The sequence below is a fragment of the Micrasema longulum genome, unplaced genomic scaffold (assembly GCF_059751315.1).
Source record: "Micrasema longulum isolate JH-2025_06_02 unplaced genomic scaffold, ASM5975131v1 h1tg002119l, whole genome shotgun sequence".
NCBI classification, from domain to species: Eukaryota; Metazoa; Arthropoda; class Insecta; order Trichoptera; family Brachycentridae; genus Micrasema; species Micrasema longulum.
This window is the reverse complement of record NW_028279284.1, coordinates 1-261,720: the sequence shown is the minus strand read 5'-3', so window position 1 is coordinate 261,720 and position 261,720 is coordinate 1. Positions and strand designations below refer to the sequence as shown.

Genomic DNA, 261,720 nt, shown 5'->3' with positions numbered 1-261,720 from the left:
TATTGGTGTTATTAAAGTATCTCGATATTAATTGATATTGTTATTAAGTTTATTTTCAATTTAAATTTATTTTTTACTTTAAATTACTACTTTCAGTGTTATTAGACTGCCGCCAAAAATTTCCAAAGCAGGTTGCCTATGGTGTTTAAAACTTTGGCCACCCACAATGTGTGGAAGGGTGTGTGTGTCGCTTTGATGTCCAGGCTTTCAAGCAAGATTTAAAACACAAATGATAGAAGAAATTAGAATATTTGTGTGATTATTAGTACTCAATGCCGCCCTGTCCCGAAGCACTCGACCCCAAGACTTCGTTTTCCGCCCGGAATTTTTTCTCATGCATGTAAAATTACCCACAGAATAATTCTCCGGTCCATTACTTCGGAGGATAACTCGATTTATCTCAACTCCAACTTGCACGGAAAATAAAAACGGATTCGGGTAATGGGTTCAATTTAATCCTTGTTCGTGGGAGTAACTCTACCTCAAAATAATTCATTATTTTTAATCTCATTTAACGGCGGGAAGTTATTATTAGCTAATATAATACAACATGAATTATATTCAGCGTAAGATTTATCAAAATTTATTGCAATAGATAAAGGAATATTTAAATTTAGGCATTTACAGGGCTTAAAATCAGTCATTGGCTAGTTAAAGTAGCCACTTTACGCGCTGTTAAACTAGTCGATAATTAAACGTAGTTATGCAGAAAGCAGCCAGCTATAGAAAAGTGAAACTGAGGTAATAGCATCTCTGTGAAAAAAGTGAATAATCAAATCAAGACAACAGTTGGAATGTTTTTGAGTTCAACAAATTATAAACAATGAAAACAAAAGTTTTTTTTGTATATTACAAACAAGAATCTTATTATATGTTTGACCAGTTTTAATAATTTTTATAGTAACGTTGGAATTTTCAAGATGGGTGTTTTTTGCAAATTGAGAAATGCCGTTTTTGTGATCGACACTATTTTCAGAATGTGATTATTACCGTTTTTTGCATGAAAGTGGCCTGGTTCTTGTTGCAATAAATGCATATTTACATAACGCCCTATGTAGTGATATCCAGCCTGTCTACAAGCATTTGGGCAGTCAAAACATTATTGAAAGATTTATCGATTTGCGTTTTTATAATCTAACCAGTGAAAATTATAATAATTATAAATTTTTTAATTATTTTTTAATTTCATCATCATTCCGCACCTAATGGTGCATAGGGCACTGAATTGATTCACCAAATGCAGCGTATCTTGATCATTTTTCTGTCACATGAAGGTACGATGATCAGTCTTTCGCTTCAGGTACTAGTAAAGGAACTACGAAATATTCCAGTGTGAAAACATCTTTTTAATCAAATATTTCAATTCAACCATGTCAGGAATCGAACCCAAGACCTCTTGCATCGTAGGTAAACGCGCTGACCGTGACACCGCGAGGCCGACAAAAAAATCATGTGTATTTAATTTGCTGTTTTATAACTTTAGAAAAGTGTTTTTTTCTTGTGTTGGGATATATAGTAGTATCTATGTATAATGTACAAAAGTTTTTTTCTTTTTGTAGCTTTTTATAACATTTATTATTATACCCAATAGTATTTCGTTTTTATTTGAAACTATTTTTATTGTTCTTTTCACGGATGTGTTAAAATCGATTTTTTTTATTGAGTAAATTCTAAATAAATATTTAGCTAAATGTGGCCGTGATCCCGTAGGTAGTATTGTTAACTACAAATAGGAGGTCTGAGGATCACTTCCTACTCTACCACAACTTGGTTCTTGTTTTTACGATGAACATTAATTCACTTGCGTTAAGGATTTAAATTATTCTACATATTAATTAAAGTTAATTACTACACTTTGTCACTCATCTGCAAGTTCCGACATTCGTCTTTAGTTGGGACACGAATACAAAATTAGTCTTGTATTTCTTGCAAGTAACCGTAATAAAATAAACGAACGTACAATATTAATAAAAACTGCATTAATATTAAAATTAATTTTAATTTGAATTTTATGTTCAATTACAATATTTCGGCACAGAAATTTATGGGAATTAAATTATTAACTTTATTTTGTAGTTTACGTTCAACCCGGATCTGAAAATTCCACCTCGTAAAAATGTCATACAATTTATACATTTCTCTTTGTTCTACTTAAGAATTTGTTCAAATCTTCATATTGCAGAACCTCGATAAATTCATTAATATTATCATAAGACGAGACAATACTGGTATTTTACGACGATTTTATGTTCCGTTCAAGAAATACGATAGGAAACTAAGCGCTATTACGAGCATCGTAAATAATATGTAGATATTGGAGACAGGACTCACTAAAACATCGTATAAAAGCGAATGATCCCTTAAGTTATCCCTTTAGACGAGCAATAACAGGGTGGAATGGATCCGCTTGCAAGTCTAGTAATATTGCCCCATCATTGCGAAGAACTTGTGCAGTCAGTACTCTGAAACTGTCGGTATTTTTCTTCTCAACAACAAGTTTGATTGGAAAACTTTGAGAAAACGACGCGCAGGTGAATCAATAATCGCCCCATACGAAGCTTGAAGCTGCCGAGAATCTGAAACTGAAAACATTATACGCCTGCCGTATTTAAATAATTCTATTAAAATTTCCAGACAGACGCGGGAATGCACAAAGCTATTAGGAATGTTCGCAACGTGACATTATCCTACCAACTCTGAGGCTGCTTTCAAATAAATATTGGCACCAAAATACAACACCTAGGAAACGGTAAAACAGAACTACTTTTTCATTACAAATCATTTTTGCTGTCAACAATCTTGTAAAACTTTCAAATTATTAAAAACGGAAACGTACACAATTTTAAAAAAATAAATCTTTTAATTGAGGTTTACGTAAAATAATTTTATTCATAATTAGGTTTGTGTATATTAACAAATTACAACAGGGATGGAGAATACCTTAAATAAGGGAATATGGAGGTCAAGGCATTTACAGGGCTTATGACCTGTCTTTGGCTGGTTTAAGTGGCCACTTTACACACCGTGTAACATTCACCATTTTGCCTATGTTTGAATATCCATATTTCTTCAATTCTTCCATTTGTTGATTTTAGTGAAGTCAAAGAGCTGAAACCTTTATTGTTGTGAAGAGATTCGTCTGACTGAATTATTTCACATACTAGGCAACGCCTAAAAACAATTTTTAAATTTTTAAACTTCTTCTTGGACTAGTTGGTTTCATTACAATATTTGAGTTTGTCCAAATGTTTGTAGACAAAAGACTGGATTTCACCCCCTCGGGGTATTCTCCAACCCTGTTGTAATTTGTTAATCTCAATGACCTCCCGAGGGGGTGAAATCCAGTCTTTTGTCTACGAACATTTGGACAAACTCAAATATTGTATTGTGTATATTAGTTGGAAAAACATATGAACGATTAAATAGGTGCGAAGGTTTTCACGGTCACTGTTATCAATATTATGTATCTTTTTTGGGTGATACCGTGTATGTTGGATTTGATCCGACGTTTCGGCTACCATTGCAGGAGCCATCTTCAGGGAAAACTGTGTTCACACAGATACAAAAAAGATACATAATATTCATATGAACGATGTTTGAAACTCGAATTAGATAATGTATTTGTATGTAACTATTTTTGCAGTACCTTTTTTTTTTTTGCTTGTCAGCAGGTGGGATAGAGGGGATATGAAAGGAGGTAATGAAAAATACACCGCAACACCCAGACCAATTCAGAAATAAAAATCTTTCTTGGATCTTTTTTCTTGCAACTAGCGGATATCGAACCCGCGACGCCAGTTTCACAGATAGTCGTCTAACCAACTGCGCCACGGCGCCTATCATTGTAAGTATTTTTGATAAATTCCTTATTGAAACATCAATCATGAATGTTATTTAGGTATATTATAATATATCCCATATTTGAATATCATATAAATGTTTAAGCCCTTTGGCCTGCGTTACATTTTCGATAATTACTATTTATTATATTTTAACAATATTGATCGAAATTTAATACTAAGATTTTTTTCATGGTTTAAACTATCCTTTTAAAACTATCATATTGTGGTGTACAATGCACCGAAATGTACCCTTCAATAGTAGTTATGTTGAATATTCATAACATCAATCTTATGGTTTAATAACGTAGGATTAAAAATAAAAAGAAAAATTACCACGATATAAATAATAAAGAAAACATTTGATGTCGAATCCAAATCTCTTTTATAAATAATCATTTATTTATTGTAAACTATTCTGCAGCTATATATTAGTTTAGATCATATTTAAAATCATTTACTTAAGAATAATAGTAGATTCTGAAATACTCTTCAGCTCTATTATTTGTAATTTTTGAAACGAGAGTAATAATATAATCCCTTAAAGACACACGAAAAGGGCAGAAACTAAAGCATTGCATTATTCGCTATTTCCTCAATTACTTTGATTCAAGAATGTTTTGGTTAAATAAAGGAACATTAAAAGAGGGTTCTTAAATCCACAGAGTAAATGAAATCCATCATTGTCACCAAGGATTACAAAAATTCGGATCGTCCCTGTATGCACGGCGCGTCGCGGGCGTCCGCAATCATCTCAAGGGGTATAGAAAATTTCGAATTTGTGAAGAATGTGGGTTCTGCATATCATTTATTATTTTTCTGATTTATTTACATTAATATCACTCCATTTCTTATAAAACGGAATTCATCTGTAACCTCGTGAAATTCATGTTTAAATTGAATCTTTTCCCGGTTTTTTTCGCATTCAGAAATGCAATATGACATCGTTTGTTAATCTTTTTAGAATGGTGTTCCCCTTCAAAACATCCTTGGTTCCCCTTATCTTTTCTGTGATTTTATATTTGTCGACATTTGACATCATGGTAAAGAATATGTTTATTCTTCCACGAATACCAACAAGAAAAAAAATCAAACCACAAGTATGCAACATCACTATCGCACCTCTTTCTTCATGCGATGATGCTTAGGGCATTACGCTTAAACACCAGATGCAGCGTATTCAAATAATTTGTTACATGAAGGAAACGTGATCACCAGTTCAGGAACAGGGAAATATTGCAGTGTTCAACCACCTTTAAAATAAATATTTCTCTTAAAACCTTGTAGGATGGCAGGCGAATATGCCAACCACTACACTACGAGCCCAATTTATCCCAACTCGATTTCCTTCTTCAGGACTTTTAGCTGAGAATAGCCATTAAGTCGACAACACTCATTCAGTGTTCTGTTTCTGGTTATATTTCACACACAAAATGTATTTTTTATCTGTCTTCACACAGACAAATTATTAACGTATTTAAAAATGTATTATTTGAGTACAACGTATTTGAGAATGTATAGTTTAAGCATGACTATGCGGATGTATGTTATCCAGATGCTAACTCTGAATTACTTGATAAGTTAGAACGATTGTAAAATGTACGCATACTATAATTCTTTGACCTTCGCAAATTCGACCACATAACCGAATACCGCACTGGCTCAGTATCAGGCATAGAAGATACATTCACATTCTATCACTTCTTCACAATATTTTTAATAATCTCACTTCGCCTGTTTATCTGAGAGAGCTTTTCCAACTTCTATCACAACACGGATTATCTCTTCGTTCTAGTGACGAGAGAACCCTTTTAATACCCGTGCATCGCTCTAATTTTCTTGCCTCCTCTTTCACAGTAGTAGCAGCTCGATTGTGGAATAATTTACTTACTCATGTAAGAGACGCTCCTTCGTTATTTACATTTATGTCAAGATTGAAATGTCACTATCTAAATATTTAGGTGGTTCCTTTATCCTTCTTTTTTCCTTCACATCCCCTCTTCTTCTTCTTTTTCTTCATAGTATAGTGATAATTTTTTCATGTATTTTTATTTTCTTAATCTTTGTTGTTTTTGTCTTAAATTGAAAGATTCAGTATGTCCATGTAATTTTCTCAAACTGAACGGTTTGGGTAGGTAAGAAGAAATCGCCTTAAGGCAATATGCCCGCCCTTTTATGTATATAAACTGCATATGTATATAAAGTGTTAAAATAAAATAATAAACGCTCAGTTGTTACTTTGTTTCTACCAGATTGTGGCATTTTATTAGTCAAGGTTTCAATTAGTTGATTGTTTGACTAAGCAAGTATTTTTTGGCAGCTGGAAAATTTTCATCAAACTGATTACGAACCAATATTTTCAAAAAATAAATTAAATTAAAAATCCCAGTGCCAAAAGTCTATAAAGTGGCCACTTAAACCAGCCAACGACAGGTTAAAAGCCCTGTGGATGCCTATACTTCTATATTCTGCATCTCTGTTGTATTGTGTTCATATGAGTGTAAGAAAAAAATCATCATTATTTGAACGAGAATGATAGAGGGAAGAGTGCTGTGCGTAGTTAGTGCTACAGACTAGCAGCTTTAAAAACCTTTAACAACGTAGTAGTAACGATAACTTAATTAAAGTTTCAAAGGTCCAATTTAATTTCATGTCCACACAATTTCTGAAATACCTGTGCAATAAAGGACACTACGTCCACGTTGAAAATAAACGACTCCACTAAAGTGAAGGTGGAAAATTGTCCGTCAAAATGGATTTCCTCTGACAGGCTTCGAACAACGGGTGAAGGGCGTGCTTCACCAAGCCTAGAATATAGAGGGACCGTATAATTGAGTCATTTTTTCCATAAGCAAAAGTCAAAGTGTACATCAAGCTAATGGTGGCAAACTAAGGTTAGGTTTTTGAATTGATTGTTGTTTTTCAACTGAAAAGTTAAAAAAGTGTATAAAACGATTTACATTTAATAATATATACTAAACGAATTAATTTGAAAAATTAAGTTTTTTTTATTTTATTTGTTTTCATATTAGTCTTTATTCAAAAAAATATACATTTACAGTTTATTTTTTAGTCCCGAAAAATACTTAAAAAGCAATTTGTCAACGGATGCGCGAAAATGAGATCAGTACTTTACTAAAAATATTTTTAAGTTAAGTTTTATGCTGTATGTAAAAGATTTTTTTTTTCTAAGATGCTAGGATTCCGTTTTTATACTTAAATAAAATCATCACATAAAATCTAACCACTTTAATGATCTTCGGTGAATCAAAATCAAATATCAAAGTTATTTCGACAATATTTTACAAACAATATTTTGAGTCTCTCCAAATTTTTATATTTAAGAACTGGATTTAACCCCGTTGGGAGCTATTAATCTCTCTTCAATCTGTGCCTCATATCTGAGGATGGTGATTACGCCTGACTCCGGGCATGGCTCGTCTGTAAACAGTCTCCCTCCATCTGGAACGGTCTTGTGCTCTTTTATAGGCATTCGTCAGTGATGATTCTGATAATTCAGTGACTGTGCCCCTCCATCTTGTCGGTTGACGTCCGCGCGAGTTTGTCCTTTCGACACTTCCCAGGAGAATAGTTTTCTCCAAAGTACTAGAGTTCTTCCTGGAAATATGCCCAAAGAACTGCTGGATTCTTTTCTCGCACATGGATGTTGGTCTCTCTCCTATGTTCAGTTCCTGGAGTATAGATGTATTCGTACGTCTGGCCGTCCATGGAATTCGCAGCATTTGCCACCAACACCACATTTCGAAAGCTTCGATTTTTTTCTTTTCAGATTTCCTCAGTGTCCAACACTCTACACCGTACATGAATACTGAGAAAACCAAGGCCTTCACCAGTCTCTTTTTGGTGTTAATGGTTATACTGCGATTCTTCCAAATCTTCACCAGCCGACTCACAGCACTTTTAGCAATACCTATACGTCGCCGTATTGCACCTTTACACCCACCAACATCGCTGATGAAAGTTACGCAGTAAGGATAATGGCGCTACTTTATTAGCTCGATCAATAACCATAAGCTTAGTTTTGCTCATAATCATTGAGAATCCCAGGTCTGAACTAGCAGCGTCTATTCGGTCAATTGGTTCTTTTATTTCAATCTCTGATGATGCAATAAGTGTGGTGTCATCGGCATATCTCAGATTTGATAACTTCCTTCCTCCAATTGTGAACTTACTTGTCCAGCCGTTAAGTGCCTTTCGAATGATATATTCACCATATTTATTAAACAAGACTGGAGACAAAATGCAACCCTGTCTAACGCCTTTTCGAACTGGGAAGTGAATATCTGATGGTTCATTGTTAAAATTTACAATTGCTGAGCTTTTACTGTAACCTAATTTTGGGAGCTATTAAAATTTATATTTTAAAACATTTAAGAACATTATCATTAAAACATGGGCAGAATGGTGAATGTTACGCAGTGTGTAAAGTGACCACTTAACCAGCCAATGACAGGCCTTAAGCTCTGTATTTGTATATTCCTCGTATAAAATGTTATTCATCTCTGTTGCAATATATTAATATTTTAAAGTTGGATTTCACCCCATAGGTAGTTATTAGAATCAACATAGAACAACAGAAATAGAGAACATTTAAGAGAAGGTGATGTGGAAGTATATGCATTTACAAGGCTTATGACCCGTCGTTGGCTGGTTTAAGTGGCCACTGTGTAACAGTCAGCATTTTGACTACGTTTCAACATCCATATTTCATTAATCCTTTAATCTGTTAACTTTTGTGAAACCAAAAAGATGAAACTTTTATTTATGTGGGTGAAATTCATCAGACTGAATTATTAACCTAATAAGCAACGCAAAGACTGAATTTTAAAAAAAATATATATTTTACAAGTATCAACCATATTTTCAGTTTGTCTAAATGTTTGTTGACAAAGACTGAATTTCATCACCTTAGAAATTTTTAAAATGTAAGTCCGCCTAGTGGTCTTATAGTCAAGGCGTTTTCTTACCATGCAAGAGGTCTAAGATTTGATTCACGTCACGGTTGACATGAAATATTTAATAAAATGTATTTTTACACCGAAATTTTTCAAAGTCTCAGGACTGGCTTCTAAAGCGTAAGACAGGTGATCTTACGTTTATGTTACAAAGAATATCAAAATACGCTGCGGTTGGTGTAACAATGCAGTGCCATATACACCATTGAGTGCTGAAAGGGAACGATAAAGATGATAATCAATTTTAATAATGTTAGTTTTGTATGTATGAATTTTCAATTTTTCAAAATTATTTAGAGTTACTCTTGTTATAAGTTTGCTTCAAATATTCCAGTTTTCACGAAACAAAAATACAAAACAAAATTAAGAAAAGCGAATTTACTCCCCGTTACTTTTTTTACAAGCAAAGTTTTTTTTTTATTATAACAAACAGAGCAAATTAACATTCAAAGAACGGCTAAAAAAAACTACAATGCGAATAATGTACACAGATGAATACAGAAAACAAGGAAGACCGAGAATGACATAAAAAAAATAATTGAAGGCAGCCATAGGGTAAAGAATAAAAAAAGGGCATTCTATCAAAGAGCATTGAAAATTATTCGAAATATGTTTCCAAATTAACAACACTGCAATTGTTTGCGGTTATCTATAGTCTTAACCATCAATCGGCATATCGTTCACATCAAATGTTGGGTTGCATTTTGTATAATTTAAAAAAAATGTTTTTTGGTAGTTTTGATCTAAAAATCGATAAAATCAAATAATATGACTACTATAACATGACTACTATATACGTAAGACTATTATAGCGAGTATTTATTTATGTTGTTTAATGATTATTTAACTTTTTAGGTGAATTTTTTTTAATCACTAGATGTCATTTTTATATATAATGAACCCGGCAATGCTAGATTTGAGTACATACTCGTATAAAGATTAAACGAATAGGTTATTGTATTTAGTCCAAATTAGATACGTACGTTCATGAATGTTTTTTTTGTGTTTCAGTTTGCATAAATTATGAGGACAGAAAATTTGATGAATAGGTATTCAAACATTGTTTTCATTGATTACTGTGCGAAAAAGACAATTGCATGTCAGACCTTTTGTTAGAATAGACAAAATCGACGTTTCGTTGACCCGTTTTCCGCACCTCAAACCTGAACCGATTTTTTTATTTTTTTTTTAGACAGAGTATGAAAATAATATTTTCTGTATCGAAACGTGTTGCGTTTTTCAACAATAGTTATATTTGTATACCGTGCCCTCGAAGATAGCGAATAAAACTGTGTTTTTCTACTGGTTTGGATGGTTCTAGTTCCCATAATAATCTATTTTTAAAAAACGAAAGAAAGGGGACACGCCAATGGTAAATGTCTAAAGTTTGTAAAAAAAAACACTGCTCTAGTGCCATAATCTAGAGATAAAGTACTAAAATACGTTTTTTGAAGAAATGTCGGCCCGCGTTTCCTCTTAAGATTAAACATTATTAAGTGTACATAAAAAACTTTATTAAAAAATCTTTAGTAAAAACCATTCAACGTAAAAAAGATGCCGCAATTTTTCATTGGTAAGTAGGTACTTGTTAATAATTGAATTCTAAAACCTCAAATAATTCGTTTTCAAATCTTCAATTTAAGTTGGTACCTAGGTACATGTTTACGGTTAAATTCCAAAACTGTAAATTATTCAATTTTAAATATATAATTCTTTTTGCAAATGTCAAACTCTGCTCTTTTTACCAACAGGGAAGCACTGTATTTAGGAATACGATTTTTAAAAAATTATCGACTGTTATTTGATATTATTTATCTGTCAAAATTAAATAAATGGGTCGAAATAAGAGGAAATAATCTGATTAGGATTCATAAAAAACGAATGAAGTTTGTAAACATTGAAAAAAATAAAATTTATACACTAAAAATCATCTTCCTATTTTTTTGTTATATGCATTCTCGTCAAATGTAACCCTGGTTATGGATGAAAAAATATTTTACGGTCCTTACTTTTTTTTCCTAAATAAATTTAAGGTTTATCACTCGTCTTTTATTTCTATATAAATTACAATGAACTTCCGCTAAGAATTTTCGGTGACAAATTTGAATGTTTCAGACTATTTATTTCCATGTGTCTAATAAACTATTGAACCCCACTTTAAGCATTCGCAATAGAAGCGGATATTAGGAAAAACCATCCCGGAAGCACAGCCATTTTATACCTAAGTTCACGGTCAATGGCCCCGAATGAAGTATTGTGAGAAAATTTATCGGAATAAAAAAAGTATATAAAAAATTAAATTAATTACATAATAAATGTTTTAAGATTTGACGTAAAAGTAAGTAAAAGTAAGTAATTTTATAATTTTTTTTACCCGCGTGTAATTTTCAGATATAATTTTCTTATTTTTTTATTTCAGATTTTATGTTTTTAAATGTACATATTTAAAAAGAGTGAAAGTAGTAAAAGATTATATTCATGATTCTTTTCTGTGTACATCTGATTGAAAACGCAATAAATATTTTTTTGTCATTTATATGTTACACTGAAAATATTCACAAATTAAAAATAAAATAAATACATAATTGTAAGACGTCACTCCCCATTGTGAACAAAGGGGTTGTTTTTTCTTCTATGTAATGGGAAACGTTAATGTATATACATGTATAAGTTTGTTTTTATTTGAAATATTATGTACTTTTTTTTTAAATAAAAAAATAATTCATTAATTAAACTGAATATTAAAATTAAAAGGGTAGTCGAATGAGAATTCGCGAAGACAAAAGAAGCCGTTTAAGACCCCTCACACGATGGTCGGGTGATATTAAGAAAATGAGGAAGTTCAGAGTTTTTTTTATTTATTTGTTAATAGACTATTAAACCAAGCCATTTTTTTCCTTTTTTATGTATCTTATTACGATCTTTTTCAAATTTAGAATTTCTAACATTACTCTACGAAGGAGGTCTCTGCGGGTCCGTTGAGTTACCATAAATGGCGGCCTCCGTGGTGTAGTGGTCAAGACGCTTGACTCACAGACGGAAGGTTCCGGGTTCGATTCCCGGTGAGAACACAAAAATTAAATGTGATTTTTCTCAAGCCTGGGTGTTCTGTGATGTAATTCACCGCTGTAATTGGGCCTCCGGCCTGTTGTGGTGCAAAAATAAAATATAAAAAAAAAAAATAAAAAAAAATAAACCGGAATTTTTTTACAACTCTATTATCATTAGTTGATGAAACCTACCACAACTACTAACATGCTTTTCGTTGCTAATAAGCTAAGCTAAGTGAGGTAATGGCTAAGACGCTTGTCTCACGCACGGTAGGTTCCGGGTTCGATCCCCGGGAGAACAAATTATTAAATGAGAGAAGCTTGGGTGTTATGAGCTGTAATTTACCCGTGTTTTTGGGCGTCTTGGCCCTAGCAAAAATAATAATAATTGCAGGTTAGTGTTAGCTATATTTTTTTTATTGCAATACTCAATTACAATTCACACTGAAAAAAAAATCAGCAGACAATGTAACGTTAAAATAAAATATAACATTAAACACTGCATGTTTATATCAAAACGTATTTGAAAATATATTTTATGTGGTTTACAAAATGTAAATTGTAATTTTACCTATACCAATTTTGGTTTGAGGGGAAGTTTTTACGGTAAAATTATTTCACTATAAATTTTAATTTTATATCCCTTGAAATAAAAGCACATACATGTTTTAATTGACATTTCATTACATTCAACATTTAAGGTGATGTTATTTTGAAGATAATTTTTTTTCCTGTATTTATCGTCTCGGACGGATGAAAAATCCAGTTCTGTGTGTGAAACAGAACCAAAATCCTGGACGACCGTTTATGACTCGATGGCTAATCTCAGGTAAAAATCCTATGGTTATGCCTGTTGGAAGGGCTTCCGCTATGTTGAACACATCGCTATAGATATTGATCTGATCCATGTATCCGAAACGGTTTTCCGGAGCAGGATTCTCCTACTACTTTGACATGAGTCGTTTTCATGTATTTTTTTCTTTTTTATAATATTTACGTATTGAATATATGTTTGTAATGTATATGTTATATAAAATAAACTAATTAAATTGAAATGAATTGAATCCCAAAAAAACTAAAGGAGAAAACTCCGCCTAGTGGGGTAGCAGTTGGCGTGTTCGCCTACCACGCTGAAGGTTCAGGGTACATTTCCTGGGAGGGTCAACATGAAATATTAGTTTAAAAGGTGGTTTTACACTGCAATATTTCACTGTCCCTGGATTGGCACCTGAAGCGTAAGACTGATCACCTTTCTTTCCTGTAACACATGATCGAGATACACTGCATGTAGTTTTCCAATATTTCCTATGCGCCTTCAGGTGCGGATTAAGGTTAGATGATGATGATAATTACAGTACTTATTGTTTACTAATTATTATTTTTTAGAATACAAAAATGATAGAACTATTCTTCTTTCAAGAATATATATTTTAAATAATATTAATACTAATTGTTGTTCTTTTTACTTTTAGTAATTTAGGTTTTTCTAGTGAAAAGGACTAATTAACTATTTTTTCGTAGAGTATAATATTTTATTTTTAAAAACTTTACAAACCTTTTGCATGTACTTTTGTGTGTCCAAATTATCCATCATTTACACAAACATAACCACTTTTGAAACTACACGTGCTTTTTTTTCCTCAACGGAATAATTGATAATGATTATTTAGAAATCCACATACGAGTATATACCAATAGAAGCAATAAACTTATTTTAATCACTTTTAAAACTTCCTTAATTCATACACTAGGAGTATTAACTAATTATAATGTTAACATCAGATTTGTCAATTAAAAAGAAAACAACACATTTATTTCAAGCACTAAATTAATCGAAAAGCGAACCGTAACTTTATTAATATTTTAATCAAATTTAAAACTAGTTTATTTATAATGATAACAAAAAAGTTAATTTACAGTTATTCGCGTAAGTTTGTAAACGCGTTTTATCACTGTGAAATTTTCGTAGCGCAGGAAAGTTTTAAGCTACGTCGTGATCCGAGTGGAGCTTAGAGCGGCCGTAGGGACGTTCAGCAGCGAAGGCGTCTCGACGCGCACTGCGAGACGGCTGGACGAAAAGGACGGGTAAGGATTACACCTATACTGTCTAGTATTACATAGCGCAGAATGCAGCTTGCAAGTTCACGGCTCCGGACTGCAGTTCCGCGATATGCATGGAATGGACGCGAATGGCCGGTAAACAATGCACCCGACCACGTGAACATTAGATATGAATATTTCTTGAAATATTTATGCATTTAAATTTCAATGTTTCATTTTCTTGTATAAGTTTAGCGATAGTGGGATTTTTAAACTATTTGATTTGCAAAATTTTAAAGACAAACATCGTACTAGAATTGTACATACTGATTCCACATACATCATATATTTTATTTTATTTATTATATACGCCCTAAGGGTTTTTACATGAGAGGTACAAAACTACGATTCAAGCGTTTAATTACAAAACTTAAAATGTAGGTCTAATTACAATGAAATCATCATTTCCTTTCCGCATCTAATGGTGCATAGGGCGCATCGTAATAATTTTTTGTTAGATGAAGAAAAGATGATCAGTCTTACGCTTCAGGTACCAGTCTAGGGACTATCAAATATTATATTGTGGAAACACCATTTAAAATAAATATTTCACATCAATAATATCGGAAATCGAACCCGAAACCTCTTGCGTGGTAGGCAAACGTGCTGACCATTACACCACGAGGCCAAATAAGTATGTTCATTTTTTTTTTAAGGTTCGAATTACATTATGCTATAATACAATATTACTATACCATATAGGCGGCCTCCGCGGTGTAGTGGTCAAGACGCTTGACTCACACATGGAAGGTTCCGGGCTCGATTCCCGGTGAGAACACAAAAATTCAATGTGATTTTCTCAAGCCTTGGTGTTATGTGATGTAATTCACCACTTTTATTGGGCCCCCTGGCCTGTTGTGGTGCAAAAGAATAAATGAATAAATAAATTTCATAAAAGTAGGAAGGTACATAATTAAATATTTAAAAAAATTATAATAGTTTTAGGCAAAAAAAATAAAAGTATCATCATCATTCCATGTCCGCTCCCTAGTTGAAGCATATGGTGTCCACAGAGAGCCTCCATGCTTCTCTATCGGCCGCCAGCTCCTGTGCGTCCTCTCAAGGCTGGTTCTCGTCCCGAAGCTCTGACATAAACTGCCGACGAACCGTCAGTAGTGGACGTCCAGGACGTCGAGAATTGATGCCTTGTAAAGTGGGCAAGCGTGGTTAATACCGGACAGGCGACAGTTGTCACTGGAGTTTGCTGCGTCTGTTCGCTTATTACTTCATTCCTCACAAAGTCAAACCACTGCAAACCGAGTTTTCACTGAGTAAATATCCAGACAGCCTTCATACTGTTGAATGTGGTGCCTGCTATTCCTAGCCGCACTCCCAGTTTAAATTAAGTAGCAATATGTATTATTTAAGTGCAGATAAGTAAAATACGAAAAGTCGATGATTTTTACAGCATTCGAATAATGTGAGTTTTTTTTATTTTATCGCCGTTAGAATTTTCAATCTAAAAACTGACAATAGAAAACGAAACTTACCACTTTTTCTATACGTTTCCGAGCCGGTGTAGTCTGACGATTAGAGAATTACCAAATTAATTTATGAGGGTTTGATTGATATAATGCAATAATAATAAAAATAATAATAATGTTTGGATAATTTATAAAGCGCCATTTTTGTGAAAATCACCTCAAAGACGCTGTACAATAAATAAATATTCTAACACGTCTTGCAGCTACAGAGCGCATGGACGGTTGGGATTCTAGTTCCTTGTCTCCAATTATGATATATTACAATTATGATATATATGAGCTAGATAACAGAGCTAGGGATTCGGACCGCGGACCTTTTATCCGTAAGTCCTTTATTAATATGTTTATATTTTTCTATTTTTTATTTCTAAAGGTAATGGGGAAATATCACATAAAATATAGAAATGTATGGAATGGATGATTGTATTTTCGAAACAAATATGGATATCGAAGAGAAATGTTTTCATACATAAATGTAAAAAAGAAATTTAATAAAAAACGCGACATGTTTGGCCTTAATAGTTATGACGTCAAGATTCGTGACTATGTTCTAAACAAATTTGAATGGTCAGGAACAAATAAACATGAAACGCGACGTATAAGGAACGTGGCCAATGGAATGACCGTTTTAGCGGGAATTCAAAATTACAAATTTAAACATATTTTTCATGCTACCAATAAATTTTTGACAGTATTCCATTGACCTTCATTATTTCAACAATGTAAAAAAAAAAAGATATTTCCCTATTGATTCCAATTATTTTTTACGGAGAAGGAATTGTGATTTGAGAGATATGTGAGAGTAATTCGAATTCCCGAGTATTTCGTGGAAGCGAATATGGGATGGTGGAATATATTGAGCCAGCGCCAGTGAATGTGTGTTCCAGCAGCGAGAGCCTCAGCCCAGTATGTCATGTAGCATGTACATGTACGAGAATCCTGTGACGGGCCATAGTAATGAATGGATCGCGTGATTAGTGTCCATTCATCAAGCATCGTCCAGAGAACTCCGTGTGTATTATTATACTTCTTACTTTTCATGAATTACTATTTTCATATATTTTCCATAAATTAAACCTCCCCGTAAATGTTTGAATTCCTTCTTAGAACATTTTATGTTTTGAATATAATGTTAGGAATGTATTTGTAAACCTTCTTTGATATTTTAAACCTACAAAATAGGGAAATATGTTGATTTTTTCTACACATTTAGGTAAGCATTTCCTATTTTGAGCCTAAACATTTAAAAATAAAATTTAAAACATGAGTGGATAATGATTATCGACCTCATGGTGTAATGGTCAGCGTATTTGCCTACCATGCAAGAGGTCTCGGGTTTGGCTCCCGACATGGTTGACACTAATTACTTATTTATTTTATTTATCTATTTTTTTTATTTATTTATTTTTTACATATTTATTACAGCAATTTACAAGTAATTATTTATACAACAAATTAATTAATTAGTAAAAGTAAACATATGTATTTTTTATTTTTGCTGTTGGTTCATCTAAACTGCTTAACTAGGGATAGCTTCCCCGTTCTAAGGCAGTAAATTATGTATGTTATAATAATATTAAAAAGTAATTACAGTTTTATCATAATGTGTGCTTTTTCAGTCTTAAAAGTAAATAATGAATATCCAGAGAAAACATAAACAATACCAAAATCTTTATATCCCAAGTCATTGCTAGTAAAACGAGAAACCAGCTTACCTCCTTCTACATCAGACAACAATTTCTCTGACACCCTCCGACCAATATGGATTAAAAATGCAGTCAACACCTTCCTCAGCCTGGCAATCCCACCACATTTCCACGAATCTGGGATAAGGTTATATACCCTCGGGCCTATATAATATTGCTGCCTTTGAGCCAAAAAAATATTAACTCTTCTCTGTAGAATCAGATCCTTATTGGAGTGTCTAGTATTATGAACATGATAAACCCTTGCGTATTTTTCCCTGTTGAGATGTGTGACCGCTACTGACCTCAATATATACTGTTGACGAATATCCAGCACTTGAAATTCTTTGAAGAGCGAATCACTCGGGTATCGGTAACTGTGTTTTTACACTAGGAAATTTCATAGTCCTTGGACTGGCGCCTGAAACGTAAGACTGATCATCTAACCTTCACGCAACAAAAACGATCAAACTACGCTGCGATTTGTATACCAGTGAAGTGGCATATCATCGTTATGTGCTGAAAGGGGATGATGATGTGGATATGGGTGTTATATGACAAAAAAAAAGCAGAAATATCTGGGGTTAAAGTTTTGAACATCAGTGCAATAAATTATTAATAATATAACACCTTTCGGTTTCCAAATTGGTTTCTGCTACTTTCTTATGGTGTAGTTAGTATTATATAAAAGGGATGTACGAAAAATCTTTATTTATGTGAAAAAAAGTACATTTTAGAAAAATTGCGACATAACACCTTCATCCTATCATGTTTCAAAAATTTCACACAAGCATCTTTAAAAAGATAAAATAAACATAATTATGCCATTACAAATAATGATACAAAATAATATTAATAGAAAAAACAACGTACAACTTTTAAAATTAAATGTCAGTCGTTTTGATGTCAAATAATGAAAGAAATTTATACAAATATTATAAATTACACGATTTATTCCGGTTAATATTATTTTATAGTAGTATCTAAAATGGGTTAGCGCGTTAACCTATTTTGCCTGGGGTCCAGGGTTCTAATTCCGACATTTATCATTGAATGTGTTTTCATTGAAAAGCGTGTTTTAACTTAGGCTCCAATATTTTATAGTCCTTGGACTGGCTTCTAAAGCCTAAGAATCATATTCTTACCTAAATGTAAATTGTTAACGCAAAGGTACCGTTAAAGGTGTTTCAACAGAGACACAGATGATAAAAAAAAACAACAACTGAAACCAACCAATGACAGGTCAAAAACCTTGTTGATTCCTTGACTTCAGTGATTACTTCTCTACGTCTGTTGGAATACATGTATTAAGTAAATTTAGGTTATCATTAAATATTCGATTAATCGTTGTAATACAATTTGGAAACACATTTATAATAAAAGTTTCTTACCTTATATAAAAATGATGAAACATACACGACATCACAAAACAAAACGTAATTAAGTATTTTAAAGAAAACGCAGTCACTTTCGGTGACAACTGTCATCAAACAGAGGCTATACTGATGGCTGAACCACATACTTCAAATGTCTCCCGAGAGCCTTAATCACGATTGCCTACTTTGCGAGACATTAGATTCCCGACGTCCTAAACGTCCACTGCTGCCTTGACTGTTCGTCAGTAGTTTATATCACAAATCACAACTACGGAACGCGGACCTGATTTTTGAGAACGCACAAGAGTAGGTAGCCAAGAGAGATTCATAGATCCGTTTGGAAACGCCATATTCTCCAACGAGGAAAGAGATACAATGATGATGAATCAATGATCAAGAGATCAGTATTACACTTTACAACGATTTAAATATGTTGTTAAGACGCTTATTTACTACTGGTTTCAAACCCAGGTATTGGTGTGCAACAAACACTCGTATCTCCTCCATTCATAACGTCTTTAAAAACTTTTTTCTACTGACCGGGTGATATATGGTTCATAATATATTTTTTTAAATTTTTCATCGAGGTACTGTACGCGGGATCGTCTTTTGTAGTGTGTAGCCTCTGCCGTTTCTTCCAAAATATTTTTGAGTAGTGTTGAACTGGAAACAAACAGCGAACAAAGATGCCTACAATAGTTTCAAAACTATTTGCAACTAAACAAATCACGTAACGATCTACTGTTGCAGGTATCCAGTATGTCACAATATTATTGTTACAAATTATGGAATTGAGTAGATGAATAGAAAAGGAATAGCCAATAATTCGTTTATAAGAAAAAAATCAAACTAATCTAGATCAAGTAAAAAAAACACAATACAAAGTATTAATAAAAAGGAAATTAAAATAATTGTTATTTTGATTCTTATTCTATTTTTTTATTTTGCTGAAAATTGAATAAGTTTTTGTGTTTTATAATATGGGTTTTTTTTTTTTTAATATTTAGGATGAAATTCTTGCATCTCGTTTTTTGTAAGTCCCGTGCCGAGGACACGTTTAAAATTACCAAATTGATTTATTGTTTTACGATTTAGATTGAATACATTTCAAATATGTCCAATCCATGTTTTATTTTTATTTTATCTTGATAGACAAATATCTCATCAGAAATTAAACAATTTTTAGAAAATTTTAAGGTATAAAGATTAACAGTTTTTTTATATCCCTTTAAACCGAGAACTTGTAAGAGATGCCATCTGTTACTAATACCTTAATCTTTATTATGATACTATATGTAACAAATTATGGGGAAAACTAATTTTACTATCGCCCGAAAAGTGTTAACTAATCGTGAAAATCATAATATCACTATTATCGCGATTTTGGAACAACCATAGATAAAAATCCACGGCTCGTTCAACCCATAGATTAATAGTACAAGTGTTCAACCTCAAGATTAAAATTATGTTTTTCTGCATAGGCTAAGCACCATAATATCAAAAAGGCGCGATATTTTGTAGCACGAAAATTTCCAGAGATATTTTTGCTGAAACACAGGACACGAATCGTAGAGGACGACCCAGCCGAGAGTACCTACCTTGATCAAATTAAAAGAAGATACGAACTACATCATAAATATATCCCGTGGAAAAGAGCAGCTGAGAATCATAATAAATGAGGGAAAAATGCGGTTGTTTGCTGCATACTTGTCTCGATATCAAATCAAAATTATGAGAAAGGAATTATTTTAATACGTTTTAGAGCGGCCAAAAGTTGTCCTCGACTATTCAAATATATCACAAAACGTGTTCGCTGCACATTTAAGATTATCAATCTCCGTTATCTATCTCTTAAATGAATATAAATCTTTTCCAACATCAACTTAAGCATTGATACAATTAACATAGGCGTTCGCACCCTGTTACATAGATACAATCAACTCGGATAAAACTTCCCTGGTGACAATTATTCCCAACTCGGAAATAATAAAACGCTATGTAAATAATCCAAATAGAAACGTTACCTTAACACGAGACGTGTAATTGCTACTAATGATGACTATTCTGGGTTCGAGGGACTGTTAGCGTGGTGTTATACTGGCACATTATAACCCTATTTTTCCGATTATCCGTGATGGATGATGAAACGCTTTTAACGGCTCTATAACCTTTTGAATCCAATCAATAACCTTTACATTAACATCAATTTTATCGTGGAATTTTATTAATTGATAGCTCACTTCTAGTGTCAGTTTACGTTATTCCCCATATCATAATTATTTTTGATTTAAAATCCGAACGCTTTCTACGTTTTGAATTTTATCAACATAATTATTTATTTCTGTTTGTCTAGCTATTATGTTTATTATAATTTGTAAATTCATGTAACTTGTTTTTAACGATTGTTATCATGTTTTGGTTGAAGAGCCCTAATAAAGGGAAAAAAAGTTGGCACCTACTAGGTACTAACAATCTTATATATTATTTTGTGTAACATAAAAAAACTAGACCGATATCTCAACAGAAACGAAGGAATTATCATTGACGCACATCTCAAACGAGTTCAAAGAATTTTTAGGGATGAATTTTCTGTAGAGAGGGAAAAACATTTTTGAGAAGGGTGTTAACGAAAAGGCGGACTGTAAATGAAAATCGAATTTCATTCAGTTTTGTGATTGGGAAATATTTGAGAAAGGAATAGGTACATGGAGTGGATACCTACCTTTAATATAATCTGAATGTTCTTCAATTTCTGGCACTGGATCACAAATGAACTTTAATATAACAATGTTTTCCTCGACGCGCGACGATTCCAACCACTTCTTTATCCGATTTTATGTGAAGTCAAAAATATTGTTTGGTTTTTGTTCTAAATCCGAATCTTCTAATTTTGAATATCTTATATCTTGAGGTTAGGTAGGTACCATAAGGATGGGTCAAAGGAAGGATAGGAACGAAAGGTAATCGGCCAGGAATAGTATCGATAAATGCTGTTATTTACTTATTTATTTAAGGGAATATAGTATTCTAGGCATTTACAGGGCTTACGGCCTGTTTGCCTGTGTTTAAACATCCACATTTCCTCTACTCTTCCACCTGTTGACTCTTGACATTGAAAGTTGTAAACGTAAATATTTGTTCGCGCTTTTCCTTGCTGAATTTGGTTAGTAGAGGATGAAATATAATCAATTCGTAATGAAAAAAAAATGCTTGCTTGTATGAGTGAATCCGAAGAAAGACATTTAGTCTTTAAAACGTATTCGGGTATGTGGTGGATGCTTTAAATGGTGACTTTTATAATGTTGAAGAGCTGAAACTCTTATCATGTGGGTGAGATTCATTCAGCTGAACCATTTCACCTACTAGGCAACGCCTAAAAACAATTAAATTTTAATTTTAATACTTCTTATACCAGTTAGGTTAATCAACAATGTTTTAAGTATGTCCAAATGTTTTTAGACAGGCTGGATTTCCTCCCTGGGGAGTTATTTAGACCTAAACACTGAATAAAAATATTTTTGTGAAGGGAATATGGAAGTCTAGGCATTTACAAGGCTTATGACCTTTCATTGACTGGTTTAAATGGCCACTTTACAGTGTGTAAAATTCACCATTTTGCCTATGTTTAAACATCTACATTTCCTTCTCAAAAATATTTTCTTTCTCAGTTGCAACAAATTTAGTTCAAATTACTCCCTAAGGAGAAAATCCACCCTGCCTACAAACCTTTGGGCATATTAAAAACATTGTCAATTTTTAGACATTTTAGAAGTCTGAGCATTTACATGGCTTATTTTTTATTATTTGGTAGTTTACAGGTCATAAGCTGTTTATGTGTCTAGTTTTCCCTATTACCTACTCAAAACTGTTTTCCATTTTTGCTGAAATATCTATCAATCACGATAAACTCTGTGATGGGTTAAATTAAGTTTTTGTCTACTCAAATGTTGTTAATAAATAATACTTACCCATAAATTTAACGTCGTTTTCAATGGCAAAGATTTCATAAAAAATTAACGACACCCAATAAGTCGTACCTATCTCGTCATATCTATCGGCTTTAAAATCTTACACAGAAATCATCTAATATTTCAACGTGGCAGTATTCCCATCACATAAAGCAAGCTTTGAAATTAAAATAAACGTTAATTCACTTTTATTCGGCTCAGTTAGCGCCATAGCAGGGAGTATCGGAAACCAAGTTTTCGCTTGTGGACCGGGGCTCGCGAGCGCTAACTACCCCTCGGCATGCCATAGGCAAATTAAGATACACCCCGCGATAGCCAGCGGTGCACGAACCCCCTCTTTACAGTCTAAGCGAAATATCTTAAGGCTACTAAACGCGGGACAAGATGTTGGGACGAGATGCAAAATAAACAAAAACAAACCATTACACAGTTACACGCAGATGTAGACTTGAAAGATAAAACACCACACCACTCTATCTTGACATAATAAATTAATTGATCTAAGAATTTATTTATTTATTTACATTATTTGAGACAAGTCCAAAAGTCCTGTATTGAGATGGGACTGTACGCTGTTTATAAATTGCTGGACTTAATGAGGAAATTCAGTGTTTTTTTTATATGTGTCTGACAGTCAAACTAAGTCAAAATTCAAAATTAAAATAACGTAAGTCGTTTTATCATCGCTATGATTTTTTTAAGTTATGTAATTTTAAAATTTTACCGCCCGTGACGTCACGAGTTCAAGTCGGTGAGTTTTCCAAAAATTTAAAAGCAGAACCCCGTACCTTTCAAAACACGCTAAACGTCGAAAAACATGGCCACCCGGAAAACGGAAATCTTTCACAACGCTATATTTGATCAGTTTTTGTAAACACGTAATCACCTGAACCTGTGACATTTCAAAGTAATTGATTTTTTTATTCAAATCATATATTTTTATTTTCAATCATTTTCGACAAAAAAAATTATGCACCTATCGTATTATCAGCGCTATGATTTTTTAAAGTTGTGTGATTATGAAATTACTCCGCCTGTGACGTCACAAGATCTCTTCGATGAGTTCTGCCGATTGGTGAATTGGCTTCCTATAAACCGTAAATCTATCACAACACTCTATCGTTATAGTTTTAGTAAAACATTTTTTATGTTCCCGGAAATGTACGAAAACATTAATAAAAATGAACTAATTTGAACGACGTCACTAGCTTTCCGAAATCAACCAATTACAGAGTGTTGTGATACGTTTCCGGTTCGGTAACCGGTGGAAGCCAACCCACTAATCAAGACAACTCACCGTAGAGAACTGGAGACGTCACACGCGGAATATTTTCAAAAAAAATCATAGCGCTGATAATACAATACATGAAAATACTTTTTTTTAATTCACTTAGTTTGAAAGTCTATCAATTAAAAATATAAATGTAAAACCACCGAAATTCCTTTTTTTTATAGTGTCACATTTTTTTCCTTTAACTTTGACATTTTAACATGCGTCAGATTTCCCCCTAAAAATGAATAAATTCAATCGTTTGATTTTTGTATATCCCAAAATTGCGGTAAAATTGTGTAAAAATTGTAGTATTTTTGTTTTTAATAATATTTAACCCACCGCCTTTCTGATGCACATTTGAACCTAAATGGAGCGTGCGGACATCACAAGACGCCTTCAGGATACCCACAGCCAGCCAGCACTCTGCCTCCTCCCACATCAATCCCGCGTCTCTATGTTCCACCGAATAAAACCGAAAGATCGTCATCGGTGACCATCCAGGACGGTGGAAGCCCGCAGGTGTGAAGAGGCAACTTAGGTAAAGCCTCTCTTGAGGCATCCGTAGCACGCGTCCAAGCCAGGTCCGCCACCTTGTTCAAGACACTGGTTTTAAGATGCTGCTGCGTCCGTTCTCGGACTTCAATATTGGTATAAACATTTTAAACAAATAAATTTATTAACATTATTCTTTATTAATATCGCAAAATCTCTAAAAATATTAACAAACAAAAAATTCAATAAATTAATAAATCAACATAATAAAGCACACGTTCTGAAAATAAAATATTAAAAGAATAAAAACATTTTCGTATATTAAATCTACATACATTTTTATATTGATATATAAACACTTGTGATGTTTTTCTAGGTTTTTGGGGTGTTTTCTTTTTCTTCGGACACCGTAAGGGCTTGACCATACTCGCGAAGGGTTTGCACTACATTCGTTTACCAAATGTTTGAGTTCACCGCGCCCGCGCCGCCCTGCAAATTCTACGCCACTATGACCAAGCACTAACGCTGTGCGAAACGTTTGCAAAAAGAATAATAAATGCACGGCACAACAACCCAGATAAACATCACAAGTATCTGAAAGGCCGTGAAAATTTACGAACAATAATTCAGATATAATCATTCATAGCTTTCTTTAATAAAGATCGAATAAAATAACTTTGATTCGGTAATTTTATTAATTGTATCAGCCTCACATATTTAGATATGTTAGTGTTCAACTTAAAATTATTAACACATTATTATTAATTACACATAATTATTATAACATTAGTGTTTAACTTAAAATATAATTATAGAAGAAAAGTAAACTCGGACAGGACTTGGGGCACTTTCTGATAGGGATGCAAACATTTCTATGGTCTCGCGCGTATCCTTTTTGGCAGTAGCATTTATTTACGCACTCAAGTGAGAACTTTTTACAAGGTTGTCCCAGAGTACTGCATTTGACGTCACACGGAGATCCGCAGTCAAAAACTTCGTGTTGTCCACCGCAAAAACCTGCAAATTTAAAAAAGTTTACTTCTTATAATGATTTACATCAGTAATATTACATTCATACATACATCATACTTTTTTTATGGATATGTAATTATACCCTACCAACTTATATACAGCCGATTCAAATTAAAATACAGCGTGGTACATATAGATTTCTTTTTTTTTACACACAATTTACATTTATTGAATTCAATATTTCTTTAAAATTATGCCACAATCCTTTTTATGGATGTTTTACCGAAAACTGTTTTTTTTGGTATTTATTCAACCTAGTCGGTCCCTCAAGACTGAAGATCGTGACCACCATGTCGTACTCTCGAGACTGCCGTCCTTCATTTGTTTCAGTACCCGGCATTTCTGAAAGCTACCACAAACAAGTGCCTGTTGCAGTTTTTATCTGGCCTGACCAGCGCATGGGAGACCTTCCTCGTCCTCTTCTTCACTCTACGCTGCCGACCACAACAAGCTTCTCCGGGCAATCTTCCTCTCTCCTTGCGAGGTAACCAAAATATCGAAGAACGATTTGGACAAGAGTCTTTCTATCAGCTTCAGAGTCTGAAGAATAGGGGTGTTGGTGCGTCTGGCTGTCCGGGGTATTCTAAGCGTACGTCTCCCGCACCACTTCTTAAAGGCATCTATCATCTTGCGTGTTTTTGGCTTTACTGTCCATGTTTCCGTCCCATATAAAATAATTTAAAAGATTAAAGTTCTGACTAATCTCATTTTGGTCGCTTTGATATACCTCTGTCCTTCCATATCTTATCCAAACTTGGTATCCGAGCTCTTTTTTGATTTCAGCCTCGAAAGGGCCATTGTCCATTATCCAAGAACTAAGGTAATTAAATTCATGGACAACCTTAATGTTTAAAAGTAAATGCAAAATTATTTTTTTTTCTAACACACATATTCTTTGAATTAAAACAATGTTAATTAAAAAGTTAGACACTCTTATGCAAATCGTCCTTTGTTGCCTGTATTTATTAGTCATAATAATTATTTGGGGTTTTGTTCAATATGTATCCGAGATATTAAACATATTATTTTACTACGATCATTCTTTAAATATATAGTACCTCCCTACATGCCTATGCCAACAACAGTAATATTGTAACTTCATTTGCTGGCATGCTATTTTTTTACATTTCTTTTTCATAAAAAATATTTCAAAATTCATTATTTCCTGCATACCAAACTAACTTTTATCTTACCTTCCAAACTATCAAGATTTTTGCAGTATTTTGGCATTATGCAAAGACCATTTTCGTCTCTTACTAGTCCCTCTTTACAAATGCATCCAGCTTTGCATTCTTGAGAACAATTCAACTCTGTGCCGAAATTTTGGCACGTGCTCTCACATGCTGCTCTGCAATAATGAAAATCTTCCAAAGAGGTTCCACATGGCAAAGGATCTAAAATCATTATCAATTTACACCATATTCATTGATTACATATGATTACATATTTGCACAATTCTCTCAATATTAGTCTCAATGCGAATTTGCCAATTCCGGATAGAATGTCGTTCAAACTTCATACAGATGTTTCTGATAATAATGCTCTACTCATTATCCAAGCGGATGCTGAACATCACGATGTTGCTTAAAATATCAGATAGAAATCTCAACGAGTCGCATTAGGACAACTTAAAAGAGGTCTATCATCATGTTAATAATTGTGGCAGAAAATGAAAATGAAGTTGTGGTAGAACACGGAATGAATTATCATATGACAAGAAAACATAATATATTATGTACATAAAATCTCAATTATACAGACAAATCAACGTAGACGGAGAAACTGATGCTTTCTTTATGGAACTCTAATACATTAAATCTGTAATTGACTGATTTATGTGATCATTTTACACTGTGTAACATTCACAATCCTGCTGTTGTTTGAACATCAAAAATCATTCCTGCGACATCTGTTAAACTAAAACCAATCACACATAAAATGTTTAAATGTTTACACTTCCATATTGCCTTCTCAAAGTGCTTCTCATTCTCCGTTGAGTTCTGTGTAGTACATCTCGATAGAATATCTCAAAAGATTAATTCAGTACTCGACAAAGATTCGGATATAATAAAACTATTGCTTTTCTTATAAATTTTGTTCTCACCAGCAAGATTCTTTTTACAAAACTGAGGCGGAATGCAATTTCCTTCTTCATTTCTTACTAGGCCATCTTGGCATATGCAGCCAGGTTGGCAAATATCGGAGCAATGAAAATTAGTTCCGTAATTAGCACAGGTATATTCACAATTCCCCAGGCATTCATTATAGACTTCTTTGGATGTTATACATGTATTTTGCACTAGAAACAATAAGTTTATTTATTAAAATATTTCCAATTTATAACAACATGTAAATTATATACTATATTATAATATATGGGTACATGAAAAAAAAAGCACATATGTGTAGGTACTTATTTAAGTTATGAAGGTGTGTTTTTCTTATGTGAACTTCCAAAATGAACTACTGCTACTACTACTACCATCACGCCATTTCTCCGTAGGGGTAGGCAGAGAAAATGGACCGCCACACACGTCTATCCTGGCATACAATCCTAGCCTCTTCCACATTCAATTAATGATGATAATTTTGGAACAATTGGTAAAAACATTGTTTATCAAAGAATTTTTGAACTAAAATATCATCATAAGGCAAAGAAGCGTGTATAGCTTTGAAACCGGTAGGTAGAAAATAAAAGTGGATAAAAACATAGTTGTTTTTATTTATTTTACCATTATGAATAACCACAAAGTTAGTTCTTCAAATATAAATTTTATAAAATATTATTAATAGGTACATCAGTTGATAAATAAACGATTGGATGAAATATTGTTCAATTAATTTGTTGATACAGTAATGTAATATATTTGTAAGTTATGAACTATGGTCGATTTGCTGATAAAGAATTAAACAGCGACCATCCTGGTTGTAATCATATTTAATCAACCTTCAAAATCCAAAATAATACAATGATTAATTTGATTATTAAAAATTGATGAATTTCATATGGTAATCATATTGTACAGTTTGGTTATTTTATTACAGCATCATTTTGGTTTTAAATAATTACTCACATATATTATCAAAGTGATGAAACCTTGTGAAATCACCACTAAAATAACTATGTATGTATGAACAATATAATTTGTAAATTCTAAATAACTATAAAATCCATCTAGTTATTGACTAAATTATTATATGAATCAATTTTTACATTCTGGGAAGCAGTCTTCGGGCAATACACAATCCCCATCATCATTTCTGTAGAATCCTTGCTTGCAAAAACAGCCTTTGACACAGACTTCTTCTTTGCGGCAAGCTGACTTTTCAATCAAATCATAACACGTAGGAGGACACGGTGGGCCACACACTCTATAGCGCTCATGTTTACCGAAGCATTTCTTTATCTGACTACCACCTTTAAAGCAACCTGAAAAATGAAAATCTATTTATTGGAATCTGAACAACACCACTCGAAGATTAGGTTAAGTAATTTTGAAATAAAACTTACACGCATTTTGAAAAACTACACTTAAAATTAATAACTTAAAAGCAAATGGCATGACTTTTACATCCATTTTATACCAGGTAAATATAACACTGAGAATATCTTACTCTTTCAAAATGTCACTTACCGCAATTCAACGGATAGATGTAGCAGCTGTGTCTACATTAAAATATGTGTTTTAATCATAGGTACAAAAAAACTTGTCCAAAGTAAAAATCAAAAATAAACGTCACGTTCATTTACCAATTACGCAAATATTTTTTTTTTTAATATTTGAAAACATGAACTGGTCGCTACTTGCTACATACTTATAGAATATTTTCTGCAAATATTGTACAAATATATATTTTTTAAATCACTTTCATTCATGGCTTATGTGAGTGAAGTTTTATGTTGAAAAATGTATTTTCAATATTTTAAAGCTAATCCTACAAAATTATGATGCTAAAAAAGAAAAAAAAATATGAGACCTTAGAGAGAATCTTGTAAAAATCTCTAACTGCAACATTTCAAAAATTGTTTGAAAAAAGTTTTTTACTTATGTCATTTTCACTATGAGTGAAGAGCGAGTGCCCAATAAGATACAAACTAATATGATACAAACTTCACACGGCGCCCCAAGGTAGATGTAGGGTCGGTAGACCCAAATTCCGATGGCTGGATGGAGTGCAGCGGGATGTGGATGCTAATGACATCGGGCATCGGGGACTGGAGAAGTACATGCCAGGTTAGAGGGAGATGGCGACAAATGTTGGAGGAGGCTAAGGCCCATAACTGGCTGTGGAGCCACGGATGATCATAAATACATCAACTGACTGTTGTTCTGATAACAGAACCAAAGGTTTTAATGGCTCTATTAATCATCCATTTATAGAAGGAACGAAATTATATATTTATATTGGTATGTACTTTCAGTACTTTACTGTTATTCATTGAATATACATTTTTAGTGTATCGATTTGGTATTAATTTTATTGAGTTAATATCACACATATCTAATGTAAAAAACCAGCTATTCATTCATTTGCTAGGAACTACAATATATAATGACATTATTACCTATTGAAGTTTGTTTTTGTATAATAGATATTTATTTTAGTTCCGTATATTATATGTAGGTTACTTGGGAGGATGAAGGATTTTTTTCAACTCTCACAATAGTTTTTAGATGATTTAAAAGAATCTTCTCAGATTCTCTAGTGGATAATTTAAAAAATATTTCAGTTTAGGCTTATATTTTGTTATATAAATATGATTTTTTTTTTAAATGACCCTGCACAAGAGTTCACCTGTGTCTATAATATTTTCATTTGGTAAATAAGTCAAATCATATGTTAAATTAATATTGGATTTATTTGTAAAATATGGTTTATATAGTTAATGGACTAGTTTTTTTAAATTTGTTTATTCAATCACTGAAAAAAATACATATCTAGAAAATAATATTTTATCCCCTTGTTGCACTGGGGGGAATTCATTCCTTTATAAAATTTATGATTCTGCGGTAGATGTTATATATTATGTCACCGTAACTTATAAAACTCGTAAGTCTACAAACGGACAAAAATTACATTTTGGCATTTTCTTAGGACTTCAAATAATCTATATGTATGTAAAACTTTTATATTTATACAGTATAACTTTTTTTTTAATAACGAAATAAATTCGCTAGTGAAGTAAAAACTGTTTTTACTCCCCTGAACAAAAATAAGTTTGGGACTTACAAGTTTTACAAGTTAGGCCGACGACATGCACAATATATATTTTGACTTGTATTTCTTAGAACTTCAAAAATTACAAAATGACAAATAGTTCAGTAATTTATTTAATACACCTAATTTTGAAAAAAAGTCTTTCAACATGTTTACTAAATAAGAAGAATGCTTCACAATCCGGCTCCGTTGTGTTGAAATATCTAAATAAATGTTTAGGTGAGGTGCGAAACCCACTCTTGCTCATATGTTTATTGTCAAACAATCGAGTCATAATTACAAAACCCGGTCTGGACAAACTTGAAATAAAAATATTTTTTGTGATTTTTTCAAAAGTTTGGAAAACTCTACTACTCATATTTTCCTTAAATTCATATGTACATTCCTTAAATTTGCTTTGAAACACAAAGGAAAAGTATGAAATCTAGAACTCAAGTAATTACACACTAAAAACCGACTAACAACAATATTAATAATAAATTTATATTTTTTATTGTAATTTATTAACAGTTACAAGAATGAACAGAGAAGAACTATAGAAAGGAATTGAATATAATCAGATCTTGACTCTCCAACATCATTTTTATTTCATAGAAAATTCTCATTTCAACACTAGCCTTGTTATCAGACTTCAGTTTTAATATTTATTTTTTGTACACTTATTGATGGAAACGCAGACACCTTTCTTATCTCTTGCATATCCTGTTTTACAATAGCAGCCTTCAACCGGAGCAGCTTTGGGAACATTTTTTTTATTGATAGAGGTGCATTTTAAGTCTTCCAATACTCTTGAATCATATATTTCATTTGCTCCACTACAACCGGCTGAAAATTCATTCAAAAATATTTTTATCATAGAAATAAAAGATATATGATACCTTAATCCACAAATTTGAAATAACCAGTGACCGGTTTCATCGATTACGCGACATCTTCAAGACTGATGTCTTTATTTTAAAATTCAATGTATTTATACAAAACAGTAAAGAATTATTATTTGGATCATTGATTTTTGTAAAACAAAATACATGTTTGCATTTTGATGATTTATCAAAAAATTCCATTTTGTGGCTATTTTAAATGTGACAGAAAACAGAAATCAAATGCGTAAACTCAGAGCTCTAATCCATAGTATCTGTTCTTACCACCTGCATTTAAAATGAATGTCCAAATTTTTATTTTTTTCAGTTTGTGATAATTTTCATACAAACATTATTAAAAAATAGTAAGTGTGGAGACAGATTATTTAAACATTTTTTTAGTAAATTATAGATAAATTTTAACATGTTTTTGACAAATTAATTGAATTCGAGGTAAACATTGTACTATTGGACTATTAGAAAGAGATGAAAAAAAATTTACTCACTATTTTTTTCAAATGCTTTTTACAAAAAATATGTATTTATGTTTGCGTTCTTACGATTTATGAAATATTTCAATTTTAAGATCATGAGTCCGAGGCACTAGCCACGGGACCACAACCCAGCTCTGTGTTACTGTATTATGTTATATTATTCGTATAAAGTAAGCAGATAGGATATTAAGTTTTTTAACGTGATCATATTTTGGAGCGGAGAGAGAAAAAATATAGCGGAATATATCTTTTTATAATTTATAAAATCCAACCATTACTGAAAGAACTGTAAATTGCAGTAATAATTGATTTTCAGAAGGAACTTTGTAGGAGAGGCTTGAATGGTAATAGCATAACTGTTACATATGTATATATGTTATTATTAACATAATAATAATAACATATGTACATTAAAAACAAAAATAAGTAGTTTAACGTGTCTCACCTGGACATTTGCTTAATGGAACACATTGACCTAATGAGTCGCGGAAGTTGCCGCTTGTACAGACACATTTCCCTTTTGGTGGTGCAGAACATTGAATTGGGCCATCACATTGTCTTTCACAAGCCACTCCAGGCTTTGGTTTTGTTTCAAAAAATGATGCCACTTTGCAATTACCATCTAAAAAAACAGACGTAAGTTGTATAAATAATAAATAAAATAGACATTGTACTAATAATCACTGTTAAATTTGTATTTTTATAATGACATTATATCATCTTTATCAATATTATCAGCGGTAGAACTGATGGCGATAATCAGCATCGTCACTAGAGACTGGCCATGTGGGCAGCTGCCAGGGGCGCAACCCTCATGGGAGTGCACTTTGTTGACCCACGGCCTTCTTTTTTTTCTTCCTCTTCTTAGAAAATAAGTCTTGGGAGGCGTAAAATTCTAATCTCGGGACGCCCATGACCATCGCTACAACTCTGGTGATAATAATATGTAACTTTAAAAAAAAAAACCTAAGCTCAGTGAGTGCTAGCATTCTCGCTTCATTTTGGTTTAATATTGTATAATGTACTTTTGTATAATGAAACAGTTTAATTTAAGATTATGAAAATTTACTTACATTTGGGACAATCTGCAACAAGAACACATCTATTATTGTCATCTCGTACATATCCTTCATCACAAAAACAACCTACTACACAGTTGAATGTGCAGATACCTGGTGAGTTATAATTTCTACATGTAGATGGACAAGCAGTTCCACAAGTTAAGTAAACTTCATTAGGATTTGAGCATTTTGGTGTTTCTGGTTCTAAAAAGCATTTTTGTGAATATAAAAACAAATCTCATTCATATTCACTATTCAAATTTAATCAAATAAATTTGAATAAAGTCAACATGAGGAATTTATATATTACAAAGTCATACAAAAAAGACAAATTCAAATACAAATGAGGAAGTTCATTGGTATTTCAGAAATATATATACATTTATTGACAATCAAACTAAGCCAAAAAAAAAAAATACAATTTTATGTATCGTATTCTCATCGTTATGATTTTTCGAAGTTTTGTAACTTTGTAATTACTCCATGACGTTTAAAAGTAGAACACCGTAGCTGTCAAAACATAATAAACAAAAAATATAAAAAAGCATAAAAAAGAAAAAAAATGGCTTTCCGAAAACTGGAAATCTATCACAACACATTTCAATACTGTAATTTATTGGTTGATTCACAAGAACTTGTGATGTTGTTCAATGAAGTTATTATTTTTTTTTAATGCATTTTTTAATGCTCTAATTTTTACATCATGTAAGAAAGCATTTTCTACATCCAATTTCCCATGGCACTGAATTTTCTTATTGTACCTACAATAAACAGACAATTAAAATAATCATCTTATTAAAATCGATCAGAAGAATACAAGCAAACGTGATTGATAACATTATGAACCCTACCTTTGGGAGGACATTCTTCAACAAGAATACAATCACCATTGGAATCTCTGACGTATCCAGTTTTACAAAAACATCCTATGACACACTGTCTTGTGCAAATACGAGGTTTCCCATAGTTTTCACATGTATCAGGACATGCAGTTCCACACAGGTTATATTCTTCATTTGGTTTTTCACATGTTGGTTGATCAGCTTGAAAAACAAAACAAATGCTGTAAAAAAAATATGCAACACATATCACCAAAAAGCCATAGTATTTAATTATAGCACGGAGAATCCAAGCTTGACAAAAACCTTCAATGAGAATAAACGTAACTATGAGGATTGCCTTTTATCAATAGTGTTCTTATTTTTTTTGTGACTAACGTTAGTCAAATTCCATTATTTAATCACTTAATGTACACTGCTTACATTTTGTCATGATCGTAGAACAATGAGGCATGTGATTTTCTTCAACTTCACTAGAGAGCAGTTCAATTTTTTTTTAACACTTTAAGGCATAACACGATAAAGACAAAAGTACATCCTTTGAGATTTGATTTAGTTATACATATTTTAATTTTTTTAACCTTTTCAAGATCAACTATTTTTTTTAAAACAACTTCACGTCCGTTGTTGTTCTACAATCGTGACGATTTGTCTGTTGGAAGTTTTCTAATTTCTAATATATATAAAAAACTTTTGCTTTAGTAGAATCTTATAGACAAATAGTCATAAACAACTACCCATACAGTTATATTACAATGTTATGGCAATTTAAAAAATTATGTTCAAGTTTATCAATCCATGTTTATTTATTTATAAATGCAAATAAATTGGCACACATATTTTCTTACTTGTAAGTACGGCGCTTATAGGAACAATTCCAACTTCTTGTGTTAAGGTATTATCTGAAAAAATATTGAAAAACACTATTAATAAGGCAAAAATAATTAATGTTTCATTTGTTTTAGCACCAAAAACGGCCAAGAGATACAATTACAGTTGTTAATTACAGCACAGAATACCCAGGCTTGAAAATAGTCATATTTCTTCTGGGTGATCTCACCAAGAATCGAACTTTGAACCCTCTGTGTGTGAGGCATGTATCTTAGCCATTAGCCATTATAATACAGGGGTCACCCATAAGATATAAGTATGCCCTAACTCAATTCAGGACCAAAGTTCCGTGAAATTAGAACATATAAGTTATGGGTGTTAGCATATAATTAAATGTATTTTCTGTGGTGTTATAAGCAGCAGTAATGTTTTTTGTGAAAATTACTTTATTTCAATATGTCAGAAAACAAATAGTTTGTTTTTTTGTAACATGATAAATCAAGTAATGATTATTCTTACCAAGATTAAATGATAGGATGAAAAGTAAGCAAAAGGTAGTATACAAAATAAACGCCATTTTAACAAAGGTATAACAACAGTAATGAGTAATTTTGTTTCTGATGCTTCGACTTATCATTTTCCAAGTTAAGTTGGTGTTTGCTTTAAGTACATTGACTATTACTTGAAATAAAATGGGACAAACATGACAAAAAAAAATAAGTAAGTTATGTATCAAACATTAATTTGGAATCTAAACCCAATAAATTGAAAAAACAATAGAAATAATAATACTTAAGTACTCACCTAGATATTTATTTTATATGTTTAGTGTTTACCATTTGTGTGGTGTTATTTTCATACAAGTTTTGGAAAGGGTTCATTACTTACTACATCCTAATAGACATTGTTTATGTAATAAATATTTATGTCGTGTCTGCATATTCTCAAAAATGGGCATATCATAGGTTCAGTTGCCACAAAAAACCAGACACTCACAAAGGAGGGGAGAATAATATGCTTATATTCATTTACAAACTGTATACTACACAATAAATTTAGATAAGTGCAAAACCACTTCTGGGGATAAGATTGACAAGATATGGGATGAATTTAGAGCAAGGGGAAGGTTTAGTCTCCAATACAAAGGATATGCATCCTGAATGTTATCCATACTTCACGGAATTAAATTTGTTGTTATTTCACTTCAGTTATCAGTATTCAGCAATTATCATGCATTTTGGACTCCATTTTTCAATTAAATATCTTACTGCATGAACACACTAGGTTATATCGAGAAATATTTTTGATTCATTGACTTAACACTATTTCTTATAAAACAGCTGTTCAAATGAATAATCAATAGATTTCCAAGTTGCTTCTTAGAATGATAATTTATGACATATGTTTTGCGAACAAATACATACTTACTACTTACATATTGCTAGCCTAACGCAACAGTGAATTAAACCCGAAACGTCCTCTCTTGAGATAAACATGCTGATATGTTTATAAAATAAATTCAATAATAGTTTCAAATAATACAATATTTAAGTTAGATAACCAATGTGAAAATATAATATTAATTCTTCTTCTTGATGTACTCGCCAAAGTGATTCCTGGGAAAATATGACCAAAGTGGTTTCACGTTGCCTTCTCTGGTGGATTTTTCTGTCAGGGTACCTTCCCTTAGCTGGTTCGTTCGGTTTTGGAGGCGCCAGAAATTTGCTTTTCATCCTCTCCATATGTGCTGTCATCATACCGTTATGAAAGTGATCCCATTGCCCAGGGTTCGCGACGTGAACATGAATGAGTTTGACTAGTCAGTAGTGTTGCCGGTGGAATGCAACTGGGCGTTCGCAGCATTTTATAGAATCACACCCATCAGCAAGATGTGACCCACTGCGACCCTACTGATAGTTCGAACCTTATATTCATATAATTCAGTTCAGTCAGATTCTTTGCAAACTTCAAAGTCCGATTACCTCAGAATATGTTCTTCAGAGATATCCCACTGTTGTTTTGGGCTAGCAATATATTCAAAATGCAAAGCCTACCATATACTTCAGAAGTTTATTTATCCTTTGAATAACTGTTTCTGAACTCAAATAGTCAATAAAAATACATCATTTTTCACTGACAGTAATTAAAAAAAAAATTATACATATTCATAGTGCAAAAACATTAATAAATATGAATATATTACAACAGATATGAAAAACATTTTATAAAAGGGCATATGGAAGACTAGGCATTTACAGGGCTTATGACCTATTATGGCTGGTTTAAGTGGCCACTTAATACACTAAAAAATTCACAATTCGGCCTATGTTTGAACTTCAATATTTCTTATATTCTTCCCACCAATTGATATTAATAGCTCCCAAGGGAATTGAATCCAGTTTTTGTTAACAAAACTTAGGATAAAATTAAAATATTTGTGATGTTAATGAATACTCATAAATATTTTTTTATTTGTTTTCACATATTTATTTATACTAATATAAGTAGGTAGGTATCTAAATATCAGATTGCTAATTTGTTTTTGTGCATACTGCATAGATAATAAAAAAATATTAGGTATGTCAAACTTATGTTTGTTTATTTTGTCAACGGGGTGGATTTATTTCCAATCGATTCAGAATTTTCACCTGAGAGCAGCAGATTAAAAAAAATAATTACCTTTATTTTTGTATTTAATAATAAAAATACACTTTTTCAAGCCATTTAACCTCACTTAATTGAAATATTGATTGCAGCATTTCTTGATAAATTATTACTATAATCAGTCTTACACCATAGGTGACTAGAAGGGTAGTGGCTTTTTAAATATTTTTAAACCAATTTGTAAGTTTTAACTCCATTGGGAATTAAACTCAAGTTTTCGTGTACTGTATAATCAACACAGTAACGAGTATATTATAGGTAAAAATGATGCAATGGGGAATTCAACCTTATGTGAAATTGTAAAAGTTAAAGCATTAATTTGTATGGCGAAGTTTCTTGAAAGTGGATTTAAAAAAAACTACTTTGCACGACGTCACTAGTTCTTTCGAATCAACTAATGATAAGAGAGTTTTGATAGATTTCTGGTTTACAGTAAGGTAACTGACTAACCAGTAGAACTCATCTAGAAAAAGCGAAAGAGAACTTGAGACGTCACACGCGAATTAGTTACAAAAATACAAAACTTTAAAAAAACATAGCGCTTATAATACGATACATATATATTTTTTTTAAATTATTGACTTTGTTTTATAATCTTTAAACAAATAGGTAACAATAATTTAAAAATAAACACGGAAATTCCTTATTAAAGCAATAAACTCGAATTCTCGACTGTCGAATGTTCAAAAATAATGATGAAAATATTTCAATCTAAAAAATCGATAATGCTATGCAATATAATAAATCGATAATGCTAACATGGATGCCATCACTATTGATTTTGCATTGAGAATTTAAAATTACGCGGGAACGACAAGCGCATGCTCAAATAAAGTTCAATGTTTTACCAGTCTGTGAATGGAGCCACATTTGCCATATTGTGTTGTGTAACCAGCGTTGTCACTCTACCGATTTTTCGGAATATTTACCGATTCGATACACCGAATTCAACTGAATTACTACCGATTTTTAAACATTTCTTTACAGCAATATTTTGAGCTTGCCCAAATGTTTGTAGACAAACAACAGCATTTCAACCTCTAGGGAGTCATTTATAAGATTAACGAATTACAACAGGGATGGTAAACATTTTAGAGGAGGGATATGGAGGTCCGAGGTTTTTTTAATTCCCACCCCTATTAATAGGAGCTCAAACTATTCGTAAAATTGAGCCACTTAGTAAATTTGGCATTCTTTTTATATTACTTCATCAATGTGTTTTCATATGTAAAATATAAAACCCATTTTAAAGTGTGATATTCATTATTCAAGGCATATGTGTTTATGAGGTGCTAATAATGAATTATTATCAAAAAGTTTAACTGCAGCGCTGGCACTTAAAATAAATCATTATTGTGAGTCGATTAAGTGCCTCATAACTATAAGAAAATTTTAATGATATTGTATGGCGTGTGGATGGATGTGTCAAAAATGTTAAAAAAAACACCTAGTCAAATTTAAACAGGGTTTCTTTGAAACGCAATTTTTTTTCAAAAAACAGTGAAATTTTCCTGTTTTTTTTAAGGTCGTAAAGGTTACAACTAGTTATGACACTGTTTCAGTTTTATTTGCTACTCCATTGTGGAAACACCTTAATATTTTAGTGTTCTTTTATAAAACGGTATCAACTCCGGGCTGTTTAAATTTTCGTTTTCAAGATACAGGTGGACAAGGGCACCAGACTGCGTGGATGTGGGGTGTCTACACTGCGTGGATGTGGAGGTATGGGTGCAAATTGTTTTTTTATTTACTTCTGCGTCTGGTCATTTAGTTTTTGTTTTTTTTTTAATTGTTTAATTTATTTTTGTGAAACTGCTTTAGGTGTTTCGGGAGGGTAACTGTTTTAAAATAGCAGTTACATTTTTTTTATTACCTCTAGAATGTCAAATTCTCTAGTTCGCCCGCACCTAGAGTATTTCTCTGTTTTCTGGTCTCCATATCATGATGTTTACATTAAAAATATTGAACCAGTTCAACATCGATTTTAAAAAAGATAAGCTGGAAGTTGGACTTATCTAAAAACCAATATACTAATAATGAGTTAGAAACTATCTTAAATATATCTTCTCTTCAAGATTGTCGAAATAAATCCGACCTTCTAGTCCTATTAAAAATTTTCAGCTCACTATTTGATGTGCCTGAAGTACTGAGCTCAATAAAATTAAATATCCCAACTAGAAACCTTCGACAAAACTTATTTTTCCATACCAATAACCATAAAACTAACTATGGTTCTCATTCCTCTCTGCCCAGAATTCTTAGGTCTGCCAGATTTCTTTGATAACAAGTTGTCTTCTTTCATACGAACACTAAATCAAATTAAATTATAAACACCTCTCTCCCGCTTTTACTCCCACCAAGACTACTATTTACCACTGTGTCTTTCTACTTTATTTTATAATAATTTTCTATGTATACATATGTCCTTAAAAATGCCCATTAGGTATATGCAAAAAATGTGTAGACGATAAAAGTGTCAAGCGTAAAAAATAATTATTAATACCGAATGGTAATTTTTTCGATAACTGATCGAACCGATTGTTAAAGTACAAACCGCTGAATCACCGCTTACGGATGCTATAATTTTGTTGAAGTCTTGGAGTATCTATTATTTAAATTGTTTATATATTTATTTTATTACGTACCTGCTTATTTATAATAATTATTATTATAAATGTAATTGTCCGATTTTCACTAAAAACAGCTTATCCAAATATTCGATTTCGTTTGCACAATTTTTATATCGACAAAAGAAAACAGAAGATTTTTGTTTTTAAAATAGCCAAAAATGTTTAATTTTGCCAACAAAAAATATTCTAAGATACATGCAAAATATTTTCGAAATATTAAATGAATATATGCTTATTCGCTTATAATAACCAGTTGTTCGTTACAATATTAGGTAGATTGCGTAATGGATCATTCGATTTTTTTACAGCTGATTTTTAGTTTGACATTTGTCCTGACGTCGCCGGTTTTTACAATAAAATAAATAATGTTTGCTATTCGGGGCTCTTCCGTGTCCATTTTGTAAGTTATATTAATAATTGATTACTTTTTCATTATGTAGTTAGTTTATGCATTTGATAACGTCTTTTTAAAATTCGAAGCTTCATAACATAGTCTTATTTAACCTTACGTGAACCGAATACTGTTTCATAACTTTTGCATTATATGATTCTACGTCGTAATTGCTACGGTAGTTAACTATTTAGTTTATTGTATAAAATATTTGACAAATTAATTTTTTAATCTAAATATGCCTAATCAGCCAATATGTGGTTATAATGATAGTATAACTGCCTACATACGTGTTGCCAGATATCACTGCAAATGAAACAAAAGTAACACAAGTCGCATTGTAAAAATGACATGTGATGATTTTAGTAGGTTATTTTTACTACATACTTTTATTTATCCTACAAGTGATACCTGCCAATGCCTTCTAAGAAAATAAATTAGTATAGCGAGCTCTGCTAATGGTATCCAATATATCTTATCTCTTATTGGGAAAAGTCAAATAACTATTGTATGACGCCAGTCAACTTATGAAAACTCCACCATCCCTAGGTACTCAGTATTTAAAGAAATGAAAACCTTACTTTAAATTTAGTTACATCTGTTCTAAGATTAGCAGTATAAATATAGATAATTTTTATTTTCAGACGAAAATCTTTACGCAATGTATCCACAAAACAGAAGCACACTCTTCCTGACTTGCCATATGAATATAAAGCCTTAGAACCTGTAATATCTTGTGACATAATGGCTCTCCATCACTCCAAACATCACGCAACCTATGTTACCAATCTCGTTGCTGCTGAAGAAAAACTATCTGCTGCAATGAGTAAAGGTTTGTGTCCCAATACTTAAAACATTGACTATTTCCACAGTTTTGGTTGTACTTTACCATAAATAAAATAAAGCATGCTTATGCATCCAGTAAACACTTATGGTAAGTATCAAATAAGGAACTTTACTATCAGATTATTACCCACGCGCTGTGCCACAAACACAAATGCTCGCCCCTGTGGCCGCGCACTGAAAGCGATATCTCCTAAATATTGGCATGAATTCTAAAATTGCACCACAAGCCATAAAGCCCAATTATAGTGGTAAACTACAGCACAGTACACCCAGGCTTGAGAGAAATCACATTAAATTTCTTTATTCTCACCGGGAATTGAACTCGGAACCATCCGTGCCTTGAATCAAGCGTCTTAACCACTTCACCACGGAGGCTGCCAATTTCAAATCTTACAAGTTTATTAGATGTTATATAAAGCACAAATGACCCAAACAAGTAACATATAGCACAAATTAACAAGACAGATCTTTAAGTTGTTTGATGAAATATGTTAACCTTACTCCAAAATAATCAAGATCTTAATATTGCAGTTTTTAAAGGTGTACTAAGTGACTTTTACAAGTTTTTTTTTAGAGAAAATAATTGAGTTTTAACCATAAATTTATTTAATTTGTTACAGGCGACATTTCCACCGCGATTTCTCTGCAGCCAGCTCTTCGCTTTAATGGAGGAGGACATATTAATCATTCAATATTTTGGAAGAACTTGTCTCCCTGTGGTGGAACTCCATCGAAAGAACTTCTTGCTGCCATTGATAGGTATACTCAAATGGAAAAAATGTCTCACAAACGTAATATTTACAGATTCAAAGCTTTCAGTTACTTATGTGAGAAAATGTATGTAATGAAATAAAAATTGCTATTTACTATTACATAGGTGCTCAATAACTTTTCTCACAAATACTTCTGAAACTGTAACATCTTTTTTATAATAACTTAAATGACATAAATTGTTACAATAAGTTCTGAATTGCTTTATAGTGATATGTCATTGGTACACCAATATGCAGTGTATCTCGATCATCTGTTTACATCAAAGTAAGCTCAGGCATAATCCATCTTACGCTTTAGGGGCCAGTCCAGGAATAGGGAAATATTCCAGTGTAAAACCACCTTTAAATAAAATATGCTATGTTGATCATGGCAAGAATTTAATCTGGAGAAAGAAGGATACAGTTCTATGTGTGAAATAGAATCACTAACCTGTTTTTGACTCGACGGCTTCTCTCGGGTAAAAATCCTGAAAAATAAAATTGAACGAGTGCATTTAGCCTACCGTGCTTGAGGTTCCGGGTTTCATATTCAGCAAGGTAAACAGTGGTCATTTTACAGTGTCATTTTATTTCATGATTCCTAGTTTGGCCCTAAATCATGAGACTAATCATCATGGCTTCATATATTTTACAAATAATCACTGATATAATGATTAGAGCACCAATGCATTGCCTTATGCATTATTATATGTGGAAATAGGGGCATGATGATAATTTACAAAGTAATCTTTTATTATTTTTTGTTAAAATCCAAATAATAATCATAAACTTGCTTTCTCTCTTTGTTATTTTATGAATAAATCTATCAGTATCTTCAGCCGTCTAAATATTTTACTACAGATTGACAATCTAAAGCCAGTAATAGCTCCTTTGATAGACCTAAATATTCAAGTTTTAGGGGACATTTTTAACAAATTTGAATAATAAATTAACTAACTAACTAACTAACCATCATTTCCCCGGAGGGGTAGGCAGAGAGGATAGAACGCCACACCACTCTGTCCTGGCACACTTCCTTTGCTTCCTTCACATTCATACATCTTCTCATGCACGCACGTCGATTATTCCGACTTTTCACATGTGTGATAATAAATTAATTTTGTATAATTGGAATCAAAAGCTCAAACCTCTGATCCGTAAGTCCAGAGCACTAGCCATGGAACCACAACCCAGTTTAGTAATGTCTATTTATGTACATATTCTCTAATTATCGCAATAAATGTCAATATGATACGCTTTTTCCAAAGTGTGTTAAAACAACACAATCATTTAACCAGTAAGGTAAATCAGTAATGTTAAATATTTATGCTGGCTGCACTTTTTTAGAAGATATGTCATTGTAAGTAAAATGTTACCATTATTTCCAGAGATTTTGGGTCCTTGGATAAAATGAAGGATGCACTGGCAAATCGTTCTATTGCAGTTCAGGGATCTGGCTGGGGTTGGTTGGGCTTCAATAAAGAGGCTAAAAAACTTCAAATTGCCACATGTGCTAATCAAGATCCTCTGGAAGCCACAACAGGTAAAATAAAGCTAACAATGTTTTGAGTATGTCAAAATGTTTGGAGACAGGCTGGATTTCCTCCCTAGGGAGTTATTAAGATCCAATTTTATTGCAACAGAGGGAATACATTTTTGAGAAGGGAATATGGAAGTCTAAGCATTTACTGTGCATATGGCCTGTCGTTGGCTGGTTTAATTGGCCACTTTACATACTGTGTAACATTCACCATTCTGCTTATGTTTAAACATCCACATTTCCTCAACTCTTCCTACACAGTGTTTTTCCTCTGTTGCAATAAATTAAGATAAATAATACTGTTTCTTACCCTAACCCTTTATAGGGCAATTGGCAAAAACAGGGACGTAATAATCTACTCACTCACATTAAAGGTGATATCTCCTTAATATTGGCGTGAATTTTAAATCTTATAAATTGAGGCGGTGTACCATAAAGCACAAATGACCCAAACAAGTCAAATGTAATATAGCACAAATGACCCAAACGAGTAACAAATAATAAAGTACAAACTAACAAGACATAGCTTTAAGTTGTTTGATGAAATATGTTCATCGTACTCCAAAACAATCAAGACCTTGAAATGTATTCGCCACCCTAATCATTCTGGATAAAGGCGACTGAATGCCATAATTAATCCTGTGATGACTGAGGAACAGTATTTTATTATTCCTAAGTCTGTGAGTGGGAATGCTAAGAGGAATTTTCTACAAGATTTCAGGGACAAGTCTGCATTAGTTTTGCAAGGCTAGAGATATTCAAAAACTTCTCATATTTAATATTTTTTATAATAGTGTTAGTTGATTGTGTATTCAATGAATACCCAGTTAAAATCCTTTTTTTAATAAATCGTTTTATTCCTATTATTTACCAAAATATTTCAATTTTGGGGTCATTTTTAAATATGTAGTCGTAAATAACCAAGCCAGCTAATGAAAATCGAGTTGTAGTTGAGTTGGGTTTTTGATCTTTGAGTCCATCAAAGTACCACGAGACTGCAACCCAACTCCATTATTAACAGTTTGCAGACCTAGCATGAATTATTAATGTATGAATTAACATACATAATACATATATTATTAAAAATGAAACTATTGTATTTTCAATAATATATTTTATGTTTTTAGGTCTTATACCGCTGTTTGGAATTGACGTATGGGAACATGCCTACTACTTGCAATATAAAAATGTTCGAGCTGATTATGTCAAGCGTATATTTGATGTTGCTAATTGGCAGGATGTTTCCGAGAGATTTGCCAAGGCTCAATGCTAAAGTAAAGAAGTAGTCCTTAACTACATGATCTTAATAAGGAATATTCATTTATACTACTGAATTTTAGTTTATATAAAAATGCATTACTTGAACAAACGCATTTTACACACATTTCGTTTATGCATTTAATCTGTGTGTTCTAGATAAAATAGTGATAAATAAAACGCACGAAAGCAAATTTTAATTGTTATTATTTTTGTTACTATGTCACCCACATGACAACATTTCCAGGCTTAAAGTTTTAATAAAAACAATAAAATAATCTGAAATAAAACATTTTATTTCATTTTGTGTAAGTGAGGTAAGTTGTTGTGTTTTATAATTCAAATATGAACTATTTAAAAAAAAAAAATTAAATGGAAAAAATATATGGAAACTTGATTTGGATTAATTTAAAGTAGGTAAATTATATATTTTTTAAATAAAAGAAATTTTGTCATGTGAAACATGAATAATATTTTTATTCTTAGGTATAAACCACTACAGTTTTTCCACATTTTTTTATGTCGCTCTCTTCTATAACTTTCTGCGTATTAAAAGCATTAAGAAAACGAAGATCATGTACCGCAAAGCAAAAAGGACTTAAGCTGCGGTAAAAATTTGATTAACTTGTTCACATTGGTCTCGAAGTAATAGTTCACTAGAGAAGCCTTTTAGCTAGAGCTATAGATTGCATAAAACAAAAGCGTTCTAAATTTTTGGTTGAATTTTTAGTTTAACAAGAAACATGTAATGGACGGTTTCGATTTGCGCTTCCAATTCTCGACCTGAGTACCTACGGCCCATTGTTTTGATGTAAACTGTAGGTAACTTTGTGGTTGGTAATCATAAAATGGTTTTATGCATATGGGCGACTCTATTAGCCAGTGGCCTGTTATTACTTTTAGGTATTTGTTCATAATATAGTTAAAAATATTATTTATTAATATTTTTTCAATTTATTAAATGAGAAAAACATATTAAATTTCAACAAAATTCTGTATCAAATATATGTTCCGCATCATAATTTCTGATTAATAAAAATAATAACTTGTACAGCAGAGCAAATAAAAAATACCCAATATGAATTGGTTGGTAAAAAATGTAACTTGTTCAGTGAAATATTCGATTCTTTTTCACAGCATAAATTTGTTTACAAAAAGGATATTAAAAAAATAACGTCGACTGACTTGTTATTGAATTATTGAACTATTTTACAATTTAAATTATTTACAAATACAACAATAAAAGAAATATCATGATTTTCGCATTACTTTAAAAGATAATAATATTATTTTATTGTCTAAAAAAATGTAAAAGCATTTATCGTTTTTTGGATACCCGGATTTTTCCGTACAGTTACAGTTTTGACAAGTGCGCCTGACTTCAGATGTATACAGATGAAATGTCAGATTTTGTGTCAGATCCTAGAATCTGTCAAAGTTGCTCGTGGTTCGTGTGTGGTAGCTGTGTACATTTGGAAAACTCTTGGAAAACTCCCATTAATCGGTAAGTTTAACCATTTATGAAGTCAAAACCCTTAATTGTGGATAAATGTATTTTAAAAACTTTTTCCTATCGAAAACTACCGTATGGTTGTGTAATAATATCGAACCAATGTTCATGGCACTGCCAATCAATACATCTTGTGGAAAATCCACTTATTTTCATTGGATTTTCTCGTCGTATGCAATTTACTTCAGCATACCTATATGTTGATTGATGATTATAAATTGTTGTTGCTGTCTAAATATGTTTTATTCAACGCATGTTGTTAACCCAGAAATATAAATAACCTTCATAAACAAATTGATTTCAGCACAATGAATGACTAACAAAATTAGGATAGTTTACATGCGGTAAATATTTGTTTCATCAAAAATATGTATATTTACCCTATGATTAAAATGTTTCACTCTTTTTTATTGAATTTGTTTAACCATATGGCATACGCACTAAGTATTTAATGATTTTGTACAACCTAAACATGCATTGACCTCTCATGATTATGCACGGAGGGCTGATGAACATGGAACGCCAAATAAATTCATATGAACACGTGAAATCAAATATGATTATAACATTATTGCGACTTTAAGCATTACCCAAAACACTTAATTAGGTTGAATTGAATAAACCGTATTAGTTTTTTTCCCGTTTTTTAAACAGTTTTATACATCATTTCACGTTTATATGAAGCAGTGTCGTCGCATGCAAAAAATAAAAATCCCGAAATTAACCACTCTGCAGAGATGATTCAGAATACCACCCAGACTTTCGAATACAAAGAAAAAATAGTAAAATTATTTCAGACGGTTGCCAAAGGTCAATATGATTTTTTCTTTCCGTTGTTGCCGTTGCCGCTGTCGAACCTAGAGGAAGTTCAGTATTTTATTTGTTAATAGGCTAGTAAACTAAGCCAAAAAAAATAAAATTATGTAGGTACCGTATTATTAGCACTATGATTTTTAAAGTTTTGTATTTCTTATATGTTAGTTCTTTCGATTGGTTCGTTTACGGTAAGCTAACCGGATATCCTTCACAACTCTCATTTCATTAGTTGGTTCATATGAACCAGTTACGTCGTTCGAAGTAGTGCGTTTATATTAAAATAGTTTTTATAATTTTTTTCGTACATTTTCAAGAAACTTTGCAATAAAATTTAATGCCTTAACTTTTACCGCGCGCAAGAAAACATTTATTGTTTCCAATTTCCCGTAGGGCTGAAGTTCCCCATTATGTTCCTGACCGGATAAATTTCAAAGGACTATTCGAATTTTCGGATAGAATATTCGAATTTACTTTGTCCAACAAATATCGGTACAGTAAAACTCTAATTACGAGTATACGGATTAATCGGTGCCAGATTGTGTTGCTTTTTAAATAATACAACGAATTGGAATTATATTAAAAACTTACTTAGACATGTCCAGCAAAGTTAATTGCACAATAAGATAAATTCAAAACATCTCTTATATTTTTTATTTCCTGATAACGATCTGGATATTTGGCAATCTGAATGACTGGAGTTCGGATAAACGGAGTTCTACTATATTTATAAAATATTTTATTTAGCTTCTTAAAATTATGCGAGTCTGGACTATAAGTAAAACAGCCAAACATGACGTGATTTTATCTCAGAGGCTTATTACTCTACGCTTAGGATTTCATAGAGATTTTTAAATAATTATTCTGATCTCTCCTAAAATATGACCCGTAATTCTATCGCGAGGAATCAGTGTTTGTTGTAACAGTTTTGTAAATGATTTAATCGATTAATTTTGTATGCACACAAATCATTAATGCATGGAAGCACATGTCATAAAACATCAAATTAATAAACTTATTACTCGTCCCGAAGATGGGTCGGGTGACCAAAGCTTCGTTATGAGTTTTTATGTGCATTTATAAAAAAGCAGAACGCATTTCACTAAATTTTGTCTTGATAACTTATTAATGTACCACGAGTTCTGCATTCCCGAGTTAAGTCTGCGGTTTTACTCTTTAGATAAATTTATTGGATTATTTTTTTGTAATTTCGGTTAGCGTTCTTCCATAGGCTGGCCGCCTACAGTCGCCGCCCTGTCTCGGCTTTATGAGTCATTCCGCCCACCGCGAGCCGCCCTTCCCGCAGTACGTAGCATCCACCGGTTTTTATTTCCGCCCCATCACGAAAACAACCCTCACTCCGATTGCGAACCAGACGACGTGATAGCATTTTAAAAGGATTAAGAGAAATTATTTGGGAAAGCTAGTAAATAAGAATGTTTGTCACTTTCAAAACATAAAAAGTTTTATAAAACCAAATTGTAAACATATGGGTATAAAACATAAAAATAATTGTATAATTTGATTCCTATTGAGTATGATAGAAATGTTGATGGTTTTATAAAGCTATGATATCGTATAGTCGTTGACAGTTTTTAAAACGTTACGCTTAAATATTCGGTTTGTTGTCCCGTGGTAGTGTTGCGGACTACGGATCATTAGGCCTTAGGTTCTGACCCCGCATTGCCACAACTTGTTTCCTCGCTCTGCAACAAGAAAAAAGCAAATCGAGTAGAGAAAAGTCCGCCTCGCGGCTTAGTGGCCAGCGCGTTCGCCTACCTGGGAGAGTAGAAATGAAATATTGGTTCATAAAGTGGACACTGCAATATTTCACTGTCCCTGGACGGCTACCTGAAGCGTATAAAATTATATTATTAAAATTAAGTACGCTGCATTTAATGTTCCGATGCAGTGCCATATGCACCACTGGGTGCGGAAAGGGAAATTATGATGATTATTTACAACTTGCATAAAAAAACAAACAGCTTACAAAAAAAGAAATATTTTAGTAAATCATAAGAACGCAAATATTAGTTTCTCTTATGTAACATAATAGTTAGCCGCGTTTATGTTATCAAATAATAATTATCAATAAAAAATATGCAATATTGTGCAGTCAAACAAATTCGAAGATATGTTTAATTTGTAGATCCATTTTTTTCAAAAATATGTACGTTTGCGATGTGCCCACTTTGTTTTTGAACTACTCGTAATTTCACAATTTGTGCCTACCGTAAATTAGCAATTAAACCTTCATGAAAATTCCTATTTTCTATTCAATTCGTTCTATAAATGGTCAGAAAATAGTAATCCTATAAATTAGCGCCATATTTTCCACTGCTAGTGCTACAACTGGGTATCATGCACTATGGCCTGATAGAATGTTGTGGCGCCGACCTTAGCAAATTAAAGTATTATTACAGAAGTATGGTATTTAGATCAAACATGCATATTTCAGATAATTTTCTAAACAATCATGATATATTTATGTAGGTTAACAAAAGTTCACGATGTTAGGCTAATTTTTATTCTAAAGCTTTTGTCGTCATTACGTTTTTATTGTAGGTATTCTCGATTTTTCTGATCTTACACTTAAAAAAAATAAAATAATAATAACTTTGTTTTTAACTAGGTTGAGAATAGCAACGCACTAATAATGGATAGAGTATTTTTTCCGAGACTAGTCAGAAATCAATTTTAAAATCTCCATCATTGTTTTAGTACAAATTTGTTTTTTTGTACCTTCAAATGCAATAAAGTATAGTATTTTCCTACTTTAATATATTATTTCGAACACAAATTTTAATTTTACATTTAATAGGTACAGGCAGGATCATTTTCAACTTAAATTACAAAGACGTTATAGTATAATTATATAATATTGATTTAAATATATTATATTCAAATCAAATATTTCTTTCAAATAAATCTCTCTAGTAAAAACACACTTCTCAAAAGATAATTAAAACATGTTAACCAATTTAGTCAAATTTTTTCGAAAGCAGATGTAAACTTAATATAACGTTTTTTGTAGTGACTTAAAATTACCAACAGACCCACCAAATTAAATTGTGAATTTATTTACTTACTCGAAATGCTGCGCTTTAAACAAATATTTTTCCTAGGCTGCGATTTTTCCAGCCCCCGAGTAGAAAATCCCGCTTTTCTTTTTACTTTTGTATCGCGGCAGTCAGCATTTTGTTTCGATTCTCACGTCTTGCCTCCGCCCTTGGCTGCATCTGGACGGTCGGTCTTATGAGCGGAACATTAATCTCACGAGGGACACCTTCCCGTCTCGGGTCTTGTAATAACTTATTTACCTCTCCCCATTTTCCAGCAAGATCTCCGCTTTTATTTATAGCGCCATTAATAAAGAGAGACACCGAGTAATCTTGTACTTACTTGTTTTATATTGTTTAATAAGGTTTTAGTATACTTGAGCGGAATGGGCATTCGCGGGATATGTTGGTGAATATTTTTTCGGAGGTAAAAACTAATTAAATATGAAGTGTAGCGTTTTTAGGCCAAATCAAATCTTTACATAGAATTTTATCATATTTACAGTATGTATGAGGTAGAGTCGTACTAAAACACAACTCCATCTAAATTTTTTCAAAGTTGCCCAAATTATTTACTGCAGCCAAGTACTGGTTCTAACGAAGATAGAATCAACGGAGACAAAATAATTATTTTTGAGAATGGGATATGGAAGTCTAGCCTTATGATCTATCATTGGCTAGTGGCAAGTTGAAACCAATCTGCATTATCGGTTAAAATGTCTATATTTTCCCCGTTGAAGTTTAATTTATTGCTCTTTTTTTTATTGCTTAATATTATTAATGTACTTTTTTAAACATTAACTTTAAATTTATTTATATCCAACCGATAAGATATTTGATTTAAATTTATTTGCATTTCATTCCAAGCATCATCAACATTGTTTTCGGCCACATACAGCGGAGTGTCTTCGACAAAAAGTTTAACAGAAGAGTAATTTAAGCAATTGAAAATATCATTTGTATAAATGATAAAAAGTATTGGCCCCAAAACTAGTCCCTGTGGAACTCCTAGATTAGTAGTTTTTTTGAAAGATAGTGTATTTCCAAATTTTGTTTTTGTGTTCTATCATTTAAATACTCACTAAACCATTTTGCTCATTATATCTATATAGTAAAAATTTTAAGTATATTTTTCTACATAAATACCTTAAAAAAGTATTTTTTGATCCAATGCATGTTAACAATTTTTTAATTGTGTAATCTTGAAAAAAAACAGCTTTACTAAAACATTTCTTTCCAAATGTTTTAGTAATTTTTAATTTAATTTTAATTTTGTGTAAGCCTTATGTTTTTTAGTAAATTTATCGTAAAAGTATCCTAAAATTATGAGCACTTGGTCTTTATGAGCATCTAAATAGTGAAGGATTACGGCCAAAACTCTAAATATTCCGGGTAAAGTAATAAGGAATGTTGCGGGCTGGAAATACGATAGCGTTAATGTTACGTACCATATTTATGAAATTCAGCACTTCCTTTTTTTAAATTCTGTCTGAAAAAAATATTTTAATAAATTTAACGCATTAATGTTCGTTTTCCGCACTCCGGGTTTATTGATCAATTTTATTACATGAAGGAAAGATGATCAGCATTACGCTTTAGGTGTCAGTCCAGGGACTATGACATATTCTAGTGTTAAAACACCGTTTTAAATCAATATTTCACATCAACTATGTCGGGAATCGAACCTGAGACCTCTTAAATAGTAGGCAAGCGCGCTGACCACTACACCATGAGGCCAACTAAATTTAACACACCGGATTTTCAAATTTGCAGGACTGCGAGGCTCATTTTAATTGAGCTCGAGGGTATTTAATTCATTAATTTAATTTTAAATTTACAATGGCATATATATAATATATACCTGTATATGCACAAACATTAATGTTTTTGTTTTTCAATTTCGATTCTCTTGTAATATATAAATTGTGAATTATAAGTTTGAAATATTTTTTTGTCTAGTATTAAATATCTATTATATTATAACTGTATCATTGTGAATATGACTGTAGATTTCAATAAATTGAAGAAAAAAAAAGATAAATTTAAAACAATAATATTACTTTCTTATTTAAAATACTTATTTACTATTATTTATTATATATGTACTAATAAGAAATACATTATTTATAACTAAATTCTCACAATACTGCATATACTGTTTGGGTCTCACATAAATTCTATTGTTGAAAAAGCTTACCAAATGATGGGCTTCATTTTAAGAATTTCCAAACCCTTTAAAAAACCAAGCACATTGAAAACCTTATGCAACACATTTGTACGCAGTAACTTGGAGTTTGCATCCGTCGTGTGGAGCCCACAATACATAACAAACATAGACAGGATTATCAACGAAAGTTTTTAAAATACCTAGATTATAAAAACAATAAAACGCTTTGCACTTACAGCCAATCTCCTACAAAAAAGGATTTTTTATCCTTGAAAATAGACGCACTATATCTGAATTATGCTATTTATATAAATTATTAAATAATAAAGTAGACTCTTTTAACCTGCTCTCTAAAGTTAATCTTAATGTCCCCTTTCGCGTGACAAGAAATAATTATTTATTCCATCTGCCAGTCTGTAGCACTAACTATGCACAACACTCTTTCCCATATCATGTGTATCAGTTAAATTTAAAAAATAAAATGCTTTTTTTTCTACAGAATACGGTTTTGAAATTTAACATACTTAAAAAAAAAAAAAAACGATTTATATCATTTCGTCATTTGAATTTTAACAAAAAGGTTTCTAACTTTTTACTAAGCTCTTTATTGTACCATTTTTAATACAATTTACAAGTTTTAAGCAAATATATTATTTTCATACTTACGCACCCATACAAACGCACCCTCTCCCTCTTTCATTCCCACACGCACATGTATCCTCTCCCTCATTCATTCACGCATACACACATTCACATACACATGAATACAAACGTCACACAAATAAAATTACTAAACTTCTTTTCTTATATATTATGTGTCATTATATTTACAGTGGATTTTTTTAATTGGCTTTAGTATTGTTAAGATTTTTCTAATTATTTTGTTTATGTAATAGCTGTAAAAATCCCAAATAAAATGAAATAAAATAAAATAAATAAAATAAAATATCGTTCTTGCTTTAACTATAATGCTTTTTTTTCATCTATTGATATATTTAACACGCCCCTTAATTTATTTAAGAATAAATTAAGACTGATTCTTTCTGTCTGCGATACGATCCCACTTGCTATTCAATGATGCTCACACTTACACACACCTGAACACTTACTCCCACATACACACGAACACACCCATACACTTACTCTCATACTAATACACATAAACACACCCTTTTGTTGTACCACAATTCAGTATGTATGATTTTTATTTAGAAACTTCGCTGGTCTGTCCTTAAGCCGTATCTTTTTTATGTTATTATATCATTGTCGACTGTTTGTTTCTGTAAAATAAATAAATAAAATAAAATAAATTATTCAAATATTTTCTAATAATAGTAATAATGTACAAAATTCGGGAGGGAGCTGTGACATTTTTTAATTAGTTTTGGCTTACACGCTAAAATATTTTTTTTACTGTTATCACATATTTTGAAATGCCATTAAAAAAAACATTATCAGGTTTTGAAAATGAAATCGTCTAAATGGGTTAAATTTTTGTCCAAGCACCCTACTCTTGTATGTGGAAAAATCCATAATCCTAATTTTTGGACTGTCGAATGGGATTTGTGAAATTTCCCGAGAAATGGTTTCAACGGTATCTACATAGTTTTTCGATTTTAAATTACCTATTTATTCGTTTAACTTTTTGTGCACTGGCGGGCTTATTCTTCCAACCAACAAATTAAATAGAAGGTGTTATTTATGTTCATATATGTATATAGTATGATTTATTACGTATGCGAAAAAATATCAACAGAAAAGTATACTTAAATGGAGCTAGAAATATGTATATATCGGTAGTCAGATGGCAGAAGGGACCATCTGTATTTTTGTCGATGTTTTAGTTTTCAAAAGTTTTATTTAATATTTCAGTAAATACACGCAGAAAAAAAAAATAAAAATCAGCGTCATTTAGAGTGGTAATTTATCATTGAAAAACTACACTAAAATATTTTAGTTAGTAGATTAAAGTCTAAACAAATAAATGTCAATAGTCAATACTAGTCTTCAATGGAGAAAATATAATAAAGGCAGATGAAAGAGGAGAGATGCCAACGCTTTCAGATTGTAGAGTCGTAGATTGTAGCTTTTCTCGATCGGCACGAGCAATTTTTTTTCTATTTGCATTCTCGTGATTTTCCCAAATATTTCAATTTGGGGGGCCATTTTCAACAAGTTGTAAATAACCTATTAGAAAATGTAAACCGCGTTGTGGTAGAGCGGGATGCGAGCCTTGGTCCTCTGGTCCGTGAGTCCGCGACACTAGCCACGGGACCAGAATCCAGTTCGCACCTGGTACCCGGTACCTACCACCCAGGAGACTGAAGTGCTCAGATGAAGTGTACGGTATATGATGGATAAGCCGTTATCAAGTCTAAAACACTTTTGAAAAACAGTAAATTTCGAGTGGCACCAAATTTCTTTATTTTGCAAACGGAAATAGAAACAGAATTCTGGACGAGAGTTTTCTACTCGGAGGCTTAATCTTAGGTGAAAATCCTGAAAAGGCGATTACGTAGAGATAAGTCCGCCTCGTAGTGTTGTAGTTGACGCTTTCGCCTACCATGCTTGAAGTCCCGTGTTCGATTCACAACCCTGCAATACAGGTAAACGTCGTTTTACGCCGGGGTTCCGTTCCGAGAGACACCGGCGTAAAATGAACACAAATATAATGGATGATATAAGGTTAGGTTCCGTGTCAAAATTCTAAGAACAATCTAACATGTTTATTTAATACATATCCTATATAAATATTCTAAATAAATTATAAATGTATTTAATAAATACGGTTTAAATTCGTTTACAAAATAAATAATAATAGCTTGATATAAATAATGTTTTTTTTATAGTAAATACTAACTCACCAGTTTGTCGGTACTAAATTAAATTCTGACACTTTTTTGAAAAAGCATCCAATTTCATTTGTTTTGATTGTTGCTTATTTTCTTGCAGAATCATAGCATAAAAAATATAATCTATCCTTTTTACATTTCAAAAAAAAACAAAACCAAAACTAACTCGGAAACTATTTCACACACACAAAAGGCTGCTCGCGTACACGGTAATAAAATAAAACAACGTGTAAAAGCGTATCTGCTATTATAATCGCGGCGCCTACTGTCGTCTGGTGTTGGCCGAACCGGCGTAATTGTAAATCGTCGTAAATCGAACCGGCGCAAAACGACGTTTACCTGTATTTCAACGTTCGTGGGCTGGCACCTGAAACGTACCCTCCAGAAACAGATGCTCGAGATACATCGCATTTAGTGTATAAATTCAGCTTCCTATGAACCTTTACGAGCGGATAAGAGTATGATGATTATGATGAATGTGTTCTTCGTGCCAATTTCCCAAATTTTCGGATTACTTTTCAGGTTGTGTTGTGCAAGGGAAGTATCGCGCTATGCTTCACTAGTGCAGTAGGAGGTCTAACGTTGCGATGCGGGGTGGGTCGGGTCGGGTCGGGTAACACGAACAAAACTCTCCCCCTGTAATTGAAGGTAATCATGCTGCAGCCGAGCCTCGTTAAATGCACGATACCAGTCGCCGACCTGCACCGAGCGCGTTTCCTAGGCGCTGGCGGTACTATTCCATATTGTTTCTAGATCCCCGCGGACACCGTATGTCAATTTTAATCATAACTTGTTGAAATCGGCGCCGTATGGCTGGGAAATTATTTCCTCGGACTATTCTGTGCTAACGTATGATGAATATCAGTTACTAGACCACAGTAATTATTGAGTTTTCCCATTTTTTTTATTAGTCCATCACCTATTTGAATCAAGTATGTTTGCGTAATATTCATTTTAATGTACCTACTCGTCTTCGGAAACATTGCCACTTGTTCAAATTAACTAGATGTAATTTAAACACTGCATTTTATAATCCCTCAAGCAGAATGTGTACCTTATGCAATGATGGAAATTTTGAATTCAATATATTAAGTGAATATATTTATAGAATTAGAACTCGTTTAAATGTTTATTATTTAATTTCGATAATCATTTTAGTTTAACAAATTTCAACAGAGATGATGAACATTTTAGAGAAGAGAATATGGAAGTCCAGGCATTTACAGGGCTTATGACCTGTCATTAGCGGGTTTAAGAAACAATTTTCCAATTTTCAAACTTTTTCTTGGACCAGTTGACTGCAAATTCCTGGACTTTCATATTCCCTTCTCTAACATGTTCTTTATCTCTGTTGAAATTTGTTATTCTTAATGACTCCCTAGCGGGTGAAGTCCAGTCTTTTATCTACAAACATTTGAACAAACTCTTACTTATTGTAATAAAACTAACTGGCCCAAGAAGAAGTTTAAAAATTGGAAAATGGTTTTCCGGCGTTGTCTGGTATGTAGAATAATTCGATAAAATGAATCTCTTCACAACAATAAAGGTTTCAGCTCTTTAACTTTACTAAAAACAACAGATGAAAGAATCGAAGAAATATGGATGTTCAAACATGGGCAAAATTGTAAATGTAACACAGTGTGTAAAGTGGCCAATGACAGGTCATAAGCTCTGTAAATGCATGGACTTCCATATTCCCTTCTCTAAAATGCTCTTCATCTCTGTTGACATTTATTAATCTTAATGACTCCCTAGGAAATGAAATTCAGTCTTTTGTCTACAAAAATTTGCAAACTGTAAGAATTGACATATGTTGAAATTTGAAGGGTACTGTTATTAACATTTTTAATTAGTGTGTTTATTATATAATTATAACTGTACTGTATTTATCTTATGTAAATTGAACTTATTTATGATTTAAATCAAATCACCAACAAGCATTTTCATCCAAAAACTGGGAGCGAGGTTCGACTCGATCATTATTTTCAATATATACATTTCACCTAATGCTTTTTAATTGTTTTCAGTTTCAGTTAGATTTTACCATTTTATACTTATATTTTAAACAATTTTTTTCATGTAAATCATTTCAATGTGCGTGCAAGCATATGCTAAATTTGTATGTTTACTTGTTTCGCCGACAGCCACTAACATATTTGAGGAGCAAACATTCAGAAAGTGATTTCTCACATAAATATAGAGCTTGAAAAATGAAAAAAAACTTGCTTTTAACAACACTATTTGTTCGAATGTGTGAACTTTAGGACATATTTTATACAGGAAAAAACACGTTTTGAATGAATATTGCGGTTTTTCCCTCATATATTTAGCTATAAACTTTTTTTCAATTTGGACACATCACTTTCTGAATGTTTGCTCATCATATTCATAGGCTTATTAAACATTCGAACACACTGCATATCGTTTACCCGTAAGTACTCTTTGAAACCGGCATATCTTCTACCAGGTTAGTTAGAGTTTGGAAAATGGTTTCCAAGTCACTTTCCGAATATCACTAAAATCATGGAAGTTTTCCAAAACTGCGCAATTTCTGATGATGACTAATCCCTCGCGTATTTATTTTTCGTCCCACGAGTTTAATCAACTCTTTTCTGCGGTTAAGGCTGTAGTCTGGTAAAACGAACGCAAAATTAGGAAATCATACAATTTTGCCCTTTTTAAAACGAATGTTTATAAAACCGGATATTTTTTTAACGGATTACTTTTCATTACCGAAATTCGTGTAAATTGCTGTAAATAAAATTTACCGTACAATGAGGCCTACTATATTTTAAACGCGGTTTGTATTTTTTACATCAAGTTATTTTGATTTTAAACCATTTACCTAATCAATCTATTTAATAGCTGAAGTATATAAATTCGGTTAAAAAATTAGCAGTTATTTATGAATCTAAAATTTATGTTTTGTGCTTATCCAAATGTATGTAGACAAGAAATGGATTTCACTCCGTAGGGAGTTATTAAGATTCACATATTGCAACGGAGATGAAGAACATTTTAGAAAAGGGGATAGGAAAGTCTGTTGAGATTGCGGGTGAGATTCATCTGACTTGATTATTCATTTATTTATTCATTTATTCATTTATTTATTCATATATATGTACATTACAAAATAAAATATCTTAATTCATACATATAGAAATAATTAGGTAAAATTAGGTATATGTAAAAAAAACACATTAGTATACATAATATCCAAAGAATAATTATTTTACTTATCCTACAAGGCAACGCCTGCACCTGAAAATATGTTTTTCTTTTTAAGTGTACTTCTTGGACCAGTTGGTTTTATCAATGATATTTTACTTTCTCAAAATGTTTGTTTTATTTAGTACCTAAGCATAATTTTATGTTGACCTCATAGTGTAGTGGTCAGCGCGTTTGCCTGCCATGCGAAAGGTCTCGGGTTCGATTTCTGACATGGTTGATGTGAAATATTTATTTAAAATGGTGTTTGAACACTAGAATATTTCATAGTCCCTGGCCTAGCACCTGAAGCGTAATACTGATCATCGTTCCTTCATATAACAAAATCGATTCAGATACGCTGCGATTAGTGTACCAATGCAGTTCCCTATGTACCATTAGGTGCGGAAAGGGAATAAATAATGTAGCCTAATTTTATTAACATTTAAATAAAAAAATAATCTATTACCAAAATACTCGTAGTATGACCTAACTTGTAATTTTATTCGCAGTGAAGGTATTATTTGGTCAAATTTATATAACGGAAATATGATCACAACGCTTGGAAAAATAAAATCGATATGGATTTTCATCGTTTGAATAAATTATCTCATTTTTATTTTATTTTTCAATTTTATTTTTCCGTCAAACATAATAAGTATTAAAAAATAAAGATTTTCATACATAAAAAGACCAATTAAGTTTTCATGAATTATGTAAAAGATACAAACATTAAATATGACAAAAAAAACTTAAGGGAAAAAACAATAATCGTTTACATTTGCATTTTCCATGGAGGTTTATATGTTTGGTAATAAATAAAAAATACCGAATGCACTCTCCGAGCCATCCATGCACATATATATGAACGCATAAATATACATATCTACATGCATCTTTATAAAAAACATACACAAACACATACATTACATGCGATACATATACGAGTACATAGCATAAACCACTCAAGGTGTACATTCAGCAAATATCCCAAATAATCAACTCCATGAAGAAATTTTCTGTACAAATGCAATGTGCAGTTAAAAATGTCTACATGAATACTGAGTCCATTATACTTTTTACAGGTACGTCCGATAAATGAATTTGCCGTATAATTGTTTTTACAATTTGGTATATAAAATGGGAATTTAATATGGTATAGCAAAGATGATAAAGGAAACTAATATTTTGTAAAAAATCAACCATATTGAAAAGAAAAATTAAATCGCATATAAGACGCCTTTTTTGTAGTGGTTCTATATTAAATTTAACCAAAGATTACTGTGAATCCACCCAACTAAACCCTGTCTGGCTTTTCGCCTCCCCTAAGTCGAGTCGATGGCTCGGAAAATCTGTCAGTTTTTATATCACATTTATCGTTTCTCGTTTATACTTTTCGAGTTTTTCCGGTCTTCTTTCCCTTATTTTGTTTCATCACATTTTTAGAGTTATTTTGACGAGTTTACTCACTTTTACGGTCGAAAAATCAGGCCGTTACGGTGGATTAATTGTATTTGTTGATATAATACTTCACAAGAATACATTGTATAATTGAATGAACAATGTATTTCTCAGGGGGAAAACCCGCGCCGAGGAAAACATTTTACAAATTTCGTTTTGTGTGATTTACACAATAAATTGTTTAGACTTTTCACATAGATATACAAAAAATAATTAATTTTAAATACAAACACATGGTTACAAATCTAAACTAAGTGTAGGTTAAAATAAATAGAACAACTTTGTTTTTAAGCACTAATTTTTATTTTTCACCGACCGGTTTCAAAGCAAACAAGCTTCTTTGTTAAGGTTTACGTAACTAATGAATTGATTCCTTTTTATTTTATTAAAATTAGTGGTTAAAAACAAAGTTGTTCTATTTATTTTATTATAATGAATAACCACAAAGTTAGTGCTTCAAATATAAACTTTATATAAGTGTAGGTAGCTTGGATTATAGGAATTATTGGGTGACCATAGTTGCATTTCTGTCCATTAATATATTTTTAATTTTCTGTTTGAATTTTGAGTATTTTGATATGTCCCGAATATTTTTGGCAGACTGTTGAAAATTTTATTTTCGAACACACTAGTAAGATATATATATATATGTATATATATATATGGGAAGTTAACAGAGTTATCCTTGACTGTCTATAAAGAAAAACCGATATTTGTGTACGAAAATGAGTATATTTGCATGAACATTTACAGTATCTTCGTCGTTAACCTATAACTGAACATGTTTAAAAGGAATAAATTTTTGCATTTTCTGCTTTTCATACAGAAAACTTAGTTTTAATTTGTAGATAAAATTGAAGATAAATGTTAACTGCCCACTGTGATCGGGGCCCTGGGCCTTGATATTAGAAATTTTGTTGTGATTTTTGTCGTTGGAATTGATTAAATTTGTAGAGTTCGTCATTTCGCATTGCGTTAAATTCTAAGCTTTTTAACAAAGGTGGAAAACGATTACTATTTTGTGCACAAGTTAATGTACAAAAATAAATATCCTGATTTTAAGAGGCAACGACCGTACACGATCTCGGTTCATCCATATTAAATTGTCTATTCGCACGAAATTCTGATTCCAGAATCAATACACTAGTTGGTTCAAAAGGTGTAAATTACGTCTTTATTATTCTTTGTAATATTTATATTTTTCAATTAAATCAAAGTGGTCGTTTAGAAAATTGATTGCCCATTAAGTTGGGTCTTTACTCTTGGATAATCCCAGCCTTAGCACGTAAAGTGCTTTAAAGTTCCATTATTTTTAATTTTATCTTCCCGATTGTTTTATTATTCCCAATAGATAGGGGCCAGACCTTTGGTACGGAGGCTTGAACTTAATCGACCTTGTGTAGTGAGGGACGCCATTGAAATTGCTTGTGTTAATCGGGTGGGAATTATCCGTTCAATCAAACCACATTCCGAATTTAAATTATTGGAACGAATCAAAGGTAATATTCTTATATGAATGAGAATAAACAATAGGTCATAAGTTTAGCTGTAAGCACGTTGTACGCTCAATTATTTTTTTATGTTTCTTTCCAAATTCATTACCTGATACCATATTCCTCATAATTTGTATGTTACATTAAGTATTTTTATTATTTAAATTAATATGTGCAAGCTCTATTTTCTAGTTAGAAATACCTGTTATTTGAAGTGTATTTATCACATATATTTATTTTAGTATAGTTTTTTTTATTACATTTTTTTTTTCCAAATTTAGACCAATTCTTATTTTGACCAGTTTTTTTTGGTTGGCTTGAAGATATTGCTTTTAACAATAAGTCCTCCAAAGTGCACTTATTTTTGTTCTCGAAGTTTAAAATAAATATGTTGTGTTTTTCTAAATAATTATATGAGTACATAAATTTAATCAAATTTGTCTTTAGTATTTATTTTACTGTTAGGTTAAAATATAGTGTAAAAACGCACGCTTAAACTTTTGTAAATACTTTCTCAATTAATTATTTTCATTGTTAATATTATCAAAACATATAATCCACATAAAATATACTAGGTACTACCACACACTTTGGCCATCTTATCATTTTCTCGTAGGGGTAGGCACATAGGATGGATCGCCTCATGCGTATATCTTGACATACATTCCTAGCTCATTCCACTTTTATACATATGGCCCTTCTATTATATCTGTTCTGAACATGATCAGAATTCAGATTTTAGTTAGTTACGTAAAAAAAAATATTTGACTGTTTTCGGCATAAAAATAGTATCTACATTATGTAATACAATAAAACTGCGTTATAGAAATTATATATATTAATAGATTTTTTTTAAAATGGGTTGATAAATTTAAATAGTTTTTTTTAATCAACATAATAAGGACACTAACTTTTTATGGAGAACAGGTTTAATACAATATCGCTGTTAATTATACACTCAAGTAAGAGTTTTCCTGTTTTATAAATGTGTTTTCCTTAGTTTATTCCAGTTTATAGTCTCCTGGAGATTTATCTTCCCACACATTACAAGTCCCATTATCCCACGGTATATCTAGCAACCTTAGTGGAAAATTGCCGAAGGCACAATTTAATCAAGTTGGTCCATTTAGTCTCAACTCAATTAAACTTTACAATTATTTAGGATTCAGATGCTACAAAAAAAATGAAAAACTTTTTACAGAAAATAATGTAGAAGTTTAGGCATTTACAGGGGTTATGATTTCTCATTAGCTGGTTTAAATGGCCACAATTCACGCTGTGTAACATTCGTCTTTCTGGATTTTTTTTAACATCCACGTTTCTTTGATTCTTCCATCTGTTTGTTTTTGTCACTGGTGACCGGCCTTGAGTGTCACCTGATGGCGTTCTGGTGCTCCAGAAAGTAGTTACTAACGTTTCTTATCACTGCCTTTGAACACAAAAAACTAAATAATACAATTGCAACATGTTTTATGTCTAAAAATAATAGCAATTTATTTTAAGTAAAATTAATACCATCAGATTTAGTTTTTTTTAATTAGATTATTGCTCGATATTTAAGATGATAGTCGTCCCCGAAGTGTAATTGCTAAGACGCTTGCCTTATACATGGACGGCTCCGGGAGTTCTATTCTTGGGGTAATATTCCAAACGCTCTAGCGGCCGTAGAAAAAGCTTTTGTGTGTTAATACGCGAGAAAAAAGTGTTTTTTACGGCCGCGAGAGCGGTTCAGAATAGCACGCTGGTGAGATCACAGTGATTAAATGTATTTTTTCTTCATACTAGGTTTTCTTTACTGTAATTAATCACTGTAATTGAGCCTGGGAGCTCCTCAGATGCGCGGACGCCTAGGTGAGTAAAATAAGGTGGAACAGGCAACTGTTCCTGTGGGATGCTATTCAGTTGGGACTGTGTTTCATTCCGAGCGAAACGCACACGTTCTTTTGTTTTGTCCTGTCCTTACGGGGGTGGTATTCGGATCCTTTGCCTCCGATAACCCAGGAATTCTTTCTTTATTCAAGGCCGTTCTCCCATTGTAAATATTCATGTTTTTAATAAGTTATGTTTGATGTGTTACTTTAGTTTTAAGTCATTGTTTTTGTATACCTTTATTTGTGTAAATCTATTTTTTTTAATAATAAAAAAAACAGAGGCAGTGAAGGGATCTTGAGGGGTGGAGACGACGTGTTAGCCTCTATCCATACATCCTAATCCCCCCTTCTTAATCTGTACAGTATTTAACAACAATATTTTGAGTTTGTCCAAATTTTTGTAGACAAGGACTGGATTCAACTCCCCGGGGAGCTGATAACATTAACATATTACACCGGAAATGTACAGTATTTGTATTCCGTAGGAATATTTATAATAAGAGTCAGAGTCCCCCAGGACTCTCTCCCTTTTACTAATAAAAATTATAATGTTAAAATAAAGTTTTTTTTTCTTACTTTTATTCAAGTTTTACAAAAGCACTGAAATATCTCTTTGATCATAATGATGAGATTCGATTATAAGTCTTGGGAGATAAAATTAGCCCTCAGACCTCCCTTGGCGTAAATATACGAACTGCACTTGAGGTGAAACGAGTTTCCCTTCCATTACGAGTCCGAGGGAGCTATTGACAGATTAAATTCCCATGTTCTCCCCGAGTTGTGGCCGATGAAAGGTACATTTAACAGCTTTTCTTTCCTTTTACGATCGATTCGCCTTTCATCACTTTCCTTCGTGCGTTGAATGGCTCCTTGCGCGTTAATACGAAACAGACCACAACTTAAGCTTCATTTGACGGTTCAATAAAGATAATCCCCTTTCGTAATGTTTATTTTTACCGGGGCAATTGAAAATTTCATACTATTTGTACTTCTTGTGTAATTGTGTAAATGTGGTAAATCCCCTAATTTTGGGCCGAGCATTTGTTAAGTTTACGTCCACATTTTTTCCGTGGTTACAAATATCAAGTTGTGTGGAAAATAATTTAACTGTCCGGTTGTTTAGAAGAGAGCGAAGAACAATCGGATAAGGATTCGTTTTAACATTTTAACACAACACAGCGTAAACGATGTTTGCAATACTTTTCAGTATTCTTTGAATATATATGATGAAATTAAATTTCTAGTACCGCAATAAAAATATTTTTGAAACAATAAGACAGGCGCCGTGGCGCAGTTGGTTAGACTAACTGTGAATGTGGCGTCGCGGGTTAGATTCCCGCGAGTTGCAATAAAGAAATCCAAGAAAGATTTGTGTCTGAGTGTTGAGGTGTGTTTTTCATAACTTCTTTCCATATCCTTTCTTTCCCACCTGCTGACAAGCTTCTACAATACAGGCTTAGCGCGGGGTGCTCGTAATGGGTAACGAAGCTTATAAGCTATGACTGTTAATAAATTTGTATAATGATGTTATTATGATTATATTTGTTCAATAATATCTACAAAGACTGTAAACTAAAAAATGTATAACAAAACTAAGAAAAACGTTTTCTGCGTGAAGCCACAAAGAAAGAATTTAAATTATGCTTTTTCATTAAACATTTTATTGTTATATTGAATCCATTATCCTTTAATCCTCCCACGCCTTTCATCCGAAGGTTTTCTTCCACATAGGTCACGGGTCATATCAATTTCTATAAATAGCAGCCTGAATACCGAGGTGAAATTCAATAAAATTTATTTTTCCTCTTAAAGTTCTTATACTTTATTTGGTTTTTCCACTGTCTTCTGTTTTAATTAAATTTTTGGCGACATGAAGTTCTTGTAATTGGAATAATAAAATTCCATCACAAAACTTCGTTCGTTGATATTCCAGTCACGCCAAAGAAATTGTTCGATGCGTAGGATAAAGAACTGATCTAACAATAGCCTATCTATTTGTTCTTTATCATCGTGATTTATACGAAGAGCTTCTACCCAAGTTGTTAGGAATATTGGAATAATTAAATACAGTACCTACCCGCCTTATAGCATAATAATTAAGTAATCAAAATGCGGATCGCGTGTCACCTAGTTTGAAGGATCCATAGATATACCATATCCATATCCAGATACATAGAAGGTACATATACCAAAGATATACAATAAGTCAGCTTGTTTTATTTATCTACATGATTTACATTCCTTTATATATATATATATTAGTTATTTTCACAAAGCCAGAAACTTGCGTAATAAAGTAAATAGTATAATAAAAAATATCTTTGTACCTATCAATGTAAATAGGTACGTTATCAAATTTTTTTAAACTGATCTCTAAGAAGAAACTTTTCTCAAATGGTTTTCTCATAATTTCGATATCCGGTTTTAATTTTACCTTTTTAGAAGCCGCATCTACTTATCTATATCTTTGTGCCGCTCTTTTTCATAATGCGAATTTAATGTTGCCTCTTTTTCATAAAATATTTTGCAAACAATATTATTATGTACAGCATGTATTACCAAGCTGTGTATCGTGAGTTTATTACCCTCTTCGCTCCGGAAAGCCTATTTTAACGTGTTTCATAAATTCTCCATTTTTATTCGGTAAATTAGCCTGAGAGGTAAATTTTGCCACTTTTCCGTAAAACTGCGTAGTATGGCCCGCAGACTCATGTTGCCGTCATAACTTTTCGTTAACAAGATAATGTTCTAGAAATGGGAAGAACGCTCCAGAAGGCTACGTGCGGCTGGTTACGCTTTGCCAAAATAACAAGTTTTGGATCGGCGCTGCGTTATTCCTTTGTTACAATATTGTCACGTCCCCACTCAAACTTACTTCCTGATCTTCAATGCGTTCTGATATCAAATTACGGTTATTTTCGTAACTCAATTTACAACTCTCTTGTTTTATCTTTAAGCCTTAGTTAAGTTAGAAACTTCCGAAAATATTCTGCCGAACAGGAAACGCCAGTAAATATTTCTTAGAGTTTTCCACTCTTTTATTTAAAAAAACGCATAATTTATATTACAATCTAACTTTTTTATATTTTGAAGTTATAATAAATTTGTCGTTACTTTGCCGTTTAAGGTCTAAATTATTCACATTCAATTGATAATAAATGCATATATTTCAATATTGAAGTTTGATTAGTCTTCTATAATTATAGGATAATTTTTTTTAAATCAATTATAAAGTTCCCATTATTTTTATTAATCACACGTTTGCGCACAGTTCTAGAGCTTTCACCAATATTATTAACGAATTTATCAAATGCAAGCCTGGCAATTAGTCCGACCTTTAATTCAATTACACCGAATTAATAACGCCAGGAATTTGAGGTTTACTTTTAAAATGGCGAATCACTCACTTCACATTTTACTTAATTAGTTTTTGTTCTTAAAGACCTTCATCCCAAGTGTATTTTGTTCAGAATAATGAACCGCTGTCTTTCCAGAGAAAATATTTTCCATTAGTTTGTTCTTGGGTTAATCCCGTGGGACTTGAGTTGCGAATCCAATATTTCCCTATTGGCGTTACTCGGAAAATAACTTCTTTGAAGTTAAAATTGCCTTGATACTCTGAATAGAAAAATTTCAAAGACAAATTAAATCAAATTACGTACTTTACATAAGTAATTTTCTTTATATTTTATCGATTCTCAGCGGAATATCGAAAATACGTTTTGAGCTCTATAATTTTAACTGAGTAGTATACAAAAAAAAAAAACAATATTTACCTTCTACGCTTGTTATTTTCTTACCATTTAAAATAATATTAAATCAGAAAGAGTTATTAGTTACTCCTGGAAAACAATGTATTTTGCATAATGAGGAAGATCATTTGATTTTTTGTTTCTTAATAGACTATTAATCTAAGTCAATTTTTTTTTTCAATTTTTGTGTATCGTATTATCAGCGCTATGATTTTTTAAAGTTTTGTATTTCTGAAATAACTCCGCGTGTGACGTCGGAGGTTCTCTTCCGCTTATTATCTGTCAGTTCTGCCAATTGGTCCGTTTACGTAAAGCAAACCAAATATCTTTCACAGCTTTCTTATCATTTGTTGATTCGTGTGAACCGGTGGTGTCTTTCAAAGCAGTTCGTTTTTATAAAAATATTTTTTAATATTTTTTTCGTACATTTTCTATAAACATCATTTTTTGTATCCAATTTCCCGTAAGGCTAAAATTCCTCGTAATTAAAATAAATGTGTATTAAACAAGATATTTACTCGTGTATTTTTTGTGTTTTGTGTCCCGGTGGATAAAAATACAGTTCTGTGCGAAATAGAAGCAGAACTCTGGACGAGTGTTTTTGACTCGATGGCTAATGCTAGAAAAAAATCCTCGAAAAGGAAATCGAGTGGAGATAAGTTCGACTCATAATGTAGTGGTTGGCGTACTCGCCCACCATACAATTACTCAAGTTCAATTCCTGGCAAGGTCGGTGTGATTTTTTTAAAAGCGTTTTTATATTGTCGTACTTCACTCTTTCTGGACTGACAGCGGAAGCGTACGACTGATCATTTTTCTTCATGTAACAGACGATTGAAATACGCTACATTTGATTTTCATTCCAATTCAGCGCGCTGTATACCATCGGGTAGGCATTATATTAAACTGGCTTTAAAAAACTCATGATCAATAGTAATGTATAATATCGACGCGACGCGATAGTGCAAAGAAAAAAGTTACCAAGCGACATGTAGAAGCTTTACAGAAGAGCCAAACAAAGTTTTTTTTTATTTTTAAATTAATTCAGAAATCTTGCACTATATAAGTGTACACGTATTTTTACATAATTTAAATTTAAAAAAAACATAATACGAAATTCTTTATTAATTTTAAAAAAAAAAAAATTCTCTTCTGTAAAGTTGCTACATGTCGCTGGGTAACTTTTTCTTTCCACCGTCAATATAACTGATAAAATAGATTTCTAAAATTATCTTATTTTTAGAAATTGATATTTATGACAATTGTTATAGGGTTATGTTGCAGCTATTGATTTTTTCAATTTATATTGTTAATAACGATGTATGATAGGTGCACAAATGTCGAGATCCGTGAACCATGTAAGGCTGAGACATGCATTATCGACAGAATGAAGAAAGGGGTGCTGCGTTGGTTTGGACATGTAGAGCGAATGGACAGCGAAAGAACGGCTAAAAGGATCTACGATGCGAATGTTGATGGATGAGAAAGAGAAAACGAGAAAGACTGAGAAAGACATGGCACAATAAAGTCCATCAAATACTTGAAGATGGACATGTCAAGAGTAGGAATAATCGGCGTGCGTGCATGAGAAGATGTATGAATGTAGAGAAAACGAGGTCTGTATGCAAAGACAGAGTGAAATGGCGTTATATCCTCTGCCTACCCCTACGGGGAAACGTCGTGATTGTTTGTTTGTTTGTGAATGTGGTTTAAAAATAAATGAAGGTATATTTAGTTAATTTCTTTGTATTTTTCTTCCAAAGTACAATATTTTGCGTTTTCGTTTATCTTAGTGCTACTTGTAGTATTTAAGTATTTAGCAATTCCACAAGCGATTGAACATAAGCCTAATCCTTCACGTAAAATATGTACTTACTTGAGAAAACTCTAACGAATAATTATTTTTTGTGTTTTATAATAGGTTTAAATTAAAAGGACTTAACAATTCTGATTGTTCGTTTATCTCCTCGCCATGTTTATGTAAAATAATAGAACTCGGTTGATTCGAAATGAATTTCAGATTTACCGATTTTATTATTCCACTCTCTTGTCATAAATCCTTTGTTATTTTTACATTCAAAATCACTTCTTTTGTCTGCGATTTTCATCTCGTCTCTATCCTGGACTAACGGCAAAGGTGTCTGTATTCACCTTTTCCATTGTCTACTTTTTTAAATAACATATTCGAAGAAAATCTTCTTTCTTTGAATGGGAGAATGTATGTTTATTTTTACGTCCTCATTTTTTTTGTATCGGCACTAAGCTATGTTTCCTTAACCCTTTGCTCCCTGGTGGTATACAATTTTTTTCTGATGCAACAAAACTCACGTATCTCTTAAATGAGCATGAATGTCATATTGTTTCTTATATTTATTCTCCTTATTTGTTTTCTCCTTTATTCTCTCGATTGAACACGAACAGAAAAAGGTATCGAAAATGCTCACTTTCGTCTACTTGACATTCCATTTTGAAGGCTAGTAATCAATAAAAATAACATATGTAACGTAAAAGCAAATACAATATCTTGTTCAACAGATTTTTTTTTCGGTTACTACTTTACATTTATTTTTAATCTGCTATTTTTAACCAGTAGGTAGATGTTTTGTTTATGTACTTATTCCATTAAATCTTCTTGTTTACGTGTCATGTCAGGTCCTCCCGACGTTGACAACCTCTTAGGGAAAAAGCTTCCCTGTTCTGAACAGTGCGGAACAGCTCCTCCACAGTTTTAATCCTGGTCCATTCTAGGATATTTTGAACCAAGGAAAGCTGTTTTCTTCCGACCCCTCTACATTCCTCGATCTTCCCCTTTGTGACAAGCTGAAGTATGATTAAATCAACTTTCAACACATGGCCAAAATACAAAATCTTAGGGAACTTAACGGCGGTGGACAGTTCTCTTTTTGCATTAGCTCTACGTAATACCTCATTTTTGGTTATCATATCAGTCCTAGATATTTTTTTATTACTTCTCATTTTGTAGATATCATCAGCTTTCACCAAAGAAAAATAAATAATTATTAATATACTTTCAGGCAGAATAAAAGATACCATAAAAAGTACTAACTAGAGTCCGCAATCGATCACAAATGTTAGATATTTGACAATTCCACTTAAAATTTACTTCTATGTATGATCCTTAATATTTTTATTCACATTCAAATTAAATTATATTGCAGTTACAGTGATTTTTTTTTGTTTACGTAGACAGTTGACATTATGGGCAATGAAATTTAAGTCATATATTTTTTAGCGTGAGGCGGTTTGCATTGCATTGTTGAAATGTATTGAATTGTTACTGAATTTGATACAAGTAAACACAGTTTTTGCTACCATTCGTGTTTACAATATGTCATGAGGAAGTATGGCAATATCCGACAGAGGCCCTCCTATAATTTGCCAAACTCACAGTGAAAAGGGCAGTAAAAGTAATAGAGTTAAATTAAATTAAAATCGCGATTCATAAAATTGATGAAATTGAGACTCGATTATTGACAAAAAAACATTGCTTTTTGTATAAGCTAAACCGATAGGAAGACTCACGTTAAAACTATTTTTTTTCGGGTGGAGGGAGTACTTAATTGAAAAAAAAAATCTGAACACAATTTTTGTAATTGTATTGAAATGAATTGCGTGTAACTGGATTTGGGAAAGTTTAGATGCAACACTTATATCTAAGTGTATTTTTTTCTCAATTTATGAAAACTTACTTCATGATTTTACTCTTGTACTTAACAGAAACAATTCAAGTTACGAGTAACAAAAAACTTTTCATTTAGTAAAAAGGAAAACTTACTTACATATCCAAAGGCTTAACTCCTGTGGTAGAGATCAACAATTCAGACTCTTTAAAACAATCAAATTAGTTAGATGCTAAAACTACCAAAATTTCTGATTTAAACAAACGTACAGAAAATACTGCTGGGTTAATAAAATTACGAACTCTTCCAAACAAAGCTATTAAAGCAATTAAAAATAAATATTAATAATATGCTTACACAAAACATATAATATCCAAAATTAGCTTTTTTTTAGTTAAAAAGAATAGACTTAGTGGGTATCGCCAAGTATGTTAATTTAGACATTCTGAATTTAAGCTGCCATGTGGTACTTACTTTTACTGAAACCTTAAAATAAGTCTTTTATAATCAACGTCCTTGAATTGTAGATAGGCTAGTGTAATCCTAAACCTTAGGTAGGTTCTGCAGGGCAGATAAGGAAACACCTATACACACTCAATGTTAATGTGATGCTTTACATCATAAAAGTAGCTTTATCCTCGGAGAACCACTGGTTAAACCTGAAGATGTCAAAGAGCTCGCCCCCTACCTAAAAGCCCGATACCTCACGGATCTGGGCTTGGACGGCGAAAAATTTTAACGCGAACCCATCACAATAGATCTTCACAGGTCACAGTGCCGTCAGGTTACCAATGTAAAATATTATACCTATGTATCTTGACAATCCCAGAATTTTTACTCCTTGGCTAGGCAATCCCCTAGCTACTACCAGTTATCGTGATATTTTGTGTTTTAATGTGTTTTGGTTTTAATATTTTGCATGTATTGTCAGAAATATTTTTTGTAATGTGTGTCAGGAAAGAAGTGCTATTAGTACAAAGCTATTTAAAATCCCTATTCACTAATGTCAGAATTGAAGTTAACAATAATTTACACCCGTCGATGAAAGGAAACTAGTTTTTTTTTAATAACCCACTAAGCCGTTATCTTTATTTTAATTATTTTTCTACCTAAGTATGTTAAGTATTAAAATCCCAAAGTTATTATAAAGAACATTTATAAAGCAGCTGTGTAATATGTAAAGATATATTGTTATTATATTATTTCATAATTTTGTAATAGAACACTGTATGTTAATTGTATTTATGTTTATATTTATAAAAGGCATTTGTTACGTGTATATACTAATAAATAAAACAAATAAAAAAAGCATCTAGTTTAGGAGCTTTTCAGCATTTTGGAAAGAGAGGATGTGGGAGAAAATTATAGAAAATACACCACAACAACTAGACTATTTGAGGAAAATACATTTCTTGGGTTTCTTTTTCGCAACTGGTGTGAATCGAATCCCCGACGCCAGTTTCACAGTTAGCCGTCTAACTAACTACGCCACAGCGCATAAGTGTTTAAAAACAATTAAATACTCAACTTCTTTATTATTCTTCTTACAATAATTTTTATTTGACATATTTCAACATACGTTTTCTAGTTACAAAGTCAATACACCCTTAATTTTTCGTTCCCGATAAGCGTCGCTGGGGATTCACCCCCGGCCTAAATTATGCACTGAAAGTTGGACTTTCAGGGGAAAGTACTCATACAGTTCTGTAGACGAGTACTTGAACTAGATGACGCTTTTTTCTATAATGAGCATGTATAGGCACACAGAAATACGTCTGGGTATGTTTTTAAATCCATAATTTCAACTCAACCGCGATATTCGTATTTTTTAGTGTATCAGTAATTCAAATTCAATTACTAATTGCAAAATAAATCGAGATTTAACGTAGAAAACAAAAACGAAACTCGCATAAATAGAAAGCGTATACAATTAGATTAATATGTTCATTAATTTATTTATTTATGCTTTATTAAGTTAGTTCATAACATATTTAGAACTAATATAAACTTTTAATAATATTTTTATTTTTTTATCAAAATTTCTTAATTTTCAAATTAATTTTAAATATAATTTAATTTTTTCTATTTTCTTTATTTCTTTGGGTAACTCATTGTACAGTTTCAATCCCTTGTACAATGAGTTTTGATATTCTGTTTTTCTTTATTGGTAATCTTGTCTTTTTTTTACCCCTTGTTTCATATGTATGACATTGTTGGTTAAATTTTATTATTGTTTTTATTTTATTCATCCCCTTAATTATTTTAGATATATAAATATCTACACCATTGTGTTTTATTGTTTTTATTAACATTTCTTTATAAAAGCAAAGAATTATGTTTACTTGTTTTTCTGTTCCTTGTTGTCAAATAGTATGGTCCATACAAAGACTTCTAACGTTTTATTATTCTTTAAAATTATACCCACTCATGTGTAGGTATACCAAATTGTAATTTGTAATTATTTTTTCGTCATTTTACTCTCTCAGTGTTCTCACAACGCTGAGCACACACGTGATGCAAAACTAATAAACGATATATGGTTTGAATATTTTAAGGGTGTCATAAATTTTACGAAAATCTCATTTGGTTACAAATCATTTTTCCAATTAAAACTTTCGATACGCATTGCTAACTTAACGGCGACCATTTGAACAAGCTGGGGCTACGCATCACGTATATTGGAATATCGAAGTGCGCGTCTTCTATTCGAAGCTTACACATAACGCGATATATCCGTATGTAGATCGTAGGCCCAACACTGCTCGGGACTCAATAATTGTATTTTATTTGTGACGGATATTACTATTTATACCGTACACGGGCTGTGCGTAAAACCCGCCGGCTCTTCGTATTACCCTGTGGAACGATTTCATTTTATCGGACCCGCAGGTGAAAAAGTTGCCTCCCAGAATCCTATCTTGTATCGGAATATTATCTTTCCGTCTTCTTATAGATTTCCTTTTCGTCCTTTCTGTTTCGTGTTCAAATGTTCTCGGGATCCCAAAGGCTTCGTCTGCTCTCTTCCTTGTTTCTCCGCTCTCATACCCGTCCCCAGCCAGCGAGTGTTAGTATGTATTATTTACAAAGAGAGGTAACATTTGTTCCCGCGCGTGACCTTAGGTCTTCGCAGCTCCAACCCGTCCGGATATATTTCGTAAGAGGGTTTTCCTACTCTTCTGTATTCATTCGTTTCATCTTTCTGTATTTTTTTCTGGAAATGTTTTCCTAGGTCGTTTTGACAGATACAACAGTGGTTTACTTGACAATGTTGGTGTACTACCCTAGCTTTGGATATTATCAGCGGTGTACCTTTTTGTTTATTGTGACCGTAAAAATGTCATAATTTGTCTTCAATGATAAACAAACCCTAGTAAATAATATTTGTGTTCGAAATTCAATTTGAAGGCTGTTGTTGATTTTGATGTTTAATGTTTTTCAATTAAAAAAAAAAAAAATAGGGACTTATTGATTTAATCAAATAAATTAAACAACTTTGTTTTTTACCACTAATTATTTTTTTCCACCCACCGGTTTCAAAGCAAACACGCTTCTTCGTCAAGGTTTACGTAACTTATGAGTTTTTTCCTATTTTATTTTTATCATGTTTACTAAATGCTGCACGTGGAGCCAATTAATCAAGTCTTTATAAAACTTATTGATTTTTTTTCAACCCCAATTGCGAGAATTGAGAATCTTCTACGGGGCAACGATAAAAACCACGACATCCTAAAAGAGATGCCAATTATGGAGTCAAGCTGCGAAATAAGAGGATTTGGGTCAAATTGAATTACCCACTTACCGTGAGAGTGCCGCGGTGTGCAGTCCCTCGGGTAAAGAGGATTATAATGTTTTGTTTTAGGGGAATTAATTTCAGTTTTATCCTCGCTCTCCCGCTCCCGAGACATTAATGTCGGCTGTTTGAAGTTCTTAATTTCCAATCCTACTAGAACTCACTCGTATTATCGTAACTAGAATTTATAGTAACGCTATCTCAAACGAGGCCGTTTCAGTATAACTGGTTGGATGCCCAAGGATACCCAAATAGGCTATACGTAAAATGTAATATCCTATCATCCTTCATACACCTGATTCAATATAAAATAACATCGACGTTTATTAAATGTAAAACCTATATGTAGTTAATATAATATGTTTAATTATTGTTCTTTCTCGTTTAAATTAGTTTTGCATTTTTCCTGTTTGACTTTTTGTACTTTTTACATATTTTCCAGCTTTATCATGTGTGACACTACTATTTCTAAATATAAAGGTATTTATGTTTGTAAATTTACTGTGCAGGACGATGCGATTGGTTAATTAATGCAGTGCCACATGTATCATAACGTACTGATAGTGGAATGGTTATAATGATAAATGATTAGGCGATAGTGTTAGTATTCACTATCACAATATTAATTTTAACAATGTAAAATCAAAGCGATTTTTTCACTATGACTATTATCGTAGTTTTTGTCCTTGTTTTTTAGCGTCAACAGACTAAGGTTTCATCATCATGTCCTTATCCGCATCCTGTGATGCATGGGGCACTGCATTAGTACACCAAATGCACATCACCTGTTACATAAGGGTAAAGTCTTACGCTACAGGTGACAGTCCAGAAACAATGGAATATTTTAGTGCAAAACCACCTTTTAAATCAACATTTTATGTTGACCTTCCCGTTCGAGGAATCGAACTCGGTACCTCGAGTAAGGCAGGCTGATGCGCCAACCACTACCCTACGCGGCGGACTGATTTCCACCCGATTTCCTTTTCCATGATTTTTACCTAAAAGTAGCCATCGCTTAACTAGAATTTTCCGGTTCTATTTCACACATCGAACTGTTCTTCGTCCAACCTGACACGGCACCACAAACGCAATTTATTGAAGTTTCCTGCAGATCAGGCTGTAACGAAAATATTTGCTACTTGGACGATTTCACACATGCTGAAGGTGAAAAGGCCATTAAAAAACGAAGAAGAAGAAGAACACATGCTGAAGACCCCTACGTCCTAAAGTTTTATGTGTCCGGGCGGATGAAGAATACAGTTGTGTTTGTGAAAAAGAACGAGAACCCTGGACGAGTGTTTTCGACTCGATGGCTGCTCTCAAGTAAAAATCTAGAACAAATAAATGAAGTGGAGTCCGCCTCGTTATGTAGAAGTTGACGCTTTCGCCCCCCCATACTTGAGTTTCTGGAATCGACTCCTGGAAGGATGAACTTGAAATATTGATTTTAATGTTTTTTCGAACTGCAATATTTCATTGTTTCTGTACTGGCACCTGATGCATAGGACCGATCACTTTACATGTAACAGACGCTAAATCGTCTGCGTTTACCAATGCAGTACCCTATACACCACCGGGCGCAGAAAGAGGGATGACGATAAAGATGATAAAAGGCCCTGATCACTCGCGGGGCGTTTATTAAGTATTCTATACGAGCTAAGGTCATGTCCTCACGGCACTGTTGAGTCAACAGCCGTCTCGGTTTCGGCCACGCTGCAGCGGGCGAGTGGCGTCGGCTTTCCACTCGATAGTTCCGATAGTCGGTACCGCCGCCCACCCCCGCAGTCGTATTGATCTGAGCGGGTGGAACGGGGGGCGGCCCCTCGGTGTGGGGTAGTCGGTTGCCTACATCGAGTTTCCTATCGATCTCCGCCCACGGCGGTGCGCGCGCACCCCGTGACGAATATTCATGAGGGAAAAGGAAAGAGACGCACCGCGTTCGCCGCTCGCTCCGGCATTTTCCTTCGTGATATGTGAAGCCGGTGTTTATGGAATAGCTTTCCAGATGAATGCAGATACGACTACGCGTCATTTTGTTTGTACAGGATCTTAAGAATGAGTAATTCGAGTAAAGACACCCTTTTTTTATGGCGTAATCGATACACCTATTTAAAGCCTACCTTGTTTATTCCAAACAAATACAAAAAAAGTTATTTATATTAGTATCAGTGTTTGGGGTAGTTCTTTCTAAGAAAAATGCACTGAAAAAAGCACTGTTTCTAGTTTTCATTGCTTTTTGATTTTTACTATAAACCGGAACTCCTCGTGCTTGATTTGTCAGACTGGAAGAAAAATAAACGAAATTTCATGGTGTTAATGTTATACAAATTAAGGCAGAGGCCATCAACCTATTTTACTCTATTCAAATTCGTTTCGTTTTAATTTACTATAGTACACATCGTCGCCTTTCAGGCTAAAGTCAACAAAAACTCCAAAAAACCCGAGAAATGCTATTTTGAGAAATCGTAATTTGAAAGTTTTCAGACTAAGAAAAATCTAATTTTTGTGTTAAAGATTTTTTTATATGAACAACATAATTCCTTCATATATTTTTATTAAATTTCATTCTCAAACTTTTTATTTATTTATTTTTATATACCTATCTGGATTGTTTTTGATGTGACACGGTGGCTAAAATTTGACTTTTGCTTGTTTATAATCTAGGCAATGCCCAAAAGAGATAATGAAAGGAAGAAAATATTTTAAATAATTATAATAATATTTTGATTAAATACGTTTTATATAAAGAAATATTCTATAAGTGTTTCTTCGTTTTATGTTTTATTATACCTAAACACAAACAAAATGTTGTTTTTAGGAATGAAACTATTATGCTTAAAAAATGATAAAAATCTGCCTATACTGTCAATAAATTTTATCTGTCTTTTATTGAAAGTCACACCACTGTTTTTCACTGAACAACAAATCATTTTGACTCACGCAACTTTTTTCTATCTTGGTGACTTTCGCCACTCAAATAACATAATGTTTCGCTTTGAATGGCATGTTTAACTCAAAACAGATTTTTTTAGGGTTAGTGACTTGCGTGAACGGCGTCGCTATTATGTGAGATTTTCAAAACATTTTAGTATAATTACCTTTTGAAATATTATCTAGTGTCTTATAAGTCCGGAATCACCTATTTTTATGCGAATATTTTAAATAGTATATTAATTTATAATTTTACGACAGTTATTTTGAGTTCATACAAATTTTAGAAGACGAGGAGTAGAAAATCTCGATTTATTATTGATAATAACAACTGATTTAAGAACAAGTATAAAAAAATAAATTTTTTTTTAGACGTAGTCTAGTATGTAGGTGAAATAATTCAGTCAGATGAATTTCACACGCATCAATAAAGGCTTAAGCTCTTTAACTTCACGAAAATCAACAGTTGGAAGAATTAAACAAATTTGAACATTCAAACATAGGCAGAATGATAAATATTACACAGTGTGTCAAGTGGTCACATAAACCAGCCAACGACAAGTCACAAGCCCTTTAACTGCCTAGACTTCCATATTTCCTACTTTTAAATGTTCTCCATCTGTGTTTATAATATGTGAACAATTATGCTAAGCTATTTTTAAAAGCTCTTTCTAGGTTGACAGTTTTGGTCGATATAAATTGATAAGTTGTCAAATCTGTGTTTATTTATAATATAAATAAGCAGCAGCTCCACCACAAAATCTTTATATATTTTTTAATGAGGAATTCCAATGGTTTTTTTTCTTTGTTAGATGACTATCAAACTACTCCATTTTTTCATGTATCGTATTATCATCGCTATGATTTTTTAAAGTTTTGTCCTTTTGAAATTACTCCATCCGTGACGTCACAAGTTGTCGTCGGTGAGTTGTCTTGTCTTTAAAAAGTGAACCTCGTACGTATGAAAACACGCGAAATATGGGTTTTTGCAAACCGAAAATATATCTTAACCCATATTTCGCTATTTTAAACAGCTGGACGCTAGAATTTGTGACATTTGAAAGTAGTTCACTTTTATTATTTTTTCATTAGTTTTTGAGAAACTTTGCTGTACAATTAAATGCTCTAATTTTTACCGCGTGCAAGAAAACATTTTTCATTTCCAATTCCCAGTAGCACTAAACTTCCTCAATACTCTCTTTTGATTTACATAATAATTTATCGATCTTGTGCGCAGACGAGGAATCTAGTACTGTCTGGAAAGATTTATATATTCTAAAAATATTGTTTATTTAGTAAGAATAATTTTAACTTCTAATTTTTTATTTTGAATAACTTTATATTATATTATGCCAATACTTTTGTAGAAAGCGGTGTATCCATGTGACCTTATAGCAGATGGTTCAAATGCTCCATCTGCTTCGAAATAAAACGAAACAACCGCGCATATTTCATTTCATGTGGAATAACAGGACGAGAATATTTAGTTTATTTTATTATCGGCTTACTTTTATTTTTGTTTGTTTTTCTTTGGGACGCTTTCAAGCACAAACTTTTTTATCGGTACACATTTTAATACTAACTTTTATAATATTTATACATAAACTCTATTTAGAGACACTTTGGTGAGGGTTAAGTGTCCCATATGTTATGTTAAATATGTTTTTAAAATCAGTTTATTTTATTTTGGTTTTTTATTATTATAATTAAAGTAAACAACTTATAAGATCGAGTTGAACAACTCATGTTACTAAGTTTTCAGATGATAATAGAGTATTATTTACAGTAGCGAGCACTGAAATCTTTCCAGACTGAAAATATCAGTTTTTTTAAAATAATATTTCTTTGTTTTTGTGATTTCTTGATAGCTTTTCAGTCCAAACATTTAAGCAACACTTCTTAAAGATGATATATAAAAAAGTGCCTATTTAGCGACCAAAAATTTTTTCTAATAATTTTATAGTTAATTTGTAAATTTTCGATTTTTTCGCACAAAAATGAAAAATTTTAAAAACCAAATATTTATTTCAAATAAAACTACGCAGGTAGATAACACTAACAATTAGCAAAAACCAACAAACAACAACAAAATAGTACTTTGTTGTTCCTTTTTTTTTATTACCGCTTTAATACGTTTTGGCATGGATTTCACCAAATTTTGTATGTTGTCTTAGGAAAAATTTTCAAACCACACTTTTCGACGATGTTTTTAAGGTTTTCTGTTGACGAAGGCTTCAGTTTATTTATTTCAATGCCCATTTTTTGCCACAAGTTCTCGATAGGGTTCAGGGCAGGGCTATTTCCGGGCCAATTCAGTGTTGGAATTACATGAATTTTTTATATATTCTTTTTAAATATTTTAAATCAGTGTCAAAAAAAAATAATTACAGTTTTTTCTCGGTGACACGGTGCAGAGTCATCTTGAAAAAAAGCACTCAAAAATATAGGAATAGTGCATTTCAATTGACGGGAATAAATACTCTTCCAAAATTTTTTTGTAAACTTCTGCATTCGCAGTTTCTTTTATGAATGCTAATTTCCCCACTCCATAAAAGAAAAAACATCCTTAGACCATTTGTTCAGCAGGATTCTTCACTGTTGGTCTAAGACACTTATCGCTTAAACTTTCTCCAGATTTCATCCGAACCAAATAAATTAAATTTACTCTCATCTGAGAAAATAACTCGTCGCCAATCGATTTCAGTCCAAGTTTTATATTTTTTAGCCCATTCTATGCGGGCAATGCGCATTTTTTGGTGAGTGGTGGCTTTTTTGCAGGCTTTCTGGCAAAAAAGCTATATATAAAGCCCGGAGTCTTCGGCGTACGGTGTGAACACCCACTTCAGAACCACTAGCGTTTATGAACTCTGTCCTTATATCTACGGCACTTTTGAATCGATTGTGCAAACAGATTCGCTTCAACAGCCGATCCTCAGCATGTGTTGTTTTTTTTTATATCCAGTACCTTTTTTTCGCTCTAGGCTTGCAGAACCTTTATTTTTTTATACAATCTAACACTGCAGTGTGACTGCATCCAATCTGAACTGCTATATCTCTGGAACTCACTTTTTACATCGCCAAAGGTAAAATAGTTTTTTTTTGTAAAACGCTTAATTGCTTAAATTTTGTCATAATTCACAAAAATAATAATACTTGATGTCAGCACGTCGTTGAAAGTCACAATAAAACTGGTCTAATTATTTGAGTAATACCCTATTCAGGTATAAAAAAATAAAGGGTGGGGGTTATTAGTTCTTAGAACTAATTCATACCTGCACTGGCCCTCTCTAATAGGTGGAAAGATTTCTGTGCTCGCTACTGTATATATATATATATATTTACTTTTCATTCGGATAACAAATATAAGAATACAATATCACTACTAAATATAATTTTTATATAAATTAAATACATACTCGTATATTTACATTAACGTTTCACATCACGTAAAAGAAAAAACATTTCTTGTGTACATAACGGGGAGTGACGTCTTACATTAATTTATTTATTTTATTTTCATTTATTAATATTTTTAAGATGACATATAAATTACAAAAAATAAAATAATAAACGGTATTTTAATGAGTGCTACTGAAAAAAGATTTGTGTAGCACTCATTAAAAACACAGTTTTAATTCATTTACCAAAATTAATTTCATTCGAAATAATCTAATTTATTTTTGTTAATCACCTGCGATTGTATTTTAGAGTATTTTAATACATAAATGGGTATTGATGCCGTTCCTTGCCTTTTCTGTCTACTGGTTGAATTTCGACTTCAATTTCAGTCGTTCTCCTTTAGAGGTCACAAGTTCAAAATTATTGGATTTTGGCTCCGCAAAAGCGTTTGGCTTTGCGTATTTATTATGTATGGCGTGCGAGTTCATTAATAAATTAAGAAAGTTTTTTCTCGGATTATAGTATAATGAACTTCAATAAATGTTTGCAACTTTATACATCCTAGCTTTTATGGTATTAGGGAGAAATTAGATAGGTAATAAATTAGTTTTATCGTTTAGCAATAAGAGTTTTCCCGATGGAATAGTATATGCTTTCGATAGAAAGTAGCGTGTATCGATTACCGGTCCTCCAGCAAAAAAATACGACGATGCGTTAGTCTGTGGCGACGTAGCATCGTTATTTTGTTCGCAAATCCAAAATCCTACTACAAAACCAAAACGAAAACCAAACCAAACTGACCACGGATAAAGCAAGATAATTATAGAAATTTATATGATTAATTCCAAAATGATTATTTTTGACATTCCACCTTACCGCAGACTCAATTTTCAAATAATATTGCTCAAAGTTAATTTTTTTTTTCACCGGATTTTTTTTCGATTCGGGATGAAAAATAAGTCTCATATTTTACTTCTCACCTCTCCGGCTATCCCTATGCAAAAAATATGACAATAACACAATCAAACAGACAAATACACTTTCGCACTTATAATATTAGTATGGATAATATAATATATATACAAAGGCTCCTGAGGCTGCGAGAATTTTCGTTCCAAAAAGGGGACACCTGCCGTTTAGAGAGGATCCTAACGATCAGTATATTCGATCGCGCTTGTTTGTTGGGCATTTTGTTTAGTCGCAGTAAATTTTTCCGATGGAGAGCACGTCGCGCGCTCCCGCCACCGCACCGTCAAAATCGCGTGACCACCGCGCGTGAATTTTCGAATCGTTTTGCACAGGAAGGAGAAGCTTTTCTGGGCTCTATCGTGACGGGAGATAAGACGTGGGTATGTCACTACTCCTCAGAATCCAAAAGACAATCACTTCAATGGAGTCATTCGTCTTCCCCATCCACCAAGAAGTTCAAAATGACATATTCAGCTGGAAAAGTGATGGCATCAGTTTTCTGGGATCGTACTTGGTTAATTTTATGGCTAAAGGGGTCTATAATTTATGCAGAAGCTTACTGCAATACCTTAAATAACATAAAAAGGCCTTACAATACTGCAGAAGGGTATTGCTGACCCGGGAAGTAAGCCTCCTGCATGACAACGCCAGGCCCCAAAACGCGCGAGTTACACAGAAGCTGTTTGAATGGGATATTGTAACCCACCCTCCCTATTCACCCGACATGGCGCCTTCGAACTATCACCTTTTCACTAAACTTAAAAAGTTTTTAGGTGATAAGCGTTTTCCCAATGATTAGGAGGTCGAAGAAGCAGTAAAGAAGCGCCTGAAACAGCTGGCGGCGGATTTCTATGACACTGGCGTACAAAAACTAGTTCCCCGACTTCAGAAATATATCTATCGAAAAATGGTTTAATTTATTTGTGAATTTCAATTAAATACGAGCATTTTCCAATCCTACATAAATGTTGTAACCTTATTTTATGGATTACCCTTGTATAAACTTATATAAAATCAGCTCTTTATTTTCATATTCCAATATTTTATGATTATAGGACATGCATGTTGTTTGCGCACTTAGGCGCCGAATCTAATTTACCTCGAGCGATCTCTACGCTAGTTACTGCTCGTTCTTAGAAGTGTATTTAGTGAACCAACGTCACGTATGTTGCAATATGTTGATATGCTGTGTCTTTTGACTCGTTGGTTTGATTTTCCCCGCCCCTAATAAGTACGTCGGTACCAGCCTCGCGCGTCAGCAGGCGGCCGGCGCCTTCTTGCCGCCCTGTGACGTCAGACACCATCGCACTTCTCGGGTGTACGAATATTAAAAAAAAAATCTTAATCCCACATCTAAAGTGGTTGACAAAATCTTAAATACGTATCAAACGAGGGAGATACAATAATGTCGGATAGTTTTATGCTTTATTCGATTCCTTTAGAAAGTTTTGTTTATTTAAACTTAGTAAGTATGTAGTTGTTTTCTATCGTTCTAGTAAACATAACATTTAATAATTGAGTTAACTGGTATTTAAAAAAAATATTATTTTCCAATACTTCTCCGAGTTTACGTTTTATACATTTCTAATAGATTTGCCGTTTTATGTATGCAGATAAAAAAATTCACGGTACAAAATTTTCAAAATTGTAAATAATGAAAATAAATAAAAAATATTTATTTCTAACAAAGAAAAGTAAGGATACGTAGTAAAAATATACGTTTCGGATAAACACGAAAATAAATTAAAAATTAACAATGTACTCCCAAAATTATTTTTAAAAACCCTTATATTCGATATCTACATTTTTACTGCATAAAAAAAGCTCCTGCGTGGATGTGAAAAAAAGTCAATGCTTAAAGTGATTGGTTCCGAATATCGAATCATTTAAAACACAGTTGATGTTTTGGTATCAATGAAATATTTGAACCTAAAAACTCTCATTTTTTTTCATCATTTCAGTCCATTACGCGTAAATTCCTCTCCATTCGCTAGTTTTTTGGTGAGGCGTATTGATATTATCATACTTTGTTTGTTTTTTTGCGTATTAAATAAATAGAACATACTTATCCATACAAACAAACCAAGAGAGATCGTGCCGTTTCTCGGTTTTATTGCTTTAAAATGTAGGACTACTGTATGAGGTAAATCGAATGAATCAATACTATCAGCCTCTCCAACAGAGCAATCGTGTTAAAACACAATTGATTTAATGAGTGGGTACTTAATAAAAGCTTACGACATAGAATCTTCTGGTAACACACTTAGGAAATTTAAACGTTAAAGACTCGGGACCTTACTTATAAACCTGAACCGCGATTCTGTAACTATGTTCCTTAACTTAAGGCGACTATTAAGGATCAAATCCTTAGTTTTGGATGTTTACGAATCTCGATCAAAAATTTGACAGATGAATTCCTTCCGCGAAGAGCGAAAGTCTTTAAAACTTTCCTTATCTGAAGGAGGCCATTTTACCCGACGCTAACGCTTAGGATTTTGTGCTATTTTGTTTTTAACAGAAAAGTATTCTAAATACATAGTTAATTTCGCATATAAACGTAAGTAAACATTTTTCGTTACTTTATTCTGTTTTTTTTATTATAAAGTACATCATAAAAAAATGTTCCTCAGGAGTTTCGCGGCATGGCCCTGAATAGCCGCGTATGGTATATGTGATTTCACCTGAAACCCAACATTACTGCACGAGGGCCGCCATTTAAAATAAAGTATATATGTGGTTACTAGATCTTATCGGAAACTTAACAAATAATCAGATTGGCGTTTAAATTTTCAAATGTTATTTTAGTGCATTGTTTTAAAATACAGTTCACAAATTATGATAAAAAATTCATTTTTAAGAATCAAATCGATTAAAAACAGAAAACTTGAGATAAGAAATAGCGATTTTAATAATAGATATTTAGGGATATATTTTTAAGGATACCTTATCATTATATTAGCCACAGGTAAGAGTTTTCTTCCTCATCGTGCATCTTCAGACTCATCATCATCCCTTTTTCCGCACCCATTGGTGCAAAGGGAACTGCATTGGTAAATCAAATGCAGCCTAGTTCAATCATCTGTTACATGCTGGCAAGGTGATTAGTCTTACGCTTTAGGAACAATTAAATATTGCCGTACGAAAAAATCAATGTTTAATCAATCCCTTCTAGAAATCGAACCCAGGACCTCAAGAATGGTAGGCGAACAAGTCAACAACTACACAAGGAGGTGGATCTGTCTTGGAGCATTAAATTGTACGGTAAAGTTTTCTGAGAATATACGAAAAAAAAATACATTTAATAAAAACGAACTATTTTGAACGACGTCACTGGTTCGTATAAATCAACCGTAATCATTCATAAAAGAGTTATGGAAGATTTCCGGTTTGCTTGCCGCGAATGGACCAATGGACAGAACTGATCGAGAATAAGCGGAAGTGAACGTTTGACGTCACATGCGGAGTTATTTCGGAAACACAAAACTTTGAAAAATCGTAGGGCTAATAATACGATATTTAAAATTTGAAAATATATATTTTGAAAAAAATATTAACTTCCTCATTCAAATCCTACGCTTTTAGATAAGAAAACTAATATTTCATTTCATAATTTTAATTATAATTGAAGGACCGGTAATTACCAAACGTCGTAACTTACAAGTTTAGTAAAACCAACACCGGCATTAGGTAAAACCCACAGAAGCTAACGCAAATAAATAAGCAATTCACCGAATTATATTTAAAAAATATTGTCTAGGTATATATAAGTGTTTCTACAAATAACTTCAGAAAGGGGCCTTTTAATTGATAACTTAAGTTCATATGTAGTGTATTGAAAACTTTAGAATAAAACTCCCGTTGATCCCTTTTTCTCTTACATCAATTCACATTACATATATTAATATTGTTATTTTTAATTCAATTTCTCTACTAAAAATTTTATTACTGCTTAAATTGCTTTAATGAAATTTTATCAACTACCTTTGGTTTGAAATCATCTCCTTATATTGCTTTTTAAAATTTTAAAGATGACTTGCTATACCTGTTATTCTTTCTTTTTTTTCTGCTGCATTGACATGTTTTTATACTTATAAACTACTTTTAATTACTTGTATATGTATATAAAATTTATATATAGCTGCTCTTACTATAATGTGTCATTAATTTTGAAGATGTTTTTTAAATTGACTTAAATTTATTGTCTTATATTTCATTTAAAGATTCTTCTCATCGTCTCTTTGAATCCCATAAAATATGGATGTGTATATTTATGTTTTTCCTTTTTGAAAATGTTTTTTTTTTTACATCTGAAAATGTTTTTCATTCTTTATTTTAATTCTTAATTTTTAATTACTTTTACAAAAAATTTTTTCTTCATTTTTAATATTATTTCCATTTGTAAATACTAACTACAAACTTAAAAATCACTTTTTTTACTTTAATTTTTAAACAATTTCTAGTTATTTTTTTTCTTTCTATTTTTGTACTTTCATTGACAACCTTACATATAATTATTATTTAATATGGAAACTTCACTGGTCCAATAGAGTTAAGTCTAACCGTGTAAAATATAAAACCATGCAACCGTACTGTATGTTTCCTGAATAAAAGAAAATAAAAAGAAAATAAAAAATATATATGTATATACATGAGTATTGTAGTTTGGTGGAGTAAACTAAAAAAATATTTTTATGTAATCAATACAACTTAATCTTAAAAAGTCATTAAGAGAATAGTCAGGGAAATTTTATGAATAAGTATTTGATCTTTGTTTTCTGTCACTTTCTCGCAAATGTCTAAATTAAGAATGAGTTTCAGAAAAAAATCTTCTTTTTCCGGTATTCAAATTTATTTATCATATTTGTATATCGTACGTCCGAAGACAGCAGATAAAGTTAGGCGCTTTTTTGGGTTTTTGAGTGGTAAGACGCTAAGACTTAGCTCAAAAACAATTTATCAAAAAACAAAACGATTGAGACGATACGAAATATTTATTGTGTGCCAAAAAAACACTGCTTTAGTGCCATAATTCAGAGAGAAAATACGGGAATACGTTTGTATGAAGAAAAATAAGACCGCCTTTCCTCTTAATGACTTTCTCACGTATGAAATATAATAAAATAAATATAAAATTATGGTAGTGAGAGCCGATACTAACAAGACTAAAAGCCTTCTCAGAGTGGCGAAAATGAGAACCCTACGCTCCATCGCGGGCTGAACTCGTAGAGATCGGATCAGCAATGAAACGGTAAGGTCCGTCTGTGGTGCTGAAGACATAATAAGGTGGGAAAGAAGCAGAAGGTGCTTCTGGGGGGACCATGTGGATCGCATGGAAGATACGAGACTTGTGAGAAATCCCAAGACTGAAAACCTTAGCAGCGGAAGATTACCAGGAAGGCCATCGAAAAGAGGAAGGATAGCTGGACGTCATAATCCCAGGACAGCCCATCGTCACGAACACGTTATACGACCTAGACCAAGAGGAAGAAGAAGAAGACATATAAAACATTTTAATGTAAAGATGTTGATGATGATCTCTAATTTTTATTTAGTGTATTTGTATTTTTCTCTAAAATAAATTGTGTAACATAGTAACATGATACTTAAATTATACATCATTAATTTCTTATCCGTAAGTGGTGGTGCATAGGGTAATGCTTGTAATACACCAACCGTAGCTTATCTCGAACATTTTCTACGATAAATAAAGCAAAGCAATTGTTGAACCACACGTTAACTACTGTAGTGGCATTTTATTTTTATCAAACAAAGAAAACATAGAAAAACTAACTGTATTACAAAATAAAGCCTTTAGAATCATTTTGAAAAAAAACAGATATACGAGGGTAAAGTCGATGGTAAATGAAATGAAATTATTAACATATAAACAAAGAATATTTTACAATACAATGATATTTGTTCATAAAATTATAAACTCTAATAAAAAAACAGAATTTTGGAAAAAAATTGATCGGAACCAGCATGAACACGATCACAATACTAGAGAAAAGAACAAAATTAGACTTCCATTTAGGAAAAAGGCAAAGTCACAAAATTCAATTTTATTTAAAGCAATTAAAAAGTATTACGAAATGGAAAAAAATATTTATGAAGAAAAAAACAAATCAAAATTTAAAATAATGGTCAAGACATATGTGATAAACAATTTATAAATTAAATATATTTGCAATGTTATTATTAGAACACACATAACAATATGTATGATATGTGTGCCCTACTTTAAGATTTAAATAAATAAATAAATAAATCATGGTTATTGCTCTTGGTACCGGTCTACGGAAAATGAAATATGAATAGCTTTGCATTTCCCCGTAAGTAAAATTACTTTTTAATTAACTCACATTAATTAATCAACAAGATTTGAGTTTGTCCAAATTTTTTTCAGACTAGGATTGGATTGGAAATTATTAAGGTTCACATATTACAACGAAAATGGATGATATTTTAGAGAAGACAATATGGACCTGGTTTAAATAACTGACAGGTTTTCCGACATTCGCCCAAGTGTTAAGGGAACCACAAAAAACCTTAACAGGAAAGGAAGGTATCTGTGGAAAAATTTCAATTAGTGTACATTTATTTAATATTGTTTTTATCACAGATTGTTATGACAAGTATTTAGTGCCAGCCTCTTAACTTGCTAGCCTATGAAAACAGAGGTAGCCCATGAAAACAGAGGTTATACTCGTAGGTACTCAAAACACAAACACATAAAATCACGCTCATAAAAACTAACACGAATAACTAAATACACAACACAAACAAGTATAGTCACGTCCGAGAGCACTAACACAATTACGAGTATTTGTGATGGTGCTTTCAGATGTGATTGGATGTTGCTATACAGTCTACATCTACAACACTCATAGGTTAAATCATACACAACGCACTAAACATCAATAACAGCTAAAAAACATCACCTTTTCAAGTAATAAACAAGGGAAACATAATGCAACACAACCAAGAAGAAAAAAACTGACAGGTTTATAGGTAACTGGTGGTCATGATCCCTGTGAATGCCTAGACTTCCTTATTGTCTTCTTTAAAATGTTCTCCCTTTCTATTTTAATATTATGTTAACCACATCAATCAAGGTTTTAGACTCTAGTTTCCAAAAATTATGATATTTAAGAAAAGGAGAAATATTAAAGCGTGAGTTTTTTTACTGGGTTAGGTTAGGTTCAGTTGGTTTCATCCTGGGTTAGAGATTTATGTGTTGGTTATATGGTCTGTCAATTTTTTTATGTTATCAATTAAATAACGTCGAATCATTGTTCAGGGCAGCGTAAAAGCATTGATTACGGGTACATTTTACCCCCTCATAAAGTCCTGACCTGCCCCAATGTAGGCCTAACTACGTAACCCGGATTGGCGTTTACGAGCAGAAGCCTTTAGCCTACCCCACCTTACCGCAGTATATTTCCAGTATCCTGATTCCCACAATATGCTTTTTGTCATCCTGGCTTGGTTGTGTTTTGGAAATCAAGTGCTAATTTATCAAGTCACTAATTTGCTTGAGTTAAATACATCTTTTACACTTATGCACATACATACACATGTACGCATTTACACTCGCACACACATTAATATTATACTCGAGGGTTATAATTCGCTCCCGCATAGCTCTATTGCATAGAACAAAAGCGTTTCAAACTTTTTGGTTTACTTTTTAATTTAAAAACAAACGTGTAACGGGCAGTTTCAGCTTGCGCTTGCAATTCTCGACCTGAGTACCTACGGCCCGTTGTATTGCTGTAAACTGTAGCTAACTTCGTGATTGATAATCATATCATAGTTTTTGTCCATTACTGGGGGTGTATTATTACTTTTGTTTATTTTATTATTACATTTATCATCATCGCCATTCCCCTTCCCGCCTCAGTGGTGCATAGGGCACTGCATTTGTATTTCAGCTTATTTTAATAATCTGTTCCATGAAGGTTAAGTCTTTAATTAGCCTCACACTTCAGGTGGCAGTCTTTTTTTTTAAACTTCAATAATGACATTCATTTCCACAGAAAAAGAGATTGCATAAGAATTGAAAACCAGAAAAGATTGTCTTACTTTTCTTTGGCGGGAAAAAAATGTATGTAAATATTATGGAAGATGACGTCGATGTGGAAATAAGTATTGCAGGCATAACCCATGTCACCAGAAGTCCAAATCTGCTATTTATTAAATCTTCTAAGAGCAACTTTTGTTTTTATGCCCCAATGTCCAGAATGTGTGGATTAGTCGATTCGTTACACAACTTGGAATTCTTTGGGATAGATCTTCCGCCTTCGCCACTTACACAGTATGGGATAAAGATGGATTGGCATGATTTAGCTCGAATATGTTTATCGTGTTTATGGAAATATTGTATACCATTATTTTATTGCCCTAGTTTGTCTTTGCAACATACCTAGTTTAATGTTATTTTTGTTCAGTTTCTTGTAAACATGTTACTTCGTGTAACTGTATTTGGCTTAGGCCGTATATACACGGTGTTTCAGGGCCAGACCGCGAAACTTTAGAAGAACATTCCTCATGGTGCAATTGATGCAATGGTGCAAACGGCGGCCTCCGTGGTGTAGTGGTCAAGACGCTTGACTCACGCACGGAAGGTTCCGGGTTCGATTCCCGGTGAGAACACAAAAATTAAAAATGTGATTTTTCTCAAGCCTGGGTGCTCTGTGATGTAATTCACCACTGTAATTAGGCCTCCTGGCCTGTTGTGGTGCAAAAAAAAAAAAAAAAATGTAAAAAAAAAAAAATGTAATGGTGAACTTTAAAAAAAAAACCAAATCAAATTTTTCCGGAAACTCCTTTTTTATAATTTGAAAATGACATAAATCTTTAATTTCTCGGACTAGCATCCCTTCCACAAACCCCTACCCCTCCGATACAAAAAAAAATAAGGTAAAAAACGTGTTTGACCAACGAAGCGATACGCACCAGACGCGGACGAGGAAAGCGACTGAGTAGGGGAGGGATGGGGGCTTGTGGAAGGAATGCTAGTAAGAGAAATAAAAGATTTACTCCATTTTAAGAATACGAAAAAAAGTTTTTTTTTTAATCATCATTCCCTCTAAACTGGCACCCGAAACGTAAGACTGAGCATTTTACCTTCTTGTAACAAACATGATCAAGATACGCTGCGATTGGTGTACCATTGCAGTGCCCTATGCACCATTAGTTACGTAAAGGGAATAATGATGATGATGGAAAGCCTAAAACGAGCCAACGACCAACATGGAGCTATAATAAATAAACTGCGATAATAATACGAGGACTTGCCAAGAAATGGATGTCTAATCGGTTCCCACCCAAAAACAATTCACCGTAAAAGCTCTTGAAAAGGCCCTTTCGCTCCACAATCAATATCTTAAGTTAGTAAATAAATCGTGTTTTCATTGTTTAAGAGTTCTTTTGTTCGCTCATAGGTAAGTACGAAGTTCATTGAATACGATTTCGTTAGGAACGTATTCCTCGTACTCAAGGGGATACCTGTATTTAAAAAATAATTGTTAAAGTTATGCAAAACAGGAGTCATTCCCGAAGAATTCTATCATTGGTAAAAGAGTCTTTTCATTTCCGATAATGTGATAGATGCTTTATCTGAAGATGAAGACAGTGTTGAATTTGATATAACTTAAATTTAGTTAGACAATGTCGCCGGCTAACTCAACCAGCACCAATTTCAGTTAAAATCAACTAAATGCGGATTTTATTTTTCGTATCTTAAATATTTTTTTGTTCCTCAAAATTCTGTTGCTTTTTATTTCATATGAATTCTGTAATGAATAAAAATATGTTTCATGAATAATAAACAATAAGTATTAAAAAATATAAAAAAAATTGATTTTTAATGAACAACCAAACTTTAAAATTCAATCTACGCAAAACTAGCTTTTAGCAGTTTGCCAGTTTTCCTTGTATACCCACGAGTGGTTGCATAACGATGCAACTTTAACCACAATAACATTTGTGCATTTTAAATCGATTGATTATGCTGAGAAAGAACTCATGTTCAGTTAATTATTGTTACTTTTCAATTAAGTGTGAAGTAAATAATAGTATTATTTTAGAGGCTCTGGTATACAGGTTTATACTTTGTATTCTTTTTCTTTTTTTCCTTATCCGATTTTGATTTCTGAAGTAGGTTAGTACACAGAAATATAAAAAAAAAAAAATTAAAATATTTTATGTTGCATTATTTTTACTTTACGACATACAGACACAATGCTCGCTTGTTTATTTTAGTTTTAATGGACGATAAAAAAAGGTTTGTGCCCAATTGCCATCGCCTTACGATCACAGTTAGTATACGACGGGATTAGGAGAACATAAAATATAAAAGGTCCTTGCATATCCTCGCACTAACAATACCAAAAGATCAAGCGACCCTCCAGAATGGCCGATAAAAATGGACCTTCATATCCGACTGTTCCTGAAGGTTTCTCGGCAATGTGAGTTGGCTTTTTCATAAATGCTGTGACGTCACTACGAACATTGTAAAGGATTCCCTTCGGAGGAAAACCCCTGCCAGACATTCTACGTGACAAATACCGTATACAAGTTTGTAGTACTAAAGTTAAATACATGAACCATACAATGTGAGCATTGTCAATATGGGAAAACGTGCCATTGTACGTGTTGTATTACACTTAGCAATACGCGCAGTGAGCACATAGTGTAGAATATTGTCTTATAATATATTAAAATTGTAACAATTATTTGTTCGTTTATTTATTTATTTATTTTTACATAAATGGCCTTTAACATATATTGAACATAAATATGAAAAAAAATAAAATTATAAATACATACCAAAAAAATTATAAAATTGCATATCTATAACAATAGTAACAAGTAGGTAAATACACATAAGCCACCAAAAATATTAACGAAATAAATACATAAATATAAAAAAACTAACAAAGGAAAAACATTTTTAAATATAAAGAAAAGTTTAAGAATAATAGTGCGAGAGAAAAAAAGAAATCAGACTCGTTTTATAACTATCAAGTCCAGAATCAAATATATCAGCCTTGTCCTCATACTGAATGCCATATCTGAAACATTATCGATGATAGATTTATTGAATAACTATGTAGGTACACGCAATCTGATTTTAATTCATCAAAAAAACATCAGATACAAATAGCAAATTATGACAAAAAATAAAATTAAAACCCGCTAAACCGTGAGACCGGGTTGCCAGCAGGTATTGATTTTTAACAGAGGTAGATGTACAAAATAGGTACGTAAATTAAGAAATCAATGAAAATAACATTAAAAAAATATTTCAAAACCTTTATAAAATTATTATTAAAACTGAAGAGAAAGTAATATTCATATAAGGCATTATTGCATATCAGCCATGCATTAATTTCTTCAGTAAAGTCTTAAATGTGAAGTCAATGCTTTCGTTTAAGATTTGTTGAGTTATTTTGTTGAGCATTAAAAATAATTACGAATATTTTATTTGTACGTTACATTTTTTAAGTCGCATTTTTTTTCATTTCTTTTTTTAAGATATGTCTTTAACTACCCTACGGTTACGCTGTATTCTGCGCCCTCGCCATCAAATATAACTTTCATAGACTGGTACTCGACCTACAAACTGATTTATGGGTGTATTTCTCGTTTATTTGCCCTTGATAATGGAATAAATAACTTTATTTATTGATTGAGTAGTTTAACTTGTAGGACTCCACATTATTTATAAAAATAAAAACGATAGATTTTTGTGTTCTATTTATATGTACATATGTATTAACACTTCGCGTTACGGCCGTTTCGCATACAAGTGTTTCAAAATAGAAATTCTTGTAAAATAAAATATAATTTTAAAGCGGCTTAACTTCCCTTGCAATGCAAAATAACAGCCGTCATGGAAGTTTTATAGAATATAAGTAATACAAAAATGCCCGTTTTTTTAATTTAATAAATAATGCAATATTAAGAACTACTTCTAAATCGGCCGATAACGTTTGTATGTAGTAACCAGCACTCAATGCGCGGAGGTAGAAATAAGAAATCGAATCGTTTGCGAATCGATCTATGATACTACAATCGGATTTGAATATTTCAATTATTTGTAAACAGTAAAAATACCATTATGCATAATAATTAGGTTTGTTTTTTGCATTTATGTCGTTAAAATAGTGGTTCATTACCTCTACGAGATGATGCGAGGATTTGATCGGAAAAGAAAAGATAAGCAAAGTTAAATTTAAGGCCCGCTGATACTCCGGATACGAAATTATGGAATTTTAATTACTAAGCGGTGCAAATTGAAGTAAATAGCGTTAATCCGCCGTAGGGGTCGGACTTTGGATGTAATTTTCCAAGGAGACACATGGCGGGGAGAGCGCTTGCGCAGCCCCTCAGCTGGCTTTCGTCCCCACTCCCCACAACGGTCCCGCTACTCGTCGAGAGCGGTCGTACCCGCAACCGGTTCTAGAACAAGAGTGAATCCAATCGTTAGTACTTCCCTGAAAATGTCCGCACATCTTCGCGAAAACACCTCGATCGTTCCAACTGTCACCGCGCGAAGGGACTCCACACTTTGATTTATCTCCTCACTAAAACTCAGCGGTAAATATCACCTATTGATTCACAGTTACGTAGACTATTACGAACGTCAGTTTATTTTTGTATTTCTTGTTTTATTTAACCCTTGTTCAATAACAGCCCCCGCCTCTCGGTAGCCGCTGTGAAATTTTCAAGTGCGCGCGTCTTACACCGCCCTCCGTCCCGCTTTTCTGATACGCGGTAGTGCTGCAAGAGAAGGATGTAGCATACTACGAATCGCGATATCACTTCGGATTTTGTCTCTTTCCGGGAGAATTCTTGAAAATTCGCGAGAGTGAGACTTCGTTATTTTGTGGAATTGAAAAATTCATCGTTTTCTTTTTCGCTTGTTTTAAGTTTAAGGAAAATCTGCAGGAGTAAGATGGAAAATGCATAATTGGTTAGTGTATACGTCGGTCGCCGTTGGTGTGTGTATCATTTAGGGGTGTATTTCCCGTACGTATGTGTCGAGTGAAAAAACCAAGGTTGTGTAGTGACGCACTGAAGGATTTTTTAACCCATCTGTTAATTAATTCATTCTGAAATTTTCTATTTTGATTGCTTCTTTTGTGAATTCCGTCATATTTAAGTGAATACATTTATTTACAGTGTTTGCCTGCAGACACGTTTCAAGTTTCATATCGGAATAGGTAAGAATAAAATATATTTAACTGCATCTACTTCGCCATTCGAAAATGCATTTGTTAATAAACAGGTGAATATATGAAATTGACCGGACTTACAATATACGTTTTATATAAATTAATTATCCATCAAGAGACTGATATGTAAATACATAAGTACTTACCTATCATTTTTAACGGAAATCTCACAAATAAAACATTTGAACGTGTCCTATTTTTTAAGATCATTTAACAAATTATCGAAACCGTATGTCTATATGCTTGCGTAAGTAAATTTTCCTAAAGAATTTCTCGTCCTCCGGAAAACAGCAATTGGCGTCATTATGACGTCATGCAGCATTGCATACGCTCTCTGAAAATGGAAAATATGGGACCATAACATTCCCAAAAATAATATTACATTACTACCTTCCTATACGTACTTTTGATTTAATAAGTTATGCGATTTTATAAATCACTGTTCAACAATTTTTTCTAAAATTTTCACATTTTCAAATAAATGTCTTACTTCCGTACGTAAAATTTTATCCATTTTGTGTTTTCAACTCTGCTGCGTCGGCTATTTTTATAACTACGATTAAAACTATTTTATTAGATTGTTACAATAATTACGCATATAATATTTTTATTTAATTGAATGTGAAATATATTATTTCAAATTATCAAAATAAATTATTGTGGAAATGTCTTGGAGCTTCGAAAACGGACTTTGAAAATAGGTGACATTTTATTTTAATTCGGATTTCTTTTTCATAGTATTGAGTGTTTAATATATGTAGCATCTTTTTTTTTCTATTGTAATGTTAATATTATTTTTTCCATCCTGCAAGAAAAATAATGAAACATCAAATTCAAAGATTCGAGGATCTATAACTATTTTATAGGTAAATAGAATAACTACTATCGGTATCTAGTTTGCTGTAAAAAAAATATACTTTTTCCTAGAAATTTTTCCTAAAATATAATACCCTCATGTGAGAGGCTTTATATTACCGTATCAGTACTAGCATAGACCACTGTTGGACTACTGCCAGAGTTGTAATGTTCTCCTCTAGCGACGAATTCAAACACATATCGAACACCGAATAAAAGAATATTACAACTAAAAAAATGCCATTCCGAGATAATTGGATTTAATGTTTCAATTAATTTATCAGTATTTTATTTATTATTTTATTAACAAAAATATTTGGCTTTCACCTAATATTTTTCGGCTAAATATTTTGAATCACCATCAAAATATACTAGTAAATAAATAACTCTTATTCAAACTGAATTATTATATTAATAATTCAATTGAACCGGGTTGTGGTCCTGTGGCTAGTGTCTCGGACTCACGGACCAATGGTCCGTGGTTCGAATCCCACTCTACTCGAACTTTATTTCCATTTTCTAATAGTGAGTTATTTACAACTCGTTGAAAATGGCCCTAAAAATTAAATATTTGGGTCAATTCTAAGAACGCAAATATTAATTTTTTATTAAAAAAAAAAACATAACTATTTTAATAGGTAAAATACTGATGATATAATAACTGTAAACGTAGAGGAGATCAACGTAACAAATTCGCTAATTTAGCATACAAATTGTCAAATCCTCTTTAAGCGTAACAGCTTTTACAGAAGTACAAGCATAAAAATAACCGGAATAAATAACAATTCTTGCAAATACAAATTTTTATTTATTTTTTTAATTCATGAAATGGTCATAAAATGAATTTTAACATTGGTTTCGTGTCGTTTATCAAGACTGTCACAACTGAAAATAGTATAGTCTTAAATTCAACAATGTTTTGAGTATGTCAAAATGTCTGCAAGCATTTGTACATACTCAGAACATTGTTGAATTAACTACCTGGTAAAAGAAGAAGTATAAAAATTGGAAAACTGTTTTCAGGCGTTGCCTAGTAGGTGCATTGGTTCAGCCGGATGAATCTCACCCACATGATAAAGGCTTCAGCTCTTTTACTTCACAAAAGTCAACAGATGGAAGAGTTAAGGAAATGTGGATGTTCAAACATAGGCATATTGGTGAATGTTACATAGTGTGTAAAGTAGCCACTTAAACCAGCCAATGATAAGCCAATAAAAAGGTCATAAGCCCTGTAAATGTCTGAACTTCCACATTCCCTTCACAAAAATGTTTTCTCTCTCTGTTGCAACAAATTTAGATAGTCTTAAATTATTTATCGTTAAGTATTATTTGAAAAAACTCTAGATTACTTTCTGAAGTATTATTTGAAATAGTTTTTTGGTTTGTGATATTAGACGGCAAACAAACCCAAGTAAGATTTTTGTCTCAGGTGGTTTTGGAATTATGATGTATTTTTCGTAAATTTTTTCCATATTCTGTCTTTCTCATCCGCTAACAAGCCTCTAAAATAGAGACTTAGTGGGTTATTTATTTTTAAAAAGTTACTTTCTACATTAATCACCCTAAACTACAATTTTTAGTTGTATTAATCTAACATTGGGAGTGCGATACGTTCACGTAAGAACTTTATATCTAAAAACGTATTTCAGGAATCCTAAAATCAATAAAGTTTTCAGCTTTCGGTACAATTTTGACGCATTATCTATATATATAGGTTTAACATATATATTAGTTGAGTTGTTGGTGATATAAATATAATAGTCTATGAAATTACAGTAGTTTTTCTTTATATATTTGAACATACTTAAAATATTAGTCGCCATGCATTACCTACATGATTAGCAAATCATTATATTTTTTAGATACAGATGCACCGAAAAAAGGTTTTAAAGTGTTAATGTACGGTAAAATGTTCTGGTTATCGACTTAGATGCCAGATCAGGGCCCATATTACAATGAGAAATTAACATTTATCTTCAATTTTATCTACAAAGTAAAATTATGTTTTCTGTGTGAAAAATACAAGTATAATATGCATAAAATTTTATTTTCTTAACATGTTTAATTACAGGTTACCTACCAAAATACTTAAAATATACATATTTTTGCACTTAAATATCGATTTTACTTTTATACCGTCTCAATACGTACCGGTGAGGATAGTGTTTGTACCTGCAGCCCTGAAACTATAATATATTGTGGTGAAGAACATCTTCAAAAGTAAATATTTATTGTTCATTTCATTACTGATATCATTAAGTATCTATGCCTAATGTTAAACTTATTCGCGAGTAGGACATTGACATGGCATCATTCCCTCTTCCACACCTAATGATGCATTCGGCATTATACACTTAACATTATACACTCCATTACTTTTTGTTAAATGAAGGTAAGATTATAAGTGCTACGCTTCAGATGCCAATTCCCTGTAAAAACCGACAAAATAAATATTTAAAATCAATCATGTTGGAATTTGAACTTGAGACCTCTTAGTAGGTACACGCGCTGACCACTGGACCACGTAATAACCAATTATTTCACCGCATCAATTTGGTTTGTGTTGTGGGTAACATTTGTCTCAATGAACAACTAATTCATTGAAAATGTAATATTTTTTTATTTTATGCGCGCAACATTTTATTATGTTATTAAAAAGCGAAAGTATTATTCAAAATTAGGCGTAAAATGTGCACGTTGAAGATATTTTCAATAAAAGTAAACAAGATTAATCTTTTAAACTGTAAATAGGTACTTCGAAAAGTTTATTGTTATGAACAATTTTCAGCGTTCCTTGCCCAACCACGAGCAATGATTAATCGTTGTTTGGAAGAGTTTAGGAAAATTAGGAAATGTTTCTGGGAAAATTGCGAAGAAACTTGTAAATATTCTGTATTCACTGAAACTTAAAAAATGGACTAAAGCGTCTTATAGTAAAAACGAAACATCAATTTACGTAATGTTTTTTTATCCTTTAAAAAAAATTAGTCACTTCATATACTATATAGGCAACTACAATATAACGCGTAATATTCCTACCATTGAAGGCTTTTTTTATATTGTTTTTATCTTACCATTAGCTTAATATGTTTTTATTATCAATTTCAGTATTGGAATACAGCGTTTATTGGCAAAAAAATAATAGTACGTACCAAAAAAAATGCTTATTAAAAGTGCTTGACATGCTACACTGCGAAAAAATATTACTAGCAGCTTCACTAGATACAAAAATACCTGTTCTAAAGCTAGATATGAATAAATATATGCACAAATACGTATATTCTTATTTTTATTTTATTTTAATTTTTTCATGCATTTTCTTGAAACTTTACTGTACAATTTATAGCTCTTATTCTTAGCTCGCGAAAGAAAACATTGTTTTTATCCAATTACTTGTAGCACTAAACTTCCTCATTCTCAAGATATACTCGTATTTACGTCCCACTGATTGGATTTTAGCTTGTATAGAGCATCAAGATTGTGAATTTTATGGTCGCCGTTCGCTTCAAATTCTAGACTTCTACGAATTTGGAGATTATATCGGGTTTTTATTTAGGTTATCTCCATGCCAGCTTTAAGACAGTTCACAAAACGCTAAAGACTGTTATTTATTCAAGACGAGCTGAACTGGGCAATGCTTTGCTATTACTAGATTTGAGTATATTCTCGTGTGTATATTAAATGAATACTTATTATTTGTATTCTTAGAGGTGGAGATAGGTGCTATACTTCAAGCTCCTAATGTCAATGCGACCTGTGAAGATCTATTGTGACGGGTACCCGTGAATAGTTCTCGTCCTCCAAGCTCGGGTCTATAAAGAGCCTGACTACTGTGTGGAAGACGAGAGTTCTCAATTTGATAAATCTCCCCCTCCAAGCCTAGATCCGTAAAGTATCGAGCTATTGGGTAGGGGGCGAGCTCTTTAACATCCTCATGTTTAACTAGTGGTCCCCCGAGGATGAGGCTTCTTTTATGGTGTAAAACATCACATTCACAGATAATATGTATAGGTGTTTCATCATCTGCTCTGCAAAACCTACATCTAAAAGTTTCGGAGAGGTTCATTCTAGCAGGTTGTTTGTTCAATCTCCAGTGCCTTGTATGGATCGAGTAATAACCCTCACTTGATTTCGGCTGGGCTTTATTAGGTCGAAGGCAAACTTTCGCGATTACCTTTTTATCAGTTCCTTCGCATGGGGCTGACCAGGCACTTTTTGCCAAAGCATTGCGCTCTGCTCCCTTGGCCCATGACCTAAGCTGATTACGGAGGGCATATTTTGGGTAACCCACAGTAGGGCTCAGGGGCTATTGGGGCTGTCTCAGCTCCCAGCCTTGCCAATTCATCAGCTGCCTCGTTACCGTCGATGTTTGAGTGTCCGGGTACCCAAATTAATATTACACTCACCGACAAATAAATTAACACAATCGAAAGTTTGATATAAATGATTGTATTTAGTTCAAATTAGATATGCACATATACATTATTATGTTTGTGTTTCGGGTCACATAAGTTGTGAGGATATGCGGTGACAAATAATTTTGATAAATAGGTATTTCAATATTGTTTTCTGTCACTGTTTTTTAGATGCCTCCCCGATGCTGTGCGAAAAACAATAACAAAACAAAACAAAACAAACTGCATGTTGGACCTTTCATGCCTAACTATAAAAAAAAAAACCGGCGTTTTGCTGTCCAATTTTTCGCACCTCAAAACTGAAGCATTTTGCTGTTTTTCTAAACAGAGTATCAGAATTTTCTGTACCGGTACATCGAGCGTTTTTCAAAAATAGTTATCATATATGTCTACCGTGCGCCCGAAGACAGCGGATAAAACTGACCTTATTCAAGGGTTATTGGGTGGTTCTAGTTCCCATAGCAAACAATTTATCAAAAATTAATTTATTTGTCGTAAAAACTGTTCGAATAAACTTTAAAAAGATAGTATAACTTTTCGTTGGTAAGTAGGTACCTAGGTACTTGTTTACGGTTGAATTCCAAAACTGTAAACAATTCTTAACATATAAGAACAGAGATAATGAACAATTTAGAGAAGGTAATACAGAAGTCTAGGCATCTACAGGCCTTACGACCTGTCATTGGCTGGTTTAAGTGGCTACTTTACACACTGTGTAACATTCACCATTCTGCCCAGATCTGAACATCTATATTACTTCAATTCTTTCATCTGTGGATCTGTTGATGATACTCGTTTATCTACGCATTAAAAGTGACAAAAAATTTCTTCCACCGAGCAATTTTTCATTTAATTACGATTTACTTAAATTTTTGATCGTTTTGAAGTTGGCACTTTTTTTAAAGCCTATTCGAAATGAACGTAATTATGCAGAAAGCAGCCAGTCCACAATTTCTTAAAAATTAGATATTGATGTTATCTGTTGCAGTAAGGTCGATTTTGCTAAAAACAGCCAGACCGCTTTTATATAAAAAAAACTGTAATTATCACCTCCGGAAAAAGGTGTCGATCGCAAAAACGGCATTTCTCAATTTACAGAAAACACCCACAAAACTAGAAAAATCTTATGGTACTTTAAAAATCTTTTAAACTGGTCAAATACACCATAAGATTCTTGTTTGTACTATATAAAAAAACTTATGTATTAATCGTTTATCGTTTGTTAAAGTCAAAAACATTCAAACTATTGTGTAGATTTTATAATTCACTCTTTTCACAAAATGGCTATTATCTCAGTTTCACTTTTCTATGGCTGGCTTCTCTCTGTATAACTACGTTCAAATATAATAGAGAAATAAGTCAATTTTAATTTTAAGTCGAACTAAATTCTGACATAACTGTCAGTTTCAGAATCAGTCGCTAGACTCTGGCCTATTAACATATAAGATATGTTAATAGGCCAGAACTGATTGAATCTCCCAATGATTGTCTTCTTTTTCAACATGATATTAATTGTTTTAATGAATGGTGCGACATCAATTGTCTTCAACTTAACATTGACAAATGTAAAATAATATCTTTCTCGCGACGAAAAAAACCTATACAAGTCAACTACAAACTAAAAAATACTTCCCTTTCAATGGTTTCGTCAATAAAGGATATTGGCATTACTTTAGATAGTAAACTCTCCTTTCGTGAACACATTGATAATATTGTAAACAAATCTCTCAAACTTCTCGGTTTTATCAATAGAGTGACGGCGGACTTTAAAAATATTAATACCATCAAAACTCTTTATTGCTCACTAGTTCGACCCCATCTAGAATACGCTTCTTCCATTTGGTCTCCATTCTACAGGACTCATATTGACCGTATCGAATCTGTCCAACACCGTTTTCTAAGAAAAGTGGCATGGTTGCTCGGATTACAAAGGGGTAATTATTCTTATTTTGAAATAGAGCAATCTCTTAATCTGTCTTAATTGGAGAGACGTAGAACTGAGATGGACCTTATATGCATTTTTAAAATACTTAATGCTTTAAGTGATATCCCATCTCTGTTGCAATCAATTTCTTTTCATGTTCCCAACCGTGTCACCAGAAGTCAAAATCTGCTATTTATAAAATCTTCTAAGAGCAACTTTGGTTTTTATGCCCCAATGTCCAGAATGTGTAGATTAGTCAATTCATCACACGACTTGGAATTTTTTGGGATAGATCTTCCGGCTTTTCGTAGATCTCTTCGCGATTAAACAGTGTGGGATGAAGTTGAGTTCGAGTAATTGGTTTGTTGGAATGGAAATGGATCACTGTGATATAATGTGGAATAACTGGTGAATTACCAATATGTATGTACAGCTATAGATAAAGATGCATAATGTAAAAGAAATAAAAATAATAAGTAATTTAATATAATATATGGAGTATGATGTAATATATAAACTTCATATTTATGTATAAACTATAGTATTTATATATATATGTGAATATGTGTGCATGTGTGTGTATATATATGTGCATGTATGTTTATGAATGCATTGCAAGTGCCTCGACTCAACACAGATTTTCTAGCGAGTCGGGGCAGGTCGTTCCTGGTTTTTTAACTATAAACTGTGTGTTTGTAATCAACGAATGTATGTATAGTGTCTTTAATAAATATAACAATAATGATGCATATTTTCTCAATTTTTTGAGAAAATATGCATGCATGTTTTCTCAATTTTTTCCACTCACCACATCAAGATTTAAAATAAAGTTTTACTCTTATCTTTTAAGGGAAATATCGAGATGGAAACTTTATAAATAGCGCTGTTATTTATTTGAAATTGCATTTTTATGTTCTTTCTTTTTAAAAGAAACTACAATTTGTTTTTTTTTCCTTAATGTTTCTCGGTACTTCGTTTTCTTTCGTGTTTATTTTTTTTTAATGCGATCTATTAATTGATGTGGTTGCATCGCAGAATGCTTAAGATATTTATTTATTTTTATTTGGGAAAAAAACAACAGTTTTTTACATATATTGTATAAAAAAAATAAGAATACATATGAACGAAAATTGTGAAAACAGTCAATAAAAATTTTCCACAGTGGAGTACGATATCGATTAAGTACACTATCGATATCAAAATAAAAGCAATTAACAATTGTTAGGCACTTAGAAACTTGCAAATAAAATAAAAATACATATACTTATTTACAGTTATAAAAATAAAGTTAATAGAAACAAGATAAATTTGAATTTAAAGAATAAGAAAAGAAAAAAGTTATATAAAAATAATATAAAAGGTACAAAAATATAATAATGAACATGCGAATACAAACATAATTACTGACATCATAAAACTAAACGGGTGTACTGTCTAAGAGGAATTTTCTATATTTCATATAAGAGAGATGAAAAATGTCTGCGTGATCGGAGAGAACAGTATTGTAATAAAGACATGCTCTAAAGAAAAGTCGTTTTTCCTTGAGTTAGTCCTAGGTACTGGCAAATTAAATGTAGTATGGAGTCTTGTTCTGTTGGGTACAAGGTATTCTAAAGAACTTATAAGTAAAGGGCAGTCTAAGATGTTGTTTACCAGTTTAAACAGAAATAATTGAACTGCAATCACTCTTCTATACTCCAGAGTTTGAAATGAATTTGGTGTACAGTGAAATTTATATTTTAATAAATTAATATCTTAGACAGACCTGATAACGAACGTCTTAAGTCGAGCTAGAACGAACAGAGAACTCTTGAACACCATAAAAATTCGTATCTGGGGCATATAATGTGTGGAGAAAAGTACTACTTGCTTCCCTCAATTTTGAAAGACACGATTGAGGGTCACAGAGGGGCTGGAAGAAGACATGTCCTGGCTGCGAAATATACAAGACTGGACTGGCTTCGGGATTGTAGAGTAGATTTTTCGGGCAGCACAGGACTGAGATACTTTTGCCAAAGTGGTTGCCAACGTTGGGGATACCTGACAGGGCACTAAGAGAAGAAAAAGATTAACTAAAATATTACAATTTTGTGAGACAATTTCAACGAGTTGTAAATTTAACTATCGGAAAACATGAATCAAGAAAATCAAATCACAGTTTAGCGGGGTTCGAACCTCTCAATGGAGAGTAAAAAGGTCTTATGAGATTGTTTTTCGTTGTTTTCTCGACCCCGTTTTTACATACACGCATAACTGTTACAACAATATGCATATTATAACATGATTATTAATTGAATTTTCCTGTCAGTTACTATCGAGTGTTTTTTTATGAAAACGTTTTTGCGTTTTTTATTTACTCCTTGCTTTTTCTATCCCATATTTTTTTACTGCGTAATATTCGCCTCCTAAAAGCTCAGTCAAAAAGTTCGTTGACCGCTTTTTAACAAAGAAATCTAAGTAGAACACAAAAAATTAACTACAATCAATATGATGGTAGAACGGCAATAGTTGTTAAGCGTTGTTACTGGTTGTTTCATTTCAATCGTGTTTTATAATCTTTTTTCTTACATTATTTATAAAGACGTCATTCAAAAATGTTAAAACTGTTAATATGATAGAAGAGTGATAACCTTTATGAGTATGGAAGACAGAAGAAGTTTATGAACTGTTTATGATTTAAGCGATCATTTATTGATGTAACTAAGATTAATGCGAATTATTTCACCTTCTTAAGCTACATTTCTAGTATGTCTAAACCTTTGTAGACAAATAATAAATTTAACGCTCCAGGGTTGGTATTCTGAATCTTCTCTTCCCCCTAAAGAGTGGGTAATTTGAGGATTTTTATTTTTTCAATGCGAAGACACTTTGCTTCATACAATGGCCACACTGATGATTAAACGTCAAAAGATGTAAAACACTATTTTAAAAACGGATGTAAACAAATACTGCTCGGTCTAATCAACCTAAGTTAGTGTTTTGGATAATGCTTAAGGTCGCAATAATGTTCGTAATTAAAATCATCGTGTTTGATTTCCCGTGTTCATATTTATTTATTTTTGATTGAAAAAAAATAAAAATCCTCAGAAGATTCAGAATAGCACCCCAGGGATTACAAAATATGTATCGGATCTATATGTCAGAAAAACACAAGTCAAAAAGGCCACCCTTGGGTCAGCGGTTGATTCAGACAGGGGAAAACGTATCAAACTTCGGCACAGCTAATAAACTTGGTTTGGAGATCGTGTTTTTGACGTATCCGGCCCATCTTCCTGGAAATTTACACTTGCGCAAAATTAACTGCGGCCTCCGTCGTGTAGTGGTTAAGATGCTTGACTCGCGCATAAGTGTTCTGTGCTGTAGTTCACCACTGTAATAGGGCCTCCTGGCCTTTTGTAGAGCAAAATAAAATAGAGCATAGACTAGTAATATATTATCTATTTATACCGGCCCTCGGAGGCTCTTTTAACAAGTCATGTGATTTAAATTTCATGCCTTCCATGATCAATTTACTTTCAGCCCTTTACTGTTCCTTCCAAATTAGTATGAATATGCAGTAGATTGTCGTGTCGAAAATTGTGGCCGATATAATAGGCACGTCTTATTCATTTATTATTTTCACATTAGGTAGTTTAATATGTCGGCTACCAATCAGTTAGTCTAGTACTTTGAGTAATAACACGACACTGGCTAATAGTGTCGCCCATATGGACAAAAACCATTAGTCGATTATCAACCAGGAAGATAGCTACAATTTACAGCATTGCATGCGTAAACCGAAACCATTCGTTACACGTTTGTTGTTAAACTAAAACCCAAACCAAAAATTTTGAACGCTTTTGTTCTATTCAATAGAGCTAAACGGCTTCTCTAGTAAATTATTACTCCGTGTCTCTATTTATTTTTTTGTGTACTCTATTTAGTGCGTTATTTACCAAGTTTTAGTATAGTGTTCAAGTATACTCGAAATTTCAGATTTATTTACTGCCTCACCAACTGAAATAAAAAAAAACAGCAGAATATGTTTAGATTTCTTTTTATGCACATTCTATTTTTATAAAATTGAAGATAAATGGTAAATTCCCATTGTAATACGGGCCCTATTAATTATCATAATTAAGTAGGTCTCTATTTTTTTCTACTTATGTTAGTATTCGGCATGACAAAGAAAAGTGCATTCGTTTATTTAGTTTGACAGCTAGCTCCTGGCTGGTTCGTTTTTTTGCAGCGAATTTTTGTCGTCCTTCTGATTGATATTTAAGACATTTTATAAATAGGAATTATCTTATATTGTATGATCATAGATAATTCCTATTATCGTATCTTGATCATTTTTTATTACATGAAGGTAAGATGATCACTCTTACGCTTCAGGTACCAGTCCAGGGACTATGAAATACTCTAGTGTAAAAACACATTTTTAAATAAATATTTCAAATCAACTATGTCGGGAATCAAACCCGAGACCTCTTGCAAGATAAATGAATCGTACTCGTGCCGCACGCGCCCTTATGGAGAAGATGACCATGCCCGCTAAGACCCTGCCTTAAGGGCTTGCCAAGAAATGGGAAATATATGGTGTGGAAGGAAATTACGAATAATTCACTACAACACCCAGACCGATTGAGAAAAACTATTTCTCAAATTTCACTCTAGCAACTGGCGGGAATAGAATCCGTGACGCCAAATTCACAGTCAGTCGTCTAACCGACTGCGCTACGTGTAACGTTATATTCATAATAACGGAACGAAACCATTTCTCAGGATATATATATTTAATATAACAATATTACCGTAGATCCATACATGTAACCCTCCGCTGCTGCTTCATCGGCGGCCTTTAAAAATGATTCAAGTATATCGTCCATCTCTTTCTTAGCTTCTGGTGTCCCAAGTGTCATATGGGCCCTCAATTCTGAAAAGAGATATACCTCCTCTTGAACCTGATCTTTGATATTGAATTTTTTTACCAAAGACATTGAAAGCATCCAACACATACCCGAATCCGTTTTAAAGACTAAATGTCTTTCTTCGGATTCACTCATACAACCAAGATTTTTTTTTATTACGAATGGATTATATTTCTTCCTCTACTAACCAAATTCAGTAATACATGATCAGTATACATGTTTTATTAATGTTATCTGTTTGTACTCAGTTTGAGAGCCAGTGTTCCATTTAATGAATTCATAATCAGTTATACTTTTCACAGTTTCAAAGTACATAAATATTAAAACTGACATGTATCGTATTGTCCTAGCTCTTGTAACGAGTTCTACCGAAGTAAGAACTAAGAAAATATGTTTCTTTCTTTCTCACGCGATTTGCATGTGTATTGCTCTATATTTTTTTTTCGAATTGTTGGGGGCAACACAGTATTTGAAATCTGAGATGCATCTAGTAATGAAATAAAATGTCTTTTTAGTAAACGTCACTGCTTCTTCTCACTTAACTCTTTACTCCCTGACGGTACAAATTTGTCCAGTGCTCGTATTCCGAACGCATTTACAGCGCGCTATAACGCGTATTTAGTACGTAAAAACGCGCTATACCGCGCTATAATTGCGTTCGAAATACCAGCCCTGGTGTAAAGTAACTCATATATCTCTTATATGATAATGCATTTGATGCAGCTTATCACTGTCGGTACACATTTGAACATGATTGTGTAATTTTAGCCATTTTGAAGTAATAATTAGTCCCAAAAAATGACTTCTGGGGATCAATTTTGCGTAGGGCTGTCACCCGTTTGATTATGTAAAATTACTACTCCATTGCAAACTTCAGTTTTATTATATGACAAGAAGTAAATTCTTTTCTTTCAAAAATTTTTGGGATTTGGTTATGAAGCGGGTTTTTTTAATTTTTTTTTTTTTTCAAAAAAAGTTTACAATATGACTACTAAATGCAATTTTTATATTAATTCAATACATATATTTATATTAACTTTTCCCATTGCGTAAATGAAAAAACAATTCTTATGTACATAATGCGGCGTGGCGTCTTACAATAGTTTGTTTATTTTATTTTTAATTATTATTACCTTTAGGATAACATATTAAAAAAACGGTTTTTTGATCAGTGATAAAATTAATTAAACACAAAAACAAATAAAAATATAACTTTTCACTTCTTTCTTAAATAATATGTCATTTTCCTGACTGCACTTTTTATTTTCTTTGTTCATTTCATTAAAGAAAAATATTCCTCTGTTAGTATAATGATGTTGTGCCGTAGTTGTTTTTAATTTGTAAATTAAGATGTTACCACTTGTTCTAGGTCGCGTACTATATATCGTATTGAAAAAATAACAACTTTTTATCTATATTGCAACTCCTTACGGTACAAATTTGTACCACTACAAAAAGTTTTTTTTAAAAAAACAAGAAAAATATATAATCTTTTTCAAGCTTTAAACAACATAATTGAAAATTAAAATTTTGAAAAACTCTACTTAATCTTTGTTCAGGCAACAAAGGGTTCAAGCTTACTCGGCCATATTTATCAACTAAATATTTTTAGAATAATCTGTCCTTCAGGATTGATATTGACCGCCGCGTGTAACCTTCATTTTTCATTTTTTCAGGACACACCTTCCACTCCGCAGCGGGTGCTGTCGCCTTCTTGTAGGGCGAGGCGACCGGAAGTAGCTCCCGGAAGCGGAACATCAGGCCATAGGCACCATGTCGTCCGTCAAGGTGGCCGTCAGGGTGCGCCCCTTCAACTCCAGGGAGATCGGGAGGGAGTCGAAATGTATCATAGAAATGGCGGGCAACACGACAGGTAAATATCAAACTTAAAATTTATTATATCTGGTCAGAGATTTATTTAATTATTATTATGTATATAAAATTGCATATGACGCAATTAATCATTATTTTCATGTCTCGACTTGTTAGATAAATTCCTGTTAAGTCGGAACTATATACACAATCATTCAAGTCATATTGGGTGTTAACGTACGTTGTGTCCGTTAAAATTAAAAAATGAGAGCATTTTCGACACCTCCTTCTGTTTGCGTTCAATCGAGGGAATAAAGAAGAAAACTTGAATTTAAAAAAAAAATGTTTTCTTCTTCATTCAATCAACTTAACGCGAACTGAGGGGGTGTCGAAAACGTTCACATTCGTCTACTTGATATTCCGTTTTGGAGGCTTGTAATTAAATAAAATATGAATGGTTAAAGCAAACACATTATCTTGTAGAGCAGAACATTTTCTATCCGGTGACCTTTATATTTTTTTTTAACATTTGGTGCTCATTTTTAAATTGGAAAAAAACTGACACAACTTATGTTAACACCTAATACATATATACTTTTGTATAATATTATACTGACATATATAAATACAGATGGAAATTTATTGAAAAGATAATATGAAAGCCTAAACATTTACAGAACTCTGAACGAAAATTTTTTCATTGAATATTGATAATTTTTTTTTGCTTGGTCGCAATGGCTGAAATGCTTTCTTTGAACACTGAGCTTCCGAGTTCTATTCTCGGTGAGACCACAGCAATAAATCCTGTGAACTTTGTGATTATCGAAGCTTTATAGCAACCAACGCGTGATACTTTATACTCAAAATTGATTGGTTATTTATTAATGACGTATTCTTTGATAAATAATATGTAAAATAAAATAATAAAGTCGCAAGTTTAAACTGTGCAACCAGGTAACCTTATACTATTCTTTGTCTAGTGGCCATGTGTAAAAACCTTACAATTTTATGGCATAAATCAAAACACATAAGTAACTCTTTTCATTCGCTAATTTGGCCTTAGCATTACTTCATAAAAAGCAATCAGGGCCCCGATTACAATGGGAGCTAACAGAGTTATCTTCGACTGTCTATAAAGGAAAACCGATATTTGTCTACGAAAATGAGTATATTTGCATGAACATTTAAAGTGTCTTCGTCGGTAACCTATAATTGAACATGTTAAGAAGAAATAAATGTATACATATTCTGTTTTTCATACAGAAAACTTAATTTTACATAGTATATAAAATTGAAGATAAATGTAACTTCCCATTGTAATCGGGGTCCTGGGACCGTATTCTTATGGGAAGTTGAAACTTGTCTTTAATTTTATCTACAAAATAAAATTAAGTTTTCCGTATGAAAAATGTATTATTTACAAATTTGTTTTCTAAACGTGTTTAATTACAGGTTACCGACGAAGATACTTTGAATTTTTATACAAATATACACATTTTCGTACATAAAAATATCGAGTTTACTTTATACCGTCTCGATATGTATTGATGAAGATAGCGTTTATAATCGCGGCCCTGAACCCCGATTACAATGAGAAGTTAACAGAGTTATCTTCAATTGTCTATAAAGTAATATCTACATAATACGCATGATATCCTTGCTCAGATTATCCCTAATGTACTCCACCGTAACTTGCGTACCAATGTTGTCATTGCTATGGGAAATTTTAGAACCAACGTCGGATTCTTTTCCACTCTGCAAAGGATCCTCACAACAGTTAACAAAAAAAATTCAAACAGTAATGTCAATGTGTTCCTACAGAAAAGGCAAGTATTCAAGAAGCAAGCGGTTTTATCACTCCTGACTTGAGATGACACACTTGCCATGTCTGCCTAGATCATACCATGACTATACCTATTGTACATTTAAATAGATTCTAAGATTGTTTAGGTTAAGTTAATTTATTGTATTATATATCATAAATGCCAATCTATTAGGGCTTTCATAAGCCTGTTGATTGGTTTAAAAAAATAAATTAAAATGGAAATTCCTCTTTCAAAAATTTAATATTTAAATGCAATATATATTTTTAGACATGTTTAATTATAGATTTCCAACAGTGATACTTTAAATTTTCATACAAATATACACATTTTCGTACATAAAATTCGAGTTTACATTATAGGCAATTGAAGATAACTCTGTTAACTTAACATACGCTTATCAAACTAAAGAACTTTTATCATATTATCTTGTTTCCAAATCCATACATATTTTCATTGTTCACATCGAAAATTACAAAATGTTATTAAGATATTTTATGATTATAAATTGCGTTGTCGTTATAACTATAACTTTATACTATTTGGATGAAAACTTTATGTGTGGCTATATAAATTGCCTATTTCATAAAACAATGGCTGTAGCGCTCAGTGACAGAATGTTCAGAGTTTAGACAAAGCAATGACGTCAAACCTTATGGGTAGAAACTTCAAACTTCGATCAACATTTAGATTTAATGTTCTGAAAACCTGACATGTATAATATGGTCCATTTTAATATCGAATTATTTATAATAAAACTTCGATGGACAATTTTACTACTAAGTATTCTTACTAGTAAGTTCAGTTTGGATTCATCATTTGCGAAAACCTAAATAAATTCGAAGTAAAATGTGTATTTCGTTTACTAAAAATTCATCATTATTTCCACACCCAATGGTCCATAGAGTACTGCACTAGTTTTTCAAGTGCAGCGAATCTTAATAAATTGATTATAAAGGGTCTTTCATTAAGAGTGATACAATTTAAAAATTAAAAAAAACACAAACTATTCAGTGATACCCATTTTTTATATTTTATTTGAAAGTTTACATTATGCCATTAAGTATGAAAAATAATATCGTTCATGTAAGCACCACGACTTTTCTGTACATACCGCATTCTGTCAGCCCAATTTTCAATCACTTTTTCACATAAATTTGGTGTTATTTCACCAATAACACGTTTTTCCGAATTCTGCAATTCTGTTTGTTTACAAAACCGTTTAACCAAAAATGAGCTTCATCACTTAACATCAATGAACGGTAACAAATGGATCTGCATTGATTTTTTATAAAGCAAAATCAGCAAATAAACGACGTTGGTGGTGGTCTGCTGGCTTTAATTATTGAACCAATTGAATTTTGTAAGGGCGTAAACCCAAATCTTTTCTTAAAATTCTCCATGGTGTTGTTTGAGAAAGGTTTAATTCTCGAGGACGACGTTCAATTGATAAATTTGGATTATCTCTTACACTTGCTGCTACTGCATCAATATTCTCTTGTGTACGTGCATTTATTTGTCCTACTAGTACTCTTGTATCGTGTAAAGAAAATTCATTTTCAAATTTGTCTACAATACGAGGAATAGGGGGTCGATTAACTGAATAATGTCGTCCATGAATTATTCTTAAATTTCTTTCAGTATTCATATATTAACACCGATTTTGACAAAACAATGTAATAATTTCGAAACGTTGGTGAAGCGTGTATCTTTCCATGATTAAATGGCATACTATACTGAACACAAATAACATAAGAAATGATAAAAAATAATATGCAGAGTTGCCATTATAGCCATTTAAAATTGTATCATCCCTATTGGAAGACCTTTTATAAGACAATGTAAGCTCATATACCGGAGAGCGTCTGTAAAATAAAGAATTGGCAATAAATATTATTCCATACTTTTTATATGAAAGATGATCCCTATAGCAAGTGGTAAAACTAATCATCAAAGACCGTTTAGGCGTTAAATAGAGTCCAGAGACACTTTAAAATGAATATTCCAAGTGGACCCTGCCGAAAACCAAACACGATACCTCTGGTGTGGTAAACAAACTCTCTAACCAATACTCTACTTGGCGGACTTATCTCCACTCGATTTCTTTTGTCTGGATTTTCACCTGAGAGCAACCGTCCAGTCGAATACAGGCGAAATTGTTTTGTCCTCCTGAACACGGAAAACCACAAATGAAACTGATCTCAACAGGGGTTAAATTCTTCTTCAAATTAAGGTGCATAACTTGATGCTCCACGGTTTCACTTAAGATTTTAACATGCCATGAATATACCGCAAAATGTAATCATTACACTTTGTAACGGTAGAATAACGGGCGTTCCATAGTAACGGTGGTTTTCCTTTAGTATTCGGAAGACTCAACATTAGGTACTGGTTATTGAGGCGTAGCGACTAACGAACCGTTGACTACGCGTACAAGGAGCCCCCAACCTTTAGAAAGCGTAGACGGGTAATGAAAAGCCTATTGAAAGGGTACTGTGGGCAAATTTTACCGATTTTCAACACAACAGCGCGTTTCTCTTTGAAATTTCACCATTAAACCTCAACTCATATTTTTTTCTTTCGTTAACGATTTAATATTCCTTGCCGACAACTTTTTTTCAAATTATGACCGATCTATTGTCAATGAATTACTTTGATTGTTTACAATCGAATATACCGTTCCAATAACTTTTTTTAAAAACGGTTTTGATTTAATGTAGGTACTTTGCTTATTATCTGTGTCCAGGCGGATGAAGAATACAGTTATATGTGTAAAATAGAACCAGAACCCTGGACGAGTGTTTTTGGCTCGATGGCTACTCGGGTAAAAATCCTGAAAAGGGAAAAGGAAAAAGGTCGTTCAAACTGCAATATTTCAATGTTCCTGAACTGGCACCTAAAGCGTAAGACTGATCAGCTTACTTTAATCTAATAGGTTATTGAAATACGCTACATTTGATTTACCAATACAGTACCCTATATACCACTGGGCAGGAATTGGAAGGGGTAATGCTATGCCGAAACATTAATAATAAAATTTGTTCATCAATAATAGCAATCAATCAAATAATATATTAGTTTTTCTTTACAAAAGAGAAAAAAAAGAAGAAAAACTTCATTCTTATTATTTACCCAAATATTGACACTTGGAGTTCAACGTCGAAAATTCGTAAATATTAAATCTAGGGTGGTAAAGCGGGGTTCGAACCTCTGCCTCTGATCCGTTAGTCCGCGATACTACCACAAGACATAAATACTACAATATGAATAAAGAAAACATTAATGGTTTAGCCTCAGATCGATTTTTATAGAAGAAACGACGAATTTATAATGGTATGGTCCCACATCCCACATAATGGCCGATGGAATAATTTTAACTTCGCAATATATGTTATAGGTTTTTCGCAGGCACTGGATAAACACGCAACCCACTCAACTTCTCCGTAGGTGCGGGTTGCTTCCGGTAAAAATGAAAAATACACCTCGAGAATGTATTTTCACCGCACGGTATACACCTATGTAGGTGCTATACATACCGACTCGTATGTAGTTGCCACTACGTCTAGACTTTTCGTTTTTTCATGGAAGCTCACGCGAATATAACCGTTTATTAGCGCGCTTAAATAAGTAATAAAATCATTTAAATATTTGCTTCAGGTACTTGTGCATTTACGTTATTTGTTAATTCATTTCTCCGAGAATACGAAGTGTAAAATGCTTAACAGAAAAGAAAAATCACAACGACGACATGAATTGTTCACTTACTCATTTTTTTTACGAAAATTGGTCGCACAGAGCCTGGCAGAATGTTCAAATACGCGTTTGGCTGCCATGTCGGTTCCCGACAAAATCGACATGATTTTTTTTCTGGAACATTTCGTTTTCTCTGAAATATCTAACACCTAAAGCGTAAAACTGATCATATTGCAGCGTATCGAGGGTGGCTTGATCGGTGTTCTATTGCGCTACTCTACGTTCCATTAGGTGGGGATCAGAAAGATGTAATTTATGTAGCAAACTTATCAAACCCAAAAAACATCAAAATATATCAGCTCATGTTTACCTATGTTCATTTGTATAATCAAAATGAATTTGTGTTACATTATTGACTGCGGAAAACGCGTTTTTCGGTACAATTTGAAATAAATAATAAGTTAGACGAATTAATATAAAACACTATTTTACTACATAAGAGCAGAAAAAAATTGTCTGTATAATCACGTAATATATAATCACGTTGTAATTTAGTATACATTATAAAATCTTTAAAAAAATGTAGTAGCCAAACTTTAAAAAATGTAGCTCGTGATACTCGCAAAACGCACTTTGCCGCTTTGTTGGGTTAGAAAGTCGCGTCGATGTTTTAATAAATATTTGAAAAGTTGTTTTTTTTATATTCTTAAGTAAAGACCCACGTACAAGCTACGGGGAAAGGCGGAGAGCGATGTTTCTCCAGGGCGGCTGCGGCTGGCCGTTAGAAGTTTTATGGAAGATGTTACTTACTAAGATGTTGTCCTGTACCCCGTACCTACCGCAGTTTACGATGTATTGCAGCTACGTTTATAGTTTATTCCTCTTCTACTCTACGGGGACCAGAATACTGGAATACCACATACATAGAGACCACCGTTAAATGTAAAGCTGCAGCGCTCACATTTGCAAAATTACGACCTGCTTCTAGACACTTTTCCAATTGGAACATTCAAAACATTTACGTATTAACTCCACCCAATTCATAACGCATGCAATGCCTACGTGCCGCCTGAAAACTAAGCCAAGTCAAACATTCAAATCATAACGCAGCCATTTTAAAATTAACTGGCTGTTACCTACCTAATTTATTATGTATACTGAAACAATCTTTAAAGTCTAAACATACCTACTAAAAATTGTGTGTACAGATAGAGTGGTATTGCGTTATATATGTCTACCCCTGCAGGGAAACGGTGCGAATGGTCTCCCTATATAATATATCGGCTGAACCATTGAATGGAAAACTTTTAAGCAGTTGAGGTTTTTTGAAATAAAAAAAATCTTTTGTCTAAATATATATACATATGTACTATTTAATAACTGATTTTTAACGAATTTTGTGACTATACCCATTCGTCAACTCCATACGTACCTATAAAACGTAGATATGTTTTTGGTAAAATCTGTAAGTTGGTTTATATTTTTTATAGATAAAATATTGTTTATTGCTAGTGTGATATTTCTTTTTTTGATACTTTTTCAATGTTTTTGTTTAAAAAAATATTGTGTTATTTTTCGTTGTAATTTTTCGCTGCTTATAATTTTGTGAAAGGTTCATTGAACTGTAAAGAAAACACCCTTCTTTTCCATATTTTTTACAACACATCACAAATAATTTTTTAATTGCAATATTGTTCTACTTCGTAAATATTCAAAAGCTAAATGTATTTTTAGCCAAGAGTGCTATACTTTTGAAATAAAATAAGCCGAAATAAACTTAAAATGTCGTTTTCTCTGTTTCAGCTATTGTTAATCCAAAGGCCCCACCGGGAACCAAAGATGCAATCAAAAGCTTCAATTTTGACTTCTCATATTGGTCTCACAATGTAAGCATAATACCTATTTTTATTAAAACTTCAGACTCTCACCCTCGTTCTTTTATATTTTTTAATTGTATTATTTTATATTTTAGTTCTTTAACGAGTTTCTTTTGTTTTCAGCCCGGTGACTCGGATTTTTCTTCTCAAATAATGGTGTATAAAGATATAGGAGAAGAAATGTTACAGCACTCTTTTGATGGTAAAATCATTTTTACTTTAGAATACCATAAAAGTTTTATTTGCTGAAAAGTTTTACGCTAAGACAGTTTCAAAACGACATCGAACTTCCGCGAAGCCTCTTCATACGAGTTTATTTTTGTCTTTCAGGCTACAATATATGCATATTTGCATATGGCCAGACGGGAGCTGGTAAATCATACACCATGATGGGTAAACAGGAAGATGAACAAGAAGGAATTATTCCGCAGATCTGTAAAGATCTTTTCCGTCGCATCAAACAAACCACCTGCGATGATTTAAAATATTCCGTAAGAAAATATCCTTTATTGCTGTGTGATATAAATATTTATTTTAGACATGTTTTTTTTTATAAATTGTAAATAAAATTAAAGATTTAGAAAGAAAAATTATGTTACATTTAGAAATACGATTCAATAAGCATTTTCCCCCCCTCTAATAACATTTCAGTTTCGATCTTATTAAATTTTTTGGGGACTTATTGCTGAATATTTCTTTAGGTTGAGGTCTCCTACATGGAAATATACTGCGAGCGTGTCCGAGACTTACTGAATCCCAAAAATAAAGGAAACCTTCGAGTCCGTGAACATCCTTTGCTGGGACCTTATGTTGAAGATCTTTCCAAATTAGCAGTCACCAGCTACCAAGATATACACGATTTAATTGACGAAGGAAACAAAGCCAGGTAAATACAGTTCTCTTTATTATTCTACTGTGCATTAATTCATTAATTATACAATTATAAAAATCAATATTACATGGTTTAATAAAAAAAAATGCCGTGCAGCATCATTATATAAAAAAATTCATTTAAAAAATCGTTTTTATACTCAATAGTGTGTAAGATATATATAATAAAAATGGACTAGAAATTCGCATCCAAAAGTAAACTCAAATTTTTATTTTTTGTATTTGGATTATTCCTTCTACAAAAAACATTGTTTGCATTTAAAAAATAATTATGGAGATGTTCATCGTCGTTAATGAATTATTTACTTACTTATTCCCGCTTAGTGCGTGCTTTAGAGAACGCGACTGGCAATTAGAAGAAAAATTCATTAGTTTTTTTCCTGTGATTTCAAAATAAAAAACTAATTTGCAATCTTTAAGTTTGTAATGTTGTTTATTTTTTTAGAACTGTGGCAGCTACCAACATGAATGAGACGTCTAGCAGATCTCATGCTGTTTTCACAATATTTTTCACTCAGCAGAGACATGACATTACCACCGATCTTCTATCAGAAAAGGTATTTACTATTTAATAAATGTTATTAAATATTTGTTTAAAACAACTTACCGACTTTTCTATGTCTACCGGTTTCGAGACGTACCCGTCTATTTGTCAGGACACCAATTGAACCAACATGCAAACCAACATGCAAAACCCACTATTCACCTTATACGATGTTCCACTGTAATGGTCACCCTATTAAAACTATTAAGCTTACCCCCTCCCTCCTCCCCTCTAATTTTTTCATTAATTCTCAAACAACATAATATTTTCATAATTTAATCAGTGCTTGTCCTAATCAGTGCGTGTGCGTGTGCAAAATGCATGTCATGTTGGTTTTATATTTTTGTGCAACAACTATGGTGAAGGTGTATAGTGGGTTTTGCATGTTGGTTTAATTGGTGTCCCGATGAAGAGACAGGTACGTCCCGAAACCGGTAGACATAGAAAAGTCGGTAAGCGGTTATATACAAATATTTAATAACATTTATTAAAATGTTTGACCACAAAGTCAATGCTTTAAATATTACTAGTATTTACTATTAATTCATTACATACATGGTTTTCAGTTTCTTTTAGTTTCAGTTTTAATACGGTTCTGTGTGTGAAATAGAACCAGAACCCAGGACGATTGTTTTGACAAATTTTTTTCTGTTCTTACTCTCAGGTAAAATTCTCAAAACATTCAATCGAGTGGGGATAAGTTGGCCTCGAACTGTAGTGGTTGAAGCATTGGCCTACCCTGGTTGAGGTTCCAGGTTCAATTCCTGGCGGAGACAACGAGAAATATTTGCTTTAGTGGTGGTTTGGAAATATAATGGGTATTGTGAAATAATATTTTAGAACTTTTTTTTTCTCTTCCCTGATATTTAATTTGTTATTAATTCCGAAAAAGATTTAGCTCTTCAACTAATCAAGAACCAGTAAAGTGTGTATTAATAATTAAAATCTTTTTACTTTTATTAGTACATTTCTAATTATAACTATCCTAATTCAACCGATCTGTATTTCTGTTGTTAGTGTGTATAATATAATATTCCCTCGGCATAGGTCACCCCATTTTGATAAATAATCACAAGTAAATAAGTTTTTTTTTTAAATTCTAGGTTTCCAAAATATCCCTCGTAGATCTGGCGGGATCTGAACGAGCTGATTCTACTGGCGCTAAAGGAACTCGGCTAAAAGAAGGTGCTAATATTAACAAGTCTCTCACTACATTGGGAAAAGTTATTTCGGCTCTCGCGGAAATCGTAAGTACTTTTCCCTTATTCTAAAAAAAACTTAAAACATTTTTTATAATTTTATTTTTCATGTCTAAGTCATAAGTATAGCATTTCTAAAATAATTCTCATAATGTCTTTCAGTAGTCATTTCCGATATTAAATATATATTTTTTCAAATGAAATAATGCATGTTATGATCTTACAAATTTTTACTCGATATTAAACTTCATTTTGGTTTTTCCAACCTTCCTCGGGATATACAGTCGGTAAGTGCGCAAAATGAAGCCTCTCTCGATTTGCACTTTTGTGTTTGCTTTTGGTCAAGTAAAAATATTTTATGTCTGTTTTTATTATCGAATTTTTCATCAGATCACTCAAAGTTTTCAAAAAGTTTTTGTGTGTCATTTTTCTTTTCTTATTTTGGCCTTCTCGTAAGCTTTTATGTTTACATTTGATGATTTTCCTTATGATGAGGTATTAATTTTTTATTTCAGGCATCAAAAAGTAAGAAATCTAAGAAAGCTGACTTCATTCCGTATCGGGACTCTGTCCTTACTTGGCTCCTAAGGGAAAACCTCGGAGGAAATTCTAAGACAGCTATGATTGCTGCAATTTCACCAGCTGATATCAACTATGATGAGACTCTTAGCACTCTCAGGTAAAATAATGTGAAAATAGGAATATTTTCCCTTTTTGTACTTCAACAAAGCATGAATTAACTGTTTTCAAAGTATTGTCCTTTGATTTAACAAATAAGGTTTAGAATCGAAATTTCATAACACTTTTCTGAATAATTGTTTGTTTTTTTAGGTATGCGGATAGAGCCAAACAAATTGTTTGCAAAGCTATTGTCAATGAGGATGCTAACGCTAAGCTCATCCGCGAGCTGAAGGAAGAAATTCAAAAACTACGAGAGCTCCTTAAAGCCGAAGGAATCGATGTCCAAGAAGGTATGTTTACTGCTCATTTTTATGTATTACTAACATGATGTAGATATTTTGATGTTTTATCAGAGGACCCATCACTGCATTCATTTTACCACATTTAGGAGCTTAGAAATAAGATCGTCAACAAGTATGAATGAAAATGTTTCCATGATCATGTTTAATTAAGAGTGCCAAATGAATCAATCGTCTATGCAGGATTAAATTTTAAATATTGAAGTTATGTAACGAAAGTTGTTTGTTATCCTTTAGGGCCAGACGGCAAAGTGTTGTATGAAAAGAGAGAAGATAATAGTAAGTAGAATACGGATAACAAATTCATAGAGTTGCTGCCATTTTTATTTTGCGGATATATTACTACTTATTCACTTACTTTATTTTTTAGCTTTATTTATTATTTATGTTTTCTTGATAACAAGGATACATTCGATTCAAATTTGTATTTTTGTGGTGTTCTTTTAAGCGTATATTCAAATTCTTTTGAGATGGTATCGACTGTACAATTAATTGGAATTCTATTTTTTTTTCCTTCAAATAAAATGTATCCTTGGGTAATATCATATTTTTTATCTATTTAGTTGTGTCCTTAATGTGTCAGTAAAATCACCACCGCTAGTCGGTTTATTTTATTTTTATGCGCAATGGCAGCCACCTTGTTTCAAAGTATTTTATTTGTCAGTTGAAGCTGAGTTGATCATGAACTGTAACAAAATTGAAGAAACTGAATTAAAATTATTTTGACTTCTAGAAATTTACATTTCAAATCAGCTTTGAAACTATAAATGCATGAATATAACTACAAAATATCCATTTCAGTCTGCATGGTAAGTCTTAATTGGTTTTGTCTTTCTAAATGTTGCTGAAAGGCTTTAAAAAGGTGATCTTATTGGCTAAAGATTATCTAAAACTATTATAGAAAGCTCTTTAAAAAAAACAAGGCCTTTCAACATGCAGCTTTTTACGCTTGGTGTTTATTATCTACTATGTTCTTTTTCTACCATTGTATATCTTCTTTTGAGTCATTGTATCGCACAATTGAGATCCATTATTCATGCTTTATTATAATATTGTTACGTTAACAAATTATTACATCTAATAAATTCTACGTAGAATCATGTATGTATTTCTACTTCTCTGCCATTTTAGAGATTAAACCATCTCTTTGTCCAAGTTCGAATCCTGGATATATTTCAACCCCTTATTTTACTGCCGAATTCTTATATTATCATACCATAAAATATACTCTTGTGTTATTTGTGCATTTTGTAATCAAATGTTTGATTTCAGGAGACGATGAGAATAATCCTGGTCATAGAGAGCGCTGCATCAGTGAGTCTGAGATTGGAACCCCCAAACTTAGCCGTGCTGCTACAACTATTGCTGAAGAAGCTGTGGATCAACTTCAAGCTTCTGAAAAACTCATTGCTGGTTCGTTCTCATTTACAAGATTGTGTTACCAAATTTTGTTTTAGCTATCTATAACAGTAAACATACTTGAGATCCGATTCATACATATCAAATTGAACTGAATGTTTCATTGTTATTCTTAGTCATATTTAAATCATCCTGCTTTTCTTTGAAGCAACTGATTCGTCCTAAAATTAAAATGCAGTTTTTTTATCGAACTTGTTCTGCTAAACGAAAAGTATAATGAATTGTTTTTTTTCAGAATTGAATGAAACCTGGGAAGAGAAGTTGAAGCGAACAGAGAATATTCGTATACAACGAGAAGCAGTTTTTGCTGAAATGGGTGTCGCTGTAAAGGAAGGAGTAACTGTTGGAGTTTTCTCACCCAAAAAGACTCCTCACCTAGTGAATCTCAATGAGGATCCCAACCTCTCAGAATGTCTCATCTATTATATTAAAGATGGTGAATATATATCTTTTACATCTCTCATTTTTCTTTTATTTATTGTATTTAGCTTTTTTATAATTTCTCACTTATCTTTCAGGAATAACTCGTCTTGGAACATCTGAAGCCAATATGCCTCAGGATATCCAACTTTGTGGTTCACATATTCTGAAAGAACATTGCATTTTTGAAAATACCGATGGAGTAATATGTCTTGTTCCACATCATTCGGCTCTGATCTATGTCAATGGTCGCGAGGTTTGTTACTTTCAAAATCTGCTAAATTTATTTCAAAACATGATATTTAATCATTGATAGAACTTGTTAGAAGTTTATATTGGTATAGACCAGTAGAATATTCGGAAATCAATGACAAGTAGTATCTTCTTTAGTTCACAATTCTTCGATCGTATAAAACATTTGTAAAACCAGCCGACTTAGAGGTGTTAAATGCGATTAAATGAGTCACTTATTCATTTTTTTAAATTGAAACTTCCTCATTATTATATTACATTTTCAGATAAATGAGCCAATCATTTTGAAGACTGGATCACGTGTTATCCTTGGAAAGAATCATGTCTTTAGATTTACTCATCCGGAACAAGCGAGAGAACGTAAAGAAAAACTCAACCCACTCGACACATCAAGTAATTATTAAAATTCAAATAAATTTTCAAGATTATTTTCATAAATATTTTATTTATCTTGTATGTATCTCTTTCAGCAATAGGTGAGACAGTGGATTGGAATTATGCTCAATGTGAGCTATTGGAAAAGCAAGGTATTGATTTGAAAGCTGAAATGGCCAAAAGGCTTTGTGCTCTCGAAGAACAATTCCGGAAAGAAAAGGAACAGGCTGATCAAGAGTTCGAAGAACAGAGAAAAGTAATATAACAGTTGATTTTAATACCTCATTTTAAAAGTCAAATGAAAAGAATTCATCCTTATAACTGCATTTTTTTACAGAGCTATGAAGCAAGGATAGATGCTCTCCAACGTCAGGTAGAAGAACAGAGTGTTACCATGTCTATGTACAGCTCCTACACACCAGAAGATTTCCACAATGAAGAAGATATATTTGGTTCGTACATTATTAAAGTTTTGTCTTTTGTATATGTCAGTTTTTTTACATTACCGATAAAAAAAGTACAAATCTGTTGTATGCCTTTACATACATCTTGTTAGATTCCGGAATTTCCTCCCAATATATTATCCTTATATCAATTCATTTGTGAAATTATCTCGGGTTGAAAAACTGACACTCTTTCATCATCATTTGATTTTTACATTTAATTGTTTTATACCTCCACTGAATGTGTTGTGTTATTTTTAGGTTAAATTTTTGTTTCTTAAATCTTAGGTAAAAAGAATGTATGCTTTTTAAAAATCATTAAACCAAATATGTTCAAAATTAAAGTTTTTTAAAAGGCAGTTTTTGCCATTTATGTTAATAAAGTAAATAAAGTATGCATGAATATTGCAATTTATTGTTTTGAAAAAAAATTTGAAGACATTTGGAAAATAAATACATATCGACGGTGGAAAGCAAAAAGTTCTTAAGCGACATCTAGCCAACTTTACAGAAGAGCCAATAAAAGTTTTTTTTTTTTAATTAATAAAAAATCTCATGTACACTATGATAAAAAAATTCCGGGAATCGGTAAATAAACAGTTTTTTTGTTAATTTTCGGGTACATTCTAAGCAGAGTCTCCGTAGGCTTTTTGTAAAATTTTCAATGCATCAGCTCAAGAAATTTTGTTGGAAAACTTCGGTGCGAAAAACGGAAGTGCAAAAACTGGAGTAATGTAAACAGATGCCAAACAATTACTAATGATGCAGATTAGCGATGAGACCACACCGTGTGTAGCGCACAATTGTACTTCTACAGTGTGTTGAAGTGTGCAACACGCACACTTTTTACTGTGTGGACACCACAAACGTGTTTTAACACTTTTAATACAGTGTGTTATCTGGCACACTCGCTTCGATTATACTATATAAAAGTGTGAATTTCACAGTACCAACCTTATAGTTTTGTGTGATGTCGGCCTCGTGGTGTAATGGTCAATGCATCTGCCTACCATGCAAGAGGTCTCGGGTTCAATCCCGACATGGTTGATATAAAATATTTATTTGAAGAGTGTATTTACACTAAAAATATAGTCCCTGGACTGGTACCTGAAGCGTAAGACTTATGATCTTACCTTAATGTAACTAAAATGATCAAAATACGCTGCAATTGATGTGCCAATGCAGTGCCCTATGCACCATTAGGTGCAGAAAGGGAATGATGATGATGATGTGATAATAAATAACAATAATATTATGATTAATAATATTGGAAGAGGCAATTCGACGGCTAATTTTGCATATACATTGTAAATTACGACTTGCGTACCTACACCGAAATGTTGAAAAATCAATTAAATTTAAATACATAGAAAATTATTAGTATTATTGCCACGTAATACCAAAAACACTAACATAAGATTTTATGATAAAATTCTCATTTATTTCTAAACGCTGCCTAGATGTTAAGGTGGTATTACTGATTACCACCTTCAAATAGTACATTCTCAGCTAACAACACCCTGGAGCTAACTTCATGCAACACGATTTTAGTTACTAAAACACACGCGCTAGGCAGGTTGCTGGGTACTATAATGTGTATAACGCACACTGATGCTAACTTCACACAATACCAGGTAGCGCTGAACATTACACGTTTGTAGAGCATAATTGTGCGGTACAAATGTGTGTGAGTGGTGATTTTTTAAATTTAAGCACATTTTAAATTCTATGATTTCCCATCGCTAATACAGATGGTACTTACGTTTGACAGAAGTGTCCGGGAAAGGTTTAGCAATGTGGAAAATCAAATTTTTTTCGAATCGGTAAAGCTCGCATTTTTTAAAATGCAAATTCTCTGAACTTTTCGATCATAGAGTATTTTCAATTTATATTTAAATTATGTAGGAATCATGCCTAAATAATATTATGTAGATGATATTTTTTTTATTAATTAAAAAAATAACTTTCATTGTCTTTTCAATTGATATGTCGTTTAGGAACTTTTTATTTTCTACCGTCGAAATGTAGTTAGTTCTGTTACTGATTTTTTCAGATGATGCTTTTTAAAACTTTAAAGATTCATAGTTTTAAGTTTCGTAAATGACTGAAATATATATCAACCTAAACTAGACTCCATATTTTCAGTCACCTCACCATAGGCCTTTCTCATACTTTATCAATTTCCATTAATTCATGACATTTATCTTTCAGTAAATCCTCTCTTTGAAACAGAATGCTGGTCAGCACGCGAAGCTGGCTTGGCAGCGTGGGCCTTCCGCAAGTGGAAGTATCATCAGTTCACCTCTCTGCGTGACGACCTCTGGGGCAACGCTATATTCCTGAAGGAGGCAAACGCTATCTCCGTAGAGTTGAAGAAGAAAGTACAGTTCCAATTCACTCTGCTAACCGACACTCTCTACTCCCCCCTTCCGCCGGAATTCACAGCAAACAGGCCCTGTCCCGATGATGATGACGAGTACGGGAGACCATATCCACCGACCTGCGTAGCTGTTGAAGTCACCGACACCAAAAATGGCGCCACTCACTATTGGACCCTGGAGAAGCTTCGGTTAGTTTATAATCACTTATCTGTTTTTAGTATAAAAAATTTTTAGAGCATTGTTTGCGTCCTTTTTTATAAACGCCAAATTCCTAAAAAATGTTAATTCATTTTTATACTTTGCTGTTTTGTAATTACTGAGTTACATTTCCCATAAATGTGCATTACAGCATAAATTTGGTTATATAGTATTCTCCTATGTTTTTTTTTTTACTGTATCCTCTCTGAGGAGTAAGATAAATTGTTTATTTTTGTAATTTATCAAGTGGATGAATCAGCTATTTCGTAATAATACATTCATCCCTCAACAGCTTGAAGAGTGAATAGATCGATATTTTGATAATGGTCCCTTGCATTGTGGATTAGGTGAATGGTAAGGTGGCTTAGTGTGTGTGGTGTGTTGTAGCCACCGTCTGGAACTGATGCGCCAGATATACAACATGAATGAGAGCATCAGCGGGGAGTTGTTAGGGGAGGGGTGTGGGGCGGGGATGGCGGAGTGTGGGGGAGGCTCGACAGGGACTTCAGCCCCCCCCTCGGAGCTCCTGCAGTGCCTATCGGCCTGCGCCCAACAGACGCGCCTGTCTCTCGCTAATCTTTTGCCTTCGAGGTTTGTCCCCAGCACGATGTTAGGCTTCTGTGAGCTTATTGGCCATTGTGCTCACGTCTGTACCATCTATCACTTGTAACATTTTACTTGAAGTGAAAACGACTTATGAAGTACATAATATTTTAATATTTCTCTCGTGATATAACATACTGAATAACGAATAAACTTATTCACCCTTTTATTTGACTTATTATGTAATCGTGCATTGTAATTAATATTACTTAACCAACTTCTACAAAAATTGTTAAGATATAATATCTTTGTATTCCAAATAAAATAATAATTTTCACAGTCAGTAGCCTATGAAAAGGAACATTGGGAACTGCTTTCGTAGTGAATAAAATTATTTAAAAAATAATAACACAATCTCATGTTACTTTCAAAGTCCTTTTGTGTGTACAAAGTTAATGTTACATGATGGTATTTGTATTTTTTTAATGATTTGAAGAGCTTATGGCACGCTCTCTCTGCCCCGCCCCTTTGTCACAAGTGTGTCAGTTGTTGTCACGTACTGGAGTTGCTTGGCTTTATGAAGTTATATGTTAAGCTTATTCATATCTCCATAAGCTCTTGTACTTTTTTTGGGTTGAAATCATATTATCTCTCTGCCTGAATTAGATCTGCCTACCTACTCCATTGTGATGTTCTTTACAATGTCAGTGCTGTCCCATTTTTGTAATGTGAATGCACGGCTTAATATTATTTTCTTATTTTATTAATTTTGTATAGCTATGTATTCCTAATGGTTCACTGATTTTACGTAAGATAAAAACATATGTATAGATATGAGATATGTATGCATTTTGTGTTTTTAACTACCATATTACATTAAGCATATAATATATTTCAGAACATTTTGCATTTTACTGATGTTTTTAACACTTTTGAGTATAGAGTTACATATTATAATAATTTTGAAATCTCAAAGCAACCATATTTTCAAAAAAGCCAATACATGCACTCTGTACCTCACAGCTGCAAGGCTGTCTCAAATTTCCTTATTTAATGATGTAATCATAGAATTATAATATACCAGAAGGCGCATAAAATCAAGTTTACATACATCACACTGTGTCCAAAAATTGCCAAATGCCAGAGCGGTCTGCACGACATCCCACCACCTGCGCGCATGCGTGAAGTGGCCGCGTAATGTTGCTAAACCGCGAACAATATAATATCATAACACAAATATAAGATCATTTTGTGTTATGATTTACCACAAAAAAATACTTTACTGACTGAACTATATAAAAAAACAGGTACTTTTATTAGGCCAACCTAAAAAAAAACATTAAATGATCATTTAGTAATAAGTAAAATTAATACAGTTTAACTAGGCTTATTAATAGAAAGCCGGGTAAAAAAAAAACTACCCTGGCAATACTAATAAAATATCCGCCTTGTTTTATTCAACAATCTGCCAGATGGTAAAATAATCGAATTCTTAAACAAAATTATTTGTGGATTCGCTAATTACACATGAAATGTGATCCCACCCTATTCCCTTTTAATCACAGCAGTATTTTGACACTTAGAAATGATGCAACACGGCGTAATTGAATTTAAATCGGCAGTTGCGTACTAAGCGATGTCTATAGAGTAACTAATGGCCAAAATGTAAAATTACTCATTTATGAGTAGTTTTGTCGGCTTCAGTTTGATGTGCGTATGTGGTTTCTGGACTATTATATTTCTATGTGAGTTTTCTCTATCCTGATTGTGTAATGCTTCAGTGTTTATTTTTTTACTTAAAGACCGGTGGCAAGTATTCAAATGCGCGTGTAATTTAAATTTTGGGTTACTACATAATTATAAAACCTATGAAATTTGGCTTTTTTGTATTGCTTTCTAATATTTTATGAGTATCGTAAATATTTGCTTTGTATTAAATTGTTTAAGTATTTTTTTTACTTTGGTAAAAACCTTTTTCTTCAAAGATCACTTTTTGTATCTGTTAGCTTATAGTGCTACAGCATGTTCTCTCAATATTTTTATCCATATCTAACCAGATTATTTAATAATTCCATTAGTATTAATACGAAAATTTCTTAAAACTCTATTTTTCTTGTAGTATATTTATGATATGTACATAAAACCTTGAATAACACGGTAAACTAGTCCTGCACTAATCAGATTCATGTTCTATCTGCTTAGATCTATAGTTTAACTATTGTGTTGCATACGGCAACAATTAAGTTTTATTGCAAGACTCCAGTAGAGTATGCTATTATTATTAAACAAACTAATCTTAACACAAACCTAAAGTGTTTGCGAAATCGCACACTATCGGGATCCGTATTATTCAAGGACTTACTTTAATATTATAATAGTTGGAATGTTTTCATATAAATTCTATTCATCTAATTAACTTAATTAATATTGTTTAAAGGCAAAGACTGGAGCTAATGCGTGAAATGTATCACAATGAAGCCGAACTTTCTCCCACATCTCCGGACTATAATGTAGAGTCACTCACTGGAGGAGATCCATTCTATGACAGATTCCCATGGTTCCGTATGGTTGGAAGGTAAAATTTAAACTTAATACATATTTTACCTGATTTCCAACAAAGCCACAAAACTTTTGCTCTGGTGTTTCTAGTAATGTCTGTGTATTTATATCATTTGTGTTTTATTTTAGGTCTTTCGTTTACCTGTCCAACTTGCTGTATCCGGTACCACTAATTCACAAAGTAGCCATTGTAAGCGAGAAGGGTGATGTAAAGGGCTATCTCAGAGTAGCAGTGCAGGCTGTAGTAGAAGAGGAAAATGCCGATTTTGTGAACGGAGTTAAACAGTCGGCCAAGATATCCTTCGACGATGAAATTATCACAAAAAATAAAAAGCACATGAACCAAACTCTCACCTTGAACGAGAAAAACAATCAACACAATTTGGAAGACAGGATTGTAGAGGGACAAGATTCAATCAAGATTGAAGGTATTTTAGATAGTAAGCTAATTTTTTATTAATATTTTGTAGTAATGCTTTTGATTCTTTGTTGTTTGTTTGCCTTTATTTTGCTTATTTTTGTTAAATTTTTTTTAGAAATTTATTAATAATCCTTTTTGCAGAACTGGCCTTAGAATGTGATGCGGACAGTGGTCGTGGTGATAGCTCTGTAGCTTCTGAACTAAAAGATGAAGATCTTCCTGACCATCTGGTTCCCGGAAAAGACATTACATTCAGGGTGACCGTACTTCAGGCTCAGGGTATTTCTACTGAATATGCTGATGTGTTCTGCCAATTCAAGTAAGTTATACTAGAATTTTTATTCAAATTACATTCCTGTAAAAACGCTTTGTATTCCTAAACCTTAATGTTTAGTTTTACTTTCTGACAAATTTATTGACAGTGGATTTTTATATTGAAAGTGTCTTTTTATGAAAAAATTGTTGGTCAAGATCAAATAACTGTACTGATCTAATCTGATATAAAGTAATGTTAATTTATTTTGTTTTTATTACAGTTTCTTACATCGTCATGATGAAGCGTTCTCTACGGAACCCGTTAAAAATACAGGAAAAGGAACTCCACTTGGATTTTATCACGTTCAAAATGTTTGTATTGCTTATTCAGGTTTATCAATTTGCATAATTAAATGATTCCTCGGCTTTTATTATTTTTAACCAATTTTTTTATTTTTAGATTACTGTACCAGTCACAAAGTCGTTCCTAGACTATATAAAAACACAGCCAATTGTTTTCAAAGTATTTGGGCATTACCAACAACATCCACTGCATAAGGTAACAGTCTAAATGTTTTGATAATTTTTAGAATACATATTATTTATTTAGTAATTTCAAGCAAAAAAAAAATTATTAACAAAATGTTGGTCTTACCTAACTGATCACATACACAAACCAATGACAGGATGTAAGCCCTGTATATGCCTAGACTTTAGTATTCCCTTCTGATAGTATTATAGGTCAGTGATGGGTAACCTATGACACCCGCGTCAGAGATGATAAGCCAAGATATTTTGGGTGACACACATTATTTACTAAAAATCCAGCAATTGCTTCACTTTCAAATGATATTTCCCTCTAAGTACTTTTGTGACACCTTTTTCTCAGGTTGAATAATATTAAAGCAAAAAAAAAACCTGACTAACTGATGAAGTTTGTAACGCTTGCTTGTGTTTTAAATGTACAAAATACCAACCTTCAATTCAGGATTTCGCAAATCCAATTCAGCAACAAAAAATACTTACGTAAATAATATTTAATTTTTGCTTTTCAATAATAATAAATAAATAGTTTAAAAAAAAAACTGTTACTTACTGGGGCTGCAAAAATTATTAATATTCCTAGATGTGACAGCACCCGGCTTAAGCCAAGTTTTTCCATTATTTTGACACGCCGAGCTAAAAAGGTTACCCTTTACTGTCTTGAATAATTATTGGGAGCATAAAAAAATTTGTGTATTGAAAATAGTTGCCATTTTGATTGACATTCTGGTGTACTAAATAGTCTTACGACGGAAGGTTGTGGTTTGGCAGGACGCGAAGCAGGACGTGACATGGTCAGCCCGAGCGCCCCCCAAGCGCATGCTGCCCCCTTCCATCCCCATCTCCCAGCCTGTCCGCTCCCCGAGGGGGGCCGCCCCGCCCCCCGCCGCCGCCGCTGCCCCCTGCCACTTGCACTCCAAGCACGACTTACTTGTCTGGTTCGAGATCTGCGAACTGGCGCCCAATGGAGAATATGTCCCGGCTGTAAGTATAGCATAAGGTTTTGTTTTTAGCAAGTCAGAAAATAATATAATGTTTAGTTAGTGACATATATTATAAGCGAATGTGATGCTTTATATTGCAAATGAAGCCGCTTCCTCAGTGGACCATTGGACCACAAGATATATGTGAGAGCAGTCACCCCCTTTATAATACCCTGTCACTTTATGAACTTGGGTTTGGGAGAGGAGATTTAGCAATTTGAGAACAGTCACCCTCCACACAGCAACCGGGCCGGAAAATTAGTTGTTTCCGTGCAGATTGAAATTATCTTAAAACAAAAACAACTACCATTTGTCATGATGTCTGTCATTTTCCCTTCCTAGCTATGATAGACAAAGGCACACATAAATTTTATGTATGTGAACATCTATGCCTATATTTTCACTGTCATATTTATTAATGTACTGATTGGTCGATAATAAAAATTGGTTGATAATAAATTCTAAAGACATGGAGTTTAAATAATTCCATATTTTAGGTTGTTGAACACAGTGACGAACTGGCATGCCGTGGTCTGTTTCTACTCCATCAAGGAATCCAACGTCGCATTCGCATCACAGTTGTACACGAGCCTGAGACAGAACTTCGCTGGAAAGATGTTAGGGAACTGGTTGTCGGTGAGTGCCTATTTTAGATCTATTCAAATATAAGTATTTCAATTCTCAAACTGTAACCAGATTCATATTCTGATTAATTGTACAACATAATATCTGCCTGTTGTCTGAAGTACCTTTATCAGCGTCCACCGAAATTATTTTATTTTAGGCCGTATTCGGAATAGTCCGGAACCAGCAGATGAAGATGACAATGAATCGTGTGTTCTTTCCCTTGGACTTTTCCCTGGAGAACCTTTGGAGCTTCCTGGTGATGATCGCTCAATGTTTAGGTAGTTTAAACATTGATATTTTACTTAATTATAATAGTAATATGTATTTTAACGCCTATTTTAATCCAATGCTTATATTTCAATACTTCAGTCTTTCTATTGGTATTCAATTCACAAGTTATTTCAGCAAAAATCTGTATTTTACATTTTATGTTGTGTTTTTAATAAACTTATCGACAACTTTTTGTTTTTTAGATTTGAGGCTGCTTGGGATAGTTCTCTTCACAATTCTGCATTACTTAATCGCGTCACAGCAAGCGGAGAAATTATTTACATCACACTCAGTGCTTACTTAGAAGTGAGTTTAATTTTCATATAAATGTCATCGACTTCTACCGCCAATTTAGAATGTATGCATCTTAAAAATCGTATCCCTTCAGGCTACAGAAGAAAGAGAAACTAAAGAGTATTTTTTTATATCCCTCTTACACAATCTAAATTTATCCCTTCCATCACCTCTCAAAAAAAAAAAAAAAACACAAATTTATTACAATATTCCATACATTGGGGATTTCAATGGACTAAAATTTCGCAAATATCAAATCAGTTTTAAAGATATTGTTTAATAGGCATTAATACAATATACGTAAAATAAATATTTACCTTCTTCATCTTAAATCATAGCATAACTAACACATTTTGTTTATTACGCAGCTGGAAAATTGTGCTCGTCCTGCCATAGTAACAAAGGACCTATCCATGGTAATATATGGACGCGATGCTCGAACTGGACCTCGCTCTCTCAAGCACCTGTTTAGTGGAGCAGCTCGACCTACTGAGGGACAAAGGCTAACCGGAGTATATGAGCTCAGCCTGCACCGAGCCCTAGAGCCAGGTAAACAATATTGTATTGCAAAACAATTATCTTCCAAAGGAAAACACTTTTTCATCAGCTGACATTTTTTTACAATGTGTAATTTGTAATTTCACATTTTCACAGCTGACGTTTACAAAAATGATTGCAGAATGTTGTTTTGATTGTAAACATTTTTATTTTTATTTCAATTAACTAAACTCTCTGAATTGCTGGAATTAAGTATTGAAAATGTTACTCATTGTTAAAATATGATACAATGTGTATGGATTTGAAGAAATATTTATTTTAAGTTAATTCCTGTTGGTGTTTTTGTGAGTGTTTTGTTTCTTATTCTTTCAATTAATGTATCAAAATCATTTAAAACCATATTTATTTAATTTTTTTTCCAAATATTTATATTTTTAGATACATTAAAATTTATTACTGTTTGTGTAACTAATTATTATGTATGTTTTTTTAGGAGTACAACGCAGGCAGCGTAGAGTGTTAGACACGAGCAGCACGTACGTCAGGGGAGAGGAAAATCTTCATGGCTGGAGGCCACGTGGAGACTCACTCATATTTGATCACCAGGTAGGATCACAATCCTCCTCGCTTTTATTACATTATAATTATTATCAATAAATAATCAGGTAAACTTGCTTCAGTGCAATGAATTAATTATTGCTTTTAAATGGACATTGCTGTAGATTCTAAGCCGTATCAATTTGAACTTGAGATTTAACAACTGAAAAAAATAAAGGTAAATTAGTAAAGAGAGAAAACATCATGTAAATTCTAAAATTTAAAAAAAACCAGAACTCTTTTACTCGATGTTAGTTGTTTTGTGAGCAAACTCTCCACATTAAATTTTCTATATCAAAATAGAGTCAATCTATCTCTAAGTTTTGTGCTCAAAATAAATTACCTTGGTGATTTTCAGTGGGAATTGGAGAAACTTACAAGGTTAGAAGAAACAGGTCGCACACGACATGCTCTACTGCTCCGTGAGAGAATGGCACCACCGACGATTCCCAACAATGCTGCTCCTCTCAATATTCATGACTTCACCAAGTCAGAGAAGGTAAATATTTAACTCATTACAATTTACAAATCGTCAACCCTGAATTGATTTTGGTCGAGTAAAATATGCCATTTGCTTTTAATACTTCTTAAGAGCCTGATTCAGAGATATCAGTAGATTTGCAAGTTTTCGTGTGTGATATAAGAAATCCGTAATTATCAGTCAAAATAATTTGCAAGTTTTCGTGTGTGATATAATAAATCCGTAATTATCAGTCAAATAATTTTACTCGACAAACTCGTTTTAAAAATTATGTAAATTTTTTCAATTTATTTAAAGGTATTTGAGAGCCTTTTATAAATTATTATGTATTTTTCTAACAAACAGATAGTTAAGCGGACATTAGTTTTTCAATATTTATAACTTTTTATCATGTCTTTGAAAAGATGTTTTTTATTTTTATTTTTGATCCATACTTTTGCATGGTTATATGACAGGATGCATGCAACATGCAAGCCAAGGCAGGTTGCGGTGGTGGTGGGGGGGGAGGACTGGTGTTCTGCGGAGGGGAGACTGCCCCCGCCCCTAACCATCCCGACCCATCCCTATATGAACCCTGGGAGATGACCGACAGGGAGAGGTACCTGGCTACTAAATGTCTGCGCCTCATCCAAGGTACGTCATGTTTTACCCTTTTCTCAAAAATCCCAAGAATATTCTATAAAAAACAGTAGTTTGTTTTTAAAATTGTTTTGAAATTCTCAGTTACAAAATACTTGTACGAAAAAAAAAATTATACCACTTGTGCCGATTATCAGAATCCTTTTAGTTAGAAAAAGAAAATAGCCAAATAATGATAATAATAATAATACCAACACCATTTTTAGTTCTTCACTTTTTTTTATCAGTCACATGTTGTATAAGTTTCCTCTAGTTTTATTATTGCGTCTCTGAAGTTGAATAGCATAAACTCTCCTTTACTGAATTAAATATTTTTGTCTCAGGGCGAATAGGAAACTCGAAAGACAACATGAACACAATAATGGCCGGATCTCCATCTTCTCCCGTGGATGAAGGAGTGACCGACATGTCTTCTACCACTAGCCTCATGTCTTCCATACAGAGTGCTAGTTCGTTTGAGTAAGTTACATTTTTATAATATTTTATTTATCAATAGATCAATTTTGGAATTATATAAATATTATAAATTCAGTGTATTTTTTTTTAGATATAATGAACTTTTATATATTTACTACTGAGAGTATAGGATATACTTTTTATTTTATCAATTATTTTTAAAACATTATTAAATTATTTTTTATTACAAGACTCACCAAGCCGATTTATATGGCTTGTCGGTGAAAATCCTTTACATGAAAACATATGATCACACTGTATAATTGTAAAATAAGAATTGATACTAACTTAACTATACGGAGAGAAAATATGTATTTTATATATTTACTAGCGGACCCAACAGACGTTGTTCTGCCCGAATGTTGGCTTGCCTGCAATAAGCTTGGAAAAATACTTTTTATTGATAAGTAGGTACCTAGGTACTTGTTTGTGATTAAATTCCAAAACTAAAAATTTTTAATATTCACATATTAGATTTAAGTAGGTACCTAGGTACTTGTTTATGGTTGAATTCCAAAACATTAAATAAATATTTTTTTTAATATGGCATTCTTTTTGCAAATGTCAAACTCCGGTCTTCTTACTAACAGAGGGGTGTACTCATGTAGGAAAACGATTTTTAAAAATGTATTGAATTTTATATTATTTTAGTTTTACCAAAAATCTAGTAAAAATAAATAAATGGGTAAAAAATATAAGGAATGGATCTGATTAAGATCCACAAAAAACAAATGTTGTTTGTAAACATTCAAAAACAAACTTTTTTATACTTAAAAAACAACATCTTTCAATTTTTTTGTAAATGCATTCTCCTCGAATGCAACCCTGGTAGATTGATGAATAACACATTTATGCTCCTTACTTCTTTTTTACATATTAGATTAAAGATTTTAATATCTACGGACACGCACAGCGCAAAGATTTATATTTCTCTGAAAACCGCACGCAAATCGGTTAACCCGTTTAGGAGGAGTACAGTGACATCACACGTACAGAGGAATTATATATAATAAAAGTAGAAAATGTAGAAAAAGCAAAAAATAAGTGCACAATATTGCAATTATAATATTAAAAAATAAATACAAAGCCGGAATACCAAAATTTAAAACAGAAGTGTGTACATAATTAATAGGCATAAAGCGTTTTTTTTAAAACATGATTTCTTTATATATCTATATCTCTTTCCATATCCACCTTTATCTTTATCCATACATATCTATATTTACAAATATTTTATTTTATTTTCATCAATGCAATGCATCGATGCAATTGAATATATATTTTTAAAAGTATATATATTACTCAATCTCGGGCTTATTTATAAATTTTGATAAAAGATATAAATTTGTGGCTAAATAAAATATAGAATTTATAACTTGATCAAAAGAAGAAAGTGTATTTTGCATACATTTTAGGTCTTCTGTGGCCTCTTAGTTTTTATTTCTGGTTTTAGATTTCTTTTGAACTTTTTATAAAGGTATTTAGATTCCTAAAGTGAGTTTCCTTTACTTCATTTTTGATTAGGACATAACTACTGCGGAAAAATCACAAAATGGAGGTGCGATTTGTGCATAGTTTGTTATACTTACATTCTCTTTAACTCTTAAAATACTGTGCTAAAAATCCCTCTGCATACTGTGCTTAAATGTCTTGTTACATTAAACAAAATATGGAGTATTTTTTTTAATATTTGGGTATTTAAAAACAAATATTTAACGCAAATGATATTCTGTTTATTAATCTACCTTCCATAATTGATAAAATCGATCATATACGTTATTGTAAAAAACCACTTCATAAGTTTAAGAGAGTTCCGTTTTCTACGTAGACTTGTGTAACATCGTGACCACACAAGAGTTAAATTTGTATTTTTCCACTTTTTTAGGTTGTGTTCTCCCGAGCGTGCACTACTAGAGCACACTATGCAGATGTGGGGTGGCGCCCCTTCAGCCCCGGCCCCCGCTGCCCCTGCTCCCCTCCCCCTGTATGTACCGGACTGTGAAGAGATTCGCGTCAGCGCCGCAGTAGCCCGCAAGGGGTACCTCAATGTCCTACAACACAAGACACATGGCTGGAAGAAGAGATGGGTGGTAAGATTTCTTCCAATACTAATGCAGCTGTGTAAACAATAACCAAAAGTAGAACTAAAAGAGTTTTTGCGTGCATGTTCAGAAAATCATCTTAATAATTTTTTAGTTCTCCAGTCACTTTCTGTTCCCACAAAAACAACTCAAATTTTAAATTTACATCAAACTTTTTAATCAGGTTTTTTTGTGTTGAATTGTTAATGTGTACTAGGTTTATTTTGTAAGATTACTTTTACAGAATCTTTATTTTATTTATTTTATTTTGTTTTATTTTATTTGGGATTTGTACAGCCATTAAAATAAAATATAAATAGAAATATATTAACAATACTAGAGCCAATTAAAAAGTCCACTGTTAATCTAACACATAATATATAAGAAAATAGTTTACATAATGTATGTGTGCGATGTTTGTATATGTGTGTGTATGTGAATGTGTGTTTATGTACGTGTGCTAATGAATGTGTGGGTGTGTGTATTTGTGTAAAAGGTTGTGTGAAGTATATTCTGTTAACAAATATTAAACTATTTTTTTAAAGTCGTTTTCCTCGCTGATTAATATGGGTGGTGATTCTTGGTTGCGGCACACGTAAATACTGCAGTTTTTTGTCCATGTAAATATATGTCCTTTTTCCTTAGCCAGTAGTTTAGTTTTTTTGTAACAAAGTCTTACTACGCGGAGTAAGATGTTCATTCACGTAAATTGATGGACTTGGCCCGTGGACCCAATATCAGGCGTGTTGATAATGTTGTCCCTTATTTGTCGACATTTAAGTTTAGCTACTATGTTTTTCGGTCTGCTTTGACCAGGAACTCTAGGAGTTATTCTTGAGGAGAACTCAATATTCTGCCGGTCAATATTCACCCCAGCCTTCTTTGCGACGGAAATAATAACTTCCGCGGTATTTTCTCCCGATTTTTCTGGAACCCCAACTACCTCAATATTTGAAACTCACAGTCCTCATTAAAACGAAGTACGTTATTTAATGCTAATCTAAGTTCTGCGATTTCAGTCTCGTGCCTTCTTATTTTAGAATTTTTTTTCATCCAAAATGCTGCTGTAGTTCTTTGTGGAACGCAAACATAACCTCTTTTATAGTGCTGAGAATTTTGAATTCATTTCTCATTGATTCTACCTCTTTGAGAAGTGCAACTAACAAGTTCGGGTCCTCTTGGTTGGAGACCCCTGCTGGCAATGTACTGTTTAGTGGTGATTGTAGGCAGGCAGTACATTTCCGCATTTTACAGTTTAGAGGCCGTTGCAGGCAACCCACTGCAGTTGTGATGGAATGCACCTTTCCATTCCGAGCATGGAAACGAGTCACCGATACTTACCGGCTCGGAACATACTGTGCACTTAGCTGAAGCCATTATTTGTATTACCGACAGGCACAGTAAAAAAGTGTTTTATTTTCGATAATTTAAGAATATTTACACAGTAAAACACCAATTCAATATTTTAGTTCAAATTATAGAATTTCTAAGTTCAATTACTATTTATATTACTACTGTACTTTTTTTCCTACGTTGAAATCTTCAACTCTAGAAATCTTAGTTAATTTTACAGAATTTATAAAAAGCTTCTTGATACAAAACAAATGACAGAAATATAAAAAGTAGAGGTCCTTAATAATATTCTTACCCAAACATGGATGATACCCAATTTGAGAGATGATTTAATTGTTTTTTGTTTTCAAGGTGAGATTTTACCCATTTAAATTAGGCACTATACTATTAAATTTCTTTATGAAGATTTTCATGTGATATCGCAGCACAAATCTTACCAATTCGTATTTTGAAATTTGAATTAATACGCATGAATTTTTATTTTCAATTTGCCAGGTTGTTCGCCGTCCATACGTCTTCATCTTCCGCACTGAGAAGGATCCTGTTGAGAGGGCTGTTATCAACTTGGCAGCGGCTCATGTAGAGTACTCCGAGGACCAGGCACAGATGGTAAAGATGCCTAACACATTTAGTGTTGTCAGCAAGCATCGTGGCTACTTGCTTCAGACACTGGGAGACAAGGAAGTCCATGACTGGCTCTATGCCATCAACCCTCTGCTTGCCGGACAAATCAGGTAATTTACTATTTATCGTAATTCTTGGTGATTGGGGAAAAAGTCATTTCGTATTTTTTGCTTTATTTCAATGCTTTATAAAAAGTGTTACAATCATCTGTGTTACAATCATCTGATTTACATGTCCAAACCAACACAGCACTCTTTTCTTGATAATGCTAGTATCAGCATTACATAGTGTACGGATCTCGATAATTTTGTCCTCGTCATTTTTGTAATAAACAATCAAAATGGAATTAGAAATAACGAAACATGAAACTGGAGAAAACTAAATTTATATGCGCAATATTATATTATAATAATGTTAAAAAGTGTTCAATGTTAAAAAAATATTTAGAGGTATTTTGTAAAAGTTATAACATTATACATATTATCACATTTGATCAATCACCCTTATGTTTTATATACACGTTGTAAGTTTGATGCCGACAGATCCAAGTCCGCGAGGAAGAACCCCCCACCGCAGCAAGTCGCGACAGCAACACAGGGAAAATGAGATACAATCACCATGGAATCTGTACTGGTTTATTAAGTGCATAACTCCCGCACGCCATGTCCCCGCTTACATTTAATTGCCATACCTGCAGGTACACATTCTTTTATCCGTTAAACCGACTCCTGTTTATTAAATTCTCCATTCAGAAATTTGAACCCATGCATAGAAAGATCCATTTGTAATTAACCTCTAACTTATTTTAATTTCTTAATATTTGATTTTAGATTTATGTATTTCATTTTGAAATTATACACGCTTTGAGAGTGAAATGGTTACAAAGGTTATGAAGAAATGACTGAATATGTGATTGAATTAGGTTTCGTAAGCAACTGTGATAACTTCCTAGAAAATGAAATTGCATATTTTTATCTCGAAACTAAAAAAATATTTTTCTAAAGCGGTTTGAATTTACATTTCTACCTGCAGGTCTATCAAAAGTAATAAAAATGTAATAATCGTACAACTAAACTAAGTATTTGGCAAATGATCATAAATAACAAACGACATATCTTTAAAAGTGCCATTCAAAATGTAAAGTTTGCTAATGAAAAAGATTATCCAAATCGCAAAACAAAAACTTTTTACATTTACTTACGGTATGTTGGATATTATTATAAAGAGTGCTTCTTAATTGTGATCTTGGATCATCGATAATGGCAATTGGATAATAAGAATATGGGACAGCAAATTTCAGACACAGATTCCATTGGTTAAAAAAGTAAAATAGTAAATCTGCTCGCATTCTTTGATTTACCGCTGCTACCGCTGCTGTGAGCTGACATTCTCATCATCTTATATTCTCAAACTTCCTGGTTGTTATTCTCAACGACAATAGTAGTTTTTGATATTAAATTTATCTTAGCTACAAATATTGTCACAATTTGAAAATGTCAAAAACGCTCTTTAAATATGGCTGTCAATCAGTAAATAATGTAAATAGGAATTCTTTTTTGCTTACAAACTTGTCAAATCAATACTGTGTATGCATTATTTATTTCTTGTTTGTCAAATATGTGAATATATATTTTTTTCTAAAATATATAGGTATACATAATATTTGAAATCGACATTTTACATGATACTGTTTTCTAATTAATATATGCTGAAAATTTTACATAACCATTAGATTAGTTCCAATAGAACATTATTACTTTTTACAACTAACTTATCAAAATATAAATTTCAACAACAAATTAACATTGTGATATTTTATTATAATTTGATTCTAGTCAAGCTTTGTGTTACCTTGCGAGCATGGTTGAAAAGTTTCTATGTATAATGCATGAGGTACAAAAAGGTATTCATTATTTAACAAAGTACGTATTTACTGTTAAAGCTCTTACAAAACCTTTTAATCATTGCTCATGTTGATCAATCCAAATCGTTTTACTTCAAAGTTTTGGAGCTCTCTTGTTGTATTGTATATTTTTACGGACACATTATATGTTATTAATATTGAAAAATTGTAATAGGTGTCCCTTGTAGTTGCTATGTTTTTTTTCAGTCTAAATATTTATTATGGACCATTATAAAAGTGTATCATTCTAGTTACCAAAATATGATTAAGCATTTATTATTAAAAGTGAATAACCTAGTCATTGCATTATATTAGCACTACTTGTCTGATATACATTTATAATTGTATTTATGTTTGATTAATATTTTAAGATCTTAAATTTGATTGTCTAATTTATACATTTCTAAAGTATTTTACTGTTTATTGAATTATTGCTTCAAATGGTTTAAAGTATAGTTGTTGATTGAAGTGTTGATAAGATCAAATATTTATTCATTTACAAGTGCATTAGATATGTTTATTTACTTAGATGTAATACAATTGAAAAGTATTATACCTATATATTATGTAGTTAGTTTTATATAAGATGGATGCTTGAATATGAAATGGTAACCGAGAGTTAACTTTATTTGAAATTGTTATCTTAATAAATTGTACATTGAGTATAATAAAAGAAATTGGATTTCTATGAACAGAGATGTTGTAAAAGTGTATAAAGTAATCAAGTGGGGTTGGGATTGTGCAATGAACATACTTAGAAGGAATTATTAAGCATTTTATTGGTATTTAAGGAATGTAGGGTTGAATAAATACATATATTTTTAGCTAAATTAACATTCCTCGGAGGTGTTTTCTATATGTTTAGATTAGATAAATATCTGGGAAAAAGACACCGATAGAAATGGCTAACAACAAAGTGTTCTGAGATAGAAATATTGTTGGTTCTAGAATAATTATTATGTAGAATTAGTTATTGCATATATTTCCTCATATACAGTGTGCAGCTTTTATATAAAATATATGTACCATTAATATTGATGTTTGCATTCTTCACATAACATGTTTACGAATTTGCATATACATACATAGAGTGTAATTAAATCAAGCAATCCCAATGATTGCACCTACCAGTAATATTGTATGTGAAACATACTCATAATCTTCTCGAAGCAAAGTATAATACCTTACCGAGAAATGATACCTGTAAATAATATTGTCTCATTTTGAATTACCTACAAATCTCCCACATAAAAGGTCCCGAACAAAGACTTAATTTATCATCACACTTCTGGACATCTTACTGCCAATAGATACAGTAATCATATGGTTTGCGTATGTTCATTTTTTCAAATTAAACGGGTAATATTTTAGTGAGTACATATGTGTATAATGGTGTAAAATATATTTATTTTTGTTATCAAAATGCTTTTTGCACAAATAGATAAATATATGCTATAATGTATGTAAAATTTGTAGTTATAATATTTTCAGCAACCAAAAATGAATTATTTGAAAAGTACAATTTGCTTAGTACACAATGTAAATTAAATTACTTTCTCGGTGGATTCAAAATGATCATACACTCATTAAAAATTAGTCACTTTATCCTTCTCATAACCATTCTACACCTACTGAAAAATTACGTTCATGTGCATATTTCACTAGATTTATTGGGGAAAATAATTAAGCTATCATATACATATATAACATATGACTATTATTTTACTTGACGTTCGAACGCCACAACTAACTTATCAGAAGAAGCTATGAGAACACTGAAATATTGAATAGAGGCTGTTTTATAGTATCAGAAATGTTGACCAATTTGTAATAAAAAGTAACATTTCACCCTTTCTTCCAGTTCTTTGCTTGTGTGTATTTTTTTATTTATTGATTGTTATTATTGCAGACGTTTTTTGATCAAAATAATATATTTGAATTTTAAGAATCTGAGGTAAAGATCAAACACGGGTGAGCTGGTTCTCATCCTTAAGATGAATTTGATTACAAACTCAGTTATTCTCAAAAATAATCTTTGCATTTTTCATATTCTTTTAATTTAAGTCTGCTCTGTAAAAATACATTGAACACAGTTCATGACTTTTTTATTGTCAGCAGAGTTTTCTTATATTCTTTTAAAATGTCTAAAATAATTTTGTCAGATTAAACATCAACTTAACTTTACTAAACATAAACCCATTATTTGTGTGAAATATTTCTTCCAATAGTCACGCCTTTGCCATTTGCTGTATATTGCACATTGATATTCAGCATTGTATATAAAAAGTATTTTTTGTTTTCATTCTTTATTTCTTTATTAATAATACATATTTATACATAAAAATAACGTACATTCTTTAAAACCATCAATCCAAGCTTCATTTAAAGTAGAAAATGGTTCTCATTAAATTCTTGAAAGGGTATGTGATATGATTTTACTTTAATCTGTGCTTATCCGTTTACATTTTAAGTTATGTTTAAGAATATTTCAAGAAAACGTTTCCGTATTACAACAATTTGATTAGAAAATGAAATATTTAAATGATTTAATCTAGCTACGGAAAGTATTGACATTATATTATATGTGTATTATTTATATTTTAGTTTACCTCATTAAAAGTATAATATTTGGATTACTCAAAGCTAAATGTATTACCAAAATAATAAGTTAAATGGTATTAAGTCATAAATAAAATGCTTTGAAAATTATGAACCTTGTTTTTTTATTGAGATATTTCCATTTTTCACCTATAGTTGTTGTAGTATTTTATTTTATTTGGGAAATCAACAGTTCTACATAAATATTTACAGTACACAAACAGATATTGTGTACAAACTCAGAACTAATAACAGATTTCCACAAAGTATACAAAGTTAGTAAAGAAAATATATTACATATTAAATAAATACATAAGTTTATAACATACAAAAGTGTTATTTTCATGTACTCGTAAATATTTTTCAATAATCAAAGATTTTTTTATATTTTTTTAAGAACAGTAAGTTATTGCAAATTGGGCGGGATTAGGACAAGAATGCTTAAAGAGAAGATAAGGAGGGGAAGGAAGATGTACATATTTATTATTATGTCTACTAAGTTACATAATGCATTTTTAGTGAAAATTTGAAATCTGAGTATGCAATAATCTATCATATAAGAAAGGATCTTAATCCAAAATAAAGTGAGTATATTCCAACGTGTAAATGTGGAGGTCATAACAAAATATTGATAATTTTAAAACAGGTTAAATTTCTTGACGTAAGTTCTATATGATTTTATAAAATATAATTTTCAATTAGTGACCGTTTCAACTCTTGACATCATCGTCAGTCTGATGTTGCGAGAGCGATGAAACCGAATACTAACAAACTGGGTGAATTGAAGTTAACCCTGTCGTCAACATTAAAAACATTTTATAAATTTTAAAATTTTGACAAGCTTCAAGAATAACACTATGATTGAAACCAAACTCAACACAGGAGCCCCCACGGGGTCCACAATTGGAACCTAGTATATAAATAATGTTAAGTTAATTATTAAAAAATAATACGTTTATAAATACTATTATACTATTTTCAATTATATTTAAAGAAACTTGTTTTTAGTAGATTATCCAGTAATTTTTTTTTTCTTTCATTAATGTTCTCCTCGTGGTCAAATTGTCAGCGTGGTTACCTACCGAGAGGTCTCTTGATTCTCAACTTGAAATACTGATTTAAAAAGGTGTTTCAACACTAGAATATTTCATAATCCCTGGACTTGCATATGAAGCTTAAGACTGGATCACCTTATCTTCTATGTAACAAAATAATCAAGATATTCTGCAATTAGAGTACCAACGCAGTGCCCTATGCTCCATTAGGTGCGGAAAAGGATTAATGAAAATGAAACTTATTGAAAAATTCATCAATTTAACTATAGTTACAATAAATTTAATACAAAAAATCCATTTTAAAAATCAAGAGATGGAAAATAGAAGAAATGTGGATTTTTAAACATAGGCAGAATGGTTAGTGTGCAAATTGTCCAATTAAACCAGCTAATGACGGGTTATAAACTCTCTAAATGCCTAATCTTTCATTTCCCTTCTCTAAAATGTACTCCATCTCTGTTGTGATATATTTTTTTAAATACTTAACCCTTCCCCGAGCCTAAGCGGGAAAAATATCCGCAAGTTTCTGAGGGAGGTACCAGGAATGCTAAAGTGCATGGGCATTTATGGAAATAAGACTTTTAAAAAAATAAATGATGTCGTGGTATAAAACTGTTTCATAATATTTTGAGTCTACTGAAAAATTCATAATTTTTTCATAAAACACTGTTGCAAGAGGATGCTATATGACATCGCACCGCTCTCGCTGTGACACGTTGAACAACACTGAACTTAAGTCTCGATACACTTAGCGGGGCGGTACTTGGAATTGGGAGGGAGAATGCATATAAAATGTTAAGCACGAAATCAAGTTTTATTATGGTTATGGCGAAAAAAATTACCAAAAAGCACACATGTGAACTGACCAACATATATTAATAAACTGCAGAGCAATGAATTGCAATGTTTGATGTTTGCACAGGGCGAAAGTGAAGACAAATGTAAAAGAAGAAAAGAAAGAATATTGAAAGAATTCTGCAGAAAAATATTTTGATCAGTTTAATACATTTTTAAGATTATGCAGTAGGAAAAAATCCAATCAAAAAAATATATGCTTCTGGGGGCCCGGATGAGTTAATCTGAACCCACAGAAAATAAAACTTTTTATATTTTAAAGGACTAAATAAAAAACAAGACCACAATACAAAATACGTATTTATTTTGAAAGTTACAAATTTGTTCTTGCTACATACATATTTATTTATAATCTTTGAACTAGGTATAAGGCCTAATAATGCGATAGTATTTGGTAAATCTTTAAAATTAATTATTATTTGATATTAAAATTTCTTTATTATTGAATTCTATGAAGAAGCATTAAAATAATGGTTCCCTTAAAGATTTTAGTAAATTTATTGAAAAGTAATTAGAGATAGGCAATGCTTTTGCAAATATCGCTTTAAAATAACATGCACATAAAATTGAAATATGGGTGTAGCTTTTTTGAGCGTGATCAACTCTTTATAGCTATAATCAAATTTAGATTAAGTATTATTTTCTATAAAATATTCAATATACACATAAGAAATCACCTTCGAAAATGGCTATGTTTTTGCAAAAACGTTCAGTAGAAACAAACAAACATTGCGGATTTAAATGGAAATAACAGATTACATTGGTATATTTTTATGAGAATCCTTCAATGAGGAAGTTCAGTGCTATGGAAAATTGGATAAAAAAAATGTTTTGTTGAACACAATAAAAATTAAGAGCATTCAATTGTACGGCGAAGTTCCTCTTAAAATGTATGAAAAATTAATAAAATGATTTTAATTAAAATTAACTACACTAAATGACGGCACAAGTTCTTCTAAATCAACCAAATGATAAAGAGAGAGTGTTGTAATAGATTTCCAGTTTCCGGGAAGCCAGCCCACCAATCAGGGAAACTTACTGAAGAGAACTAGTGATGTTACATGCGGAGTAATTAAAAAAAATATTTGACTTCAAAAAATCGTAGCGGTGATAATACGATACATATTTTTTTTTGGGTTAGTTTGAGTCATTTAACACAAAAAAGTATTTGAAAAACTACTGAACCTCCTCATTGTGACAAGGACGCAATGAATGCTTACTCTTTAGCGATTATAACTTTTTCCTTCCGAGCGTGAATATTATATTCATTCTTCTTATAATAAGTTACCTTCACGGAAGACAATGCGTGTGCTGCACTGGTGCTTCTTTAATATCTTGTGGCACTCTTCATAAACTTCAAGCATATGAAGTATCAATCTAAACATTGAATCAACATAAACACAAGAGCATGATGATCTTGGAACTTTTGGAATCAACTTGAGCCATTTAGAAACTTAACCTGAGTCCTAAATAACTTGTGATGGAAAAATGGGAATCAAATGATGGTAGAGTGGGATTAGAACCTAGGACCTTTGACCGTAAGTCCACAACATTACCACGGGACCACAACTCAATTCAAATACATAATATACTTATATATTTTGTAAAAATACAATGTCTTTTTTTTTGTTGGTAAAAAAAGTTGTATTAAAAAAATCCACTATAAAAGATCGACCATTTTATTAATCTTTTGAACAATTTTTTAAATGTTACAAATGTTTAATATGTTAAACTTAAATGATTCATTTCAGGCGTTCGAAGTGTTACCAACTTCACGCTGCTATAGCAACCTAACAGCTAATGACAGTGTGCTCATTTTACGACACGTGTCAGTCTGTTGTATTGTTAATAATTCTACCGAAGCATATCATTTTACGTCACAGTTATAAAAAGTTACCAAAATGGAATTCAAACTCAGCAGTGTTATTGCTCTGTATTTGGCTGGAAAATCGCAACCAGCCATTATTAATGAGCTATGACATTTACATGTGAACAAAATGTTTGTATATCGGACTTTTTCACGTTATGATACTGGTAGCATAAAAAAACGCCAAGGAGGTGGACGTCCAAAAACAGCAACATCCACAGAAATGGTTCGTAATATGAAATCAAGAATTCAACGTAATCCACGACAAAGCGCAGTTCAATTGGCGAAAAATCTCAATGTGTCTGCTCGTAGCATGGGGCGCATATTAAAAAATGAACTACGATTGAAGCCCTACAAAATACAAAAAGCGCAAGATTTAATCGAACAATATATTAATATTTTTTTAATTGAAATGTTTTTACGATAAACTGAAATTTTAAAATTGAAAAAATCCAAATTGACAAAATTACAGAATTTTTAATTGGTAACACTTCGAGTGCCGACCCCTGTATACTTATTCTGAATCATACATTTTTTCCATTGATTGAACATCATTTTTTTTAATATTGCTAGAAAAGATCTCTACAATCTTAAACGTTGTTTCCAGTATTTTTATGTAAATAGCAATGAAATCTAAATATCTTATTTCGATTACCAGTAAATTGAGCCATTATTTTATTTTATATTTTAAAATTCATGATAATGGATATTTTGTGATAATTTACTTATTCTGTTATTTAAAAGTGCATCTGATTTTTCCTTGTTTTTTTGTAAACAACCTTTCGCTCAGCTCTATACGGATGATCGTATTCCCATTACGTTTGATCCCTCAGTATTTTTTACCATGAACCTGCAAGTCATTATTTTCTAGGATTTTATACTGGTACAGTTGACATTACATTACAGTATTCCAGATGTCATTTGTTGAATTTGGTGTTGTGTCTCCATTTATGTTAGAATTACTTCAAATTGGATTTACAGATTCATCAACTTCAGCGCTTAAAAATTAGTTGAAGCGAAAAACGTAACCAGCAATACTCAAGCATATGGTCTATTTAAAACGCAACTCTCGTTCTAAATTCATGTCACGTGGTCTAATCACAGTTATTTTATGATTTTAAAAGCACACAGTAAAATTAACATACCACATAGCAATGTTTACTAAAAACCATTCATGGACTCGTAATATACATAGCCAGTTAAAAGGGAATAATATATATGTAGATTTTTTGGCAAATTTTTATTAAATGTATTTACTGAAATTATTTACGCACATAGCCGGTTCCAAGACTTGAACTATTTTTATGGATAAATAAAATTACTTTGTCACAACCGATTAGTTTCGGCAACTCACGTTGCCCTCTTCAGGGTTATATAATAACTAAATATACATACATAAAAGAAACAGTGAACAGTGGGTGTCGATAAGGATTGAGGAGGGGGTAATTGTGTTTATGGTGGGGTAGGGGTAGGGGATGGGTTATTTAAGGTAGGGTTAGACTTTGCAGGGAAAACATTAAAAATTGGGCTTTGACTTAAGTTTAATTGATTATTTATAATATTGAAATTTTGTTTGACGGCTTTTTTTTATTTCGAGAATTTCCAAATTATTTCATTAATGAGTTTTATTTTTTAAATGTAATATGTATTTCGATTCCATCTTTAAAATTAAATGAATGATTATTTGTTAAAATATGTCCAGCAAATTCCGAAAAATTGTTATTGTTGAGACATCTCATGTGTTCTCTTATTCTAACTTTAAATGACCGCGATGTTTTTCCTATACAAAATGCTCTACAATCGTGGCAAGTAAGTTTGTACACCCCTGATTTATCCAATTTGTTTGTTCTATCCTAAGTATTTTTAATCAAATTTCCTATATTATTATTTGTGTAGAATGCTGGTCTTACGTCGCTGGGAAAATCTTTTAAAATCTGGTTGCTTAAATTGTTACCATACAAAAATCTCCTCCATCGTTTATTGTCATTTAAATCTATGTTGTTTGAATATAAAAATTTACAATGAATGTTTTGTTTTTTGTTTGAAATATTACCTACTGTATTTAAGTTACACCTTACGTATGTATTATATAACCCTGAAGAGGGCAACGTGAGTTACCGAAACTAGTTGGTTGTGACAATAAAAAGTGGTTCATAAAACAGAGTCATTTTATTTATACCTTTAAAATATTACAATGAACTACAAAGTTATTGCTACAAACATCCAAAATAATATTTTTATGGAAATATGTTTTTGATTGAAATATTATCAACTTCTATTTAATTACTTATTTTAGAATCTAACTATGATAATTGATAGTTTTGTAAAATAATGTTACAAGGCAACAGTTTTTGAAATACTTATATTAGATTCGGTGATGAAAGGCAGTATGTAGGTATTTCATATTAGAATTAATTAAATACAGAGTTCAATATCTTTGCAAATATACAGACTGTATATCATATATTTCGTAACACGGTTATATTAAAGCTAAAGAATATTTTGAAATACATGCTAGAATAAGTAAAAAAAATATTGTTGCTGACCAATATTGGATATTTCAGAATACAGTGTACTTACTGCAGACAAAGATAATAACTCTTGTTTTACATTCATTTCAGAATTCAAAAGCAGAAAATCTATATTCTCAATGAGGAAGTTCTCAGTTTTCATGCGGAAAAAGATAGAGCATTTAATTACATGACAAAGTTTCTCAAAAATGTATGAAAAAATTCATAAAAATAAACTACTTTGAACTAAATCACAGGTTCTTCCAAATCAACCAATAATAAGAGTATTGTGATAGATTTAAAGTTTCCGGGAAGTCAACTAACCAATCAGCAGAACTCACAGACAAGAACTTGTGACGTCACGGGAGGAGTAATTAAATAATTACCAAACTTTAAAAAGTCATAGCGCTAATACATAAAAATATTTTTCTGAAATATTTAAGCTTAGTTTGATAGCCCATCAACAAATAATAAAAAAACACTGAAATTTCTCACTGCATAAGTAAAGTTTTGTATTTAGAGAAAACTTTTATTGTTTGTTATTATGCTGTAGACTGTCTCTGTGCAGTTTCATTTTCTGTGTAACTTGCTTAAATTTAAAATGTGAAATCATTTCACGATTATTATTATTATTAATTTCGTCAGTAAAAAAATTAAAATAAATCAAATTTTTAAGTCAAGACTATAATGAACGTGGACAAAAAATCATCGCATTTATCTGTTACTGCACCCTTTGACTTTAGTGAAACCCTCTTCTGCGAAACCATTTATCAATAATCTTTCAATCGTTCCTTCAAAGAAACCCAAATCAACTCTTTGTAGTCGAGGGTCGGGTAATCTTTTACCTTATATATAAAGGTAATTTCTACACCGCAAGACAAAAAAAATTACGAGTTTACCTGCTACCGCGCCCCTTGACTTTACTGAACCCTTTTTCTAAGAAATCCTTTATCGATACCTCTTTCTTTTGTTTAATAAATTAAGGACACTATGTGTCACCTTTCTACAATATTTACATTTTAAAATGTCTCAACAGTCTTGTTTTACCCGCGTTTGAGTGAACATAACACAACAATCATGGAAAGTGCAAAGCAAATGTCGATTGCGATAAAATCCAAAATAATCACATTGTCGCAAGAAAACATATCTAATTGTGAAATATCTCGTCGAGTTGGGTATTCAGAAGGTGCAGTGAGGTTTTTATTAAAAAAAATCCAAGAAACTGGATCCATAGAACGGAAAAAAGGAAGCGGACGGGGGCGCGTGACATCTGCCCGAGATGATCGCTTAATAAAAAAAATTGTTATGCGCGATCGATTTTTAACGGCACCTGAAATACACGCAGAGGTGCAGTCTACCAGCACATCAACATTTTCAGTAAAAACAGTGTCCAGGCGGCTGTTGGAGCATGGTTTCCAAGCACGGAGTCCCGCAAAGAAACCATTACTTACGGACAAAATGAAGAAGGCTAGACTGGATTGGGCGAAAGAGCACCAGAATTGGACCTTGGAGGATTGGCAAAATGTTGTTTTCTCTGATGAATCAAAATTCAGCCTTTTTGGTCCAGACGGCAGAAAGATAGTTCGACGAAAACGTGGGGAAAGATATCATCCGTCGTGCGTCACTCGAACCGTTAAACATTCACCCTACGTGATGATTTGGGGGTGCATGACAGCATACGGTTTAGGACCTCTAAATTTTGTACAGGGTACGATGAATGCCATTCAGTACAAAAAAGTGTTAAAAAAACATATTATTCCAACAATCGAGGACATTACGCAGTATACCGCGGACCCAATTTTTCAGGACGATTCTGCGCCGTGCCATAGAGCCCGCACTGTGAGTACAAATATATATATTTTTAAATGCATTTTGTGACCACATGATAAATAATTTATTGTTTTTTTATAGATCAATGAATTCAAGGAGAAAATTGGCTTAAAATCGTTGACGTGGCCCGGGAATAGCCCTGATTTGAACCCGATAGAAAATTTATGGGCGATTATGAAAAAAAAAGTCGGGAAAAAAAAATCAAAAAACATTGAGGAATTAAAAAAAAACTTAATTCAAGTTTGGGAAGAAGAAATAACATCAGAAATTTTAGATTCGCTTAACGCTTCTCTAAATAATAGAATTTTACATGTTATAAAAAATAAAGGTGAATTCACTAAGTACTAAATATTTTTAAATGTTATAAATATGTTTAAATGTAAAATACTTTAATTTAAAATAAAGCGATAAGAACCTACTTCTTAAATATGAATTAAAAAATAACATGTCTTTTATTATTCCATCACAAACACTCGACCATAAATGAACCGTTATGGGTCTCTAAGGTTCGGGTAATCTGATACCTGATATATAATGGCAATTTCTAAGTACAATTCATGAGTAAGATTTTTTATTTTAACCTTGAAATAACGAGTAGTCATCACATATGTCAAACAATATAAAAAAAACTAATTAAATATCAAGAATAATTCATTATATGTCAATTTTAGTTTTTTTTGAGAACTCGTAAATTTATTTGTCTTGCGGTGTATGTACAATTTAAGAATATAAAATTATGTTTATACCTAAAAGTGAAGAGGATTCATCGGATATGCAAACTAATAGACAATGAACGATTTGTATATCAAGTTCAATTCATTGTTGCCAATTTAGCGAGTGCGATGAATTTTTGTCCGTACATATTTACCAGTCAGTTAAATGGTTTGTTGCTGACCTTAAAACTATGCAAATCTCAATTTGCCAACACCTCAAACTTATGGTTTAATTAATCAATTTTTAACACATTCTATTCTGGTGTTTTAATTTTGTACAAAATATTTAAACGCACAACCAAAGCAAAAAATAAATTGTAACAAGTGGGGCTATGCAGCAAATTCATAGATACTATTGTCATGGTCCACCTTTGGATGATGATGGTAACTAAAAACTAACTCAATCATCCCTCTTGGCTGTCGGTGGGACTTGCTACCACTGGCAGAGGAGCTTTTAATTTCAGAAGTTTAATTATGTATCTGTGGTGAAATTAATAAAAAAAAGGGAATTTTTAAAATTCGCTGGAATTTGTCATAATTAATTTAAAATGTATTCAATTACATTAATTGAGTATATAAAGTTTACAATTTGCATGCAAGGTACTTGCGTGTACATAATATGTTTATATTTACACTTTTTTATTTGACGTATAACTTAATGAAAGTATAAACATTTTGAATGATTATATGTATTAGTTTTTGTAATACATAATTATTATTGATTTGCTTATTATACACATGCCAATAATAAGTCTCAGAAAGGGACTAAACTGTCTTTTTATTCAAGATTTTTTTTTAAATCATGCTTAGTCCACTAAAACTTTAAACAAGAGTTGAATTCACAATAAACCATTTATTTGAAATACAATAATTCAAAACATAAAAGTACTTTTTTTAATTAGCTTTTTGTATGATAAATTATGCACATAAAATTTCAAACAGTTTGACAAATGATTTAATTAAATTGAACTGATTAAAACTAAGGAATATAACTGTCAAATTAAATAACTTACTTCAATAAAAAAAAACATTTAAAGCTAAGATATTATTTGCTTAGCCTAAATGATGAAATGGAAAATTTAGAGCTTGGGTTTGAAGTTGGATTGACTTTTTCCATTGCTTCTTTTAAGTTTTTCTGGAAAATAGCCTTTTCATCACAAAATCCATGTTTTGTTTTTCCAAATGAATTCGGTCCAACTGATGTAGGAGTGTCTCTAAAATAAACATTCAATAAATCGTTGACAGAGTACAGTAGTTCAAATTTTATGCAAATTAAAGATTAACTACCTACAAATCAGAATTCTGCGTATATAATTGCAGTAGACCATTATTAGAGTATTATAGTAGGTAGGTATACAAACCTTATTTTGAGAATGTTGGATTGTTTATGCATAAGTATTTGTTATAATTTCTTATTTTGTTTTATTTAGATTATAAAATTAAATGTATTTTCTCGACCCACTCAAAGCTGGCAATATTATTTAAGCCATAAACCATGAAACTGGGGATTTGCAGGTTTATCATTAATTATATTTTTCATACCGAAATTTATTCAAAAAGCACTATAGTTATAAAAATAATTTCAATAATTATTGAAAATTTGCATTTTATTTTTTAAATAAATTATAAGCAAACTAAAGTGTTTTAATTTTGATATGATTAAAAAAATATATATTTACATAAATTACAAAATTAAATAGTGTACTACGTGAACACATTATGCATTAATAATCATGGCGGATTGGCTTAAAGTAAATACCTTTTTAGTGATCTTCAGCAAATTCAGCATTTGAATGCTGTCCAAAATGTAAGAAGAGCGAGCAATACATAGAATAACCACTAAGGAAAACATCACCGGTATCTTAAAGGCTATTAAAATACAACATTAATTCCATACCTTCCAATATTTCTCATTCTCATTCTTGCTTCTGCCGGCATTTCTTCGGGTTCTTCATCACTGCCATCATTAAAGATGGAAGCAACTTGGGCAGCCGTCTTAACCAACGCAGTTGTCTGTAATGGTGGAGCATTCAATTCTATCTTAATGGGCTGAGTCTGAAAATGTAATATTTATAAGTTTTAAGTGCACTCAGCGGTCTATGGAAATACAATTGTTAGGCATCTCCTTAAAAGACCGAATAAGGAATGAGGAAATAAGACGCCGTACAAAGATTACCAATATTGCAGAAAGAGTGGGAAGACAAATAGGCAGTGGGCGAGTCATGTTGCAAGACAAGAAGTTAACAGGTTCACCCCCAGAACACTGAATTGGAGACCCTACGAAGAAAAAAAAAAGGAAAGTGGATTGACCACAGAGGAGATGGACTGATGACATTGTTGAACTCATGGGACATGGGTGGAAACAGAGTGCCCAGAACAGAAGCATGGAAAAATTTGGAAGAGGCCTATAGCCAGCAGTGGAGATAAATAGACTGATAAGAAGATTGTATATCATAAGAAAGATTTGTAACTTAAAGTTATACAATATGCTATTATAAAATATAAAAAAATAATAACTATGTGGTAGGTGTATCAAATGATAAATAATTATGCTGTAAAAATAGTGCGGCATTACTCGATCGATAGAATATTAATATAAGTGTAATTAATGACAACACAGATGTGAATAGCACAATCTAAAATTAATGAGAATAATATGGAAAATGTAGGCTTGTGGAAAACTGATTTTAAAATAGTTAAAAAATATCTATTGATATATCGCAGGGTAATTACTACAACTAGGTAACTTTAGTTTTTTATTGATGAATTATTGATTTAATTTTTGAAAATCCTCATTACATTTTACTCTGTTTTCACTATATGTTATTTTACTAATATAAAAAAAAATAATGGGGATTTTTAAATTTTGCAGGTTTGGGGAGTCCGACTGTCAATTTTACTATGTGGGTATACATGCCCCTGAAGTATGCTTAAATTTTCAGCTGTATTCGTTGTTTACTTTGTCTGTGGCAGCCGCTAAGTTTAGATGTGTTTTTATGAGCTCGGCAATTTTCATTTGTTAAAAAAAATGGATCAAAGAATTTTTATCATTTTGTTCAATTTTGTGTAAAAAATTCAATTAAGTGTGTGAAATGTTAACAAAGGCCTATGGTGAGTCTGCTATGAATAAAACAAGAGTTTGCGAGTGGTATAAGCGTTTCCAAGATGGCCGTGAAGACGTTGAAGATGATGAACAGCCCAGACGCCCCAGCACATTAAAAACCTATGAAACGTGGAAAAGGTGAGTGAAATGGTTATAAACGATCGCCGATCACAATCAGAGAAGTCGCCGATGATGTTGGCATATCGATTGGCTCATGCCATGATTTTTTTTTCAAATAGTTTTGGGTATGAAACGCTTGGCAGGAAAATTTGTTCCAAAATTGCTGAGTTTTGAACAAAGACAGTGGCGAATGGAAGTTGCTCAAATGTCACTAAATGAAGTCAACAACGATGCAGAATTACTGAAACGTGTTATACCAGGTGACGAAACATGGGTTTACAGATATGACGTCGAAACTAAGGCTCAATCGTCCCAGTGGACGCATTCTGGATCACTAAGACCGAAAAAGGCTCGACAAGTACGTTCGAACGTGAAGGTGAAGCTCACTGTGTTCTTCGATTTTAATGGCATAGTGCATTTTTCATGCCACGAGGTCAAACGGACAATAAGGAGTACTACCTACAAGTTTAACACCGTTTGCGTGAAGCAATCCGAAGAAAACGCCCAGATTTGTGGCAAAACAATTCATGGTTTTTGCACCATGATAATGCACCTGCTCACACTTCATTGCTAGTTTGTGAATTTTTGACCAAAAACAATACTGTGATGATGCCCAAGCCTCCATATTCGCCAGACATGGCTCCGTGTGACTTTTTCCTATTTCCAAAAATAAAGAGAACCTTTAAGGGCTGTCGCTTTACAAGCATAGATAACAATAATAAATAAATAACCCTAGTTAGATTGTCAAAGCAACTTTGTATGAATGTATAATTTTATGTATATAATATAATAAATAAATAAATTTTCGATTTCAGAATATTTTAGTTAACCACAAAAAACACATTTTTGTATCCTCCTCCATGAATACTACAAATAGACAAGTGGTGCATTCAAATCATCATAATATTATTAAAATAGATCACGACTATTTATATCATTCATATAAAAATGTGTTTTCAGTGGTTAACTCCAAAATTCTGATTTTAAAGTTAACCAGTTGCAGTAATTCATCATTATTCCCTTTCAATAGGGCACTGGATTGTTACACCAATCGCAGCCGTATCTTGATCATTTTTGTTACATGAAGGTAAGGTGATCAGTCTAACGCTTCAGCTACCAGCTCAGGGACTATGAAATATTCTAGTGTGAAAACACCCTTTTAAATAAATATTTCATGGCAACCATGTCGGGAATCAAACCCGAGACCTCTTTCATGGTAGGCAAACGAACTGACATTTACACCTGTGAGGCCGGCTGCAGTAATTACCCTACGACATGTAAGTTTACTTACTGCTGAGGTACAATTCCGAGGTAACAATATTACAACATATATTACAATTAAACAATAAGACAATATTGTGACAACACTAGGTAAGGTTATCCAGTCACATCAGATGAAATATTATAGTGAAAAAATGTTTTTTTTTAAATAATTTATGTAATCATAACCAGGAATCAAATGCAGAACCTCAAATGTGGTAGCCAAATGGGCTAACTGCTATACCCTGAGGAAGACAGACATGATAATATCATAATACCTTGGGTGCTGTATTCTTGAATCCAATTAATATTTTACTAATCCTGGATGCTGACGGTAGGGAAGATTCTAAAGTATCTTTTGATGTTTGTCCTTCATCTCTAGGAGGACTTATGGACATTTCCCTCACGTTAGTATCTAGAACATCCAAATCATGTAATCGCAGCAAAGAATGCCCATTCTAGAAAGCAAGCAACAAATGTATTTAAGTTAGGTACCTGGTTCTCTTTTATTTTTGGAGGTAATCTTATCTTCCCTAGACCTGGAACGATGCCGCGGTCTGTCACGAGACCTGCTCCTGTCTCGTCTTCCTCGCTTTTCAGAGCGTCTCTCATTATCCCAAGAGCCATCGGATTCTTTGCGGTAACGGTCACCTCTGCTTTTATGACCGGATCTGGAAGACCCTGGTAAGATGAAACACTGGCAAAATAAGATCAAATGAAGATATTTACGTGAAAACGAAAACCAATCACTAAAAACATAAACAAGTCATTTCTGAAAGCAATTTCTCGGGAATGTTGAGAACAGTATGGCAACGCTGTCAGATTGACATATCTTCGTAGTGCTTGAAGTCCGATAATTAACAAAAACAGGTACCAAATTAAGCACATACAATAATAAAAACAGTAAAAAAGCACGTTATATATTTTGCAGTACCTCTGCTACGATTATCTTCCAAATCGCGTTCGCTCATTTTCACTTATTGGATTCGTAGAATTGAGAACGCTTTGCACGGTGACTCTTACGAAATAATTATTACCAGTTGCCAGCCTCTCTTTACAAATTTACCTTACTTTTTTATAATAATAATAGTACTTACCTTGTAAATTAGATGCATCTTGCGATATTATAAATAATATTTCTTTTATTGGTATAAATTAGGCGAACTCTTTAATTAACATTTACGCGTATTTATTTATTTTGGTATCCTTATACTGTGTAGGCATGTGTATTATGTTGTAAATAATACCTGTATTGGGGATTGTAAGGACATTTGTTAGGTAGATGCATAAAATTGATGGGAATAGTGTAAAAGTATGTGGATCTTTAACATTATCTATAATACAATAATATGTCTGTTCAACCCATTATGTGTGTATGCAATGTATAAAATATCTGTATCCAACTACCTGCAATAAAATTTTAATGTCAGAATAATGTCAATTAAGCTAGGGTTTCCTAGGACAGCGGTGCCCGTATCTTAACGGCCGTAGTGAACGGTGATGCGGTAGGCAGCCGTCGTAGCGGTGAATAGAGAGTGGTTTTATTTTTTAACGGTGTTATCAACACCATTTTTATAGGAAACCACACTCTAGTCACCGTTACGACGGCTGTCAACCGCATCACTGTTCACTACGGCCGTTAAAATACGGGCACCGCTGTCCTAGGAAACCCTAGCTTTACACCCACTCTATTAAATATTGTTTAACTGCTTAGAGTTTTATTTTATTGTATTTAGTTTATTTATTTGATTCTAAACTAATTCACACATAATTTCAAAATGAAAACACTCGTTACCTATTAATTATACCACCATAGTAAAAGCATATAAATTACGTAGAAAGTCCGTGTCCAATAGAAATATACGTTTTACTCCTTTATACATATTTAGTACAAACATGCTCAAGGATTTTCAAGATGGCCATCTTCATATTAACTTGTTTCATTTTATAAGTAGTTACCATGCGCGATCCATTCATAGAACGCATGGAACCATTGGTTTCCCTAAATTTAGACTAATAATGTTCACAAAATAGCATGTTTAATAAATTAATAATCAGTCTTAATACCTAACATTCAGATTACTTGAGGGTTTTTCAATAAGAGCGGGTAGATAATGAAATGAAATAAAACAAGTTGCGTGTGAGGTATTAACAAAAATCTTTTTTTATTTGAAAGGTGCATATGTGTCATTAACTGTGAAATATGACATCGTTTAAATGCCCGCCTCGGCTTTTTACGGTGGCACGGATCCGAGTGGTCCAATTTTCAATGACTCTTCCGCGTAGATCGGGCTGAATTTAAGCGATGGCCTGTGTTATGTTCATCTTTAGGGCATTGGTCGATTGCGGTTTATTTGCATAGACCTGATACTTCAAGAAACCTCACAAGAAAAAGTCTAGCAGGGGTCAAATCGCCTGACCTCGTTGGCTAATTCAGATCACCCTGCGAGAGATAACCTTATTCTCAAATCGCTCATGCAGAATGTCAATCGTGGCGTCCGCTGTGTGGCACGTAGCGCTGTCCTGCTGGAACCACATGTCGTCTAGGTCCATATGGTTCAATTTGGGTCATAACGTCGTTTTCAAAAAAGTACGGACCAATGGCGCCACCGGCCCAAAATCCTCCAAAGTTCTCGTTATTTACCCAAATATTTCAATTTTCAGAACATTTCTTAAAAGTCATAAATAACTTGTGCTGGAAAAATGGGAATCGTGTTGTAATAGTATCGTGAGTTTTCAACACTACTATGGGACTATAACCCGGTGAATAAATATACCTAGACGATATTCATAGTCCTTGCTGCATAAAAATTGTCTTAATTCCACTTCAAACATAATTTGAGGAGCAACACATCAAATTTTATTTTGTCCACATTAGTATTATTATTTTAAAACGGAAAAAATGGAGATTTTACTATTTAAACTATATTAAACAAAGTTTATTTCTATATAATACCCCAAATACCTTAGAAATTGTACAGAATTAAATAGACAGATTACATAACTTTTATTGTAGGAAATAATTTATAAAGTGTTATTAAACATGTCTTCATTATTACAATGAAAACACTGTCAAAAAACTTGGTTTCAATTCATAAGCTAGTAGGTTCACATGGATATTGTGGTGGATTGTTGTGGACATACTGTCATTTGATATTTATCAACTCAAATTATTTAATAAAATAATAAAACAACTTTGTTTTTAACTCAGAGTAATATAGTTTGGCGCATTATTATTCTGTGGTTTTGAACCACTATTTTTTTTTTTTTCACCGACCGGTTTCAAAGCAAACAAGCTTCTTCGTCAAGGTTTACGTAACTAATTAATTATTTCCTATTTATTTTTTTCATGTTTACTAAATACTACACGTAGAGCCAATAAATCAAATCTTTTTTTCCCCTAAAAGGTTGGTAATTTGAGATGAATATTTTCGAAGCTAGACAGGAGTGGACTAAAAAAGTTTTTTTTATTGGGTTATCAATTATTTTTTTCTTATTATGAATCGCTTTTTTAATTTCTATGTTATGTAATTTTAATATTTTATTTTCAACGTGAAGTTAAATATATTAATTCTTTTAATACTTTTAATCCAGCGTCTTTATTGAAATTATGATTATTTTCTATCAGATGGTTCGCGAATTTAGAAAAATTATTATTATTTAGGCACCTTAAGTGTTCTTTTACTCTAATATTGAAGTTTCTTTTAGTTCTTCCAATGTAGATTGAATCGCAATCATTACAATTTAATTGGTATATGATTTATTACATTTATGGACACTGTCTTTGTGATTTTTTAACAATGTTCCTATATTATTAGTTGTGTAGAATTCAGGTTTAATGTTTGATGGTAGGAAATTAGATAATTGTTTGGAAAAAATGCCATTTATAAAAATAATCCACCTCTATTTTTTAGGTGGGTTTGTTTTATTTACTGCGGTAGTAGAATATAAATATTTATTTTTAAGTTTGCGTTTTTGTTTTTGATTTAATATTTTATCATTTAAGTTCTCATTATATCCATTATTATAAGCTATATGTTTTATTGTATTCAGTTCTTTTTTAAATTAGTATCATCTAGTGGAATGTTAATTAACCTATGTTTAATTTAATAGAAGGCGGAATGTTCATGGGCAATCGGATGATTTGAAGAATTATGAATAATTGTGTCTGTATATGTTGGTTTATGGTAGATATCGAAATATTTTTTTATTTTTGTATTGTTAAAGACAAGTCAAGAAAGTTTAGTTTCTTACCTTTTTCTATTTCTAAACTAAATTTTATTTCTTTACATAATGAATTTAGGAAATTAAGAAAGTTCTGGGTCCGACCTTGTAAATAAACAAAAAACATCATCCACATAACGTCGCCATAATTTGATACGTTTGAGAAGTGGTGATTTACTTTAAAATATTTATTTTGAAGAAGAAGCTCGTTTGCTTTGAAACCGGTCGGTGAAAAAATAATAAATTAGTTATTAAAAACAAAGTTGTTCTATTTATTTTATAATAATGAATTACCACAAAGTTAGTGCTTTCAACATAAAATTTATACAAATACTTTAATGCTAGGTAACATGGTACAGCTAATTATTGTTTTCCTGCATTTTGTTTATAGATTTAAATACAAAATGTACGCATGTGACTTTTAACTTGAATGTATTTATAAATGTGTACTAACCATATATATTTATGTTTAATGTCTCTTTTATTCATTTCACTTTTTATGAATAGATAATAACTTTATAATATTCTGTTTTTTTTCTGATTCCAGATATATCTTTTAATTAAAGCAGACGTTAAATGAAAATGAATACTGCTTTCTTATTAGATATTGCACGAAGATTAACATACAAAAATGCAAATTTATTGTTTAGAAAATCACGGGAACAATGTTGCTCCACTATTGGTGGATCAAAGGAAGTTCCAAAAAGACTAAATTCTGATTTAATGAAAAAAATACATAATGGTCCAGGTTTATCAGATTTTATATCATCTGAAACTCCATCGTCTAATAAGATTATTAATGTAGTAGAAGATTATATCCCATACATTAATAAAAATTTAATGTCTTCTATGCAACGAAAAGTTTATTTTGATATTTATGGTTGTCAAATGAATGTTAATGATACTGAAATTGTTTGGTCTATTTTAAAATCAAATGGTTTTATCAAAACTGACAAAATTGAAGAAGCTGATGTTATATTAGTTATCACTTGTGCAATTAGAGATAGTGCTGAAATCAAGATATGGAACCGTCTGGATTATTTGAGAGGTTTAAAAAGAAGGCAGTCGAAATTAAAACATCCTATAAAAATTGGTATTCTTGGATGCATGGCTGAGCGTCTTAAACACCAACTGCTTGAAAAAGAGCAAGCAATAGATATTGGTGAGTTAATTACAGTGCGTTAGAATGTTTAATAACCTTTTTTAAATACTAGTGTCTGTCGGTGAACCAAGTAAACATGCAATTTTTGCATTCATGTTTGAATGATTTATATGAAAACTTTTTGTTACACTCACATAAGCTAAGTTTATTAAAGAGTTGAATGGATTGTACATAAATTTTTCAAATAACATAAATAATATTATGTAGGTACTTATTTCCGTACTAGCCTTTTCATTTCTAAAAGGCTATCATATTAAATGTTTACTGAATTCTTTTGCAAATGCAAAATTAATTTTTCACGGAAAAAAAATAAACTAAAGAAGGAATTTCCCCTTAGAAGTTTAATTAATTATAATTGGTTAAATGGTGCCATAATATTTGTCTACAAGAACATTCGTGGAAGAATGCAGTTGCAATCATGTATCAGTCTGTGTTTTTATAAAATGTCTGCTCTAAATATTATCATAAGTAAATAATAATATCATGATGCTACTAATATAATTAATAATACCTGAATTAGTCGAGTACAAAAATTTATATCATGCTCAAGATATAACTATTGCAATGTTTTTTTTTAGATTTCAAGTGAATTTTTAAAAACATTTTTTGTGTGCAATAAAATACAGGTTTATAATTGAAATTTAAAATGAAAATAATCATTTCAGTTGCTGGACCCGATAGCTATAAAGATTTACCAAGACTATTGGCAATAACAGAAAATAATCAAACTGCTGTAAACGTTCTTCTTTCCCTTGATGAAACTTATGCTGACATCATGCCAGTGAGACTTAACAGTGATTTGAAATCAGCATTTGTGTAGGTTTTATAGATGTAATTAACATAAACATAAAGATATCTAAACATTTATAGTAAGTCATACTACATTAATTTTAGGTCCATTATGAGGGGATGTGATAACATGTGCTCATATTGTATCGTTCCTTTTACCAGAGGTAGAGAGCGCTCCAGACCTATTGACTCAATCGTAAAAGAAATAAAGCAGCTATCTGATCAAGGAGTAAAAGAAGTAACTTTATTGGGACAAAATGTAAATAGTTACAGATACTTATCAGAAAATGACAGCTTGCCTGAAGCAACAAAACTTGTCAAAGGATTCAAAACAGTTTATAAAGTGAAGACAGGTGGTCTTCGGTTTGCTGATCTTTTAGATAAAGTATCTGAAATCAGCCCTGATATGAGAATTCGTTTTACTTCCCCACATCCTAAAGACTTTCCGGATGAGGTAAACACTGATCTGAATACCATTTTAAATAGTATTGCCCATAGATTATGTCAGTTTAGTATGCAATACATGTCTTTTAATATTTTTGTAGGTATTGCAGATAATAAAAGACCGCCGAAACATCTGTAGATCTTTACACTTACCTGCTCAATCCGGTAACTCTGCAGTGCTTGAAAGAATGAGAAGGGGATATACTAGAGAAGCTTACTTAGATCTAATAGATCATGTAAGGCATACCATTCCAAATGGTTTGTTGAAAAAAATATTTTTTATGTTACATTTTTAAAAATTTACACTTAACCATAATGTATTGTGTAAAATCTTTTCAGAAGTGCTTTGTATGTGAAATTTTAATTAATGCTATAATTAAATTAGTATTTTCTATAAACGCTATTATGGAAATCTTTATTTAAATATAATGAGGTAGTTTTGTGATATTTTTTTTCATTTTATTTATTTCACTATTTTTACAATGTACAGAGGTTCTTTATTTCAGGTCTCGAATCTCCTGTCTTTAGGCAGGATATATTTTCATATATGTGTTGAATATCAGGCACCTATACCTAAAATTGTTCAAAATATTTTCTTGGGCATAATAATAATAGGAACATTTGATTTTGCAGTGAAAATTAGTTTAACATTAAAGATGGTTCTATTTAACAGATATTTTCTTAAACGTAGATTATCCTTTAACCATTTTTTGAAATATCATTTGACTTCTAGTACAATATACCAATAATTTACTCAAGAGCTCTATATACAAACATAAGCTTTTATACGCCTATTCACTGCAAATTTGTTTTTACTTCATCATTGCCAAACTATGAAAATTTAACTATATTATTGTTATTTTGTATTAGATTTAAATTATTGTGTTCTTTGAATCTATATACAGATAATGACTGGATTTTCTTTAGTGGAAGGGATTTGAGTGGGAAACTCCTTGATGATTTTCCGAATGTTTAAATTTACTGTTTACCATATTGATGTGCCATATGTATGTTTTTTAAAATTATTTTTTGTGTTTCTGATCCTTTATTTGTGGTGATATACTCATATGTCTGTGTCAACTAATTGCTCGTCCCATGATAACACAGGACTTTTAGTCCCATGGAGTTGAGACTTATGTCTCAAATAATGTGCAATAAACTAATGTACGTAAATAAATAAATACATAGTGACATATTTTAAATATTTACAATGAATGTTTTTAGTTGCTCTATCAAGTGACTTTATTTGTGGGTTTTGTGATGAAACTGATGAAGAATTTGAAGACACAATAACATTGATAGAAAAAGTCAAATATAATATCGCATTTCTGTTTCCTTACAGCATGAGAGAGGTGAGCTGGCAAAATTTTATTTTAAACACGTTCGCTTGTAATATTTGTATTAGAAGTTTAAACTCACCAAATCTTACTGATATTTTTACAATACAATAGTATTTTTTTTATTATTGTGTTTTCAAAATGTATTCACACTTTTATTTTTTTACAGAAAACTACAGCCCATCGCAGATACCAAGATAACGTACCGCCAGAAACTAAACAAAATAGACTTTTGAGGATGATTGAAGTATATCGGAAAGGAGCCGAAGAACTGAATATTGCTCAAATAGGAGAAATTCAAATTATCTTAGTAGAAGGAAAAAGCAGAAGAGTGGAATCCATGTTGGCAGGAAGAAATGATAAAAATAACAAAGTGGTTTTCCCCAATATTGAAATTCCAGCTTCTTTTTCAGAGACTGTTCCAACTAAAATTTGTGCAGGTGACTATGTAGCCGTCAAAATTAATAGTGCTAATTCACAAATATTAAATGCAACCCCTCTCTTCCATACATCTATATCTTTATTTGAGAGTTCACTTTGTGAGTATGAGGAAAAGCAATTAAAGTCATTTCAATAATACTGTATTACAAATTCATTTATTTATCATTACCTCGGATCATTTTGATTATAACTAATTTTTAAAAATAAATTTAAACATATAAATAAATTACATTATCAATTTTAACTTGGTGTTCTCTTAATATACATATATTTCTTAATTACCTATAGGTATAGCAAAAATATTTCCATATCCTAAGTAAAATAACCATAAATACATTTTGCAATAGTTAACAATAGTACATACATATATACATACTCTGTTTTCAAAATATAATTTTCTTTATAATATTTAGAAAATAAAACAATTAATTGCTTATAAAATAGTTATTAAAATAATTATTTGAATTTGTCTGGAAGCAAAATTGTTTTTATATTATTGGAAATAACAAATTGTATGTAGCCATAATATTATAAGATACTTGTACTTTTCTCATTAAAGCCACTTTTTGTTAGGTGCAAACAATTATACGAGACTGGATGCTCCAATATGAGAATGCGGAGGATTTATTATATTACTCCTTACTACTCTATTTATGGCAACACCTGGCTTTTGATTTGGCAAGTTCTCTGAACAATCAATATTACCCGATAAACTAGGAGAAGCTCCTTGTGAACTCCCATAAACTTTAGTGCTATAGCCAGAATCATTGTGAGAATCCCTGTCCAACTGACTTTGTAATTCAGAGAGATGTGTGTTGATGGCTAAATTATGCATATGGTTAGGCAAACTTTCAACAGGGTGACTATGTGAATGTAACATCTGTGCCCCCATAGGTGCATTTGCATCATTTGTTACAATGCCAATAGGAGGAAAGTTCCCTACCATAGGAGGATGAAGTTTGTGATCCAAGTTATCACTGGGAAACCTTTGATATCCCTGGTGTATATTTGTATCTCCCGGGTTTGATATCTCCATTTGAGAGTTATTATGGCTACCGTGTTTAATATACCCATGGGGTGTTCTTGATAATTCCCTGTTTATGTGGTCATGCATCATTTCGTTAAGTAAGTTATTGGAATTGAAAGCAGAATTTCTGCTTCGACTGTAGTTGGTAGAGTAAATATCAGGACTGTTTATATTTGGAGGTCCCAAATTATTAAAGCAAGGTGGGCTTAATGAAGTAGGATTATTGAAGTGAGGATGAAGTTGGGAATGTATATGATTAGAGGATTGATATTGAATAGGAATTCTATGATTTATTTGATTCTCATGTAACCTTTGCCTATTGGGTAAGTCGTGAAAATATGCATCTTTAGGGATTGGAAGCAAACTTCCTCTCAAAGCCATTTGGTTACCTTTATAAATGTACTGTCCATTCATCATTGTTTTGTGTGGTATTTGTGGCTGGGCATTTTGACCGGATATCATATTTTCATAATTGGGTAGAGGTAAGGTTGTGAGCAAATTTGAATTCTTCATTAACCCTGGTTCTAAAGTGCTTCTAATGGGAGTATCTTCTTCATCACTGCTTTCGGATTTATTGCCGTCAGATTTTTGTTGAAAATTGAACATTTTTCTCGAAGGAAATGGTATTAAGTTATGAAAACTAAACTTTTTCGGTGATTTGACATTTGGCTCGGGTTTGGAATTACTTAACTGGCTAGGACTTGGCTGAACTATAAGAGATGAATTTATTGGCTCAATCGTATTAAAATGAGTACTGTCGCTAAGTGGAATGGAATTATTTTGCCAATTATCATGTACAGAAGATTTAGATGGACTATTGAGGTAATTGGGGGATAAAGGCCTACTAATAGATCCATCTAAATTTCTTACTGGGGACTTAAGTTCTCTGATTGGGGATCTAGAAATTCGATGGATTTCATCCATCAGCTGCTTTTCTTGAATTTTAGCAACTAATTCATGAACAGATTTTCTATGTCCAATTTCACTTGTTTGTGTATTATGCATTTCAATGGTAGAGCTATTGTTTAAGGAATCTTGAAAGTCATTAGTAAAAGAATGAGAATGTGGGGATTCATGAAAATTATCATTACATCTGGCAACGTGTTTTGGGATTCTTATGTAACCATCATTTTCTATTTCCTCGAAACAGTTAACTGTACTGTTCTCCTTTTTATTCTCTGCAAACTGTGCTCCGCAGTCAATTGTAGAATCATCTTTAACAATTTCTGCAACCTTTTGATAATTGTTTGGAAATTGACTTTGATTTGTATTTGAAGAAGATGGCAAGTTTATAGTTTCTAAGTTTTTACCACTTATATTACTAAAACTTGATGCCCTAGTGAAAATTTTGTTTGGTGATGAGTATTTGTCATCACTTTCAGAATGGTGAGAACTATCACGTTTTACAGATGACAATTTACTGTGTATTGGTTTGGCATGAACTTCTGCAGTCACATTATGTGAAGACCCGCTGCCATTTCTAGTAAATTTACTGTGATTATAACTAAAGTTTGATGCAGCATCTGAAGATCTTAAGCTTCTACGATTCTGATCTAATCTCTGATCATTATCTGATCGACGATCAGAAGATATACTTGGTTCTTTACTTTTATGGTTTAAGGATTTAATGGCACTTTTATTATTAGAATGTGGAATGCAAGTTCCATCCAAAACATCGGCACTTTTTGAGGTACTTCGTAAAGATTTTCTAAAATCATCTATTTGATGTTGAGTATAAAAAGCTTTATCATTAAAATTCCGTATTATATTCCATGTTTTTGATGTTGCATCAAGCATTTCTAGGCTCTGAGTTCTTTTTAATGGTGGCAAATCAACAGAACCTTGTGGACTCATACCGATCTTTTTGACCCTTTCTGAAGCCCTAAACATTATCCCTCTAGTTAACCATTGTTCAAGATGCTGTTGTCTCTCTCGGCAAAGAACTCTTTCAGCAGCAACACATCTAGTCAACTCCGAAATCTGGCCTTGAGTTTTCAATTCTAAGTTTGTTACTTTTTGGTCGAGTTTTTCATGAGCTTTATCTATATGATGTTTTATTTCCTGCTTGTCTCTATTCAATTTGTCTTCCATGTGTCTGAAAAAGGGTGCACAGTAGCAAGTATATCCTACGCCTACTGGACCTTTACAGATATTCCCAGCTAAATCCAAATAATATTGTTCTCCCTTCTTTAAGGGCTCTTTGGGTAATGAATCTAGATTTGGTTGAGGAAAGTTTTTTGGATCGGGATAATAATGACATCCGTAAGGTGACCAATGTTTGGCGTTGCTTTCAAAATGGACATTTTTAGATTTTCTTTTTTCTTTATTTTTGCTAGGACTTGCGTAAATATCTTTCTTCTTGGATATATCAGCCAGGCCATCAGGAGTATCGAGAGATTTGTCTTGGCTTTTTTCTCTCGCTTTTTCTTTAGCCTTTCCATCTTTACGCGACTTTGAAGATTGAACACAGAGTATGTCAATTATTTCTTGTAATTCCTTTCGAACTGCAATGTCTTTTGGAGTTTCGGTTTGCTTATTTTTAAGAAATTTATTTGAACCCGCTTCAAGAAGAATTCTAGTAAGCTTTCTACGTCCCATTGCGGCCGCTATATGAAGAGCTGTGTCACCATTTTTATTCTGGTCAGAAACATGACATTCAGCTGAAATTAGAATTCTCGTAACTCCAGCATGTCCATATCTAGCTGATGTATGAAGTGAAGTATCGCCATACTAAAAAAAAAAGGAAATTTTATTTATTCAATCTATTAAAGTGGAATTATTTTTTTTATTTCACATCACACAATAAGGAATTTTTCACAACAATTTTTTTAATCACATTAATTTACACTCATTGCTCAGTAGGTACTTTGCAATCCTTAACTTGAAGTTCGTTAAGAACAATCTTTAGAAGGCTGGTTAAGCACACGGGGTGTTTCAATGTATGGAAGCGGCTACTTGCAGTTCAGGCAAACCTCCAACTTCTGGAGTGCTGAGTCATTTTCCAGTACCACGACTGTGGATAGATAAGGTAGCTGGTAACTGAGGAGATAACTCCAGGCTTGAAAACAAATATTGTGTACCATGACTCCCGGAAAAAAGAGCAATGGTATGATAAATAACCCTGTTTTCCTAAGAAAGTCATATTAAAACTCTTCTTTCCTTGGCCTCAGCTGGTAAACGCCTTTTAATATGTGAATATTATTGTGGGGATGATTTCCTTCAGGCCTTCGTGGGGGATTTATTATTTATGAAAAGAAAAAAACATTAACTCAAAAATCGCACTAAAAAGGCGCGAAATTTAAATATTCTATGAAATAAGAATGGAATTTAAAAAAATATTATTTCCCCTTTTATCGTGCACTGTTTATGGATAAATTTAGTTGGAATTACATTATTATAGGTCTTACATTATTTTGGATATCTGGGTCACAGCCGGCAAGTAAGATTTCCCTGCAAGTCTGGTTATGTCCATTTTGACAGGCGAGATGCAAAGGCGCGAACCCTCCACGATTGCGGGTGTGAGGACGCGCATGCGCCGATAGGAGGCGCGCGCAGCGGCTATACCCTTTCCACGCCGCTTCGTGTAGTGCAGTGTTGCCGTGCTGAAACAATATAACAAAAACAATTTTCAAAATGGAAAAGGCGGGTGGATAACTGCTACATAAATCGAAAATTTTATTCGAATTTTTTAAACTATGTTACTATTGGTCAACCTATTTTTTTTTATTAAATGAGGCTTATATTTTTTCTAAATTACTTTGGCACAAAACATTTGTGGTACTACATACTTTGCTCATCATACCTAAACCGTACATTTAGTGAATTATTGAATCTCATTTTCAAATATTTACTTAGGTTTACCAAAAGCTTTTAAGTTTGTACCAAGTAAAATATCTCCATTTTATCACTGCAATGCAACGTAGCAAAGAGCTTCCTACGTTAATGAGATACAACTCTTTATCAATGCATTTATGTTATTAATTTACGTTAATGAGATATAACTCTTTATCAATGCATTTATGTTATTAATGTGAGTATGTGGGTAAGTAAATACTTAAAGACTACAAGGCAGATTGTAGAATTCCTATTGTAAGGAGGTAGATTCTGGGTATCTACGAAGGATGGTATGTGATAATGAGTCTGGCTAATCTTACCCAGTCCGCGGCCATCTTGTAGGCTAAAGGGCGTGGTATTCGGTACGATGTTCCACAGCGATGAGTTATTTACGAGACTTTAAACAAACTCTACCCCCGAGGCCTCCGATCTGTACAATAAATATTCTTCTTAATACACACCGTGCGACGCAGGCTGTAATTACGCCAATGATACGGGCAAGTCGCTCCCACAACTGAAACATGCTACCGGCCAACAGTGTTTTAATGGAGCGTCTGATAATAATTATTAGACGTTACAACTTATGTTTCATAATCAAATAATTCATTAAATTTATGACAAAAGAGAAAAAAAAGCTAATTAGGGAGATCATTGAATCGACCTAACAATTTTTTTTAATGGAGGTATGGTACCTTTGCAATAAAATAACCCGTAAATCAAGGGTTTCCTAAATTTATAACGATATATACAAGATGGGGTGGAGCCGACAGAGTAGTTTTGAGGGATCACTGCTCGAGCTGGGGTTGAGGTAGGTAATTGAGAGTAGTTTCATTGTATTTTCACTATCATCCCATTTTTTGTCATTGTCATGATTTGGATTGGAGTAAATTGAGGTTTCGTTGTGCGCGTGTTTTACGAAAATAATCGCTCGGTGATTGCCACGCAAAGAGCTTTTATTTGACACTTCCGTATTCCGCGCACCATTTCCGTCCCTTCTGCTAACACGACAAAATTTTGTATTTGATAATTGAAATAAACTAGAAGGACTCTAATACAAGGTGGATATTTAGCACCCACAACAGTTAAAACCCCCAAAAATTTGTTGTTGGTTAGAACAGCATTTAAGCCGTCACTAAAACGCTAAGTCAGTTCATAGCCAACTTGCTGCGTTTTCTTGAAATCAAAAGCATGACAAATTTTTGAAAAAAATATTTTAGTTACCTGTCCAGTAGTTTTACGTAAATACCGGTCGTTCCAGAGCTTAAGAGTTCTGCCTCTTATTTTCTTTTTGGCAAAACTTAAAGGAAATCTGTCAAAATCAGAAGCTGTTTTTACGAGAGTAGCTTCTCGAGCCTTTTCATCTGCTTTTTCGTTGCCTTGAATTCCGCAGTGGCCCCTTATCCATCCGATATACACATTCTGTGATCTGGATTTTAGTTTGTGTATATGTGTATGAATGTCCATAATAAGAGGGTTGACTGAATTTCGATCAGCTATTGCTTGAACTCCTGATTTACAATCTGTCAAAACCATTATTTGCTTCCACCGGTTTGGTGGTTTCTTTAAGGCACAAGAGCATCTCTGATTGCAAATATTTCCGCCTAAAAAACAGAGCAGAAATCATCTAGTTTCAGATTTCTTGCCGGCAGCTCTCTAATGCCATCAAAGGGTACAAATGCGGCACTTTTTATTACTTAGTTGGTACAATAAAAATGGTCAGCAAGCATTATCAAAGGCTTCTTTAATATCCAGCGACATAGTTATGGTTAGTTTTTTGTCTTGCAATACAGTTTGTATCATCTTAACTGAAACATTTAAAGCATCTTCTGTCGATTTTTGTGAAATAAATCCAAATTGCTTAAGACTTAGTCTACCGTTTCGATGAAAATGCCAGTTAATTCGATTGACAATTGCCTTTTTTAACACTTTTCCAAAAACTGAAAGGAGATTAATTGGTCTATAAGATTTGATATCTTCTAGGTCTTCTTTTCCTGGTTTGGAATTCATTATGATTTTTGCTCTTTTCCACTGAGTAGGAAAATGGTTTATTCTTAGACACGCGTTGTTCATACTTAATAATAATGACCTATAAATGTTAAATAAATGAAGGCAAATATCCGCATTGAAATTATCTTCTCCGGGCGCTTTATCTGGATTCATATTTGATATGATATCTTCGATTTCTTCTTTTGTAAAAGATGTATCATTTGCAGTTTGTGGAATTATATCCGCCATCCTCCTATCTTGTATTTGCTCAAAAGTTTCTTGTTGTGTAGTATCATCTGGAAAAAACCTCTCCAACAAATGTTGAGCAGTTTCTTTAGCCGTTGCTAAGAGTTTGCTACTGTCTTTAAGTGTCAGTCGTGTTCAGTCGACTCCGTTCTACCTTGTCTAAAAATTTTAATATCTGATATCTATAGTTATTGTATAAATATATTTTTTTCTATGAAAATCAGCGGCTAGAGCATATTTTTTCTTTAACAAAAGAAGTGCTAGGAAGCCATTTCGTGTTTTTATTCGTCGCGTGCTCTAGCGCCACGAAGAAGAGCCACCAAGCGCGGTGTACCTTGAGAGGTGAAAAGGCCATTAAAAAACGAAGAAGAAGAAGCGCGGTGCTCAAGGTACATACTTGTTGCTTATATAATCATATTAACAGTTATCTATATAATTTTAAAATACCCAACTAACATATCAATAGTAACGTCATTTTTCCGCGATAAGTCACAACGAATTGATAAACAAGCTACCAACCTAACAACATTAAAAAATATACAACAAATCCCAAGAAAAAGTAGAGTTACCGTGTGAATGTTTAATATTATCTATATGGGTAATAATGTAATATTATTTGTTTAATTAACTTACGAGAGTATCCTGCCGATTGGGATCCGCTCCATGCTGTAGCAGAAAGTCTACGGCTTCCGAATGACCATCGGCAGCTGCCCTCTGCAATGCGGTGCACCCGTTCTAAAAAAGAAAATTTCCTCATAAATACGCGTAAACACAAAAAAAATTAGCGTAAAAATAGATTAATAATATTAAAAGAACTGGTTTTGTATGTATCATCCTATCGATAATTTTGACCAATTGAATAAATCTAACAGTTATCAAAGTAGGTGATATTACATTTCAATATAAAATTCAAGCGAGATTCATCCGAATGTTTATTTCAATAATACGTTCACAAACGTGTCTTGGATCGCTGGATGAAACTAACTTTCAAAATGATTATTGAAATCAATTTCGCTACGTTTTTTTTACGTTAGAAAAACGAAAAATGCCAATGTTCGTAATTGGTAGGATATTATAATATTTTGTTTATATTCAAGAAGGAAAATAGAGCAAACAGACATACTCTTGTAGTATATTTTTTTTATTTTTTTTTATTTTTTTTTATTTATTTATTTATTCATTCAAAATTAAATATTTATGAACTTATTAAGGCTTTTTAGGCTATGCCCGTGTCAAGCCACAATAAATAACAATAAAAATACATAGTAAAATTAATTAGATCAAATTATAATGACATAGAATCACAATCTAGAAAAAAAGGTAAATGTAATAAATAATCAAATTCCAAAGAATACAATGCAAAAAAGATATTCAGAAATAATTTTTAAAATATAAATTATACAAATTAGGAATCACACATAATCAAATATACAAAATAGCGGTATCATTAAAATCAACAAAATAATAGTAAAATATAGTAGTGTTAAAAAAAAATATCACAAAATAAGAGCATGATTTAAATCAACAGAAAAAGAATATATATATATATATATATAAAAGCATAATTGAAATGATAATTGAGTTATGTTTTCTAGAAATTCACTCAATTATAGTAAGAAATATAAGGAATAGGAGCAATAAATCATATGCCAAATAACAGTACGTACTAAATTAAATTATACAAAAATACATAATAAGAAAAACATAACAGTATAGGTTTCCTTTTTACATTATTAAACCAACATAGCCCATCAAGACTAGAAAAATTGAAACAATTAATTATTCTAATTCTATTCAAATGAGGTAAAAAAGAAGAGAATCTATTCCATGAACCTAACCACTAAGCATGTTTTGTATAAACCTACATCCCAGTTCATCGCTTTACTTCCCATTAAGCAGTTTGGATTCAAATTGTTTCTTGGTAGATATCTTTAGTACTCCGTGTCTTTGCGGTAATTTAGATCAATCTTATAACCGCATCCTGCGGTCTTTAATCCCGTAGCAATCTTGTTAGAGACCAGAGAGAAACTTTCGCCTTCGGTCGTGCCCAGAGTTCACTAAGCACGAAGACTTGTGGCTTTTAGAAACGATTCCCTTTTTTAAAACGTTGCGTCTAAGGTAGATACATCTAACCATTAGGTTAGACGTTAGACCCTTACCACGCTAACGAAATTAATACATTTACTTGCATATCTGCGTATTATATGAAAAGAGGGCACATATTATTAATTATCACCCACTGATAGAGTTTTTGAGATAATTAGTAAGTTCGTTGATTAATTATGGAAAATGCATACGATACTACAAACTTACATTAGTGGGTAAAACTCACGTCTATCGAGCAGAAGCATACGCTTCGATCATACGATCGCATTTTCAAAAAAAGAGATAAATATTTATACTTCTGACAAATCAATAGGTAAACAATTTTCAAGTAATCTTAATTGTACAGTTAATCGGTACATTTTGGTGTGCAAAAGTGGGGTCGTTTTAATGTTATTAGTGTTGTGTTTGTAGTTTAAAATCCAAAGTCGTTGACATAATAGACAAAGGTTGCGTCTTATTTCAATTTAAACTTAAAGAAAAGAAAAAACTCAAACTCCACCAAGCACACTACTTGTGCATTTGTAATTATATATGTTTTATTAACGAAATTAATGTATGTACCTACTTAATTAATTATTAAGAATAGTAAATGAAAGTCCCGCTGGGAAAGTGACTCCATTATAACCTACTCGTCTTTTCTCCTTGCCATATTCACGCTTGACTTGCCTCCCAGTTGCCATAAAAGGCGAGTTGGTTTCAGAGAGGGAATTATTCAAACATGCTTGAGTAGGGAATAAAAATAAGCGGCTGAATCTCTATCAATTATAATACTGAACAAGCAAGGACGCGGCGTGGCTTTTCTTCCTATAAACTTGTTGTGGCTGAATAAAATTACTACGCAAATGCATGGTGATTATTCATAGCCCTATACTCAACTGTTTATGTTAGATGTTTCTGTGATAGTTCTTGCACAATAACAAAAGGGCGCATTTTTTAAATGTGTAGAAGATACCAAGTAGGTATTACGTATTATTTGTGGGTAGGCGAATTCTTATTTCAAAAGAAAACGAAATTCGCTTTTGCTAGGGGCTACCCTTTTACACCGATCAAAAACATCTACTAAAATATCAACTACAACAACAAATCATCACGCTGTTTTCCCGCAGAGATAGGCAGAGAGGATAGTACGCCATATCACTCTGTCTTTGCATAAAGACCTCGCTTCCCTCTACATTCATACATCTTCTCATGCACACACGCCGATTATTCCTACTCTTGACATGTCCATCTTCAAGTATTTGTTGGATTTGATCGTGCCATGTCTTTCCCGGTCTTTCATATTTTCTGCATCCACCAACATTCGCATCGTTGATCCTTTTAGCCGTTCTTTCGCTGTCCACTCGCTCTACATGTACCACCAACCAACGCAGCACCCTTTTCTTGATTTTGTCGATAGTACTAGTCTCAGCCTTACCTAGTGCACGGATCTCGGCATTTGTGCACCTTTCATACATCGTTTTACCACACATTCACCAGAGAGATCGCATTTCGGCCGCATTCAACCTACTTGCAAAATTGTTTTTCCGATTTCATACTTAGCTCCCATTCATTGGGGTCGGCACTAAAACTCCATTGTGAACAGCAAGTATTGCCTCCTGCGACAAACTGAATCGAGAATAAAATAAAAAACGTAAAAACAACATTGAGGTATAATTACATAAAAGAAAAATAAATTAAATAATAATTCCTCGGGACCTGTATACACTAGGTGCAGCACTAAGCTCCCGTCTTGTGTTCCAAGCGACCTAAGTTACGGAACCTAATTTGTAGTCAGTAAACGTGAAGCAGCATAAAAAAGCGCGACATACAGCTTTGAATTCACAGTAAACTGGCATAGGCAGTAAGTATTTTTTACTCTACTACGCGTTTTGCACGGCAAGTTTACGCAACGACGCTCGGAGTTTTTCGGAACATAATTTCGAACAATCGTTTTATGAAGCACCATCTCTTTTTCATCATACCTACCTATAAATATTGTAAATAGTAGGCATCAATAGAAAATGACTTATTTAAACTCTTATTATTAAAAATACATAATAAGTGATTCCTAATGAGAAATAAAATAGCACTGAAAATTAAATATAAATGTTTTCTTACACCCTGTAAAAATTAGAGCTTTTAATTTTACGGCGAAAATTCTCTAAAATGTATGAAAAAATCATAAAAAATGAACTACTCAAAATTACGTCCCAAGTTCTTCTATTTCCGGATAGCCAACCCACCAATTAGAACAACTCACCGAAGAGAACTAGTGACGTCACGCGCAGAGTAATAAAAATAAAAAAACGAAAATTGTGGCGATGATAATACGACTCATAAAAAAAAATATTTTTAGTTTTGGCTTAGTTTCCATTTATTTTTAATACACATAGACATGCCCTAGCCCTTAAAAATTATGACACTTAACTCAAGCCCAAACCCTCAGTCATGCCCAACGTGTATTTAGTCGTTCTTCAGACCGCCACCAGCCAGGTGTGACGTTTTGAATCGAAACCAAAATGATTTGAAAAATCTGATTGAGATTTTCCAAAAACAAATGTTGATTGTTAACATTAAAATACTAACTTTTTTTTTACAAAAATGAGCATCCTCCAATTCTTGGTAGTACATGCACGCGCTGGTTGAATACATCCCTGGTATAAATAAACAAACTCAGTTACTATGGGTACGTTTTCGTGTCACCACTTTACAAATATTTTATATGGCGCGTCTATGTATTAATATGTCGATGATATTAACTAATTGAAACATATACATGTATATAAAACCACTGAACTTCCTCATCCCGCCATATAAAATTCACCTTAGACACCTGGCTTAAGTAAAATACCTGTATCTGTTTTCAATTATCTTTCTTTCAAAAATAATTGAGCCTATCCATGTCTTTAATAATAGGTATCCACAATTTAAATAATTTTGAATAAAAGTGCATGTCATTCTTTATAATCAAGATCAAATACATATATCATCATCCATGTATAATGTAAAATAGTTTCTACATTATATCCGAGTGTAATAATTTGCATCATTATAAAGTTTGAAATAATAATACAGGTACCTATTAAATTCCTCCACTGGTGTGAGGATGTATAGAGCCATTATTTTAAGACCACGGCAATTAATAATCATACATCTTTGTTCAAATGATTGGTGTTCGGATACTTGTTATTCACCTACAGGTTAAGGGGAAATATGGACACATCGACCCATCAGTTAGGCAATTTATCACGCTATACATGGTTTTGTAGAATCATCAACATTTCATGTCCGCTCTTTAGTTAGAACATATTATGTCCAAAAACGGCCTCCAGGCTTCTCTGTCGTTCTTTTAAGTCAGGTCCGCGATGCTGTCTAGAATGATGCCTTGCAAAGAATTGAGCATGGTTAAGGCTCTACCTCGAAGTACCTCGAAATTCTTAAAACGAAATATTTGTACAATATTTGAGTTTGTCCAAATATTCGTAGACAAAATCCAGTCTTTTGTCTACGAACATTTGGACAAACTCAAATATTGTAATGAAACCAACTGGTCCAAGAAGAAGTTTAAAAATTGAAAAATTGTTTTCAGGCGTTGCCTAGTATGTGAAATTATTCAGTCAGATGAATCTCTTCACATTAATAAAGGTTTCGGCTCTTAACTTCACTAAAATCAACAAATGGAAAAATTGAAGAAATATTGATGTTTTAACATAGGCAAAATGGTGAATGTTACACAGTGTGTAAGTGGCCACTTAAACCAGCTCATGACAGGTCATAAGCCCTGTAAATGCCTAGACTTCCATATTCCCTTATTTAAGGTATTCTCCATCCCTGTAGTAATTTGTTGATGTTTAGATTATGTCAACTTTCTATTTTATTGATACTGTATTGATACGTCTAATAATATCTATAAATATGTAGCTTACTTACTGGTGAATGAAGTTAAAAAAGTTTGGCGACAAAAAGTCAAACTAAATCTACAAAAATAAAAATGGTCCAAACCCTAATTTTTCCTATCTTCTTGTACGCCGCAGAAACATAGACTTGTGAGAGAAAGACAGCTATAAGAAGGATACAATGAACAGCCCATAGGACTAATGTTTCTGTGATCCTAGGATTGGGTATTGAACTGCGTCTTTCTTCAACTGTGCAATTCCGTTTTCTCAGGTACTTTGGCCATGTTACGAAGCGAAGAGACAACATGGAACTCGCTCTTGCGGAAGAAGTCCTATAATATGGACGCACTTGGTGACAGAGGCGACTGGCGTCTCTCTTCAGGAGGCCTCCAGAAACGGAATAGAGGCGGATCCTAATGAGGTGCTTCCCTACTGCCAACGTGATCACGACTGCTCTGCGAAGAGCAAACGACTTAGGATAAGACGGGTATATGATCGATGGAGATACCGGTGATAAACAACAAATAGAATAATCTATTATATTAATTGAACGTATTTATGCAAAAAGCAGCCAGTCCACCATTTAGGAAAAATAAGATATTGGTGCAGTAAGGCCAATTCTATGTTCTGCTAAAAGGCGAGGCCGCTTTCATACAAAATACTGTAATTATCACCGTCTGAAAATAGAGTAGATCACGAAAACGACATTTCTAAATTTGCAGAAAACACCCACAGCACTAGAAAAATCTTAGGGTATAGATGCTGATGGGATTATTGCCTCCAGAAATCTAGTTATCTTAAATAAATTAAAGTAGATTAGTATTTTAGTTTAATAAATTGATTAATTTGAAAGTACCTTTTGAAAATATTTTTTAATACAGAATGTAACCTCATACATTCAAAGTTTGAATGAGGTATCATTCAATATTACATCTGGCCGTTTACTGCAAAACGCATATTCGTTGTGGAGTCAGCCAGACATAAAAAAATCACCAAAATTTATTTAACACATAATTAAATAATTTTTAAAGTTATTATAACAAATTCATTATTACTAATTTATTGGAGAAATAAAAAAACGAATGATACTTAAACCTACAAATTTGAAATAACCAATGAACGGTTTCATCGCTTTCGCGACATCTTCGATACTAGTATTTTTATTATAAAATATATAGCATTTATACAAAAACAGTAAGGGTAAAGAATTCAATATTATATATTAGCAATTGAATTTATTTATTTTTGTCTGTGAGACTAATTTGAAAGTAAATCCAAGAGCTCATGTGATGTTATTTTAATGAGTTTAAATACATAATATATTTTAAACAATATATATTTAAATTATATTTGTATAATACCCAAGTATTGTGTAGGCAATAGATACCTACTACAAGATTTTTCCTTTTTACACTCACTTATATTAGATATACATTAGTATTTCAAAGATACCTATTTAATTGTGATTGTTTAAAGTTTATTTATAATACTAAATTATTAAATGTATATCTCATATATATACCTATATACATACATAAACATAGCAAAGAATACAAATGATGTTTTTATTCCCCGATTTTGATACATTAAATTAACTTCCTAAACGATATTAAAATCTCCTGAAGTAAGTTTATCATCCGTCAGAATATTCCATCAAATTCGGTGCCGCAAAATACTACTTACTAGTTTTTAAGATAATTTTCATTCTACAAAATAATTGACTAGTTTTCGTATTCTAAACACACCTAGAAGAGAATTATAAATCATAATTTATAGTTATTTCTTAGTAAAAAATGCAGGAAAGGCCTTTAGAAAATACATTTTCTCCTCGTCTGTTCTAACTCAATAAACATTTTACACACTGTAAGTACAAAAAACCGGAAAAGTCAATGCATTTATTTATTGAATCCACGTGTATGAATGTATATACCCGTCTGTATTCTAGTCATGTTGTCAAGAAGCAAACAGTGGAATATATTTTGACATATCCTTTTCATGTATTAATTTATTTGAACAAACAGTAGTTCATTCCTCACCACTTCTGCAAGCATCAAACGTACATGACTGTCTACTTACTGTTGTACTCTAAGTCAATACACATAACGCGACGTTCATTAAATTAATTGGCGGCCCGATCAAAGTGAAAAGATTATGAAATAAAGAACTGGATGGGAAAGGTAAATACACCTGAACAGAACGCAAAGGAGTATTACGAGTTTAAAAAAAACATGTTAGAATTACTATAAATACATTTAAAAATGAAAACGCCGAGAAAAAAACTTAAAATCATTCAATTTAGTATTTATATAAAAACCACTGCCGAGAGTCGGCGTCTTATACGGCTGTTGCTTCGTTTGGTCCGATGAAACGCTTATTTTAAAGGCCGTTTACACGCGGACAATACAATATTGCTCTGTCACAGGACTTAATTTGCTAACATTCGTGTTTGCAATATGGTCATGAGCATGAATGAGAATATACGACAAAGGCCCTCCATTTAATTTGCCAAACTCGCAGTGAAAGTAGTAAAGTTAAATTCAATTGAAATTGCTATATATGAAATTTCAAAAGATCAACTCATTTTTTAACAAACATCATTGCTTTTTTGTACGAGTGAAACCGATAGGAAGACCCACAGTCTTTAAAACGATCTCGGGTGTGTGGAGAAATGTACTTTCACTTTCCCAGGACTCGACCATTGTCCATATGTAAACAGCAATTTGTAAGACACAAAATTGTTTTGAGACATGGTCATAGACGGGCAGTGAACGGACGTCGCGTCGTGTGAACGCGTACGGACATGACCTTATGACAATAGCGATTCGCTTGATGACAATAGTGATTTTCTCAGCGTGTACGTGTCGCTCCCCCGCATTTTTTTTTAACCGAAAATGGCGGCAAAACAAACATTTTTAATATTTAGTTCGTCCTTTAACAATTCCAATACATCTTAATATAAAATGAACAATATTTTTTGTGAACTCGCTGGTAATAAACGCCGTCGGTATTTATTTTTGCAATGCTCACGTGTGAACTGCGGCCGAATTTTCACATTGTCCCAATGTTCTGTCCTGCGCGGTCAAGGCTGTTCACGGAGCTGAGACAAGACAATATTACTTTATCTATATTATCCACATGTAAACGATACTTTATGATAGAATAATATTTGAGGGAGCAAATGTGTTTATTTTTTTACATAAAAATTAAATTATACTATCTGTAAATTACTTTTTTGACCAAATTATTTATTTTATAGAATTCAAGTTTTGTTTCTTAACTGACCTAAACTATTTTTTTTCGTTTTTACATACATTATGTTCACATGTTAATAAAAATATTCCATATCTACTTCAAAAGTGCCGTTTGAAAAGAAGTTATCTTTGGGATTTTATGTATTTTTTATAACTGCTATTCGATATAGATAAGTATTGGATATTATTAGATAAATGAGACATAAAATAAACGTTAAAACGATAAAACATTAAGTAGTTGGCACCTGCTGTAATAATATAAGATTTTATTGGATTTGGTTTACTTTTATTTTTATTTATTTAACTCTTAATAAATAATGTGAAATGGAGACCTTGGGAGAATAAGCAAGGCGTCGGAAGACCTCAAAAAAGATGGTCAGACGACATAGCTGCTATAGGGGGTAAAAATTGGCTTCAAGTAGCAACCGACCGAGTAAAAAAGAAAGATATGGAAGAGGCCTATATTCAGCAGTGGAGAACAGAAGGCTGAAGAAGAAGAAGAAGATGAAATAAATAACGTGAATTATGCATTGGCGGTCTTATTGCCAAATAGCAATTTCATCCAACCAACCAATAAAATTAAAGTTTCATTTATATAATTTAAGTTAAAAAACGTATTCGATAAAAAATATAATATACAAAAATAGAAATAACTGCGTTTGTATGTAAATTACCTTAAATCAATACTATTACCCAATGGGGAAAGGGAATAAAGAGGAATATAGGATATATTAAGGAAAAGAAAGGAGATGTTTCTGCAGACATGATTTAAACATAGATACTGGAGAAACGTCTTTGATAGTGGATGGGAGATGATTCCATAGTCGAGCCGCGTGTGATTTAGAAGAGAGTGCTTTGAGAATTAGAACGAAGAGGCAAATCATAAACTAATAAGCTTTGAAATTTTACATGGAGGTATATAGGTGCGTTAGGATCATGAAGTACAGTACACAGAAATGAGGGGGAGTGATAGTCTCTCCTCTGTCTAATTTTGTGTCATTTCGATTGCCTATGATAATAATAAAAGGGGTCATATTTTAAATATTAAAAATATTATATATAATAGTATTCTTGTTATTATATGAAACTCAAATGAAATACCAGAGGATTTGAAAGTAAATAATAATCGAGATCAACATCACTCGTATGTTTCTGAAGATAAAAAATATCATTAAAATTCCAGCAATAAAAAAACTCAAGATTCAAGTACGAGAAAACAACAATGCGTTTAATTAATAAATTATTCATTGTTATAATAAATATTTATTATGTTGTATCGTATCATCGTCTTTGTTGTGTTGCCATTAATTTAAAACCGAATAATTTTTAATTTCAACCTCATTAACGTCTATAAATTAAATTATATACATTGTGTGCATATAAATGTAGTTACATTGTGCACACGACAGGTGCGCAAAAATATCAAGGTGGATTTAACCTCTTTTAAAATAAGAGTCGTTATTTGGAGAGGTAAATATAACATATCAAGATATAGGTACCTGACTAACCTTGTAATTTTTTTTCATTCATTACGTAAGTATATAAAAATAGTTTTAAATGTTTAGATGGTTGACTAATTGAGTTGCCTAAATATATCCACATAATATATAATTTTCGTTACTTAATTTACATATACGTTTAATTTGTTTTTTTTATAAGTTTAGAAAACCTTCTTGCTGAATTATGAAAACAAAACCGTGGCTTAGTTAAGCAGTAATTATTGATTTGAACAATATACGCACATTAGCTATTAAATATTTCAAAACAGGTTCTAATTAGTTACATTTATGAATTACCTAGTTCTACCTAAACCAATACTTAATAAATTAATTGACATCAATTATTCAAAGTAATATCCAATCACACAAGTTTTGAAAACAGGAATTTATTTCAATTGATGTTAGATCAAGCGCCGTTTTATTAATATTGTAAATGGGGCAATTATACCTTTATTCCAAACAAACAAATACCTTCCCACGGAATAATTATCATGGCATTGAAAAGGACTAGAATGTTTTTATAGGTACCTTAATTAATTACAAAAAATATACTGTTTAGTAAAATTAATGGTATTTATAAGTTATTGCAAGAGACTGTTGACACCAAAACACAGAACAACAAGCACGCTTCGAAATAATATTTACATAATATTCTGGGAAAGATAATCAAGAGGTAGAAATAGAAAGATGGCGAGGTTTAGCATGAGCTGCCTTTGGTAAGCTCTCATATATCCTAAAATCTACGAAGTATTCACATTACTTAAAGAATAAACTTTTTGATGCTTGTGTTCTCCCTGTACTGACATATGGCTGTGAAACTTTTGTGTTCACGAAAAAAAATTCCACAAATTATCAGTGACACGGAGAGCCATGGAAAGGAGAATGCTGGGTATTTCGTTGAGAGACAGAAAAACCAATACATGGATAAGAGCGAGAACAAAGGTCACCGATGTGGTCCATAGGGCTGTCAACCAGAAATGGATCTGGGCTGGTCATATAGCCAAAATCACAGACTCTAGATGGACCAAAAAAGTCCTAGAATGGCGACCCAGAACGGGTAGAAGAAGTGTTGGCAGGCCTCAAATAAGGTGGTCTGAAGACATAAGATGAGTTGCAGGAAGAGGTTGGATGCGGTTGACTCAGGATAGGGAAATATGGAGACTAAAGGGGGAGGCCTATGTTCACCATTGGACAAGGGACGGCTGATGATGATGACGATGATGATGATTCTGGTACAGATTTTTAATGAAAGTTACGAGCGAAAAAGCTTTAATTAAATCCTTCCAGTTTTAAGTCGATTCAATGGCACAAAATTCTCCTTCTGCTCGATTTTTAATTTTAAAAACCGATTTTTCAGTGTGAGCGAAACGAAAATTTTCAAAACGGTTTTCGGGTACGTAGAGGAAGTGCTTTTACTACATAAGGATATACCGAATTATTAAAAAAGTATTGTTACGATGATTTTTTAAATATACCTACGTTACAAAAAATACTATGCGTTTTAAAAATACGATGGTTAATCGTGGATTAAGACCTCAGAGTAATGATTCACTAGAGAAGCCCTTTGGCTCTATTGCGTAGAACAAAAGCGTTCCATTTTTTGGTTCGGTTTTTAGTTTGACAATAAACGTGTAACTGACGGTTTCAGTTTGCGCTTACGATGTACTTAAGTACCTACGGCCCGTTGTATTGCTGTAAACTGTAGCTAACTTCATAGTTGATAATCATATTATGTTTTTTGTCCGTATGGGCGACTCTATTAGCCAGTGGCGTGCAATTACTTTAAGACTTTTCAAAGACAAAAATTACTTTCTCGTTGACCCTAAAGTTAAAAATGTAACTTAAGCTTAAGCTTAGGACCTCACGCTTGGAAGCCCAATGCGAAATTCTTTTCCATAACATGATCGATACCTACCTTATAAGTGACGAAATCAACTAAAAATTATATACAAACATTCCTATTTCTTTGTACCTATACAATTATACTTTGTATGATTCTTTTTTACTTTAAAGAAATTTTTGTTTGCGAGTAGTATTTTAATTCAAAATTTAATGTGTGTGGTCCTGTGGTAACCTGGAGTACCTGACTACAACCACAATAAATTAAAGATGTAAAATAGGAGAAACAATCCAATACTACTCGCAGTAGAATAATGTAGAACGCCCATCTGGAAATGGGAACCCATGAGTTAAAAAAAACCGAAGTAGCAATGTGCTTAATAATCAGTTGGTTCCTGTCTAATAATACAGAAAGAGTTTAATAATGATCACAAATCAATCATTTATAGGTATGTATACCTCTTTACCAACCTTTAAATCGTTATATTGTTTCATTTATCTTTGTTATTAGCTGGACTAATATATGTCTATTATCAATCGTAGTATCTATATATTGGATCCATAAGATATGACCTCATGTTAGAAATGAGGATTCTAATTTTTTTTTAAGATTTTTTTTTCCTAACATCGCACACTGTTTCGCTTCATACAGGATTAACGCTACCAATTCACATTAGAATTGTTGAACTATGACTACATAAAAGTATTCCAGGGTAATCAGCTTGACAAATGCATGCTTAATTGGTTTGAGTAATTATGCGTTTACTTATGATTATATCCTAAAGTAAAAATATTTTTTTGTGATTACTTAGTTTCATTTATTAGCTCATTGTCGCGCTACGGTCAAGGTTGTATTTTGAACTAAAATGGTTTGTTTTAAAAAATGGAGATTACTTTGAAAGGTATCATAGATAAACTTTGGTTATTTTTATATTTTATTTTGAAATATGGTTGGTGCTTCTGATTATTTTTTAACAAATTTGGTCATTTTCTGATTATTTTTATTGTTTTTTTAACTTTTCGAGATTTTTTTTTGAAAAGTTTGTATTTTTTTAATTGTTGTGTAATATATAGCAACTAATGATAAATTTAATGTACTTTCTTACTTTTTCTCGCATCATGTTTATTTATTACATTTATTTTTCAGACACGATAGACGATTTTCAGACAAGAGATTTTTTTAACATGTAAGCGTTTATCGAAGCAAGATAAGTTTGTGGCAGTATGTAAAAGCGTTATGAATAAATATCAACTAAAAAAAACATACTTTTAGGTAGATTTCAATTTCTTGAGAATTTAATACATTCATTTGAATACATTCAATAACAGTGAACTATCATATAATATCATGTGTAATAACAATCATATTTAACACAATTCTTCATCATGGCAGGGTGAAATATGCCACACAAGTGGGTTTCAAGGCCTTTTATAATTTTTAGCGTCTAACTTGTTTGAAACGAAACACTGTGCGTCGCGTCGCATTCGCCCCTGCCATTTTTTAACCCCTCTAAAAACAGGAGTTGGTGAACCCTGCAAAATATGTACGTCTCTATCTCGAATCTCGACTATATTTGTAGTCTCGACAATATTATTTAACCAAACATTTTTTCCTGCGAGCCATTTCTCCATGTCCGGGAATAAGAAAAAATCGCTATGCTAGGTTTGGCAAATATAGATGCGGTAACAATTCAAGAATTAGTGTATATTTTTGTTTAATCTTATTAATTTACTTTTTCATTTATAATTATATTTGTATAAATTTTCACTAACATATGGCTTTTTAGCCTAAGTCCGTGTTAAGTCATAATAATGAACAACAAAAAAATATAAAGTAAATTAAAATCGAACAATGTTTGAGTATGTCCAAATGCTTATAGACTGTCTGGATTTCCTCCCTAGGGAGATGAAAAGTTTGAGGAAATGTGGATGTTCAAACATGGGCAGAATGGTGAATGTTACACAGTGTGTAAAGAGGACACTTAAACCAGCCAATGACAGGTCATTAGCCCTGTAAATGGCTAATTTCCATATTCCCTTCTCATTTTTTTACCTCTCTGTTGAAATAAATTTAAATTAAAATCATTTATAATTACATATCAAAGCATATTAAGTCAACAGTCTTTGTATATTTCAAATATTTTTAAATATGGGTGTAAGTTTCAAATTTTATGCTATACCTAGAATAAAGATTACTCTTTCAAAGCTTTAAAAAAAATGTGATTATCTCAGAACTTGTTTTAATGACTTGATGCATTCCGTCAGTACAGACAGCCTCGATTTGATGCGACATAAAAATTTAAAAAATAACAATCCAAATGCAAGAAATAACATTCAATACTTTGAATAATCATTACATATAACATAATATTTAAAATAATTTAATTAAAAATAACAAACAAAATAAAATAAATTACATTAAATGCTTGAAAAACTAAAAATATAAATCATATTTATTAAGTTACAAACATAAACCAGCTTACAAAATAATAATATCCGTAAAATTAATAGAATATAGTACAAAAAATCATATTAATAATAATTTTAATATGGTATATAAAGCGTAAATGAAAGTAATTAATCATTTAACAAAATAACGGTTTAAACCACATAAAAAAATAAAACGAAACATCAAAATAAATAAAGCTGAAATAAGAATAAGTACAAGGAAGGAAACGAAAAGGGGAAACAAAAAATATTTCATTTACCTATGAATTAATGCTTGTGAAAAAAAACACTATTCCCGAACCTTGACCAAAATTTATATAAAATGTTTATAACTTATGCTTAGCAAAATAACGTAGATATTAAAATTATAAAATAAATTTTACAAATATGACTAGTTCAGTAGGTCACATAGTAAAAATACGAATATTTTTTTTGTTTTTTTTTATACATAAGCAAAATGGTCGCAGTTACTATCATGGGAGTGGAATATCGAAGTAATTTTTAGCAGATTCAGAATGTTTCGTTTACTAAACTGTTGAAATTTACAGAATCAAATAAATATGTACGTATATCGGTTACAGAGCCAAAATGTTGGTCAAGGCGTAAAATAATTACAAATTTTCTCCTTTAATTGATTCAAAATAGGTAATAAATAATAGGGAAATATCACATACTACGACTACCGATAAAAATATATGAAATAGATTGAGAATAATTAGTTGTAATTTCAAAATCAATATGGGTATCGTAGAGAAATGTGTTCATACATAAATGTAAAAAAAAATCAATAAAAATATGTTAGTAGAAAAACGCGACTTGTTTGGCCTTGGTTGTTGTGACGTCAAGATTCATGAAATTGTTCTACACAAATTTCAATGGCAGGAACAAATAAACATAAATCGTGACGTATTTGGGGCGTGGCCAATGGAATGACCGTTTTGTCAGAGTTCAAAATTACGAATTTAAAAGTATTTTTTATGCTACTAATAATAAGCAAAAAAAATTTTTTTACTGGAAAGGATTTCACAGACCTTTATTACTATAAAAATGTTTTTAAAAAACTTGATATTTCACTAATGGTAATAATTGTGTGTGATAAAATACTTTTATGGTGTTTTAGAATATCGAAATACACGTATAAAATGCCTTCATAATCGAGAGGAGAATCTGCTTTAGTTACGCAACATTCTATCAAGTTATCAAATGATAGTAAATGGATACTTACTGTACAAGATTCTATAGCTACCGGCTTCTGTTTAGTGCAAATGGCGATTATCCGCAAATAGCGGGTTACTTAGGCACTAGACGCTGTGCGTATTAGAAGGTAAAACATAGAGAAGCTTGATAGATGCGAGTTCGTATATGGTAAACTAGTAATAAAGCCTATCAAATGTAAAATTACACGTCTGCTTCATAAGACGAATCATGTCTCGTCGATATTCAAGATGCAAGTTGAATTTTACACAAAGTTTTATGATATTATCTTGTGGAATCTTATATTTATCTGCTGCATGGGACAAAAAATATTCAAATATAAATTTTTGACTGCTATTACAAAGATACTTTTTATGTTTTTACCATAAGTAGTCCTCTAGAACGTTAGCATTTAGTGACTGAAAAAATGTACCTATCCGTAATAAAATTAAATAATATAATATTGTGATACTTTAGAAAAGTCAGTTAACAGATATTGCCAGCGCAACGATGATTTAAACATACACAATATTTTATTCTCGGGGTCATTAAAATTAGGTACACTGAAACATAAAAATTATATTAATATTTTAGCGTAGTGTGTGTATGCAGAAGCAGTGGATTAGATGGTATTATTTTTCATGATTGTGTACTCGAGAAAATGTATTGCTAATGTTAATTGTTGGTAATTGTAAAAAATATTACGAAAATTAATTGCAACAGCGTGGAAAGATATTTTAGAGAAGGGAAAATGGAAGTCTTGGCAGTTACAGGGCTTATGATCTGTCATTGGCTGGTTTAAGTGGCCACTTTAAATACTGTGTAACATTCACCATTCTGCCTATTTCACCGACCAGGCAACGCCTGAAAGAAATTTTTTTCCTTCTTTTTTATCGTTTAGTTTAATCAATAATATTTTGAGTAGGTGAGTCCGAAATCCAGGCTTGTGCTCCATTTGGACATACTCAAAATAATTAAACAAAATTTTGATAAAAAAATATCAAACATGATTTGAAAAGATCATATATAACCCTGAACATTTTTTGGGTTTATAACATATCAATGGCTGTTTAATCCTATAGAGGGTTGAACACAGTACATAATTACAAAATTTGGAAAAAAAATAAAAAATAATTACATAATTTAAAAATATGTTAAGGATTTGTATCCTCCTCTGTAGAATATCACTTTGTTTACAACTATAATATACTACCTAGTACCTATCTATCAAATACGTATTAACCTAAGTAATAATTTTCCACTCACACGACGTTTTCTTTTAATGTTTTAATGCGCACAATCTGAATTCATTTAATACCAGTTCCCTGTAGGCCAAGGCCAACTGTATAATTTAAGGAGTGTGTGAGTATAATCTTGATAACTTTCGATTATAACTATATCTATATATTATGTTACTCAATTAATTCCAACGGAATTTGAACTCGAAGACAGGAAAATTGTATTATAGCCATTAATGTCACCGCCAGGTACATAAAAGGCATCTTATTTTGTAATTAATGAATTTGAATCATCTGAAAAAATAACTAAATCGTCGAAAAATACGTTCAATCGCTTACGGTTCTAAATCGGTAGACGAAAAGTTTTGCAGGGCGTAATTAAAATTAATAATTCTGAATAAAAAATACAAGAACCTACAAGTAGGACCAATTTAATAGGTCACATTTGACACTTCATCAAAATTTAACAACATAACTTTGTACGGGCGGTAATAAAATATTATTTATTTTTTCGAATTTAGAACAGCACAATTGCTTCACCTTTTTCAATTACGATTACATATTTATTGTAATAATGACAAAATAAGGTAATTTTACGATTAACTTTCATTAATAAACCATTCGAAACACAATAAGCTTTTTCTGTTCTAAACGTCGTTACAATGTTGCATCAGTGAACCCTTTTTCTTTTTTAACACTAGGAATAATACCAAGAAAAATCGAATGTTGATAATTTTGTTAAATTATGTACTTATCTTATTTTGTTCCTTGAATTTACGATAGAAAATAATAATGGGATAGGGATTCGACTTATGATTTTTAAAATAAAATTACAGTACCTATAAGTACTTTTTCATAGTAACTTAATTCAATTCACATAATTTATATTATTTTTAAGTCCGAATCGATTCATTCACTTTAATCGATGTTTTTAAGCAGGTCACCTCACTATGAAGTTAAAACCGGCAAATGTCAAATGTGACCTATTGTATTAATTCTACTATAAATACATACAGTGCGTTGGAATGTTTTGTAACCCTTTATTATTTTATCTGTTAATGCCTATCGGTGAACCGAATAATAGTGACCTACAGAAACAAGATTTTCAGCCGAAACCAAAACCGAATTTCAGCTTCTGTTCTTGTTTCTTTTTGAATATGTTAAAAGTCACTTCTAAATGCCTAAAATTAGGCTTTTTCATTATTAAACTTTAAGAGTTCATTATTAATATATGATTACCCTAAAAATGATTGATGGCGTCTGTTATTTCTCTGTGCGGGCCCGCTAGACGTCCGGTCAAAGTGGGCAAACAGCCGCAGACCTCCGACCTCTGACCTCTGACCTCAGACCATCCCTCCATCACACCTGCTCACCCTACCACCTCACCCGACCATCGAGTAACTGGATGACAAAAGACGCCACACTTCCAGTCAACGAGGACGACACAAATCTTGTATCTATATGAAACGCCTAACGATCGAATCCTCACACTTGTAAATTTTTATTTACTTTTGTATGTATCAAATGGCATATGAAATATTTTTATAAATTCTGGTAAAACTGTTTTTGTTTCAATGAAAAAAAACTAATAATAACAACAAAAATCTTAGTTTATATATTTTAACATTTCACAGATTGGCTGCTAGATGGCAATAGTAAAAGCAGTTATTTTAATGTTTTTATTTTGCTTATAAAATAATATCTAAATGAGACATTTGGTTTGTGATGTAGTAAAAAAAAACAGAGCTTTGTAAAAAAGTTGCTTTGATCATATTTGAAATTATTTAAAATAAATGGTAATTATTTATTTGTTTTTCCGTAAATAAAGTTACAGTAAAACATTATTATGGTTCGTATGCTGCGCATAATTGCTTCTAAACACGGTTCGCCCCTGGGGTCTTGGCCTCATAGAATTAGGGATACGTTAAATTTTTTTGTAAAATATGTATTTGTAAGAATAAATAAATAAAATAAATTGCGAATGTTTTTAAACGCACTAAGAACGCAACTTCTTAAGAACTATAATACAGTTTTGATTATCATTCTCAATATGGTCACCAGACACTTACAAAACCAGATGGAACAGGAGTATTATTAATGCCGAGTTACCTATAAGCAATATAAAGATATAGAATTTTCAAAGCCAGCCGCTTCCTAACGACCGCTAACCTGCACATACATTCTTCGTACCGTACAAATTATAAATAAAACATAACGGAATGAACACATCACGATATTTTTGTGATAAATCTACAAGCCAGTAAGTTCAATCGCGGTTTGGTATTATATACAGTTGGTTGTGAAAATCACCTCAAGGGCGCTGTACAATAAATAAGTATGCCTGCACGTCTTGCAGCTACAGAGCGCATGGACGATTGGGATTCTAGTTCCTCCTTTCCAACTATGATAAATTTAAATTTTATTATACAGAAGCTAGGTTACAGCACGTCTTGCAGCTACAGAGCGCATGGATGGTAAGTAATCTAGCATTTACATTTCGATTTAATTTGACAATGAAGTAAAGTGTTTGAATGATATTAAAATAAAACATTTAAAAAATCATAAGAAGTCTTGCAGCTACTGAGCGCATGCACTGTTAAAATTCTAGACACCATTTACAAAATTTATGGTTGAAAACATTTACATATTGAAGCAAGATTACCTATCGTCCTGCAACTACAAAGCGCATGGATGAATGGAATTCTAGCAACTTCAAATTATATCAATCAATTTACCCATTAATGACCTACACGTTCTAGGCATAGAAGTGCGTAGAATGAACAATGCTATACACAAATGAATATTAATCAAAAGTCACCGATAAAAAATATGAAACTTTAGAGCCTCTAGACATAGACAGCTTAAATTGATTTTTGTACCTGACCGCTAAAAGCTTTTTTTACGAAAAGCTTCAGTATAATTATAATAGGTACGTATCTAATTCACTGTGGTGTATTCCTTCAGCGGTTCTGGTTAAGGCTTATGAATGTGCATATATATATGTAGGTTGCATTGGTTGAAAGTAAAGATATAATTCTTGTATTATAACTACCTTCTCTCCTAAAGTTGTGTGACTTGGAGTATGCAGACGATGCTTTTCTTCTTGAAAAGTCTGTTGGTGATTTTCAGGACATTGTTGACAAATTGCAGGAAAACTCTATTCGTCTGGGTCTTAATATAAATACGAAAAAGACTCAGATTATGTGCAACAAATCCTGTCCTGACCCTGACCAGCCTCTCTACAATAATATAAACAGTATGGAGAAAGTTTTCAGATTTAAATACTTGGGAGTTAACATAACTGATGATAGAAGTATGCACACATAGCTCGCAACCCGCATAGGAATTGCGCGAGCAACTTTTAACATAATGCGTGTTGTCTGGAACTCAAGTCTATTCTCGATCAAAATGAAATGCCGATTATTCAACTCTTTTATAATGCCAGTACTCCTATATAGGTGCGAATCTTGGCAGTTTACCAAAGCTCAGAACACCAAAGTTCTGAGTTTTGAGAGTAAGTGCTTGAGGAGAATATTAGGCATAAGGTGGTTCGATTTTATTAAAAATGTGATTATGTTTAAAAAACGTCTCACGAAAAAACGATTACGTAGCCATTAGCAAGTAAACATGTCACATAATTTAAATGACGCCGGGGGAGTATAAGATTTTGCTTATTTCAAAAAAGAAGGAAAAAATCAATAAAAAATAAATCATTAGAAATTAAATAATGATTTAATTTATTGATCTACTTTTATTTTTTTGTTTTTATAGTTATTGTTTTATTATTTTTGTGTTACCAGAATTAAAAAAAAACTCCCTGAAATAAATAAACTTGTGTAATAAAATAACCACAAAGTTAGTGCTACAAATATAAAATTTTAACTTGTGTAAATTCGAAATATGTTTTTGCTACGACAGATGTAAAAGTATTTTAGCTGTCTTAAAATGCGAGAGAACTTTAGTTATACAATAAAAAAATATCAAATACTACGAATACTGATTAAAATATGTGAAATGGATTTTGATAAATTAATTGTATTTTTAAAATGACTATGCATTGTAGAAAAATGATATCATTCATAATTTTGTTAATAAAATTGTTTAAAATTACGCCGTCACGAAAACGCGACATGATTGGCCTTGACACTCGAGACGTGAGTAAAAATATACGACGATCTCTTGATACTGCAATGACAGAACGTCAAACTTTAATGCGAATCGTGACGTATGAGGGGCGCGGCCAAAGCAATAGAGCGTTTTCGCGGGAATTCAAAATTATAAATAGGTTTTACTCGAAAGTACTTAATAGACTCTTAATTGTAAAAAAAACGTGATATTTCCCTATTACGGTAACCTACTCGATCTGAATAAAGACCATTAGTTCTTACCTACCAATTGTTAGTAAGATAATCAAAAGTTGTATTTGAATGAAAACTAGGTACAAACGAAAGCTGCTTATTTATTTTAAGTGTTTAAGAAATCCACTAAATTTTATTATCACTTATTTTACACTAGTATTTCCAAAATATAGTCTTACAGAGTCACGGTGACTTTCTGCGAGTCATCGACCCACAGCCTCTCCAAGGAATTGCATATTCATTTCTGTACGCAAATAAATGCATAACACAGCCAAACCAACCTAACCAATATGTTGTGAATTGATACGACGCATAATCGCGATGAATAATTGTAATTGATCAAATGAATAATACCTCGTGAAAGACATTAACGTATGTATCTCGGGAGAGATTGATGTTGTTCGGGATAATCTTTGAATTTGAGTGAATGCTATCGGCATGTCACAAAAGCCATATTTTAATCGAAAGATTTATAATGCAGAACGCACGGCTGATAAAAGCGGGAAGCGGGAAAATTGGCTTAATTTATCCGAGAAACATAAGCCACAAAATAAACATTCAGGCATTTGAAGCGCTGACTATGTGAATTATTGTAGATTTTCCACTAAAATTAATTTAACTAATTAGTTGATTTACTGCGCGAAATAAGATAATGGAAACTGGTGAAAACATTACTTCATAATATATTAGACGTTTGGTAATATTAGCTTAGATATTATGTTAATCAACAAACCAAATAACATAAACTTCTCACTAGCACTCTTCTAACATAAACTTCAACTATAAAAAAATATGTTCAAAGATTTCTAGCTGTCTATTCACTCTGTAGCTGCAGGATATGTCGTAATCAAGTATTTATCTGTTATTTTGTTAAAAACACGCCAGTCGCGTTATTTGTAAAAATGTAAGTGAGGGCTAGATCTAACCGTCCGTGCACTCTGCGGCTGCAAGACGTGTTGGGGTATTTATTGTACCCTTGAGGAGATTTTCACGAAAATAGCGTTGTAGAAGATATCCAAAATAAATAAATGTGTTAATAGAAATAACGATCATGGGTATGTATATTACTAAATAATTATGTTTATTTTATGACCACAACACATAATGCATATTTTACATAAACAATGATGTCATCATATTGTGTTGGTAAAATAGTATTTCTTACGAACTACTCCGAGGAAATGGTAAAGACTTTTACAATGTAATGATTAGGCCCCTTATACTTAGGAGTTTTTAGTTCGATTTCCGGCAAGACCACATTAAATATTGTCAGACAAGTAAGTTGCCCAACAAAATTTAATGTTGTTTTAATCATTTTGACGAAGTAATTTTAATTTTCTGTAACTAAAATGGAATCCTATCAACAACAAAAAAATAATATTATTAATAATGGCTTTTATTTGATTAAATGTTGTTTTTTCACCATTCCAATGAATGAGATAGATTTTTTTACTATACTTATGATAAGATATATATATGTGTTCTTAACATCGATAATATAATACGAAGTTAGACAAATATATGCATACCGTTAACGTTATACAATAGCTGTAGAGTAAGATCGTAATATCGATTGATACAATAATTTCTCGATCCGTGAACTTTAACCCGAGTTTCTCAGGAGAGTATAATAATGTACATAGGGTCAGTGATCGGGTGGTTACCACAGACGGGAAGGGAAACAAAGCTACGAACAGCTGCTAACTTTGCCAGCTCTGCTAGGCTACAGCTACAATAACAGCCCGAGTAGGGGAAGAGAAGGCATTTTACGGCAGGGGCAAGTTGTAACAATCCATTAAATTTTCCGAAAATATTCTGCACATTATAATAGTTTGTTAATTCAAAGAATGTATTTCTAATAACAATGTTAACTACGGAATTATAACATCAACCTACGCTTTATAATTTTTAAGTCAAATTTATTTTGTTTAACAATGTTACAAAAACAGCTGTATTTAAAATTTTCAAAACTGAAAGTTTTTTTCAGATCACTAGCGTATTTTTAGACACGTACTACTTACATCAATAATCATCTTATAAATAGTTTTCATCGATAGGTAATATGAAGTTTAAGTTAGTGATACATTTTCTCAAAATATTTTTTTTTTTACATTTGTGGCACTTGCAACATCAGGTGCCAGGCCTTCCAACGCAGCAACGCAACTCGTCACCAACAACTGGCAAACCAAATTTAAACTCTCATCGGTTTTCATCAACACAACATTGTTATCAACTTTGAATATTTAACGTTTTAATATTAAAATTTACATAGTATATCACCCTGGCTCAGCCAGTATTGTAGGCGTTTATTTTATTTTACGGTAAAACAAGTTGGGAAAAAACGTCAGGTGAACATGCAAGTGCAATCTTTTATTTAATGCGCACAACATCGTAACAAAGCTTTCGGTAATTTGAAATTCCTCATAAGTATTATTTACAGGATAACAGTTTCACTAGGCACGCAACTCGTCACAACGCAACTCGTCACCAACAACTGGCAAACCAAATTTAAACTCTCATCGGTTTTCATCAACACAACATTGTTATCAACTTTGAATATTTAACGTTTTAATATTAAAATTTACAAAGTATATCACCCTGGCTCAGCCAGTATTGTAGGCGTTTATTTTATTTTACGGTAAAACAAGTTGGGAAAAAACGTCAGGTGAACATGCAAGTGCAATCTTTTATTTAATGCGCACAACATCGTAACAAAGCTTTCGGTAATTTGAAATTCCTCATAAGTATTATTTACAGGATAACAGTTTCACTAGGCACATAATAGTTTTACTGCGAGACGATAGTTGCTGTCCATCACTGAGCAGACTGTAAAACATCTTATATACTGTCCAATGTTTGATAGGCCGAGGTGGAAGCTTGAATGCAAAGTAAACACTCGGATTGCTGCGGCTAGCTGAGCTTCTGAACTGTAATGATACACGAAGAGAGACTGTTCGATGCATTACAGGGACGATCAAGTAGGCTAAGTTATTTGATGGTGGTATCTAGCTCCTTCTGTTTTTTTTTGTGTCCAAGTTTTACGACTTTTTATTTTTATTTTTTATTATTTGTTAATGTAATATTTCTAGAGTTATTTTGTTTATTCTGATTCTGCTTTTATTTTTATTATTGCTATCTACGGTGAAAAATGTTTAATTCAACTGAATAAAACCTTAAGATAAATATATTCGATAAAACTTTGCATATAACAAAAGCAAGGTACAAATAATTTGCAAATAAAAAAAAACAAAATAAAAAAAAAAGTTTTAATATTATATTTTTTAATTCTTGTTTTATTTTCGTATGCATATATTATACAATCAAGTGATACGTAAGTGGCTAATTTCTCTAATAAATTCATTTTTAATACACGATTTAGCAGTGAAAAAAATCTGATTTTTTCCATTTCTGCATTAAAAAAATATTCCTAGATTCTTCATAGTTAATTTGTACAATGTATATTTTTATTAAGTTTTTCTTACTGTTTACTTTTTGTACAAATGTATATTTACTATAGCAAAATTATAACTTTGCTCGATATATTTAATTTGGAATTTTTCTGTAAATTTTATGAAATATTTTTTTTAGCTACTAGAATTTCATCCGTCCATGCGCTATGTAGCTAAATGATATGTTTTGTAATATTAACTTTGATACTATATTAATTAACTTACTAAATAACATGAACTTTTCACTAGCCTAAACTTCGGCTATAAAAAAAAAGGTCCAGATATCTAGCTACCCATGCTCTTTGTAGTTGCAGGATATGTAATAATCTAGATTTAATCTGTAATTTTAATATAAAATAGCCAGTCACTTCATTCGAAAAATTTAAATAGGGGCTAGATTTCTAACCGTCAGTGCACTCTGTAGCTGCAAGACGTATTGCAACCTAGCTTCTGTATGTTACTAAAATGTTATATAATTGGAAACGGGAAACTAAATCCCAACCACCTACGCGCTCTGTAGCTGCAAAACGTGTTGGGATGTTTACTGTACAGCGCCCTTGAGGTGATTTTCACGAAAATGGCGCTATAGAAATAATCCAGAATTATAATAACAATAATACAGGGTGTTCTTTAAACCCTGTCACATCCAAAACAACGATGATCAGTATGGGCAAGAAGACATTAGCATATTCAAAAAAATATTTAGAACGCAGAAATTAAAAAAAAAATTTTTTTTTAAAACAAATGGTTGCTTACTTCTGCAGGGGAGAAACGAGAGGGCGTGGCCATGTGGTTGACGGTGTATCCGACTCCCCCCTCCCCTTTCCTCGCTTTTGCCTTGCAGAAGTAAGCAACCATTTGTTTTTTTAATATTTAATTTTTGTAAATTTTAGTCGTTCTAAAAATTTATTTCAATGTTCCAATATGTCTTCTTGCTCATACTGATCATCGTGGTTTCGGATGTGACAGGGTTTAAAGAACACGTGTATATATATGAGCAGAAGAAAGTTCCGATGCGACCACGATGTTGGGAAGTTGGTATAGCATAGTGATTTTAATCTGTTGTAAAAATTAATAAGAACTTTTATTACGATGATGTAACCCGCATGCCCCGCTTTCCTCTTCATATGTATTTGCTTGGGTCCTTGTTATACCTACATCTAGGTACATACAATATACTACCCACAATGTCCATATCAATAACAAGGACTACAGAGGAATGGCTCATCAGTGTATTTGAATGGAGCTAAACACGATGTGAGATAAATATTATCTGATAACTTTAATTATTACCGTTCCATGCGTTCGTGTTTCTAACATTATTAAATTTATAATCATGAGAAGAGAAACACACTTACTCATATTGATATAAAAATACTTTTTTGACTTTGATTTATGCGGTTTGTAAATAGAAAATAAGAAATCTTACACGACTGTCGTAAAATACAATGTTAAGAGGATATGCGTGCAAGAGAAATTTGATAAATGCATCAATTTAAACACGGCTTTTATGTCATTCTCTTGCAGACGCCTCCCCGATGTTGTGCGAAAAAGACAACTAATCGACTAAAATCGACAAAATCAAGGTTTCGTTGTCCCGTTTTCCGCACCTTAAAACTGTACCGATTTTGTTGTTTTTTTGAGAGAGTATCACACTGAATAGATAATACACTAGAAGTGTTGTAAGTAAGTTTTACTAAGAGAACCGTTGTAGCCAGTTAACAAAAGACCTTTTGGATTTGGAACGCAAATAACCAATAAGAATAGTCAGTCTTTTATCTCGTTTATACTTGCGGTTATTATATTAAAAACCTTTTCTAATAGTGCTGTCCCGAAACAATCGATATTAATATTTGTAAAATTCCGATTAATGATCATTTAATTAGTAATACTTTATTTTGCATGTCGTTTTTGAGTGCTTTGTAATCAGAAGTATTTTGAATTAGGTTTATTATATTATTTAAAGGAAAAATAACACATATATACTATTTTATCATAAAACATATTTATTAAAAACAAAAAATAGTATTTTAAAAAACACAATAATTGCAAAATACAGAAACTGAATCAGGAAAGGAATCAATGTATTTTAACAAACTGAATGCAATTTTGAATATGAACATAAAAATTAGTATCTACATTTTATTATGTTTTACTTACTACATCACCTACTAGTATTTCTAGCTTAGCTAGAGGTTTTTGCGAAAAACATATTTTTCAAATACTAAATAATAATGTTCATAAAAATAAAATTTGGGTGAAAATAAAAACAGTGGGTTTAGAAACTTATTTTTATCATTTATTTATATTAATCAATATTTTAAAAACACAAGCTAAAAACAAAATTGCAAATTAAGTTAGAAATAAAATACTATCGATCAATCGACTTATTTTAAAATAAAATATACATCACTATTTTTTTTAAACAATCGCATGCTAATGTCAGTTTCAATGGCGTTCATAATTTTTGACTTATTTAATACATTAAACATATATATCACGGCGTAATTATGCACTAACCGATCGAATGAGATGCCGAGTTTTGGGATATTTTTATTTTGGGTTGAATTTGTGCACGGTTTTACTGTACAACTTGGCATTTTTAAAATGTATAGGAGCTCTGCACACGGTTACGAGTTGGAAGCGATTATTATGCCGGGCTCAATCAAATTTCGTATTGGCTAAATTTTGACTAATGTTTGACACGAGACCACGCCCACTTTACAAATCTAGGTATTTAATATATCTGTGGAGTATCAGAATCGCATTTTATGTGTCGGTACCTGTTCCGTTTTTCAAAATTGTTTTATATATTTATACTGTACGTCCGAAGACGGTAGATTAAACTTGGCGTTCTTTGGGTAGTCCTTGTTTCCATAAGAAACAAATATCAAAAAAACAAAACGACAGAATGCTAATGGTAAATATATTGCGTAAAAGCATCGCTGCTCTAGTGCTCTGCTCATAATCCAGGGAGAAAATACGAGAATACAAGTGTATGAAGAAAAGTCAGACCGCGTACCTTTTTTTCCTTTTTCTTCTTTTTTTCAGAGTCGTGATAACTTTTTTGCTTCGTTTTTTAGGAAAATCAAAAAAAATATAAAGGTGCAGTCATGAGATACGAAGAAATGGAAATATGCCATTTTGTTTCCTTATTGTTTAAAACCTTTTTTTTAATAATTGTAATTTTACAGCCTTCTACGCTTAGCTTAAGTTTCTGGTATTTTGTGAAATAACTCTAAAAATGTTGTTCGTGGTAATTAAAAAATAATAATTAATAATAATAATAGTGTATTAACAAAAATAACAATTACTTTATCTACTACATACACACTTATGTAATAGATTTCTCTGGATCATGTCTAGTCTGCCTAACTAGGTACAACCTGTTTTAAGGCAGACATTTTTATGCAAAAATAAACATTACTACCTACTAGTTAATTTACTATACAATTATACAATATTAATTTATTATTAAAGAATGTATTTTGAGTAAATTTTCCGATTTTTAACGACCTAAACCCAGTAATCAATTTTTTTTTGAATTTATTAAATTGAATCCGGGTCATGGTTTTGCAATATTTGGGTAATCTTGAAAATTATGAATTTTTTATAAAATATTTTTTATAAAAATTTCTAAATTAATAGTTGATTTTTGTATATATCTTTAATGTTAATATGTATTATAGATTTTAAATAAAATCTTTTTTATACATACAATTTTTACGTATTTAAAAAAAAAGGAAATAAATGAACGCCTAATAGAAATGGAATGGAAAATGAATGCTTTTGAAAAATAATTAAGCAAAAAATAATGAACAATATTTTGAGTATGTTCAAATGCTCGTAGATAAGACTGAACTAGATTTAAAGACTGAAATGAATAATTGTGAATGTGAATATTATACAGTGCGTAAAGTAGCCACTCAAACCAGCCAATTACAGATCATCACATCGGTAAATACCCAGTCTTACATATTCACCTGTCAAAAATGGTTTTCTCCTCTGTTGCAATAATAAATCAATACTTTGTTCACATTCTTATCAAACGTATGTTTTTCATAATACCTTTATTAGAATGAGATTTATAAATGTGAAAAGTTATATTTTATATAAGTACGAGCATAATATTTCCTCATGACATTTGTTTACAAAATGTTGCTGTAATTATCTCAAAATCAGCATTTCGACTAGTGCGAAAGAATTCCGACAGCATAATGTTATTAGAATTCTATTTCAAATGATGGATACATATTCTAGTTTTAATTAATGGCGCACACTGTTCGTCGATTATAGTCGCCTGGTGATGGTATATCCATTTATTTCGTGGGGAAAAAATTGGATCATTTATCTAGATTAATGATAAAATGAGTGGATATTTTAGACGTGCGAAATTATAAACGAACAGTAAAAACGCATTAAAATAACATCAATTTCTAATTAATTACTAAACAGATTAAGCAAACAGAAATAAGATTCGCTATTAGTTCACTTTTCATTCCAGTGTCCTAACCCTTTCAATACCAGTAATGAAAAAAATACATAATGTTCAGTGACCAACCGAAAGGAAATTTTCAGCCGAAACCGAAACCTAATATTGGCTTATGTTCTGGTTATGTCAAAAACCGAAAGTTTAAAACATAAAATTCAAAAGTCATTTTGAAACGCCAAAAATTAGGCGTTAAACCTTTCGAGTTCATTAAAGAATAATTCGCTAAGCCTTTATTTTAGAGGCTTGTCAGCAGGTGAGAACGTGAGGATAAAATGGAAGTTATAAAAAATACACCACATTAAAAAAGTAATTTTGAGAGTGTGTTTTATTTCGCTTTTCATCTTTGTGAAGAAATTTGATAAGACATCTTAATGCAATAAAACATGGTAACTAGGCCAAAAGAAGATTATTTATTTTGAATTCTGGTGTTGGTATTCTTCGTGTGAGTGCGAATAATTTTGGATGCGAAAGAGTAAATAGGTAATGTTCCATGTTAATTCCACGTGACATGCTTCCGATTTACTGCAACCAATGGATTTCCCGTTTTGTCTTACCGTGAACATCATGATTACCGATTCTGTTTACTGAATTAACGAATGGTTCCAATCCGTTGTGAACATCCATCAAACAGAGCTGGCAGCCACCGCAATGGCGACCAGTCGACAGCTTTTATTTCTCTCACCATTAATACCCACCTGCTATCAGACTCAGTTATCAAATCAAATACATAACGCGGAAAGATACACAGAGTATTTGAAACGACCTAGACGTCTTTTTATTTTGTTGTAACGAGTCATTGAAATATTTTAAATAGACAAAGAAATCAATATCAATCTCTAAAAACTACAAAAGTTTTAAATTTTTGACTTTGTTACTTACCTACTACACTATCTTTTTTTCATTAATAAGCATGTATCTACTACATATTTTTCTCATTAGTGTTAACTTTTTTAAAAAAAATCTAGCTACTGCCTTAGGCAATTTGTTTTTGTATAAAAATAGTGAAATACCAATATGCTAACAACATCGATGTCTTTAACGTGAGTCTTGTAAATTTTAAATATCAATGTATCTGTTCCATATCAAATAGAACTTAATATTCTGTTCATATTGTATTTTATAACATTATGTACCTAGCTGCTTTAAACCTTTAACTGCATTTCTTTAGCTTATTTAAAAAAAGAAAAATATATATTTAAATATATATATGTATATATATTTTTTTTTTAAATTCTTTTAGAACCAACTTAACTTCTAAACACAGTTCTATATTTTATTACTTTATTTTGTAATTTTTAAATTTATGTCGTTAATACACTCATCTTTTTATTTTTTATACCAACTATACTTCTTAACACTGTTCCCTATCTTTTATTTCTTTATATTGTTTTTTTTTTTTTTAATTATGTTGTTTATATACTCATCTTCTTTTTTTTATACCAACTTTACTTCTAAGCACTGTTCTATCTTTTGTTGCTTTATATTGTATTTTTTAAATTAAATGTTGTTTATATACTCATATTTTAAATAACTTTCATGTATGTAAAAGCCTTATGGGCGTGAAAAATTAATAAAATAAAATAAAAATTTTAATTCCCAGCCAAAATCCAAACTAATTTAAACTCTTCTAGTAATAAGGCTTTATATTTACTTATTATTGTGTTATTAATAACTCTTTAATACACTTATATATACGTATTGATCGCGCCACTTGCCTGTTGGCAGATAAACGTTCGAATTTGGTCTGGTTCGCGGGATGCGTTATCTTTATTTACTTTGCCACCGAACCCTGATAAAATGAATGCAATCACCTACCTTGTAATGGAATTCTGATACCTTATTGTTTGGAACTTCTCTCGGGAGGATCAGATAAAATCCTGTGGTCAGGAAAAAGGGGCATTTGACGTGGTTCCTTTATATTATTATATTATATTATACGACACAGTGGATTAAGTGAGTTATTGATCGCAAAAATAACTTATTCGCGATAACGATGAGAATATCAAAAGCACAAGCACGACCACAGTTCGGTTCTTATTTTGTTATTTTATTTGTTATATGCATTTGAATAAAGTATTATGTTGGACCGTAGACAAAAATGTGGTACCTACCCACAGTAAGAATCGCAACATCTTAACCAGGGCCCAGTAGGTAGCAAACAAATTCAACGTGTAACACACATACAGTAAATGTGGCGTAACGAGGTTACTGGGAGTAGAAACATTTTATTTTTTTAAACTTCAAAAAAGTGTAAGGCTTCACCGGTTTGAAACCAATATCACTTAGTTTTGGACAAATCAATTTCCCCCAAGAGATTCTCCGTCACCGTTGAAATATTAGTCAGTATCTATCGTTTTTGTTGTCTCGTAAATAAAAACGGAAAACGTATTCTGATACTTGTTTCACATTAATATAAAAAGGTTTCAAACCGAAAATAATAATTCAGGTGTACCTTACAAGATTGTCATAAATATTTAACACGAGTAAAATATTACCATTTCAAGAATTCTTGGTAACATTAAAATACAGAAGCGTAATATATTTATTTACAATAAACCCTAATATGGTAACTGATACAATAAAAATTCAATCAGACATCGGGTTCGCTCGGAAGCGAGAAATATTTATGGCACGTTTATACTTCGATTTTATGAAAAAAAATATGTACTGGTTATATCTCATCCTGACATTCCTAACTCTTTTCTATTTCTTTATGGAATACTGATATAAATAATACGATTTATTTTACCTTCATCGTACAATTTATTCAAAAGCAAATTACGTAAGCAAAATACATTAGAAAATGGTTTGTATTTAATTGAGAAAAAAAATATCGAGCAATTTCGAAATATTGCTGATGGATGCTGCTCATTTCAAATAAGGTGAAAAATAAGGGAACATATTTACGTGTCTAGAACTTGACTCTGGAAAATATAGGAGGTGATTGTAATAAAGCGTAGATTCATATTTTGCTGGGTATTTTAAAATTTTTGTTTATTCAATATATTACATACAATCAAATTACATTTATTGCAGTTTTTATTACATTATTCGTAAGTCCTATTACTCTCCAAAACAACGACCAGCTCTTGACTTTGGAGAAGGACTTACAGCGAGTTAATAGTAGGTACAAGTATTATGAATATTTTATGCTCGTATAGTAAAAATATATTTATCTTGGGCACAAAATCAAATTGGGAAAATTTAATCAAACTGCGGAACTGCCTAGACGAATCGGGTGAAGTTGTTCTGCGTTTGGAAAGCTGAAACATGTTTTCAGAAATAAGAAAATCCCAAATAATCTGAAGGCCAAAGTCTACAACTCTTGTGTTCTGCCGGTGGCAACATACGGTCTTGAAACCATGTCACTCACTGCTAGAAGTGTTCACAAAATTAAGTGCCCTCAGCGGTCTGTGGAAAGACAAATGTTGGGCGTCTCCATAAGAGACCGAATAAGGAATGAGGAGATAAGACGCCGTACAAAGGTGACCGATATCGCAGAAAGAGTGGGAAGACAAAAATGGCAGATGGCGGGTCATGTGGCGAGACAAGAAGTCGATAGGTGGACCGCCAAACTACTAAACTGGAGACCCTACGAAAGTAAAAGGAAAGTAGGGAGACTACAGAGGAGATAGACTGACGACGTCGTCAACCTCGTGGGCCATGGACCGAAACAGAGTGCCCAGGACAGAAAAACATGGAAAAATTTGGAGGAGGCCTATATCCAGCAGTGGAGAGAAACGGGCTGATAAGAAGAAGAAGAAGATAGTAAAAATAAATACATTGACCTTTTTTATTAGTCCTTGTAAATCATAGAATTGTTTTTTTATCAAGCTGATTGTTGTTAATATTACGAAATACGCGCATTCGTGGCATTCAAAAATCAATTACCGAGCGATAAAATAACATTCAACGTCTGCGCGGGGTTTAATTGGCATGAAATGGATAGGGTAACAGATCTTATGTTTTCTGTAAAGTTGCGGTGATAACTTGACCACTAAACCACAATGGTAGATAGTGGAAGAATAATATAAATATACTTATAGATAGACGGCGCACAGCGTTCCGCAAAAGTCATGAAACCCACAATACAATGAAAAATACCAGTAACAAAACAATAAACACAGCTAACAATGAAACATTCGTATAAAATTGATAAAAAAATCTCAACCGGCTTAGAAAACAACCATATTTTTAACTTATAATATCAACATTGAGATAAATTGATACCGCAAAAGAGGGGAAAATTCGGTTTCAGAAAGTATAATACAAAAGACTCGGCATTTTCTGTAAGTGACTGGTTTAAGCGATCATCTTATAAAGGTCATATAAAAATTATCATTCTAATTATATTTGAATAGTTATGCTCCTCCAGTTCCTTCATTGCTTTTTTGGTGATGATAAACTACTGAATCTTTTACTAGAGATTTTTTAATGCATTTCAAATTACTGGGGCGTATTTTTAACCATTATTAGATCCAGAACATATAAATTTATAATTGCACGAGAAAACAAAACCTTACATATAGCAAAGGTAATAGACAGCTCTTTTTAGAGCCAAATTGTACATAAGCTTATGTTATATAACAAAATAACATATGGATAGTAATATATTATTTTTGTTTGTTGAATCTCTTAAACCCTGACACATTTTTTTTAATGTAATAATGTTTTAGTTTAATTTTGTAGTAGAAAAATTCCACGTTTTTCATCAGCAGCATTTTTCTATTCCGTTCTTAACGAAGACCGTAAATTTGAATTTAAGATTTTTACAATTTTAATTATTACGCTTTTGAAACAGGTACTTCAAAAATGAAGCTCATATCATGGGAATGATCTGAACCTCAAACCGTTAATTATTTAGACCATTTAAAGCAATATTATCTTAAGCAAAACTGTTTTCTCTACAAAATCTGATACACAAAAAAATATTAACATAACCTTGCATATAAATAACGTATTAAACGGTGATCAGATTGAAGAGTCTTGTTTGAATAGAGCTATTAGATGTGAGAACTCATAAAAATCCATATTGTTTATATGATAAACTCATGCATAAATTTAATAATAGCAAAACAAATTTGGTTTACCTTTCAAACTTCATTAAAATATTGTACAATCACGCTAGAAAATAAAAGTATTAAGACAGTGATATTTTAAAAAAGAAAACTATAAATGTAATTTTGACGATTCGAGATAAAGGAACTATTTGGAACTAAAAATTTGTATTAGTACTTTTAATAGTTTTTAATTGGGGGGTGTGAGAAAAAAGATTTCAAGTGTCAAGTTATGCGAAAAATATCAAAACTAGTTGCGGCATAAACTTTACTATCAATTTCAATGATTCACTCAAAAAAAAATGTTCTGGGAAAAATCAATAAAATTTAATTAATTATAGTTTTATGATTAATTGTCAGGTAGATATTCAAAGCATTTTTATAAAATCTGGGTTATTACAATACAAATTTTGAAATTATCTTGATCCAACAAAGTTTTTACTCTTTACTTAAACTTCTAACGTTCAGATAACAACATAGACAATTAATTAATATACCTTGACCTCCATATTTCCATCTCAAAAATGCTTTCCATATCGGTTGAATAATCTGACGTTCTTCCAATGTGTCTTTGCAAAAGTATATATTTGTAAATAAATATATTTGACTCTTATTTTGACACGCTCACTTTAATAACACGCAACTTCTATACTAGTGCGTGTCAGAAATATTTAGTGGGAAGAGAGTAATTCAGCAATTCATTAGTTCATGTCTGCACTGTAAAGGTAATAAATAGACTCGAATGGAGAATAAATGGAACATGACATTAAGCGTAATACGAGCACGCGGTTTCCATTTGCTATATCTAGTGTTAATTAAGAATCTCTTCCTATATCTATTACCAGCATAACATCAAGACAACTGTTATGCCTACACCAAGCTCAGGAACTCTAATATACAAGAAGAGTAAAGAATATACAAGGTGTTTTATTACGAAATTAATTTGTTATTGGATGTTTAAAAAAAGTAATTCTGTCATTCGAAAACATGCCACTTCATTTTATTGTATTAAACAATTATTATTCTCAATACAGTTTTTATCAGACGTAACATATGTTTAAAAAAATCGTTTTTATACTTTGTCTAGCTGCATATCCTGTTTCAAATCAATTTTTAAAAAACGTGTAATCAGGAAAATCATGTTATTTCATAAATTACATTTAGATTTGTATTTTATTACTGTACAGATATTGTAAATGAGAACATCTGTTAGTCATCAATCATCACTCTCACAGACTCCCTGCGATCAATATTACGAAGTTTAGCAAATCATTTTGTAAATTCATATTTGGCATTACGTTGCACAGTTTTTGTCATGTGGTAAGTTATCTCTGGGCCAAACAAATACTGACCATTTTTTAAGATCATAGAAATCAGATCCATATCATTTAGCTTTTTTAGTTTTTCAACAAATATATTTTTAACAATGTTTTGAGTTTGTCCAAATTTTTGTAGACAAGAACTGTATTCAACCCCCTAGGGAGCTGTTTAGTTAACATACTGCAACAGAGATGTAGAACATTTTAGTGAAGGTAATTTAGAAGTCTAAGCATCCTTTTTTTTTATCTGCCCATATTTGAACATCTATAATCCTTCAATTCTTTTATCTGATGATGTTTATGAAGTCAAAGAGCTTAAAGGGTAGTTTTTGTCTAGAAAAAAATTGACGAACTCAAAACATTTTTGATAAATTCACCTGGTCCAAGAAAAGGTATAAACATTAAAAAATGTTTCAAGGCGTTGCCTAGTATGCGGGTGAAACAATTAAATCAGTTGAATCTCACCCACATCAATAAACGTTTCAGCTCTTTAACTCCACAAACATCATCAGATGGAAGAATTGAAGGAATATAGATGTTCAAATATAGTCATAATGGTGAATGTTACACAGTGTGTTAAGTGGCCACTTAAACCAGCCAATGACAGGTCATAAGCCCTGTAGATGCCTAGACTTTTATATTCCCTTCTCTGAAATGTTCTACATCTCTGTTGTAATACGTTAAATAAATTTTGCATAATTATTTATATTTTTACGCAATCTTGGAAAGCGTGTTAGTTGTTCCAAAGCAGATTACCAATGGTTTGTGTATAATATGGAGACGTCAAATTTTAAAATTGGTTTTAAGTTGTCATGTTTCGTTGAGAAAAAAAATCGAGTATCGTCTACACAAAGTATTTTTAAAAAAGTTGTTTCATTTTTATAACCTTATAAGTACTCATTTATACAACTAGTAAAATGAAATTATATCATCTCTTTAGTTTGCCTAAATATTGATGATTTTTTTCTCAAAATGTTAATGAAAACACATTGTGTAGACTCGTGTAATTTATAAACATGTTTTTCATGTTTTGTATGTTCTTTTAAAATCCGGAGGCTAGCAGGGGCGTGTTAAGGAAACCGCCTAAGTAATGGACCTTTTATTAGGTACTGATCCCACGCATTTAGCTATCTACCTTTATAGTACAGAGCTTTATTGGCCAATATCATTTCCAGTTACGCTTTTTGACTTTTAAAAATTCCAAGTCTAATGATCGCCTTGTAATAATTTTACAATCTATGACATCATGCAAAATGGAAAAAAAGCACAAATATATCTTATTTCAAAATGCAAAATCTATTTATTTATTTATTAAGGAAATCATACAGTCTTTATATATATACAAGGTACAAAAGAACAATTAAAAAAAGTAAGACCAATTTCAGATTTCACACTAATTTATTATGAATTCAGGAGGAGAGGGGAAAAATAATTACATTCTAAAAAGGAAAAAAAAATATTGATAAAAAAGTACATAAAAGGTAGGCCTCTCTCTGCTTCCATGAACATTTATATTTCTTAGTAAAAATACACAACCAAAAATAATTAATTAGATGCAGGTAGTAGATGTACATATGAATCAGTATAAATTAAGAGTTTTAAAATTAAAATCAAAAGTAAATGTAAAAATTAAAGTTTAAATTAAAGTTAAAAGTTATATATCTATCGTTACCGTGTAATGCTTTAAGAAAATTTTCGTTTATTTTATTTGTTTTATTTTACTTTTTTTTAATTTTATTTAAACTAATCTTACATCTTTTTTAAATCAAATCTTATCTTATCTAATTTAATTTATTTAAATTCAATTCCATTTGATTTCATTTAATTTAGTTTAATTTTATTTTATTATCATCATCATTCCCTTTCCGCATCTAAAGGTGCATGGGCACTGCATGGGCAAACAAATCGCAGCGTAACTCAATCACTTTTTTAACATGAAGGTAAGATGTTCAGTCTTACGCTTCAAGTACCAGTCTAGGGACTATGAAATATTCTAGTGAAAAAACACCTTTTTCAATAAATATTTCACATCAAACATATCAGGAATCGAACCTGCGACCTCTTGCATGGTAGGCAAACGTGCTGATCATAACACTATGATGCCAACAACTGTCAATAAATTTAAATAATTTAATTTAATTTAATTTAATTCAATTTAATATAAAAAAATATGAAGAAAAAAAATATATTTTATGTAAAGTTAGTTAACATCACTTACCTATCTGCATCCAGTGATGTATAGGGTACTGAACTGAACACCAATTGGAGTGTATCTTTTAATCATTAAATTTTTTTGGAAGGTAAGGTAAGTCTTTCGCTTTAGGCACAAGTCCAACAATAAAAAGTTGCAGTGTGGTGCCTACCTTTAAAACCAATAAATCGAAACTGGAACCTCAAACATGGTAGACGAACGCGTCAACCGCTACACAACGAGGCGGATTTATCTCCACTCGATTTCCTGAGAGTAGCCATCGAGTGGAAAATACTCGTCAGGGCTCTGGTTCTATTTCACACACAGAACTGTATTCTTCATCCGTAGGACTCTCAACATCAACAGATGGAATAGCGTTAGAAATGTGGATGTTGTAACATACGCAGAATCGTGGCAGTGGCCATTTAAACCAGCCAATGACAGGTCATTAGCCATGTAAATGTCGAGACTTCCGTATTTCGTTCTCAAAAATGTTCATCTCGTTGTAATATGTTAAAACATGTATATCTATTTACTAATTCCTTACTAAAAACTCTGTTGGCGTATAATATTTTTTAATTAAAAAAAAATGGTTTTCTGTAGAATTGATATTTATATATTCGTAATGCTTATTTGTACTCGTTTCTTCGACTTTACGACCGCGGGGGATAAATGAGCCAGATCTTCCATCTAGATTTCCTTATTTGATTTAGAATTATTATTAATTACAATTCTTAAGATATATTATGATTTGTAATATTTCATACTCTTTATCCTGCGTAGGCGCCGCCCTGTTCGGGTGGCTATAATTTTAAGAAAAGATTTATTAAGGAAGGAATTATCGTTTAATTAATTTGTTTGTATTGTTTATTATATCGTATTGTGAGTTAACCATCTGAATCAAAGTAGGTATACAGGTGTAATAATTAAATTATTACAACATAGATAGCGAACGCGTAAGTTAGAACATGTAGATCGAATGGACAGCATAAGAACGGCTGATTGTTGAAAGAAGTCAAAGAAAACTAAGAAAGTCGTGGCATGACCAAACCCAATAAATACTTGAAGATGGACACGCGGGCATGAGAAGATGTATAAACTCTCTGCCAGCTCCTACGGGGAAACGACTTGGTGTTTTTAAATCTACGCATTTACAGGACTTATAACCTACCATTGGTTGTTTAAAATGGTCATTTTACACAATGTATAACATTCACGATTCTGCCCATGTTTAAACAACCGTATTTTGAATCAGTAATAATTCAGTCAGGTGTATATTACCCACATACATTTCACCCGTATTATTAATTTAGTTGTTTGTTTATTGTTTACTTTTTATTTATTTTCCGACAAAGGCCCTCTATTTAATTGGCCAAACTCACAGTAAAAGTAGTAAAATTAAATTCAGTTATAAAAAAAAAAAAGGGAAATTGACTATTTGAATGGAGGAACTCGTTGCTTGCTTGTTTATATGAATAAAACCGATATGAAAACCCACGATCTTCAAAACGGTTGTAGTATGTGGAGGAAGTACTTTCACTGTTTACTTTTTATCGTGAACACTTGACAAGCGACTTTACCCAATGCATATTTTTTATTGACATCTTTAGGTTGCTAGAATTCCATTCGTCTATGCGCTTTGCAACCTCAAGACGTTTGTTATTCTAGCTTTCGTTTGTAAATATCAACCATTAAATTGTTTCACGTATTTATTGGACATATTGTGATATGCATGAATAAATTGCGTCTTCATAAAATTCGTAGTTTTCATTAAACGTAATAAAATTCAGAAGTCGTATCTCTCCAAAGTTAAAAAGTTTAATTCTGGCAACCTTCCCCTATATAAGTACGAAAATAAATACAAGAAATAAAACGTAGTCAGAAAGGTTAGGTAATATTACACGATTCAAACCTTTTATCAGTGAACATAGATAAGGTTGAGTTTTTCACCCTTTTTTTTAATTTTATTATTTATAGCTTGAAAACAGTTACGTATTTGTCTTATTATTTTTAAAGCCCATTTAAAAAAAACAACGGAACAAATTTGTACTGTCAGGGATTTGCAATATAAACGAGTTGTTGTTTTTTCAGTAAGATATATTTGCAAAAAAAAATAAAAAACCAACATTATAATCAAACAACAAAAATATTGCATAAAAAAGAACTTATCTGCCATCATAAAAATTGTGATATTGAAGTTTGTTAAGGAGCAACAATTTTACCCAACCAAAAGGTTGACAGCTTTACGCAAAACTGATCGCCTGGTGTCAATTTCTTCAAAATAGCTGAAACTACCCAGTCCAAATTTGTACCGACAGTAATTCGTTACATCAAATGCATTATCATAATGTTAAATGAGTCATTTTGCTCCAGGACTAATTTAAACTGTCAGGGAACAATGGGTTAAGTAATCACTTAAACCAGTAACAATGCCAGGTCATAAGCTTTGTGAATGTCTTGACTTCGATAATTTTTTATCATAAATGTTTTCCATCTCCGTTGAAAAATTTGGCAATATTGATAAACTTCCTAGGGGTAAAATACGGCAGGTATTCGATTTGAATATCTCCTGGGTGTACATATAATATGCACTCGAAATATGGGTGATTAAATGTATATATTCGTTCAATCAAAATCATGTTTTTATAATGCTGGACTTTTCAATGACACGATTGAATTACTAGTTTGTCATCACACATTAGCTACTTGTAATGATGGATAATGATAAAAATTTAATAATCCATAGCGACATTATTCACATTTCAACATAGAAAATGTTTATCGCATTATGTCGAAAAGTAGAAAAGTAACGAAAAACATGTAATTATGTCGAACAACAATGCAACATGATATAAGTGCAATTTTGTTGAATTATACAAACTAAAAAGACAAATGTGACAGCATTTTCCAAATTACGTCGGAATAAAAAGGGTCACTTAAGTGATATTTTTTCTAGCTATTTTATACGCCATATATCTAGGTCTACCTAAAAGTTAATGAAGTAAATAATTCATGATTAAGCGGTGTTAATAACAAAATATTTTTATGAACACTTCATAATTTCTTATAATGTAACAAATGTTTATAATCTCTATCAATAATCAAAAATAGTTTAAGAATTGTGATATAATAAGTACCTGTTTTAAACAGAGCCAAAGAACATTTTTAAAACAAATGTGGAAGTCTAAACATTTACAGGGTTTAAGACCTGGTATTGGCTAGTAACTGGCCACATTATGCACCGTGTAACAGTCACCATACTGGCCATGTTTGCATTCACGTTTCTTTAATTTTTCAATCTGTTAATTTTTCAAATAGTAAATACTACATACTATATGTAGTGCCCATTTAAAACAAGCAATGACGAGACATAAGTCATGCATAGGAAAAGATCTCCCAAAGCTGTTAAAAATGTTTCTTTAACTCAATAAAATGAATATTTATTTTGATATCAATAGCAGTGTTTGTCATTACACACGCGGGTACTCGAAATACTTTTCATTAATCATATTAATTCAATCTTGGATTTTACCAAAAAATATTGTGAGCTTTGGTATAAATTTTACAGAATCTCAGACAATAAACCATAAAATGGTAAAATGTAATATTACAAGCAAACATTTTAAATACTATCTAAAATGAAAAAAATCATCAATAAAATAAATTTTGATGTTTAAACATTTTTCTTTCTTCTAAGTCAGTAAAAAATCGCAAATATCACGAAATCACTGAAAGCAATGAAAGTTTAGGCATGTATTTAAGGTGTAAACATTATACACTTAAACATATACATAACACATGTGTCCTTGTTTTTTTAGATAATAAAAATAGTACAATATTTTTCTTTGTAACCTAATTGAATATTAACTACTTTATTTTTATTTTAAATCGTCAAATTTACATAGTTATATTTATATTTTAGAGCATAAGATTTTCTCAACACAGCTCGTTTTTTTTATTCATTAATGTTATGTTTCTTTTGTACTATTTTGTTGACTTTTATTATATTTTCACCGTATTGTTTGATTGAATTATTATATAAAATAACACATTTTATATTATGTGCCACATTGTAATTTGTTCACTACTCTAATTATGTTTGTAATACAAGATTCATTGAACTATCATACTAATAAATAAATATTCCAGTTTTTTTTCATAGAAAGCTTTGTTGGGTCATTATATCCCCTAAACTATGACTTATTAAATGGTTTATAAATTACATACAGAGCTTCAAATAAAATATAAAATGAATTGTTTATTTATCTATGCATCTACTATTAATCAAACTATAACTAGTTTTATTTAGATTAGACATTTTTATAATTTAAAATAATCGACAAGTGTAATCATAGCAATGTGTTTTGTGCAGATTAGTCAGCTGGTGTTTTGATCGATGTGTTATCAATCTGGAGTATCAAAAAGTTAACTTTCACCGCCCATCATTACAATAATACCATGTAACTTTTCCCAACACTTCCGCAATTCGCATCGCTTCCTACCTTTGTATCCGGTTTTGAAAACATGCAATTACCCTTGTGGTACAACTACTATTATTAAACTATGTTAGTTTTGTCGCTTGATATAAAAGAGCGTGTTTATTTATTAAGAAATAGTCCATTGATAGTAAAAAAGTCATTAAATTAATAGTAGATTGTAAAATCGCGAGCCAACGCAATTGAAAATCCAAAATAACCTAGATTTATCATTCAAATTACTGCGCAATCAGTTAGAATGACTATTTGTGTTAAAAAGAAGTCAACAATCGCATGTCATAACAAAACACAAGAAACCATATTTTTTTCTACTGTATACTGCTAATTATTATTGTGTATGTTCATTTTTCAAAATACAAGAAGATACATTGAACCGAATCAAAAGAAATGAAAATTTGATAAACATAATACGATGGATTCAGTAGCGTTCATTTCTTGGTATAAATTGATATTTGTTTGAATTTTCAACACTGTATTTAATACGTGATTTTTTACATATTTTTTCTAATATCTTTGATACAAATTGTCGTTCATTACTATTTAATGCCTTAATATTAGTTAATTAAATGAAATAAAAACAATTTGTATCGAATCAAATTCAAATCAAATCAAATCATTGCAGAAAATTGATATATTTAATAATTTATTGGCCAAACAAAAAACTTTACTTATACAAACAATTCAAGCAATTATGTCTTAGTCTCAGTCATGTTTCATGTCTCAATCAAACTACGATCCATAATAAAATTATAATGTTTACTTTCATTCAGATCCATCAGCCCAATCACATCCGTCGTCAAGGTTAGTAATCATTCTTCGTAATTATTAATAACTCAATCGTATCAAAATGGAGCAAGTGGACTAGTGCGTTTATAAAGTGATAAATGTAAATATAGTAACGGATATCTGTCTGCATCAAATATAACCAATTAGTAAAAGAAACTATACACACGATTAAATCCGGAATTTTGAAAAACATTAATGAATATAAACAGTTACGTCGAATTTTAAAATAAAAAGATTTCAATAACTATTGAGAATGCTCAAAAGAACGTTTATACCTTGCATTTAATTGAGGTACCTATTAAAAAATTATGATGCCGCTTTCTTATTAAGGACAATATTATAAAAGCATTAATTAATCATTATTCAGTATTTAATCGAAACCTTGTTCAGATACAAAATGCATCGTAATTTTATTATTATTGCTGTCGCTAAGACTTTTTGGAAATAGCACAAAAAATAAGTATTAGTATGTAGAAAAAAAAAAAAAATATGTAAATGGACTTTTTGTAATGTAATGGAATGGAATATTTCTGAATGATTTAAAAAATACACGTACAAAAATATTATGATTTGTTTCGTACTGGAGGTTCGGAAATTCCTTATTTTTAGAATGTAAGATTGCGTACTTCTAATTTACAATAAGTACATGGTAGTAACGGAAGACATAGATATGTATTATATCTCTATCGGGCAGTTAGAAATTAATAACTATTTATTGGAATGTTCAAAAACTGGATTTCTCAGCGATGTTAACATTTCTGAACTCAATCATTTTAATCATTTTTTTCTGATTTGATTTACAATCTCCATTTTATTTATTTATCGGTAGTGAAAATGTAACTTCATTTTCATGTTGAGATCGCAGAATGTAATAATTATGAAGTCTCACGAGTACATAAACACGCTATACCAAATAGAACAGCTCCAATTACTGTCAAAACAGATTACTGTGCCCTGTTATTAAAACTAAACCTAATCAACTCTTGTAAGCGATGCTGATTGCGAGCTTCTATAAACTCGATCTCTAAATAATGATGAATACCTTTCCATTCAGCGAGAGTTCTTTCAAAAGCAGACATTGCGCAAATGAATAAATTAAAGATCAGATATTTATGGTACGATAAATCACTGGTTAGTCAGGGTATTTGTTAAATACAGGTAACAGTTAACAGTAATCTAATCTGCCATAAGTATTACAAGATAATTGTGCATTATTGTTATGTGTCTTTGTCTTGTAATCTGACAAGGGCTCTTATTCGTCTCCAGAAGCAACTGATTTCCTTAAATTCCTTAGAGATATTGTAAGAAGAAAGTACAACGGATTTTATACTGAATACAATGATATTGTACTCTAAATGGGTGCAGACTGTCTAACACCTGACGGCCTGATCGATAGTTCTGTGATGTTTCACTTTATGTTCTCATACAAAACACTACAGATATTCGTGTAATAAATCAAAAATATCACAGTTTATTTATTTTATTAATTGTACATTCTCATGAATTATCACGCCTGAATACAACTCTTCAAGTTTAAAGGTATTAAATATCCCTAAATCAATGTTTCAATCAAGCTTCTTCACTTCAAAAAAATATATATTTTTTTGCTTATTTGTACATTTTGTGTTCACATATAATCGATGAACAATATTGTAACCTTAACTAATTGCGCTTATTATAACAGTCTTCTGTATTATTTATTGTTAGTAAATCACGATAAATAAATAAATAAATACAAACGTTATGAGGAGTGATGTCATTTCGCTGTATTATTAAACGATATATTTTGTTATTTACAAAATGTTCATCGGTGCAAAATGGATTGAAAGATATCAAAGCTAATATTTTAAAAACAGTAGGCTTATAAAATTTATTAATACAACTAACGGGATGGAGTAATGGTTATGGAAATGCACGAGCAAATAGACGATTTCGCTAGTAATGAGTTATTAAAAAGCGATCCTTACTAGTCATATAAGTCGTTAGTGGTTTATTATTCTTTAGTTTAATGGCGGGCTGTTATGGTACAATATAGTAGGTAGCAACAATAGCCGGAAGAAGTTATATTAACCAAATATAAACCGTATTACTTTGATTGATTGTGCGGTCCGTATCATCTAGAGAAATTTGTTATTTGTTGGACGCCCTTAGCGATTCATAGCAATTATTTAGAAGAATACTCATACGACCCGCCAGCAGTTATCTCGTCAATCATATTCATTACAAATGAGGTGCTAAAGGTCGCATTTGCGGGCTTTTTGAAGAAGCCAATTTTTGTTTATATCTTTTATGAACTAATGGCATGCCTTAGGAATTAATAGTATAATGAATCAAATGTTATAAACGCCATTAAGGTATCAAAACTCAGGTATTTTATAAATACAGAAAAATATTCCTCACATACGGCGTATTATTTAAACAATATATTTGAGACTTCTGTAATCAGTAGCCTTACGTATGTACAGTATAGTAATTAGGAAAAATCGTAATTTATTCCTTTGTAAATGGAAAGGTTGATAATTGATTTTGGTTTATTGTTTTGATGAGTCCAATCACCATTGTTGCAACGTCTAAGAACAATGGCGCATAATAAATACTTTTAAAGACAGGGTGAAGATCTATTAGGGATATTCAATCTTTCGTACATTCCGCTTTAAGATTATGGAGTGGCAAACTGTAAAACGGATATTGAAATAACAGATGTTCGACACTCATCTTAAAAGGTGTGGGTCATTTCGAAGGTAGTTTGGTAATGACGATGAAAGTTAGCTAATTTACCTGCGTTGGGGAAATCATGTTGTTTATATTGCCTGGTCTAGGGACAGTAAAATATTGCAGTGTAAAACCACATTCAATGCGAGTATTCCACTTCGACCCTGCCAGGAATCTAACCCGGGACGTCACGCACGGTAGGCAAATGCAACCATTACACTACAAGGCGCTGCCCTAGTTCTTGTTTGCTCAGTAGACCATTTTGCAAGTAGTACAAAGGACAATTTATTGGTTTTTAAAGTCAAATAAGTAAAATCAGTAAGTGTAGATTGGCAGTCAAAAAAATGATAAATACACTATTTAGTAACGGAAAAAATAATTATTATTTAACGACGTGGGCGCATTATAAGATATTAAATATAATGGCATTCATAACACTTTTTTTTGTGATCTTTGAACATACAAGAACTAGGGCAGCAAAGGCGGACTTATTCCGACTCGATTTACTTTTTCAAGATTTTCACCTGAGAGTAGCCATCGAGTCGAAAACTCTCGTCCGGGTTTTTGGTTCTATTCCACACACATGGAACTTAAGTTTTAGTTTCTTCCGCCTGAACACCGACAACCCTAAATATTCACGCGTATTAATAAATAATTTCACGTCAAAGAACAATTATACTGACATGATTAAGCGTTTGTTTCTTCAATTTGTATTAATTCCATTTACATAAAGTATGTTGAACATTTTTTAATGTCATAAGACCTATTATGTGTCTGTGAAGGCGTGATTCAAAGTTTAAATCGATAAATTAAAGACGATTTTTTGCTTTCATTACACAACTCCCACGCAATGGTCGATAAAAAATAGGTGGGTAATTTTTCTCTTATTATCTAATACAAAAAATACTATTAATAAAAACAAGATAACGGCACAACAATACCTAAGAGGCGGTGTATCATGAATACTTGCCAAACTTACTACTTTACTCGATGCATATAATTTTTATGGCAAAAATAATAAATAAATAAGACAGGCGCCGTGGCGCAGTCGGCTAGACGACCTACTGTGAAACTGGCGTCGCGGGCTCGATTCCCGCCGGATGCAAAAAATCCCAGAAAGATGTTTTACTCAATAAATTGGTCTAGGTGTTGTGTTTATCTTTTTATAAACTCCTCACATATCCTTTCTTTCTCACCAGCTGACAAGTCTTCAAAATAGATTGCGGGTTATTCCCTTAATACATTTTTATTAAAAGATTGTTAGTAGAACTCCATTCGCCTGTGCGCTTTGTAGCTGCAAGACATTTGGTAATATAAGCCTTCATGTGTAGTATCTCAAATTAATTGTTACTGTAAATATAATCTAACCCCCTCGCAGAACGTAGCTGCAGAACATGTAATCTAGATCAGCGGTTCTCAATGTTTTTTGGCTATGGAACCCAAATTGATGATTGGAACCCCATCTCGACAGTAAAAAAGCAGATTGACAAAAAATATGTTTTTAAGACCCATGACACCTTATTGTTTGTATGTTGAAATATTCGACTTGAAAAGAAATACTATATTTTTAATTAAAAACCTTTACTGCACGTATTTAATGAGAAGAATGATTTTTTTCGGCGTCGTTTCCCTATTTTCTACGACAATACGCCTTAACTCTCGGAACTCCCGTGACCCTTCCGCGAAACCCCAGGGTTCTGCGGAGCACCTTTTACGAACCACTGCTCTAGATAATATTTCCGTAAATTTTTTAATCAAATTTTTTTTTACTGAATAATCCTTTAATCTCCTATTTTATAGGCTTATCAGCAACTGGAAAAAAGATAAAATGGAAAAAGCCTATGAAAAATACACTTCAACACTCAGACCAATATTATAAAAACCTTTCTTGGATTTTTTTCTTACACCTTATTAGGTTTTTTTGAAACAAAAATTGGGATTAGATACCTAATCACCCAAGTGCTCTTCAGCTGCAGGTCATGTTGCAACCTTGATTTTATCTAAAAATTATAATTTTAAAAATAGAACACCTCTTAATCAATATAATTTTTTTTTTTTTTTACTAAACAATATTTCTACTAAATACAATTTTTATATAAATTTAATACATGTTTTCACGTTAACGTTTCCCATTCAATTCAATTTCCTATCTTCCGTGTGCCCTGTAGATGTAAAACATGTTATTATTTAGATCCTATGCTTTATTAAAATTGACCGTAGTTGGAAACGGGATACAAGAAATAAAAAAAAAATTTAAAAAAAAATGGATTATATATTGCTCTAGCAAAATGATAAAATACTCAAACACTACAAAATTTCAATATATGCACTATCCTATCAAAGAATAAATTAAACACCGACGTGTGATTTTTTTGTATTGTTTACATCAAAAGGTCAAATTATAATCATTTTACGAATACCCCTTTCCGCACTCGGTAGTACATAGTGAACCAAACTAGTCCATCAATATCAGCGTATCTCGATCATCTGTTTCGTAAAGGTAATGTGATTCATCTTACGCTTCAGGCGCTGCTATTCCGAATGCTCTCGTGCCCGTAGAAAACACTTGTATCCAGAATATTTTTTATATGAACACGCGAGATGAAAGCTTTTTCTACGACCGCGAGAGCGTTTGGAATAGCAGCCTAGGTGTCAGTCAAAGGACAGTAAAATGTCACTTATAGAAAGGTTTCTTGTCGCCAGTTTTTTTTACGTTTTCGGGTAATTTACAAAATGTGTTATGTTACATAGTTAAAAAGTTAAAAAGTTTATAGAAATTCTCTGATATCAAAATATTACAATGTTACTTTTTATCTTAACAAACAAACAAACTATCACACCGTTTTCCCGTAAGGGTAGGCAGAGAGGATAGAACGCCACATCACTCTATCTTTGCATACAGATCTCTCTTCCTCTACATTCATACATCTTCTCATGCACGCTCACCGATTATTACGACTTGTGTCTATCTACAAGTATTTGTTGGATTTGGCCATGCCATGTCTTTCTCGGTCTTCCTCTATTTCTGCATTCATTAACATTTGATTCTTAAATATTTTTAGCCGTCCTTTCGCTGTCCATTCGCTCTATATATCCAAACCAACGCAGAACTCTTTTCTTGATTTTGTCGATAATGCTTATCTCAGCCTTGCATAATGAACAGGTCTCATTTGTGCATCTATCGTACATAGTATTACCACACATTCGCCTGAGAGATCGCATTTCGACAGCATTCAGCCTACTTTCATCCCTGTTTTTCCAAGTTTATACTTCGCTCCCATACATCAGGACTCCATTGTGAACTGATAATTTTGCCTCTTGCGACAAACACTTTTTTGTGAAGATTGATTTAAGTGCACCGTTCACTCAGTTCCCAGCAGTCACCCTCCTTTAAAAATCTTTCTGAGTCACTCCATACCTAGTAAACATACTTCCCAGGTGCACAAATTCCTCTAGCTGTTTTAGTATCACCCATTCACAGTGATTTCAAATTTAGTCATACTTTCATTTATTTCAAAAACAATCACATTCGATTTATCGACATTCTTTAGCAAATCGCTTCCCTTGCATACATCGTAGACCTTTGTTACCAAGAATTGCAGTTCGACTTTTTTGTTAGCAAGAAGCGCGGAAACATCACCATACAAAAGAAAATTTACATTTAAATCACTCATTTTTGCTTCCATTCTTAAGCCTTTTAGCTCTTTCATACAGTTATCGATATACACGTTGAACATGAAGAGCCATGGTGACATCACACATCTCTGCTTGAATCCTTTATGAATATCAAACCACGATGTGTATGATCCATTTATCCTAACACATTCTGTGCTGTATTTATACAGAGAAGCAATAGCCCGTGTCAGGTTACCGCTCCCTCCATACTCTGATAACACCTTCATTATTTTTTCTCTGTCAAATCTATCAAACGCTTTTTGCAGATCGACAAATGCACAGAAATGTTTCTAGCAAGAAATTTTTCTGTCATGTTTCGTAAAGCAAATATTTGATCCATTCATCCTCTTCCATTCATTAATCTGCTCTGTATATCCCACACGCAATCTTCAGTAACTTTTTTTACTCTCTCAATCAGTATTCTTCCATACATTTTACCAACAGCGCTCAAAAGGTTGATTGCTCTACAATTTCCACATTCCACCCTTGAACCTTTTTTCTTGTATAGAGGCATAACAATAGCCCTTCTCCAGTCTGGAGGAGTGTATTCTTCCTCTAAACATTGGTTAAAAAGCTTGTGCAGCCATTCAAAAATTATGTCACCACCTGCCTTTATAAACTCTGTAACAACATTATCAAAACTTTGCGCTTTTCCATTATTGATAAATTTAGCAGTACTTCTTATTTCTTCCATTCTTATCTCTGTCGTACCATCATCAGCAACGTTTTATCTTAAAACTAAAATTTATTACTTATATGCTGAAATATGCACCAAAAACAAAAAATTGTTATTATATGCAATTACGTCACGAAAGTAAGATACAAACATTTGCATTTATGCAAGCAATAAGCATAAATAAATTTAACATTTTAAATCGTCGTGATCGTAGAACAACGACGGATGTGCAAAAAATGCGACATTGGCGTTTTTTTATAGTTTGATATTCCAGTTTTGAAAAAAATTCCATATACATTACTAACTCAAATATCATATGATATACTTTTGTACTAATCAAGTTGACATAAAGCGCTCTCATGTAAAGTTGAAGAAAATTACATGTGTCGTTGTTCAATGATCATGGCGAAATCTTTAATACTGAAACTCGACGCGGTGACAAGATAGAAACCCTCCCGCTTTAAATTTATTTATTATCTCTATACGCCCTGAGGGCTTTTACAAGATGGACATAAAATGAAAATTTTAGGGTTTTAAAGTGAAACAAAATAATTTACATAAAGGTGCTCATCCAATAAAAATATAAATTAAAGTATCCAATTACATTATGCTCTATACATATACATAGGCAAAGATAAAATACCTCATAAAAGTAGGTTGGTGCATAATTAAATGTGTTTATACAGTAATAACATTTTGGGCAAAAACAATGAAGTTTACTGTAGGTATTATTTAAGTACAGGTAAGAAAAATAAAAAAAGGCAGAGTGATTTTTAGAGAATTCTAATAATGTAATTTCTAATGATTTTATATCCGTAAGAATTTTTCAGTAGGAAGAAAAGTCGGCCTCGTAGTGTAACAGTCGTTGCGTTTTTCTACCATGTAAGAGGTCTCGGGTTCGATTCCCGACATGGTTGATGTGAAATACTGATTTAAAAGGATGTTTTTAAACTAGAATATTTCATAGTTCCTAGACTGGTACCTGAAGCGAAAGACTAATCATATTACCCTTATGTAACAAAAATGGTCAAGATCCGCTGCATTGATCTACCAATGCAGTGCCCTATGTACCATTAGGTGCGGAAAGGGAATGATGATGATGAAGAATTTTTACTTTAAAAACTGACTATGGAAAACGAAACAAATCAATTTTTCCTTACTCGTTTCCATGCCGGTGTAGTCAAATGATTGGAGATTTACAAAATAATTATGTTTAATTAAAAATAGATTGATGAATTATTTTCTACTGGTGTTTTTTATGGTTAAGATAAGTCGGGTCACTAATTGAGTATCTGCAAAATAATTGTCTTCGTCGTTTTTAATTGCTGACGAAAAAATAAAATTTTCGCATAATCATCGTCACATTTTTCCATAATAATTTTAGATAATTTTAGCTATTTCCAAATGTGTTTTGAAATGTCAATTAAATGATTTTATTTTCATTCGTTCCTCAAAACAATATATAATATTTATTCATTAATCGTTGCAAATGTACGAATACTGTAAACATTCACAGATTTGACGGGGATCGGTTGTATTCGCACAAGTTCTACGAACGCAATAATGGAGTTGTCGGACGAGACATCCAATCGGGACAAGATGGAAGAGATAGATTCTATTGTAACAAAAGGCTCCCCGGCAGACGGAGGCTTCGCCGCGCTGGCCGAAGGAAGTTCAATGTCAACGATCGGTACTCGCGCCCGGCCTCCGCAGTGCGGCGCAACGGTGCGGCGCGTCGCGGCGTGACGGTTCGAGCAAGCATTAGTTACTAGTGATGAGCATAACCAATTATTCAAATGCATATCATAACCTTATTGCTGTATAAAAAACATTTATTTTTAAATAAATATTCTGATAATATTATCATAGACTCTGTGTGTAAAAAAGAAAAATAAAACACAAAACTTCATTAAAATAAATCAGTTCATATTTAAAATTAAAAATAATTAACTTTACATGTAATTGGCGGCTTTTCATTTAAAAAATCGATGTTTTTTTTCTTTTTTTTTACGGCAAAGGAGCGATCTGAGAATTCTTGCACCTAATCAAAACTCAAATGACCAAAAATTTTGAGAGTAAGCGCCTAAAGAAAATATTAGGTAAAAGGTTGTTCGATCTCATAACTAACATTGAAGTCCGAGAAAGGATACAGTAGACTCTTAAGTTCTGAGAGTGCAGCGGTGGATCTGGCATGGACAAGTGCTGCGCATACCCCAAGAGAGCCTTAACCCGAGTTGCCTATTTATCACACCTGCGGGCTCCCGTCACGCCGTCCTGGAAGGCCGTCGATGACTATCTGTTGGCTTTGTTCGGTGAAACTGATGGATGTGGGATTGATTTGGCAGAAGATGATAACTGGCTAGCGATATAGTCTTATATGCGTCTGGTGATGTCCGCATACTCCACTTAGAAACAAATGTGGAAAAAGAAGACGAAATAGCTGAAACTCTTATCCCTTCATTGATAGTCTGTTTTATTTTTTTATGTGACAAAATAATAAAGTTAAAATAATTTAACATAACTATTATAGCAACGGTTAAAATTATCGTTTTAATAAAATATTTCTGTTGGAAACATTATCATTGATAATGTGAAATATTTATTTTATTAAAATAATCGAATCATTAGAGTATCACAACCGGTTGTACCATCACTACTTTATAAATACATTATACGAGTAGTTCGCATTACTATCCAGTTTGGCGACCGTCTGTTTTTGCCGTGTCTTGGTACTGGGTGCCGGATCCATATGGTATATTTATCCCCCCTTCTGATCAATGGGCCCGCTTCATATTAACTTATCTTTTATCATACCTTCTATCCATTGCGAATAACTCAGAATTAAGATTTCATCGTTAAAATAATTGCCTAAAGCTCGTTATAATACTCGTATTTAATTCAATCAGTGATGATAATTTTGTTATTTCGACGCGTGGTAATCTGGAGAAATAACCATAAATAGAAATCAAGTCATGTGTATAAAGCCATTTCAATTGTAAGATCAAATGAAAAATGTTATTAGTTAAGTCAACGGTGGCTCAAGTAAAATAATGTATCTTCCTTAGTAAATTCGTGATATATTATATTGTGTAGCTATATTATCTATTAACTTAACACTTAACCTATATAAAAGTTTATAAAAAACAGCACAATAAATTCAGTCAGTATTAGATATTCTCATTACGATTGAAGTGTCAACTGGCCAATTTGTTCTAGAAATGAATAATGGCAAAAACGGCCGCGTCGAGCGCCACATGTGTTGCGAGTCATATATCAAAAGTATTATCTCAAAAAAAAAATAGTCCTTAGCAAATAATGTTTGAAATACTGTTATCCAAATCGAGAATCTTCAAAGAATTTGTGTAATCTGCAAGTTTACTCTAGGAGAAAAATCCCCACTGGGTTTAAGGTGTTAAGAATATAGTACACTTATGTGTATGAAGAAATAAGCTAGAGTAATCGGCTAGTTCCTTGTCTCATTCATTGCTTGCGCTGGGCGCGCTTTATTAATATTTGGAGAAAAATACAAATGGTGGCAATGATTTATAAGAAAAAATAATTATTTGTTTGTTTTTCTGTAAATAAACTTACCGTGAATCATTATTATGGATTGTGATATATAATGGTAAGCTGCGCATAATCGCTTCAGTGCACGGTTCGCCACTGTTATGTACGTACTTATATGTACAATTTTGAACACAGTAAAACACATGCAGGCAAAGATAACAAATATGTGACACTATGTATACATATATATTAAAACACTTGTAATATGAATAAAAAATGCGTATTTATTTAATTTTATAAAAACATAATGGGATTCAAAAACTAGAGTAGTTTAATTAGCTATGATATACCTACTAACTACGAGCTACGAGTGGACACTATGGGCTTGTAAGGTTTAGACAAACTTTAGAAAATCAAAAATCTCTTGGGATGGTTTCATAATGGTAATACGCAACATTTAATAAAACTCTCATTCGTATTTAAAACTGAATAATTCATCGTGTTTGTCATAACATAGCTATTTTACAGTATGTGTTTAAATTGGGTAGTTATTCCATAATATAAATATATTTATGGATTTGGTGGTGCGTAAATTATTAACAGAATAAAGCAAGAGAAATAAAAACTTCATTCCTTTTATAAAGACTTTATAAAAGATCTTTCGTGTTATGAGGCTGCCAACCTAGATTTGAACCTGTTCGTAGATGAGGGTCGGTCTACACCCTATCATCATCCTTTAACGTAATCACAGGCTTTCAGCTATGAAGTCAGAAAATGTAATTCGTTCAAGTGAGTACATTTTGCTTTAATTGAAATTTATTTACATTTTAAATCGTTTTGAGGGCATGGTGCATTTTATCACAGAAACCTTTTTTTAAATAATAATAATAATTTTAATAATTAGGTAAATTTAAATTTGACATTGGGCGCAGAGTAAAGTTAGACAGCTTGCCAACAAAATGCCGTACACCGCATCTGAGGACTTAAGTCTCCTTGTCGGTGCCCATATACATGGATAAGAAATCAAACACTGATTTAAGTCTACTGAACACTTTATTTTATTTTTACAAATATAAAAACGAAAATTTCGTGACAGTTGGCTCGCCTTGTTAGGGCATTTTCAAACGAATTCCCCTTGCAAGGCGAAACAATTGTCATAAAATTTTTGTATCTATACTTGTAAAAATAAAATAAAGTGTTAAGTAGACTCAAATCAGTATTTGATTTCTTATATTATAAGTTTAAACATGGAGTTCTACAAAATAAACAACAAATCAATCAACAAGAAAAAGTTACTCGTTGCCAAACGAGAAAAGCTGCCCAAGAAAGCTCTCTGAAATATAGTTGCCTTACCACAGAAGCACGAAGAAGAATCAGCAATGTTAAAAACGTATATTTTTTTCGTTTAATTGAGCTAATTAATCTTTGTTAAATTTGACATCGATAATTCAAGGTAGTTACAGCACATACATCAAATTATCCAAAATGACATAATGGCAAAACTTTGGAAAAAATGTTGCCACTATGATAAAAATAATACATTTTTTTTGTCGATAGCCATATCTTTGTGAAAACACGTATCGACATGTCGGATAGATAAGCCGGTTTCGTAATACAGATGTAGATGGAAATAGTAGAAAGTGAAGTATTCCGTCTCGAAATATTCCGACGAAGATGACGTTTATAATTCCCCCACCCCCCCGCACTGTGATACCGATGGCGTCCTATAATATGACAATAAGTATAAATTTAATATTTTTATATCAACCGACTCTTTGTGCTGGAAGACAAAATAATTTAACTCACAAATTCCATCCACGTTACTTTTACAGAGGAATGAGCCATTGTAACAACGCGCGTGCGCTAAGATCACGATGTTTGGCTATACCCATTCCATCTTACTGTATTGTTAAGATCCTCGTATATATGTATCTATAGCGACCCACTCAGAGCATCGCCGTTGGCATAAAGTTAATGCAAGATCTATAATACATTCCTGAAATTATTCACATATTACGCAAACAAAAAGTAATACTGTTTTGCAGATGGAATGCGATGGCAACCGTTAGTAGGATTCCATTTTGATTCAGTTAATTAATAGCTTTGACCATATTTACAGTGACACAAATTTACATAACTGCGAACCGCTATAAGATCATATTATTTTTATTTGTTATTCAAAATGTAAAGGTAACATTACATAGGACTTATTTCAATTCTTGATGATATTCCACAATTAGAATTTAGCTAGTGCATTAGGCTTGTACGTTGAGAATGATAAAATTTCATCTAAATTAAAATGTCAAAATAAGCTATTCTCGTTTAATGAGCTGTACCAACCTATAAATATAATACAAATTTTAAAATTAAAAAAAGTCCATCACAGGTTCTGCTGCATCCTTGCACTTTTGATTAATCTGTAGGTTTGAGCACCCATAAAGTTAAGTGTAAGTTAAATTTGATAAAATCATAAATTTTATTCAGTTATATTACAAAAATGATACGTTCGTAATCATCAATATAAGTTAAGTAAAATATTATAATAAATACTGCGACTGATAAAATAATTAATTTGGTGGGATAGAAGGTGATAATTTGGTGTCAATTTTTTTATAAAAAATATATTTACACTGATTATTATATTCGTTTTCTTAAATAACTTTACTCGAACAATAATTCTAAATTTGCAGATGGTGACGTTGCGAAATATCAAGTCATGGTTTGATTCATCCGAGACGTTTCACCTTAGTTTTAATAGGCGCAAACCATTTGATTGAAAGGCAGTGTACTTACAATGGTAAAAGTCGATCATCAGATAATAGACTCAATTAAATAAATCTAGTATCGATTGAACCCTGTATGGGCAACCTTTTTTTAGTCTGGGCCAGATTGCCAATTTTCCTCCGAGCTGTGGACCGGAATATCGAAATAACCATCCACACATAAACATACTCAGGTTCTAATAGTCAGCTAAGACCATTTAAAAATAAATCACAGTAATTAAATCAATATTAAAAAGACATGTGATGCACTATGGATTGAAATCTTTTTTTTTTATAAATATCTGCAGCCACGCGTTCTGGATTGAAATTTTTCCAACGTTCCGAGGAGTGCATTTATTTATTTCCGTTAAAATTATATTTAACGCTTCACATGATTACGCACTCTGGATTGAAATCATTTTCATGTTCCGATTGTATTTATTTAAGTTAATCATTTAAGTTTAAGTTAAAAAATATCCTTTTAAAAAAAGACACATATTATAGATATAAGCTGTATTTTGTTACTATTGAAAATGACATGGTATGTTTTGATGACGGTAATAAAGGATTATTAAGAGCTTTTTTCAGAAGAACAAAACTTCAAACTTGCTGATAATATTATTTATCTAGTCATTTACTAAGACTGATTTATTTATTCATATATGTATGAACATATCTTCATGTAACAGATTATCGAAATAGAATTTCATTTACAAATGCAGTATCCTCTTCACCACTGGGTGTGGAAAACGGAATGATGACAATGAAGTATTATGAAAAAAAATAAACTGTGGATCAGATCAAAACGTCCCACGGACCGAGGGTTGTCCACACGTGGATTAAACGAACCAATCTACCGAACCCATTTTAAAGGTTCGGTAGCGAGCTTTAAATCCATTACGTAATGACATTTCACTGCTGGTCAGTCTGGTAGCTGGTAGAATATATCAATCTGTAGAATTTATGTACATATATTTATGGATCTGCTTACGGTATAAACAACGCTGTTCATACATGTTTATGCAGTGGCTATATTTAAACAACGTGCCTATTTACGTTTGTTTAGATACTTTATTTATCTTGGGTGCCTTATAATAAAATATTTAAACCACAAGGAGACTAAGAGTGTGACAAATTAAGAAAAGTGCATGGCGATTAGGAAAATTGCGATGTAGTGATAATTGACAATTCAGTCGGGGGTTTCAAAGTTATCGTTGGTAGGCTAAATACGTACTTCACACGCATAGGTTTAAAAATAAATATTGAAAACCCATCTACTGTGTAAAACTTCGTGCCTTTATTCCCAAAATCCCCTGACTCTGTCAAACCAAATCATCGAGAGGATCGAGAGTTTTAAATACCTGGAAGGATATGTTACAGAGAGTATATGTACATAAGAGCTAGGTTTAGCAGGCGCCGCATTCAACAGACGTAGGCTGTCTGGAGATCGGATATTTACTCAGAGAAAACAAATTGCCCCTTATATTACGCCTGCATAGCACCTATTCTCCTCTGTGGATGCGAATCGTGGCCCCTCACTAGGGTCCAAAACAGCAAAATGCTGAATTTTGATAGAATACTGGGTGAGAGGTTGTTGGACATTGTAAGGAATGAGAAAATAAGAGAACGGACGCATCAAACTCCGGTGACAACTTTCATCAAGCAGAGGTAATATGGTTGGCTGGGCCATATACTGCGGATGCCTCGTGAGAGCTTTAATTACGCTTGCCTACTTTACAAGACATCAGGTTCTCGACGTCTTGGATGTCCACTTCTGACTGTTCGTCGGCAGGCGGCCATCATATCAGGCGGCCTCCGTGGTGTAGTGGTCAAGACGCTTGACTCACGCACGGAAGGCTCCGGGATCGATTCCCGGTGAGAACACAAAAATCAAAATGTGCTTTTTCTCAAGCCTGGGTTCTCTGTGATGTAATTCACCACTGTAATTAGGCTTCCTGGCCTATTGTGGTGCAAAAAAAATGTAAAAAATAAAAATGTAGAACTACGGGACGCGAACCTGACTTGAGAGGACTCACAGGAGCTGGCAGCTAACAAGAATGTCAGGAAGCTCTTTGTGGACACCGTATGCTCTAACTAGGGAGCGGACATGGAATGCATATATGTGTATTTTGATGTTTTTTCATTATGATTTTTTTTATTTAATTTAAAACTCACTGTTATTTGCCCATGTCATTTATTAGTTTAATTTCTTACTTAATAAACTTTACCTCAATTATCATTTCATTTGCGTTTTTGTATTATTTTCTATTGATTTCAATGATTCTATTATTTTGTATATTCGATTATGCCTGTAACTAAATTTGTATAATCAATATAATTTTTTTTTAGAATGTTTTTTTTTGTTTTATTTTTATTCTTTTTTATTTATATTTATTTTTCTGGATTGCTATTCTATTGTATCACGTATTACGATAATTTAATTGATTTTTCAATGGAATTTTATTCTCATTAATTATTATGGCTTAACACGGGTACAGCCTAAAAAGCTACAATATTCGTTTATGAATCTGTAAACAAACGTAATTTTAAATTTATGAATAAATATGTTTAAAATAAAAAAGTGACCACAATGTACATTATTTAGTAAATTATCATATAAATCCACCGAAACCTCTCTTTATACGGGAGAAACGTTTTCTCACAGTACCGTGCAAAAAAGTATACAAAAAAAACTATGGTGGAAAGGTTTCCATGTATAAAAATCATTTAGGGATTTAAAAAAATAAATTGTTTACTATTTATTGTACCTTTATAAAAAAGTATAACATAATAATAAAATGAACGTAGGAAAGATAATTCACTGACACCCTTCATACCTTTCTACGCCTAGTAAGTAAAATAACACATAGGGAATTCCAAAAACGAATAATATAAGTATCGTAATTATAAATACTAGCGTAATTATACATGTAATTTATTTTTTTATTTCTACTGTGTTATTTCGAAACAGTGAAAAAACGATTTAAAAAAGGTTCTGGTGTTAATGCCATGAATATAAATTTCTTATTGAAAAAACTGATTTTTATTGTTCTTTGTTATATATTATTATAATTTTATAAATAAGCAAATATAGACGTATAGTAGATACACAAAACATCAATAGTCAATTGCAGTCAATTTGTGCAAAGTGCTCAGAGCTTACCGTCAGCGTCAATAAGGTGCATTATTCTATCCAAGATACGATATGTCCTTAAGCGATATGGCCCGTAGGGTGTGCGTGACTGAATGCCATTCTATGCTTATCTACCTGTTTTCAGCAATCTCCGATTTCAGGTAATCTCACGGGAGATTATGTATCACGTAAATAATACGATTATTTCGTTATTTTCTAGGCACGGAAGAAAATAGTAAAGCTTTCGAAGCAAATAAAAAAACTAAGTTACCCAATCTCAGGTCCGTTTTTTATGTAAAAAAGGCACCATAAAACAGGATTTATTAGTAATGTGAAAAAGTGATTCATAACAATTTTAAAAACACTTTAAATTGCTAAAAGAAAAAATATTTATCAAATAAATTAGAGATTTTCTTGTGATACTGATTAATGTTCGCAGTTATTCTAATGTACTGTATCGCGAAACTCTTTAAATCGAGATTTTAAAGCCGTTTTCGTTAATTTTAATTTAAATGTGTTTCGCAGTTAGATTTTAAACGTACATTATTCTTTAAATTAATCATTGGCATCAACTTATTACGATTTATTACTTCAACTGTATAAAATCGAAGAATAAATATATTTTTTTAAATCCATTTTAAATACAGAAATGCATAAAACAGCTTACTTTATTGGTCGTTTGTCCTAGTAGGTGTAGATACGATAAGTAATATCAATGCAAGATTAACATAAAAATATCTCAAGTTCCCACATATCCGAAGTAAAGAATGAGCCCATATAATTTGTTACTTTAAGCCTATTATACTCAAACGTACGACATATAAATAAGTAAAATATAAACTAGAGAACCTTATTCTGTAATAGATAGATTATAATTTCAAACATTTATACGGATTTGTCAAATAAATAAATATGAGATTAACAAGTGTATGGACTATTTTGTATACATACAGGTATTTGTAGTGTTTGCATGTAAATTATACCTTGTTAAATCCAGCAGAGCCAAAGCTGTATATTATTTCTATGTTGAGGGGAGGATACATTTATGAATAGAGTAGGTTATTTAACAATTTAAATAAACATTTTCTCCTTAAAATACTGTGTCAGAATCTTATACTCAAAGGTCCAAATCACTTGCTCCCAATGAAAGATATTATCGTATTATCAAATTTTTTTATTTTTTTTGAAAACTCGAATTTATTTTTTATTTACTTTTTACCACTAAGGAGATTTATTTAATGAGTAGAAATCGGGTTGTGGTCCCAGGGCTAGTATCGCAGACTCGCGGATCAAAGGTCCGAGATTAGAACGTTTGAAGTCGATTTACATTTTCTAATAGTGAGTTATTTACAACTCGTTGAAAATGGCCCACAAAATTGAAACATTTTGGCAAATAAAGAAAGAAAGCAAATATTTCATTAAAAATAAAATTCTTTAAAAATCTTTTATGGTCGTACACATAAGAGTAAATATTTAATTACCTTTATACAAACAGTACATAGCTAAGTTATTGCATTGTGAAATTAATCGATTTTAAAACAGTTTCTTTCATTTTAAAGATTTCACTGTGATTATAATTTTTAATCATATTAAAAACCGGTAATTCGAAAATCCATCTCAATTTCACTTTGTATTTTTGACCTAAAAGGCATCATCAGACTGAGACATACTTTTATATTATTATCGAATTTAGTTATATAAAATTAATTAAAAGGTAGTTTTCGATTGGCTAAGCTTAAATAATCATTTGCGATTTGCAAGACATGATGTTGCTAGATTAAAAGACCAAAGATGAACTATAAAGATAGTTGAGTGGAGACCTCGTAAAGACAAAAGAAGTAGAGGGAGACCCCCCACACGATGGTCAGATGATATAAAGAGAATTGAAGGTGACTGGATGCAGAAAGCGCAAGACAGGGACGCATGGAGGAGTGTGGGGGAGGTTTATGTTCAGCAATAGACAAGAATAGCTGTGAGATGATGATGAAATAAATTATGTAATTATAACTGGAATAATTATTATATTATGTTATATTATTACAGTTATTTTTATTGACATAGTAAAGGTATTTCACTGCACTCCAAACGTATTTTTAAAACTTAAATGTGGAAGTTTTTTGTTATAGGGAAATATGTAAAAAAAAAAACAATTTAAAAGTAAAAAGATCAAAAAATATTTTTTTGCTTCTTATTAGTGGCATATTTTTTTTTATTTGAATTCCCGCGAAAACTATCATTGCATTGGCCACGCCCCTAATATTCACGATTCATGTTATTTTTTAACTTTGTTTTTAACCGTTTAAATGTTTATAGATCATAGTCGCGAATCTTGGCGTCACAATTATCAGGGCCAAACATGTTGCATTTTTCTAGGAACACATTTTTTTTTATTCCTTTTTTAAATTCATGGCGAAAACATTTCTCCACAATATCCATTTTGATTTTGAAAATACAATTAATGTTCTAAATTCATTACATATATTTTTATCGTTCGTAGTATGTGATATTTCCCTATTCATTCTATACCGACGGAAAATGTATGCAATATGCGAGATTGAGAGTAAAATTAAGTTTGCCTTTATAATACATACAACCCTTTAGTACATATTTCTCTAAACGCCGCGAGGCTTCGTGTACGTAGAAGAATGGTTCTCGACAATCTCGACCCTCGCGTGTATATATTTTATATTTTCACCCATTAAATCTCTCATATTTATGTCTAAGGAACTGATATAACGCATCTGTAACTTGGAGGGCCTTAACGCCCTGGCAGTGCTAAATAAATAAACCTTTAACTATCTGCAAGTTCAACATTACCATCTATCTACATAATGTATCTAGTCAATTCAAGTACGAATATTCAAATACGTATTTCCCATCAAAGGGACGTAGTGTTGTTGCCTACATAATTTGTATAGGGATATTTTTTTAATATTTTTTTTTATTTGTAATTTTTAAAATTCCATAAATCCCCAAGGGTTATATAAACACATTATTTATTTATTATTTATTATATGTTTTACATGACAGGTAAAATTAAAATCAAAGAATTTTATGGTATAAAATTACAACATCAACACATCTGAGAATAAAGAATCAAATGACATTATGCTAAATAGATATAAAGAAACAATACTGCATATACTAAAAGTAGCTAGGTACATAATTTAATGTGTTGAAAAATTATAATAATTTTAGGAAAAAAATATTTTTACACAGTTTACAATAGGTATTATTTAAGTGTAGATTAGCAAAACAGAAAAAGTCTGAGTGATTTTACAGCATTTGAAAAATTCAAATTATTTTGGTTTTATCGCCGTAAGAATTTTTGCTCTTAAAATTGATAATGGCAAACAAATCATATCAATTTTTCCATACTCGTTTCCAAGCCGGTGTGGTCTGACGATTGGAGAATTTATAAAATAATTTTATCTACCATTATAAGGTTAAGTCATATTATGCCTCGTCTGGTTAGTGTAGTCATCGTGTGCTTTTTAAGCTTAATTTTAAATTTGTTTCTGATGTAATTTTTTTCGTAGTAAGGTAAGTCATTGTAGTATTTAACTCCATTGTGCAGTATTTTTTACTGTCCTGCATTTATCATTGCTTTTTAATGAAGAAGTGGCGTTGTTGTTTATTATTATATTTGTGCATGTCAGCATTTTTTGTTATTATCGTTTTGTAAATTTCCCAATGCAATTTTTGTACAATTTTTATCGTCTGAATTTTTGTCAAGTATTTTATGCCAAACTAGAGTAATTTTTCACAAAGTTCAGTCGTAGATCACAAAATAAGTTATGTAAATATGAGGTTGTGTTCTACAAGAAATTTCGAACCATTTGATTTATAGCAATGAGCAGTAAATAAATTATTTCAGTACGGAAAACGAAACAATATATTTTAAGTTTTTCAAGCAATAATACAATATCTAGAGATCTATAAGCAATAACTCAGTGTAGATAAGAAACATACAGGTTTTATGCTTTAGAAACAATTGACATACTCTGTTTTTACTTATGACTATTTACAGTTTTTTTTTATAATTTGCATAAAGTTGATAAATACTAAAAAGTGTCTAATCTCAAAACATGACTTTTGCAAATAACTGCCTTAATGCTTATAACGGCAGTCAGGTCAATTATTTTTCTTTGTTGTATTTAAAGCCTTGTTATGTCTGTCTACTAACAATCACTTACTACAGTTCTACAGCGACTAGATTCAATTAAGATAGTTTATAACTTTGAAACACACGGTGTTAATTGCATTATTTTTTTGGTTAAGTTAGCCGACAGATTAACAAAAACTTAAGTTGACAGATAACGAAAAATCTTTAAAGAAACAAATCGAATACTGACTGAAACCTATTAGCATAGAAAAATTAATAAAAAATATTTGAGTGACATGCGAGCATTTAAATTAAATTTTTAACACGGTACAGAATACAGTCGTCCGTAGAGTGGGTTATCCTAGTAAGGAGGGCTCTTAAAATGAACTTTGTATTTTTTTTCCTAATGAAGTACATTTAGAAAAAAAGGTTTTTTTTTAATTCCGAATTCCACGCTCTGCAGCAACTTGATTCATATTTTTAAACTAAGTTATAAATAAAATAAGATGAAGCAGACTGGTTAAAATAATCCTTTAATTGATATATTTCGATGTAAATAAAACACGTTTGTTCTTTAAAACAAATCTTGTATATTTTTACAAAATATAATGAAAAATTCAATACAACATGATTGATTTTAACTCTACGTAGTTACAATATTGTTTTTGTCACATAAAGGTAAGACAGCCAATCTTACGCTTCCGGTGCAAGTCCAGGGACCTTTTATGTAACTATGGAAAATATTCTAGTGAAAAAACACTATTTAAAATAAATATTTCATATCAATTATGTCGGGAGTCAAACCCGAGGCATCTTGCATGGTAAGTAAACGCGCTGATTAATAGACCACGAGCGACACAAATGTAAACAAGTCAAAAAACTAGAACTACAGTATTCGATTATCACATAGTTTAAAAATCATTTTTTAAGTTTATGGAATAAAATACCATGTGTCCTTTCAGGATGTCGGTTTTATATTTTTGTGCAAATTCTTCTATAGTGAAGGTGTATAGCGAGAATTGCATGTTGGTGTAATTGGTGTCCTGATGAAGAGACGGGTTCGTTTCAAAACCAGTAGACATAGAAAAGTTGGTAAGTAGGTATATCATACATTTAAAAAAATATGTGAAAATTCCTTAGCTCACGACTCGTGACTTTGTTCAAGTCTGAAAGTTCAATGAAAGACATATTCATAACTTTGTGATTTTAAAATTAAATTTCACATTTTACGAATATCGTAAATAATAACAGATAGAAACTCGAACTTCTACTACCATCTCTATTTACCGATTTCGTTTCCTATTCGGGAAACAAAACGCATTGGACACGGGACAGGCATAATGCAGGTAAATTGGCCAAAGGGCAGGCGAAGAAAATAACGTGGTCGTCACGTTTTCTCGGCTAACTGGAATACATATCTACATCAAACACTTCATACTTACTACACGCAGAAACCTGCTTTGCTTAAGCTTGAGCTGATTTTCTATGGATTAGAAAACTAAATAAAAAATTTGTCAAATTGGATGTAAAAAACATCTTGTACGATAAAAGGTACACACATTGGATAAAAATCGTATACGAGTATGCAAACAAACGAACCATCACTCCATTGAAATAGAGGATAGAATGCCGTATCACTCTGTCTTTGCATACAACCCTCGCTTCCTCTACATTTATGAATCTTTGCCTCATTAAGCGCGGTGATTATTCCAAGTTGTGACATGTCTTTTTTCGGGTATTTGTTGAATTTGGTCTTGTAATGTCTCTTGGTTTTCCTAGATTTCTGCACCCATCAACATTGGCAATGTAAATCTTTTTGGTCGTTGTTTTGCTGTTCATTCACTCTGCATGCCCAAATCAACAAAAAAATCCATTGTTGATTCTGTCGATTACTTCACATAATGAACCGAGTTTTAACAAACGTTTTAGATCGCGGAGCCATGTATGCAAATAGTAAAATTTAAAACACTTCCTAATTTAGATCAAATTTTCATTCAGATTTTGCTTGAGCATACAAATATATTTTTTTTAATTCTTTTGTACGTGTGATGTCACTGAACTTCTTCTAAACGGCTTAACTGATTCACGTGCAGTTTTCAGTGAAATGTAGGTCTTTACACTGCGCGTGTTCGTTGATATTAAAATTTTCAATCGAATCTGTAAAAAAAAAGTTAGAATCACAAATATTTTTTTCATCGACCTTCTAGGGTTTCATTCGACGAGAATGCATGATATACTAAACAATGGAAGAATGGTGGTTTTTTGTGTTTAAAAAATGTTCGTTTTAGAATGTTTACAAACAAAATTCACTTTTTATGGATCCCAATCAGATTCTATCCTTACATTCCTTATAATTTCTTCCCATTTATTTCTTTTTACTGGATTTTTTGTAATACTAAAATGATATTAACTGACATTCAATGCATTTTAGAAAATCCCATCCATGAACAAAGTGCACCCCTGTTGGCGAGAAAAGCTGAGTTTGACATTTGCAAAAAGAATTCTATATTTGGAAATGAATTATTTTACGTTTTGGAATTCAACCATAAACTAGTACCTACTTAAATTCAATATTTGAATAGTAATAATTTTTAGTTTTTGAATTCAATCATAAAAAAGCACCTAGGTACCTACTTATCAATGAAAAGTCTTTTTCCAAGGTAATAGCAGGCAAGCCAACGTTCGGGCAACAACGTCTGTCGGGTACGCTAGTATTATTGTAAAAAACTAATAAAGAATAAGGTACATGACATTACATTTTTTAATCGATGAACCCCTGTTGGTGAGAAAAGCTGAGTTTGACATTTGCAAAAAGAATTCTATATTTGGAAATGAATTATTTTATGTTTTGGAATTCAACCATAAACTAGCACCTACTTAAATTCAATATTTGAATAGTAATAATTTTTAGTTTTTGAATTCAATCATAAAAAAGCACCTAGGTACCTACTTATCAATGAAAAGTCTTTTTCCAAGGTAATAGCAGGCAAGCCAACGTTCGGGCAACAACGTCTTTCGGGTACGCTAGTATTATTGTAAAAAACTAATAAAGGATAAGGTACAAGACATTACATTTTTTAATCGATGAATTTACCTAACTCGAGATTTTTTTCGAATTAAAACTCAGTGCGCACTATTCGCATTAAGTGCGTTTTTAAAACACCATTGTATCTTCTTAGCACCTAATAAAATAATGTATACCTACGCACGAAAATTATTATACATGTGGAAGCAGCACGGCCGGCTCTGCGCTCTTTCGGATTTTGCCTTCATAGTTAGTCACACGACCTTTGAAATTATATTTACTTGTACTGAAAGTCTGAGAATATATATTATTGTCATACAAAATATCAGAGTTGTATTTATTTGCATGTATATTACTTGCGCCTGGAGTAAAATAAGGACCCAGGCCAAGAATTTAGACTCAAAGCCTGGGCACTGGAAACAAAATGGCTGTCTTAGAATCCGAAGCTTTTGACGTTTACAAACTTCAAATGCATTTTATATTTTATATTCTGTTTTCAGTATCATTCTCGCATCATCTCGCATCATCAAAGCTAACACGCATTTCCGTATTACAAATAAATAGATAATAGCAATTTTTTTTTTAAGTAGCAGTAAATTATAAAAAATATTATGTGAACTAACCACAAAACATCAAAATTAAGTTTTTTATATTTTATTTTATATTATTTGGAAAGCCAACAGTTCAATTCAATAAAGATATATAGGTTTCCACAAATTGTACAAAGTTAGCAAAGAAAATATAATACATTTGTAGTTTTTACATACAAAAATGTTTTTTTTAGTAATGAAAGAAAATATAAATAATATATTCATTTTTCAAAAAATAAACTGTAAATGGGGTGGAATAAGGACAGGGAGGCATGAAGAGAGCATAAGGAGGGGAGGGAAGGGGAGATGTACACATTTACTATAGTAGTGTCTATTTAGTTACATAATGCATTTTAATTATCAATTTTAAAGCTTACAGAGTGATATTTGTGTAGTCTATGTCTTTAAATTTGGTAAAGTACACTGAAAAAGTCATGAGAAAAAAAGTATAACAAGTTTACGATAATATTGTTTAATATAAATACAATATTGTTTAACCTAGCTGGACCGAATGGAGGGGGATTCGAATCCCCTATAGACCGATTTTAATTCGATACGAGTAACTCAAGTATTATTACAACTATTTGATCTATATTTTTTGTAATCGTGAAAATAACAGAAACAAGCATTTTCCCGTTTTTAAATTTTCAAATCATTTAATGTTAAAACATAAAAATACGTAAATAAGACAAGGGTCGATTTCATTTGTTTCCACGAATGTTTTCGTAAAATCATGATTATATTATTGCACGATCATAAACACTTCCAACTTATTATTTTCGTGACGCTATATACAAGTAGGCGCTGGGGTCGTTTGGTCCTCCCGTTCGGATCATACGTAATTTTTGGATTCTTAGTGAGGAAAAGGTTAAATGTTGGTTTTTGCTTTCGCTGGATTTAGTAAGTGAAAATGTTTGGCTTAAAGCTAGTTTGAACGTAATATCGAGTCACTAGGAAACAAATTAATTAGTTACAGCATGAGGCCACAGTAGAGATACTCTCATAGCCTATTTAAGTCAATTCTGTCTCTAAGAGACACCGGACCTTTGTAGGGTATTACTTATGACTAATTTAAAAAATAAATGTGCCGAAGGTATAGATGAATATTATTTTTTTTAAAACGCACCATTACGTGTTCTTGTTCAGATTTCTGATCAATTTCTTATTTTGATTCCTGTTTGTTTTTAAATGTAATAATCCTCTATTCTAGAGGCTTGTCAGCAGGTAGGTAAAAATGGATATGGAAGGAAGTTATTAATTATACACCACAATACCTAGACCAAATAAGAAAAAATGTAGAATTGTATTTTTTTTTGCAACTAGCGGTAATCGAACCCGTGACGCCAGTTTCTCGGTTGACCGTTTAACCAACTGAACCACGACGCCAGTCACGATCAATGAAAAACAGACTTTAACTTTACTTTACTTAGCTCCATGCAATGTTAAATAAGAAGATTAACTACCCCTCGAGGACATCGCAATTTTCGTTTAATTAGACACGTAAACAACGTGTAAACGTGTTGGATCTTGATCTAAAATAACTTAAAATGTTTAATCCCTTTTAAAGCTCGGATACGCTATATAGGTAAGGTATTTTATAATTAGTAGACGCAGGTATAGAATGCCTTCCCGATTCAGAGCTCAAGATTTATTGCAGTAAATATTAAATACATAATTCTGCGGCAATGTATTTTCTTTTAACGACAGACCTACCTATATTATAATGAGTAATAAAGAAGCGGCTAATTAAAGACAAGTAAAATAATATTAGAAAACTTACGCCTCATTAGAATACTATTTTTGGAAAATAATATTTCTAAGAAAAATTGAAAAAAATGCCTAAAATAAAGGATATACCTACTGTGAGTGGAGGCATATTATAAAAAAAAAGTAATATTATATTCAGTATATACCTACATATGTACGAATAGATATAATATGTAACATAATATGCCACATAACTCAATAATATGCGCCTGAGATACCATAATGTTATATATAGACCGGCGCCGTGGCACAGTTGGTTAGACGGCCAACTGTAAAACTGGCGTCGCGGGTTCAATTCCCGCCAGTTGCAAGAAAAAAATCCAAGAAATGTTTTTTTCTCAATTGGTCTGGGTGTTGTGGTGTGTTTTTCATTACCTCCTTCCATATCCCCTCTATCCCACCGGCTGACAAGTCTGAAAATAGAGACTTAGTGGGTTATTCCTTTAAAAAAATTAAAAAAGACCCACGCTAAAAATATAGTAAACATGTATTTATGAAAACATGGTACATTCTGATACTCCAATTCCAATTATGTATAAGGCAATGCGCTGGATTGTTGCGTGTATTACACACAAAGCCTTTTAATATAACAAAAAAGTTTAAAGTTATAGGGTACGTACGATTCTTGATATTGAAATAATCTTGATATTTAAATAATACATGGTAATAAAATATACACAGGATGCTTTTGCGTTCGTCTGAATTTCGCTGCGATTTTTAATAGAAAAAAATAAATAATATGTTTCATATGTATATGTATTAACCTTTCCCTTACTGTCTTAAAAACATCATGCACACTACACATGCAGAAAATGAGAGATTTTTAATCATTTAAGTGTAATATTAATCGGCAATTGCTTCAATTTTTTATAGTTGAAGTCAAAAGTGATGATATTTTTAATTTTATTGCTTTGTATTTTTATACTAGACATGAACAAAAAAATTCTAAACCGTAGGTACTGAAACCCTTACTCATTCGAATATATTTTTTGTCAAAAAAATAGTAAACATTTGATTATATAAGTAAAAAAAAAGGTCAATATGTCGATTTATTATTTTATTTTTTTTAAACGTGTTTTTTTAATACAACTCAACTAGTTTCTCAAGATTTGATTTAAATAGGAAAGTGTTTTTGTATAGTTCCTGAAAACTGCGCTTATTTTAAGTAAACCAATTAAGTTTTTATTTATACGCTGGTATATTTTTCGTAAATCTTTGCTTTATAAAATATATTTACTTGTGAAACTCAATTTGTCTATTTAAGCTGATTGCGTTAGAAAAAGCTGATTGAGCAGTTTACAGGTTAGCGAAGACGTGTTGTTGAATGATAGGTGCATGTAAGAAACATACCAGGTTCATGTTACATTACACGTAACCTAATTTCTACTCAAACAATACCTCGGCATGGTTAGAAAAATCCAAAATAAACACCGACAGAGGTGAAAGGGGCTTCCCACAGCAATTACACTGTTTCTAACACTGTAAAGGGAAATCAGTACAAAAGTGTTTGAACGAAAAATTACTTAAAGACAATAGACAAAGTTAAGTTATTGTCTTTTACTTGTTTAAAAGAACAACTAACATTTTGTATCTAAACATTACATTAATGGGAATAAATAAAGCGTGGTAAAATGTTTACGGCTATAATGCGCATTCATTTCCAGTAAACTATCGTAGGTATGATGGAATAATTGGATGGGGATATGTAAATGACACACTGATCAAACAAATAATAATTGCACAACAAGCTTTAATAAAAATTATCTTAAGAGGCCCAACCAGAACCAGCTCCCTCGGTATCTTCGAAAATCTTAATGTAAAATCTATAAAACAACTTTATGTAAAAGCTCAGTTACTATACGCACATTAACATTATTCTCTACCTTCCGTTACAAATACAAGAGTTACTAGATACTCCACCCAGATGCTGTAAAAAAAATAATTAATACAACCTTCGGTCAAAGAGGATTGGCCTACTACTCGGTTAAAGTGTACAATCTACTTCCATTATCCATAAGGACAATTAGTAAGTATTCGCAATATAAAATTGCTATAAGGAATGGATAGTAGAGGTGGGTTGCACACGGATCGATGAGTGGATCAAGCCAAATAGGTAAAATGTGTGTACTGTTTATGAAATTTGGTCTATATAAATTGGTTATCTTTTTTATGGTGATTTTAGTTTATATTGTTTGTTATGTTAATGATAATTAGGTTAATTAGATAAATTACATTTTTATATTATTATTATTTTGTAAACTTTGTTAAATAACTGATTTAAGGCATGTTTCACATGTTGTCAAATGTTTCCCTCGGCACGGGACAACCAAGTGAGGGAACATTAATCTGTATAAAAAAAATAATACAAACATATAAATAATACAAACAATGTAAAAGTAAAAATAAATAAATAAAGTAAATACTGTATTTCTCATTATATCGTATAATCGAACTAGGCCATTCCCAATATCAAATCTAAATTAATTTATTTTACCAAAATAACATTGAAAATAAAATAAAATATTTTATCCGTTAAAATGGGACACCATCAGACCCCTGAGCGATGGTTCGATATTATAAAGATATAATGCTCTCCAATAGCACGACTATTTGCCTCTTAAACATAGTTTGACTATGTGAAAGATGTCGATCTCCAAAGTGATAATGTTCAGCTGCCCGACTGCTCTTCCAATCGGCATAACCAGGGGCAGATTAGTTCTGGAAGCTGGAAGGTAAAACAGTGTGCGCTGACGCTGTCGGAGATAACCACCAGGAACATAAAAATTGATACTCTCTAAAATGGCCAAGTTCTCGATAAAACCTCTTATTAGTCTGAAAAAATAAGTCAGTGTGACCCCCCCTTCCAAGTTGCAAACTCTTGTGAAAAAATGCAGCGGGATAGAGCTAAGGAAAACTACCATACTCCCTCATGAAGAGATACCTCAGATTTTCCTCTCTCCAAAATGAGGGAATATCTTGCCTCGTGCCGACTCCATATGTCCGAGGCACTCTCAAGCGTGGTCCGAACAAACGAGTTTTACAGAATTCTGAGTGTACAGCGATTCTCTGAAACCATGTCAGTAGCTCAATCACAAATAACTATCGACGTGATAACAATTTCTCACCATGGTTGTTCATCGTATTCGCGATCACAATGGAACATCCGTGAACACCTAATATTAAATGTCAAAATATTTACGTTTTGCGACGTATAATCCTGCTGTGCCATTGCATATTTAAATTTCACCGGTGTAAATATGGAAAATATTACAAAAATACTATTTTTATTTATTATTTATCACGCAATTTATTGCATTTAGCCGGCGGTTGGCAAGCCAAATGTCAAGAAAAGCAGTCGCCATAGTAACTGTAATTTAAATTTCACTTTTTTGTATTAGATACTCCTTACTATTTTGCAAATGCAATATATTGTATTATTTTTTATAGTAAACGCCGATTTTTGCCAGTAAACTGTGTTTCTTTACGAGGAAAACAAAAAACAAACCGACACGAGCGTTGACTTAGAGATTACACACGCGTTGACTTATGACTGCGATAGCTTAAGCATGTTCATTATTGTTCATTGTGATCACTCAAATGCTTAGCATGTTTTTAAGCACGTCGACAGTTATTTGTGATTTAGCTACAAGGGTGATATTCCAAACGCTCTCACGGCCGAGGAAAACTCTTTTATCTCGCATATTTTGTATTTAGATATACTAGATAAAAGCGTTTTCTACGGCTGCGAGAGCGGTTTAAAATGGCATCGCAGTTTGGAGAGTAAAACCTAACATATTTAGTGCAAAGTCACATGTTCTCTTGACGTGAACATAAAAAGTCAATCTGCTTTTATAGGTGACCCCATTATCGTCATACCATCGTCAAGAATGGTCCAGTCTTTTTAAAAATTAAATGAATTTTTTAATATGAAACTACGATGAAGTACCAGATTAAGTTTTTATTGGCAGTATTTATTAATGTTATCTAGATTTACACATAGTTTTTGGGTAAGAAAGTGGTGATTGCTAGATATCTTTATAATTTTGAGTACCTTCAATAAAATATAATTAGCGTTTTCTTCATATACTGGTTAGAAAGTATGTAATTTCAATTAATTATATTTAGCATTTTGCAGCAGTCGAATAATGACGGAGTAAGAAGTAGTAATTAAGTCTAAACACCTATTTTTCATTATCGTAATATATATTTTTATTCTCTCTTACATAAACGATTAATTAGAATTCACATCTGAGCTATTACAATGGCACAAATCCTAAATTGACGTTTTTTAATTAAATATCCAAAAATGTTACTAAATATCCTATCCGTATTAATTAATTTATTTATTTATGCTTTATTAAGTTAGTTCACAACATCTTAAGAACTAATATAAACTTTTAATAACATTTTTTTTTTATCAAAATTTCTCAATAACATATTTTTTCAAATTAATTTTAAATATTTCAATCTTTTCAATCTCTTTTATTTCTTCAGGTAACTCATTGTACAGCTTTAATTTCTTGTACAATGAGTTTTGAGATCCTGTTTTTCTCCTCAATGGTAATCTTATCTTTTTTAAATCCCTTGTTTCATATGTAGGACATTGTTGGTAAAATTTTATTATTGTTTTTATTGTATTCATCCCCTTAATTATTTTATGTATAAAAATTGCTAAATTATATTTAATTTGCTGACTTACTGTGAGCAAGCCAATTTTTTTGTGATTTCTTTCTACATTAGAATAGATATTCCTTTTGAATATAATCCTCATCGCCTTATTTTGAAGAATTTGTATTTTTTTCATTTCTCCTAATTAGGAGAAATGAAAAAATTTAAAATTTAAAATTTAAATTTAAATTTAAAAATGCCGTTAATTAACGGCATTTTTTTTTAAAATCTATCTTTATAGTAAAAACGGCAATTTCCTCCTTTTTTTCTATAATTAAAGAAATAATAGTGGCACAAGATTCCTTTTTCCATTGTCATTTCTGAAAACATTTAAAACTAAGTGAGTAAATTTTATGTTGTTTCTTTGTTATTGCGAATGAATGAAAGTTTACTGATACGTAGTTCGCGCGGGTGTACTTAGCTCTCCTGTAAATTGCTCTCTTGTAAAAACAATTTTTTTAAGTTGTTTTATCCCGGAGATGTGAATTGAACGGTATGAGAATTGATAAATATAGTCGTTTTTGGCAGATATCATTAGATTTTGACTAAATTAAGATTTGAATTTAAATAACTCTAAAATTTCTTTAAAAGATCTTAAAATACGTACAAAATACGGAGATGGTTTGAAACGTTTTGTTTTTGTCAACAAAATCGTGATTAATTATATGAACGAGAATGGCGTACCTACTGACTTGACAGTTTCTTGCCTCGCCTATTGCTCTCATCAGTTTTAATTTATTCCAATTCGAGAAATGCCAAACCAACCAGCGATCTAAGGCGTGCCTACGTAAGGTCCAAAGCCAGTACCAGATTACATATTTAGACAAGATAGCCTGCGACGGCTGGTTTCCGATTTTGTCAATTAAAGTTACAAGTTTACCTACATATTATAATTTATTTTTTATGGTTTTGTTTTACAAGTTCTTGTGGTTAAGACACTGGACTCATGCATGATAGGTTCCGGGCTCGATTCCCGGTAAGAACAGGAAAATTAAAATGTGATTTATCTCAAACCTGGGGTGGTATTCTGAAAGAAAAAGCCTGCGTAGAAAACGTATTTTATACGCGTATTTACGCACTAAATACACGATAATAGAGTGATTTCTTCGCGCGCAATTCCGTTTCGAATACCAGCCCTGGGCGTTGTACGCAGTAATTCACCAATGTAATTAGGCCTTCGGGTCTGTTTGGGTGCAAAAATAAATAAATGAACATAACACGAATTTGATGGCAGTTAGTAAACTCTTCTCGTATTAATTTTTGTATTTGGAGGTCATTGTTTTGTTGTCAATTGCAAAATCTGGGCTCCAAATCGCGTTTGGAGTCATGTTTAATAATATATGAAGTCAATGTGTATCATTTTTTACAGGTTTTATTTTCCGCGCGTTCAAATCTTTTCATATTATTTTTTACATGCAACCAAAGACGAAGTTCAATGGTTTATTTTTATTTGTTATAGACTATCCAACTAAGCAAAAAAACCATGTCATTTTTAGGTATCGTATTATCAGCACTATGATTTTCAAATGTTTTGTAGTTTTGAAATTACTTCGCGTGTGACGTCACAAGTTCTCTTCCCCTTCTTCTTGTTGAGTTCTGCTGATTCGTTAATTGACTTACCGTAAACTGAAAACCTATCACAACTCTCTTATCATTGGTTGATTCGAAAGAACTAGAAACTACATGCACAGCAGTTTAATTATTATTTTTTTTAAATCATACATTTTCAAAAAACTTCGCCTTACGATTTAATGCTCTAATTTTTAAAAATTATATGAATTTGGATAAGAATATATTATTCATATCCAAATTCGCGTACGGCTACACTCCTTCATTAGATTTTTGGGTGATTTTACAGTAAAACTCCGTTTATCCGAACTTCAGTCATGGGGATTGCCAAATATTCAAATCGATATCAGGAAATAAAAAATAGAGCGGATACTCGGATACTTTTATTGAATTGCGCAATTAATTTTGCTGGACATGTTTGTATAAGTTTTTTATGTGATTCCAATCCGCTATATTTTTTCAAAAGCAATAAAATCTGACACAAATGAATCCGGATAATTTAAGTTTTAGTGTATTTACAATGTAATGATAAAAATTCATATGAACAAATTCATGAAGCGGCTTGCTACTAATTTAAAATAAACAAAAAAGCAAATTAATATTTAAAATGCCACAATATTTAGATATACTATGAATAAAATCACAAAAAAAACGAGTTGAAAACAGTAAGGTTTAAATAAGTTGTGTTATTAATGTTTATTTTTTTATAATGCTTCACAAACAATAAACAATACGTACAATTTTGGTATATTAATTTTCATTTGTTATGTTTAGATATTGTTCATCTATTAAATGTAAACAACATGCACAAATGGTAAAAAAAATCGGTTATTTTTTTTAAAGGACAAGCTTAATTAAATTATTTCAATATTATGAAACTTATAAAAATAAATCATATTGTTATTATTTCAATAACAGGTTATTACGATTTCACCTAACTTACATAAAGCACTATTTGATTTTATAAATTCCGTTACAGTTCTCCTATAATTATTTTATGTATCGTTAAAGAAATCAGAATCAACATTATTTTCTATATAATTTTAAAATACGTGATAATGCATTAAAGTGTGCCATATTATTATTGAAGGTTGGGAAAAAAAATGTGGTGTACGATCGTAATCGCCGATTGGAAACATTCAAAGGTACATTATCTAAACGAAGTGTCGAGTAAATATTACAATTAATTTTATTATAAAGATACATCAAATCAAAAATCTGTCTCCTAACTTACAACTTATCTAGACCAAAATGTTCTAGGTGCTGATCATAAGACTGAAGGGTTCTGCCAGGGTTACATTTAAATGTTAGGTTACGAAGATTTTTTTTGTATGGATTCAATTAAAATAATGTAAGTTATGTAATGTGGTGACTAGATTTTATACCCAAATTCTAGATTCCAAATTACTACAAACGAATGAATTGTATAAATATATATGTACATACGTATTTATTCTAAAAACATGCCTATGTATTTATTATTTTAATGCATCCACGCGACGCGACGGTATTTTTTTTTTTAACTGTGCGATTTATAGAACGTAAATGTCAAGTTATCTAAAATGATCTCTTCCCGTGGATTGTATATCCACGATTTAAAAACGAAGCTCATTCATTATCAACGAAATAGAAAAAGTGAAATCTAGAGTTTAACAAATGTGAGGTGAAGCGATGCGCGAGCCAGAAACATAGCTGTCACATCGCCTCTCTGGACCTGGACAGCCGTGTTTGGGCTTTAAGTAACTTAAAAAAATAGCTACAGGATGCGTATAAAAATCATTAAAATTACTCAATGTAAAACATGAATCATTTCTGTCATAATGTCCACATTTGTATTTAAGGTGTTTGTTCATCACTACCTACGTAATTTTGTTTTTTTTATTTTCGTCCTCCAACCCACCATTTTGTATACATTTTTAAATTATAAGGGTAAAGGTATAAATTCGTTCAAAACCGGATACCTGAGTAAAACAGGGTAACGTTACTACTTTCCGTAAATTAAGTTGCATTCTACCGCCAGAGCGCGTAATCGTCGGCGCCATTTGCATTTAGTCTGTCAACAAATGCTTGACGTAGCGTGCATAGTTATGTTCAAAAGCTCCTTACGTTTATTCATTTTTAACCGTGATTGATCTAATTTTTTGAGAAATTCAAAATTCATTCGGATTCAATAACAAATAGGTTAGTGGCATGCTTCTATGCACAAAAAAAAAATAGACGATTGGAATATGGAAATAAGACTTAATGTTGTGTTTTTTAGGTTATTATTTGTGTAACTTTATAACACGGGGCAACCCGGTTTTATCCCGAAACATATAAATTTAGAATTTCACTTGGTAACTAATATATCTTCAGTAGATGTTGTATTTTTTTTCAGAACAGTAATGCGTCGTTATTTAAAAAAGACTACCGACAGACAGTCGTGGGAGGTAAAAAATATGTCAAAAGCCATCGTTAAAGTTACAAGTGGAAGAATGAGCTATAAAATGGCAGAAATACATATATTTACAGTAACTTCCTCCATATTTAAAAATATTTTTTTAAGCTTTGCTTCTCTAAAAAAATGAGCAAGTTCTTGTGCTCGGAGAAGAAATTTCACTGTTGTATTATAAAAGAGTATTTGAACTTATTGTTTAATATAAAATGTTTTTTGTATTTAATATTTCTTATGTAGTTGCTTTTTTAGAATCCATTTAATTAACTTTCTATTGGGAACTTAATATTAAATCAAAAACTGATTTTAAACGAATATTTTTCTTTTAATTAATTTTTAATTAATGTTTTTGGAACACCCAGTGAGTAGGTACTTCGGCAACTAATGATTATTCGTATATTATTATCTTGATTGACGATACATTTTCCTTATGTTTAATTGGGATTAGCTATTCTAAATTAGATCATATTGAACGATATTTTAGTTTAATCAATATCTTGTCAACGTTACAATTCGAACTTATAATAATAATAAAGGTCTATCAATCTTTAAAAATCGTCGGTTCAGTTAGTGTTACGGTTATTCAATAAATTATATTCCTGACAGGTAAAATTCTACATTTATCTTATAAAATTTAAACATACTTTAAACATTGTAAATGTCTCCTAAATTAAAAACAATATTACCGCCAATAATAGACAATAAAACGCTTTAAGGAAATAGACCATAGAGGTATACTGGGGACGTTACTACTGTCATATGGTAACGTATCAAAATATTTTAAAAATATGTACGTTAAGAAAAAGAAGCAAAGTTTTCTATAAACTAACTCTTATATCTGTATGTAATACGTAAACACAGATAATTATACAAAAATATGTGCGAAAATGCCAAAAAATTTCTTACCTGTAGGCACAATTAAAAGTCTTACAAGGAAGTTGACTTCATTTTTTTTCCTTAATTTTATGTCGAGACAAAAAAAGCCAAAAAATTAAAAGTATTGTTTTTGCCAACGTTATTAATTTCTATTGATTTTGCCGTGTGCGATTTTAATATAAATTTGTAAGGAGTGAACCGAGTGAATAATTGTTTACTGTCGAACGCAAACATAGTCTTTAAAAATATAGTTTAAGATAAACATTGAAGCCGGGCGGACGTCGCGTCGCTTGAGGTATCGTTGATACGAAAAACGTGTTTTGCCCATCGTACAAAATATTTAACTCGTATATAGTCTTACTTAGCCAATATCTTAATAATATCCCAATATCCCAATATCCCAATAACTTAGCCAATATCTTTAATATTGGTCTAAGTTTGTTTTTTTTTTAAATTCTTATGTTGTTTGTATGGCAAATACATACTTTTTTTGTTGCCTTTAACACAGAGAGATCATTATTTTTTTATTCCTATCAAAAAAAGGTGATTTATGAAATTAAGTAACAAAACGCACTTGAACATTAATGTCTATGCATCGTCTATCAACGAGTAAAACTATCTTACAGACATAATCGACTGAGCTAGGCCACTTTATAATTTATTTCAAATACGTATTTACTTATTATTTCTAATATTACTATACGCATAAATAGATAGTTATGTGAAGAGTGAACACAATTTTAAAAACATTTAATGCAATGTTTTTCGTGAGACATATTGAGTTGTCTCAATAGCGCGGCGTTACAAAATTAAGTTAAGTCGTAACTTTTAGACTCCACGCAAGTAAAATACAATGACCAAATTAATCTAGATGTGCACTGAGTTTATAGGTTCCCATTTTGTTTTGTATGAAATGAAAATCCGCTGAAACAATCGAACATTATAAGCGATAAAGTAGTCTGTTTCGTTTTGTATCTCCTTAATTTCATGGGAATGATGCCTAAGACATAAAAAACTTAATTTTTGTCTACGCAACTGTCGAACATATTTCCGTATTTAATTAAACTTTAAACGCATTTTTATTTTACTAAAAAATGCCGTACATTTTTCAAAATTCATATTATTTTCCGTTTTCTTTAATGCGTAGGTCTGTGATACAAGCAAAATTTAAACTTAGCGATATATAGTCAACAGACATAATACTAACCTTTATGCGTTATATCATAACTTGCGGATGATTTTCCATGCACGTAAATAATATCTGTTTTAAAGGGACATGAATTTTCTAACCATAAAAACATGTAAATTTACATTTGTTCCCTTGTCAGTTCCTAACCAGGCTGTGCGTTGAGGTTCTAAAGGAATGTGGCTCTTTGTGAGCATATGCGAAGTCGTGTTTTGACGTATAATTAGTGAGCATAGACACAATGGCGCAATATGGACGGACACAAAAAAAACAGCGTGTAAACGTGAACCAACCAAACAAGGATTGAAATACAGCAGTGACCAGAACATTAGTTTGAAAACTGAAATATGGAAATTTGGGTACACAAAAGTATCAATAAATTTGTGAACGTTGGCATTCTAAAAGACTAGCCAGTTTGGCGAAATACAAAATACACGAATAGAGCATGTCGGATGAACCATTATAAAATAAACGACATTTCCGAAGTAAAATATAACGATATTTCAAGTTTATCTCGTGTCCGTTATCGGTGCGTTAAAACACAAAGTGTGTTTCATAGTATCGGAAATTGTCGTACTTTATAGCCTTCACGTTGTCTCTGGATGCTTTGGAAGTCTGCAGTATCAATGTTCAATGTTACACAATTGAGTTACATGACAGTAGAGTAATAAACGTAGAGATTATGTTAAGGAGTATTAGTGTTTGCGATTTGTAAAATCTATAAAATAAAACTTTTTAAACATTGTGATGAAACCTTCACTTGGAATTCCAAACTACGCCTTTCGGACTTTGGCAATTTTTACTCATTTAGTTGCAGAACAAGCAACATTCAATTTACATTTTTTCAACCAAACTTGTAGATAAGTACTATCCGGTTTAATTTTGGTTTTCAAAAGACATTATATAATTATATAACTGTGTTGTACTTATAAGTTAGAACGTTTCGTTAAATTTTAATTCAGTTAATGGTTAATTCGTTTTACTTTAAACCAAAAACCACTGAAATATCTTCTGGAGAAATAAAAAAAAAGTTTATACATACAAAGATGTTACACAGTAAATAAAGTGGCCACTTAAACCAGGCCATTGACAGGTTATAAGCCCTGTAGATGCCTGGACTTCTATATTACCTTCTCTTAAATGTTCTTCATCTCTGTTGTAATATGTTAACATACAAAGATGTTGAGGATATACAGTTGTATTCGTTTAATTGCATTTTACTCGCGTAATTTGAAGAGATTAAAAACAAAGAGGTTTTTACAATTTATAAAACTTTTTATAATCGTTAAACACGTAGCTTTGCTACGAAATTTTCCTTAAAAGAGAATAAAGAATATGTTTTTTTTTACGAATTCGCACGCATACTTTTGTGCCGTTAAGTCATCAAGAGTTTCTTTAGAAGCTCAAAATAGAACATTCTATTATTTCTCCAAAATACCTTTACGTGAAGTTTCTGTTTTCTAAGGAACCTTTGTTCGAAAGAATGGCTCGTATAGTTATTCATATACGAAGTGTGTCTCGTATTCAAGATGAAGTATGCAAAGGGAACTACTAAAATTCTCTAGTTCGTGTCTTGCATTAGTTCCGCTCTGGTGGTAGAAGTTAGCTTATATCTACCGGTAGCTGAACACCAAGAAGAAATCGAACAAGAACATCACAATGAGGTCGTGTTAGCACCTCCGAATGTCGGAATACTAATTACGTTTTGTACACCGCCATTTGTATGCACGCATGTCATGTGTCACATGTCACATACATGATGTGAAGTGTTCAAACATCGAGGGTTACAAAATAAAGTAAGTACTTGCCTTTTAATTTATCAGAACTCTCGTTCATCGTCATCTCTAATTCATAAGTTGGTAATAACGAATTAAATCTTTACAAAAATGGTTATTAAATTCATCAAAATTTAAATAAATATGTATTTTATGGATTATAAAACATCATATCAATTTAAGTTTTGCAAAAAATATCGTTAATACCTATTGGTATTGAATAGGTAAAAAACCTGGAGATTCTAATTTTATTTTTATCATATTTATGTTGTATCGATAATAAGCGAATGTTTAAATACATACATAGGTACATGACAGGCGCCCTGGCGCAGTCGTTAGACGGCCAACTGTTCGATTCCCGCCAGTTGCAAGAAAAAAAATCCAAGAAAGACTTCTCATTTGGTCTGGGTGTTGTGGTGAATTTTTTATTACCTTCTTCCATATCCCCTCTATCCCACCTGCTGACAATTCTCTAAATTTATTTATTTATGTATTTCACAGTTTTAAAATGTACAGAGTTTATTTGTTTCAGGTCCCGACTAGCTAGGAAATTCCTGTGTTTAGGAAGGACCTTATTTTTTTCATGTGTTTTTTTTATATTTTTTATTTTATTAAATGATGCTTAATAAATTCAAAGAAACATTAGAAAAAATCAATATAAATATAAATTAGAAAACATGCAAGTAATAATAATAAAAATTGAATCATAAAAATAAATTAGAAAATATGCCATTAATAGTAAATAAATGAGACATAATTATTATAAATTATAAAACATACCGATAATAATAAAAATTGAACCACAAATACACATTATAAAATATAAAATTAGTAATAAAGAAATTTAAAAAAAATATAAATTGGAAAACATACCGATAATAATAAAAATTGAAGCTTAATTAAAAATTGAAGAACAAAAATAAATTACAGAATATACCATTTATAATTTTTTTTTAAATAAGATACGTGTAAAATACTAGTATCAAAAAGAAAAATAAAACATATGTAAATGAATAAACATAGAAAGTAAAAATGAAATGTACATAAAAACAATTAGAGATTATTTTCAATTAAAAGATTTTTTTCAATTAAAAGCAAATAGAGGCTTAGCGGGTTATTCATTATTATTTTTTTTTAAATCATAAAATTAACAAGTGTAGTAAGAAAACTTATTGATTAAAAAATCAACATGCATGCTCCTTACGATTTTCATGTTATTGTAATAATTTTAGTAGATATTACATCAATTTCTTTTTCCAGCTAAAACTTGCACCAAAATTCAATTTATCTCGTCATCGTCATCGTTCCCTTTCCGCACCTAATGGTGCATAGGGCACTGCATTCGTACACCAATCGCAGCGTATCTAGATCATGTTTGTTACATGAAGGTAAGATGATCAGTCTTAACCTTCAGGTACCTGTCCAGGGACTACGAAATATTCTGGAGTGAAAACACCCTTTTAAATAAATATTTTATATCAACAATGTCGGGAATCGAATCCGAGACCTCTTGCATGGTAGGCATACGCGCTAACATTTACACCACGAGACCAACTGAATTTATTTTATACCCTTATTTAAATTATTTCAAAAAGTTTTAATTTAACACACTTTGGTATTTATTAAATAATGGCCCCCGTAGTGTGTGCATTTGATGCTCGCCTCACACAAGATGATTTTCGGTTCGATTCCTAGTAAAATCAGGATTAATAAATGATTTTTCTGACTGTATTAAAAGTGAAACTTCAAATTTTTCAATTTGAATTGCTACTAACAAAAAAAAATATTCATATTCGAAATCCAAATAAAACTAAGCACTTCATTAAGTGAAAAGCTGTGAATATCTTGAAGCGTTTTCAATTAACATTTAAGTGCAAGAAATAACATACCTAAGAGTCTTAAAAATAATCAAAGAGAAATGGTGCGAATTTAGAACACAGTTGTGGCTTTTTTTTATTAACTTTCTATGAAAAAATATTGGCTGTGGCTGCAGAATTGGTTTGTTGAAATGTGTTTTGTATTTTATCAGTGAATTGACATTGTTTATTTTCTGGTTTATGGCGTTTACGCGAATCGAAGATCCGATCTAAATACCATAGTAAATATTTTCCGGCAAGAATTCAGATCCAATGATCCATAGTAATTCACTACGATTTTCTAAGTCAACGTTTATCATCGGATGCATCCTCAATATTATCTATAATTTACATTTTTACAGTCAATTCAACTGAGCCATTACGTCGTGATCAATTAACCTCGATAACCGTTTCGGAATTTATATTTATTTAATATACAATAAATGTTATTTTCAACACTCAACTGCACTTAAATAAATTATTGTCTCTTGTCGTTATAAAAGTGGCTTCACGACCGTTCATTTAGATTAAAGCGGACAATTTTATAACTCACTCCACAACACAATCTGGTATTGAACATAATGACATGCAAATTGTAAGATGTTCATTAAGATAATCTAAAACATATTTTTTAGAGGTTCGGTATCACTTTCGTATATCCGACCATTAAACGTAGTCCGTTATATTTTATTTGCCGCCATGTTCGAGCGTATCCGCCATATTTACAGCGGACACCTCCGTAATAGAAATCACACACACGAAATCTCATCGACATCAATTCGGCGTTAATCTAACCGTAAACCATCTTGTTTTGGACCGACTTTTCGTCTTATGCTATTATTATTATTTATCGTGGTCAAACTGAATACCGTTCTACTTGTACCGAGACTTTAAGTGGCGCGATCCGAGCGAGCGATTATTATTAACAATCTCAAAATATGTGTTTTTTTCCGAGTCACGATGTTTAAAAAAAACATAACCATGATACGAGTCACGGCACTGATCCAAATACAGTCAAAATTTGTCAATTATATCATTAAAATGGAATTAGTGATCTAAAAAGCCTACAATTCTCTCAGCGGCGCATCGCGTATATAATCGTATATTATTTAACGAATCAACTAACTTTATATCAAACTACAGTTATTTAAGCACACCCCTCCAAGCTACGGTAGATTATATAATTAACACTAATTTAATTGTCACGGTGGTTCACTTTTTTATTTAATCACGCAATTAAATACAAAAAATAACAAGCATACGCGACCAAAATTTAAAGGAATGAAGACGGCTTCAACGCCGAGGAGTTCTAAACGCGGTGTCGAAAGTTAATAGACCTCACAAGATGGCCTTTTTTATGTGTCGGCTTTCAGTTTACATTATAAAGATAGGGAAATGACAATTAATTGGATTTTCTTTCCTCGGGTTGACCAGATAATAGTTGAAAGAATTTAAATATCATCCCAATAAAGATAAAAAAAACACGTTCATGAATGAACTGACTAAACGAATTTTTGTTTTAGAGATTACTACTCGATTAGGATTCCGTATCTGATAAATGTATCTCCTAAATAAAATTAACGTTGTTTATTTTATTTTCAAAGTGGGTTAATCTCTTTTAAAAACAAACAAAAAACTTTAAATTCAATACCTAATCAATGAGTTAGTAAAAAATAAGATCGATCGTGGTGTTTTCAACGTAATATTTTTATAATCTTAAACATTTGATCTCCAATGAATCGGCTAAGTTGCCAAATTTGTTGATTACGTTGCTTTAATAAAACGGTATTTTTTGAAGACAATAATATTTTACGCTTATCTCGTAACATAAATTCTTCAGTTGGTTGTTATTTTATTATTAATTTTGAAAAAAAAACAAATGCATTGCAGAAAACAAGAATGAAATGCTTTTAGATCGGTAGTTTTAAATGCATTTACTTTATAAAACACTAATGAGTTTTACGTGTCACCTATAAACTTGAATTTCATATATTTAATCCATTAACAGAAATCGAATATTTAAATTTATTGTTAAAGACAAAAGGACACGAGTTGTTTATATAAAGATCTTTTAAAGCTTTTTGAATGTTCTCAAATAACTTTCTCTAATAACGATACGTCACGATACAAATGAAACGATTTATGGACGAGTATGTGAATTCGTAGCCAACCTAATAACTACACAATCAAATACGTATTGTATATATTGTCTCCCAACTATAACTAACACTTCATATAATTTGCAATGTCACGTTTGAGTTTTTTTTGTACTCTTGCACGTTTTGTTTGTGATATTTGTTTAAACCCAAAAAATATTTACAAAACTGTTTATTGATAAATTAAATTCAATAATTCATATACCCGTTCTCTCTATTATTTCAAGTTACACAGGACAAAACACTTTATGATTACAAATTATAACATATTTCGGTGGTCTAATTAAAATGCATGAGAAGAGAATTAATTTAATCAATGATCTTAAGACCTAGAGATATGTAAATTTCGTAACTTACGAACATGTACCTATGTGAGAGAATTGTTTCATTGTTATTAGAAGTATTCGATGTTAAATAAACGTTCTCGGAGAAGACCTATTGTGTGGATTAATTATCACGAACGGAGATAGAAGCATTAGGGAGGTATCCGTAAAAGCAACAATCGACCATTTGTTATATACGTAAGATTAGTACTTTGTGTGAGAATTGCTGAAGGAGAATCATAACGGACGTCTCCCAAACTTCTAAAATAAACTATGCCCTCAGGAGCATTGCGCCTTCTATAGAAAGACAGTTGATATATTTCTCGTTAACTTAATTAAGATTTCTGCATAACAAATTCAGAATTCAGGGTGTAACGCGTGATACAAGAGTTACATATTTCATTATCTTTTTTGGGCGAGAACCAATTACAATAAAAACATTACTAAGTACCTGTGTAAGTATGTGTTATTTTTAATTATATTGAAGCATGTTTTCAGCGGGGATCAATCATTCTGAGTAATTTATTTATTACCTTTATGAACAAAATTTTTAACATCAGTATCTACTATCGGAGCTGAATATGAAAAGAGATATTTCAACTAAATAATATTCAACGGATATGAGTGTGTTTTGTACATAATATGTAGAATAAATTCAATTAGATGGACATAGATACAAATTATTGATAATCTAAAGTTTAAACAAATACTTACCACAATAAATTTGCAACTTCATTATTATTTTATATCCCATAACAATAAATTATTCTGTAGATATGTATGAATATTATTTATTACTAATATTTGCGCTGTGAAATTCTGAAATTATGACAATTAGCAGACATACCCAAAAGGTAATTAATATACACTTGCAATTATTTTGATAGCAATATCGATAGAAAAAAAACATTGTATTCCAATATGATTTCAATTGCCGTGTTTATCATTGTTTTTATTAATTTGACTTTGGTTATCAGCCAATAATAGTGGGTTTGTTCAGTGTCATGTTTTCGGTTTTTAACATATTTATATTTTTTTGTTACAGATATAAAAAAAAAAACACAAAAAGCAGTAAATATATAAATGAGCAAGCTCCATACACATAGTAGTAAAAGAAAGAAGCTCCCCTGAATGATATCTGCGTGAATATAGTGTAGGTAATAAAGATATAGCATTCAAAATATTCTAGATAGGTATCCTCATATATTTTATTTCTTCTAAACTCCTCTTTTTACATAACCTGGTCAGTGGTTTGATTAAAATCCTTTGAAAAAATCATGCTTAATCATGTGTAGATTCTCGCGAGCCTCCTTGCTGCAGGTGTATGGAGGAATACTCATTACGTACTTGAGTAATTCCTTAGCGCAAATTAAGTGTAATTCCCGGCAAGACCAATCCTGCTAGACCTGATCCTCTTGGGTAGTTAATAAAATGGCGACGCGTTGAATCAACAATAACTTTGTTGGTGCTACGTAAATCACGTCCCTTGCCGATTACCGCCATGCCATGGCGGTGTGGAGTTGTATTAATGTAACACGGTTAGTATCCAACAAATTGTCAGCAATAAAGCCCCCACATTAATAATAACTAATAGGATATAAACCGCAACCCGTACAACGATTTAGTACTGATTAAATTCGAACAGCAAATATATGGCGGGCACTAGATCTGGATTCTAGATTTTTCGATAAAAAGCGCTAGAATTTATCTATGTATCTTGAACGACATTGATGCCGACAAACGTATTAAATGATTATTTTTTTAAGTTAAGATTTTACACTTAAAAATACAATAAGGTCATGTTTTACGCGATTTTATGATGCACGTTTTCGAGGTTATGGTGATAGACATCTTTGTACTGCTGAAATTTAATTTATGAGTACATAATCGATACCTTTCACTGCAAAAAAAACAATATAAAGAAGTTCAGCGCTACTGGAAATTGAACACAAAAAGTGTTTTTTTACACGCGGTAATAATTAGAACATTTCATTGTACGACAGAGGTTCTCTAAAATTCTCGAAAAAATTCATAAAAATGGTTTTAATTATAATGAACTACTTCAAATATTTTCACAAGTTCTTCTAAATCAACTAACGATATAGTATTTTCATATATTTCTGGTTTTTGGGAATCCAACCTACCAATCAGGACAAATCACCGAAGAGAACTAGAGACGACACCCGCGGAGTGATTTAAATTGCGGAGAAAATTGCGAAACTTTAAAAAAAATCGTAGCGATAATAATAAAATATAAAAAATAAAAGTTTTTTTTTTGTTTAGTTTGCTAATTTTAAACCACTGAACTTTCTCATTTGGATGAAAAAATATTCTTCATTCATATTACCGAATTTATTGTTTTCAACAGCTCTTTAAAAACACGAAAAATTAATGAAAATTTCAGGTTTTTTAAAACCAAAAATTTACCGTAGACATCGTCTTTTCTTACGTTGCTTTTTTCTCCTTATATTGTTTCAAAACTTAATTTTATTGTAGCGGCCTTGTAATGTAATTTTTAAACAAAGGCTTTTTAAACGCATTTAAAAAATATATATATTATATGTGTTTTACCAACAAAGATTTTGATATTAATTAAACTTGAGATTGCCAACGGCAATAACATATTCAAACTCCGAATTAACCACTTTTCATACCCAGAAGTCCAAACTGGTTATGCATATCTTTTGTCGTGCTTTTTATTTATAACAAATTTTCCCTCTACCCATTATAGATACCAGTTACTCCATCAGCCTCTCTAGTCTCCAACTCCCGCTGTTAGATTTACTTTTGTTGTGCTATTCACTGGACATTAATTTGTTGAAAACGGTTACCCAAATTTAATGCGAATAAATATGTGGCACATGCAATCAATTAACAAATGTCAATATAAGGTTGAATAAATGGTCGATGTGGCATTTATTATAATCGATCTAAAACGCGTTAGTGGGATGCCAAAAATGTACATAGGTATAGAATGGGAATATTGAGTTATTTTGAAAACCACGATTTATCTTATTAAGTGTTTGCGTAGGTATAAAGCAAACATTCTCGTGAGTTCACAGACCGATTTCCATTGATAAACGTAATAAATCATGTTTTAACAACGCTGTTAAATTATACCTACGCGCAGTTTCAACCAGTACCTAATGTGTTTGAAAATATTCACAGACGATACATTATTGTATGATTTCTAAATAAATGAAGACACTCGAAGATAGCAAGAGATTCAAAAACGATAAGCCATAGATTTGCAAATTAAAAAAAAAAACGGTTATTTCATTAATTATGTTTATAATGTTATAATTAGAATAGGTACTCACATTAAAGATTTGCGCTCGGCTACTGTTTAATTTTGATTGAAATTTATTTGATGTATATACTATACAAAAACCACATCGCCAAGCTGTAAAGACTCGAGCCGATCTAATTGAAATTTTCTCCAATAGACTAAACCATTAAACAATAATAAAATTAAGCGTGTAGCATTAAAATAATACATCCGTTTCAGTTTTTTTATATCTACTCTATTTTAAAATCAATATTCAAAGAATACCACATCCATTACGATA

General features: G+C 31.9%; 6 protein-coding genes across 13 annotated transcripts; 3 read left to right on the top strand and 3 right to left on the bottom strand.

Moving 5' to 3' along the window:
• Positions 1–24,915: 24,915 nt before the first annotated feature.
• Positions 24,916–35,183, bottom strand: LOC148272988 (zonadhesin-like). The gene is made up of 11 exons (XM_088239306.1): positions 35,100–35,183; positions 34,598–34,651; positions 33,762–33,953; positions 32,923–33,114; positions 32,295–32,471; positions 31,140–31,320; positions 28,787–28,875; positions 28,490–28,705; positions 27,380–27,574; positions 26,469–26,669; positions 24,916–25,260 (listed from the first exon to the last, which is right to left on the bottom strand). Exons 1-11 carry the CDS (start codon positions 35,155–35,157, stop codon positions 25,037–25,039), a joined length of 1,779 nt encoding a protein of 592 aa, XP_088095432.1. The 5' UTR covers positions 35,158–35,183; the 3' UTR covers positions 24,916–25,036.
• A 4,312-nt stretch (positions 35,184–39,495) lies between these two features.
• Positions 39,496–44,854, top strand: Sod2 (superoxide dismutase 2). 4 transcript variants are annotated; one of them, XM_088239293.1, is made up of 6 exons: positions 39,496–39,863; positions 40,183–40,274; positions 40,910–41,097; positions 41,732–41,870; positions 43,252–43,406; positions 44,531–44,854. In XM_088239293.1, exons 2-6 carry the CDS (start codon positions 40,240–40,242, stop codon positions 44,674–44,676), a joined length of 663 nt encoding a protein of 220 aa, XP_088095419.1. In that variant the 5' UTR covers positions 39,496–39,863; positions 40,183–40,239; the 3' UTR covers positions 44,677–44,854. The 4 variants fall into 4 exon arrangements, with proteins under 4 accessions (XP_088095419.1, XP_088095422.1, XP_088095420.1 ...); XM_088239296.1 differs by having other exon boundaries at positions 39,505–39,753; XM_088239294.1 differs by having other exon boundaries at positions 39,772–39,920.
• A 1,164-nt stretch (positions 44,855–46,018) lies between these two features.
• On the top strand, positions 46,019–139,204 carry unc-104 (kinesin family member unc-104). Of its 5 annotated transcripts, XM_088239298.1 has the most exons (37): positions 93,993–94,181; positions 94,767–94,807; positions 108,600–108,796; positions 116,055–116,137; positions 116,252–116,330; positions 116,459–116,619; positions 116,830–117,014; positions 117,465–117,576; positions 118,667–118,810; positions 119,278–119,441; positions 119,594–119,733; positions 119,980–120,021; positions 121,015–121,155; positions 121,397–121,597; positions 121,680–121,837; positions 122,100–122,226; positions 122,304–122,464; positions 122,546–122,660; positions 124,863–125,220; positions 125,618–125,821; positions 128,211–128,348; positions 128,462–128,760; positions 128,895–129,072; positions 129,290–129,380; positions 129,469–129,567; positions 130,323–130,535; positions 131,032–131,170; positions 131,319–131,439; positions 131,635–131,737; positions 132,094–132,274; positions 132,717–132,829; positions 133,179–133,319; positions 133,757–133,934; positions 134,264–134,399; positions 136,282–136,486; positions 138,326–138,564; positions 138,997–139,204. In XM_088239298.1, exons 3-37 carry the CDS (start codon positions 108,697–108,699, stop codon positions 139,058–139,060), a joined length of 5,313 nt encoding a protein of 1,770 aa, XP_088095424.1. In that variant the 5' UTR covers positions 93,993–94,181; positions 94,767–94,807; positions 108,600–108,696; the 3' UTR covers positions 139,061–139,204. The 5 variants fall into 5 exon arrangements, with proteins under 5 accessions (XP_088095428.1, XP_088095426.1, XP_088095425.1 ...); XM_088239299.1 differs by lacking the exons at positions 93,993–94,181; positions 94,767–94,807; positions 125,618–125,821 and adding an exon at positions 46,050–46,164 and having other exon boundaries at positions 128,462–128,772; positions 130,308–130,535; XM_088239301.1 differs by lacking the exons at positions 119,980–120,021; positions 125,618–125,821 and having other exon boundaries at positions 93,994–94,181; positions 128,462–128,772; positions 130,308–130,535.
• A 9,675-nt stretch (positions 139,205–148,879) lies between these two features.
• Positions 148,880–157,319, bottom strand: LOC148272985 (uncharacterized). The gene is made up of 6 exons (XM_088239305.1): positions 157,203–157,319; positions 156,764–156,949; positions 156,547–156,683; positions 153,683–153,840; positions 151,779–152,999; positions 148,880–150,107 (listed from the first exon to the last, which is right to left on the bottom strand). The coding sequence occupies exons 1-5, from the start codon at positions 157,237–157,239 to the stop codon at positions 152,831–152,833; spliced, it is 687 nt and encodes a 228-aa protein (XP_088095431.1). The 5' UTR covers positions 157,240–157,319; the 3' UTR covers positions 148,880–150,107; positions 151,779–152,830.
• Positions 157,057–164,909, top strand: LOC148272984 (CDK5RAP1-like protein). Its single transcript, XM_088239304.1, has 7 exons — positions 157,057–157,138; positions 161,040–161,654; positions 162,320–162,470; positions 162,549–162,897; positions 162,989–163,145; positions 164,112–164,239; positions 164,394–164,909. The coding sequence occupies exons 2-7, from the start codon at positions 161,069–161,071 to the stop codon at positions 164,799–164,801; spliced, it is 1,779 nt and encodes a 592-aa protein (XP_088095430.1). The 5' UTR covers positions 157,057–157,138; positions 161,040–161,068; the 3' UTR covers positions 164,802–164,909.
• Positions 164,799–172,489, bottom strand: dgo (ankyrin repeat domain containing protein 6 diego). Its single transcript, XM_088239303.1, has 3 exons — positions 172,392–172,489; positions 169,100–169,294; positions 164,799–168,422 (listed from the first exon to the last, which is right to left on the bottom strand). The coding sequence occupies exon 3, from the start codon at positions 168,288–168,290 to the stop codon at positions 165,249–165,251; it is 3,042 nt and encodes a 1,013-aa protein (XP_088095429.1). The 5' UTR covers positions 168,291–168,422; positions 169,100–169,294; positions 172,392–172,489; the 3' UTR covers positions 164,799–165,248.
• Between the last annotated feature and the right edge of the window lie 89,231 nt (positions 172,490–261,720).

Excerpts from the sequence above, each read along its gene's own strand:
- LOC148272988 (XM_088239306.1), bottom strand. The coding sequence starts at position 35,157 with ATGGCGTTTATTTTGTATACTACCTTTTGCTTACTTTTCATCCTATCA. Across the intron at positions 32,472-32,922 it reads TGTTGCAGATTGTCCCAAAT|ATGGTAATTGCAAAGTGGCA; the intron begins GTAAGTAAATTT and ends CTGTTTTTTTAG. Across the intron at positions 28,876-31,139 it reads AATAAGTGTACAAAAAATAA|TGTTATATTTACCTGGTATA; the intron begins ATATTAAAACTG and ends AGATATTCTCAG.
- Sod2 (XM_088239293.1), top strand. The coding sequence starts at position 40,240 with ATGTTTGCTATTCGGGGCTCTTCCGTGTCCATTTT. Across the intron at positions 40,275-40,909 it reads GGCTCTTCCGTGTCCATTTT|ACGAAAATCTTTACGCAATG; the intron begins GTAAGTTATATT and ends TTTTATTTTCAG. Across the intron at positions 41,871-43,251 it reads CTTCTTGCTGCCATTGATAG|AGATTTTGGGTCCTTGGATA; the intron begins GTATACTCAAAT and ends CATTATTTCCAG.
- unc-104 (XM_088239298.1), top strand. The coding sequence starts at position 108,697 with ATGTCGTCCGTCAAGGTGGCCGTCAGGGTGCGCCCCTTCAACTCCAGG. Across the intron at positions 117,015-117,464 it reads GACGAAGGAAACAAAGCCAG|AACTGTGGCAGCTACCAACA; the intron begins GTAAATACAGTT and ends TTATTTTTTTAG. Across the intron at positions 129,568-130,322 it reads AACAACATCCACTGCATAAG|GACGCGAAGCAGGACGTGAC; the intron begins GTAACAGTCTAA and ends GTGGTTTGGCAG.
- LOC148272985 (XM_088239305.1), bottom strand. The coding sequence starts at position 157,239 with ATGAGCGAACGCGATTTGGAAGATAATCGTAGCAGAG. Across the intron at positions 156,684-156,763 it reads CAAAAATAAAAGAGAACCAG|ATACTAACGTGAGGGAAATG; the intron begins GTACCTAACTTA and ends TGGATGTTCTAG. Across the intron at positions 153,841-156,546 it reads TCAAGAATACAGCACCCAAG|ACTCAGCCCATTAAGATAGA; the intron begins GTATTATGATAT and ends TTACATTTTCAG.
- LOC148272984 (XM_088239304.1), top strand. The coding sequence starts at position 161,069 with ATGAAAATGAATACTGCTTTCTTATTAGATATTGCACGAAGATTAACA. Across the intron at positions 161,655-162,319 it reads AGAGCAAGCAATAGATATTG|TTGCTGGACCCGATAGCTAT; the intron begins GTGAGTTAATTA and ends TAATCATTTCAG. Across the intron at positions 163,146-164,111 it reads AAGGCATACCATTCCAAATG|TTGCTCTATCAAGTGACTTT; the intron begins GTTTGTTGAAAA and ends GAATGTTTTTAG.
- dgo (XM_088239303.1), bottom strand. The coding sequence starts at position 168,290 with ATGGGACGTAGAAAGCTTACTAGAATTCTTCTTGAAGCGGGTTCAAAT.